We start from the raw sequence: 280,608 nt of genomic DNA, 5'->3' as shown, positions 1-280,608 counted from the left end.
GGCTCTCGATGCCCTAAATGGAGCACTTGTGAAATCATCCAAGAGCCAAGGGAATGCGTAGAGACAAATCATACTCTAAGCCATAAGGCAGAAATGTGTGAGGGAAGAGCTTTGGTGAATGTGGGCCAACACAATTGTATTTGTTTAGGATTTTATTTGTTTATCGGATTTTTGAATTAGTTTAATATTATTTCAAGGGGCGAAAGCAACTGCGTTTGTTTGTGCGTGAAGAGGAAGGAAAGTTTTCTTTCGTCTTGCTTTCTGAGGGATTTTGTATCCCTTTCCAGGAAGTTTTCTTTTCTATTCCTTTCCACTGGTCGCTTTTGGGAAGGGGCGTGAAAAAATATATTTAAGAATTTTTGGATAAAATTGTTTGATGAATAAACAACAATTAAACCGTGAATTCTCACGTTCAACATTATGAATAGGAGAGAAAGCCGAGAAAAGTCATTTCTCTGCTGCATGCATTTTGTCCATATCAACGATTAGATTTTTCTATGTAAACACAAGTCTAGTATTACTTCTGCTACAAAAAAATTCTGTTGAGTTTGTCTAGAACTGTGCAGAGGAAATATGTGCAATGCAAGAGGATTGAAAAAGTTCCCCGAGGGCTGGACGGAGTAAACGTATAGGAAAGCGACACAGACGAAAAATGTTACCTAATGAAACAGTGTCATTTTGGGGGCGGATATGCTTTGAGTGCTCAGGTCACGTGCTGGAATTCAAAAGTACTTTGCCGTACGTGAGTATATGAGGTGGTGGACTTTTTGTGTTATTTCGCAACTCTCAATTCTTCTCGTATTTTTTCTATACATTCTCCTTTATCTACGATCCGCAAGAGAATGATAAAATGCACCTGAATGGAACGACTTTGTAATTTATCTGGTGCATGTGAAGATTTAACATACAAACACACATACACACGCGAAACGAGGTAATAGTGTTGTTAGTCGGAATGTTTTATTCACATTTTTTGCAATTATTTTGACAGTGGATTTGCCATATCTGGATGGAGGAGAGAAAAGCACAAAAACTGTCTGTGGCTAATTAAAAAAGTGATTATTTATTTCTTCATTCCTGCAGGTGGGATTATTAGGAGTCATATGTAGATTCTGATTCTTGTTTTCTCATTTTCTGTTGCGTGCTGGTTATAATTTTTGACGAATGCACGATGAATGTGCACAGCAAAAAATGGTATAATTAGTGCAAGTTTGTGGAGAAGAGTGTAATTGCTTTGTGATGAGTTTTAATCTCATTTAAATTGCACAAATTATTTTTGTCGTTTTAGTTTCTCAAGTACTTTTTACCAGCATTTTGATGCGAGGGTTTCAAAAGCTCTCGCTGATTTTTACACTCTCTCATTTGCCATAGGATCGTAACTTGATCTTCAAGTGTTAAATTCACTAATAACCCATAAAGTGTCTCTATTTGCTGTCACTCCTCAAGCGAATGAGATTCACCATGGAAATTTCATTAGTGTGGCGAAAACTTATCAATTTTCCATCCACTCGCTTGAGTCGTAAGTGGATAAATTTTGAATATTCACCCTTTGGCTGTGCACCCTCATGAATGCTCTGACGGTGGCGGATTGTCGGAAAATTTGGGATGGCAGTGAAAAGTGCTTAAAGCTCATCTTATATACACATCTTTTTCAATACCATTAATTAAATTATCTACTTAGCGCTTGCATAAAGTCAACGATCTGGAGAATATATTTCAACTGTTTCACCATAAGTTTTTGCCATCTTGAGACATCGCCACTCGACGATGGCTTCTTTGGCAGAATATCAAGTGGATGAATGGGGACTTTCCACCCACCAATAATCTTCTGTATTGTGTGTGATGATATTTGATGGGATTAGCGGGAGAATAGATTTAAATTTACCTGGTGACGTAAATGCCTTCACTCGTTGCCGCCAAAAGTGTACACGTGAACATCAGGTGACACTGATATTTATCATCATAATTTAATTGACTTGATTTTAAATGTCTGTGATTTAGTTCTCACGCCTCGACTTGGGTTTAAACTTATTGCATTTAATGGTAGCTTGAAATGGTGTATTTTATGTGAAATCTGTTGAACACACTTGATATTTGAGCAAAAGTGGAGATTTTGTGGTCCGTTTTAAATCGCGTCAACCAACCGACTGACGATTGAAACCTCTCGTTGGCACCTTATTCGCTTTTCACCCCCAAAAACCGTTCAGGCCGCAGGGTGTACGTGGAAGAGTAGCAGCAGGAGCAGAAATGTCTCTATATCGGGGTTTGACTCCGAGGTGGGGAGCTGAGGACACTATTTTCACCCCTATTTGGGCGCACAGACACGAATGATGCCAGAGGGCATCTTGCCTCGGTCAGAACGGGATGGAGACATCGTCTAGTGTGTGCATCTCCCCAGGAGTTTGAATGTGTGCCGAAAGGAGGGATGATAATGATAATTCTGTGCGCATCATTGGTCCACGCGCGTGCGCTCTGGCTGGCAATCGCATATCATTTTGCACGAAATAAAAGGAGACATCAATTTCTATTCAATGGATATGGGATTGTGATGATTTTCCAGGAAAGAGGGGAAAGCGCCCACCGCGAGGGGTGAGCGTGTGTGCACACCCCATGAGCAACAGTCTCCATTGAGGCGCACCATGTGTTCGCGGGGAGCGTGTGTGTGGCTGGGGTGGAGGGTGGCAGAAGATTTGACGTGGTGCCTTCCACATTCATCGTTTACCTTTCAATCTCACATATCGCTGAGCGATATTGGAGCTGGTCTGGGGTCGGGGAGCCAAGGTGGACGATGGCTTTCGCATGTCACGGGCAGGCCGGGGGGCGGCGAGTGTGGAGGGATTGCGGAATCTCATAGAAATTCATATGTGACAAGTGTCCAGTGTTGGATTTCCTCAAATGCAAGAATGTATAAAATATGAGAGATTATCTCTGTACTAAACTATACAGCACACAATGCTGAATATATGTATTTAACATCCCGATTACAAAGATTGCCATTTAAGCTCAGCTTCAAATAGTACCAAAATTACTAAGTAATGCACATTGAAATTTTGAGATGATGAATTTGTTATAGAATGTATGAAAATTTCACCAGAAAGATAGCTTAAGTCTAGCTGAGAGAGCCGTTTAGATTTGAGTTTTGGAATTTGAAGTTTAATCCGCATTGCTAGACTGATATCAATTGATATCAATTTGACACCATAACAATAATGATCTTTGTCGTTTGTGCCTTTTCAATTTTCTTTTGCCGAAGTTCTTCTGAGAACCATTCACAAATAGGATAATCTCGCGGATCTGCGGGAATTCATGAATATATGTAATTCTCGATTGTTGTGTGCGAGGCTGAATGTGGAGCATGAGAAGTAGAAAAAGTTGGGGTATCGCGAGGAAAGTGTATTTAAATGCGGAGTCTCTCTTTTTTTTCTTCTATCTCTCAAACGATTTTACTCCACCATTGAAGAGAGAGAGAATAATGCATTGAGACATCGCGTGGATAAGGACGGATGAAGGGAAAGCGTTCGGAAAGGATGAAGTCATCAAACAAGTCAAGATACTTATTCCGCCAGCTTTGCATCGGCAATGCGGATGAATATATGCAGATGTTTGTGTGTGAGAGAATCTTATGTGAACCTTTTGCAAAACCACCCTCCAAATATTTCCCTTTTTGCATGGGAATATCACACCCTCGAGAGCATCTCGTCGATTCTTCCCGCACTTTAAACTGTCGCAGTCCTCAAGGGAGTCTCATTCAATTGTCTCATGTCTCGGCGGTTTATCAATTTGGCAGTGACACTCGCTTCGCCACATCTAATTCACACTTAATTCCATATCCTTGGCTGACGGCACATTGCCTGCGTTCTGCTGCAATATGGCGTGGAAATTCTCAAAAGTGCACCTAATCCTGTCACCAATTTTCCTCAACGTCATCATCTCTCGTGTGCCTCATTTCGAAAATGGTCTCCCTTCGCACTTCTTGGCCATTTTCTATAGGATGTTAAGAGACAATGGGTGTGTTTGTGTGTGAAAATGCGAATTGGTGAGCTTGTGATGAGCTTAGTCTAGTTGTATTGATTGAAATGCTTTTGCTAAAAACATACAAATAGATCTCAAACTGCAAAAATTAAGAAATTTCTAACAATTTTAGTGGTAAGACAGTGTAATGTAAAATCTTCTGCTCAGAAATAGTCAATTGTCTTTATGGAGAGAGAAGATGCAGTGCATCTTTAGGGATGTTTCCCACGTACGATGCTTTTTATCCAATGAAGTCGTTTCCATGAGCTTTGATTAGAATAATATTAAAGCGTTTTTCACTCTGTCTCTTCTCTCTCTGTGTCTCTAAATTCAAGTAGAACTAATGTGTCTGGTGGCAAATGATAAATTTCGATTATGTTTAACATTTGCATGGAAATGTTAATGTTTTTTTCTTCGCAGGCGAATGAAGAGTGTCTAAAGTTTGGTGAAAGTTTGTACTGATTCTCCAATTGAGCGAATGAGCATTGAGGAAGTGAATTGGACTCAATTAGAAGTTGGTTGGATTGTGGGCGTTGTTTGGCGATAGTGTTTGATATGTGGTGACACTTGAAGAAGCCATAGAATATCAATTTCACCTGAGAATATGAATGGTGCTGCCATGTCAATTTATTCAGTGCAGCATAATGTGTATCTGGCGGTGGAAAAGCGTCATGATTCACACTTTGAAAACACTTGGGCTCCATTGAGCCGCTGTGAGCAGGAAGACGTTCCTATGGCTCGGGGACAGGTCTGCTAGAATATTCCATTCTAATTAAATTCTCTAATCTGCGTATTGAGGTTTTGAAGAGGTGTTTGGGTGGCGCATGAAATTGAAATGTGTGTCATACTTAGGGCGTCGACCACCGTGAGAATACAAAATAGTCAAATCAACCGTCAAAATCCTCAAAAGGTGCGACATTCAATCCTCACAACTAACCGTCTCCACCTTTTACGGGTGTCTTCGTGTGTGAGATTTATACACAATTTTGAGGGAGGATTCTGGCAGAGCCATCGAAGCCACTTCACTCAGTGTGTGATTTTTCCCAAGTTGGGGGTGAATTTGTAGGTGACTCGGGGTTGTGCTGGATTGAGCAGTAAAAACGACAGCCCATCTCGGTAGATTTAATTTTATAGATGTCTCACGCATTCCCATTCAACCTGGAGCGTCACTCCCCACTTCAGTCGGGAAATCTCCGGTAAATCTCTTGGTCTTTCCTCAGGATCCCCACATATCGAGGCGGAATGCGTTGGACTGTGTCTGCTGCGAGGCGGAGAGTTGGGGCTTGTGTGTGTGTTGTAGAGATTTGAGATAATCATAGATTGCTCGTCTTGTAGATTCAGGTTGATTTTATTGTATTTCTAGAAGTGTAATTTTCAATGCTGAGCTTCTATGTTTTAACTTTGACTTTGAGCTTAATTTTCGGTTGTAATTGTCTGCATGCAAAAGACAGAAATTCAGCATACACTCTTTTCCGCAAAATGTTCTAAAAACAGGGGGTGTGTAGCTGACTCGGAATGATTGTACAATGAGTAGAAAATTGCACATATTGAAATACAACTACAGTAACGAAAATTAGTTTAGGACACCTAAAAAAATTATGCCAAAATGTGTACATTGACAGATATTAGAATTAAAAACGTTTTTTTTTTTCTTTTACTTCGTACTCATTATCAGTGAATTTTGCACATCGTTGCTAACCCCCGGCATGAGGGCTTTGATTTTGATCGCTGAGTCTCCGGCAAAGAAGCGACTGCCGAAAATGGTGTGTGCAAGTGAAAAGGTGGTCTGGGCAAGAGATGAATGATCCCAAATGAGGTGAGTGAGGAAAACTGTGACAATGCCGTGTTTGAATGGCGCGGGAGTGGGAATATTATGGCGACATAAACGTTTTCAAATCTCTTTTTCACTGTGTCGCCGAGGAAAATCCGCACATAGAGTGAGACATGAAGATTTTCTCTCTAATGAGTCACCTCCTGCTGGCTGAGATTTTCCCTTCTCCAAATGAGACACACACTCCGGGGTACGCGAAGGGGAGGGAGCAACAATGATTTCATCATCAGTCCAGGCTTGGGAGACATGAGAGAGCGAGAGAGAGATCGTCATGAGTGTGAGTTTTGCTTTGATAGTGACTTTTTGGATCGCACTCTCGGCTTTGGGAGCTCAAAATTGATCTGCGGCGCCTTGCCACTCGGCGATACAGTGTAGAATTTTCAGGCCGTGGCGCTGCTCACAAAAGGCCTCCCAGTTGAAAGATTTTTTACCCATCGCTTGTCTCATGTATGACTTCGGTGAATGGCCATGCGAGGGGGCGGGATTTTTTGCTGGGCGGCAGGAGTTTGAGGGCACACATTGTCAAATCACGGAAACCGGTGCCATTTCGATGGCTCTATTACGCCCGTAACAAGACGCGATTATGATCGATGGGGGAGATTATTCATTGAGAATTTCATGCGCCACTGTGCACAACGCGATGCCCAGGCGAGCATGCCGGGGAGGATTCCGGGTAGCTGGATAGATGATATTTATAGTACATAGGCGAGTGGTGAAAAGAGACACACTGTTGAATCTTTGCACACACACACACACACTCACCTCTTTTTTCACCTCCTCAGCCTCGCCCCCCGCCCATATCCATTTATACATGAGCAGGACGTGGATTATTCAGTGAGGATTTTTTCCACCCCTGGCATTATTATTCTTGGGTGCTTTTCTTCACATGCAATATAGGAGAATATAAATTGTCCTTACTTTATTCACTTTCACCCCCAACTCCGCCCGGCGGAATTCACATACTTTGGTGCACATTAGGGCGGCCGGGGTGGGGGGCAACTCAATCTGCATGGGAATTAAGAAAATGGACCCCAGGGGTTGGGGGTTAATGCCGAAAGGGTGGGTGGGAGAATTGATTGGTCCATTGCTCGTAGGATAAAATCAATAAATTTATAATTAAATTATATTTACACGAAAATACATAAGGAGAGACGGTGTGTGTGCGATTCATCTCATGGAGCGCAGGGGTAAGATTACCTGAGTGTTAGACAACCCTAAAATGCTGGGCGAGAGTCAATTTTGCACTCTCATCGCGTCATCATCTGTTACACTGCGAGGCTATCATCCTCGCCTATGTTGGACCAGCTCACATTAAACCACCCCCGGTCGACATGACATGAGTGCGCGTGAATGGGGTTTCCTCAGTGTTTAGACTGGGGAGATTCCTTGGGTGGTTTCGGGACACTTTGACGTGTGCCAACGATGAAGAATATTTGTTTTAGTGCTCGTACAGAGATTGATATTCCTTTCTGGCGCGAAAAGTCGCTTCTTCTCCGATGTTTTCTCCGTCTTGATGTGGAGAAGCCCGTGAAAATCATCATGGTAAAAGTTATGATGATGAAAATGAGGTGGAAAGGTTTCTTTTGTAAAGCTATTCCTTCCATTCAAGTTCTTATTTGAGTATATAGTTTTGCAAGTAAATATTTTTGTTGATTACTATAATTTATTCAGCGGTTCTTGGAAAAAATTTTAGAGAATGATTTAAACTAACAAAAAAGAAGAGTTCGAGAATTTGACTCTGTTTTTTTTTCTTGAAGAGGCGTTGCTTAAAAAGTAATTTATTGTCGTATATCTCTTCCAAAATGTGCTTTATGATTGCAGTGAGTGACGGGTTCAAGTGTTCCGTAATTGAATGATAAGCCCTTGATTTGGTAGATCAGCCTTATCTCTGAGCCCAAGATAAACAGCGTGAGTCGCTATCTCGGGTTAATACGTAACGCTTGAGATAATACTAATTGGTGTGTTCTTTTCTATGGCCCAAGCGTATGCAAACTGTGTCAAATATTGTCGGATGGCTGAACAGCAGAGAAGGATAGTTCACAGGTCAAACGCACTATCTTCTTACCTAATAAATCCCTCTTGCTATTGCCACACATATTCAATTTGGCGGGTTTCATCCGGAATCCTCCAACAATGGCTCTCTCATTCTCACTCCGCTGGAGGACAATGGCTATGGTGTTAATGTAATTGGATCCTTTAGAGACATCTGACTACTCAGCGACGGTGTGGAATCCACTCTCCACACACTTGCCCGTGGATTGAGTCTAATCTACTACGTGTCATATGTCCTGAATTGCTCAATGGAAGGATATTATTAATTGTTTCCATTCTATTATTTACGCTATGTATTGTCCATGTAGTTATAGCATTTTAAACACCACGATTACCATCATTACTGTGCTCTTCACGTGCTCCAACTACCGTGATAGTTATTCGATTGTCGCGTGGAAATGAATGCCAAAATGGGAATTTGAGGGTTTGTCTTTGGAGACTGGAAAATTGGTTCTTCAGAATCTGCCACGTCTGAAGTGGCTCTCATTGGGATATTTGTGCCATTTCGTGGGCAATGTGGCTTTGATAGCAATAGTCATAAAGGGGGATTTTTCCTCAATTGCAAGTATTTCACCCCCTCCACGAGCAATGCCGTCTCAATTGTGCGATTCTTCTTGTACATATGAAGACAGAAGGCATTTAACGTGTCTGCTAGACGAAAATGGCGTGAAATTTTTGCAGGTCGTCTGCAATCGATGGATTTAATTGAAAAATATTTTCTTTAATTTGATATAAATCAATTTTATACGCCGGAAAGTGTGAGGCTTCGCCTCTTCTGTCTTTGGACACCACCGGAGTAATTTTTCTCTCTTCACACTGTGTGCATTTGGTGTGGCCTTATTCCATCCCGAGCAATCACACCACCTTCGCCTTGCACGTGGTGCATTGAAGCACCATCCCCAGTAACTCCAGTCTCTATCGTTCAGCTCTCTTCTATACCTTTATTATATCCATGGATGATTTTCAGCGCTATAACGTGTAGCCAGCCAGCAAAGTGTCCTTATGGATTGCGGGTGGTGTGCTGGGTGGAAAATCGTGAAGAACACAATTTTTGTGCCAATATCCGATTTATGGATCGTAAGTTTTCTTCTCCTAACATAATGAAGAGTTAGGGAATCAAGAAGTGACATATAGAGACACAGTGCTCTGCTTTATACAATCTCAAAACCCCGTCTTGAACCACCCACTGTCATGCAGTTACTCGCAAGGATCATTGTGTCATTTGGGATACAGCCAGAGGGACGCTGAGGACGGAAAGGTGTGCGAGCGAGGGATAGACGGAAGAAGATTAAAAAGTGGTGCGCCTTTTAGGAAACCAATTGGGGGTAGGCCGTATGGGGAAAAGGACATTCTCTCCTGTTCCACAGTGTACACAACAATGAGGATGTGTGTACGTGAGAAAAGAAAGAAGGAGGAAACATGTTTTAACCTACAATAACCCCTTCATATTCGATTATTGTACACTTTTCTATGCCCTCTTTTCCCGCACAATCGCCTAACGAGGTCCAGAAACTGTCGAAATTGATAACCATTCACCCTTCATTGCACGCCATTGGCTTCTGTTGGCATTTAGGCTTTTAAAGATTTTTAAGAAATCTGCGTGAGTCACTAATAGAGGGTGGATGTCTTTAAGAAATCTGCCGCACTTAGAAAATGGTAAACACTTTTCACCTTTAATCTTGCGCAAAAAAAAATAAATCATGGGAAGGATGTTTAATAAGCAATGATTTATACGATAAAGCCTCAGCGCGCCCCTGTGATTCTCTGTTTGCCTGTCGGTTTTGGGGGCAGAAAAGCGTTTAAATAAATTAATTCCCAAAATTGAGATATTAATTTGCAATCAAATTTATATGCAAACAAATGGCCACAGGGTGGATTACTTCTTGTACATAGCGTGCTTGCGAGTGCGAAAAGTGTGTATGGACTGCTTAAATGGTCGAGGGAGAGACAGAGTGTATTTTATTCATGATGATGATTTTTCTATGTACATTTTGGGCAGGGTGTTATTATGAAAATACACGGGGAGAGTGGAGAAAGAATGCGCGCAAAGTGTGGGTGAAGGAGTGAAGGTGGTTGAAAAGGCGACGGGAAAATGGGGAGTCAAAAGTGCTTAGAGGTGTCCCTTGAGATTCACGTAGATTCTTTTTCTCTAATCTCAAACACTGAGTTTTCTCAATTATCTGACTAACTACAAGTGAGGGAGTGTGAATATTGCTGAGTGTGTAGATTTTTGCCTCGACTTCGTGCCTTCGTGGGTTTTCCAAGAGCAACAACCCCTGTATTTAAGACACCCTGCGTATCTCCCAAAGGCGACGTAGTGAAATTTTGCAATTTTTCAGGACACAAATTAAAGGGAAAGGTGTCTTTGCCGTGGCACCAATTTGAGTTACGACTTCTTCCTGCCTCATATATTTTGTGTATTTTTAAAGAGTTTCCTCGCTCTCGCTCTCATCCATATTTTCTCTCGAACGTTGTTTCCAATTTCCTCCAACAATGCTCCCAACTCCTTTATTTTGAGGCGCTCCGGGTTTTTTTTCTTGTTATCACTTTGTATGTAAGATAATTTTATTTTGTCACCTCACATTGAAATTGTTTGTGGATGGAGAGACGCTCCGCAGTGAAGTCAATAACTGGGCCTCCCCCATTTTCACTTAATATTTACGCAAACACTTTTCGTTCCTTTTTTATACGACATATACTAAAGCAAATATTCACGTATAGATGTTCTTTGCTCGCCTTCATTTTTCCCCAGAAGTGGTTTTAGGGTGAATTTTCTGGATTCAGAAAGATGAATTCTGTAGAGCTTTTTGTCCTCTATATAGTCTAAATGCGAACAAAGCCTCTCTAAAAGACATATTTCGAAATATTGCATGATTGAGGCAAAGAGGAAATCAATCCAACTATAGTGGTTTGGTTGGCAAACCGCAATTTTCCTGGGGATCGTGAAGAGGATGTGCATTTGAGTGCCTTGTTTCCATCGCGATGGGGTTAAAATTCACATGCGTTCCACCCGGCCGTGGAATTTCCGTCACAGGAGTGCAAATTAATTTGTGTGTCAGGCATTTTCGTATGGCAACATAGAAAATATGTGTTGCCACAAATGCAATTTCTTCCTCCAACCCATTCGCTCTCATTGTTATACACTGAGAACCACTCACTGGGCTCCTCCACTTGAGCTTCCTTCACTTGCGAGTTCCTCCCTCAAACTCCGAGTCCTGCGAGAGTTAAATTGTTGAGTGGTTGCAATATGATAGTGGATGGAAAAGCTTCGAGGTATATTGTGTTAATTTGCACTTGGGTTCGAGAGTGTGCTGGCGGAGGTAAAAGTTGTCTTGACAAGGCTTTCCCACACTCACACCCCGTCACTTCCTTCCCCTTGCCGATGTCTAAGTGATTGCAAAATTGCCCACAATACTGACGATGCGATGCACATCGAACCGGAGAATCCGCGGGGTGAGTATTCTGCTCAGGGATGTGGGTAAAAACTGCAACATCCTGTTTAGTGGCGATTTTTTCTTCATCAAATGCACCAAATGCAATGTCAGACAAGCATCCGGGAAAGTATAATCGGAAGTCGATAAGTTTTAATGGCTTGCCAATATGATTACCTTCAACGCTGCAGGTCTCCTATATCCTGCAACTCTTCCCCGGATGTGCACATCTATGGTGAGTTAATTACACACACATCACAAACAATTCTAATTAGACACACTAATTTAGTCACTTTGAATCAATTACAGCGCTGCAGCGCAAATACCTTATAATGTACTCGATCCACTTTATTATTGTTATTAAGGTGATATATGTACACGATGTACACTTTATGGACATTATTGAGAGCACCGTGTGCAATGTTCACCCTCGACATCTTCCCTTACTGATGGGGTTGTATTCTGCACGCCGCGATATGTGTTTCTCGTCTAATTTAAATTAGATACAAAAGGGTGGAATTAGCTGGGCGGCACGTTGCAGAAAGTCACTCTTCTCGCGTTGGTTCACTATATATCATCATTGTGTAAAGATCATAGGGCTCGTAATGAAATAAAAAACTCCATTGCACCTCCATACAGAATAGCCACTCGATAAAATTAGATTGTTTGCGACATCATATTTGAGAACTTTGCATTTGATTGACTTTGATCATGTCATAACATAATTATTTATTATTATATTACACGATTTATACAGAAATTAATTTCACTTGATTTATTGAAACGATTTACTCAGTTAAAAGGTTGAAATATTTAAAGATATGCGAAATAAATTAGCCAATTAAAAATTTCAGAAAAACAAAACACGAAATATGTATTTCTCAACTTTTAGTTTGTAGTTATATATTTTAACGATATTTAATTAAAAAAAAAACATTTTTTTAGTTTAATTGTGTTATTGAAAAAAAAAACAGCCCTGATCTAATTTTAATTGCACTGCCGATCTTGCAAGAGTTTAGTGATATTTCTTTAATGATGTGAAATGTACAATATTCTTGTGTAATTGCACTTTTCCATGCACTGGATGTTTGTCTTTTCATGTTTCCAAAATTATGTCCCACTTTTGTGTTAAATACACCAACTGTTGCTCTCAAATAGCATCATACTTGCGCGATTGTCCTCCGAATCAATACTGAAATCAGTTGAGGCCAGCATAAGATTGCGAAGCAACAAGCGGTACAGTCATTTGGTTAATATGTGATTTAACCACAAATGTAGCGATTTAAAATTCACGTCTGTAAGTGTATGTGCCGGATGGTAAATTGGTATTCCCCGAGTGACAATATTAGGCAATGAAATGAATCCCGGTGTGGGTGAGATGAGGGAATTTGCGCCGCAGCGGACGAGGGGCCGAGGGTGCCTATTTAAATGGGATTTGATTGTGTGATGGAAAGTAAATGAATTCAAAGGTAAATCAGCGAGTCATCAACTCTACACGGTTGGGTGGATGTTGGAAATTTTTGTATGTACAGGCGCGCGAGTCCGGGAGTGGGGCTGATGGTGGATGTCAGAGGAAGTAGAATTTAATTCCCTCACTCTGGGCTCCGCACTCACACCTTTCGATTGCCTCTCTGTCGCATGTCAATCTATTGTGGAGTGCACAGTCAATTGTTGGCAAAGTGCGTTGGAAATTAGATTAGGCAAGGAAGTTTACCAACAAACAACACTGAGTCAATCAAATAATAAGAGGAGGCTTTCTGAGTGGGAGTCCATGGCCTTTTCCAAGCGCGCTGAAGGGTGCATCTCTCCCCCAGCGGATGGGACGTATAAGAATGGTTTTACGGTGTTCTTTGAGGAATGCACTCCCGCTTCGCAATGCAATTATTCACTCCCTATACACTGCTCAGAATAGCAACAAGGCCAGAAGAGGCTGTTCTCTGTCATTCAACAAAGCTTCTTTTGCCTTCACAAAATTTACACGATAAAAGTAATACACCTAATTGAAGAGATCCGACCATCGCTCAACAATTGGGCTGTTTGCATATATTTCCAGTCCCCTGCTTGATCACTGCTTGGCCGGTGCGAAACCCCTCTAATCACAACAATCCAAATGGTGTGAGGCGTAAAGTATACCATTTGAGAGCATATCTTCAGATAATCACATCTCAATAGCACACTCGAGTCATCTCCATTTGATGTTTGATGATTTGCAAGGATCTCCGGTCTAATTTGGTGTATCCATCCATAAAGAGGCACTTTATAGTCTAATTTTAACCGCACATTTCTGTGTGTGCCCAATGAAATGGAATGTGCCTGTGTGATTTTATATTTGGGCTCTTTTATTGCCATTCAAGTGAACAAAGTAATGTTCCATTCATTTGATTTTGTGAATAATTGTGTGACATTCCAAAAGAGCCCAGCTATTTGTATTACATTATATTAGCAAAAATATCATCATGTATTCTCTCGGTTTTGTCAACTCTGGATGCCACAATAAAATCACAGGCGAGGCATCATCAAAGCGTGACACACAATGCTAAAAGGTAGACCTTTTTGAATGATTGAAGTCGAGCCCCGATAAACACGTAACAATATTATATGGGAGGTCTTTTTCCTGACACTGCGAAGCCATGAAGAAAAAAATAACAAGCCGGAAGTTCACTATTCTCTGCCAGAGTAGGAAGTTGTTTTAATACAATTAAAATCGCGTTATTTATGGAAAATATACTCTATCATCATTTTTGCCTTCATGATAGCGTTGTGTTGCGAATTTTAGACACTGGAAGGCTGAAAATGAATGGGTTTCAATTGCATTTTACTGTCTTATTGATTGATTTCTTCTATACTTTGAAAAAACCTTGTGGTAATTGCAAGAGGATATTTTTTTGCCTGGCCTCACGTGTTTATCCAAAATGTGCAATCTATAATAGATTTTGTAGGCTTGTCATTGTTTACTTTGAACATTATTTATGTATTTCTGAGTTGATGTGAAACACAAAGCCAACAACTCTTAAACATTACATATTTACCTCAGAAATCTGTATAAATACACAACCTTTTGAATTAAGATAACTCATTGGAGAAGCAGAAACAATGTGTCAGCAGATGCCGGAACTATATAGAGGTGAAAATGCCACAAATTCTACCTAGAAATGTCACACAAAACCTACATTTTCCCAGAAATGACAAGCTGGACAATACATATGTGTTTGGTACGTTGTCAACAATGCATCCTTTTCCATTCACATGCACTCGACGTTGACTTGGCCGCCCCTCTGCGCTGACAGTCACCTCATTATTGCCGAGAGTTACATTTATTTGGTGCAAATGTCTCTTGTCTCTTGTGTATGTACATTGGGAGGCCGTACTGATGAAAGTTGCCGAGTCGAGGCGTCGAAATGGGCAACAAACAAAATGTGGACCTCCGATCAGGTGAAAAACAGGACGCACACGAGATGAGAGACATCAATAAAGCGCGGTTGCACTCGTCACCACCCATTTCATGTTTTTAGGCGGTCAAATGCACAATAATGATTGCATTTTCGCTTAAAGAGTCATGCTTGAAACATTGCCCTGTACTTTTGTAAATATCCATGTTTGCCAACGTGGACGTGACATGTGAAAAGAGTGGCAATGCACATTCACACCGCCCATTTGACTGGCAAAAAAATATATAGAGATGCGCCAAGAGAATATCGCTGAAAAAAAGGTGGAAAAACAAACATCAAATTTACTACTTTGTTACTCAATCCGCACCAATCGAGTGGACAACGATTGTAGCGCGAGTAGCAGCTGAATTATTTTATGTGCGGGAGAAAGCCACTTAAAATCATCGAACTGCAAATCCAATTTCATTTTGAACAAAAACCGGGCGAAATATAGTGGAGCAATAGGAGCGCAATATGGAATTTATCATGCACCTCGCAGGCCATCCATTCACCACGTGGCAGAGGTGTTCTTAAATGGTTCGGGATGCGCGTTCATCAACATTGTTTGATTAATTAAAATTTCATTCTCTCTTTCATTTCCAAATCTGCACATATATATTTTCTCATTCAAATGCAATCGACAAACATGGAGACTTTTTTTTCCTCAATCATTTACACAATTGAACTCAATTTCCCCTTTAAATCAACACCCTTGGACATATTATTCAATATTTTAATAATATAATAGTGTGGAGATTGGTGAGTGAAACTCCCCATAGAAAGGCAATTTCAATAGGTCATCATTCCCACCACTGAACGTCCAGCTCGTTGGCAATCCTCGCATAAAAACACTCTCACATTGGACAACAATGGGGTATTTTAATTGAATTCGACAGATCAATTAAAAAAGTCGACTATCACATCTTCCAATAACTATTTTGCATTTATTCACATTTCTGTTAGTTAATTCTCTCTGACCAGCGAGGCCAAATGAATTCAATTTCATCAGAAAGCGCACTTTCTTTTGGTTCTGAATTTGCAAAATTCCGAAAATCCTAATAATTTTCTTCTTGGGCATGTCAAAAGATAAATTTGAAAAGGAAATTTAACACCCCATTTCCAAAGAACCACCCTCAGTTCAGACCCTCTTCCTTCCCCGTAAATGGCGGGAAAGCAATTTACAGAAATCATAAATTGATTTTCATATGAAATTTTCAGCTCTCATTGAATCACCCAAACCTTCCGATACACAATTTAATATCTTCCTACCTCTCAGTCACATTTGCATTCCCAGTGAAATGTGCGGATGATGCAGAAGTGAAGACTTGGAGCTTGAAACACTTGCCAAATGGAGCAATTTGGGCTCTTTTTTGACCCTCTCATCCCATCTGTTCCCCGCATAGCCTTCACAAGAGAGTCTACGCCGAGAATTTTGAGGGTTGGACACGGAACATAATGTGTGGCGAGAGAACTGAAGCAGGTGACGAGAGCTCTAGTGTGTCGCGACCGGAAGTAGGGCCATTTCGTGACAGATTATTTCCGTCAGTGCGCTTCGTTGATTCCGAATAGTCACTCACCAACGCACAGACACACTCTCGGTATTGTAAAATTGCTGAAAATTCTCTAAAATTATCCACATTCTCAACGGAAAGCTTGTGTAAATTCTTATGTGTGAAAATAAATGGTATAGAAAGAAAATTCTATCCACAAACTCAATTTGTCATACAATTAAGATAAAATGATTAAGCTCTTATTAGGTCGTGTGAACGTGGGATTTTCACAGAAAATTTGTTTCAGAGCACACAGTGTTTACTCAGTGATATCTAAAGCTGTTGATTGAAATGATACTTTTGACCTGCTCTTCAACAGCACTACATAAATTCTAATCTTTTCAATAAAACGCCTGAAATAGTCTTTCGAGGGTATTTATTGCAATGCTTTTCTATGCAAATGTTAGATGTGATAGAAGAATAATCTGTTTAATATAATATGCGTGGAAAATTTATGCTTGATGTTTAATATCAATGAAATCCTTCCTAGCGTGTGTGTCCATGGCGCGTCAGCCTTCTAGCTCGCACTGACGCACTTGCATACACTGTAATGACGAAAGGGTGCAACTCTCGAAATGGACAAATTTTCCCTCGTGTGGAAAATCGTTATTTCATCTCATCTATTCTGCCGTATCCATAATGATAATGGGTGTTGTTGCTTCTTTTTTGCACTGAGATGGTGTGAGGTTCGGAGAGCGTGTGCGAATTGTGTGTTCAATTTGGGAAGCTGAAGAGGCCACACGGTCCAGGACTTTTATTTAGGGATGAGTGACCTAATTGTGTGATTTGTGGGTAAATCAGGTATTTTGTGTGCGACGAAGTGGGGACCAATATGGTGTGGAGAGGAAATAAATCAATTAGTGGCCGCCTCCTGGCTCGTATGCGTGCCTCCAAATGTCCACGAGACATACAGATGCGTGGAAGCGATAGAACATAATCAGTGGCAATGACAAGTGGTTGAGGATGGACCACAGGGTATAGCCGTAGAATGTGTATCTGCAATTACGCAAGGATTTTTGCATGTATAGAGAATTTTTGGGAGAAAGGGCAGTAATAATGAGGTCACCTTTCATCACCGGTGTCGGCTGTCTTCACTGAGAATGTGTAGTAAATCCAGAGCGAGACATTCGCGATGGTCAGGAAGGTGATGAGTTCCCTGCCGGGCTTATTTTTCCGGTTGACGGCCGAATTGGAGCATCTCCTCATGCCGTCTATGATGAAGGGCGTCTGGATGAGGATTTGGATGAGCTGAGCGATAATGATGCAGATGTTCAGGACAGATCCGAAGTAAATAGCTGGAACCATGCTGAAGATGGTCTCGAGGAAGAAGGCAGGGATCGCGATGAAAAGCAGAACGTCGTCCAGTTTAGACATGGGATGAGTGTTGACGTCCAATTTGGCGGTTTGAAAGTATGCCATGAGGACGGTAATGATCAACAGAATTAGAACTGCTAGTTCAAAGCTAGAGTTCATGGTGATACCGAGTTCGAAGTAGTCGCTGGAAGAGAAGAAAGGTTAGACAGTCCTAAAAATTAAAACCTATTCTAATGAATTTACTCTTCATTAACAGCCACAAAGAACAGGATTATTATTACGATGGTCATTACGATCAGGATCATTCCTGCGAAGAGACCTCGACTGGCTGAATGACAGTCCGCATGGACAACAATGTGGCTTTTGAAATTGATGTCGTGATTCACGCAGTGATCGTACGTCGAGACTGAGTCATCAGCTGAAATTGGCGTCTTGGGAATGTCCATCGGGGAAATACCACCATTTCCCATGTGCTTCTGATCGTGATGGTCATGTGGATCATCGTGGTGACCAGCAGCAGAGTGCTTCTTGGGACACTGACTTATATTCGCCCAGATAATGTAATAGATTCCAGCTGTTGATGGAAAATATCCGATAAGATCAGGGAAGCGTTTTTGCCCTCTTATCGCAGTTAGAATATCTTACTCACCGATTAAGATGCAAAATTCAATGACGAAGGGGTAGAGATATGGTGAAAAATTGCGAAAAATATTATTGAGCTCTTCCGGTCCGGGACACTTGATGGCATCTTCAATGGAAATCCAGTCAGTGGCATTCGATGCTAAAGCTTGCTCACGTTCAGCCTCGAGGTACTTGATTCTGATGGCGTCCACAGTCTCCCGGACAATGGTGTACACCCAAAATGCCATTGAGGTGCCGATGGCGTGCATCAGGAAGAATCTCGCAAGTCCACGTGCGTGATTTATGATCACGTTGGCGTACTTGAAAATGAAGAAGAGCACGAAGAGGCTGTACAGCGGAAACATGATGTCCAGAGCCAATGTGAGAGAAGAGGCACACTTGTGAAAATCTGGGTCCGTGGACGTGAGAAAGATCACTTGGTAGCTCACGATGAGAGCCGAGTGAATCAGTAGGCCGAAGCAGAACCAGGCGGCACCTAGCTTGAGGTAGAACAGCTCACCGTGCCTTCCGGTTTGGAAGCAGTACTTGTGACTCACTGATTCCACAGGTTCAATGTCCCAGACAGGATTTGCGTTTGAGTTTGCTAATTCGAGAGGTCCAGTCTCGTTTTGCAGTTTGGACAGGTGCTCTTCAAACATCATTTGCCTCTTTTCGCGCTTCTTCATAGTCTCTTTCGCCTTCTTGATGTGCAGCCGAATGTCAATGTAGAGACTGATAAAGTAGATAAATCCCACACTGAGCATGTAGATACCGAAAGCCTGTGAATAAGTAGATAACAGCAATATTTTGCAGTTGTAGGATCGGAAAATCCAGCATTTTTACCTCTCCAATAGGATACTGTGTAACAACTGCGTCACCGATAAACACCACCATGCCAAAAATCACCAGGAATATGGCGTAACATAGTGCAAACACGGTGGCGAAGTATCGCCTGCAAAGAAGGAAAAGATCTGTCATCTCGATGAAAAATTAATTGACCAGTAATCCAGCTAATTCGTCAAACAATTGAAAGAAATTGAATTACGCCACTATAAAAATGTCGCCCTCTGAGTAATTAAGAAACGATCAATTTGATTTGATTGCCGCACGATTGGGTCTTTCAGATAATGTCTTAGTCCTATAGGTGCTTCTGGCAGGAAATCCCCGATGACTTTATTGCCCATTCATAATTTCAGCAACAATTTTCCGTCATATAGGCTGAGCGCGTAAGTCACTTTTGATATGTTGCGAAATAGTTGATTGGTTTTTCTCTAAACAATCATGCATCAAGTGCTTGTGCAAAGTGTGTTATTTTTTAAGAAACTTGTTGTGTTTTCTTAACTAATCTGTAAAAAATCAAATAATACCGGAAATGATAAAGCTGTAATCTGGCGTAATCTTGATTTTTGCACGCAAAAACACAAACAGGGAGTTTTTCAAGACGAATCAGAGAAATGTGTATTTTTGTCTCCCCAACTAATCTTAATGAAAAAAAATTGAAAATTATATTAATCAAAGTGTTTTGAAGATATACCCAGGGGGAGATAATATAGATAAAAGTGGTCTATAGCACAGCGGAAATCTTAGGAAGTGGAAGTGTTCGAAAACTTACAATATTCCTGTTCTGAGTGTTTCTTTTACTGACAAATTATACAGCTTCATTGAACATCTGACGATTTTTACGTAGAAACAATCGTAATAATCCTTCTCAGAAAGAATGTTCAGACTTAAGGCTTATTATCTTCCCTCTATAAGTGAATTTGATCTTTGAAATGTTACTAAGATTTTAAAAAACCTTGTAAATTGACTGCACTTCTTACCTGGTCATCTTGGACTTCTCCCTGTCGGTGGACGGAGGTGGGATAAGGTGATCCATGTCGGATTGAACGGAGTGTGTCTGACTGGGAGCCTGGTAGGAGATGGCGCGATTGTAGGACCAGATTCTCGGCCCGTAAGCACTCGGCGATTTGGTGCCATTCGAGTCGATATGATTGTTGAACGGTCGCGGATGTTTTCTGTAGTGAACGCCACCATTTCTATCTGGATCACCATAATCATCGTCCTGATTGTTCTGCATGGTGGGAATTGTCAAGCTGAGTCCTGTCTTGGACGCCTCCTGCTTTTTGGGGGGGATTATAAGACGTGACTGATTCTTTTGCATCTTAATCACACTTTAAACAGAAATAATACCAACGTCACTCAAGCGGGAGATAGAAGGGGGTGGATTAGCGGTAAAGACAATGATGAGTCTCTTTATCAGTGGTTCTCTGGGTTTTTAGCCATTATCAAAATCGCCCCTGGATCATGTGAGAAAGACGGAGGCAAAAGACAATGGATATCGTCTTAATACGCGATAAATTTAGATTATGGGAATTTTTTATCACATTTTCTTTTGGAATTTGACACTTCCTCCTTCTCGACTGGATGGCGAGGTGAAGACGATGTGTTGCAAAAAGAACAGCCATTGAATTGCACCATTGATTGAAGTCTCTGGTGAGTGAGGACATAATTGCTTCCAACTTAGTCACTGTCAATAAGTGTATGCTCAATTCTCAGCAATATGTTGTATTCATTGAAACGGAATGCCTTTGAATGCCGAGTGAAATTCTGTGGCGCGGATTGAGGTGTGGCGATGAGAAGAAGCGAAATTTTCTAAATGGTCTGTATCACAAACAATCTGTGTGATATTCACTGGGCTGGAACTAGTTTCCAGGCCACAGTTCAAGAGGGAAAATCGAGGATAATTTTATCTGCTCATTAAGTTCATCAAGTGGTTCGACGAAGGCTCATCGTGCGGAATTGTGGAGGAGACAAATAGAACTGAAAGAGTGGTTCATTTTGACGATGAATCGCTCCATGTCTCAATGCTGCCCCGCTTCCCTGTGGAGCTGTGAAATCTCGGCATGTGCCGCGGGGGCGGGGAGGCGAAGGGTTTGCCTCTCAGATGTTGGCCAACTGAATAAAATTGGGATGCACTCGAAATGCTCAATGGAGGGAACTAATTTGTGGGCCGATTGACGAACGCCACACATGAGCTCGAGAGGGGTGGCAGAATGCCATCGAAAAAGGGTTTCACATGTGATGGTTTTTTGCCCATCCGTCCATCCGCTCGGAGTTGATGCTGCTAATATGCCGACGAGGAGTATCTATTGGGTCGTTTTGCGCCTTCTTCAAGAGTTTAGTTACTTCGGGCGCTACAACAGCGCTCAATAGAGTGGCTCGATGTGTGGCGTTCGTTTGAAGGGAAAATTTGTTTGATTTTCCGCTTGTTTGACTCAAGTGAGTGTGTGGTGAGAGTGCCACGGTGACGGGCAGGATGAGCACAAGATGAGTATGTGCTTGGATTGATTTATTTGTGGGCCGTGTGAAGAGACGGTGAGAGCTTCCCGCTGGAATGGATGGAGAAGCCACAGTCGAAAGTAGTCTTTTTTGCCACAACCCGGCTATTTTTACATCTCACCCACACCAACAATGTGTACACAATTTCCACCTCAGAATTGAATTCTCAATCGTCGCACCATTTTTTGTCCCCCTGAACCATCTTTAGCGCTAAGCAAGGGTGGAACAGACTGAAGGGAGTGTTGAGAATGATGTACTTAAAACGTTCAGTTAAGTTTGATGGATTTGCTAGAAACACTTAAAGTGTACACTGTACGGAAGCTTTTGCTTTCCCTTGTGCACCTCTGCACTTGCTTTCTTCCCTGCAATCTTCGCTCAACCAAATATTGACTTTGAACCTCGCTGTGAACCTTAATTGGCATCAATCAGATAAAGTAAAGTCGAAGAAATCAATGAGGATGGCGTGTTGTAATTAAAAACTAATTTGCCAATTTGTACATTTTCGGTGTCAAGTGGCGTCCAATGGATCAGAGATCACGAGGAAAGGAAGGTGAGCGTCAGGAAATGATGTATTGCACATATGGCGTTATTTTGGCGAACACAATAGGAAAGGAATGAGGCGCTGAAAATAATCACAGATAAGGCGCGTAACGAATAGACGCGGGCGTTTGCCTTACGTTGTTGCTGTTCTCCGTCATTTCGATGGTCGTGTCCTGGGGCTGATCCAGAGAGGCAATGTCCGGATAAACAGCCGGACTGAAACTCCTGTCACTCTCATTCCTCTGCAAGTTTCCTGAATTTTCACCAACATCAGTCGTCATTGTTGTGATGGAAATTAGCCGTGTCGCCTCACAACTACACTTTCACCCGTAACTTGAGGCGCGTTTAGCGTGCAAATTGTATGGCAAGAAAAAAGTTCTCAGACACTGCAATCCGAATTGTGGCCAGAGAAAGAGACGCGTTTCTGTCTTCCTTCCTGGAGTTGTTTTTTCCCTCGTCGCTATCCGAAGACGGTTTAAAGTGGACTGAGTGAGACTTTTGCCAGCAAACTGAAAGGTACACATAGGCGAAAAAGTTTGATAATTGATTTTTAATTTCAAGATAATGGGCGAAATCAGTGAAACGTCAATTAATATGTCTTCTTGGGGAGACGACTACAAAAGCAGGAGGATTTTCTGATAAGGCATTCGCGCGGTTTTTGCGTATATGGCGATTTTTCCGTTTGTTGTGAGTGAATGTCTCGCCCTCAAGCCTTCGCAACTTAGTCATTGGCATGCGATTCCGGTGAAAGAAGTCCCAGCAATTAATGAGGAAAGCATTTTGATTGATAGTTGTTGCGCGACTTTTGATCGCAATTCCTCATGTAATGTTCAATTGTACGTCTTTTCTATTTCGAGCCTCTGCACCTCACAAATTCCTCATTAGCCATAAATTTATTATCGTGGGCATGATATCGATTCCCCGCATGCACGACCGATAATACTTTTAATTTGTCTTCAGAAGCCAGTCCCTGAGTGGAACGTGACTGAATTTCCTCTGCACTTGAGCTGCAGCAAAGGCACCGGTTTTGGTCAAGTATTCGGGCTTTGGGAGTTCTGGATGTCCTTTCAGATGGTTAATAAAGAGCTTTGTAGACCTGAAATACAAAAAAAAAATTGTCCACAACTAATTAATTAAATTCTCAGTGTGTTGAAAAAAAGAAGGAGGTTCAAGAACTCACTGCAAGTGCTCAATTCCTCGGAAAAGTGTCTCTTTGGTGCGAAGGTCTTCGGGGAAAACAGTCTTGGACGGCTCCACTTCCCTCACCAGTCGCTTTCGATGGCGCAACGGAACGGGAAGATTCTTCCCAAAGGCCACGTATCGTTCAGCTTTTCGATTCTGGATGGCATCCTGACGCCGGATCCTTTCCACATTGGCGGGAAGACTCCGCTGAAAGTGGTTAAGAACTCTGCTGATGACTGCCGCAGGCGCACTGAAGGATCTGCCTTACCTCTCTGCCCATGCAGTATTGCTCCAGAACTTCCTCAGGCAATATGTATAGGTCTTTGTACTCCACCTCGAGTCCTCGGAGGGAATCTCCGGTGGCGAGAACGGGAAAGAGCTGTTTTATCCTGTCCTTGGTTACTGTCTTCAAGGACTTGTCGCTGGCCAGGGAATTCAGCCAGTCACTGAAGTCCTGCGCTGCCAAATCCACGAGATCCTCCACTTTATCGTGAAGTGGCTGAAGATGCCATGAACTTTTATCTACGCGATGCAGCTTTGATTGCCACTTGACGCGCTCCTTTGGGGGGAAAGCGATAAGAAAGGTGGGCCAAAAGTCATCTGAGAGTGATTTCGCTTATCAATAGAGACACACACGGAAAAGAATAAACGTGCCGTTGGAAGGTCGAGTGACCAAATCGCGCTATCTTTTATCACACTTAGAGGAGGAGCCAACACAATCATATGACATACCTTCTTTGGTTTTCGCATGTACTCTGAAATCCAGTTGTTCTTCTCCACTCCAAGTCTCTTAGGCAAACCAACAGGCTCGATCTTGATGGCGAATATCTCATTCTTCGTTCCATCTCGCTTAGAGAGTTTCGTCTTCAAAACACCCTTAATTGTGGAGTCAGAATCATCAGATTTCTCAGAATTTGTCTCTACTGATGACGTGTCATCCTGAATTTGGAACTTATCTGTGAGGAAATCAATTGGGATTATTCTTCCAATTCGATTCCTCAAATTTTCCGGCAGTGGTCGATACAGCTCAGCAATTAGTCTTGGCTTGAACGTGTGCTGAAAATGTAGTTTTATCACTCAAGAGCAAAATGAATAGTTTGCGTGTTACCTTCTTGGAGGACTTTTCAATCTCTCTAATGAGTTCCTTCCAGTAATTCTTCTCCTCTGGATCATTCTTCTCGTACTTGGACGAACAAACCCTTCTCATTTTCACAAACTGTTTAATCGATATATGCTTCTCCGCATAATAACAACAACTTGTTGCATTCTCAGCATTTTTAGAACTCAGCCGAGATTCAGTGGAGTTCTAATTAGAACATTCAGTAAAGTGTTATTCACAATGATTAACTCTTTGAGGGATTCTCATGTGGCTCATTTTTTACCTTGCCGCAAATGCTCAATTGAGTGAAGAATTTCCCAATAGTTTCTTTCTCTCCTCTTTTCTTTATTTTTCACCCCCTGGAGATTTCTTTGAATTACTTCTCGTGCTATTAGAAGTTTTCCTGGCGAATCGCTTTAAGAAATGACTCAATTTGATGGTCCATTTGGGAGGAAATGTGCGAATTATCCCAGTAATTCCATAAGAGTGTGAAAATAGTTTTCCAACCAGGCAAAAATTCACTGTTCACACGAGACCATTGCAAAAAATCCTTAAAAGTTAAATTGAATTTTGAAGCATTTCAACTTTCTTGCAACTTTGATTGCTTCATGTATTGTTGCGGATATTTTGAGTCATATGAATGCAATGAACAGAAGTTTTCTCTCTCATCTCTTTTGAAGAGAATAGAAGGGAGAATTTGTCGTTGATGTCATGACCATTCGCTATTTCGGAGATGGGGAAAAAATGAATTCAATATTTTCTCCTGATCAGAGTTGTATTTTTACTTTTATATTGACAAAAGAGCGTGAGAATGCAGTGGATGTGATTTTGACGGCTTTCTAAACTGCTTTGAGAAATATTTTCAAATTTCAATATCTTCCCATTTATATACATTTTTTGGCACTTAAACTTTACGGTTTTAATAGCGTTCAACTCAGAATTTGTCTCTCTCCCATACTCTCCGGGTCTGGACATGGCTGGACAGAAAGTGAGCAGTCAGTTTGAGGGTGAAATCACGAGTAAAAATCTGCGGCTACAGATGAAACCACACTTGTACAAGAGTCACAGATTGCATGCTTGTGATCTCTCTTTTTTCCATCCTCTCTGTGTATCATATTGTTTTTCTAGAGACGCTCTGGATTTCTTCTTTTTCATCTGACCATGATATATAGCGAAGCACTCTATAAGTGGTTAGAGTCAATTTGATGTCTTATTTGTGCTTTTTCGCATGACATGTCACAACATGTGAGAAGAACATCAATAGACGAAATTTTGTGCATTTATGAGAGTGTTTTCTCTCCATGTCCAGTAAGTGCTTTATAATATCTTTCGCCATAGTTTCATCAACTGCCATAAACAATTTCTTGGGAGAAGTATAGTTTTCTCGAAATTCATCGTTCTCAATAGGAAGTGTGTGTGTGTGAGAGGAAAATTGTGAATCAAATTGGAATTGTCTCCAAAATGGGGAAAACCTAAAATGCGTTATGGAATTGTATGTAACATCTGTTCCTGATTCCTTGACTCACTCTCATGATGCTCGAGGATGTGGGGTAGTTTGAATGGGAAGCTCTTGGTGATTCCTCAAATTTTGCAGACTAGCAAAAGAGGGATTAAGCAGTACCAAAATTCACGCGAATCACATTTTGATTTAATATCCACTGATTGCCATTTGATGATTTTGCCATTAAAACACTGGCTGTCTGTGATGTCTGTTTTATTGCTCACTTTTGTCGTTGGAAAACTCCACATCTCAAGGTATGCAAAAGCTATCCCAGAAGATGTACAAATATTGCTGGCTGTCGCATGTCTGAGACGCTATAGACACGTACATCGCCTGGATGAACTCTTCACCTGGCGCCATTCACGTTCCGCTTCAATATTCCTCCTCTCCATAACCATTCACCTCAATGAAGAATTTAAAATTGATTAGTCTCAGTCATAACGACAAAGCCTTATTGATTCCAGCTCTTCTCTCATCAATTTTGTGGGAAGGGGAAAAGAAGTTTGTTTACAAATGATTCTGCAGATAGTGTAAAAGTTGCAGTGAGAGTTTTGAGACAAATGAGAAGGAAAGGAGATAATTTCCCAAACACAGATTTTATACTTTACAGCCAATACAGCTTTCTTGTCGACGTGAGGAAAATGAGCAATTTTCTCCTGGCGGCAAAGTTTTTCATTACACAGCTGGGCGGCGGGAACGGAGGGTGGCCTATTTTGTGAATGTTTTGTGTGCAATCCCGAGAGGAACTCAATTCAAGACATCATCCAACATTGATTACTGCTCAAGTGTATTGCCACAGAATGCTCAGCCGTGGGAAGAGAAAGTTGATGATGCAGAGGAAGTTTGCGTGGGGGTGATTTGGTGGATTGGAAGTTATGTCGTTTCCTGTGTTAACAGACAATTGATCAAATCAATCAATGCGCCAAAAGCCAGCCTGGGTGTGTACATTGGCGGCCCGAAATACAAATTGAATAATCTCGGAACACCATCTCTTGTGGTCAAATATTTGCACCCGATTTACTTGGCTCCCTTATTCCTCCACATGCACATCACCATCGATAACTCCAATATGTTCTCACTTGACTGACTGGACAGTCATTTGAGGGGAGGAAATCTCCGGCCAGAGTCAGAGATGGGCATTTGGGTTTTGGTTTATGCGAGGGGATTTATTCTTATCCACTCTTGGCCTTTCTCACTTGCTCTCTCCCCAAACAAAGCCAAATGAGAGACGCATGGGTGAGGTTAATGTGCCATTTGATTGACTATTTATTCAACCATAATCGATTCATAGCTTCTCGTCATTGCCTCAATATTTCTCCACTTCCGTACGAAATAAACACCATCAGTTTTCAACCAAAATTGTGTGAAAAGCATGCATTTTTCAGCAGTTACAGGTTAAATTTGAAGTTTCCAATTGATGATGAATAAGCAAAATCTCTTATGAATGAATCGCTTCGTCAAATTAATAATCCATATTTAAATTTCATTGCCCCTAATGACCTTACTTATATGTATATAAGTATATATGCATATGTATACACATATATAAGGTGACGCATTGTTGAAGTTGTGTGTTTTTTTGAATTCTCCCCCAAACAGACAATTCCTTCACCCCTTGTGATTTACATTCTAATTCTCCTCTGTCTGCAGTGTGCAAGAGAACATGCAAACGCTTTTTTGTAGTTTGTGGAACTGTTGAGGTAAAAAGAGCTTTTGATTTTTCATTGTCTCCTTCTCTTGTTTAAATTTCACATAATCACACGTGACGGTGGCAGGAAAGGGGAAGCATACATTCGTCTTTTTTCCTTCTTTGTCTGGCTGGACAAAAAGTTTGCCATTCAAAGAAAAATGTGTATGGCAAATAATGAGGAAAAAGAAGGGAAAAGCGCTCTCAGGAAAATGCTCTCTGGTCGGGGATTTGGGTGTCTCTAATTAAATTCTTCTCATTTGTTGCTGTGCCGGGATTTTTTTTCTCTAGTCTGTCAATCAAGCGAGAGGAGAAATTTAATTAGAGTCACAATTTAATTATGCATTTACTCACTTGGCAGTTGTTAGTGTATTAAAATGGCCGTTGAAAATGTCTCATCAAACAACAGTCAAAAGTGCAGTCCACGATATAGTGTGACATAAATCTCTATGGCTAATTGGTCTTCTCCACACGCGTGGTTGTCGGTTGAGTTGAATTAACACTCACCAAAATCTGATTATATCGCGTGGTGCATTGTATTTGGGGTAAAAACAATATCATATGCTGAGGCATCCCTGTGTCTCTGGGGTGGTCGCGGAAATTCATTTGGAACATGGATTTGAGTGAAGTCCACGGACGGACACCGGCGCTGCTCGGTCTAGTCAAAACGTGGTGGTTGTCGTTCATAATATCGTATTAAATGACGACCAGACCACAGAATGTGTTGCCCAGTTGTGCGGGAGCTTTTTGATCTCTTCTGTTGGGCTTTTCATGCACTCGACCTTTGCAGCTGCCCCAATTTGTCACATTTCTCGTGGGCTTGTTTTGACTATTTGTCCCCATCCAAAGTTCCCCCTCCAGCCAAATATGGTGGAAGCAAATTAGGTAACGAAAACATCCTAACACACACATTTCGTCATTATTCGGCGGTGCCAGTTTGGTAAGACCACAAGTTGATTATTTGAAACATCTATCTGCGCCTGGGGTGAAACAAAGCTTTCCCTTCAATCCATTTAACATACCAATATATCAACACAAATACTGCAATGCAAACTACACTGCAAGTAATGTTTCTTTCTACACTGCATAAGATAGTCGTTTGTTCAAAATGTACACCAACCAATCGTTAGTTCGTTTGTGAAGACTCAAAATTTCTCCATTGTTTCAACACTCTTCCTAATTGATGGTTCTTCCATGTTTGGATTTTACACAATGCATATGAGGACATAGTTGAAAAGAATTTTCAGAAAGAAGTGAGCCAAATATTTCCCCGGAACTCTTTAAACAAGTGTTTTGCTGCATTAGCACAAAAAGCTCTTATGCAGGTTGACGTGCGAGCAACTCTCGTAGTCTCGTATGTACGCGGCATTAGTGCACTCGGTGTATATTTAAAGGGCACACAGAGAATGAAGTATTAACACAGGAGTGTAACAATGAGAAATTACAGGTGTTAGCAGTGATTTCAAAGTTACAGACTTGTGATATGAATGGTAAATGATGATGAGGAGAGAATTGCACGCTGCGAGTGTGGGATTTGTTATGAATAAGCAGTGGAATGCATGGTGATGGTTCAAAGGCGGCGAATGAGCCCAGAATGATGAAAAAGGTGCTTCGTAATAAAAGTTGCCACAATTTGAGCGTAAAGAAAATTCCTCAACCAAATACTTGGCAAGTGTTGAGTTGGGAGAACAAAAGGGGAAGTGTAGAAAGGAAAATAGGCGCATTGTGAGATGATGAAAGTAAATAGTGGAAAAGGATGGAAGGGTCTTTCAACTGAAATGTTAATTTCAGTGTTTGCACTGCAAATATGAGGAAAAAAAAACTGTGCAAAGATTTTCCCCAAGGATTTTTCGTTAAAAATTGTGTGGACCAAAGAAAAATCCAATTTATTTGAGAGTATAATTATATTGTAGAAATTTCAATGTAAATTACGACTGCAAAGGAGGCAATAAAGTTTCTGACTGTCTGATTTCACGTTTGCGCGAGGATTAGTGTGTACCAAAGGACGAGGAACTTCACAGACGGCAAATCAATAAGAGGTATGTTTTGAGATTCACTTTGATCCGCAACTCTCGAGAGCAAAGATGTGTTTTGTAATTGAAAATGTTCATGCATTTTGGAGGCAGAGCATCAGCCAGAGTTTGAAATATATGAGTTTGTGGGAGAGTTGACTTCACCCAGCAGAATCTGTGTGACTTCGTTAAGTATTAAATGATAGTTAACCAAATCAGTGGATGATTCTTCTCTTCATTCCTCTCTGAAGCACACCACAGAAAGACCATTTTCCATATGTTTCCTTCGCAGTTCAGCCTGAATGGAATGTAAATTCAGAGGTGCATTTGGATCATTTGATGAGCACAGATTTTTGATAAAATATGAAATAAATAATCAGTTTCATTCAAAACATAGAATTATGCCAACGGACAAATTAACAAAACAATACCATAATTTAATATAGAAGTGAGTTTGAAATGGTAATTCACATTCTATACCCATATGTTTAGGCTATATAATTTGATGAAATAATTATTCAAGTTTTTATGCATGGATTTATCTCGTAAACAGGCAGAGGCGCAACATCTAGTACAAAATGTTAAGTCTTATCGCAACAGCAGCAGCCCAAAATATTCCATTGAGGATAATAGTGAATTTATAGGAGGATTATTGGTGTTTTGCCAAAGCTTATGGAATTGATTATTTGTACAATAAATAAAGAGCATTGAATGTATTTGAAATAAGCCATAATTGTGTCCTCGCGATACTGTGTATCGAATTGCGAAGAGCTTCATGCATAAGAATTGCAAGTGTTGAGGTTTAAAATATGCAAATTACAATTAATTTAATCAATTCTCCGCTAATTCGCAAATGTTTCCACTATCTAAATGTCATGTTAATCCAATTGCAATATTAAGACTTTGCAGTGGCTTTAAGAAAGTCGCATTTCCTTGCACTCTTGCTCCATCTCTTTATGTTCAAGGCACTCAGTGTAGTTATTTGGAATTTGAATTTATGTTTCAGCGCAATTTTCAATTTTGGGTGAAAGTTTAATTTTCTCTGCGGTGCCGCTCCATAAATATGTATATCCGTATGTCGTTGCTTCTCTTAAACATCCCAGGCAGAAAATGATAAATGCGAAACGGAAGTTGTGTTCTCTTCAATGGGTGCCCCTCAAACATTTACGCAAAGCACAACCAATCGACAGACATGTTAAATAGTGTGGCGAGTGTGTATTTTGGCGGTGGGGTTTTCGGGAGAGACGGAGGTGCAGGATTTGTTGAGTGATGCGAAGCAGTTTTGGGGGGCGGGCATGAATATTCAAATTTGACCGATTCAATATTTGGTGGTTGGCCATTAACATACACAATTCACACAACCATCGCACATTTGCTCATTTCATTGAGACTCCACGACAATTGCACTCTCGATAAGTGGAGGGAGAGAGCTGCGAATTTGTGGTGGGATTAAATCTAGTGACAAGCTCTTGGCATGAGGAAGGTAATTTCAGCGCCTTTGGGGTAAACCGAGGCACAATCAAAATTCGGTAATTTGATCAAAAGTGCGCCAAAAGCTCCGCCAAACAGGGGAGATTCACGTCACGGAAATGACGGCAATTATATCTCTCACCACCCACAGAGCCACACTGACGAGCATTTGTGTACTTTATGCGCGTGATTTTGTACATCTTAATGTGCTGAAGGAGGCTCAATTTTCACCGTGGCAATTTCCACCCAAAAATAGCCTGTCATCACTAATCAAAATTTGTGAATCTCCTCAAAATGTAATTACCTCACACAATGTAGGTGCTTCTGATACTCATCTCACTCTCCAGCACAATCTTTTCCAACTCATTAATGGTGTTGATTTCATCGGGGGTGAAAACTCCGTCTTCGAGCTGCTTCGCCGTGGCGCTGAGATCCTCTCATAATAAAATTCATTTTACACTTTTTTCTCCTTCTTTCGAGAAACTCTGTCATTAGGAGGAGAAAATTTTGTCTCTCGTGGCAAATTTGAGTGTTTTCTCCAACGTCATTCAGTTGATTGTCATCCAGACGGAGCGTGGTGAAAATTAATCAGAGGCGCGATCACTTTTCAGGGAAATGTACAGCACCGGTTGTGATTCAGAGCACGATCAGACACTTTCTAAAATCTTTTCGTCAAATATTTCTATCACAAACAGAAAATGTTGCTTAAGAAAACCTTGTTGATCGGCAAAGTAAGTTTTTAAGCTATTGTACACCACGTGAATTATGAGAAAAATATACTTCGCTTGAACCTTAAGGTTTTTGCGCTAAAAAATGAGCAAGTTGCTGATGGCGAATAGAAATTTATTCACTTGTTGTGAAAGTGGATTAATTACAGAAAAGAAAAGAAGTGTAGGGACAAGAATGCAAAATGAGCATCTGTCGCTGAGCTCTTCTAGAGGGCAAAGGGAGAGGAAATAACATTAAAATTTTTCCACTTGGATGTATGAAAGGGCAAGCAATTAAACTGCCATTAGACGTCACTCGAGGTGATGCTTAATTAAATAATACTTTGCAAAAGTGGAGGAGGACTCGGTGTTTATCGTCACCTCTGTAAATTTTCTCGATGGGGTTTCCCAGGGATTGAGAAAACGGATGATGGCGTGTTTTAATACCCTGCGCTTCACGCGTTGGAACACTTCACATTTTCCATGACTGTATGAAACTATTTCTCAATTGGATGCCACATCACTCCCCGGCACTTCGGCGAGGGTTGGCACCGAAGAGGGGCTGAGCAGGTGTTGGGGAGAGATGTAAAAGATAGGGTTCTAAATTCTTGATGAGTGTCTTGACGTGAAGCTGTTCAGCTGAATGACACACACAATGGGAAACATGATAAAATTTGAGGGTGGAAGCGAAGACATTGTGCAATTTTAATTGATTTCATATCATAAAGTTTCTCGTCCTATTCCGCTTCCCTTTCCCCTTCAGCATGATCCATCAGCGTTAAATATATAGAAGGACAGACAGTATTAAAAGTCAAGTGAAGGAGAGAGATTGTGTGATAGAGGGACAATCATCATAAAGAAAATTAATTTTCTCATATCATTTTATGTCCATTTAATATGAAATTATGTAATTATAGCATCAATTTCATCATTTTATGTGTTCGGACGATAGTCTATCTTCATTTTCCGCACGACTGTACATGTCCGTGCCTCTTTTCTTTCTTGAGTCGCACACCAGAGTCTTTAGCAAAGGGTGAAGAAATTGAAAAAAGGAAAGACTTTTCTTATGAAATTCTTTCCCCGGTGCGTGGAATGCCACGAAACAAGATAAGTTGTGCGACAGAAATGAGAAGACATCGTCTCGAGGGTAGAACATTTTTCCATGTAGGAGACTTAAATCTCCTTCACTTCATATTTCTTACTTAAATTCCAGCTTTGGTATCTTCCTGGTGTGTGCGAAAATGTGGTGAGAAAAATGAGTAAAACTTTTGGCTTTCATGCAACTCAATGTTTCTCGATGTTTTGCTTGATTTTTAATTTAATATGAAATGTTTTGGTGGAGAATTTGCTCTTTTATGTATTGATAGACATTGCCTGAAATTTCTTGATAAAATTCCCTAAAGAACATTCGACGTTTTTCAGACTCAGGCATGTGCAGCAATACTGATCGTAAGCTGTAATTTGAATAGTGTGGAATAGTGTAATGAAGTCCAGAGATTTTTGCATACGTTGTTTGTATATTGAAGCATCGGCTCGAAGAAAATTCCCTAAGCGGCTTTCCCAATGAGAAATTATTGCTGCAACCTCAAGGCAGAGGCAATGATTCTTTCTTAGGCCTACGGCAAACTTATTGGCCTCTTGTAGCTATCTTTCGCTCACAAGCATCGCACATTCATTCATTTAATATTTTCCACGTCGCCAAAGAGGACACATTGTCGATGAATTTTCCCAGTCTTGCTGGGAAAATGTTACATAGTGAAGAGAGCCTGGTGCGGCAGAAGACGGGCTTTCAAAGTTTGCGCATAGTTGAGGGCAGGAAAATGAAATTTTAAGAAGGGCAATAAAATTTAATAGTTGATTAAACTATATAGTGTCATAATTTTTCCCGTGAACAGCTCGGACGGCAAGGGATAGAGAATATCTGTGAGTAATGCGAGTAGTAAATTTTTTAGTGCACTTTTTCATCCTCTTTGCTAGCAATAAAATATGAATTTTCATTAATTGGAGCCACAGTGAGTGGTGTGCCCTTCTGCCCAAAAATTCATCGTATTTATGTATTTAGTGGTTCATGTGAAAATTACCGACGTAAATCATGACTCTTGCGCTTATTACGACGACGTTATGAAAAATACGTGGCTGTTTCAGGTTCGCAAGGCCGTCGCGTATTATTTAATAACCTCCATAGTAATTTTATCCCGCCAAAAAGGGCGGGAGCACCGAGACTGCGGGATCCGCACGACGAGAGTGAGGCATTTTTTCGGGCGTGATGGGCAGAGATACCACGAAAATGCTATATAGCAGTGTTATGCTTGCCCAAGACGAATGATATCATATTTCATGACGGATATTTCCTGGGTGTGTTGAAGGCTAACAACTCACTTTCATTCCCCAACATTTGAGGATGAGCGCAGAGAGACTGCGAGACAGGGATTGTGTTGTGTGTCGCCCCAGAGAAATGGCCAAGAAATCGTGCTGTGCGCCAGTGACAGGATCAAGATATTTTTCATTGCATCATGTTTCACAAACTACCCATCATTGCCACTAGTGGCCCCATTAAAACATTTATTTTTCACTCAAATAGCGCGACGGCGAAATGAAACGCTTTCCAATGGTTGCCATTTGTCATTTAACAGCGCGACTGAATTTGTCTGTGATCACTTAACACTTCAAAAAATATCTTTTGTATTCAAAATGTGTTAGGTTTAATTGTCAGGTGTGATGAGTGTTATAAGATTCTGTATTCGATGCATTTTTATCAGCACGAAGGTTTTACCGCACATCTTGTTCAAGTGGATGCTTTCTGGCGAAGGGAAGAGAGATGAGTAAACAGTGATTTTATGGGCAAAGATGTTGAGGAAGGAGAAAGATTTTTATTCTACCCTGAGACACGCTGCAAGACAAGGGGAGTCTTCAATGGGAAATCACATAAAATCCTTCCCATTCGCTCGCGTCATCGTTTTCCCACATCACCCATGATGGCTGAATTTTACTTGGTGAGACAGCCATTTGGAGTAATATTGAGACACCCACACTCTCAGGGTTATTTTGTAGCTAAACAGTTGCAGAGGAAACGCCCTGCAGCGAAGGAAATTGTTTGAGTGTTTTGTGGGAAATTTGTGACATGTTGCTCAGCATGACATTAATTTTGAGCACGTTTCACGATCCCTTGCATGGTAAGTAATAACCGTTGACGGATTTTCTGTTTTGAAAATTGTTATTGAAAAGCAAGCTCATCAATATCATTTACATTGAATGGGATAAATATTTGGCAAACTGCGCTACTTCATATTATATTTTATAAATCAATTTGCTGCTCCTTTATTGGCAATAATCCTCCCGTCAATCGATGGATTAACACTGGACGGTCGCATTTGAAATCGAATTAACCGAAAATATGGATAAAATGTGGCACGGATGGCTTTTCCCCCCTTTCCACACGTGTATGTGTGTGTTTGTTTGTATTTAAATGACTGCAAATTTAATGGGAAAAACTATTTGTGTGGAGTTTCGCGGTGGGATCGGGCGAATTTAAAATTAATTGCATTTGAAGGTATTAAAGTGGTAATACATTATTTAGGCGTAAAATCACCCCGTGAATAATATATACATATGTATGCCAAATGCAAACTGTTTGTGTGTGTTGAGCGGAAACCACATTATCACTGGGAGGAGGATGGAAAAAAACTGGCAGAATTCATATGCAAAATTAATAATTTCACACGGAAAAGCGCGCTTTTTTGCGTAATGCGTACATTCCATCGAGCATTTAATCTCACTTTCTCTCTGTGCCAATGAACATAACAATTACTGTAATTATTGTGCATCTGTATTTATTTTTCCGATGGAATGAGTGGCCATTCCAGAGGGGTTTTGCGGTGATTGCGTCCGCAGGAGCTTAGAGAGCGGGAAAATAAATCAATTTCAACTGCAATTATCTTATTATCACGGATTTGATCTATGTTCCAAAATGTTTTGTTCATGTGCAATATAATGCAACTTGTCGATAGTGTTAGAAATGATCTCGGGGAAGTGCAGTGAGAATTTTATAGATTGAGTCATAAAGCATGAAAAAAAAATTCTTTGATTCTTCATAAAATTATTGTTGCCCTATTTTGAGGTTTACCTGTAGTTTTTTGTCAACGTCAGTCGTCGAAATTGTATCAGATTCAATGAATGGGGCGAGTAGCACACGGTGGAGAGTCAAGAGTGGGGTGAGATGAGGGAAATCCTATCTGATTACATTTTCCAGCACACCAGTCAGCCGCTCCCCGACCACGAGGCGGATGCTTCTATTCAGGACGCCAATTTTTTCTCTCCTTTCCGTGCCCAGGCAAGATTGAGTGGGTGGCAAAGTGGGATGATTTTAGGGATGGAGGGACTCACTTTAGCACATTTAGAAAATCCGTACTTAACAAGTCCTGAAGTCTTGATCTTGCTAGATTACCTGGCTCTCTCGCAGGAACACACCACATCGACGGTGGGGGTGGGAAAAATTGTGTATGGGCATCGAATACAGTGTCAGAGTGTGAGCTTACGACGACGCATGGAGACTGCGATATATTTAAGTGTACAGCTACACCGAAGACAATTCCCTGCTCTGGGAAAGGAAGGGAAAATCCATTCAATGCAAGGATGGTTTAGTATCCAAATATGGTGAAAATATTTTTTCAAATTTGGCATTTTCATCGCTAAAATATTAACTTATATTGGCACATGAAAAGCTCACTAAATAATCTCGTTCATTTCATCATAACACACTTTTATAACTCTTTTATAGCTCTCCGTACGTCGCTTGTTGATGCATCCGCCCGAGCTGCTGAATGAAATCTAAAGTGGCGTGTTAAAATAGAAAAATATTGTATGATTACATGAATCAGTTTCCCTCGGCGAGAGAAAGCTGAGATTTCTCTATTCACTTTCACCCCAGACTTTCTCGCTGCAGCGTTGGCAAATTGTCTTAAGGAACACCGCCGACAGGATGGAGAAAATTGTGTGAAATTGTAGATGAAGTAATTGAGTTTGTAATTACAATGTTATTTATAGCGTTCCGTGGGATGGTTGCCACCTGAAAAAATTAATATCAAATTCTGCACGGAATCTGCAAATTTCCACTTATTTTTTAATGGGTGTCATAAAGTCGTCAGGAGTGGGAAATTTTTTGTACATGTGTTCATGTGAAAAATTCATAAATGCCGGCAATTTCCCACAATGATTGATGTCCTAATCGAGGTGAATAGGGACAGGTGGTCAATTTTTTTTAAGTTCACATTGTTCACTATTTCCATGCTCACTCATAGATGCTTAGTGAGAGATAATTGTGTGAAAAATGTCCTGTGCCTAGAGCGCTTGCTTTCGCCCTGCAAGCATTGCTTTTGTGAGGAGGAAAATTAACTGCTCGCCTCCTAGGCTGAATGTGAGGGGCGAAATTGTTTGGTGATGTTGCTCTGGCTTTAAATTTACTGTCAAAGTTTTAGTTTCCAATGAATCTCTGTCTTATTCATGCAAGACATTCTCATTTCAATAGAAGACTTTTCGAGCGTGGAGGCATTTGAATGGCTTGACAATTTGGAGGGTGGAAGGAAGTTGGTCAATTTGTTTGCTTGCATCAGACACAATAATAATAATAGTCGGTTTTTATTAAAGCCCCCTTCTGACTGTAGCAGAAAGCGATATGCGCTTCTTGAGTAGACAAACTTGCAGAAGATCAGAAGTTGTGGCAGGCATTTGAGCGTGACTTAATTTTAAGATTCTGCATATAGAAAGCTTCATAAATTTGTTAGCTGCTAATGCGTCCCCTCTCATTCTGCAATGTCTTATGAATAATGTCTCTGATGGGATAGTTTTTGATGGATGTGCTGTGCCGAGAGAGTTTGCAACCTCTCAGAAGCAGAAACAATCTCGTACTGAGCTTCAACAGTCACAACATTGGAAGCTTTTGCCTCTCTCGCTCTCGACTTCCGCCAGTTTTGGGGGGAAAAAGCGGGGAATTATTATGTATGTGTGGAACGTGAGTGGGAAAAGTGTGACAGAGAGTTTGTCTTCCGGGTTGAGGAACAGAAAAAAGGCGGAGGCGATGAGCCTCTGCCAAGAGGATTTCTTTCCAGGAGATCCACGCGAAGCCTACAACACGCATGAACGATATTTTTGTCATACAGGAAACATTTGGCCCTGAGAGAGGTGAGAGCATAATTTAGTGGGTGTTGTCTTGGCAGTGTCAATACTTTTGGGCCTTTTCCGCCTCCTCGCTCTGACACAAGCCAAACACCCACGTTTCCACCCCAATCCATCGCCTCCCAAAATCGTCCAATGGGGACTTGAGTGGCGCTCGGAGTGGCAGCAAAACTCTCTCATTAATCACAATTTTATCATTTTCAATTTCAACCTTGCGATGACTTTTCCTTGGCCGACGTAGAAAAAGCATCTCACGGAAACTTACCATGAACTCTCAATTCTTCCTCTCAACCCAGGCGGTGTTGAATTTATTCGGAGATTGAATCCAGGCGATAAAGTGGGTGTTTTATGCGTTTGGGAAATGAAATAAGGAAATGGAAGTAGTTACATTTTGAAGCTACTTGTATGCATAACGTTTACATTTCATTTCAAATATTACCAGGCATTATAGTTATATTCTCTCGTCGTTGGGCGAAATCACTTTAACTTGGCATTTAATAATATCTTAGCCACTCTGCACCAGTCCAGAGATTGGATCCATGGTCTGAGTGTGTGCTGAGCTCAAGATGATGTCGGATTAAAAATTGTACTCGCACGAGGATTGGATTCTCAAGATGTATGGCTGGGTTCAGTGAGAAATGAGAGTCAATTTGTGAATTTATTTCCAAAAGTGCTGTCGATACAAGTTTCTTGCCATGAAAAATCGATCGATTTGACGGAGGAATAATTCAACAACTGGACGAGCGATTGCCGAATTTTCTTTCTCTTTTATCACTTTATTCTGCCTTGTTGAATTAATAATTCCGCTTGACATTTGATCCCATGTGTAAAAGAAGATTTTGGGGGATTAATAGGCGCTTAAAAGGTATAACGTTTGAGCTTATTTCTTGACATCGTCTTCAAACTGCTGATCTCATGTCCTTTGCGATTTTCTCCTTCCTTTTTTTTTCTCTCGTCTTGTCCAACCGCCCTTTGACTTCTGCTGCTGAACTGTAATCCCTCGAAGTGAGTTTGCGGCGCGTCCATTATAAATTCATCAAATATTTATAGTCACATCGTATCCACCGTGGATTATTGAGTGCGACGCTTGGGCGTGTGGGAGTTGGTGTAAAAGAAAAGTTTGTCGACAGCATAGAGAAACAAAAAATGTAATAGTAGTAAAAAATGTATAAAGGAATTTTATCTATCAACATCACAAGAATGACTATGAAGAGTGGGCAGCGGTTTTTTTTCAGCTAAATACAAACAATTTCTCTATAGCTTTTGAGCCGCTAATTAGGGCCATTCATCATTCCGCATGTCTCCTGAGAAAGTTGCACGGCGTTCGTGGAATTGAGGAGAGTGAAAGATGAAAAGTGGATAAAATCCAGAGATATATAGTCCATACAAAAGGCCAGACAATTAACCAGGCGCCTCCACTATTAGGTAATTTATTATGAGTAATCGACGCTATGCACGCGACCCATTCGCAAAATTGTTATTCACTGATATAATTACTCTTTAGCGATGCATTCAGGCAATTGTACTCTGTCTTCGTGTTATCTGGCCACCTAGACATCCTTTCTTAACACAATGTGGATAAATTGGTTAAATTAGCGCCCATCTGCAATTAGATAATAGACTTCCAAAGGTGGTTGCTTCGAGGCAGTGAGGAAGTGGTCGACTTGTAGACTTTCAGAAGCTATAAAATGATTTCAGGGTGTTTCTTCTGTGTGTAGGAATGAATAATTTTCGAGAAACTTGCTAATGCTGAGGGGAAAAATTGCTCGACTCAGTGACTCACGTTTGACCCTCTTGCGGGCCCCTTTTGTCGCGCGAGCGTCAGAAAAGAGGGATTTTCCGTGATTTCAAATAACGAGCGAAGTCTCTAAAGCCATTTTCCACACGAGTATCATTCGAAGGACAAGAAATTCCCATGAAAATTTAATTCATGTTCCCCCCAGAAGATTATTTTTTAAGCGCGCCTTGGCCAGAAGAAGTTTGATGGATGAGGGAAAAATTCCTTCCATGCAAAAATCAATTTGCTGGAATCATAAATAATGGTGATGAATAGAAGAAGTGATCTATTTTTTGCATGATTTACGATCATATATTCATGATTGTTCTTCTGAAGTATCCTTCAAGTGTGTGACTAAAATCACTAAACATTTCAAGCGACATTAAATTCCTTGGGTGGAAAAGTTCTCTCTCTATATCTTCCCGGCAAGCGTTTGCAAGAAGAGAGAGAGAGAGAGCAAAGAAAAGACTGCGAGAAGCACAATCGTGTCATATTGTATGAAATTTTTCAGAAAAATTAGGTGTGTTCAAATGTTAAATAGCATCACGTACATACCCTATCATATTTCACTGCAGTCGCACACAATCCAAAAGGATTTCGGGCGGGTAGAGTTGAAAGGAGCGTAGATTGTGAGATAAAACTCATTCAATCATTGCAGGCGCATGATTGAATTTTTTCACAGCAGCTCTGAAAGCATTTTTCTGTGAGGTCTAGCTAATTTTGTCCACTATCTGTGCCTGGATCGTGCCCCTGTATACACATTGCATACGAGCGCTAGGCATGTGTGTACGGAGAAGAAAAGTCCAATGGGAAATTCATAGGGTAGCGACGGAAATTTCAGCCGGAGAGAGAGAGCATTTCGCAAAGGGATAAATCATGAGAATGTATGTTTCATGCAACGTGATGAAGGAATAAGTAAATGTTTGCTCAGTGACTCTATATAGCCACTGAACAAGTGGGTGATGGTTGAACTGTATAAATGGCAACCACTTCTCACAGCATCTCGACCCCCATTCTCACCTCTCACCGAAGCCCGCCGTCAGAATTGGCCACACAGCGAAGGATGGGAGATTCCTACAACATACTTTACCTTTTCATGAGGTACACAAAGTCAACTCGAAAGTGCGCTCCAGCGACGAATAAATGGATAGGTAGACTCACGTTGGATGGATATGGTGATTTTGGATACATGATAGGGTGTGAAATGAGGTTAGTTCTACGTGAGTGATATTTATCTCTTCTTGAGCTCAACTACCTCTTATACACACACACAGTCAGGACTTTTAGTACGTTTAATTTCATGTAAAACACTCATTATAGGATTTCTTCAGCACCAGAGTCAACATTGTGAGTGGCGGGAGAGACAAAAAGGGTTTAATTTCGGAAATTCCTCTCTAAATACAACTTCCAATTCACACTCCATAGTTTGGAAGGGTCTCAAAGTTGAGAGGATGTATTTAGAGACTGTATTTTGCTAGCAAGTATCTACTGAGTAGTCAAATATGCAATTTAAAGAATATTATGACATACGAAGGATTTTCCTGTTGAAACAGGAGGAAAAATGTGTATTCCGTCCAGTCTTCAAATGGACAATTTTCATCCAGTATTTAATTTTCATCTTTGACTCCAGACTGTGAGGATAGAACAATATTTTGCATCCATTTAGCTGTGTCGAATTGGAGGTAAAACGTGCAAGAACTGTTCGTATAACGTATCTTTCTGAGGTATCATTTGCTCTGGTGTCTGGAAGAGAGCGGCAGGATGGGGATAAAACATAAACTCGCCGAAGAATGACTCCGAGGGTTAGAAGTTGGGAAGGTGAAAGAATCCAACCCATGCCGGAGTTGGAAGTTCCAAACACAACGGAGTCACGTTCATCGACAACGACAACACCCAGAAGAGACACAAGATCTGAGCCCCCGCCCATCAGCTCGCACCTCTTGAGCAGCCACATTGTACATCTCAGAAGATATATCCTGGCAGATGTGGATGGAGGAAAGTTAATAATATACACTCGTCCATCAGATATATTTTATACAGCAACACATAGCCAAGGCTTCTTGCATTTGGTATATGTGAAGTGTTTGGAGGCAAACTTGCAGAACTCAATCAACGAATGTATTTCAAGGATGGGACACTTTATGCAACATTTTCCCAATACAGGTGATCTAAATGTGCGCCCAGAGTTTGAACAGTGCCACAAAGTGATTCCTTTCAAGACAAATAAAGTCAACAAAACAACATAAGATATCGGATGAATTGAAGAACTTAATAGGAAATCAATTTTCTATTTTTCAACGAATGATTTAAAGTGTCTTGAATATATGTGGATAGAATTGAATATGAAGCATCAAGTAGAAATTGAATTAAAATTTTAATTCTAAAGTATTTGAAGTATTTCGCAACGTTTAATATTTGATGAGAACAAGTAAAATCCTCGATGGATAAAGTGACTTCTTGTAGCTCATTGGAAATGACAGGGAGAATTTATCTGCCGTGGAGGATGAAAATATGCTCGTTTATTGTCAAATTTGGCAGAAGGACACGTAGTCGGGCTGCTGGATGGCCCCAACACGGGGGGCTGGTATCTGTCGATGGAGTGACACATTGGGATCCAGTTTGGACGTGTGAAAGAGATTGCGATGGTGCGTGGGAGTGAGATGACTGAGGGAAATTTGATGAGTGGAACAAGTTTCGAAGACAACTCCCACTTTTATTGTACGGCTCTCTCCCAAGACTTGCCACTCTGTCCAATTGGTATTCTTAGAAAAGCTCCGTCGCGTGCTCTTGCCACGTGATTTTCTTCTCACCCAATTTCCACGGCGTCTCTCTATTTATTGTACCACTTTTCCACATTGGAGGGAAAACGCATGGCAAGGAATAGCGCGCCAGCGTGAGAGAGTCCTGTGGAAAATCCCTCCCAATTCTGGCTGAGAGCGAGAGAGAGTGCCGCATGTACAAGAATGCAGTGCTGAATTTTCCGATGGAAAGTGCCTTCGAAGAGTCTGAGGATATTTCAGTGGCATGACGAGACGCCTCACGGACTGGATGTGTTTTCTGCCGCGCGCGAATTTCACCTCTTTCACCATCAAAGAGCACTTTTCTGATCGGCTAAATTAATTCCAATTGCTCGCAATTCAAGGCTCTGCGACAGCCAACATCTCACATTGCATTGCATCACTCTGTTGGTTCTCATTCCCTCAACTCTCCACGATTCTCCTGTGTTGCTCGGGCATGAGTGTACATTTGCTGTTGTGTGATGTGTGTCCTGTAGTTTTGATCAGCAGCACGGAAAAAAATTCGTGAAAAAGCGAGTGTCGTTCTGGGGGTTATTTTCAATGCAAACATTGCCACAATAGACCGCACAACACCCTTACAGATGGGCAACAAACCCACCCCTTTCCAGCCACTCTAGTGTATTTTTCGGGTGTAAAATTATGCAGCGAATTGCACAATATTTCACGAATACTCTTCCTCCTTATATTCATGCCTTCATTGTGATGTCGAGTGGCTCAAATGTTTGCCGCTCTCAATTGTAAAATGAAATACCGAGAGTTCTAGCATTTTATTATTTCACAATGAAATGAAAAGGGTGCAACTGCAATATCAGAAACTCTTATAGATATTTTCAAAAATACAATATATTTTTTCTCTTCACGTCTCGGGCTTAGGTGAAAAACAATTCTGTCACTTTTCTTGCATTGACATCTGGGCCAGAAAAATAAAGTCACGGTGAAGAATACTGCTTGAAGAGATAAGAAAAATAAAAGCAATTTACGTGAAAAGTATAGAAATAAAGGAAAATCGTGCTCAATAATAGCCGTTGAGTATTTTCACACTGTCGAAGAGAAATTCCAATGGTGAAGAGTGCGGAAATGCAATAAGCACTTTATAATAGTTTCACCCAAGGAGAGCGGAAGGGTGGAAAAGAAGCCAGAGGTGCCGGAAAAGTCGAGGGTGTGCTGGAAAAAATGCAGAAGAGTGAAATAACAAATCGACCGGGCGCCTCCACCGACACTATTGTTGCTGCCAAAGTGGCGCAGTGTCATTTTTCAAATATAAATCTTGCAGATTTCCTCACTGCGCCCAAACCTCTGCCTTTCTCATCCCTTCGCACGCTCTTGCTGCTTCCATGCCATAATTTTCTATACATGTTTCCCAATAGTATAGCGATAGGAGAGTGAGAGAGTGTTTTTCACTGCAAAAGAGATGCAAAATGCATTAAAACACCTGAAAATAACACATTGGCAAATATCGTCACACTCTGAAAACTAACTTGTCAAATGGTGCTTTTATTTTTAAGCAATTTCCCTCCAAATCGACATGATCAGATAATTATAGCTCCATTTACAGCTCTAATTGCAAGGAGTGATGTTTATTGTTGGCAACTGTCGTAATTTCTAAATCAATTCCTCACACTCCTCATGTCAGTTTGCATTTAAACATTTGCCAGCAACATGTTGGCGAAGATTGGCTGAATTTCAACGAGAACAACGACTATAAAGTGTTTATGTTAACTTTCATTTATTTACTCAGTGAAATGATGTATTAAAATGAAGAATGTTCACTGCATGGAGCGGATGATGTTGAGTGGGGAGCAATTAGCAATAATATCGTAATTTAGTGAGGAAGTCAATTTAGATGCTTCATACTCTATCAAGTACTTTATAATATGATCCAAAATTCCTGGCAGAATTAATTGAGTGTCAAGGTAGATAAATTTGACAGATATTTGTACCCTTCCTTTGGGGTTTTTTCCTCGTTAATATAATTTCTCCTGCTGAAATTTATAAGATTTATCTCAATAACACTTTCGAAAGTGAAATGTCTTCAAAGGAATTCAATCAGTACACCATTGTAGCCGAAAATGCCTCTTTCGCTGCGACTCAATTTCGAGTTTGTTCATGTTAGCGAGTCATTAATTAGTCTGTGTGGCTGGAAAGGGGCCATTTCTGGCTGCTTCTTCTCACTATCTCAATCCTCCGACTCAGGCATGTGCCGCTGGTTATGACTTATGAGATTGTCGGCGTGCAGAATAATGAGAGTAAAAGTGTTCGCAAAGTTGTTGTCCAGTGCAACGAGCAAGATTTCCTGGTGGTGCAGAAGCAGGAGCCAAATGTGAACCAGGTGCATCGCGTAAATTGGACCTTTCCTTCTGGCAATCACGCTTATCACCATTACCTACGGCATGATGGCGATTTTCCAGCGCTAGACTGCAATGAGGTATTTATGAGAATACATAATTCCTCTCCTCTGCGTGCATTTATGTTCCACATTCTCCAAACAAATACATTTTAGCAAATTAGTCGCTTGAAAATTCATGGAGCTCCGCCGGGAAAACACAACAACTCAGTCTCGCTTTCGGCGTTGATGCGAATTTGCCAAAATAATCGCAAAGAATATTCGCTGTGAGTTGAAATGCGTGACGATTATCGGGGATTTGTGCATATTTTTTAGGTGTACATCGATATTCACGATCTATTGCTCATTGACGGAAATGTCTCGGTCTCAAATAGGCTCATTAAAAAATCCTGATTCGTGTCACAGAAACTGGAGCAAAATTTCAAATGCAAATCAAAGAGTTTCGGATCGAGTTCGAACAAAACGCATTGGGAGATTTTCTTTCGGTTGTATTCACACAATTTTCAGCTTAAAAATGAGGTTTTCGAAGAAACGACATATAGATTTGTGATTATCTACATTAAACATCGCGGAGAGAGTGAATTTGGCAACTTACGTTGGCCAAAAGCACACTTTAGTTGGAAGTTCGTATTGTTTTTGACAAATGAGCACAATGCAGCTCTTCTTGTGCTCAAACACTGCCTTTTTGGGTTAATGCTGTGGCTTTCATCGGCCAATTGCCAGTTGTGTGCATCCGGAGAGGTGGGAAATTAGCAAAAATTTCTATAGACTACAAACGCCATCAGTGATTCCGACCGTTCTCAGTTTACCAGCACACGAAAGCCGCACCTTAAAGCATCCCAGCCACGACCCTTTGTCGGTGTTTAATGTACGGGACAAAAACTCTTCCCTTTCAGCTTCCTGCACGAGGTGGAACGAGTGGAAAATAAATGAACTGAAGCACTTCGATGAGATGGTGTACATTGGCAAAAGTAATTTGAAGACTGTGTGGATTGTGGAGAGTTGTTTGGAATTTTATTTCTCGCACTCACACTGTCCGAGCTTCATATTTGTCAATGGGGATTTTTCTCGATGGAAATGGCAGGGTTTTTTCATCACGCGGCGCTTCCGTCCTGTAGCAAAGCTTGTGTTATACGAGATTTTTGGTCAGAGACACACCCAACAATTAATTCAGACGATTTCCCAGCACACACTCGAGAATTCTGCAAAATTGAGATTTCTCCCTTAATCACTCTATCTCTGAAGCACGATTGTCTCCGACCAGAGGCGAATCTATAACAAATATACATTTTTCACAGAGTGCAAATATTGGATCAGACGTCACAATATCTCAGAAATCCATAATAAAAATGCACTCTAAAAAGTGAAATCGTTTCTCTCTGTCGCATGAAATGTGATTTATCATGCAAATTCTCACCCACTCGATTTTTTTTTCTCACAACACTATTTTCCTCTGGAGAGTGCCACATATAAATTTTCTTGCCATCTCCCACTCTACCGAACACCATCGAATAAATGTCATGTATTTGAGATCTTCAATATTTTCTACCACGCAGTAAATCCACGTCGGGTCGCAAATTCCCACTGTTATGACAATTTGACAAGAGTTCCGTATCAAAAAGTCACAGTTTAGGCGGAAGCGCAACAAAGTCACCCTCTGGAGAATCAAAAATTGTCTGATTTCGCTTCTTGTCTCGCGGAGAAGTGATTTTGATTTATGCTCAAATGTATGAAAATTTATAGGAATTGTTTTGCTTCTGGCGTGAATGAATGCGCAGAAAATGGGGAGAAAATACTGAAAATAGCGAGAGCGAGTCAATGCATAGGAATATAATGATGATATCCAAGGGCGCATTTTTCACCACCCACCAAAGTGCCACCCCTCCAGTCTGGAAGGCAGATGGGTTTGAGGGGACACGGAAAAAGACACGAGAGAGGAGTGTTGCAGTGAAATGTTTATTATAGATGCGCTTTGCTGTTTGATTTGTCGTTCAATTGGGACTAATTGAAAGGTCATGTTTATATGCAATGTGCCATCGGTTATTGCTGTTGGTCTCACTGGGGACCATTTTGAGTGGATGCAATCGACAATCTCAAAATAACACTCTGCCCGTGCTCACTTTCCTGCTCTCCAACCCCCAAAAATGCACAATCGGCCCACAGAATATGTGCACATGGAATCGACTGGGCAGCCACTGAATCGTAAAGTTTTTACTATAAATTGTATCCATTCAACAGAGATATAGAATCATTAATGGTTAATATGTATAACGAAATAATTAGCAATATTCCTCCTAATCGATCACAACTCAACCGCCCAATTTATTTATTATAGTGATTAAGGATGTTTTACAAGACACTGTCCGTAATTTCGTGAAATCTCAATCCAATTCAATTTAATGTTGATAGGACAATTTGACGATCCGAAAGCCAAGAGTTTCATACGGTAATCAAGCCGACCAGAAGATCTTCATTCATTACCTCGAAAGCAAAGTCGAAATTTTGCGGATCACCAGAGTAGTAAATCTGGAAGTGATCTGCAATTAAATGATAACTATACAGTTTCTAAGACACTGAGGCAGATCATTGATATACAGGGAGAATAAATTTCCTCATTACTTTCTCTTCAAGTTGACGATGCAGCAAAAGTCATACTGAAAAAATTGATCGAAAAACAGTGATTTTTCATTATACAGCTAACATCTCATTGAGGCAACAGATGGTTTCATTTAAAACTTTTTTCTTGTTACCGAAAATTTTCTATTTATCTCTCTGTGGACGTTAATATGTTGGTAAATATGGAGTTTGCTTTCCAGCCCTGGGGCACTTCGACATCTAACCAATTTTGCCTTTGTTGAGCATGTTGCAAATAATTTAGAGTTGGCAATAATATTTGCGGGATTGTGTTTTCTGCGGCAAGGGACATTAAAATATAAATTTAAATGGTTTAATAACCAAATCGCGTATAATTAATTGAGTTTGTCGCAATTACGGACGTATTGTTGTCAGCATTATGACTTTATAATGCCACTTGCGCTGTCAGTTGGGCCACACGAAAGGCAACTGCCATGTCTCACAGAGGGTGAGAAGTGGCACTAGAGTTTGTCATAGAGGAAATGCCTTCTCAAAACAGACGCGACTATGTACACCCTCTTTGCGCCCCAACCACTCTGAATAGTCGTCACAAATATGTGCATGAATGAGCTTCGCTCGGTTGGGAGTTTTGGGCTTTTTGAGTGGCACCAGAGTAATTTGTTGAGAAAATTCATTCCTCATCTGTCCAGAAGCTTCTGTTCTGTAGAGTGGCAATGGTGGTGAAAAACGCTCTCCAAATGAGCGTATAATGCCCACTGTATTTTCCCGATATGGCCAGACGAGTGATGGGAATTAAGAGATTTCCCTGCTAGCGGGGCGCAATGTCAACGGACTTCTGCGGGGGCTTTTGCCTCGCTATCAAAACATTGGCGGCCGTCACGTTGAAAACTATATTATGCCCAGTGTTTGTATGATGATTGTAGCAGAAATTCAAGGGAAATATTGCGAACCGCATTGTTGGCGTGTGTGTTGGCAATATTGGGAATGGAATTGAGTGAGGAATATAATTTCATCGTCTGATAGAAAAATCATTTTTCAACCCAACCAGTGAAATGCAGAAGCATAATTTTCAGCACAAATCTCATACAGGAAAACGTTTTCAATTTGTTGCAAAGTTGTTCGATGCAGACTCAATTTCACTCAGAGAAATTAATAAATGGTGAATGGTCTTTTTTTATCACAATTTCCGTTGTGTTTGTACAGATATCCATTGAGTAATAAGTTATATGAAATAAAATATTCGACTCTCTGAAAACTGCTTCAAACTAGACCAAATTATTTTGTGAGCTTCTGAGCCACTGAAATTTTAGACGAGATGGAGAGTGAGGAGATCACCTCGAGGGGTGGGATTCATGATTTCGGCGAGGGTGGTTGAGAGGGAAAGAGACACTCAACAATCGGAAATATAATGCGTGAAAAATTGGACGTGGTGTAATTAATTACATTTTGCTTAGAAAACGATAAATTTTGCAGGACGTTTTCGTTATAATAAATTAAAATACAACACGAGAGGATCAATTTTCTTCCCGGTCGGACTGCAAGGCATCCGTACAAGTGGGAATACACTGTGAGGGTTGGGGTCTGATCTACACATTTCATCCCCCCGTGTTGCCATGTTCATCATCCCCTCCGAGCTGCGGGCTCCGCCACAAGTCCCGTGGGATTGAGGCAGTGGATGTGGAGGGTTGGGTGTGTGTGTCTGCGAGGCCCACCCAATAAGACGATATGTGTTCATTTATATTAAATATGAATTCATTTGTATCCGGTGTTCGTGATTCGTGTATGAAATTCTCACCCGTAATGACCAGCCTCATGCACAACACCATGATTGTGGCGATTATGTTGCGGGTGCAGGGCGTCGAGGTGAAAGTTTCTTGGCCAAGTCAGACAAGTGCCGGTGAATAAATTAATGAATCACACAATACTTTACACACATTTTGCGTAATCAATGGAAAACATTATGAGGCCAGGCTAGAAGGCGGCCGAACGTGGGCAACCGTGAAAATGGGCAGGAAGAGAATTAAGCTGACTCTCTGAAAGATGTATAATTAAGATTTCGTTAATATTCTTTTGATTTACCTTTAATTCCTTTCCATTTTTCCTGTACAAAGCTCAAAGAAGGGAGCTTTCCACTTTGCCTGCACAGGTGAAACTTTAATACCTCACATACTATTAATAATGGAAAATTCAATTTCACCCAATTCATACACTCTCATGTGTGTTTGGCCTAAATACAGCGCAAAAGTTAAGAAAAGTTTGAGGTGATTCTAAATTTAATATATGTGCAAGAAACGTCATGAGAGCGGCGCAATATGAGACCTTTTAAACTTTCAATTGTACTCGCTGTTTGGCATGAAGTGGATGGTGAAAAATTTTCATGTGATCGCCTATTTCAGAACCTCTGAATAAACTGAAGCACTCACGATATATGTGTGCACACACATACAATCCCGCATCTCGCCATGCAGTGAAACCTAATGTGCGAATGGCGGAAATAAAGGAAGAAGAAAAGCTCGCAGCCGGATTCATCTCATACGTACTTCCTATTCCAATAGCAAACTTCATTGTATATTCCTTTCGTTAAATTTAGTGTGGTGCAAAAGTTTTTCGCTAAAGTGTGAGAGAGACACTGTGACATATACACCATGGGCAAGTTTTTCGCCCTGCGAGGGCTTTAATATTGCACAGACTATGGTGACAATGTGCATTTTTCAATACTTCCTGACACTCATAATTTTTGGAACATTTGTGTATGTATTTATTTTGCTTTTCATGACTCTTATATTTGACTGTATTGGAGTGAAAATAATTACAAAAGTCAAAAGTGGCAAAAGACTAAATTAAGCGAGAAGATCAACGATGAAAACGACTCCAAAAAGTGCAGCAGCAAAAACAAAATCTATTTAATTTTGCATAGAGAATTTCTCTTTCACTTTGACCAAGCGAGGGAGGGAAAAATTGTGTTTGGGAAGACGGAAAGTTAATGCTGTACACAAATTGGTATTCACACCACGATATCCAGAACTCGTGACCAAAATCTAATTCAACCCACCAATATGAACTCTTGACACCACTTAGACATCCCCACCAATCGCAATCTTGTAAAATCAGGGAAGAGTCGAGGAGCAATTTCAATCCATGAGATCAATTGTAATCATTTGTACCTCACTCACCCGTGCAAAATTCACTTTTCCGCCTCACTCTCGGCGCTACACACGAGGAAGCGAATGAATAAGTGAATCAGAGGGTTAGAGGTCACCCAGACGGGTGTTTTCTCTTCAGCATTCCACCCGCTCATGCCATTCATGCCCCAGAGTTGGGGAAAAAACATGTAGCTGATGTCATTTCCCGAATCCAAAGCAGGAATGCAAGAGAGGAAATCATTTGTTACACACACGAAAATCTCTGGAGTATAAAAGGAAATCAACAAGTAATCAGATTTTCTCAGAAGGAATCGCGCAGAATTATCGGAATGGAAGTGGAAGTCAGACCACAATATTTATGTTTTGTCGTGAATTAGTAAAAAGCCCTTTGCCAACCATCACAATTCTCCCCTTTTGTGGTTTCAATCATCGTATGGATTTCTCCCCATTGGAAGCCATCACGGCCGAGATGAGCGGATATGTGAAGAGGGAAAGATGTGAAAAATATAGGAAAAAACTCATAAAATATGAGAAATTATTGATGACATTAAAAGTATGACAGTTCATTTTAGTGCAGATCGATTTCTTCAGCTCGCTATCAATTTATACGAAAATGCCAAGGTGTTCAACTACTTAAGTGAATTGTTTGCCTTTAACTAATTTCATGTTTTCCGTTGAACAAACAAGCAAATAATAAGTATGATATTATCTCACTGCTCCTGTCCTCACACCAAGCGTTGTCTGCAAATTTTGGCGTTAGCATAATAAACTTCTTTGAGATATTTTCACCCTGGGTAAAATGTCTCTGCGTACGCTCGGGAGGTTGAGGACGGCGGCGGTGCATCTTTTTGATATATTAAGTCGAGAGTGTGTTTGTGCTTTCGGGAAGAGTTGCACAACAGTTTCACTCGCAATAAACTCATAGTTTGAATCTTCTCGACTCGGGGGAATATTCAAAATTGCAGCAAGGCCTCTGCAACTCCTTCCACACTTCCTCGGCATAGACGAAGTGGCGTGTCCGCATGAATGGTAAGGACGTGAATCTCCTCGGCGGAATTATTTACTGTGTACAGTGTGTGCACGTGAAACCTCTCCTCAAGGTGAGCCGCCCATGCAGGCTGAGGTTGAAAGTTTGGATGCAGCGCAAACTTTCCCTCACACGCTCTCACTATCGCATTGGGGCGGGCGCGAGGTGTTTTGTGTATGGTGTATTAAATATAATGTGTAGGCAAAGTTTTATTGCTGATGCCATAAGGAAGTGATAAGTTTCAGATTTTCACCGGCAAAATTCGCAACCCCACGAGTAACCCGCCTCGGAACATGATGCTTTCGCATCATTTTGCAATCTTGTACCAATTTCCCTGTGAAATTGTGATTTATGGATTGTATATTCTAGTACCACTGTATATATATATATGTGTGCATTCATTGCTGTTATTTCAAACACATCCAATTGACTTGTGCAATCAATCACACGATTATTCTCTGAAAATACAATATTATTTGTGAATCATAAATAGTTTTAGGGGTGAATTCAAATTGTGCACCATCAGAAAAATCAAGAACAAACATGAAACAGGAAAAAGACAAAATTTGAGCTTGAAAGTGGTAACAAAATTTTGCAACAGCCTCGTAAGTGTGATGCTGATCACGGATCAGAGGTGAAAATTATTAGGTAAATTCAGCATCGAAAATAGCACATCGTTTTTCACACTGTAGCTATACTTGGGATGACTTCAAAAAAGCCCAATATTATTGCATTATGCGGGAATGATTGCCAAACTCTATATTGTCATGTGTGAATATGTTGTCAATAAAAAGCTGACACACGAATTTTCACCCTCACCCCCAGAGATACACAAAATATTTGTACACACAAATAGTCACTTTGACTGGGGGAGAAATGGTAATGTATAGAATCACGTACCATCGTCATCCATCAAATTATGCCCAGTGCGTGGCTGGGCATTTTTGGGGGTGGGTGAGTTTGATTGTTGAGATTATAATTTGAAGGCAACTCTCATTCTCAACCCGACGTGTGCATTTAGCGAATGGTTGAAATAAATTCGGGGAGTTTTGAAACGCGACTCACGTCACAAACAAACCAATAAAATCTGCACAGCGAATAAGCGCTCATTGGAAAGTTTGTGCAATAAAATCGGGTGGTTCCGGCACATTCTCACACTGTCACCATTATGCATTGGGATAAATGATAAATGAATGGCCAAAGGGTGTTTTTCTGTAGTTGCAGAGGAGAAACTGGAAAAAGCACAAGATAAAGTTCAAATGCGTCATGTGGCTTTCAATATTTACCTTAACTTTTTCCGGATAGCTTTTTCCGTATAGCTTTTTCACAGTTTCCCTTCCAAACTGGAGTTATCTTCTAGTTAATTAATATAATGAGCTTAACTGGTATGATGATTTCGCCCATTTCTCTGTGCATTTTAAAGCATTCTTTCCTCAATCTGAAAAAAAGTGTGCCCTAAAGGTTCGTGAATTTGGACAGAAAACTATAAGTCTAATCTCTGCAGGGACAAAAATTGCTACAGGAGAAAATAATACAAAATGCAAAAGTGTGTCGGGTTAAAAGTATTTGGGAGGTGGAGAAGAGCATAAAAAAAAAGTCGCGGATGTTGAAATTTTGCCGCAAAAGCTCTCCATTTTGTGCTTTTCACACTTTCACAGTTTGCAGAATAAGCAAAGAAAGGTACAGTGTGTTTTCAGCCAGTCGAGAATGCAAAAAAGTCCCCCACAATTGTGTGTGTGTGAATGCACAAAGCGAGCTTAAGGTTTAGAGGTATGGAAAATTTACATTCATTTTGCCACCACACACTCTCGTATGTTTTATAATGTAATTCATGAAATCTGATTAAAAGTTGGCAAACAATTTCCGCGACACTACGAACCACTATTGCCGTTGCTCCATATGGTTGGGCTTTTAGGGTGGCGGGTCGCTCGATGGGGGCTCTTCATGGGGTGTACTTTCAGCAGAGTGCGAGCAACAAAAAGTATTGCGGGAATATCGTCAGGTGGGCGCGCGATGATGACTTAAACTCTCCCTCTTTCCGTGCTCACAAATCTTTTCCACGTGGCGCTGGGAAATTATCACTCAAAATATGCATCACGTCCTCATTCGCCTAAAAGTTCCGTCATTTACCATTTTTCCACGCCGAGCCAGCTCATGCCAACAAGTGCGAGTGTAGCGTCTTATATCACGAGATATTTTAGAGCTCTTGCGCCGAGATTCTCCGCGGCGGGACGGCGTGGGTGTTGCAGAGAATTGTGTTGAAGAAAACTAACAGGGAAAGTTACCCTCATTAAATGGATAATCCATCGTCTTCTGGCTGTTACTTGTAGCCTTAAAGTTGGCGGGGTGAAGTTATGTCTGTATGCTCTGTAGTTATTCAAAATCCTGTCTTAGCAACTGGCTGAGGGAAGATCAGATGAGATAAGCAGATTTACATTTTCCACTCTTAATTCACCTCACAGGGTACTTCACCAGACTAAAGGGGTGTTTTCTCAACAAATGAAAAATTTAATGAGAACTCTTGTTGCAACAACACAGATCTTTTCTTCTTAAAGATGCTCCGCAATGAAGATATCTTTAAAAGTGTGTGTGTGTGTGTGTGTGTGTGGGGGTGTGATTTTGAGTTCAGCCCTCTGATCGGGTGGTGAGGAAAATGTGTTGTTAGAAAAGTGCAGCAAATGTTGTGTATTTCATTGTCTCCCTGTGAGCGAGTGGGAAAATTAGTGCATTTTCACCCCGAAAACCGTATCGCTTTCCCGTTGTTATTTATGGGGTAAAATTAGCGCCTGGCAAGTTGAAGGGTGAGAGAGAGACTAACATGGTAAGGTTTCCTCAGCATCAGTGGTGGATTGTTTCCACCAAGAAGGGAAAATTATTTCAACCAGCAACACTACACTGTTTCACTTCCACTTTACTTGCATAATTAAGTAATTTCCCAACCATTAGTTTGTGCCTCCAGCCAATTTGCTCAACAGCGTCGCGAAAGGTGAACTTGAGTCGAAGTTCCATGGATGGTGTATAGAAACTTTTTCCAATAGATTGCACAAAATAGCTCAAGACAGTCTCAATTGCGGCGTATGCTCCTGCCCACACAGAGCCTTCGAGGGAAAAGGCAGCACATTTTCGGTGTGAATGCGGGAAAGTGTGATTGGGAATGGGAGAATTTGTGTGCATGAGCCTCAAATTAATTTCACCCAATTTGACTCTGGCTGCACTAAACAAAGTGGAAACTAACAGATCTTAGATATGTTTGAACAACCTTTAAATTAGTTCCACTCTGTTTTATAGCGTCATGTTCTCTCGCCCGGCATGAATGCCTCTTGTATCTTTGGTGTCTCAGCTGGTGTGTGTTGCCTCTTCACACTCTCGCCCTTCCTGGCGACGGCAGCGCCCTGTTTTTCCGGCATGGGGAGAGCTTTTCGGTGCCACAATAGACAACCATCCACCCAGTGCAGTGTGTGTAGAGTGCCTCCTGTTCGTGTTGTCTCCACAGAATATATTTCCCGAACGGACGGGGAAGGTTCTGCAAAGTTATTTGCACCCACAACTACTTGGCGCTCTTCTTCCACCTTCCGTGCAAGGGCGTGAAATTCCCCCAGAGTTGTGTACAAGAAAAGAGGAAAATCGCTTCAAAATTAGTGACAAAGGTTGATAAATTATCAAATCATTGAATTCACAAAATTTAGTGATCTAATTCATCGCGATCAATCGTCGAAGTTTCACTTGAAACATGAAGCCATGGAGCAATTTCCCAATGTAAAGTAAAACAAATAAGATTAAATGTAGATACCTTCAACCCTCAGGAAATGGTGTACTCTTCCCTGTGACTCTCTTGCTGGCGTCGAGAGTGTATCTGCCTAAAAACTAACACGTGGGAAATACACTGAAGAAAGAGTGTCTCACAATGTAAAAGGGACAAGAGTGGGTGGCGGAGATTGTGTATCTTACAAGGGGTGAAAATTGCGCTACACCTCCGCGTGGAGAGTCGTGAGGGGATTTGTGATTTCCACACAAATAATATGGTTATCTTGATTTTCCTCCGCCAGCATACAAATATTTATTTGGTGTCTGTATGTTTAAATAATGGCGGGGAAAATTGTTTATTGTGTGTTGAAATATGGTGAATTGCCAGTAATTATCATTCTATACAATTCACAGACTCATATTTCATCAAATACACATGTAAACTCTGTGTATAGTTGGTAGAAGTGTCCTATTAATGGATATAGAGTGGAAATTCTCATTCAATGACTTTGATATGGAATATTCAAAGTATTCAACTTTGTTCATTTCCACTCAATTGAGCATGCAGTCGTACTAGCAATTAGATTTCGTGTTCTTTTTTCCACCTCATTAACTATTCCATGTTTCCTCTGCAGTTTTTCCCTTTCATTTCCGCATACTAATTGAAATAATCTCAGTCGCTTCACTCCAATTTTTATCAATTGCAATAAGGCGTGTACGATGCAAAGTCAGCACTTTCATTAATTTAAATGCCCTCATATGGCGACACACAGGCCCGGGATCCGTCCCCAAAGGACACTGTGCCCCAGGACTTAGCGTCACTCATTGTAACCTCTCCATGGTTGTGTTTTTCGCGAAATAAGTGCCGCACCAAGTACATTTCTGAGCATATTCATTAAAATAAAACGAGGAAATAACATTAAAATGCAACGCTCAGTTGGTTTTATGACCCGAAAAAAGAGAAAGTTCAGGGTGGGAAAGTTTGCTCATGGCTGGCAACTCGGCAAAAGGTTACATTTGCACTAGTGCCAGAGTTCGTGGGTTTGAGTGAAATTGCGGTCAAACGGGTGGGAAATTTGTTTAAATGAAAAATCAATTTTCACCAATGTAGGGAATGTGTTTGTAGCGTATTTTTGTAATTATTTATACAGATTAATGCAGCTTTTTTATCACTCTGATAATACACTTATATACATTATATCCCAGTAAGCTCATCATATGATTTATTAAGTTGAATTTTTGGGAACAAAATTAGCACTCCTTCAATTTTCAATGGTTAACAGAATCAATTAAAAGATTATTGATTTTTTTTCTGTAATGTTGGCCTATAATAATTTGTACTCACATTGCAGAAAAGCTAAACGCCACATTTAACCAGAAATCACATTCAATGGTTACAATAGATGTTTAATTATTGCCAATATTTAATTTGGCGGTTGGATATGTTGTAAATACTTTATGAAGTGCACTGTTTCATCATTATGATCCCATTGCTATTACCAATGATAATGTCAAAATGCGGACTCAGAAGGACAAACAAGTATGGCTTGTTGAAGCTTGAATTAGAATTGTAAACGCCAAATTTGTTGCACTCCCCTAATAATTAATTAATTTTTCTCTCAGTCCAACGGAATGACAATTGCACGTGTGTTGCATTTGGTGAGTTAGCAAGGGATGTTCGTGTGGTGAGGGTGAATCTGTGGATTGGAGTGATACAACAAAGTTTACGGGAAAAATGCATGAATGGGTGCATTTTGGTGATCGCGGATTGGTTGAGTGAGAAAATCAATTTGTGAAATGCAAAACAAATAAATTTAGCATAAATTGAAATTCGTTTAAAGTGTTGTTATCCCAGCTTTTTGTCCATGGTCTCAAACACTTTTCCAGTGTGTGATAATACTGTGCTGTATAAAATTTCAATTGTAATCACCGAGAACACACTATACAGCATTTTAATTTATTCTTCCGCGCCAAACGTACAAACGTGGGTGTTTTTGGGTCACATGACTCGCTTTATTGGCTCTGCATCGTGTATATGGACTGATAAGTGTTTGGATTTGACAAAAAGGACGCTTCTGTGTCCAATAGAAATTTATTTTGAGAGCAAAGTGAAATGAATGTGGTTGAAAAATCAACATTTTCTCCTTAGCAATTTATTTTTAGATTCACTCTTTCGTTCTCTCTCTCACTCTTTCTTTCTCTCTTCCAAAAGCGCAACGATAGAAATTCAATTGAGACATAGTATTTGATTAAATTGATAGGAAAACCGAAACCTTTCTCCATTCCCGATATCCCGTCGACGTGATTAATGGGGGAAAAACTCCAGTGGAAAATTGCTGTGCATTGTGATGTATTTGATTTTGATGTTGCAGAATGCTTGGCAGTATAAGAAAAAAAATGAATGGGTTAAGTTAGAGAGTATAAAAAATTTAGAATTTGCTACTGTTCATGCATTTTGTCCTGACCAACAATGGAACAGCCCAAAATTCCACATGCAGTGCAAGCAAGCATACAATTGCTAATGTGAACGATTTAATTAAAAATTTCTCATTCGACAACAACTTCTGCCTGCAGCGCATTTAAAAATAATAATTTTTCATCCTTTATTTATTGTTTCATTCATGAGTACCAGCTTTTATGTTTAACATGCATACACATTTGCGTAATTCTCTTAAAGTGATGAATATTGTTTGTGAAAGTGGTTGACAAAAAAGTCATTGCATTATGTGTTCAAAGTTGAGTCGCATATGGAAAAACGGTCAGAAACCTCTCTATGCGATTTATGTTGCTGCCTGTAAATGGAAAAAGCTCAGTGCTGAAGAATGATTGTTAAAAATGTTGTCATACTGAACACTGGAATATTCATTTGGATATGAATTTTGCTGAATGTGTTCTGCCATGGTATTTATTTTGAGGGCATTTAAGAGTAACCAGGAAAACACATTTCAATCGACTGGGGAAATGTTTTAATACATAAAACATATACATTTCATTAAATTTGTTTGCCGTATTTAAAATTGCCACTTTTATAGGGTGAATGGGTGGAATGTATTTCCACCACACCATGTTCAAATGGTTATGCGACGCTCGTACGCGGGTTGAACTTGCAGTGAAGAGGGAGAAAGCGTGCTACTATCAGAACCAACTACGCATGGCGGGAAAGAATGGCAGAAGGCAGTGGGTGGTTATTAACGAAGTCCTGGGCCGCGGGAAAAAAAAAGTTGAGATTACAAAAATAAAATCGAACAATTCAATCCTTGAAGAGCCAAGCGAAATAGCCAACCATTTGAACAATCACTTCGTTAATATCAATGTGGCGGGTACCAGCTGTGGAGCTGACGAGCGCGGGCAGTCTCCTGGTCCGCGTAGAGAGCAAGTAAACAGTCTGTTTCTCACTCCGATTACTGGATTTGAGATATTGAAAACCATAAATGGATTAGATGCGAAAAAGTCAACTGGTTTTGACGGAATTACGGCAGCTTGCGTCAAGAGAATTGCTCTGTATATAGTGGACATCCTCAGGGTGATTTTCAACCGCTGTATGGAGGAAGGGTGCTACCCCAATGATCTTAAAACTGCAGTGGTGGTACCCATTTTCAAAAAAGGCGATGTCTTGGACGCCGGAAACTATCGCCCGATCTCCCTGCTCTCTGTTTTCTCGAAAATCTTTGAAAAACTTATAAAAACGCGCCTCAACGGATTCTTAAAATGCAATAACGCACTAAATGGATCCCAGTTCGGTTTCAGGGATGGCTTTAATACAGAAGACGCAATGCTCTATGTCTGTAACGAGATCTTCGAGACCATCAACGCTGGGAGCAAGTCTGCGGCAATTTTCTTAGACCTGACCAAGGCCTTTGATCTGGTCTGCCATGCCACACTACTGGGTGCACTCGAGCGACTGGGGGTGAGGGGAGTCGCTCTGGACTTCTTCACTTCGTACCTGTCTGGCAGAACTCAGATGGTTAGGGTGGGGGATGCACTCAGTGGCGCACGTGCCATGACGCGTGGGGTCCCTCAGGGCACAGTTCTTGGCCCCTTGCTATTTGTTATCTACATAAACGACTTGCTCTTGCTAGCTCTGAATAGTAAATTGATAGCCTACGCAGACGATTTGGTCTTGTTGTACAGAGGGGAATCGTGGGCGGGCATAGAGGACTATATGAGGGAGGACCTGGAGGCTGTGAGGGACTGGCTGACGGCGCACTCCATGATCTTGAGCAGCAAATCGCGGGCAATGCGCTTCCTACCGCCGCGTTCCGGAGAGCTATCAACGGAGATAACATCTCGCTGCCGGACTTGTCGTGGAGCGCCTTGTCCATCCAATCTGACTATCCCTTTTGTCACTGAATTCACGTATCTGGGGGTGGTCTTCGATAGTGGACTGACCTGGGGGCGCCATGCGGTCAAACTGAAAAATGGCCTACTCCCTGCGATCAGCGGCCTGTACCACATTCGCCGTCTGGTTCCGCCAAACATTGCGCGCACCTTCTACAATGCCTGCATTGACTCGCGCCTGCGCTATGGTTTATTGGTGTGGGGAGGGGGCCGCGCATCGAACATTGGACCGGCCAGAACAGCTCAGAGGAGCGCCTTGAGGGCGATGTTGCGCAAACCAAAGCGCGAATCGTTGTTTGCAGACTTTTTCAAGCTCAATATCCTCCCACTGTCTTATACTTTCAAGTACAGAACGCTACGGGTCTTTTTTGTAAGAGGGGGATATCTGAACTCCGCCAGAACAAGACCGTATAGGGATGGAATCCCTGCTCTTGTTCCCAGGCCCAGACTTGAGCTGCTAAAAAGGTCTTATCCCTACATCGCCCCAATGTTGTATAATGCCCTACCTATAGACTTGAGACGGCCTGATCTGAGTGAACACAGTTTCTCGCGAAAACTCGTGGACCATCTTTGGTCAGAGTATCTGTCTACGCGGATTGACCACGGACTGGTTCCGGAGGATCGCGGATCTCTGATTGGTTGATGAAGCCACCTGCATCCCCCCCTTTCATATTGGTGCTCTCTTATTCTTTGTTTTACGCGTTGCTCATAAATTTTTCACCTCGTACTCGCATCTCTCTTCCATTGCATTGCTGATATTCGTCCCTCTCCCTCCATGTATCCCGATCCCACTGAACCCGTGGGCAGCGCTTCAACTCTTAGAGTTTTGCTGTCCCACTACTCCTTCCTTTTTCTCTTAATTTGTGACACGCTGGCCTCAAAACAGAAATGTTAGTTATTAAATTATTAAATTGTAAGGCTGTGAACCTGTATATGTAACTAACACTTTTCCCCCAAGTGGCATACACGACCGAAGAGCCGAGCTTTCTGCCGTTTGCTCGGGGAGGTCGGCAATGAAGCCGGCGGCAGCCGCACACAAAAGAAAAAGAAGGAAGAATAAATTTATTATTATTATTATTATTATTATTTTGACGACGAAAAAGGTGGGAGAAATTCGATGGAAAAATTGGACGTGTGAGAGTTTTTTCCGGTTAATGATGAATTTTTTTTTTCTTCTCATACTCAATTGATTGGTAAAACTATACTAATTTATATGTATATAGCCGCTCCATGAATTCATTCTAATTTTTCCATTACGCTAATGCGAATATTTGGAGTGTTAGTTTGAAATTAGCCAGATAAAATATTTATAATAAATTAGTGCGCACATAAATTGCATTAGATCTAATGATGTCTAATATATTATTGGGCATGCGGATTTTGACGTGCGGATATGACCTAATGCATTAAAGTAAGATAATGGCTTTAATTAAGCTAAAATCGAATATAATCCAAAAGAGGATTTTCTGCTCTCATTTCCCCCCCTAGTATCAGTTTTATGGGCGATGGCTCTTTAGTTTGGTCATGAAAGTTAATCTTGGGGTAAATCTCTCTGTTTCTCTGTGTGTGTGTGTGGGGAGTGAAAGAAAAGATTTCCAACCACCCACCCTTTCTTCAGCTCACAAAAGACAAACTCTGAGTAGAAAATAAGATTCAGTCACATTGTCGTGCAGCTCAAATGTGTATCGCATTTTTATCGCACAGCTAATTTAGATATAATTTCATTAGGAAAATGGACCAACACCTCTTCTCCAGAGAGGAGGGAAAGAGTGGACATAGAAGAAAGCATGGCGAAGGTTGATAATCAACCCATAAAAGTGTGACCTCTTTTTCCTGTCACCCACAATCTCTTCTTTCCTTTTGGTCAATTTAGTAATTGATTTCTTCGTGTTACACTTTATATCTCCATTATCTTTTCTTTCACTTCCACTTTCTGTTCTCTCGGTTGATTTCCAGAGAATGAATGATTAGAAGCTGATTTGTATTGCTCGTGGATTTTCTCAAAATATTGTACATCAACAAATTAAAGTCAAAAATAAGTTAGATTTCGCGTATAAAGCATATAAATTGCGTGATTTTAAAAAGTGTCACACATAATGTTAATTGTGTGATTGTCATTCACAAATTGTGTCTCTAACAGACTGAAAGTTGGACTGAAATTAAATTTCCACTCGGAGTTTTGTGCTATTCTTTATCGCATTGTAACTCCAATTCTCTGTAAATTTTATATGGAGTGCGAAAAATCCTCGCCGCTGTACGTGGTGGGTGAGTAATGTGTCTGTTGGCACTCTGCAGCAGCCAGTGATGGAGAGTGGTGGGAAAACAGTGAGCAGAAACATAAATCGCAGCATTATTATCCATCAATCCGTCACTATTTGAACATGTGATGAGTTTATTATCACCGCAACGCGCACAGCACTTCAACCATTCTGCCGATGGGTTTGCAGTGCTTGATTGTTGCGGGAATGATAGGAAAAGGAGTTTATGTGCTGTGATATGCTGGTAATCACAGAGATCTCATCCAGAGATGGCTTTGGGGTGTTGCCTCTGACTCTAAACTCTCCGCCCGCCGTCCCAGGCCAGGACTTGAGGGGATGGGAGGGAGTGTGTGTGTATGGAATCAGTGAAACAGCAGCAAAGTGTTAATATCCGGCGGATGGCAATCAGAAATCGCTTAATATGATTTTGCTTTCACCCCCAAATTGACTATGATTGAGTGGAAATTCAGTGTAATACAGACACTCATATTTTCAATCCATTCACTTCGTCTTCCACACCGACAAGAGGGTGGAATTTTGTCGCAATTGATGAGTGGGTGGACTCCGGAGGAGACTCAGTGAAATTATTCCGGCCCAGGAGTGGGAATGGCGTGTCATGGAGCTGTTGTGAAAATCCCTTTATGTTTGTGAATCCAATAAACGTGACCACGAGAATGGGTAACGAATTACTCTTTCTAGCTGCACTTCTGGGTGAGGGAACCCTTACAATAAATAGCTCAGATGGTCTTCTGACGACAGGGCTGGGGAGCAGAGAGTGCTTGGGAAGAATTCCACTATAGATGACAATACAGTGATTTCTTTGGGAAATTATTTTTTCATAAGCAAGAGTCTCAGAAAATTGAGATTAAAGTTACAAAGTCGGAAAAAATGGATTCGGCAGAGCAGATCCTATAAATTCTTGCATCAGACATAAGCAGACATTCCTGCATGAACTTCCTTAAAGTGAGAGTAGAAAAGATGGTAAGAAAAATGGACCGTCGGTGCTTTGAAGTCAAAAGATTCGGTGGAGTGTGAGCCGTAGTGCAATTGATGATTGAACGTAATTTCCCTTTTAATTCAACTCAAAAGAGGCACTTTGTGGAGATTTATGGGCGAATTGTCTCGTAAAATTTCAATTATCTTCTCACCAGAAGCCTCTCGTGCCGTTACAATAAATAATTGTCTGTATATGTACAGCACATTTTCCAGGCGACGGCAGAATGCGAGGAGCACGCATCCGAGGGATTTTTCCTCTCTATATATACAGCAGAGAAAGCTCTGTGAGGGGTCGGATTGCGAATGAGGAGAAATTGTTTGTATGTCAGTGTGTTATGCGGTAACATTGTAAAGTAATATGCTATTCCTTCTTTTATTATGCGGTGGCCACTTTTGGGGGTGAAACTTTTGGCCGAAGAATATGAGGTCTTGTTTGCTGAGAGTGCGTAAAAGTGTGCGGACGGTAAAAGTGGGCAAAAAGGTCCCTCTTTTCTCGGACAATATTTCACGGGGCAAACAATGCTGGAGGACAGTGTGTTTTCTTGCAATAAAAACGACCCCCATCGTAAGTGGGATGTGTGTGTGTTCTCCTAAATACACAATCCCGCCATGCACAAGAATTCCACTTGAGCTTTTTATGCCTGCGACTCCTCGCGAAAGGGGTTTTGGAAGTGTGTAGGCCCAAGCCCGGGGAATAGGGTGCGACCACAGGTGTCGTCTTGAAAGTAGGTTACATCCAACAAGCACTCTTGTAGGCTCGAACAACATTGAAATATACCCTCGCCACACCCCGTGGGACGACACTGTCCCAGAGAGTCAGGGAGATGAAATTGGGGTGGTATGAAGTCTAAAATTCCCATTTGACAGCCCTAGTGGCGCACACACAGTGTGCAAGACACATTTTCTCTCTCTCTCCGCCCTGGAGGGTGAGAATAATTAAACAGTTAAAATTACAGCATAATTAATTACTGATTAATTTCTCAGATTCACTATCTCTCAATATGCCATGTCCCGCAGGAGCTCCAATGGGAATTATTGCCTTCATTGGCAACTTTGACAGCGAATTGACGTGGAATTTTCGAACATGGCGATGAATCTTCTTTCCAAAATTGCACTCGAAAGTTCTTTAGAGTATCTCAATTTAAAGCAAAGAGGTTTTTTTTTTAATCACAACAAAATTGAATTGTGCGCGCATGAAATGAATGAATCTCGTGACAAAACATCTTGGTCGATTTTCTGGGGAAAATGGTGTGATTTCGTAGATTTCTCATGAGTATGCGACAAACACGCACGTATCATGTTGAAATTTAATCCCTAATATGAAAACACGACAGAGGACACAGTCACATAATGTGTTGGCATGTGTTTTTCTTCATCTCGCCATGACACGGAGGCTTCCCAAGAGGGTGTGAGTGAAAATCTTTGTCGTCCTCCCGCGCCAAGCGCCGCAAATAAATGTGATTGGGGCTTTGGGGACCTTATGCATTTCCCCCAGAAGCCCATATTTTAATTGTGACGTCACTCACATCTCTACACTCTCACATTTCGCTTGTATTTCACTCACGTTCGTGCGGTGTTCCCGAAAAATCGGGAGGCTGGGACGGCCGGGGGTGGGCGTCAAAGAAAAGTTTGAGTGTAATTAAATATCTGTGGTTGAACTCACTGTGGCGTGTGTATTTAGGGTGTTGAGATGAGAAGCGCGACGACCAAAATCACTTTTATTCCTTTTAATGAATAATTTAGTGGGGAGCAGTGTTGAGCAGCAAAAATGCTTCACATGGGGCTCTTGGTGATGCGAGATGGAGCTACAACTGACTCACTTCCTCGCCTTCGCCATTAGCGTGGCGTCTCTTGAAGCTTCTCACGTACAAAATACACATAATTTCATTTAACGACTCTCCCCCGGAATCATAAAAGGGAAGTTTAAAATCATTGAAAAGTTTTCCTGTTGCCGGCAACAATAATTAAAATCATATTCTTATGCTCTTTCATGTTTATTCGCTAAGGGTATGATGTCATTTTCTCCCATTGAGCCACACTTCTTCGTCTCAATCTTTCCACCACTGATCCATTTACCGCAAACTCACGCGCAAACCACATTCGGCCACTTGCGAGATCCGCACTCTGTCTGTTGGTGGTCCATTAAGGAAGGGGTTCAGAGAGAAGCACCAAAAATTTTATAATCCAACTAGAAAATGAGTAAAACTACTCATTTTAAAATGTCCCTCTCATGTTTTCCCTCCATGTTCTTGCACGCCTTGAGTCCGCATAAACCCAAATAAGCGTGGGTAGTGAAGAAGTGGTGAGAGTTCACTCTGCACCGCCTTTTCACTACCCTGTCGCTTTGGAAAAGTAGAAAAATGGTTTGAGGCTTATTCTAACAACGTCATTATTTTGGTTCTGTTTGCTCTATTTTGTGTTTATTAAAAGAGCCACCACAACAAAAGATTTTTTCCCTAGTCTCTCGTGGGTGTGTGGCGTTGGCAAGTGCATAAAATAGACCATCAACGTCATGACCGCTCTGCGGGGTGGGTTTGGGAAAAACGCTCCGGAAGTTCACTAAACTGCCTCTGCACTCCACCTCGCTATCACTGTCCACTTTTCCCTGCTCCGTAGCTCGTCTAATGTACTGTATGAATATTTTTATTCTTACCGCGACTCTTTGGTGGGCAAACAGGGCAGATTTTTATTTTAGAGCTCTGATGAGTTCTCAGGAGCATCGAGAGGATGTCAATCAACAGTATTTGTAGGCGACATAAATTACAAAAGAGACTTTTAGATTTGCTTTTAGAGGTAAATAGCACCAAAAACGGGATAAAGAAATATACAATTACGTCGTAATTTGACTTCCAGGGAAAAACGATGTGAAATATTAATCACTATACACGTCAGGTTCTTATCAATGATGCTATTTTTCTTCTGTATGCTTGATTCTGGTCTTCTTTGACCGTTTCCACGAAAAAAATCGCTAGCCAACCACCGATTTGAATGGCATTATTACTGGAATGCATGCTTCATAATTTCAACAATTGGAACGCCAGTACGAAGAGTGACTTCTTGAATTGAAATATTAACGTAGCTCTCAATCTGGCATTCCAGTGCACTCCGATGCCGCTGAATTAATCATATGTTTGGTGTGGTGTTTCGGGGATTGGTGCCTCGCAGCCGATGAAAGGAATGAAAGGGCGCCCTGTTCGGCGTGGGTGGCTGTTATGCTGTGTGGTGCGATTTTATGAAAATCAACTAGGAGAGCAGCAAAGGTGCGGCGTCGGGGGGAGTTGAAATGTGAATTTAAAACAAAACTACTGGCTTCCATATATTGCAGATGGCAGATGTTGCGGTTGGGAATTTGTCCTCGCCCGCGCGCTCGCCATATAGCAATTTCATGTGACTTTCAACTTCATATTGTTTTGCTGTATATTCTATTTCTATTGTTCCCTTCTCTTTTCCCACCCATGATTTCTTTTTTTTTTTTAAAGCTCATCTAACTCCTGCGGAAAAAGTGGACGCTTTAGGAGTGTATAGAGAGAGAGTGAATGTCGCACGGTGCGACTGCGTCTGGCTTTAGATATCTCATTTTATCCGTATACTAAATGCAGAGAGACAAGTTTTCTATATATTTCACCATTTCATATTATTTCGCCATACATGCATTCAGTCTCTCATGGCTTGGCGTACACAAATTTCACACTGGGAGGGTGGCGAGGGATTTGTCATCATAAAAGTGAAGTGTATTCCTACTGAGAGTAATATGTTGAATCGTAAATTTGCACTTGAGTTGATTTGAAAACCATATCATTTAAAGTATTCATGTGTCCTCAGAGATTTATCCACAAATGCGACTACTATTCTCACAACGGAGAGACAGCATTAATGACAAATCTGCTTTCGGTATTGCTAACGATATCACCATAATTCAATTCACTGATTATTTCGAATGCATGAAGCGAGAATTTCTGCTGCAAGAAAGTCCATCGAAATATAATTCTGATCGGAGAACGTCAAAGATCTTTATCATCATCATTATAGCGACAGCTTAGGAATCTCTGTCACAAGTATTGCCAGCAGTATTATTGCAACACGCTGTGTTGGGAAATATTTATAAATATCTCCTTCGGAGCGTGCAATTTTGACTCTCCACTAAGACGTCAGACTGCACTCATGGCGAAGAACATGTGGCCTAGGAAAAAATAACACTCAAGACACTATCACGTCCTGCCACGAGAGCATCATCGTCCAAAAGTCTCTTATGGTGTTGGGCTTTTGCTCCCAGAGTCAGTTGAATTTCCCTCAAACTGTGCATGGGAAAGCAGTGAAAGAGACATGCATAGTGAGGCTTTGAAGCATTCATGGCAAGAGACTGGCATTTAGCCAAACGACTCCCAATCATTTGGAGTGTGAGTCTGTGGGAATTCAAGTGAGACGAAGAATGCCTTATCATGCAAAATAGGCGATGCACACAACACACTTAACTCATGGTAGCATACAAAGAGCGTTTTGGGCTGAGAAGCGAGGGAGAAAAAACGAAAGCCACCACCAATTTCTTCCCGGATGCAAGAAAGATCTTTTCAATTTCACCTTCCCGCCTCATATCAGTGGGTGTATATCTTTTATTCTAGCCAACACACACGATTCCGCTTAAATTTAATCACTTTACACAAGACTTTACATTTAATCTGATGGAAAAGAGCGTGAAAGGCACCATTGAATTAGCATGAAATTTATTGTTGCAAAGCCAGCGCTGAGGATGAGATGTCTGGGATGTGGAAGACAGAGAATTGCCTACACTGTTTGGCTTATCACAAGAACAAAGAAGATGTGGCAAATGTGATCTATTGCCTGTATTGCTTCTGTGGTCCATTAAAATCCACACGCTTTCGCATGATGCAGCATGGAATGAGTGACAATTGAGTATTGATGGATGAATGACGGCAGCAAGTGAAACATAATCAGCAGGAGTTCCAATAATTAATGCAGGGCGAATTGTGCCGGATGATAAGAGTGTCTGGCAATTTAGCATCGGAATGACGGGATGTTGATGACATGGGTAGAGGCCAGCAACACTTCTTCATCCATGGATGAAAATTCTGTATGCATAAGCTTTTAATTCATCAAGTGCAAACAATTATCGTAGGCGATACAGCCCAGGCCGGCCGCCCTTCGCCGCACACGGCGTCCCCAATGGCGATAGGGGTATATTTGAGAGGCACACACACACTCTGTGATGATTTGGGAATCGTGACGGGGAATATATTTTGGCGATTATCGGGTCTCTAATCGAGGCTGATGTGCCAGAGGTGAGAGAGAACAAGACACATCCTCTCGGCATGTTTGTCAAGTTTGAGAGACGCTCGGGTGTGGAATTGATGACGATCACACTACAAACTTTTATTAGAATTATGGATTCGACACAAATCACACTCCTTCCACGCATCCTTTCAGCTCTGCACATCAATATTTTAGGTTAATTTTAATTACGGTGCTTTTGAAGTATAATTAGTCGATGATTTCCTAAAGAAACATTATATGGATTTAATTTATAAATAAATGTGACTCGAATTCGAGCGCATCAATTAAATAATTATGTGTCGGATAGAATGAAAAACATTATTTCCTGTAATTAGTTTACATTTGCAATTTATTGACGATATCCCATTTCAAATGCATGAAGCATTGCCCAAAATATTATCAAATTTCGTGTAAAGTCAATTTGCATACAATTTTTCATAAACTCGATGAGCCCGAAAAGTCGATAAGCAAAATAGAGAATGTTTCTTAGACTGTCACGAGTTTCTGGAGTTTCTGAAGCTTCTCCAAGAACCACCTCATAGTCATTGGGATTGAATTGTTCACCAATCTTTGCACTTGTAGCCCACATTGTAAACACATTCTTCACTAAACCCCAAATCTCTGTGGCCAAAAGATGGTCTCACATCAGTGGTTTTTGTATATTTACTCAATGGCTTCTCAATTGATTTCCACTAGTTGTGAAAAAATCATTAAACTTCCACCTCGCGAGGCAATATTCTCAGTTCTTTATCGCGAGCTTCCTTTGAAGCCAGACTTTTTATTGCATGTGATATCGCGCTTCGCTATGATGATTTGGGTACTTTATCTCCGGATGCTTATTTGTAATAAATCTCCCTCCAGATGAAATAACTGTGCGCCAAGTGGGAACGATGCGTGAAAGGTACCAAACTGTGATTTTGGCATTTTCTTAATTTAAATGGAAAACTCCACCACCCACAGTTCTATAAATAAAATGAAACAGAAATTGAGTTGAAGAGCACACACATGATGTGTGTATCTTCTCAGATGTTGTACGTGAAGTGTTTTAAATGTGTGAATAAGTACATGAGACTCTGTCTTGTCTCTCCTGTTGGGATCAATCTCACACCGATTGATCCCAACTTTTCAGCGACTCTTCGTCACGGCATCATTTATTCAGTGTTATTTTGCTAATTCATTTAATTCCGGATTTATAGCAGAAGGATTTTACCGTGTTTCATGATGTTTGTCTTTGGAGTGAGACACGGTTTTTGGGAAAGTTCACAGCTAATTTTGAAACTGCGATGAAATTCGGGAAAAGCCTCGTCAGAAGTGAACAGAGTTTGTATACAGTCTGGTTTCAATCGGAGACAAGATGTGGAAAAAATAATCCGTGAGCGTTTCTGTGCTTGAAATTGGTTATTTACACCACCAGATTTATTTATATTGACGGAGTAGCTTACGCGTAATTTACTCTCATTCGGCGCTTCACCTGCGTATTGGAAGTGGGAGAGGTTTTACAAGAACACTCATCGGTTGAGAAATCATTTCACATTCACAATTCTCACTGTGATAGTCTCAGTGGATTTTTTCCTGTATTTTCCGTGTTCTCCAACACACTTGTCAGTGTCTTTTCCACACCTTAAGTACTTGTAAAGAAAAAGACATGTTTTTCTTAGTTATTGAAAAAAAAAGTGTCTAATTTGTAGTGATTAATGCTGATAGACATTGTCCTCTCTTCTTTCAGACGAATATCGGGGAAAATGCACTCTTGTCTCACAACTCCCGGAGCTTGACTATTGCCAGGTGAGTTTTATCAAAGGTTAAATCAGAAATTAATAGCTGATTTCCATTTAGGGGAATCAATTATGGCAGAAGGAGGCCCTGTGGCAAGTGAAGTGAATTGGAAGATCTTTTGAATTGTGAAATCCCCTATTCAAACAAATCAATGGTTCATTCTCCATTCAAGCCTATTGAATTTTCCACAGGGAAATGTGCAAAATTCCTATGAATGTGTCTCCGAAAATGAGACATACTTGGCTCAAATTTGACGATGTTCACCTAAAATTAGAAATAAGAGTGAAAATTTCAGAACAGACGACGTGTTTATGAAGAGTGTGTGGTTTTTGGTATATTTTTCTTTTTAACTCCCCGTTTAATTGCAAACCAACCGCATTTTTATAACACTGTGACGCTTATTTTACACATAGCTTTTTTGTCACTAATGTGTTGGCTGTTTTGGCGGAAAAATTGAATGGCATGTGTGGAAAAATGTGTGACATTTTTGACTGGGGGGAAATTCGACGCCAGCAGCGGTGTTTCAGTTGTTGGATGTTTTTCCCAGTAACGAGATATTCATGTTGGAGTTGGGAAAGGGTTCAAATTAAAATGGACTCAGTGAGTTGTTACGTGGCGCAACACCCTAATTTGAGAGTGCGGAGGTCTTTTTCTGGCAAACACGAGTCTTGTTTTCGCTATTTTTTGATGCACAAAAGTTTCAGCTATAAAATCTTCGGAGATTCCTCAGTGTGAGTCGTTAAATTTTGGGGGCGGCGACAGAGGCTAAGCGTGAGTGTGGGAAAAATCAAATCTTGAGCAACACTTAGAGAGAAAATCCATCATTAAACAGTGCCAGCGCTGCTCATCCGATGAGATTTCCTGCTCACATAGAAAGAGAGTCTCATGACACTCATCAACATTCATCAATATTATAATATGGAAATATCTCAACACTTTTCCCAGTCACGTTCGTCCCATTATCCATAAATCTCTGGTAATTATTTCTAATTACACACCATCCCGGCTAATCAAACAGCAGAAAGCATCCAGTGGAGTTTCCGTCAGATGAAAATCTGTGTGGGGTTCGCCGCATGTCGTCTTTCCCATCAAGTCTGACACATTCAATGAAAAAGCAGTCACCACCCATCACTGCCGCTCTCACGCCCACACTCCAAAACACCCCCTGGAAAATTGAGGATGGAAAATTTATCTTGCCCCAAGGTGTTTACATAATTTTGCGGCTGCTTTCAGTCACTTTATAGACATTATTATGAACCTCACCTCACCGTCTCGCAAACAGCATGAGTTTTGAGTGACACCGCAACTTTTTCACTAAATACTCTCACCCTCTTGTTTAGGGTTTCGCCAGAGGAGCACCCCAACAACTGGGTTCCCCACAATCTCCGCCACTCATTTCACCTGTTGTTCCTCAAATGCCACCACAATCAAACTCCAGACCGAAGCAAAGTTGGGGCTTTGCGTGCTGTTCCACTCTGCTAATCACAATTCACCACATTGCGACAAGTTCCTCATCAAGAGTGTCTCCATTTTTTTCTGATTCTGCTTGATTAAACATTATATAATTGTGAATTCATTACTTAGAGAAATCAAGAAGAAAGTCATTTTCCTTTTTATCAATAACCGCGATTTTTCCGAATGTGGTTCTGTGGTTATGGAATGGTGTGCAAATAGATTATTATTACGTGACAATTGCGCAATTGTAGATCTAAGAAAACATGAGTTATGCATAACGACATTGACGCTCTTTAAAGTCTTTAAGCGCGCACTCTCCTGAAGTGTCAGTCTGGGAATGCAGGAAACGCAATAAACTGCTTAAATCAGTTCCACGCGAGTTCCAGCCGGAGCATGTAAACCTCTTCATTATGGCTGGAGGATTGTGGAAAAATTCTCTGAAGTGCAGTAATGCTGTGTTGAAATATCAAAAGTTACGATTCACTCGGGATATCGTAGATTTCGATCAACATTTTTATTACTTAGACAACGAGTGACTTGTTGAGGGCTGGAATGTCGAGCGGAAAAATCCGAATGGGGGATGATTCTCTGCATATGCACGTGGGGCGCATGAATTGAAATGAATGAAAGTTTGCCCAAGGAAAAGTTATGTGAAAACACACACATTTCTTGGACGTGAGGCGAGGGTGCGATTCTGAGGGGCGCGTAATATGAATAAATGCATTCAAAGGTAAAATATATTTGACTTTGAGCTTGTTTAAGGTGGCAGAACCTGGCGTGTGCAATGAAATAAAACAGGTGTTGCACCCAGAAGGTTGTATCTTTGCTCTCTCAGTCGCGCTCGCGCGAAGCGACTGGCAAAATTTATGGAATTCAGTCAAAATTGCAAGAGACAGAGTTTGAGTAAGTTTTCAATTGCAATATTTCACCCCCAAGTCCTCTCAAAATGGAGCACTTTTGAGTGTGGAGATGAGTATGAAATTTATTCAATAAACCACAATTTATCATTTTGTGTGGGTGGAATTGTTTATTCACATCTCACACAGTTTTTTTTCACCTCACTTTTGAGTGCTTGTCATGGCATTTGCACACCTTCCTCCACGTGAGTCCATAAATAAATTTGACAAATAAAACCGGAGGGAAAATTCTCACCTTTTTATCTATTTATGCAGTTTTTTGCTGTGGCGTTGCGTCTGCGGGAAATTGCGTTGTGTATCATTCACGGTTTTTTGTGCTCTCCCTTCCTCTCTCTCTCTCTCTCTCGTGTGATAACAACCCACCATAATCACTCGGGGGAGTTATAAATATTGCAACAACTATTTTCAACAACTCCAAATAAATAAAGGTGAATAACATCATCCGCAGGGGATATTCTGGCTTGAAGTTGAGACCAGTACACATCAGAGAAACATAAAACCATTTCATTCAACAACCTAACTTTGAGTGAAGTGCGCAAGAAGCGGTTTCTGAAACTCTCTATAAATCATGGAGTATTTTAGATTTTTAGGCAAGTTGTGAGTGAATCTGAGAAGTTAGATGAGTGTGTATTTTCCGTAAAATTAAAGACAGCCAGAATTCTGTTCACACAGTGTGCAAATCTGGGGCTTACGTATCATCGAATCAGAGGTCAAATTCACAACAAATTATTTTGCGTTTCATATTTGCAATGCCCTCTAGCTCTTTTCCACATTTGGTGGCGATGGAGAAGCACTTGTGCTTTTTGCTGTTTGTTACAGGAAGTGTGTAAAATGGAATATGAAAATGTAATTTCATCATCTCTCACTTGTTCACAAGCTCCACTTTTTCCCATTCATGCGGAGTATTTTTCTGAAACCCAATAAAATGCCCCGAAAGGATGTGAATGAATTGGAAATACTAGAATTTCTACTCTGGTTTTCACGTGTGAATCATGTCAAAAGTCAGCTTGGGGGTGCGAGTTTGGAAAGGCGAGAGAACAGCAAATTGACATTAAAATTGAGTTGCTCTCTTAACTTGCTTTTGGAGCGTGTGAATGATTTTATTTTGGGCTGTTTGCCACGTGATTGCTGATTGATTGCCCAGTCGCTGAGTTGTCTTTTCTTGCGTTGCAGGGACCAGCATCGAGCGCGACCAGGGGCACTAAGAGGACTGGCGTGTGCAGAGACAAACCACCAATCAAGCCAGATGCAGCATCGAACGGGGGGCAGTTCATCATCGGGCTTCCACATGAGCCTCTATGGATGGCGAAAAAAATGCCTTTACACGCTAATACTAGGATTAATGCTACTCATTGTCGTCAATTTAGCACTCACTCTGTGGATCCTCAAAGTCATGGAATTTTCTTCGGTGAGTTCATGAAATTATGTATTAATAAATATAAAATTTCTTGCGCTCGTGAAATACAAGACAATCTCGGATTAATGACTGTGTTGACTGAAACGCAATATTGTGCAATTGTTCTGATACAAAACTGAAATTCTTATATGATTTTCACTGGGATCATTTTGCAAATCGGAAATCCGCGCTCAGTGAGAGAGACTTTCTCATGTCCCATTAAAATAATTGCACCTTGCAATTCTATGCTAAAGGTGGAGAGAAGGGAGCAAGATTCCTTCCGTCGCGTTAATTAGACCTCGAGGGTGATTTTCTGAGACTAACGCACAAAGATTCTCATGCTCTTCTTGTCGCCACCGCTCTATTTCACACGGAAGCGCCATTCAGGGAATGCACACCAGCGAGGAACATCCTGCTGCTCCCCTTTGTACCAATATTTTCCGCCAAAATCCCTGAATGCATACACACAGCCTCTGTGTGGCGGCAGAAACGCAAGGATTTTGCACAGCATCGAGGATCGCGTGAAGCAATTTAACTGCAAATTAGAATTTAAATTGGACACACATTTCAGTTGGGATTTACCCGAACCTGGTCACTCTGTATGGCTCACATTTTTACAGTATGTGATTAAAAGCATCACAGGCAATGTAGGAAAATTCCACACCAATATTGAATTCACACACAGGATAGCTTTGAATTAGAGAGGATTTCACTCAGTTTTTACGCTACCTTCTCTTTGGTCTCAATTCTACGCTCCTGGCCAAATTTTCTCATTTCCTCCCATCCATTTTTTGGCATCCACTGAAAATTCTTCTCGTGAGAAAATCACAGTGAATATTATTGGGGGGAAAATTGGAATTAAATGGACGAAATTATTCGATTAGGTGCTGTTGAAATTGCCACGACAGGTGAAAAGGAAAAAAAGAGTGCTGTCGACGGTATTGTACACTTTTTCCATACCCGGAAGGGGACTAAAATCATGCCAAAAATCCCATCATCCCCGCACGAGATAGTGGTGCATTCCAATTAAACCTAAAATGACAGTTGCCCGGAGATATCGCCGTGGAAAATCTCTGCTGATGAAAAAAGCGAGTCTCACGATGGAAATAAGCTCAGTTGAGGTGGAGTGCAAAATTATTCTAATTTTTCTCTCTCAGCAGCATCCAAAAACTGTGCTCTTTATCTTTGTTTTGGCATCTCATGTGCAGAACACAAACAATGCGGATTGCGCCTCTCGTGCACATCGTCATTTTCACTCACAACACTCGCAAAGGATATTGCAGAGTGCTTACTTCTAGGGACAATTTTAAAACTGGGAAAACCTCGAGCGCATCGCTTTCAATGCCAACAAAATCTTCTGTTGTCTAAGTGGAAAGAGTCTCTTTTCAATTAAGTTGTAATGATTTTTGGGTAGTTTGAGGAAAATCAACGAAACGTCTGCTAAGAGAAATAAAGTCTGTTATTGATGCATGTTGAAAGAATTGTACTACTCAAAGGGAAGATAATATGCCTCAAATCAGTTTGTGTAAAAGTAGAGAAACTGTCTGATTGATAAAAATAGTAGCGAGTTGTTCTCATCATACATAAAAGTCAAGTAATATTTCTTAATTGCTAATACTTTAAGTGTGAATAGATGGATTTTACTATGGTTTATTTAATTTCTTCTTGTCAGGAGGGAATGGGTCAATTGAAGGTGGTCGCTGGCGGTCTTCAACTCTCCGGTCAAGCGCTGGTTTTAGATATTTTGCGTGCTTCCACGATTCGTTCGCGTCACGCTCAATCAATCTCCATTGAATCATCGAGGAACTTCTCAGTGAACACCCGAGACTCCGAGGGCTTCATCGAGAATCAACTCTTCCTGGGCCACGATCGTGTGGAGTGTCTAGCTAGTGGATTCCGCGTCACGGACACTCATGGCGGTAATCTGTTCGCTGTGGACAGGGACGAAGTGGCTATCGGAGCAAATGCTCTGAGGATCGACGGAGAAGGCGGCGCCATATTCCGTGAATCAATTCAGACGCCTCTCGTAAGAGCAGATGCAGGCCGCGAGCTGAGGTGAGAGTTTGATTGGTGGGAAGTCGAGTGCAATCCATTAATTTGAATTCTGGTTTTCAGGCTCGAATCTCCCACCAGATCTCTGGAGATGAGAGCATCGCAGGAGATATTCATTCAGTCGCGCGCTGGAAGTTTGGATGCAACGTGTCTCAACGATTTGAAATTACACTCTATAGCTGGAAGTGTGAGTTTTTTTTCACGTTTCCCATTCAATTTTTCCCAATTACTCTCCGTCTGACTAATTAACGAATGGGATTGGAAGTTTTAAAAGCATTCTCTCCGCAGATCCGTCTCGATTCGGCTAATATCTTGATGCCCAATCTCAAAACTGCCCAACCACCCACCAACCAGGCCGGCCTCTCGTCCACTCTCCTCGGCGGACGACCAGAGCATCAGGTGCACAACAAGGTGTATCAATTGTGTGCCTGCGCCAGTGGCAAGCTCTTCCTGGCCGCGCCTCACAGTGTCTGTGCCGGCGACGATTCCACCGTCTGTAGATGATTCTGCTTTCCACCGTGTGTTTTGCGTATCACTGTCTACTTTTCCCGAGTAGATTTGATGACATAAACCTACAATGAGATGACATTTCACCTTTTTCTTTGCTGCCTCATCCAAATTAATTTCAAATGCTGTTCACTGAATAGAAATATAAAAAAAAATCTAGGAAAGACAATGAGACAAGTAACATAATAAATTCTTAAAAATATTTTATACTAACTGAAAGGAAATTAGTTTTCTGTTCTTTAGAATCTCAACAACCACGCGAAGAAAGGATAATTATGAAAATGGCCTACAAGACATTTTTTCGAGAAAAGAAGTCGTTGTGTGTGAAAAAAGTTGGTGTTTTAATGAAAAAAGTTTAGAGAACTTAGCAAATAATGCAAAATATACCAGAACAAAAATGTGAAAACCGCGAATATCATAATAAAGGTGAGGAAGTTCACGTAGATTTTGAGGTGTCTAATTAGTAAGAAGAACAATGTAAAAAATAATTATTATAATTTCTCTACAAAGAGAGACAGGACATAAAATATTAGTGTATAGATTGAAGGAAGGCGAGATGAAGAAAAACACATTAACATATCCACAAGAAATGAGAGTAAAACTTTGTCGCTTCAAGAGAAAAAAACATTTGTAGAAGTATGTAGAAATTTTTTATATAATTCTCAGTTGTTTCCTTATTTTGTAATTTTATTGACGAGTCTCGACGAGATGATGGAAAAAATATATGAAACTGTAAAATATGTATAAAGTGCTGAAGTACACTAATTCTTCTAACTACTAAAACACTGTTCCGAGTATCTCACGTTTGAGGTGGAAAAGACTGGTGGAAGAGACTCAAGTGCTTGAGCGGAAACTTCATGGAATTATGCTGGGAAATCTTATTACATTTTCCACTCGACAGCTGGAAAATTGAAAATATGGTGACCGAAAATGGTATTTTGACGAAATAATTCATCACAGAGGAAAGCTATGTGGATGGGCAGGTAAACAAGAGTCAGAAGAGTCTTTTGTGCGCCATCAACAAGAGTCTGTGCATTTCACCCGGCAGCGCACCGAGATAAGAAGATTAGCAATGATGAGAAAATTACGCCTGACCGATGTCTCACTTATTTGTCATATTTTCCCTTGACTTTCTTCCTTCCGCTTGACAATGTTAGGAAGGGACAAATTGGCGGAAAGGACTGCTAAAGAAGCTTTTAAAAATGCAATTTTTCTCCTAAGCACACCTCTCAAACGTAGAGTTGGCGAGAATTTTCATCCCCTTTTCTAGTCATTGTCGTTTTCGATGGACGTCACGGAAAAAGAATGGGAAAATCGTTGTAGTTCTTTAGCGTGGAAAATTATTATGTTGACTTGCGCCTGAGAGGATTTACACTCCCGGAAATTGTGCATTTTATGTAGGAGACAGTCAAGAAAGGAATCGTCAACGGTGAGTAGAGTTGCACCGAATATAGATTGGATTTACAATATTCCGAGTAATTTTGACGTTTTATTTGAGTTCAGACAGAAACTTGGATAGACACAAGAATTTTAAGTACTTTAACATACTTTTTAACTCATACAATCTTACATTACACAAGTCACGTTAACAGAATTAAACACTAAAATTAATGTATTAATTACATCTAATTTTCAAATATATTCTACATTTTATCCAAAGATAATAACAGAATTCCCCGAGTTTCAACTCTGATCATTCTGTATGAAAATGTGGTTTTCCCTTTCAACACCGCGCAGACTGAGGGAAAAAATGATGGGAAAAGCTCTTCAGCATTAAGTAAATCCGACAGATTTAATCACCACGTAAATCATCGGCATGTTATCCGTGTACCCACGAGAGAATGTTTTATTATTTAATAATCCTGAGCTTTTGGCGGCCAAAGAGAAATATGTGTGAGCTTTTCTTTCATCGCGCCATGAGGAATTTCCTCCAAACGCGCGTTGAAATTGCACTAATTTAATACGGAAAATGAGGTCGTATAGGCTAATATTTTTTATCTCTCTCTCGCTCCCTTTCCATTCACATCCCTAGGTTTTTTCCTAGACGGGAATTTCATTGGTTTCCTCCGCTGTTCCTTGGCAAATTGTTCTGTGGGTGGCAGAGAAATTTGCTTTTCTCATTGAGTTTGAAGGGAGGCAGCAAAGGAAGGCCAAAGGAACGAATTGTTTGCCACGATAGTGAGTCTCAAAGTCAATGTGTTTTTCCTCATTCTTTTCTTCTTTCTGCCAGAGTGGGTGGGGTTGACTTGAGGGAGTATCTTTTCGTGAATTACCAGAGGAAATGTCGAGGGTGCGCGTTTTTTATTATTGCGCGAAGAGCAGGGAATTATTTCATTGATGAAATGTGTGAGTGTTTGCTGCGAAAGCCTCCAATTTACCATTTCTCCGCGAAAGATGTGCGTATATCGCAATGCCTGTGGGGTGTGAGTTGAATTGAGGGGTCGGAAAATGGCAGAGGAAAAGTAGCAAAATGCTTCAGCAAATTATCTATTTGAGGGATGAATTAATCAAATTGAAATGGGCGCGATGCTCATTTGAATGGTGAAATTTAATTATTCATGGCAGGAAGAAGCACAAGTTTACATTTTCCATACAAACGCACTGTCCACTATTTGGGAAAGTCGAAGGACACAGAGGTTTCATAGAAGTGGATAAGAGGCCCTAATCCTTTCTGCATAAATTGTACATATTTCTCAATACTGCCCCGTCTTATCTCAGAGTTTCCAGCGTATAAATAATTAAATGGACACAATTTCCAGTATCGCCCCGAAGCAACACACAAGAGAGCTTCTTAAGGTTTTGTGTCCGTTCCACCCATAAGATTTCCCTTATGTTTGGGATTATTTATTGCACAGACGAGGGCAGATATTTCTACTCTACTCTGAATAGTCTCCCATTTCTTATGGCACACTCCAGGTCGATTCACGTGTCTGAATGAGAGACTAGAAAATATTGTAATTAAAAATCATGCAGTTGTAATTTATGTTAGAATGAAGCATGAATTTCTGCAAGAAAAGACTATAAAAACAAGAAGCAGAAAAGGTACTTCAACAAATCACTGAAAGACATGCGAGTGGCATTTTGAGATCATGAAAAAGATTCCCCTATAAATCACACTGAGATAATTCAATTAAACTCTCATGGAATTTAGCATAAGAGCAACTCTCGTAAATTATTGCACATACTCTCTCATGGAGGAGAATAATTTTTTGGGTAGCATGACTCAGTTTGTGAGTGGAAAAGTGAGAATTAATTTGTCGACTTTTTCTTCATCTTCGAGATCCCGTGCGTTGCATTAAAAAGTGTTTAGGGATAATTTAGAAGAGTGTGACCTAAAGCAAGTCTCTTATTCGCCAGGTGTTTTCCTGGCTCCACAAACACTAGGGTAATTTGAAACTCTATATAGTCCATAAAGAGAAAAATAACCTCTGTGGGCCAATTAAGGGAAAAAATGATGTAGATTCACCCTTGATCTCGTCAGTGATTTTTTTTTATGCGACTCCACCTAATAATCTTGTGTTCTTCCACGGCATTATGTTAATGATAATTTATACGAAGGAGTAAACTTTTCACATTTTGTGGTGAAAATCAAAATTGATTGCAATTGTTGTTACTCTTGTGAGTTTTAGTTTTCCGACAATCTGAGTCGTTTGGGCGATGCAGACCAACTGAAGCATCGAAGAAACTAACACCTCTTGCATAATGAAAATTTTTTCTTCCATAGGAAAGAAATCACGTTGAGACTTTATAGTAATATGAAAAGTTTAAATTATTAAGTTTGATTTTTTGCAGAACATTTGGGAACCGGCGAAGCTCAAGAGTCTCTCTCGGACTGAAATAAAAATGTTGACACGGGGAATCTTAATGTTTCGGTCAGTGTTGTGAGAAGTCAGAGTGAATAAATTCTTTCGCTCACCCAAAGAATATGTTAAGAAGTTATGCAAAGCGACGTAAGGGGGAAAAGTAGCATTTTCTTGCTATTCATCGCCGGTGGGTTCATTCAGCCCCTCCTCGGCGGCTATTGCGCCTGGGCTGGAGGGATGGTTTGTTTGGCATTTCCAGCCGTGCGACAGGGTGGTTGCTAGTGTTGCACGTAATCACCGACAAATTTACTGCATTCTTGCTATGCAAATTACACACAGAGAGACAATTAACAACCCTTGAAATGCGCTTTCTCACTCACCCTAAAAATGACTGTGCCAAACGACAACGATTTTATACTTGACCAAGGCGATAGTGTTACAAGAAATGGTGTACAAGCTCCGAGATAATTTGCGAAGAAACTTAATTAGAGATGACTCGTAAATCGTACACCACTTGTCGCAAGAGCACACTCCTTGCCCTCCTTCGAGTGTTCCTCTTGAAAAATAATGTGTCGCAAAACGCTATCTGTGTGCTATGTATGTACATATGCAAGAACACTCGGTGGCGAAAGACAATGGTGTGAGAGGAGTTCAGGCTGAAATAAACTTGCCTCATTTATTTTCTAGAGAAATGGCTAAATAACTGGAATATTTGATACTCTTCCATCTCTTCGCGCTGTAATTCGAGAAAATTTAATATAGACAAATACTGTGAGGGGTGCTATTTTTGCATACACGCAGGGAGACGCCTGAAATTGTGTCACATGTGAAGAGGCAAAATTAATTTTGCCCTCCAACTTGTGCTCTTCAACTCAAGTGATTTCTAAGATGAAAAATCATTTCGCAGACACGCGAGCGAGACTCCATATAAACATTTAAGGGATGCTCTTCCCAGCTCGCAGATTGCGAGGGTGGAATGCATTGGGGGCGGATGGAGAGAAGGTTTGTTTAACTAAAAGCATAAAACACCTGTCACCCTCTTAAAAAACACTTTTGCCTATTTCCTCTTCCTGCTCTTGCAATCTGCGGTGGTGGCAAAAAACTGCGAAAGGGAAGCGCTGAAATGCTTTAATAAAAAGAATGTAATCTTCATTTCGCTACAACACATTCATTTCTCTTATGATATTCCTACAAATTGTAGTGTTTTATAGGAGTTTCCTACAAAATTATAGAGCTGTTGTCAGCCTCCACTCTATGTGTCATCCAAATTAAACAGTTTAATTATGATATTGGGAGTACTATACCGAATGGTAAATGTAAATATTTAAGTACATAACAATATTATTTGCTTACGAGCTGTGAAATCCTCAATGAAATGTGAATGTGCACATATTATGTTGTGGCAGTAGTTTTTATTCGGAATTGAAAACATGCATGCGTAAATTAAGTCCCTTTTATCTCATTTACGGGTTGAATGTGTTCTCTGGGTCAATTTGGGAAATGATGTGATAAGCTAAAAGTGTAGTATTTTCAATAACAATTTTTTTGGAAATAGAGTGGGCAAATTTTCATCACAAATTTGAAGTATTTACGATATTCAACAAATAAAACAATTAAAACACGAATTGAAAAAGTTAGGGTGATTTCTGAGGTTTGCTTGTGTATTTTTCTCTTGAGTTATTATTGGAAAGGAGAGAAAAGTTAATGAGAGGGATTTTAGTTCCAACTCAGTAACTAAAATAAAATTTCAACTTCCCGCTGTTGAGAATTGCTTAATCTAATTTTCTTAAAGTGGCTATTTTGGGGCGGGTTTTTGGTAAGGAAAGCGACACACATTGGCGATAAGTGTAATATTGGTCTTTTGGGGTCAAGAGTTGCAAATTTTGCCATTTGTTTGCCGACCAAATCAAGGGTGAGATGCGGCAAGGGGGTGAGATCTGTGTTCCTCCCATCCCACATTGTGGTGTTGAGGAGTTTAGATAGCAAAGTTTGCATTGAATTACTGGCCAAGAGAATTATGAGAGCGAGGCGAACACCGCACAAACCCACTCTGGAGAACTAAACTAGAGCCTGGGAGCTTTTTGGACCATCAGTAAGTCATCATTGAGTTTGGCAAACGAAATAAATTCGATTAAAGAGATTTTCCAAATTAAATTCTATCATCACTGCAATTCCAAATTGAGAGTGAGAGAAGTTTTTGAGTGAATTCGAACTTAAAAGCTAGCTGGAGAGGGGCTGAATGTGAAACTGCTGGGATTATGTTAAGGAACTCTTTTTGAGAGGGAATGTCTTACTATCTTCACCCACCATATGATTCTTCCCCGAGGGGCGCATGAAAGGAGGGCTGATTGCATTGGAAATTAGCATGATTCACGAGTGTGCATTAATTAAATGGAAAAGAGCAAGAGACTGAGAATCACGATAAGACTATGGCGGATAGGAATAGAGATTCTCCACACCTGGAGGGAAGCGATTAATGACTCCAGAGCACGCATCCCACCGACGAAAGCTCCATCAAATGGTGCTTTTCAATTTCCTTATTTCATTTCCTCACCACAATCACCCATCCGGATGTGCCTTCTCTTCGTAAATCACTCCCCAAACCCTCAGTTGTGTGTCTAAACTCGTCTATCAATGGCATATTTTCTGCATTCTGCACAAAAACCACCGTCTCAAGAGCCACGAGGTTTGAGGAGATCGATGTTGCGTCTGTGAGCCTTGTTGTCTGATGATTTTTTATTGCTGGTTTGCTGGAGAGAAATCTTTCTTGTCTTGAAATACAAAATACCGATGAGTCAGACGAACGTCTCCCAAGGAGTTTCTGCCTCCTTCGCAGTAATTTGTATCCTTTATCAAAGTTTTATTGCTATGCCATCATAAGGAAATTTGCCAGGAATGTTTCAAGAAACTTTTGCTTACCATCGTGATTTCTTGAGGGATGCTTTTACATTGGCATTTTTCAGTGGTCATTTCAAGATTGCAGGAAATTTATGTATCCCCACAATTTTCTGCTGCACCTCAGTTTTCATCCCAAGAGTGAGTTATGGACAATATTGTGCTGATTTCGATGGTTCGAACCGAAATTCTTACAGTATCATTTAATATCTCTCTCAATTGTGGTCACGTCTGAATAATGTATTTCGTCCGCATAGCAAAAGAAAGCGAAAGACGAACTGTGAAATTTCTCCTCCTCTTATTAACATTGCCACATGAGATATGAGAATAAATGGGAAATTACAAATGAGAAGGAAATGAAGAAACATCCTCACTTCTTATTTGAATAAGAGGTCGCGAATTGTTATAAATTCATACGTTTTTCTGCGTCTTTTAACACCATAATTCCATGGAGGCGCGACTTTGGGTTGAGTTTGTGGGTGGTGATAAAATGGATCAGGCAGAATTTCCCTAAATCTCGCTAATCCCACCCAGAAATTCACTCTCTGAATTAATTCACTCGATTAAAGTATTGTTTGCATTCGCCCTCATTTTCATAGATTGTGAGAAGGAGAAAATTTAAAATAATCGATTTCTCAAAATGTGTGTGCAAAAAAAACATTCTCAATGCAATAATCAATTCAAAGATTGCTTCTTATTCCGCTTTTCGCCTAGAAAAAAATACTCCTTCAACCATTTTGGGCATTTAACTCAATCCAGAAAAAGATGGAATTTCAATTTATAGGAAAATCCACCAGAGAACGTTTGATCGTATCGAGTGGGATGGAAATTAAATTTCAGCCATTGGGAAAGCCTCGTCAATTTAGTTTGTCTTTAGGGTTGATCTTGCGGGGTGTTAGATTTGGTTCTTGTGTGCCGAGGAAACACAATCATCAGACCTCATTTAAATGTATTAAGTTGTATTCCCTTCAATAGCGACAATAAACATTTAAACAGAAAACAGGAGGCGCGTCATTTTGCCCTCGATGTGGGATAAATTTCATCTCCTCATGAGGTTCGAGTGAGCCAAGCGGTAGAGACTCATTCGAGGGGTGATTCAATGCGAATTTAAAAGGGTATGTAGTGAACGAGAAAAAAAAACTTGAATGAGCAGAAATAGTAAGTTAAACTGGGCGAGGGAGAAATCTGTAGAATTCACTGAAATGCGCTGAAGATGTGCTCGAAATGCAATTGATGCACCCCTTGAGAAGCATTCCCATGCTTGAATATTCAACTCCGCTTCCCGGCAAACTCCAACGACGCTGGCGTGAGTTAAATCGCATGGAAAAGACGGTTTGGGCGACAGGGAGCGCACATTGGGTGTGTGGCATGAGAGAGAACAATCAATGGGGAAGTGTAAGCAATACTCCAGTATCCGAAGACAGAGAGGCACAACTTTTCCCGGCCTCAAATAGGAATTGGTGAGAGTGCGGGTGGCGAAATGGTACTACTCTACATACAATTTGAGGCAAGAAGTCCCACTTTGATCCCCAGATGAGACGTGTAATTGAAAATCTTAAAATGTCAAAGCCAAATTACCGTAGGTCGGAAATGAGTCACAGAGTTGGATTCTGCAATGATTATCCTCACGGTCTTCCTCACTCCATTCTTCCCTTTTCAGCGAGCGGGGATCTAAAAAATCACTCCTGCGGGAACGATAGTCGTTTAGTGTAAAAATTGAAAAGCCTGGTGAGCGTGCATGAAATTTAGAATCTCTGGCGAGAATCACTTTCAACTCTGGGACTGACTTAATCCAGTATTCCTCGTCTAGCAATCGCACCTGCAAGTGGGGTGGAGACTTTCGTGGTGAAATTACTTGCAATCTGTATGCAAAAGGCGTCCTCTTGGGTGTCAGAGAGTGTGCCTGGCGATACCCTGCAGTGGTGTGAGGTGGCCAGACTTAAAGTCACTCACACCGAAGGGAGATTTTCCGGTCACGATGTCAATAGCCAGACGCTTCAATTGTTCACCACCCTCTCTTCATCGATGAAATTACCGTCATTGGCCCGCAAGACCGCATTATCTCGCTGTCAAACTGTTTAATCAATCATTCAATTTCTGGGTGGATACTATCTTGTGTGTATTCATTTACAAAAAGTGTCGTGCCACACACAATTGCTGACAGAACTTTTCGCTGCACACATTAAGAAATTTGCAGGATATAACCCTAATTCAAGCACCCAAAAGATTTGATTCCAAAATCACCCCAGCAGCAGAATTCAGGCCAATACGCTTCCCAAATTTATTTCATATTGCTGCAACATTTTCATCTCATCGCCGTCAGCTATTTATGAGAGTTCCACGCACACATCAACTCACGTGACTGTCATATAAATCATAATCGAGGAATTGCACTTCTGGGATGTCGCCGTCTTCCGCTTCGCTGCGATGCATTAATCCAGATCCTGTTCGCAAAGACTGGGTCCAGGTTGGCGTGCCAAAGGGCTGACTACTTCAATCCCACGTGCAGCAGAGCGAAGAAACTCGTTGCAAAGGAGAGTTCAGGGTGGGCAGTGATCAGCCCGACGATGTGACTCCACATGGTACATCTTGACACTCATACACAAACAGAATTTCCAGGAAGACACACTGGGCTTCTGCAAGAAGTGAGTGCAACTCTTGAAAAGTACATAAATCAAGAAAAGTGCGAGGAGAGAAAATTCACGACACACAGTCGATTATACATTATTGAACACAAGTTGGGAGCGACACAACACTCTGCAGACACCCTCGAGATGCCGCACACTTTCCTTCTCACATGTATGGAAGATCCTTTGTCATGGATTTCCCTCAGCCAGTCGCAAAGTCAAATTTTTAACGGAGAAATCCAGAGAAATCTCTCCAAAATCTGCATTCTGTTTTGCGAGAAATGGAAGGTCAAGGAGAGTCAATTGGAATTGCATACATGAGAAATCTCCTAAATCAATCACACTTCCACCTTCTGTGTCCCATAAATATTTCTCCTTTTCATCCATTTTTCCCCAGTAGCTTTTGTGGGATTGATGAAGACTGGAGAAATGGCGCGGAAGTGAATGAAGAGGGAAAGATAGAGCTTGTTATATTGCATTTTGATGCACATTTTATTGCACACCATCATTTTTCCATACCCAAAAAGGCATTGGGAATGCACAGAGGAGAGAATCGCGTGAAATCCATAAATATATTTATGGGCTTTTTGTCTGGGTGTGACACTGCATCAAGGGGAGAAGTGAGGGTACTTTGGAGTGAAAGAGAATCAGACCTTTACTGGGCGAGAGGATTGCACAAAATTCTGGTATTGTTTCGTTACGCTCACCAGACACTCAGAGAAATCCATTCAATTAGCCTATCGCTTATTAACACGGAGAATTTGACATTTTCTCGCGGTGTTGAATACTTTTGAGTAAATTCTCTTGCAGAATGTTATGTGCAAGCCATCAAACACCGCCAGATATATTCAATGAAAAGACACTCGAGGAGGAAATAGTCCGGTGAATATAAAAGTAACAATAAAATTTTTCATAAATGCACCACTCTCTCATGGAAATGTGTTACCCACACCCTCTTTATGACAAATATTGCAGAGAGAAACTAATAAATTTCCTCACTATAAAATCACACACGCGATAAAAATCTCACACCCTCGGACCTCCGGCGAGACTAACAGTGCCATTTTTGGCGCTTTGTCACCCAATCTCCTCACTTTGCCACCCAACAGAAGCACCCTTTATGTTCCTATATTCAATAGTAATGCCATTGTGCACATAAAAGTATTACAAACTGGTCTCGTTTTCACTCTAAGCAGATTATATCGTGTAATCCCTTCATCTTGCACAAACGTCTTTTGGTCGGGCGGAATTCCGCCACCCACCAACTTCCTCCGCACACCAGAGAAAGTCAGCCCATGCCAAAATGCACTCTCCGATCCCATGCACAATACAAATATTTTCTCCCACCGCCCAAACCGTATGAGATTACAGCCAAGCTGAAGAAAATCATATCAACTTTACCGAAAACTTCCTATTTCATCTCCGATTCCGAACCCTTTTGCCGACAAAATGCACTGGCATTAAGTAATATTTCGCCAAATGTTGAGACTTTTGTCTCTCTTGCGGTTATGAATATCAAGAGGGAGGGTGGGGCGGGGAATGCTCAGAACCAACCAAAGCATTTCAAGCTGGAAAAAGTCATTTTAGCATAACAAAACTAATTTTTTCGCTGTACCTCGAAAACATTTCACACAATTTATTCAACTATAATGAAGAGTTGTATGCCTTTTTCTGTGTAGTTTTGTGTACGTCTCAGTGTGGTCAGAAATATGCTATGAATTATTTAAAATTATATGAAGAATGAACCGAGGAAAAGTTTTAAGTATCACGCAGTCTTTTTCATGCTGTGGTGACATTTAATAAGGTTGTATGACTTTTCGCTATTTGATTCTGTGATTTTAAGTATTTCTGCATGAACTGGAGCCTGAAATTCTGCAGGAAAATGAGAAAATTCCAAAGGATATCTTATTATTTACACCGAATTCATTCTAAAAATGTTCTTCTAATCAATCTAGACAACTTTCAAAACTGAAATATGACTGTTTTTTAAGAAATGCAAAGCGAAATTTAGTCTCGATTGTGTGCAAACTCTTGCTCATCACGATCCAGAGAAATATTTATGGGAGCTGCCGCTGAACAGGTGTCTTATTAAGCAATTTACCCATTTACCATACGAGAAAGAGGGCCTGAGAAACAATAATCGAAAGTGATGGGGGGACAAGTGATTTGTTTAGGAGAATAATAGGCGAAATCACGAGAGTCTCATCTGGTCAGTCAGTGTGATTTCCTTCGAAATTGATCGTAATGGTGATTCCCTGACTGAATGCCTATCCGTTTATTTCTGTTCCTCTTCAGAGGCATCATCAATAGTAAATGAGGTGGAACATTTCCATCGACATGGCCCAAAAAGCAACACACACACGGCATATTAAATTGTCGCACAAGTGTGCTCTCTTCGCATGGAAATAATTTTTGGAGAATCTGCTAAATGACAAAGTTTAGCGAGGAGGGAAAATATTAAATATTTAGCGAGAAGTGGGTTCGAGGCAGCAGCAAAATGATGGATGCGACGCGGAGACTTTCGCAGGAGATTTTCCGCACCGTTGAGCAGAGAGAAAACTTTCCCATGCTAAAGGAATTTCCATCAAAGCCTCGAAATTAATGAGGGAAGATTTTAAAATAGCACACACTTGTTGGTGGGTGATTTTGGAGACTTAAATATTGACGAGTTGTGAGAGAAAAATCTGGCAAAATCCATGACAAATTGCTATCATTTGACCGCTCGAGTGCAATTTTTCAGAGGGAAAGGGAATTCTGACTCCTCGGCAAGTTATTATGGGAGAAGTTTTGCAATATTGCAACTTCCAGTTAATGATATATGGAGACGAACTCTGAGGGAATCCACATATTTGTTGTTAGACTTTAAGACTCTCTCGGCAATATGTCATGAATCCTAAAGTATTATATAGAATCTTTATATAGCATCCAAAGGTTGATTGATGAATTCCATCCAACACCACCGAAACTCACTCATACAGTTCTATTTAGTTGTTTTAAAGTTTATTGAGTCTCTCATCCAATTAAGGTGGAGTTTGTTGATTAAATCCCGATCTCTTCCAATTAATTCTTGTGGAATTTACTGATGCTCTTTTCCCATATAATGATGTAAAGAAAATCCAATAGTTTCAGCTTGTTATTACCTTGAAGATGGGTGTGGGCGCAATTCAATCCCTTTGAGCAGCGAATGTGTGAATATTTAATTTACGAAATAAATTACATTAAAGAGGAGTATAGAAGGTGTGAGACACTTATGGCATCACTTTATGTAGTGTGTCACACTAAGAATTCATTTGACTTCAGGAATGCTGCCTCATAAATGTTCAAGAATGAGCTGAGAGGTGGTTTTGAAACAACATCCCTCAGGGTTGATGGATACACTTCATTTGCCATCTGAATATTAGATTAAAGATTTAGATGACATTGAAGTGGGATAGTTTGCTACAAGAATGTAATTAAAATGAAGAAAGTGGGATGATTTCGTGAAATTGTTGGGAAAAATTTCTCTATTAAATTTTAAATTGTCTGGGAATTACTCAATACCTCAACTTGTCGACCATTTCAGCATTTTACACTAAATAAGTCAAGTCAACTGAAGCCTCCCACCTTGACATGATATTGTCATGGAACAGTGCTTTTTATGACGCCTCGAACTACCTACATTGGGTCGGCGAGGGGGTGGAAAAGGGTAGCTTAGGCAGAATAATAAATCAGGTGAATCGTTTGCCAAATTGTCTCACATAAAGTCACATCGTGTGAGGAGATCCTTATTAGCAATATCATAAATTTCCCAGCAAAATCCCATTCTCATCCCGTGGAAAATATATGGCAGTGTTCATCAAGCGAACTGATGGAGGCAAAAAGCTGCCGAACAGAGAAGACAATTAAGCAATTTTCCGAAATTTCAGTTTCAATTATGCCTCACAGATTTTTCCCCCTCGTGTGCATCACACTCAATAAATCAACCATAAAAAAATCAACAGGTGAATATTGAAATCACTTTTGCTCCTCTTTCCTCGTGCTTTTTCTGGCTGCCAATACACTCTACACCTCACACCACGCGATGAATCCTCGGGGTTTATAAATTGAAGAGGATTATCACGTTGGCAAATGTGTGCAGACGTGGAAAAAACTCGAAATGAAAGCACGACGGAATTTTTGGTCAATTTGGTGAAATGTGGGAAAAGAGGACGTTTTAGCTAATATAACATTCCCATGGTTAATTAAAGAGTATCATCAATGGATCCAAATATAATTCAATACTGTTCCAAATATAATCAAAACAACTGTATTTATACACGAAATGTAAATTTCTTCACGAAAAGTTACTTAATATATTTGAGGTAATATGAAAGAAAAGTCTTGTCTTTTTCGATTAGACGACACTTGACTTCTCAAATCCACTTTCGGTGCAGAGTTTCAAAAGGGGCCAAGATATCGAATTTGTATCTGTGGATGGAGAAAGTTTTGCATACTGGAGTCCGTCCAATCGTATAACTTTTATGTCCTCAGCATATCGCCAAAGGAAGACTACCTCAATGTGGAAGCAAAAGTGCCGCTTGAGTTTGCAGAAAGTCCTCCCCTTTTATCAATTCAATCCACCCTTGAAGTCCTGTCCCAATTTTCCCTCCTTCCCACCTACTGTCTTATTTATTCTTTTTCTTGGAAAGTCTTTTTCTGGTAAGAGCAATAGTACAGTATGTTTTCGGCATGATGAATATGAATGATTTTGTGTAATATTTGGCACAGAATTTCTGTTTCTTTATCCCAATTGTACATATCAGAGAATAAGGATTTGCATTAGTCAGTGAAAAATTAGAATGAGACAAACTATGAAACAAATTAAGATTATAAAACACTTTTGTCCGGTCTGTGAAAATGTTTGCTCAGTTATAATTCAGTTTTCCGAAATTATGGAAGGAAAGTAAAGGATTCGGAGAAATTTACCCTCGTGTAGTCCAAACAGTCCCTGAATCTTTTCCGCTGAGAAATGTTGGTTGTAAAAATTGATAGACCTTCGAGATAGACACCAAGAGGAGTGGGTGGGAGTTTCTGTGCCCTTCTGAATGCTCCTCCAGTGAGGGATGGGGAGAAATTTGACTCGGGTCGGGAAAGTCGTTGACTGCAGCAGTTGACGTATGTTCACAAATGTGGAAAAGTGCTTTCCCGACAGTTTCTTCTCCCTTCGATGGAATTGATACGCTCGAGGGGTCGTTCAGTCTGGCTCTTGTGCAGAATCATCTCCAGTTGCCGCACTCCAGGAAAGATGCTCTCCTCTGTCGAAACTTTGAGGTGTTCAGGCAGACAACAGGTGGATGGATGAGTGCCAAGAGCCACCAACACTTGAGATACGGGGAATCTCTCTGTAAAATTATTAACTTGAAGAGATTTATTTTCCATCTCATTCACCTCAAGTGACTTCATCACCTGGCCAAGAGCTCAAGATGTACTTCATGCGATGATTTCCGGATGGAGAGAATTTTTGCTCTAGATGCATGACATTTTTCCCACTCCCGCACTCTGCTTTCCTTGAAAATAAGAAGAGAAAACGCTGAAAACAAGTCAATCTCACCTGGGAATTGAAGCTTAAATTCAGCACCGTTTGCTTGTTTCTCCATACCCTGGAAGTTCTCTGAAAATCTCCTCTTGTTCCTCCCTAATTACACCAAAAGTGTCTCTCAAATATTTCCACATGTGTTTTCACATGTGACAAATGAGAAAACAACTTTTGTGCATTTGCCTGAAGAGTCTCCAAAGAGATCCGGCTTGAAGTAACAGCTTTAATGGCCATCGCGTGTGGCAGGAGAAAAGGGAAAGCTTGCCCAACTGAAAATCCGTCAGGATATCTGCAATAGGTGACTGAGAAGGTGTTTGTTGAGCAGACATGACGAGAAGAACTACAAAACTGAGGATATTTTCTCATATATGAAGAGGGAATTCCACCCCCATCTGTCCTCCAACCATAGGAACTGCAGGGGAGTTTTATGATGTAACATTTTTAAGGATTTTCGCTGGTGTTATCAAAGCGCTGCAGGCTCTCGTGAGATGGGCGGAAAAAAGAGTCACATGGACGAGAGGAGATACAATGGCCCCCAACTTTTCCTCCCTGCACTTCTGCTGGTGGATCCTTTTTTATCCCTCGCTCCCCAATAGTGTTTTGTACCTTCTAATACTTTTTGCCTTGCGAGAAACTTTCTCAGATGCCACAGGATCGACTCGATTACGAGGATGGGAAGGGCAAAAATGTGAAGAGGAAAAGATAAGGAAGAATTTAATCTCTCAAGCTTTTTTCGTCCTGCACTTTCGCCCATCCTTATTCGCCCTTCCGGTTATATACCGTTTGACAGGAGGCAATGTTTGGCTGACGAAAAGTGGGGAAATTCCTCCCAAAATGATACCTTTGAGTTTGTTGTGAAATTTTAATAAAATATCTCGATTCACAGTCTCCAAAACATACTTTGTATTGGAAATTGGATCACAAGCAAAATGCAATATTAGCTTCACACAAGGCTTCACATAATAAAGTATAGCTCAGAGATTTTCTGCAAAATGTGTAAATCCATCTGTTTTGCTTATGGAAACTGTCTGTAACTTGTAGTTTTTGCAATGAATCGACAGATTTCCGTGCCAAACGAAAAGGATAAAGAGTCTGGCGGAAATGTTTTGGCCAAAATTGAGCTAAATCCACCACTAAAAATTCCATCATCCACCCTCAATGTTTGGGGAAGCGGAGAAAAGAGAATTGCAAATCAAACAGTTTATTCAATTACATCGGATGGTGGTTTGTTGCAATGCAGCATCCTTTAAAATGTATTGGGCAACCTTAAAAAGCCAACACACTCCGTGGACTCTCCGTGTTTTCGTCCAGGGATGGAGCGGAGGTGGCAACAAATGGATTCTCCTGCCTTGGCGAGAATGTAATCCCGTCGTGCAACCAAAGTAGAAGCGTTTATTTGTGGCTGACTCATGTTGGCTTGACTCTCAAACCATCGCTTAGGAGCCAACTGCCAGACGCCCAGAGTCAGGTGGAGATTGGAGCCATTTGATTTCGACACATTCGGGATTGTCTAGATTTTTCCCCATGAATTTCTTGCCAAACTCCGCTTGGACACAGCGAAGAGTGAAAAAGCAATGAATTCAAATTAATTAAAAATGCAATCGCTACAAATCCTACCGAATCCTCTCGGGATTGAAAAAGCGGAAAAATGCAAAGAGGACATGGAGTTAAAGTTTCACTTAAAGTTTAATTTTTCCGACACTTGACAACCGTTGATTTTCGACACAAACATTCACCACACATGCATTGTCCATTTAATGTCAAACGACTTATCAAGAATGACAGTTAAAATTCAATTTATTCTCTCAACTCTGATTCTATACCCGATATTTTGCAGTTTGAGAATTTTTCGAATTTTCCAATTAAATAAATTAATTAAATGGCATCTCAATTGCAATTTGTGTCAATCGAAAGTCAATCGAAATTCAACGATATTCATGAGCAGAGCGTACAAAATGCTCCCAGAAAAACTATAGACAAATACTTTATACACCTAATATATATATTCCGTATACGGGAAATTCGGTGGGGATTTTCTCTCTCGATAGTGATGTGAATGGTGATGGAAAACAACAACTACGCTGCGAAAGGGAAGAGAGGGAAATTCATCTGACGGCCCAGTGGATGGCTTTGGCTGAATAAATTATTGATTTGCCGGATTTGATTACGAATAGATAGCAAGCGGCACACAAACTTTCCACTTCTCCATTTTTCTGCACACGGACGCTTTCCCCGGCATTTCACGACGTAGCGGTATTTTTGTTGGCCATCACGTGTGATAATGAATAAATAGGGGACTTTTCTCGTTGACGCACGGCTTCGATATGACAACAAACTCACAAAGGAAATCGAATTGCGAGAAAATCACAACAGTGAAAATACAACAGCCATAAAAATATTTTTTTTCTCTCTTGTGATGCATAAATTTAGAATTTCCATTGACAAATCACGGCTCATGTGGTGAGGATTTGAACAAGGGATGAAGTTTTTTTTCGGAGGGTTTGAGAGAAGAATCGTGTGTAATTTGGGACTTGTCACGAAAATCCTTGATTCCATCTCATTTCTCTTTCACCTTTTCCCCTGTCGGATGACAATCATGCAGCCAGAGTTTAGAACCCGGAGACTCATTTGGAATATATGAAGAAAGATGAGCTTTTCACACCGACTGAGAAACCACGAGTCTCTGCAAAAATACCTTTAGGATTCCCGTCACGTGAAAATCACATTTGGAGTGGAGTTGCACTGTCTCTCGAGGGTGAATGTTACTCTGGGCGAAATTCTGTGCATGGCCTTTGGAAATCTCCACTGCAAATAACCGAAATTGTTTTGGAACAAGTGTGGACAACAAACTCTGACCACAAGTGTCAACTTGCATTTTCTCCATCCAATACACTTGATCTTCTTGACCTACATTCACTGAAGGATCTGAAGTTGGGAAAGAATTCAATTTTATTGAGAGAACATAAAGATTTTGATCCATCGGAACATTTTCAATATCAAATTGTCCAAATAGAAGCGCGTTTCGACGAAGTGAGTGAATAAATATATTTTAGGGAGATTCACTTAAAACTCAAACAATGCTCACATCACATTTTGTCACGTTTCGCAAGTTTGGTAATCCGCGGGAAAATGCTCTCATTCAGACTTGTCCGGTAACTTTTCACGTATTTTCTGTGCTCATCTGTCAGTTCATTCAATTGCATTTGAGCTTCACTTCGCAAATTGCTCTATTTTCCCTGCCAAATTACACACCAAAACAATTTATTAACTTTTGAAATACTAGAATACTCACATAAATTCTATAAAGAATTCTCTCACTTTATTGGACAAAGAATGGGCGTCGTTGGAGTTTTGTGAAATGTGTCAAAAATGTCTGGTGAACATTGACGTGCCGTGGTATTTATTTATGGAATATAAAGACAGCGCTGAACACGTGAAATAAGCGACACTGGAAGATCAATAACAGGGACCCAGAAGAGATATCAAAATGCATTATTAATATGTTATCACTAATCTGCTTCGGAGAAAAAACAAAGGTATTTGAACAACCGAAGTGTTGAGTTTTTTTTGTCATTGTGTCACTATTTGAACGAGGCTATAAAAGAGCGCATAAATAGAAAATTCGCTCTGGCATTATTTTAATAATATTAACTGAACAATGTCGCAAAATCAATTTACGCGGTAATTAAAAAACACGAAAATCTGCAAAAAGCCCATTATTTATTTTTTTCAATTTACACAATTGCTTCATGTCAGTTAATAAAGAGTTTAATTAGCATATTTGTTATAACGATTCATTATACAATGTTCACATTATTTGTAGTTCAGAACATTTAACTGGTCTGCTCTTTGGTATTCTTTTTTTCTGGTAGTCGAAAGCTTTGCCGAAAGCTTTCAATGAGAAAATCTGTGCGGTGTAAAATCTGTATGGTGCTTTTACAGTGAAATTTTAATGAAACCATCTTTGCCACAAGTTAACGAGACTTTGTCATCCTCATCATCATCATCATGGGTGAGAATTTCTGTGGGACGCTCGATGTGGTGTGAGAGGAGAGTTTAGGACTCGCTGTATTAAAAATTCAAATCAAATTAAATTGGCGCCCATTTTCACTGAATATTTTAACGGACGGAAATGTAATCGGAGGGATTTTGTACTCTCGGCCTCTTGCACTGATGATATGAGTGGCTTCTATAGAAGCTCACAGCAACTTTCACGTCCAAAAACATTGGACATTCTGCAGGGTAGCCGTCATGTCAGCCAATAATCAATGGAATAATCATATATATTTTGACTATACAAAATGTTTATCTATAGATAAATTTTAATTGCCAATAATTTCGGACTGATATTTTATCTAGGAATGTGAAATCTATCAAAGAATCCAACTATTGCTGCTTGAAGCGACGAAATCACAGCCGTATTGAGCTTATTTTTGAGGTCTTCCTCAAGGGTTGACCGAAAGAAAAGCGACCCTTTTAACCTCACACCCAAGAGCATCTCTCCAAGTGACACTCTCTATGTATAGAAAACATCTGCTGAAAGTACTGAAAAGGAGGACAGAGTTTCAATTCGCTGTACATAGTGCGAAAAGCTTCTTATTTGTACACATTATGCACAACTTCGTCATTAATTTTATCTTATTATTCCATATCATGGATAAACTGTCTGGGATTTATAAGTTGCGGCGGTTGGAAATGCATCGTGTGTTGAAGTGATGGTTTTGAGTTTTTGAATTGAGTGCCTCTGACGCATGGAAATTTCATCGTCTTCACACGAGGCGCCAATGAGTGCGATATATGTATAGAGAATCTGTGATGTTTTCGTTCCCATGTACAACATGTACAATATCTCCCCTCCTCGTCCTCCCTGAGCTGGCAATTTGCAAGGCAGACGCGCGGAAGATGACGTGCGGGTTTCAGAGTGAAACCTGGCCGACTGCAAGGGATTATCATAATTTGCGAATGTACACCACCAATTTCCCACCCGGCATTTTATGTATTATTAAGTATGTATGTACACAATGAGGTGGGATATGTCTTCCGTAGAAGCATCAAACCAGGCATTTGCTTTCGCCTCTGCAAAGTGATGCCATAATGAAAATAATGCGCCTCCGGCTTGCTTTCGCCCATCGCCGGGAATGGCATACAAATCACACTGCAGATACGCAAAAGATGTGAACGACGGAAAATGTGGCGAGAAGTGATTGGACATTAATTGACAAACAAGAACGGTTTTTCATACAAAATTCACCACGCTGAAGTGTAACTTCACTTAAATGATATATAAGGGATAATTTGTGCATAATGTTTTTAAACAGATTCTCTTGTAGTTTAAGTAAAGCTGTTCTTAATTCCACTAATTACTGATTGAATGACATAAACCTAATTATTCTTCTCCGTGATTGAACGAAGATGTGGGAAATGAAAGTAAAATCTCGAGCAGAACATAATAAAAGGCGCCAATGGAGTGGATTCATTAGTAACGTCTTCTTCTGTCTAAACTTCTGAAAATCTTTTCACTATATAAGTTGTGCCTTTTCGACGATTCACTATTCATTTTATATTATTGTTTATCCAATGCAGTTGTTAGAACAGATACAAAAGTGGAAATATTTTTCTCCTCTTTGGTACTGCTCCAGGACGCTTTCTTTTCAAATGCTCAAGCCATTTTCAGCAGCGTAAGAGAGACATTACTTATAAGTACACTCAGCGTGAAGCGAAGAGGGAAAACTTGTGGAAGACCACCGCCTTTTTTCGTGGAGGAAATTAACTTAATTATTCAATATTCGGAGTGGCTCAAGTAGTCTTGCTTGTTGTGATACTTCTTAAGAACTCTCGGGTGCAAGGAAAAAAAGACTCTCTGTGTGCTTTATTGCATTTTATCCTCAGCGTAAAAGGATCCACCTTGAGGGTGGAGAGAAAAATCTGGCGAAACTTTGTTATTCCACTAATAGGAAGATTAATTGATTTCAACTTTTTAAATCTTCCCACTCCTTTGCTAGTGAATCGGTCGGTGAGAATAATTGTTTCGAAAATGAAACCCCAAATGGGTGGTGATGGAGGAAAAAACATGGGTGGATGAAAAGAAAGTTATGGCTTGAAGATCTTCACGATGTTGGTGTAAAGACCAACTTTAATTACTTATTGTCACGACATTCAGCAATAAATTTCTCTGCTTGTTCTTTTCAAGTTCACTGAATAGTTAGACAATAAATATTACCCCAAGAAATTCTCACTCAATTAATGAGACACACGGTGAATTAGAAAATTAATATGATTTTTTTTTAAATACACTTGAATGCATGAAAAGAATTTAGTGCTGCCATGATACAACGCTTTCCCATTCCATTTTCTTATCAGCGCAAAAAAATCTCAACAAAACCGCTCCACCCTCTTTTACGACTATTTCTGTCTGAGTTTTCCACCCCTTTTCAAGTTTATTACACTCTCTCATACATAATTATTAATTGTTACAACCCTCAAACAAGCTATAAGTGTTTTTAATGACCATTTTATCTTGTGGATTTTTTGCTCAGCAAGAAAATATAATTCAATTACTCTTTTACAGCTATGCTTAAATCACTTCCTTAGGAAATCTCGCAAGAAGGGATGAAAAGACAGATGAAAGTGCAATGATAAGTGGAAAATAGAGATGTATAGCATCTTTCCTCGCTGATAAATGGGTCTCGTATTGTATGAAAGTGGCTCTTAAACGGACGAAAAGTGAAAGTGAAGAGTTGATTTTGCCAGTGTTTTTAAGACAGTTATTCTCAAATTCTCAAATATGAACAGACTTGTTTGATTTTTGAAAGTTTTTTTTTTATTAATTCGAAATGAAAAACATTTTCTCACCACTTTCACACAATAGTCACGAAAGCCATTAAGGTCGTGGAATTTAATTTTGCACTTCATAAATTATTTCACTTATCCTTTCTCACGTGCACTTCCAACTCCCCATTTTCATCTCCACACAGTCTTCACGACGCATAAAGTAGTGAATTATAATCCCTTTATTATTAACGTGTCGAAAAGTTTTACTTTCCACTCGGCGAGACTCATGGAGATTCATTGAAAAAATATTGGTGTGATGCTTTCCTTCACGAATTCACGAAAAACCCTTCCATCGTCGCGCGAATCATTGAATAGACATCGATTTCTGAGCAAGTTTTATGCGAAAGAGCGAGAATAAGTTCTGAACAACAGAGCCAAAAGACAGAGGAAAGACTGACTTTATGAAATTTATCTCTCACGATATTCCACCCTTCACATGGGAGGAATTCTTGAGGTGGTCCTGGTGTCTCGTAAGGTGGATTTTCACACTTTTTCCGCACACCCACAGCAAATTCTCCGCCACGCCATCGTGTGAGATTCGCGCGCTGATCCTCCACAATGAGAGTGAATTTCATCGACAAAGGAGGCATTATGGGAAACACATCGAGTATATTTCACAACTTTCCAATGAGCTGAGCATACATAGCAAACTTTCCCGGCAGTAGGAAAATTCTCCACCCGCGCCGCGAAAGGAAAGAATAGAGGCCTGATTTATTTGGGACTTTATTGAGTTTTTGCCCTTTTGTCTCCCACATAACATTTATTAATATAATATCTTTTCAAGAAGAGCTCTCCTGTGCTGGCACAATGAATTTTCAAGCATTAAACAATCATGTGCTAGACACACACTTCCGCTTCTATTATTATTTATTGTGAGAAGGACTCTGGCAGGAAGATTTACAGCTTCACGATCAATTTTCTTCGTTTCACCATTTGCGTTCACATTGAATTCGACCGCTCTTCTCCCTTTTGCTGCTATATTTTTCCATTGGGATTGTGTGTGATTTAATTGAAAATTTCATAATTTATTAAAAGCATTTTCCATTCATTTTCCCTTGATATTTACTTCATTGCCGAACAATGTGGGTAACTTTTGTGCATGGGAATGCTTTTTGAATTTTCCCACGACCATACGTAAAAAGCAATTATACAATATGTATACAGACTTATTGATTAATCACTAATTTGTGTGTATAAAAGACTGACGTTTGCACTCAATTGTGTAGCAGATATAGAAATAAAATATTAATTTTTTTTTAGAAAATGAGAGCCACTGAATTCAATTTTTTGAGAATCATCTCTCATCTTAATAGGCAAAACCGTTGAAACATTTATATTGGAGTATCACTTAAATACCAAAAGGCACTCCTTTTCACATCCAATTTCCCACGAAATATCTCGCGTGTGAAATTTTATTGAGGAAACTGCAGAGAATGTGGGAAAGTTAAGAAAATCCCCAAGAGGCGAAAGAAGCCACACATAGAGCGGCAAAAAAGTGAATGTGTGTGCGGTCGATGGAGTGAAAAGAGGGATAAATTGAGTATCGAAAGCACCCCTAGAGTGAGACATTAAAATTTCCTATCTCACATGAGAATTGCGGAGAGGCAAGTTTCACGCTTCACAGAGTGGAGATTTTCCCTCATCAAACTAATTATGGAAACTGAGAAAAGGATCTTTCCACGGGGAGTGGAGCGCAATTAATCGAATGAGTGACCCAATGTCATCAAAACAACATGTTACTTAATCGAATCGGATTACTTTTATTTGCGATTTAGATCAAAACCGAGGACTTTTCCCATGTGCACGAATTAAAGTGTAATGAGATGTCATTTATTGCGATTAAGGAAGCGAAAGCGGGATGAAAGGAGGAGGAAAGCTCGGTTGGAGAGTTATTATATCATAAATTTTAATTACTATTCACTCACACTCTCTCTCTCTCTCGCTCTCAACTCTGGGAATTATTATGCGTGTATTTCAAATATTTGTTAAATTGCTTGGCAAATGGCAAAATGTGTGTAATTCATGGGATGAAATTTGAATTATCAGAAAAACGTTATCTTTGTCATGTTAAATGCATGCCAAAATGCCAAATAGCTAATTTACGGGGAATCAAACATTTTCCAGCCCGGAAGTGCATTGAAAGCCTAATTAACGCTCTTGTAGCTTTTCGTGGAACAACCATGACAATGGTGAGGTGTGAGTAATTTTTGGCGGCTGTGCTGCAGAGATTCGGATGTTGATTGTGGTGTATCAAAACAATAGTGGTGAGATTTGCTCAATATCGTGTTCCTGTGACGCTTTCCCGCAGGATTAGCCGCAAACATGATTGTCTAGTCACTTCCCAACATTAATTTTGTAATCAAATCGATCAAACACCTTCGACACGTGAACATCAGCTTTCAATTAGCCACCTCAAATTGATCCCTTCCGCTTCAGAGTCCCTAATTTGTACAGCATGACAACACATCTCTGCAAAGTTGGTGGCAAAAAGCCTCTCGCCACTCTCTTTCGCGTCTCCCCAGATTGACGAATAATGAAAAATTTGCATTGCGATAACCCAATGCAATTAGTCTCTCCGTTCACTGGAAAATGTACATATCAATTCAACACCAATTCTGAAAGTGACAATCAACAGTGATAAAACATTAATTGAACAAACACGGGTCATTATTTGTCCTCTTGTCACACAAGAACTCTATTTTCTCCTGGCATCATCCCGAAAAAAATGCCATTTCCATTCAAATTTTATTGGCAGCATTCCATTTCCGAGCCCCCGAAACAGTGGCTGAAAAAGTAACCCACATTCCCACCCCTTATCACTCAGACAGAAAAATCATCGCCACGCCAGACAATGACAATGATAGCAGTTTAGATAAAAATTTAATATCATTTGTTCACCTCCAGTCTCTGCATTTTCGGCATCCCCACCTGAGAGGCCAAGGGAAAGGCCCTCGTGTAATTGAACAATTTGGGGGTGCATTTTGGTTGGAGAGTTGAATGGAAGGACGACAAACACATCCAGCCGCTCAAGCAGTTGATGGCGCACTGAAAAATGAGCAGAGCTGAACCAAGAGCGAGAGCACAAGTTCCACACTTTTCACCCCCTTTGACGATTTTCCCGGTGATGATGAATCCACCCATTTTCCTGCTCAAAGTGGGGGTAAATCTCCCCTCGCGAGACGGAGAGAGACTGTGGAAACTGAGAGAGAAAAAGCACGTGCTTCCACTTCCCCGTCATTGGAAAATGCGCGGGAAATTCCTTATACACTCAAAAATGTTTCGCAATTTGAAATCATGATTAAAAATTATTCTTACAAGTATTAAAGGCAATTTTTCTTCAATTTGTTAGAAGCAGTTTTTCAATAAAGAAATTGTCGAAATAAGAAAAGTAAGATTTCAGTTAAGTTTCTGACTTTCTAAAGTATTTTTCTTCATAATTACTCAGAATTTATCAATTTATACCATAATTTCATTTTCAATTTACACTATGCGCATAAAATAGGGAATGAGACAAACCTTCAAGAAAAGTTTTAACCATGAGTGTTTTAATATTTCATTCCCTACCCAATTATGGTAATTCAATAATTCAAATTATATTGAAATTTTTTGCAATCATTCCGATCTTTATTTTTTTTTTTAACTAGTCATCAAGCATGTAAAATCCTTGAGCTAATCACAATTTTTCCTAGCACATCAAGAATTTCACCCGTTGCTGAAAATGTTTTTAAAACCCCTGCAAGAATGTGACTGCTAGAAAATTCTCCATCACTTTCCGCGAGATGTCGCCGGTGGTCGCTGTCAGTATGGTGGGAGGCTGTCAATCGAGTTGGAATCTCCGCGAGCGGAGAAGAATTATTTTGTGTCTCGCCGTGAATTGTGGCGCTTAGTTGGTGTTTTTCTCGTTGAAAGAGGTCCAATCTGCGTGGTGTGTGATTGTGGTCAGGTAGTTTGTACTTGATTTTTAGTGGAGAAGTGGTAAAATCGTGTGAAATGTAGTAAAATTTTCCAAGCAAAAGTCGGACTGTTGCTTTTTTGTCGCCTCCCATGGTTGTTTTTGTTGTGCTTTTCCTCTAGAAAAGTCACGCAGAAATCGCATATTTTTCTAGAGAAAGTATCTCCGGACGGATGAAATTTGGTCAGGGGAGTTGTTAAGTGGCTACCGGTGCGGCTTCCAGAGTGATTTTCCATCATATCTGAGTCAGGCGACGAAGACTTCTTCCCTTTCCGGTCAGCATTTCCATCGATATTCTCGAGCCAATCAAGGAACATCGTTGAGAAAATCAGGTAAATACGGTTTTTATCAGTGCTCTGATAAGGCATAAATTGGGCAGAAATAGAAGAAAGATTGCTTAAGCTTTGGCACAAGTAATGATTTGGGGAATCTTGTGACACGTCAACGATGGCATGGCGAAAAGCCTCTCCATCTCTGTTCACGCACACATGAAAGATCATTGGGACGGCAAAGTGGGAGGCGAGGAGAGGTCAAGAAACAGGTTCCGGTCCACCTTCGAGATTGGAAACCCCCCTCGCGCCAGAGCAACTCGCGAAACCTCCGCAAAGTCTCTTGAGCATTGCCTGCAGTGAATCACATGTTCATTTCACACAAGTTTTGGCACGTTTTTAGGGAAATTTTCCAGAAAGCCCACCACGAGTAAGTCGACTGCTTAAAGTGCGTGAGTTCATGAAACTTATAGTACCTGTCGCCAAACAAAATAGCGCCTCTCAGAGATCTGAGACACATCGATGTGCCCAATTTTAAGCACAAATGGGAAGCAATTCCATCCCCAGAATGTCTCTTCTGTTCACAAACTGGAAAGCATTGAGAAGAAACACGTAATGTCTTTAAATTCTCTCATCCAGAACTTTATTGACTTGAAAAGTTTTAAAGCAGTTAAGGAGTAAAATCAAGTTCTTTCAGGTCAAAGCTTATTCTTGGTTTAATTATTATATAGACAAATTCCACTATTAACAATTCAATGAGTCAATTTATTTTGTCAATAAAATCACGCTTTTATTATCATCCCCTTTAATTTACGCTCTATTCAATGTAAAGCTATTGCATTGCGCTCTTTGAACTCGAGATTTGCAATTTGGATATTTCATGGAATTCAACAGCATTTCTCTTCACTCCCACGAAAGAGTCTTTGTGGAATTAGCAGAGTGTAATTCAATAAGTGAGAAAATCACGATCTTGATCCATCTTTTCACTCTGTCTCTCTGTGGAACTATGAAGGTATCCAAGTGATAATTTGTGGGAGATTTATGAGTGTGTCTATATAGAGTGGTGCTCTTTCGCTGCCACATGAAGATATCTCGAGTGGAGTCCCGAGACGGTAAATAATTCATCTGTGACGGGGAATGGGTTAAATTTTCGTGTGTCTCTCTCTAGTGAATAGGGGAGGTTGAGGGTTTTCTGAAGGTTCTGCTAACATATTAATTAAATATGTCACCATCGTATGCGAGAAATTGAACATTTTCATTATTGATTAATCAAATAACTGTAGCACTTTAGTTTCCCCTTCCGCCCATCCAGAAATTTCCCTCCCTGACTTCTCAATTTACTGTCTCTCTCTCTCTTTCTTTCTCTCTCCCTCTCTCTGTCTCTGCCCATCAAAGTCTTGAGGATGGGAAACGGACCAAGTGGAAACCAATAACTCTTCTCGTTTTCCTCTCGGTTTATTCATGGAAATATTTCATGGTCTGCCAATTTGTGTATCTTCAACCTCTGACGAGCTCTTCTCTCTCTCTCTCTCTCTTCTTTCGCCCTATCGCGGAACAATTGTACGCGCGGCACAGGGAAAAATGTAATTCCTGCTTTTCCTCAGCCTGACCAAGAGTTGAAGTGTGTTTTGTCTTATGCCATGTGCACAACAACGTGAACAGACGCAGTCATTAATTGCAAACCCATTCGAGATATTGAGAGGTTCAATATGTGAGAAGAGTGTATTATTTTGTTTTTCCTTCTCTTCCCTCGTCTTTTGTGTATTTTTCTTCAATTGGAACTTTATGGATTTTTAGAGTCACCACAAGTTTAGTTCTCTGACTCTATTCACGTTTGCAGGTCGTTTAGCTTGGTTGAGAATTTAGGGCTTTGAGAAGCCTTCAATTAGAACTCTAATGAGCCTGCAATAAGTGAATAGATGCACTCTTTAGATGGCAATTTCTCTCATTTCTCTGGGCAAAGAGGGGCGCAACTGAAGCAGAGATTGCCAACAACCGGTTAAGTGTCTCAATTGTATTTCAATGGGTTGAAAAATTCCCAATAATTTGAATGAAGCACACAAATTATGCACACTTGGCTGAAGGAGTCCCAAAGTGTGTTCGGCTCTTGAACGTGTGCTTTCTGAGCTCTCGTGCACTGTGGCATGAATTTGATCTCTAACCTTTAACCGTGTTCCTTGCCTTTCATTCGCCAAAAAACCGTCATTGTCGCGCATTTGTATCTCCAAATTCCAGCGAGCAATTTCCTGTGGTGTCTCAAATGTGAATCAGAGATTAGAAAGTGAGCTTGAGAGAGATTATTGAGGCTGGATTTTTATTAATATTTGTCAATTGGAAGAGTTGTATTTCGTGATGATTTTGTTGTCTGTTTGGAAAGACAACGAGTAATGGAAGAAATTGAGTATTTTAGTCTTTCAAAGCATATGAAATATTTAACAAACATGTCGTATAATGTTTCTCTGGATTTTTCCCCTAAAGGTATTATATCATTTATTAATAATTCCCGAGGGAGTTTTTTCTCTCTCTCTCGATATGGTGTTTTCGAATAGATGATTTTCCACGGAAATGTCCAGGGGGAAAAATATCGTGTTTCAAAATCAAGGAAAAGTCTTTCAATGTTATGTAAACTATATATTATGTTGTATACTTTATATAAAAATGTTTTTATTTTTATTTGAAGTGAATTCTAAGAAAAATCCCAGTTTTTGTCTCTAGTTGACGAAAGAAAGTCACTCGAGGCCTCAACTCACCTCAAAACACTGTGAATACTTTCCCGTGAAGAGTTTTATAGTCGCGAAACATATTTAAAATGCACAATTAGTCGCTGGTTGTTCTTTCTCACTTGTGTAGTTGAGGAAAACGGAAGAATCGGTCAGTGCTTGGCATGCAATAGAATTATGCACTCGATTCATTCGATTGAATAACGTTGGGAATTTAGTTCAATTTCGAGGTGAATTTTTCGTGGTGTCGAAGAGAAAGTGTGTGTGTGTGTTTGTGTAGGATTTGGGAAGAACAAGAGCATTCGCGGTTCAATTGAAGAGAAGTAAACAGACGGGCAATGGATGAACGCTATGCTCTGCAATATTTTCTGTGGCACATTGTATTTGGCCTGATGAATTGCGTCACGCCAAAGTGTTGCATTTTTGTGAACTCTTCCGTGCCAGCGAATTTCTATTAAGTCACTCTCAATCATTTGGACGCGTTGGTAGACGGAAAAAAACACGTGGTTGTTGAGATATTGAAAAGAAATGGAAATTGAACACTTCACATTGGAGAGAAGTTAGGAGCGAGGGAATTTATAGCAATTAAAGTCAAGTTTGTCATATTGTGAATTAGAGCGGGTCCTTCTATCATCACTTTGCAATTATAATACACACAAAGTTTAGGCAAAATTATGGTGTTTATGAACAGAGAAAGACCTCAAATGTAGTTATTTCCTCTGATAAGCGACTCTATTCAGGGAACACAGTGCGAATTTAGTCGTGAAAATACAAAAGTATAATTGAGCCATAAATTCAACTAGCATGTTTTTGTGCACGGCTCTGAGAACGTCTTATCAGTTGAATATTTTTACACGTGTGTTCCAGAGCTTTGCTATAAGTTGAAATGTGTCCATCGTTCATGTTGAGTCTTCTGAAATTTGTTCACCTCTTTTTCACACTCTTTTCATTTCACTGAGCATATTGGCGTGCTGATTTTAAAACAATCAACCGGCTTTTGTGCAATGTCTGCATGAACGTGAGCAATTAAAATGCGAAAAAGGACAAAATGTATAGCAAATTTCATATTAATTTGAGAGGCACACATTGTGCCATATGCAGACTTGCAAATTTTTCCTCTTGCAAAAGCTCTCCTGTGTGCGCTGGAGCATTGAGGTGAAAAAAAGAGAGTGTTGCAAACGGTTTGGGTGTTGAAAAAAAGAGAGTCTAATGAATTTCCGTGTGATATTTTACAGAATTCCTGGATGGAGGTGTGCCGAAGAGATGCTGCTGCTGTGCACGTGCGGCGAAAGTGACAAATTCATCAATATCATTCCAATTGGTCACAAGTTGGTGGGGCAGCAGCCTTTGCAAGTGTGAAGAAATATCCATACGAAATGCCTGATGTCAGTCGGATGGATTATTATTGTGTGAAACTTTCTCTGTAATCTAAATCGTTTCTGTCGCCGCTGCGCTGCCGCATTGACTGTGTTTCTGTGCTGTTGTCTAGGGTGGAAAATGTGCAAAAAGTGATTATTTTGACTGGAATGCGTGAAAAGTGCGAGAAAATTTGGACGGGAAACAATACAAAAGGTGCGATATGATAACAATAGGAGCAACAGACGACATTTATTCACTGATTTCGAGCAATTGACACACACACCTGTATTTTTGAAAACTAAAAGAGTGAACGTGAGACGCGAAAGAGCATGAATTTATATGGCGACAGTGAATAGATCTAATTGTTAATTGAAACAATTACTCACCTCTTGTCGCCAAGTTTATCAAACACGCGTCAACATCGTATAATAATTTCTGCCCATTTATGCCTCAATGTGGCACGGGGCACCCGAAAGCCGCAAACTGTGCTGTTTAATGTGGATGTCACCCCGCAAGTGAGGACGCAGGTGACGAAATAAGCGTGATTGCACGCAAAGTGGGTGGAAAATACACATATTTTTTTCTGTTATGAGACACACAAGTGGAAATTTTTCGAGAATGTTTCGTGGCAAGTTGCGTATGAACACTTGTCGGATCATCCTGCTCACGTCTCTCGTGTGGCTACTGATTGATGTGGCGCTCATCATGCACTACATGGATTTGGGCGGCGGATGGAACACTTCAGGTGGACGGAGATCCGATCATGGTGATTTGGAGGTATGCTAAATTCATTCTTCATTCGCTTTGTCTGGCGCAAAGATGATTTACTAACCCATGTAAGATAAACTATAGTCAACCGGGGGCATTTCGAAAAAAAATCAAGTCAACCAACTGCAAGGGGAAAAGGGAACAACTTTCAGTCAGCAAGTATATATCCTTGACGAGAGCTTCTGTGTGTTGTTCAGTTAAAAATCGCAAGAAATGTTAAGTGACGTGGGAAGTTGGTAAAGACGAAATTGAATCAGTGTTAGTTACACGGATCTGGAAGATAGTGAATTTCAATAGACTAGTTTTCACAGTGAATCTTCAGTGTGACATTTTCCCTCTCGCGCATTCCAAAAGCGTATTACATAAACACACAAAAGTCATGGTCAAAGAATCTGTGTTACCGAATGAAATGAGCTGCGATTATCGCAACATATCGGATGGTCTAACGTGGTTGAAGATTGATTGGTTGTTTCATCATGAATCTCTCCACACACAAATTGTACAGGTCTCTCACAGTCAGTGTGACTGCTACAGGTTCTCAATCGCGGATCCGCTATGAAATTGTGTGCTGGGAATTTTATTGTGAGTCTGCCTTAGCGGGACTTTTACACCTTCCCATTCATTCTCTTAAGTAAGATCCACCTTCAGATGATGATCACAGCAAAAAGTAATGTTAATCGCGCACAGATTGATGATATCAAGGGCGCAGATGAGCTCCAAAATTGTAAATAATTGAGCAACTTTGGCCAGCGCACACTCTCTCGATTGATGGTCGGTCTTCTCTTTGGTCATAACCGAGAGTGAGATGATCATGTGAAGAGACACGGAACCGGCTTTCTTTATCACGCTGCATGGCTATATATGTTTCAGTTGAGTTGAAGAGGGAAAATTTCACGTGTGTGATTGCGAGAAGGAGAGAAAATAAGATCTATAATTAAACTTTCACTCTTCAATAGCCGCGTCTCTTCGCGCATATGGCAATAAAAAAGGAGAACATGAACATCATATCGAGACACGTACACAGCCTTCACCTCGTCGATATTGACTTTTGGCGTGCCGAGTGCGAAATTTTTTATAAATTGCGAATGGGAAGTGAACAATTAGTCAAAGTGGAAAATTGGATTGTTAAGACATTAATTGCATTTGCATTCGCTCATATGCAAAAGAGACCTTGCCTTTCGAGCAAACTCATCCTGATATCTCACTTTTCCACAGCGAATTGGCAATTGGAAGGTGTGTGTGTGTGTGAAATCCGTCAAGTTCAGTGAATTTGAATGGCAATGGTGTGTGCAAAAGAAGAAGTAATGTTCGGTTTGGACAGTAAAAGAAACCTTCCCCTAATTATCTCCTCCCACTCAATTAATTAAACAATAAAACACACAAATAATACAATTTTTTCTTTCTCATAAAACATGTGGAAAACACCTTGTTAAAACGGAGTGTTATTTGTTCTTTGAGTACTTGTAGAATGGAAAGAGAGGAAGTGTGGTTATGAGTTAACTGAAAATTGTGATTTTAAGGTGGGATTTATAGGCAAAAATATAGGCAAGTGTGATTGAATTGAGGAAAACCGTAAAGAAGCAATTTATATTATGCGAAAAATTCAATATACTCACACATACACGCGAGAGATCAATCAATTCACACCCCAATCGTCAGTGTAAAAAGCTTGAAATTTCCATTAACCCATCGCAGCCACGCGCAGATTGGTGTTCATTTTGCGGTTTACCAGTAGTTTTCATGAAGAAACTATTAGATAACAAGAAGCACGCGAAAGAAGAAGAGGAAATGAGTGATATTCTCAACTCTAAATCTAATTAGGCTACTAGGAACGACTTTAAAATATAAAATAGAATTCAACATTGTCAACTTGTACGAGGCTTTAAATTAGAAGTTACAAGGTGCGCTTAGCGAAGTTTTTGAGCTCCTAAGTATTTACACTCCGCTTGATTTATTTCCTTATATAAAATCCTCGTAATTTGTCTCTTCGCCGCTCTTAATAGGTTAATTGCCTTCCAGCGCGGCTTCATGATGTGATTGTGTGCGCGACTATGTGCCGATTTAATTGATGATGCTTCTTTGTTGAACTCTCAGTGCAACAATTACATTTAAATCACCCTCTTTCTCCCATCCTCTCGGTATTGTTCAGCATTCTTTCATGAATGGCTGGAAAGGTCGAAGGTTACCTGTTGCACTCGAGGCACAGTTAATTTAAATATGTCAGTTGGCGAGCGGAGAGATATTGGCAAAATAGATATATAAACAGAGAATGTATGTGTAATGCGGATTGTGGAGGATGGAAGAAGAGGTGAAATGGGTCGTGCTACTCGCTATTCAATTTAAATGAACTCTAAATGCGGTTTATGTAGGAGCAATGGACGAGGCAAAACAATGAATTATATATTTTATAATTTGCTGTATGAGTTTTTATGAAATGTATGTCTGAAATGCAGGCAGCTCCACATAATCCATAATTATCCAAAGCATGCCTTTGAGGGAGTGTGTGAAGATGAGAGAGAAAGAGAGAGATAAAAAGTGCAATTAATTCCATAAAATCGCTATATTAGTCAGTGTTTAAATTGAATAATGCAAGAGAGAATATAAGAGAGGAGAACAGTTGCATTTGCGTGTTGGTTTGGCTACTTATTGGGGGTTTTCGATTGTAAAGTGCGCGCTCTTGAGTGGAATTGTGAGATGGGAAGCAGGAATTGCCGAATGAAGATCATGTGGAAGAGACAAGTGTGAAGAAATGTCGGGAAAACAGAAGGTTTTTGTGGGTTAAAGTGAGACGCCAGTCTCGCGAGACATTCAATCTAATTATCCAATTGGATATGGGAGAAATTCCATGAACTTGAGAAACTTTTAGCGCAGCGCAACACACTGTGAAAAGATGGCTTATTTATTTATCAATATTGTAGCATATAACGGAATATTGTGCATCATTGCCATGGGAGAGCAGAACGATGGGAACTTTGTGTGTTGTGTTGAAAGAAGGGCAATTCGGAAGGGTTCTAGTCGCATTATTCAGTCTCTAAAAAGCCTTTTGCAGGAAGTTTGTATGGAAAAGTTTGCCATAATGGAGTAGAGGAAGAGCCCTTGACGCTGGAATGTTATCAAAAGACACAATTTTGATCAATTGCCCATTGCGTGGAGGCGTGAAGATTGATTGGGTGTGAATTTCGAGACACTTGTGAAGAGGTCCGTGATTTTATGTGCAATTTTACCCTCCAGTTCGCCGTGGACTTTCGTGTGGAAGACCTAAAGATAGAGAAAAAAGTGTGTGGCATCTGAGAAGTGGATTATGAGACTCTCGCGACATCCCGTGCCGCACGCAACGCGGCGTGAAAGAAAAGCATTGAGTGAATCGATGTTTGAGGAGGAAGATTCTTGTCGCATTCCATCGAAATACCTCAATCTGCTCATAATACTTGCCTTTATCTTTGTACGACATGACGAAGAGTTGCGCGATGCAAAAGACAAAAATTATCTCCATTCATATCACGAATGTGATTTTCTCACCAATTTTCCTGTAATTCTCTTTCTTTGGCAGATGACAAGATTGGCGGAGAAGCGAATTGATGAGGATCCAATTGTTGATGAGGAGGAGATTGACACGAACAATAACATGGACGTGGGATTTGGAAACATGGTGCCGAGAACATATCGACCGGAGGATTTGAAGAAGTGGCGACCGGCGCCAACTGTGATGGAAAAGTACGGCTTGCCGGGAGAAATGGGGAAGCCAGTGAAGATTCCTGATGATCAGCAGGCGCTGATGAAGGAGAAATTCAAGGAGAATCAATTCAATCTGATGGCCAGCGACATGATATCCCTCAATAGATCCCTCACGGATGTGCGACATGAGAAGTGAGCAATTTCTTTATGTTTTTTAGATTGTATTTTACCTCACTTTTTCCATCAATCGCTCTAGACAATTGAATGACTCAATCCTCCGTAAAAACTTAAGCGCGAATCGTGCAAAATACTTCCTCGTGATTGTGAATTATTAGCAAGAAAAAGAGTCTTACCATGAAAAACTTGTTTACCGCATATTTAAGATTAATTCAATGAGTCTGTCTGTATATTGAATTGTGAGCTGACAATATGTTGGGATAGAATAGATCATCATGGCATCAGTTTTGTGTGGAGTTAAGTGGAAATATCATTTGCAGATGTCGGTCGAAGCACTATCCAGCCAAATTGCCCACCACTTCCATCGTGATTGTCTTTCACAATGAAGCCTGGACGACGCTGTTGCGCACGGTGTGGAGTGTGATCAACAGATCTCCGCGGCCGCTCCTCAAGGAGATCATCCTGGTGGACGACGCCAGTGAGAAGGAGCACTTGGGCAGGAAGCTGGAAGAGTACGTGGCGACTCTGCCAGTGCCGACATTCGTCTTGAGGACAGTGCAGCGCTCGGGATTGATCAGGGCACGTCTGCTGGGCGCCAAGCACGTCAAGGGGCAGATCATCACCTTCTTGGACGCTCACTGCGAGTGCACGGAAGGGTGGCTGGAGCCGCTGCTGGCGCGCATAGTGGTGAACAGAAAGACGGTGGTTTGTCCAATAATTGATGTGATCAGTGATGATACGTTTGAGTATGTCACGGCGTCGGATCAAACGTGGGGTGGCTTCAACTGGAAGCTCAACTTCCGGTGGTATCGAGTGCCAAATAGAGAGATGGAGCGTCGAAATCACGATAGAACAGCGCCGCTGCGGACACCCACAATGGCCGGAGGGTTGTTTGCCATTGACAGAGACTACTTCTATGAGATTGGCAGTTACGATGAGGGAATGGACATTTGGGGCGGTGAAAATCTCGAGATGTCCTTCCGGGTGAGTGAATTTGTTGCGATGCTCAATTTCCCATGCATTTGCCGTTGGATGGTTGAGAAGAGAGGCGCATTGAAATGCTTAATGCCAAAGAATAAAACAATAAAGTACTTACGGAGTGAATAATTCAAATAATCGTGATTGCATTTTATTCACAATAAAACTAGAGAAAGAGAGACTTTGAAGTTTAAAAACAAAGTTTGTGTGAAAAAAAGTGTCTGCTTTCGAGCATCCAACGGCAAGTGAAAAATGTCCAATAACAATATTGATTTTTTTCTCCCTTCGCAGCTGTTTCCATTGATATTCTCACTCTTTTCTCCCCATTTTTAGAGGGGGTGTTAAATGAAATTTTGCTTTTCTCCTCCCATCGAGAAAGGCACATGATTTATGATTTTTCTTCAGGCCTGCATCGAAGTATATTAATAATTGTAATTTTTTCTTCTTTCTTTTATCTTTTACTGTCTACGAACGGGAACCACACACACACACCATCAAATACTTTCTCCGCGTGTGAAAAAAATATTGCACAAAAATCTCCCTGTCGCAAAAATGCCCGCACCCATAAAACAAACTTGTATATCTCGGGGCGCGCGCGCGACGTGTTAACGAAACAAAAAATACACCAGATCTGGCAATGTGGTGGAACACTGGAAATAATTCCGTGCTCGCATGTTGGCCACGTTTTCAGGGATAAGTCCCCGTACACTTTCCCCGGCGGTGTCGCCAAAATAGTCCTCCACAATGCAGCCAGAGTCGCCGAGGTGTGGCTGGATGAGTGGAGAGAGTTTTATTATGCAATGAGTCCAGGTTTGAGTTCTCTTTTTTTTATCTCTTATCTACTCCTTTATCGCTCCTTTTACTCTCACGCTGTGCATTTAATGAGCATCTCTCGCAGAAAATGAGATGACGAGAACCAAGAGTCATTTGCAGTTGTTGCATTTTTTATCAGGGTCCGTTCTTTTCTTCTCTCCTCCCAATTATACAACGTCGACATTGGTATTTACAATCCGTAGAAATTTCTGGGAAAAAGACATCTTTGTAACATCACTTGACGAAAGTGATTATAAGAGCTCACATTTTCCTCTTGATTCAAGAGCAATTTGTGTTACTTGATGTTACTTTTAAATTACATTAATATCTCTGAGTTAATTTTCACAATACAAATTGAGAGTTGAAATTGAATTTGTGCAGAAATTGCCATGATAAAATAGAAAGGAAGTACAATGTGAATTGGTCTAAGAGTCTCGATCTGTGAAATGACTGCAAATCAGTCATGCTATCACTTATTTAATCTTGACTAAATAACAGTCTTGCGGAAAATGTAGCTTTAACAGCGCTATATCTTAATACTTTCGATGCATAAGCTTCGCTGCAAGTTCAGCCTAGTTGCACAAATTGTAAGTGCTTTGAAATGAAACAGCGCTTCGGCGGGACACTCTGTCTGGCTCATGCTGTATAAATCGCACTTAGAGTGTTTTAATTTCAAATTCTCCAGCAGAACAGGTGCAAAAAAAGAGCATATTTTCCTAGCTTATAACTTTACCTCAAGATAAATTAATTTGTGCCTGATGAAATCATGGCTTCATGTGGATGTTTTTATCCGCAGCGTGGAGAAGTTTAATTGAATTGCAGACGCGCGAGGAAAAGTTGTGTGGATTGTAAAAATCACCGTCATATTAACTTCTCTCCCTTCATCATCCCTTTTCTCACTCTCTTCTTCTAATCCTGGATATCAGGAGAAAAGGGTGAAATTTGAAAGACTTTTTTAATGATTGCATTTAATCCCTTCTTCTCTCGGGAAAACTCATCCAGTCATTAATTTTTCCCCATTGCTAATATACAGTCTCTCTTTTGCCAATGTTTTTACGCGCCCAGCGGCTGCCATTGAAAGAATCTAACATTTAACACCAGAGTGGTTCAATTTGTTTTACTTTTTAACCCCAAATTAAATAACAACTAATATTTTAATTAATAAAATTTGGGATATACAACATCATTTCCATAGGCGAGAGGAGGAAATTGATTTCCAGTGAAAACTGTGACGTGTTTTGATTGATGTGATATTTTTTTCGATATGAAATTCACATGAGAGGGAGAGAAAAAAAGGTGTCAACACAGTTTTAATTGGAAATTGATTAGATATCATATGGAAACAGGAGCCGCCAGTTAATACTTCATTCTCACTAACACCTCTTGTTTCTCTCGCTGTCTCTATTTGCCACGAAGTCAATGATCGATTTGAGGCGCTGAGAATGATAGACAAGAGGTGAATTATGAGAAAGTAGTATAGAATAATGTCTCTAACATAATTCATAATTTCCTTATATTTATGATGCCTCTAATATCATTTGACAAAGTGTTACTAAAGGAATCAATTATGAAATTATTATTGCATAAAAGGTGTGGATGTGCGGTGGAATATTAGAAATAGCTCCATGCTCTCGAGTGGGCCACGTCTTCCGGAAATCAACGCCATACTCATTTCCGGGTGGCACAACGCAAATTGTTAACCACAATAATGCCCGTTTAGTGGAAGTGTGGCTCGACGAATGGAGTGACTTCTATTACAGCTATAACCCAGGTTTCTCTTTTTTGACAAACAAATCTTTTGTAGGGAAAGAAAGAAGCTTCTTCTATCACTAGTTTAGTGTCTTGTTTGCCATTCTATTTGCTGCATGTTTCAAGGATCTTTTCTTGTGAGAGAATTTGTGGTGTTTTTGCTTGAATTTCCAATGCAAAAATAAAAAGATAAAGTGCAAAAAAAGACCACAACTTCTCTCAGTGTAAAGATGGACTCTAGTAAGACGTCTTTGCTTCATTGCTTTGTCCTTTTGCATGCAGAGCATGATTGAATAGTAGAGAATTGTACATATATTGCATGTTTTGTCAACAACACTAATTCTACTCACAAACCTCATTTGTCTTCTTGCAACACATTCTTCACCTCAAATCAATCCATCATCATCTTCCCAGATCCTCAAGTTATTTGTCCTTCACGTTAATTTATTTGATTATATGTAACGTGTCTCTCTGCAAAAGACTCCTGCTTACACACACACACTTCCCATGATTTTGTGGGGAAGGAATGAGTCTCTTGTTGATTATATTTTATTATTATAACGTAATCATCTGTGATGAAAGATATTCTGTGTAGATTTTATAATCGATGTTTGTTGTGTCTCTTGCTGTTGCAAAAGGCGGAGAACAGCGGATAAATGCACATTTCACACGACACATAGTCATATTTTTCTAAATTTGTGTACCTTCTCTTTTTATTTCTCGTCTCTGTTGTACAGATTGCCAAAAAAAACAGAAGTGAATGAAATTACACATTGCACCATGATTTTGTTGCCGCCACAATGGGCAAGAATTTATTTATGAACACCACAAAGAGCACAGAAAATTGATGCGCTTCTTCGCCTTCTTTTTTTTTACCTCTTCTATGTCTTTAAGTGCATTGTATGTATGAAATTTGTACAGCAAAATCTGGGTGCTATGTGCAATTCTCTGTAGTTTTCCGTGAGAATTGGGAGACCATGAACTAATATGGTGATCTTTTTCGGCTGGAAATGATTGCAGGAGCGAGAAAGGCATCGGCTGGTGATGTGAGTGCAAGAAGAGCGCTCAGGGAGAAACTTCATTGCAAATCTTTCCGATGGTATCTCGAGAACATCTATCCGGAGAGTCAAATGCCACTGGATTACTACTATCTGGGTGATGTAAGTAATCAAGCTTCTGATATAATTAGAGTTATTATCAAGGGCAAGTTCTAACAAACAGCGAAAGCACAGGAATTAATATCTGTTTATCGACTTCCATACTAGAGACAATAATGAATATACTCGACAATTTGTAATTTGAAGGGAAGAGCGAATGTAGAATTTGATGTTGATATATGTAATATTGATTGTCATTGCAGATTCGCAACGTGGAGACGGATAATTGTCTGGACACGATGGGCAGGAAATCTGGCGAGAAGATTGGCTCCAGCTATTGTCACGGTCTTGGCGGCAATCAAGTGTTTGCCTACACGAAGCGCCATCAAATCATGTCTGATGACAACTGCTTGGACGCCGCTCACGCCATGGGCCCCGTGAATCTCGTCCGCTGCCACGGGATGCAGGGCAACCAGGAGTGGGTCTACGATGACGAGGTAACGACGGGATTGAGGCTGAGTGCTGTCGTGAATTGGCTAATAAAGTGTGTGTTTTCTCGTCTCTTTTGTGCAGGACTTGACGATAAAGCACGTGAACTCGGGCAACTGCCTCACGAGACCCACGCGAGAGGATCCTTCGACGCCACTCTTGCGTCCCTGCAACTTCTCGCGCGGCCAGCAGTGGAAGATGACATCGCAGTTCAAGTGGCAGGCGAATGGCCATGAGCACGATCAGGAGAATGACATTGAGAGAACATAAGACTCTGCACAATGGAAGGAAACTTTCTCTAGTCTCTTTTGGACAACGGCCGGCCGGCGGCGTATTCCGAAGGAGGGAAACAAAATGATAGGCGGAGAAAATCACCCAAAAGTGATTGTGTGATTATGTGACTGTATAGTTATTTTTTAAAACAATATTTTCGGCTTGAACAATTTGCGCGCGCGCGGAAAAGGTGTGAGAAAAAAAGGGCACAAAAGGTGTTGAGAGAGAGAAAAAAAGAAAGAGAATCAATGCGCTGAAGGCACACACAAAGTGATGTTTTGCAATGGTCATTTGCACAAATGGCAATGAGTGGAAGCGACAGAGTGTGTAAATTTATGAAAGCATGCATATTTTCCATTTTATAGACAAGCTTCACAATCGATGAATTACAACAGGAGAGGAAAAAAAATGTGGGCACAAAATGCTAATGTTGTAAAAATTATAATTTTAACATCTCATTCTTTGTATTCTGGTTTCTGAGAAATGGAAGAAGAAAACATCATTTTACAATGTAGAAAATGTATGAATGAATTGGAGGTTAATAGTGTTTTTAAAATTTATTTAGTGACAATGTTTTGCACGATAAAAACCATTCTGTTGAAATGAGATTCTCTGTGTAATCACTAGAATAATTTCCCAAGTATAGAGAATAACGCTAAAATGTAAATAAATTCCTCTTGTAGGGTTAAGAAAAGACAAGAACATCATTTACGAAAGCGATGAGAAAATGCCAGAATTACGTGTCTAAACTTATAAGTAAGAAAAAATCTTATCATTAGAGGCGATAAGTGAATTTTTCCACATGAATTCTCAAATCCTTCACTTTGAGGGGTGTTTTTTTTTCTTAATTTGGATTTTTTTTTAAGAAGAGAAACAAAGCATATCGATTTTATAAATGAACGCGCGAAAAAAGAAAACATGGTGCAATATTTCGTGTGTGAAAATAAACAAAAAGTGAAGAAAAGCACTGAAAACACGAAAGAAAATATCATTTGAATGTGAAAAAAATGGGAGGGACAGAAAAGATTTATTTGTTTAACGTTGCATGCGTTTTATTTAATCTCTGTGAACTTTGTCATGCAATTCTTTTAACTTGAGTAACTGTGAAATCCATAAATAATTGAAGGTTGGAAAGAAAAAAAATTGAAAAGCAACTTTGATTATAAATTACTGAGGAATTGAGAAAATTAATGAATTTCACATCTTATTTTAAAAGGACATCTCTTAACACAAACTAATCCTTGTGTTTTATGGACTCAACAGTTATTCATCATAGAGGATTATTTGAAAATGGATGTCATGTGAATTGTATTAAGGAAAAAAAACCCTCACAAAACTAGAGAATACATAAAATAGCGCCAAGGAAGAAATCTCTCGTCTTCCTCTCGAGTATTTCCCTTTTCTACTTGAATGAAGTCACAAAGAATAGAACTAAAGAATATTGTCGAGCAGTATTTGTCCGAGATTTTCTACTATAATGGAAAAGCACTAATGTAACGAGTACTCTCCATTCCAATGCATTTACAAGAGGAAAAACACACGCCAAGATGGGATCAATTCCCGGTCGGCACACAAAAATTTGTATAAAGGACATCAAAGAGAAACGCTATTATTTTGTCTTTAACCCCCGGAAGCTAGAGATAAATAAAAAATATTGTTATTTTAGCTCTGGGTGCATTTATTTCAAGTTCTCCGGACTCCGATGAGCGGGCGCTTACGCTTCCTTGGTCTCCCTGAGTCGTCGGATGGCCGATCTGACGGACGCGGCGGCAGTTGTGGAATAAACCCAGGCTCCTCCGGCCACTCGGCGCTTGCACCTCTTGCACGACCAGATGCCCACCACCGTGCGCTTCATGGCGTCCTGCAAACACAACCGCGGCAATTAGCGTCTGCCCAGCAAACCCACCCGGAGGAGTCACTCACCTTTCCGCAGAATGTGCAGGTGTATTTTGAGTGCTGAGTGATTTCAATCTTCTTCACCATCTTCCTCAGCGAGGCACCATAGCGCGTGCCATACTTTCCGACAATTCCGACCTTCTTGGTGCGCTTGGCCTGGAAAATGCAGGGAAAATCGTGAGAAATTGCCCCCGTGAAATGAGGTTATGTTTACACTCCCAATTTGTATTGCCATTTTAACCCATTTCTATGGAAATTCTCTATGCAATTTCTACATCAAAGTGAACAATAGCAATTGATTTTGCGAATATGATACAAAATTCACAGAGAAACGGGATAAAATTGAGTGTTTTTGATAAAAATCCACGCAGCTCACCATTTTCACTCCACGTTCTTTCAACACAACGAGAAAAAGAGAGAGAGAATAAGTGCTAGAAAAATGGCCTCTCCGGATGAATCACTTTTATTCCGCAAGGTGGCGCCAATGATGGAAAGTTCAAAAATAACGCTTCTGCGAGTCTTCTGTTTCAAAATCTATTCTCAGAAATTTCAGGAAATTTGTCATAAAAAGCAACTAGAACGTGGAGAAAAGCAGTTTTTATTGTTAAAAAAGAACCCTGCGCATGACTATGATGGGAATTGCACCTACAATTTGAAGGAAAATTACAGTCCAATCTAGTTAAAAAATAAAAACCACCGGAAGGGCCATCAGATATGCCTAAACTTGCAAAACAGAGGCAATTTATATTGCAAACACAGGTTTCTCTTTCCTCACTTTGTTTTTTTTCATCTTGTTTTTGTCAAACCGCCCCCACGCGGAGGAAACGCGGGGGAGTGGAATGAACGCGCGCCTTCCCACCCCGTCACAGCATCGCAGTCTCTGTCTATCACAGCGCCTAGGCGAACCCGAATCCCTCGCTGCACTCGTGGATAGCCTTCTGCAGGCACTCCCGCAGCTTGTCGTACGTCTTGTACACGGGCAGGTCGAGTTGATTGAAGCTGCGAGGGAAAGAGGAGATAGATTGAAGGTCATATTCGCATGTTTCTGGCCAATGATGACTCTTACCATGTGTGAGCCGAGGGGAGACGGTCAGTCGATCGGTCGTCACGGTGAATCTGGAACTTCTGGATGCCATTCATGCCCTCAAGCGCCGCAAAGCCCTGCAGCGGCACCTTTGACGTTCCCGTGACGAATTGCAAGAACTTTGCCCGATCTGCCTGATCGAAGCTTCGCAGAGCGCGCCAAAACCACTGAATCTGAACCACAGAAAAGGAGGATTAGTTATACAATTAATTGATAATTTGCAAAGCTGCTCACTTGTATGGACGATGGACTGTATTTATGGTACTCTGTGTTGGCCCGCAAATCCTCAATGTCGACATTCGGCAGACCAGAAATAAGCAATTCAAGTTCTTGCTCATTGAAGATAGCAATCAGTCGCTTTGGGATGATATCATAGAAGCCATCGAGGAAAGCATTGAGCCTGAAATACAGACAATTTTCATTAAATACAGCCAAAGAATGATTTCCATTGCGAATCACTCACTGTTGCTTTATCGATCCACTCATCTTCAGCTGACACACCAGTCTAATGTACTCGAGCTTATTCTCCTCCGTCACGGCAATGTTTCGACCATTCGGTATGAGATCTCTCACTTCCGTCACGCCAAACTCCTGCACTTCCAGCGAGAAAGTCAATTCACACCCAAGCGCCGTGATATTGTTCTCCTTCAGGAACACGAGACCCTTGTAGAAGTCATAGTCCTCACTCTCCATGTCCGTGTACTTCACGCGAATGCCCAAGATGTGCTTGTACAGCGAACGCGTGAAGTAACACTCCAGCAATTTGTTGTCGTAAATGGCTTTGGCTAGAAGGGAAATAAACAGATAGATTGAAGTCTTTTCTCATTGTGCAACAGCATTGATAGAAAGAAAACTCACCAATAACTCGTCCAACGAATTTATAGTAGCACAGATGATTTGAGTTTGCATGCGAAGATGGATTGATCATGTACGTTACCCGATCTCCGGGTGACACAGTGAAGAGAGCATAGTTTGGATTGAAGATCTCACGTGATATAATCACGTACCACTCACGCAGGAGACCACCGGCATCCTGGCCCTCCTCATCTAATGAAACACAGAGAAGAAAAACATGTTGCAATTCACAAATCATATTGAATATAATAAAAAATTAATTTGCATACCTTCAAATGCAATGTAGAAACGGTTTTTCCACTCTTCCGGATTTCTTCTGTACAACTCACGGAAGGAGTCCTCAAACACATTCATGCGATTCACGTGAATAGCCAACTCCTCACGTCTTATCCCTTCGTCGCATCTCTCCAGTTCTGTACGGAAGTATCGTCGTTTCACATCAAAGTCCAAAATTCGCGTGTGATCCACAAGCACAGCGAATGGACCGTCAGCCAAGTGTGTCGTGTACTGTCGCAGGATTTGATTCAGCACAGTTCTGTGCTTCTCAGCAAACTTCAGGAACTTCCCGTGATGCCCACCCGGCGATGCTGCCGGTGATGCCTCACCGCGCACTCGTGGCAGTTCCAGATCGTGCGCGATGGGCGACATGGGCGATACAACGTCAAGCGGAGCATCAGCTCCACCCTCACTCCGCTTCGATGGTGCATGCGTGAGAAAGAAGGCCTCCACGGCGGCCTGGAACACTAGCACAGCGTGTTGATCGTGTGACTGCTTCAACAACTCCAGACAATCACTCAGAGCCTGCCACAGAGTGTCCAGTGTCAGGGCATCACCCAGAGGTGTTCCGCCCTCACTTTCCACTTTACGCACTTGGAAGATGATCTTGAGCGTGCGCAAGAAGAATGTCTGATTGCTCGCCTTCACCACCAGCGGTGCCATGCTTGGCAGTTGCAGATCACCGGCCGGCCTGGGTCTTCCCTCTGACGACACAACCACCATTTCACGCGTGAAACGATCCTGCAGCGTGCCACGACGTGACGGCTCATCAGGAGACGGATCGCCAGATGTTGGATACAAGTCAGTCTGTCGAAAGAAGACAAATATATAGAGAGGATTTTAAGATATTTTAATGAAAACTCACCTCCAGCAATTCCTCAATCAATCTCCTAATTTGCTCCTCCAGTCGCTGCGCCAATTCACCCACCGCCTCCACCAGTAGCTGTACAATGCTCTCTCTCATGGCGCCACTGCATTGGCTGAGATTGCTCAGAAGCGTGGCCACATCATCTAAACCCTCCTCGGAGCATGACTTGTGCGACAGCACATCCACTATCGTTGACAGCAGTCGTTCGCTGTACGTGGCAACGAAAGGCGGCGGAGGAGTGTCTTTTACCTCCTTCGGCAGCGCTATGCTCACGTACGCCAGCAGTCGCAGTAGTTTGTCCGTCAGTGGACGACTTTTGCGTATATTTCCCGCCTCCAGCATGGCCACCAGTCGTCCGAACGGCGCCTCTTCCAGCGTGTAAGCATCCATCTCGGCAAACACAATAGGAGTCGGCTTCGGACGTGCACCGCGACGTTGTGGCTCCGGCGGTGCCACGCGACCACCTGGCGCATCCAGCTTGGCCACAATATCCCAGAAATCATCCTGTGGTTGCGCACGACTGGGACCCGCCTCGTCAGGACGTTCGGAGCGCGGCATGAAGTTCACAGCAAATGTCTTTGCCAGCAGTGTGAGCAAATCCAGAGCATGACGACAAGCATACGTGGCCGCTTGAGGATGGAGCAACAGCCGACGCTGACGAGTTGTTGCTTCGCTGTAGATAAAGACATTGGCGCGACTTCCAAGTGCCGGATCCAAACGAATGTTGAGCCACGTTGGACGCTCCTGCTTTGTGGCACACTTCGGACCACGTTTTCGTGTCTCAGGACGTCTCAGTGCCAAAGCAACTCGTTCGCCTAAAAACGATTACATTAAGATTGAATTGAGAGAATATGAGAAAATATCACACTTCACCCTCTTCTTTACCTGTTCTCTCCATAATGGCAAGCAGAGCGCGAATTATCCAAAGCCTAGTTGGCGAATGGAAGCACAAATTCCTCACCACCCGATGGAAGCGCATAACATTGAACTTTGGTGCATCAATGAATAGCTGCACGAGGAGAGATGTCAGGGCTTCTTGGTCCAGAAATGCATTCCCTGGACGATCCATTGTGTTGCTGTGTTGGCCCAAAATCGTTACAACACCTTCACCCGACGCTTGCTCACCCAGACTCTGCAGATGACCACCCCAACCGCCGCGTAGACGTGATCGTGGCGCTGCATCTCGCCCACGATATCTCAAAACTGTTGATGATGAACTACTGGACGCGCCGCCCAGCAAATTCATCACGTGTTCCTGCATCAATTGCCAATCACGACGCAAATTTTGCGCCTCAGCAGCCAATTCCGGTGGCAACACTGAAATCTGCATGGAAGAAAACCAAACATTGCAGAGATTATCATGCAAATGCGATTATCATTGCACAAAAAACACCCTACCTGACTGTCTTCCATGTCACTCAGGATGCTCTGTCGCAGGGCCGGTGAGAGGTTTTGGAAGAACGCCGCCGCATCCACGGGATCATTTGGATTTGCTGTAGCGGCGGCTTGCTGACGCAAGTCAATCCGCTGCTGCGCCAACACTTCCTCCTGAATGTTGGGCGGCAGCGCCGCCAGAAACTCCGAATTGATCTCCGCTATTGCGTGGTTCTGCTGTGCTGCATTTCGTTGCGCCTCCTCGCGATTCCTCTCCACTCTCAAGTGCTCCTCAATCACTTCATGTCGCATCTCCGCCGGCAATGCGGCTAGGAAACTGGGATCAATGCCCGCCGGCACATTGCTCAAATCATCCTGTGGTGCATCTTCCATTGGTGGCGGTGTGGATTCTGTCGCACTGGCGGCATTTTGACCAGCCTGTCCCTCTTCTTCCGCCTCAGATTCAGCTTCCTCCTCGGCCTCCTCCTCCTCCGCCTCGTCCTCCTCATCCTCATCATCCTGCGCTGGAGACATGAGTTGTAAACTATTATTAAGCAGTGCATCATCACTGGCCTCCTCATCACTGGATGGCGATGCCGGGCGTGGTTCCTCCGCTGAGAAACGCCTCTCGGCCTCATTATCATCCGTGGTGCGTGTCATGAGGATCACTTGAATGCCATCTTGTTGCTCTTCAACCGCCTCCTCCTCGGCAACGTGCGGCAGCGAGGCTGTCGTGGTGCGCAAGATCACCTCTGGTTGTTCTGTCGTCACACGAATCTCCGGCACAGTGGCAACCTCAGTTCCACCCTCGCTCACACCATTTGCTGCTGGGGGTGCCTTTGGCTGCGCCTTCTTGCGCTTCGCCGCTACCTTATCCGCCTCAGCAGCACGCAAGACTTCCAGTTCACGCAAAATGTCCTCGCACGCTTGCATACAGACATACGACTGTGTCTCTAGGCCCAGAAGCTTACTCTCATCTCCCCAGGCTGTGAGAACTGGTGGTGTGTTGCTGAGAGATGCCGATAAGGAGCGTCCAAACATATAATCCGCCCGGTCAATCACATCAATGGCACCCTCCTCGCCATTTGTCTGCAAAACATACAATATGTATTAAACAATATGATCAATTAGCGAGTCACACAATTCACTTACATCTCTTGGTGAGAAGATCCCGAAGCCATTGTCCATCAACACCACTCGCGTGGCGTCCCGGAATGGTGTTGCGGTGGTGCTAGTGTGCTGACTCGGTCCCAAGAGTCTCTGCAGTATAACGGGTTGTGTGGTATTACGCGCCGCAATACTCCGCAGATACTGATAGCGCCGCATACGATTTGTCCTCTGCACCGAATTCCCTTCGGGCGGAGTACTTTGTGAGCTCCCCATCAGCATCTGCAGATTGCCCGCCGCTGTTGTTGGCGCTTCACGGGGCGCCGTTGTTCTCGTCTCATTGCCATCCTCGTACATAGTGTGGAAATAAACACGTGGACTGTCGCGTTGTGTTTCCGCAGCACCACTTTCAGGAGCTTCAGCATCGACACTGTCACCGCCACCTCCGCGTGGGTATTGAATCATGATCACATCATCCTGCTCACGTTCCGCCTCGCCAAACGGCGATCTTCGACCGTACACGTGCTGATCATACATCTCAATGAACTGACGCGTCTCTTCATCCACATCAATATCACTTGGCTCCTCTGGCTCCGCTTCCTCAGGCTCTGGCTCCTCCTCTTCCTCATTCTCCATATCCGCCGGTTCGGCATTCTCCTCACCACCGCCAGACTCTGACTCCTCCGAATCACTGCTAGACTCTAATTGGTAGAGATCTGGCCACGTGGACGCCTCACCCTCTTCCCACGTGTTGGCCGGCGGTGCTTCAGCGGGCGCAGGACGCTCTCCATTCTCCGGAGACATCATCACTGTCTCCACAATGAGATCCACATTGCGCTGCTGTGATTCCTCAGGTGGAGCAGCACGTGTTGCTGTACGCCGACGTGTGGCGCCTCTTCTGCGAGTCACAACCGACAATGTTGGCTGATTCGTCAATCTCAGCAGAGTCTCCAGTGGCTTCAGGGCGGCATTTAATGTAGCGATAGCATGAGGATTGGCAAAGTCAACCTGCAGAAGAGAGATTCAATTAGTCACAAATTTATCAGAAAAATTAGTTGATGATAACTCACTTGCTGTGTGACTCTGGCCAGATCCTCAATCAAATTCAGTCTCACCATCCCGTAAAACATGTTGTTACGCCTTGGCATCATCAATTGCTGCCTCAGTCCACTCGTGGTCATCACCACGGGTGGTTCCGGTGGGCTGCCCTCAATAAGTATTGGAATGAGTTGCGCCAGCAGCTGAATGTGCACACACTTCTTCGCCATGTCAGTCATCTGCCATGTGCGCACCAAAGCCGCCTTCACCTCGTGAATAAGAATGCTCTGAATACGTCCCACACTTGACATTGCTGCCAGTGAAGAAATCAGCATCCTAGCACTCGCATTACACTCACGATCGCGCCTTGATTCTGTCCCCGGAATGAAAGTGTCAATAAGATAGGCGATGAGTGGCGTCTCTTCAACACTGTATTCCGCCACAATGAGTGCCACCGTTTGATACGAGCGCACGAGATCGTTGAGAAAGCGTAGCAATACGTTCTTGGACAGCAACGGCCGATCACCATCTGCTGTCTCTGACGGTGCAGCCACTTGACTCAACCATCCCGGCGATCGAGCACGCGGCATCCGCTCGTCAGCTGTTGATGAATCGCCATCTTCCTCATCCGCCAGTGGAGCCACTCGGTCTTCATCCACAGAACCACGACGAGACGTGGCGTCAGGATCAGGTGTTACCAATGCACTTAGAATGGCATTGATGACCTGCAACAATCAATTTCAATTCGATTTCCACCCCCAAAAACTAATCATCATCATTCAATATACTCACATCGTGTGTCACTTTATCCTCCACAGCATAGTTCTTCGATGCATTCTGCTGAGGTGTTGTGGCCAACTTCACCAGCAATCTCGGCTCACTATCGTCTTGCTGTGCACGTCTAACACCCGCAGGATCCAGTCTTAGTACACGCTTTGCCACCTTCACGTACGTCTCTGGACATCGTGCCACAGCAGCACTGATCTGTCGTGTTAGGTAGATGAGATCACGATAGCCAGCCGGCACATTTGCCACTACACGACTCCCAATCACCGCCTCCATGGCCAATTCGAGTGTGCGCGGCTCCTCGATGGCGTGCCGGATGAGTAAAAGAGCCATTTGCAGGAAGGACGGCTGTCCGGGCACGTGACGCATTCGCAACAGTGCCTCAACACCACCGTGTTGCGCAAAGTACTTCGCATGAGCGTGCGTGCGCGTCACTCGCAGGGCTACACGCATCAGAGCCAGCTTCACGGCCACATCCACCGATAGTGGAAGCAGATCAATGAGTATCTCCAGCACCATCGTCACATCCAATTGATCGAGACCCCGTGGCACAGCCAGAGGCGTTGCGGTGGAAGTCACTGGACTCACAATGACAGTCTGATAGGCGCCTGTCTCCTCATTCAACTGGAAATATCACACAAACAAGTCATTACTGCAATGTTTCAGGGAGAGTAAAAGGAGCTTTTTCTCACCTGCGACATGCATCCAAAGTTGATGGTGAGTCTTGATCGTCCACTCCGGATGCGCACACTCGCCTCACCAGCCGCAAAAGCGTCTGCAATGGTCCGTGTATTGGCCGGCGAGAAATTGTTCCACTGCGCCGTGGCCACGTCGTACCATCGCCATGTGTGCGGAGCTGTGCTCAGCATCGCTTCGCGTCGCTCCAGCCACACAGTCACCTGCTCCATCTGATTGAACAACACCGCCAAGTGAGGGAACCACTTGGGACCACTCACTTCCGTGTTGAAGTGCGTGAGTCTGTGATCCAGACGCTCCATCACCGCATAAATGCGCGTCAACATGTTGGCACGCAGAATGGCATTCGCCGTTGGCAAACGCGTTTCGTGACTCTGCTGACCATCCAGCATCAGTCGCAACAAGTGGAGACGATTGTTCGTCCTCTCCGACAATGCAGTGTCACTCATGAGATTCACAAAGGCCAAACGCGGTGTTGTACGATTGAGATGCTTCTCATAGTAAGCCAGACAACTCATCACATCATCCAAAATCACACTCAGCATCTCATCACGCCACCTGAAAAGCGAGAAATATGATTAATTTTCATTGTTAAAATCTCCCATAATCAGCCACAACTCACTTATCTCCATTGCGCTTCGCTATTGTGGTGAGTAATTCGAGTGCTCTGGTCACCAGTGATGGCATTGTGTCTATAATGTGAAGGCAAACATACACCGCACTGTCTGTGAATCGATCCAACTCCTCAGTGGCCAATGGCTCCACTTTAGCCACTTCTGGCGCCTCAGCAATTGCACTTCCCTCCACAAGATTGTCCGGCATGTCGCGCAAGCTCATGAGAATGGCATGAATGTACTGCTCCTCCTCGCCAATGTCCACATCCATTGTACGCGCCTCCGTCGGTCTGTCCGGCATGCTCAGCAGCAAATCCGTGGCCTGCTCCACAGATGTGGCTTGTCTCAGTGCCGCCGTGCAGTGATCATGACTGAAGCCCATGTCCATGAGTTGACGGAGATGCTGAGGATTCACCGGCGCCTCAGTTCTCTGATCATTTCGACGTGTTATAGAAATGCCACGACCGCGTGACACAACAACACGTGATGCGACATCAGATTCTTCAGTCTCTTCCTCAGCAGCACGATTCTCAGTCTGGCGCTCCTTAATGATCGCCTCCGCCTTGAAGATGTGCTTCAGAATCACCAGCATATACTCGTGCATACGATCGCTGTAGTGCCTATTCGCCACAACGCTACGCAACTGTTGGATGGCGTGAAAGGCACTTCGCTGCACCTCCATCATGTACTGCAACATATCAAAGTCTGACGGATCACGTGTGGATGAGTGAGGTCTGGTGGGAAGTCCGTGTGGACTGTGAAGGATGGCCTTTGGATTGATGAGTCGCTCCAGCAGGGTCAGCCACTCATTCATGAACTCCACCGTGCTGTCAGGCAATTCTGGTGTGGCACTGGTGAGAGCCCAAGTGAACACATCGAAGAAAGCCTTCAGTCCACCTTCCTGCACGAACTTCTGCAGCATGAGATGGAAGGCATAGCGACGCTCATCGAATAACATTGGCATGGTGAAGCCAATACTGCAGATCAAATATGTGAATTTCATCTTTGGAAAGGGTGACGGTGGCAATTTCTCCACACTCAATCCATCCACCAGTGTGAAGCTCAGCACACGAGCTATTTCCCTTGATGTCTCCACGAAGCATGGCGGAACTGTGGGCATACTGTGACCACGGCGTTGTCGTATTGACGAACCCATGCACACCTTCACCAGCAGCCCAAACAACTCCGCCAATGCACGGCCGAGACGCGATGAGACACTCAGCAAGACATTGATGTATCGCAATTGCGTCGGATTAGCGCCACTGCGTCGTCTCACCTCACTCTGTTCACTCTCCGTACTCGATTGCGTCAGGTCGATCTCCATCACAGTCTCCGTTCGTGTCGTGAGGTTTTCCATGGCATTTGTCACGCCACTGCTCACACCCACATCAGTGGCGGGCGGTGTGTCACGCACAAGACGATCGAGATCCTCCTTGCCAAAGTCACAGTCCGCCGGGATGATGTCATCCGTGCACAGGGCCAACAGCAGTGTACTCTCCCACACCAGCGCCGTGTATAGCTGCACAAGACGACGCAGCAAGCCCAGGCCCTGTTCAGAGTCCTGACCCCACTTCTGCAGCGACACCGTGCGCACATTGTTCTGCCCCGTCCGACACACGTGCACCAGCATCACAATATACCCGTGAGCCGCACTGATGGCATGAAGAAGCGGCGTGAAGGCGGGCGTAGCGAACGCAAGCTCAGGATCCGGACAGTGAGCCAATTCACTCAGCAACACACTGCCACCGGGGCACTCAAGGCGACGCTGCAGCGGCTCCAAGCGTGTCACAATCTCACTCAGATGCTCCAGCGCAATGCCCAACACCATGGGCTCAAAGGCCAAACTCATGATCGACTTGCAAACGGCGGCCACGCTCTGCGCGGATGCCGTCACTGGACAGTCCACGGGTAAGTTGGGCAGCGCCAGCACTTGCAGCAGTGGTCTGAGACCGCCCTGATTCACAAACTCACGACAATGATCATCTGAATTGCTCTTGCTGAGAATAGCATCAATGAACTTCATCGTGTTGTGAATGTAGTCCGTGAGCGGCACTTGTTGTCGACTGGCCGATGGTGTGGTTGTGTCATACCTGCAAGTGCCAAAATGTTGTAGGACAGAGAACATGAAAATTGGGAAGGTTTCTCACCTTTGAGACGCCGTGCTGGCCTCCTCTTCGTCCTCCTCCTCGTCATCACTGCTGCCAGCATCTGCAGGCGTTGTCTTCTTTGCAGGAACATCACGTGGCGTCACTGTGGCCGGTGGACGCCAGCAGACGAAACGCGCACTCGAACCCAACTCCACTAAATCTCGTAGCAACTTCACAATGGCTGCAGTGGCAGCCTGACGAAGACGTGGCTGATGTCGCATCAACTCATCCACAGCATTTCCGAGATTTGTGGCCGTGTCACCAATACTGCTGCGACGTCTCCGCATTGCCGGCAAGTAAGTGGGCGACAGCAGCACGCGGAAGAGTCTGTCAAAGGGACCGTAGGCAAGAAAGGCCTCAAGACCACGACCATTGAGACACAGTGCACTAAACACATTGGGCAGTGAGCCGAGAACTTCTCGCGTTGCCGGTACGTCTTTGTGCAGCAACGCCTGCAACACCACATCTGTCAGTCCATTGTCCTGCAGTGCCGACAGGAGACTGGGTTCCTGCAAAGTGTATCAAAACACTTTATTAATCTCACAATCTTGACAAACCAGTGCCACTATGAAGACCTTACCTGAAAGACGTACACTGTGACAACGTCCGTGGCGAGGAGAAAGAGCGACGGTCCGTAGTACTCCGCATTGCTAATGATGTGTCTCAGGCTGGCGGGCAGTGTGCCCTCCATCACATGTGGAATACTCTCGGCAAACGCCCTGTCTTGGATGGCCTTCTTCAGGAAGTTGAGCATTGACTTGAGCAGAGCCGCACGCTGTGGCAGACAGACACCGCCACGATGCCGTGGCATCTCTGCCGCCTCCTGCATGCTGGTCGCCTCCTCGCCAGCTATCTCATCTGGCTGATCTGTCCTACACGTGGCCACTTCAATCTCCAGGCGCGCTATGAAGCTCGCCAGGCCGGCGTGCAGCTGAAATCCCGCCATGTCGATGTTTGTGATTAGGTCAATCACGCGCACAGCACGCGTGACAAAGGTAATGTGCTCCAATTCAGTGCCCTGCCAGTTGATCACGCGCAGGAGGCTCTCCATCATGCCACACGCCACCAGACTCTCGCCGCCCACCTCGTACGTGGCGAGGTGATACAGGAAGCTGAACAGAGCCGTGGCCAGTGGCAGAGGAAATGTCTCCGTGGGCGCCGTGAGACTCCCAATGCAGCCGCGCACGAGTGTGGGCAGGAAACCGTGATATGAATTGGCACCGGTGACATCAATGATCATGCCGAGGCGTGAACTTGGCTTCTTCGGCAGTGTCGGATTGCGATCCAGGTGAATGATGGACGTCATGGTGCGCAACGCGGCAGCGTGAATCTCCACCAAGTCACCGCCCGCCAATTCCAGCAACTCTACCAATTCCTCGAGGAAGCCCGGATAGATCAGTGAGTGGGTCTTCTCGTGAATGGCATCGGAGTACACGAGCACCGACAGCGCCTGCAAGCGCGCCTGGACAAATTGCAGTCGTGCACGGTGCTCATGGAAGCGCATTGAGCTACGGAGTCGCATAAATAGGTGGATTCGCTGTTCATCCGTGAGTCTAAAAGGGAGAAAAGGTTGTAGGTTGCGTGCACTTTCCTTCTGCGCAGCGCCACTCACCTGTCTGTGCTTCTCTGCAGCAGATGGACGGTGAGATCACGTGGATCACTGAACTTTCCACGCACGTCTTCCATGTTGATGGTCTCGAGATCGCCTCGCTTGTTATAGTACTCATAGTAGAAGATGGTGGCGCTGGGCGGCAGTTGGGCGTCCGGACGACAGCACTCGGCCAAGCCCAGGCCGTACTCGCGTCCGCCCCAACTCTCGGCGATGAAGTTGAGGCGTCCGAGCAGGGCAGCACGCGTGTCACCTGTGAGACGCGACAGGTAGTTGCTGCGCTTCGAGAACATGTAGAGCAAGTTCAGGACGCCCAGCACGATGTCCATGTCGACGGAGAGCAGCAGAGCGCTCAGGTGCTCAATCGAGCTGTACAGGTGACGCGAGAAGCTGTGCTCGATCAGGAGGGTGGTGAAGTTGAGGACAAGTAGCACCAGTTTCACCTGCAAGAAGAGCAGCACAAGTTTTGGGAATCCATGACAGTTCCGGGTGGAAATTTCCACTGTCCGTACCTCATCACTGCTGAAGTTGACATCAATCTCGATGTGCCACTCGCTGCGCTGGATGTCCGTGGCCTCCTCCAGGATGCTATCGAAGATGTCCAGAACCTCAATCCAGTGGTAGAGTTCGCACTTCCCGAACGTCCACGACTCAATCTTGGCCAGCTCCGCGGCCAATTCTGTCCGGGAGCAACATCGCAGGCGCTCGATCAGCGCCTGGCACTCGGGGGACACGTCCGAGTTGCCCCGCTTCAGGCGCGACGTGTCGATTTTCATGGCTGCAAAAGGGGGCGAACAAAGGAGAGTGAGTATGGCATTTTGTTTGCTGACAGCCCCACACACTCTCAACTCACTCGGCTTTGTGACGCTCCCGGCGGCTACTGGGGTGCGCCCATGGGGCGCTCAGGCACAGATGGGTGGGAACGCGCGGCTGATTCACCGTGAAAATGCACTGCAACAGATTAAAATGCAGACCACAGCAAATGTGCACACAATCACTCAAAACTCTGCCTACAAAATGGCCACTACCCGGTGGACTCGGTCCCTCATTTCAACGCGCTTTCCGTTACCCCACGTCTTCATGGTACAATCGGCCAAATTGTTGCCGCAAGACTTAACCCCTTCTCATTGCAATTTCTCGTTAAAATAGTTCCTCCCGTTCCTCCAAAGTGCTCGTCATGCCCATTCTTTATGGGAATCGATGAAACCCTAGCGGATATGCTTGCAACGGTTATTCATGCCAAATTGGACTCGACAATGGAAAAATTTCTCATATTATTTTAATTTATTTTATTTTCCGCCCAAAATGGGCCCTAAGGTGACTGTGAGCCAATTTGCAGGATTCCTCCCGCTGTGTATGATCATAACATGTTTCGCCTATGAATATAGGAAACTAGCAAGATCTCAATTGGACTTGTTCCGCCGGGAACTCGCCGTCTGCAATTTTGACAAGTATCGCCGCCGTGCGGAAAGTATTTGAATTTCTCCTGCACTTTTGAAATGAAAATTCATGACCGCGATTAATGATGAATAACATGACTATGAAAAATCTTTTACAACGCAAAAAGGTTGAAAATATCAATATTTGACACCAATTAATACATCGCTCGATCCATGAAGATTTTCTTGAGGAACGGCAGTGAATGCGTCACTTGCAATCCTATGCTTCTCATGAGGACGATTGGAGCCAAATCTGTGCAGTAGAGTCTCTGTATTCCATGCGTGCCCAGCATAATGGGCACATTCCGTGAGAGTCTCTCTCGCTCGTACTTTAGCAAGTGGCTCAAATCGCCCAACTTTGCTCCACTGCAAACGGTGTCCTCCAGAATAGTTGTCAGTGCTTTCACGTCTCCGAAGCCCAGGTTCACTCCCTGACCAGCCAACGGGTGAATCCGATGAGCGGCGTCGCCAATCAAGACTGCGCCGTTCTTAACGTAGGATGATGCATGAGAGAATCCGAGCGGAAAGGCTGCTCTCGAGTTGTCCAGTACTTTTGCCACTCTCGGCGGCGGATGTTTTTTATCAGCTGGAACTAGGCACTTCCTGAGGACGTCTAAAACTGATGCCACACCGCTCTCATTGTAGCTCCTGGTGAATGCTCGATTGAGTTCCGCCACAAACTCTTCCGGTTGCATCTTCACAAGCCTCTTCGCCTCCTCTGATGTTGTCGACCACACCAGAGAACTCAGGGAATCGCTGAGAGGCAGCAGAGCGACCGGACCCGTTGGGAGGAATCTCTGCCAGGCTGTTGAATTTTCGCCACTGTCCTCCACTTCCAGCGTGGCCACAATTCCAGATTGATTGTATGGGAACTCGAAGGTGTTCACATTCATCCTCCTTCTCACCAGAGATTTAGCCCCATCGGCGCCTATCAGCAGATTGCAGGTGAAGACTTCACCGTCATTCAGCGTCACAGAGGCTCGCTCCTCAGCGCTCGTGGGGATTGAGCACTCCTTTATGCCCGAGCTGTACTTGACAGTGATGTTTGGGCCACTATTCATGGTCTTCAGCGCAGCATCGACAATCAGGTCGTTCTCCACAATGTACGCTAAATCCTCCCCAGGATCCTGATTGAACGTTATGAAGGCGTCCGAAAGGGCATCCCACACTTGCATCCTCCTGATACCACGGAATCTGGCGGATTGGATGTGTTGCCACGCCCCGATGGAGTTCAGCAGGTCAATGGTGTTGCGATTGAGAGCGGAGACTCTGTTAGAGTAGCTGCCACCGGCAAAGCCCTTAAATTTGGCCGAGGCTTCGAGGAGGAGTACTGAGAGTTCCGACAGACTGGCATTGTTGCTTATAGCATTTGCCAGGGTGGTTCCGACCATTCCTCCACCCACAATCACCACATCGTAGTGTTTCTCCTGGGAATCACTGGACGAGAAAGCGCATCTCCCTCCCAAAACTGCGTTTTTCACAGCATTTTTACTGCAAATCCTCACTGTTTGTCTCAACATGACGAAATCATATGGGAAAACTCCGGAAAGTCCCTTACATAATGACGCGTATAAAAGACTTTGCTACGGCGTAGTAAAAAGCCGGCGAGAGAAACGTCACTCGAGTTTGTTTTGCTTTTGGGTGGAGGAGATTTTCGTGCTGTGCTTTTCTGTTCATTTTCCAGCGATTTCTACGAACAAGAGATTAAAAATGAGTGCAGTGGATGGACAATTGTCCGTTTCGACGCTGCGGCAAATGCTGGTGTCCCTGGTGAATTTCACAGGGACACACAAAGAACAGGCAGACAAGTAAGGACGCCCTAACCTCAAATCTGTGGGAAAATTTTCTTCTTTATCCCCTTTTTCCCCAAACTTTTTTGCCCAAATTGCCTCTCGTTTTAATTATCATTCGTCTGTTCTAGATATCGATCTATTTTGGAAGTGATTCTGGCAAAGAGCGGCCCGGACGTTGCTGACACGCTGAAGCTGTTTATAGAATCCAGTAAGTTCCCCCATTTTCCCCTGAAGTTTAATGATTTAATTCAAGTTTGTGTGCCTTTCCAGTCGTCAATGAACACGTGAGTCTCGTGATCTCACGACAGATCCTCACAGATGTTGCGGTTCATCTCACCAAGCTTCCGGACGACACTTCCAAAGTCATCTCGCACTTCACGCTCGACAAAGTGCAGCCGCGTGTGATCTCATTTGAGGAGCAAGTGGCTAGTATTCGTCAGCACTTGGCCAAGATATATGAGCATCAGCAGAATTGGCGTGAGTCCGCCAATGTGCTCGTGGGAATCCCACTGGAGACTGGCCAGAAGCAGTACTCGGTGGATTACAAGCTGGAGACTTACTTGAAGATAGCCAGACTCTACCTGGAGGACGACGATCCTGTCCAGGCGGAGGCGTACATCAATCGGGCCTCTCTGTTGCAGGCGGAGACCAAGAGTGAGAAACTGCAGGTGCTCTACAAAGTCTGCTATGCTCGTGTGCTGGATTACAGGAGGAAGTTCATTGAGGCGGCCCAAAGATATAATGAGCTGTCGTACAGAACCATTGTGGATGAGGAGGAGCGCATGACTGCCCTGAAGAAGGCGCTGATTTGCACAATTCTCGCCTCTGCTGGCCAGCAGAGATCTCGCATGCTGGCCACACTGTTCAAGGATGAGCGCTGCCAACATCTGCCGGCGTACTCGATTCTGGAGAAGATGTACCTCGACAGGATCATCAGGCGATCCGAACTGGAGGAATTCGAGGCTCTGCTGCAGTTGCACCAGAAGGCCAGCACTCTGGATGGATCATCGATTCTCGATCGTGCCGTGTTTGAGCACAATCTCCTCTCCGCGAGCAAGCTCTACAATAATATAACATTCGTGGAGCTTGGCGCTCTGCTGGAGATTTCGCCCAACAAGGCAGAGAGAATCGCCAGCCAGATGATCACGGAGGGGCGCATGAATGGGTACATCGATCAGATTGACGGCATTGTGCACTTCGAGACCAGGGAAATCCTGCCGCAGTGGGACAAGCAGATCCAGTCGCTCTGCTATCAAGTGAATGGAATCATCGAAAAGATTGGCATCGCGGAGCCGGAGTGGATGACGCGAACGCTGGATGAGCAGATGCAAAACTGAGAATTAAATGATCTTATTGAAATTCAGGGACGTTTTACAGCGGCGAAGAGACTGAAGAGCGTGTGAAGGGCGTAGATGTAGTCCGCCTGGGTCTTCCCCTTGAGGGGAATGTCCAGCAGGCTGGCCACGATGTTGATGTACTCCAGCAGGGAGCAATCGAGATCGACAGAGGGAAATCCCAGCTCGTTGAACGTCTTCTCCAGAACCTGCGGCCACTCGGCCATCAGCGTGTCGATGTTGATGGGATGCTTCTCATAGTAGAGGAGCGTCTGCTGAGGCTGATTGCTGTGCAGTGACTGGATTTCTGTGATCCAGCGACTGATGTCTTTGGGTGACTTGAGAATTGCCGGCGGGTGATCCTGGACGTGCGGCACAGTGGACACTGAGCGCAACTTCATGTGCAGCAACGCCGGTTCGCTCTGCTGTCCACAAGGCTCGTCGAGGATCGTGAGTCCTAGGGTGTCTATAAAGGGCGTCACATCGTCGCGTCCACTGAGACTCTTTGGTGGGATCACCTTGAGGAAGGCGTCGATGTCTCCCACCGCGGGAATGTAGTCGGGAATGAAGGGCTGCAGACGATACTCAATGTCGATCTTCTGCGGAGTGTATCGAAGGATGTACTGAAACATCTCCTTTATGTCCGATGGCGCTTCCAAGTGTTCATAGTCCTTGGGATTGAAGTCTCCCTCCGCAAAGCGCTTGTTCAGATCATCAGACACCGAATCACTGCCACCGGATGACGCACTACCAGGGCTGTCGAACTTCCGCGCTTGCTTCTTCTCGTCCATCTTCGACAGGGGAAACTCCAGGGACTGGAATTCAAGTCTATCTTAGAGGATTTAAGACTAAACTGTGCTTGCCTCACCTCCTCTCCATCCGAGAGCTTCTGCAGATCACTTTGGATGAAGTGGATGGCATTGCTGACGTCCAAATTGGGAGGAGTTTCTATCTCTCTACCGTTCTTCACTTCAATCTCTTCGTCGTACATTTCCATGGGGAGTTTTAGACTCGATTATTGATCCTCAAAACACTTTTACAATCTTTTTTATTTGGAAAATTTTGTCCTGAGTAATAGTCGTTACCAGGAAACGGAACATGCGCAGTTACAGGCTTACAAGTCATCCATGAGAATGTCGTCCAACTGTTGCTTGTAAATTGCCATGAATCGCGCCACGAAGGCCTCAAGATGAAAGATGTGCTTGCTGCCAATCTGCATCCGGTGTTCAAATGTCGCTGCCCATTTTATCGTCTCCGCCTTAAGATTCATGTCACACTTCACCACGAGGCTCTCCACGAGACCGCGGAAGATCATGTTCGGTGGAATTCCCTGGGCTAGCAACTCGTACAGGCGTTCGCGGACGGAGTGCAGACGAGCGGGCGTTTGCTCCAGAATGATCTCATTGGCTGTGTCCCTGAGATACACTTGCCAATCGAGTTCTGTGATCTTTTGACTGCCCGTGAAGGGGTACTGCTGCGTTTTGCAAGCCTCCAGCATGAGAACAGCCCTCCGTAAGTTCCTATTGGACTGCTCAGCAATGCGCTGACAAAGTTCACGTGATGGCTGGAGGTTCTCCTTCTTGCACGTGGCCATGAGCACACTGACGATTTCCTCATAAGTAGGAGCAGCCACTCTGATGCCCAGACACCGACTCCTGATGGCCGGAATCACTCTGGACGTGGAGTTGACACTCAAGATAATGCGACAGGTGTTCATGTACTTCTCCATTGTCCTCCTCAGAGCGTGCTGGGCGTCCTTCGTGATGTGATCGACTTCCGAGAGAACAATCACCTTGAATTCTCGTTGCCCTGTGGGATCAATTTGGTGTGTTTGTGCCACTTGCTTGATGAGATCCACAATCACTACTCTGTCGTAGATTCCGGCATCTGAGGGATTCACTTCCAGATGATAATTGCTGCCCACAGTCATTATCTCCACTTTCCTGTTGGAAGGCGTCGTGAAGACCATCGTTTCGTGTCGCAGACGCTCAACGCCAGATCCGTAGAGTTCCCGGAGGAGGCACATGATGCGAGTCTTCTTCCCAGCGCCGGATGGACCGTAGAACATCAAGTGAGGGAAATCTCCCTGCTTCAGCAGATTCCTCAGTTGTTCCGCCTGTGGCTTGTGATAATCCAACTTGCTGAAGTCCCGCGGACGATGCTTATCCACCCAGAGAGCCATCTCAGAAAATGCACCAAAATTTCACCAGCCGCGGTAACACTAAAGTGAGGTTGCGTTTGTGACAGCCCGCGCTTTTCCGGTTTTGGGATTTGAATTTTGGAAAATTTCCCTGCGTTTGCAGCCAACTTCATATCAAACATGACAGATCATCTGTGAAGAAGCGAGTAGCTCTTTCAGTCTTCAAATAAAAGTGAAATTTGCGCTTAGAAACTATCGAAAGTGACTAGAAAATAGTAGTAATTTGTTGTGAAATTAGTGTGTTGTGTCTTTGATTGTTAGAACACATGCTAGAACAATTTTCGGGTGAGTTTCTGCGGTATTTCCCCGTGAAGGGCGCTTCCACTGACCGCTACTTTCTTTTGTTTATTTCTGCAGTTATTTCAGTACATATCGTATCTTGTTGATTTGTTTCTGGCCAAATAGTATTTGGATAAGTTGAGGAGATGAACAATAATAACAACCAAAATGTCTATGACTTGGTGGAGCAACTATGCACGGAACTCGGCGGCAGGAATCACAGTAAGCCAGTTTCGGTTTAGTCATGACACAGAATATTCTGTATATATTTTTAACGTAATTTTGGTGCACGAGATAAATTGAATTATACTGTGTAAATTGAGAGAGTGAGTAGGAGGAAATAGTGCGTGCGGATTCGCTGAAATTCCACGCGATGCGCTCTAGATGTATTCAAATGTATGTAATGTTTTCTAGGAGGGGCCGCGAGGAGTGTCACAGCTTACCTGGCGAACACGCAGAACGCTGCTCGGGCGACGGGCGCAGAGGATGAGCAGACAATAGTGGCCAAAATCAGATCGATTCTCTCACAGAAGTCCAGTCGTGATTTGGAGTCCTTCGCGCGGCTGCACAATCACTTATCGTCAAGCGTGAGTGTGTTTTATTTTAGTAGCTGAACTGGTGTGAACGTGATAAGAAGCTATAGATTTTGATTTAACCAGTTGGTGAGCTTCTGGAATAGCCATTTTTCTCATTATTATACTCAATTTTGTCTCTATTTACTACTATTTACAGATGGAATTGGTTCCTCGCACGCAAATACTCTCATTTCTTCTGTGCATGGCAAATTCCGGAAGGGAAAATAGAGGCCAATCGGCTGGCAGAAATAATTCTGTTCAACGTGCGATTCCCGAGTCTGCTTTGCCGCGGCCAACAATGCTGCGAAGCCAGAGCGCTTCGAAGGCTTTCTCCAGTCGCTCCTCATCTGCACTTCAGGCGACAACATCCGTGCCGCGCTCTGGCAGTCAATCGTCATTCGACGTTGTTGATCTGCAGGATGAACTCGTGCAGGATGTGCTGTATGCCATGATTGGGAAGCAGTGCAAGTACCTGCGGAAGGATGTCGTGAACGGAGGTTTTAAGCTGGAGCCGGCCAAGCGGCGTTCCTTGAGTGCCCAGCACGCCGAAATGCTGCTTCGGCTGGCAGAGGTGGGCTTTCTGCACGATCAAGTGGAGAACTTTGTGGACAAGCGGAGCGAGAAGCATCCACTGGGACTGATTGGACAGGGCCTAGTGACGGCAATTCGGAGGGAATTGACTGAGCATTATGGCACAGTGGCCAGTATGCAGGAACACGTGAATGCCACGCGACGCGAGTCGAATGGTCATCAGAGGGAGCGCGTGACGCTGATGAAGCTGATGATGTGGGTGATGACGCCACAACATCGTCTCAGCTGTCTTATGAAGATGCTGGAGAAGTGCGTTGATCGCAAGGGTGGAACGCTCATTAGTGCCATTCACAGCTTCCTGAGTCACGGCGATCGGCAGATGAAGAGCTTCGCGGATGTGCTGCTGCAGGCAATGTGTCTGCCGCTGCGCCACATGCTTTTGCAATGGCTGCTGAATGGCGAGGTGGAGGATCCCTATGGGGAGTTCTTCATTGAGACGCTGCACGATGTGTCGAACGATCGACTGTGGCATGAGAAGTATCGTGTGCGTGAGAGTCAACTGCCGACATTTATCAGCACGAATCTTGCCAATAAGATCCTAGTCATTGGGAAGGGAATCAACTTTCTGCGCCAAGTGTGTCATGATGAGGGTGCCATTGGTGGTCGGGAGGACTTGAAGTTGTGCTTCGAGGAGAGCATCGAGAGTCTGTTTTCTGCCTCTGGCGACACGAGACTCCATCAGCAGATTGATAACTTCTACCTGAGCACGAGCAAGAAGGTCTTGCAGGTCATTACGGGGCCACACAAGTTACTAGATCATCTGAAGGCGATGAGAGACTATCTGCTGATGGGTCAGGGAGATTTCATTGGTCTCCTCATGGAGTCACTCAAGTGCCAACTGGACAGCCCGGCCAAGGAGGTGCATTGCTATAATCTGTCAGCCATCATGGATGCCACAATTCGCATGACAAATGCCCAGTTCGATGATCCGGACATTCTCAATCACCTGGAGGTGCAAATACTGGAGCCATTCGACGGCGACACGGGCTGGGATATTTTCTATCTCAAGTACACCGTTCAGGGTCCAGTGGCGACAATGCTGGAGCCGTGTATGGCCAAGTACAAGATGATCTTCAAGCCGCTGTGGCGCACAAAGCGCATCGAGTTCGTGGTGATGTATAAGGTGTGGAAGGAGCAGATGTGCAATGCCAAGCAATTCCGCAGCATGAGGACAGAGATGAATAGCATTACGTACAAATTGCACTTGTGCACGCTGGAGATGATGCACTTTATCAGTGAGATTCAGTACTACATCCTGTTTGAGGTGATTGAGTGCTCGTGGGCGGCGCTTAGCAAGAGAATCGGCACGGCCACGGACATTGATGACATCCTGGAGGCGCACAGTGACTTCCTGGAGACTATTCGCTATGGTATCTTCCTGGATGCCAAGAGTGAGAATTTGCTTGCCAAGCTGGACACGATCTTCCACGAGATGATGAATCTGGAAGCGTGGCAGGACAAGTTCTACGAGGTGTGCTTCCGTGAGCTGAACGCGCGCACGGCTTTCGACAAGCACGTGATGGTGAGTGAGAAGAAGGGACAGTACGGTGTGACGACGGAGAAGCGACTGGAGCGCGATCAGGAGAAGAAATTCTTCCAGATTGACTTGGCCAAGTTCCACAAGAGTCTCGATCACATTCGCCAGAACTATGAGACGTCGGTGAAGCAATTCCTCTACGAGCTGGCCTCGTCCAATGACTACAATCTGCAGCTGTTCGGCATCAGGCTGGACTTCAATGAGTACTACAAGCGACGTGATGAGCGCCTCAATGTGCCACTCACGTACGAATTCATGCGCCTCAGCAATATGTTCAGCAGCAGCCGAATGAACGCCAGCTCCAGTAGTCGCATGAGCACCAGCCATCACAACTGACCAACTTCCGAAATTCCGCCCCAATCACATCGGCACCTCATCAGCGGTTCCTGCTGCTGCTGCTCCTGAATCTTCCTCATCATCTTCCTCATTACATGCCAAGATTTTGTTCACAATGGAAATAAAGAAAGGAGATTGGTTGAATTAATACGTGAATGCTTTCTTTTTTATTTAATCCAATATTTTTCTTCTTAGTTAATAGACGCGTATCTCTTTGATTTATATCAATTGGGGAGGAAGGAGGGTTGGAAAAGAGGGAACAGAGATTAAGAAAAATTCTTATGCAAATTCCTTGCTAGGCGTGGAAATTCCGGCCGCTTCTTCATAGCCCAACTTCAGGTCGAGCTTCTTCTTTGAGTTTTCAGTACTTTTCTCCTTATCACCCTTCTTCTTCTTGCGCTTTGTCTTCTCCTCAATCAACGAAGACTCCTTGGTGAAGCCCAACAGATCATGACTCTCGTCATTTCTGTGGCTCTTCGGCTCCTTCTTTCGGCTCTTTTCACTCTTCTTCTCCTTCTTCACCTTCTTCACGACGGCCGCCGATGGAATTTCCTCGTGCGACACGACCAAACTCGTGGTCTTCTTCTTCGCGTCTCGCTTCTTGTGAGTTTCCTCCTCCTCCTTGGCACTGGGCACATCGAGATCAATGTCCAGGGCGCGATGTGGATCATTTGGATCCATGCTCTTATCGTTCTCCTCAGCCTCAGACAGCGAAGCACCTTCTGGCATCTCAATCAGCGTGTTTACCACGTGAACTTGTTGCGGTTCTGCCAAATAAACAAACAATTAACACGATAAACTTCCCATTGATAAGAGATCCTCATTACCATCGCTCTCAGATCCCGATGATGAGTAGTTGATCTTATGCTTGGATTTGTGACTCTTCTTGTCGCCCTTCTTCGTCTTTTTCTTCTTCTTCTGCTTATCCGTCTTCTGATCATCCACCAAGTACTTATCCGATCTCTTTGTGGCTGCAAAGTTAAAAAGATAACGACAGTTTTTATCAATCTGACACACTATAGAAATGAGGGAGCCAAACTTACAATGAACCGTAAGTGGTACATCGAGAGCAATCTCAGCAATTGGGATATCATCACAGCCATCATTGCGCAATTTCATGGGCAGGGAATCCCTGGCGGAGCCCTTGAGATAGTGTGGATTATTGTTTTGCTCCATCTTCCGAGCCTCGCGCATCTTCTCCAACTCCTCTCCCGTCGGCTCCACGTACTTCTTGCGCTCGGCACGAGACTGGAGATCCGCACTGGACACAAACAAATCTCCCATGTCGTCCTCACCCTCAGACGACGGACTGCTCAGCTCTGGCGGCGAATTGATCCACTTGTGCAGGTCCAAACCCTCCGGCAGAGGCACTTTCTTCTGTGCCTTCGGCGCCACCGGATTCAGATCCCCCGTGAAGAGATTGGCAAAGTCTCGAATGAGTTGCGCAGCCGCTGGTGGAATACCCGTGGACACATTACCATTCTCCGGTCCAGGCAAATCGTCTAGCAGATCTCTTTCACTCTCCGTGCCATTCACGGACTTCAACTCATCGCGCAGCATCTGAATCATAATGAGTGCCGAGCTGGAGCGTTCCTGCACTTCAATATGTCCTGAACTGACAAAGTGTGTCACTTTCTCCTCAAACAGATTGCACAAACACACAATCTCACGAACATTCTCCTCATCCAGACTGCGTACCAGCATTCTAGTGAGGAGTTTCAGGGCATTGTGAATGTACACGGCTTGAATGTGGTCCGGCAATTGGCGTGGCTTGAGCAGAGATTTGAGTGTGTCCTCCGGATCAACGAGGAAACCACTGAACTCGCCCACAATCCACCCGGCGGCGTACAGCACCTCATTCATCGTGCCACTCGAGGCATCCCAGTGGGCGGCATTGGCAGGGAAGGTGTTCAGTAGGCTGGCCATCTCCGTCACGGCAAACTCTCGCACGGCCTGCACGCGAATCGCCACGTCCAGCAACTGCGTGGCAATCACAGTGCCGTGCTTCGAATTGGCCTCCAATTGAATCAACTCCACCAACACAGTGAGATACCACTCGAAGTTCGTCACATACTGATAGCTGCCCTGTGAGCAGATCTCAATCACCTTGTACAGCAACTCGTCCCGGTATGTGGAGCCCTCGGCGCGCTCCATGTGACCCAGGAGGCGCTTCACGATCTCCATGAGATTCTTCTTCGACACCATGCCGTACAGCAGATCCAGAGCGCGCAGTCGAATTGACTCATCCTTGTCATCGAGACAGGCCAAAATCAGATCCTTGTGCGCCTGCACACTCTTCGGATGAGTCTTGAGAATCTTGGACATGGCCAGAAGGCCTAAGTATTTCACTGCAAGCAAAGGAGAAAGTCATTTCCAACGCCACTTCTCGGTCGCATAATTTTACTTACAATTCTGATCGGAATCTTCAATGAGAATCCTCAATTTCTGGACGCACAGCTGAATGGAAGCACTGTGATTTGGCATTCCACTGCTTATGCTAATCAGCACGGCTATCACCGTGTTTATGCATTCATATAGAAGACTCATTGCCGATGTGCTGTCGAGATAAGAACATCCAAATTAGTTGGAGTAGAAAGATATTTGACTGCATTCAAACAAAAAGCAAAGAAAGGTAACAAGCGAACATTAAACATGAATTGATGCTTGCCTATGAATTAAATTCGTTAGAGGCTCTATCAACTTTTTACCAAGTCTCGGTTCTAAGGGTGTCAGAGCGCCAAACTGTAAATGCAATGGAGAAGAGAGTATGATAAAATAGCCATTCTCTGCAATGATTCAACTACAGAATAGGCTAAAGAATGTAGATAAGCGTCAGCTCGCTTGTTGAGCTGGGATTTCTTCAATCAATCATTGTGATCGAGAAATCTCAGCTCTTTAAACAGCACTGCAAATATGCTAAGAAACACCACCTCGATATGAGATCAATGAGTGGTCTTGTCAATCTTTTACCGATTGCCGGCTCAATCGTCGTGAAGCTGGAAAACTATGAGTCACATTTCTTCAATTAAAATTGCCCCGACGAGGCGTCGTCACACAGAGAATATGGCAGAAAATACTCACTAATTTAATAATCTTAATCAGCATCCAATTGTTCGTGGACGTGGTCATAAGTTTGAAGAAGATGGGCGCCAGTGAGAGATAATTCTTGGGATTCTTGCGCGCCAGCTCGCAAATGACATTCACGGCGGCCGACTGGACGCCCGGATCGGGATCCTCCAGCTTCTCCTTCAGCTTGGGAAAGGCGGGCTTCAGCGCCTCCGGGTATCGCAGGAACACTTTGTACATCATGAGGACGGCCTTCATGCGCAGGTAGGGCTTCGTGGAGCTCATCAGTGTCATGATATCATTGGCCAGATCGCGCGACAAGTCCGCCGAGATGAAGCAACTAAGGCCACTGAGCGCCACGCCGGCGTCATATTGACTCTGCGAGTTGAGATCCTTGCGCACCATGTTTGTGGTGAGCATCAGGAGTTCGCTGTCTGGATGGAAACACTGACTGGCCGCCAGATAACCGACTCTCTTGCAAGTAAACTTGGACGAGCTCATCACTTCGATGATGTTGAAGCCCGCCCAGGAAATGTCATAGCCCAGCATCTGGATCTGCGGAGTGGAATATTCTCTATCAGGCATCTTATGTTACATTTCACAGTTGAATTGCGATTGATAACATTTCGGGTTCAGAGTTGTATTTGAACATTAGTTAAGCTCTTTTGTCACTGTTGCGACTCTGTTTGCTGAAGTCTTACAAGGGAAGATCAATTAAAATGTAAATCAGAAGCTCGAGTCATTTTAATTGAAAAAGGCGTTTTAGGCCATTCGTCACTACGATCGTCGCCAAGATATTTTCCCGCAAAAATTCCCACCACGAGTCATTGACCTCTAAATAGCATTTCGCGACTTGGTCTTTATAACCCCTGTTTACCTTTCCACGCCATTCTAATCTCTAGAAAGGCCTCAATTAATATTAAGCTGTCTTTTCTTCTTGAGTCAACACGAGAAGAAAGAACGAAAGACAGAAATCCTTCTTATCCTCTTCCTCCGAATCTAGGACATTCGCAACTCTGCATTGAACACAACACTCACATATGTTAATTTGGAGACTGCATTGCATTTCACATTGATGTTGTCCTGCCTCAGTTCCAGCTTGATCTCCTCGATGCACTGCGCGATGTATTTGGCCTGGAAGAGACACGAGAAGTGCCGTAAATCCGTTCCAGCTGAGCGAATCCCACTGACAGATTGTGAGCCACAATCAATATTTCCCCGAGCCGCCCGCAATTGGCTATCTATTGACGATATGTAATAGGGGAATTGACGACAATATCTACCTCATTATCTTTGTTGTTCCGAATCCCACGGACCAAGTCGGTCAGATTTTTATCAAACATTCGCTCAAAGTTTCCCTTCACCTTCTTCAGTGCCATTTTCACGCAGTCTTTTTCACACTTTCCCCGCACAATACAACTTCATCCACAGTTTGGGCGTCTGCATGGGGTGATGCCGAAGGCTTTCGCGCTGAATTTGGCGTGCAATTTTCACGGAAAATGGGTGGAATTTGATGAAAATGAGAGGGATCCGCACTGGGACAGCGAGATCGCCAAGATGAACTGTCAAGCGCCACGTCAATTTTAGGGTTGCCACCTCGGAGGAATTCCGCGCATCTCGCAGGCTCCGAAAGTCGGCGGACAGTCAGAGGACAGAGAGAGGGAGTTTTGTTTTTGAATATTCTAATCGCGCACAACAATACAGTGTTTTTCTTTATCATTTTTCCAGAACATTTACCCTTGTTTATAAATAGAAAACAGGTGCAAAGTATAAAAAATGAGGACGATTGACGATATGCGATGGAGAACTAGTCTTCGAATGTTATTCTGCCGGGCCCATGAGACTTCATGTATCGCCGGATTGATCTGTACGATGCCTTCTGGGCCAGTTCCTTCTTCATCGCCTCTTCTTGTTCGAATTTCCACTGGTTGAAGTTCTCCTTCTTCCACAGTTCCAGCTCTAAGTACTCCCTCTTCGTGCTCTCTTCAATGGCATTGAACTTATGCTGGCCCATCTTCATGTACTTCCGGATGATGAAGTACTTCTCTTCCTCGCCGTACGGCTGCCGCAAGAGGATGAACTTCCAGAACCAGCGTACGTTCCAGGCCACCCACTTGGTGATTGTGTACGGAGAGATGATAAGTTGCACCCAGAGAACATCCCAAATGCTGGGCTTAGCGTAGGCCCCTTGGATGTCCATGTTCTCCTCGATGATTTTCCTCACCAGCTTATCCGTCTCCTCTTTCTGCTCCGTCTTCGACAAGCGCTGCTTTCCCGTTTTCTTGCTCATCCGCGCCGTCTCCTGCTGCTGTGCAATCTCCAGCGCCTTGTGCCGGTACTTTGGCACAGTCATGAAGTACTTTATGGCGGATTCGTAGCGCTGCCACCAGCTAAAGTACTGAATCAGAGAGATCACAGAGATTGTCACGAACAGAACCAGTCGCACGTCCACTTTGGGCGCCACCCGGCGACGATAGTATCTATAGTAGTGGGCATAGTACTCCTGTGGATTGTCCAGCATGTAGTCGTAGTCTCCGCGAGAACCGTCATCCCGCAGAATCTCATAAGCCGTGGCGATTGCTTTGAATTGCTCCTCGGCCTCCTTCTTAGCCGCCTCCCCGCGATGCAGATCCGGATGGTACTTCTTCGCCAGCTGTCTGTAGGACTTGGATATCTCCTGCTTCGTCGCCTCCCTCGTGATATTGAGCACATCATAGCAATTCTCTCTGCCGCAGTACAATCCCTCCAGCAGACGAGCCTCCGCTGCCACGAGGACACAGCAGAAGGGGAAAATCCAGCGCCACAGCAACATTCTGTGTCTCTTCCTGTGCCACCCGCTAATCTGCCACGTTCCACGCGCACTTTGCGACTCTTTTCACTGGATTTGGCTGCGGATTTGCCACTTTTTGTGTTTCATTCCGGTCGCCGTAAAAAACTATCCTCGTCAGCTGTTTTGTTGACAGGCGGTGAGTATCGGTGGCGATGGTGAATATGTGGTGAATACCGAGGGTGGAGTGATGCTGGGTGGAAAATTGGCTGAAAACCCTAGAAGAGTGCATAGAAATTGGGTGAAAAATGGCACAAACCATAGATAAGCGTGTTCAGATTCTTGTGATACTCTCTCACACCTTCATCGGTAAGGATTTGCGTGTGAAAAACAGTGAAGAGAGCAGGATAACCTCAAAAGCCGCTTTTGCTTCTCTATTTACTCAAACTTTTCCCATTTTCCAGGCATGGGATTGTTCTTCCTGCAAATCTACCATGTCCGGACGGTGTTTGAGGTGAAGACCAACTTTAGTCATCTGTCGAAACTCGAGCGAGAGGCTCTTTTCACATCTGAACATGGGCTGTATTATTCCTTCTACAAGAGACTCGCGGAGGCGAAATCCTTCGCCGGAGGCCTTGAGAAGCTTATCCACGACAACCTGACGGAGTATCCCAGCACTATAAACTCCATCCACAAGTTCCATATATATCCGGAGATCCTGGCAGCGTAAGAATGTGGCTGAAGTATATTTTGCGCAAGACTGAATGATTGTCGCTTCCAGATTTCTTTACAAGCAGTACCTCAATATCACAGCTTATATGGGTGGCGCGGGCTCTTCTAAGACGTGCTGGACATCGCTGAGGAGTCACGAGATGACACCGCATATGAATTGCGAAGGCCTGGAAGAGCCTGTCCACTTCTATTTGGAGTTCATCTGGTGGACGGCGGGACTCACGGTCTTCTTTCTGTACCTCTTCGGGACGTACATGAGCAATCACGTGTTTAGCGGCATCGCCACAGTGATCTACTATTTTGTCCTCCACGAGAATGCCAGCAGAGTGGCGGAATTCCCGCTGGCCAGGGAGAATTTTGCCATTCTGTTTATCGTGTGGCAAATGTTCTACCTCACAATGTGCATCGCGAGGCTCAGCATAAAGACCTTCAAGTGGAATGCCACGAAGATTCTCACGCAGAATTACATAATGGTTGGGCAATTGTGTTCTTAGTTTAGGCGTGGGATGTATTTATATCTTGATGTTCTTGCAGATCATTAAGTTGGCGCTCCTTACGGCGGCTGCTCACATGTGCTGGCAATTTTCGGCCGCAATCTTCGCCACGCAGACTATCGTGATCTTCGTGATGGTGGAACTCGAGTGGTTGCCGCAGGAGTTTGTCCTGAACTATGCACTGGCACATGTTCTGGCCAACATTTCCTGCTACTACGCCATGTTTGGCAATCGCTACTTCTTCCTCTCCATCAATCATTCCCTCATTGTGGCGCTGATCTTCTTCCTACTATTCCGCAACATGGAACGCGGTGAGGTGCAAATGAGTCGACCGAAGAGATTTCTGCACGATCTGTGCTTCTTCATCAGCATCACGTATTTTGTGTCCGACATCACGGATCGGATGAGTGTATCGTCGCGCAAGGATGCGAGTGAGGACATTAATGGACACTTTATCAATCTCTTCCTCACCAAGTTCGGCCTGAAGTTGCCGAATCTGGTGGAGTTGCTGTATCTCTGCAACTCCTCATATGCTTTCCTGGACACAGACACAATTGTACAGTATATTACTGTATTTGCGCCCAAGATTGTCCCCGTGCTGCTCATGCTGTGCGCCGTGAAGCTGTGTCTGGGCAGGAGGCGGAATCGACGTCTGGAAGCGGAGGCAATTGAACGGGCGAAGAACTATGTCACGGAGGACTTCATGGAGGAGAATCTCGTGACGCTGCAGAATTTGTCAAATCCCAAAACCACGGCGGAATTGAAGAGTTGTCTGGATTTGCTGGAGAAGTGTGACTATGATTATGAGAGGTACAAGATTGAGAAGGCGAAAATTAAGCCAAAGAGTGAGGAGAGGAACAAGTTCCTCTGGGATGTGGAGAAATTGAAGAGCGAAGGGAAGAAGGCTTCCGGTGAAGCGAAGAAGTCGTCGGGAGCGAAGCGCAAGACGCCGGAGGAGAAGACAGATCCAGTTCAGCCACCGAAGCCTTCCACCACACAGTTGGAGACATTCTGCCTGTACAACTTGCTGCAGGCGCTCTTCTTCCTCTACTTCGCTCTGGCTGTGGCCAAACTGAAGTTCATCCTCACGCCCTTCATCTGCCTCAACGCTGCCACATTGCCACCTCGTCGGTGGTTCTTCGACGGCACAATACGCATCTACTGGGCGCTCACGCTCATCCCGTTGCTCAGCAGCATCGTGTATCCGGGCTTGAGGAACATGCAGGGGCAGTACAGTCCGGCGAATCCGGACAACTACGAGCTGGAGGAGCTGCTGGAGTGGATTAATCACAATACGGAGACAAATGCGGTGTTCGCCGGGCCGATGGACATCACACCAATGGTTCTGGTGGCCACGAAACGTCCCATTGTCAATCATCCGCACACGGAGTTTCAGGACATGAAGGAGCGCACGAGGATCGTGTATGGGATTTATGGGAAGCAGCAATCCGTGGAGATCTACAATGAATTGGCCAAGCTGAAGGTGCAGTATGTGATCCTGGCGCGGAAGGATTGCTTCCTGTACACGAGCAATGGGTGCAAAATGTCAGAGATTTGGGATTATCTCATACCAGAGGCGAAGAACAATCCACGCTTCTGTGCTGACCTATTCCAGGCGTCTGTGCCCAATTTTCTCAAGGCCTTCATCAATAAGAAATTCCTCATTTTGCAAATCTTCTCAACCGTTCAACTTGAACTCAATCGCAAGAAGATTATCATTTAAGTGACTCTCTTGCTGTGGCCATTCGGATTTTCTGACTGCCTCTCATCTTGCAAATGACGAGCTGATAAGGCAAAGAGAGAGAGAAAGAGGGAATTTTGTGTGGATTTGATAAAATGAGAGGCGCGCGCGATAAGTTCTTCAATAAACACTGTACAACAATGTGCACTAATGTGAAGACTGAGCATAATTTCGGAAAAAGGCGATTTTCCTACCCACATGAAGATGAGTTTTGATGAAATTTCAATAATCACAATTAATTGTTCTTCACTCTTTTTCAACTTATCTATCTCAGTGTTAATAAAACATTTGTTGTACAGTGAATTAATGCACAAATCGTCGAGGAACTTCAAGAATACTAAGATGTTTCTGAGTGTTTATTGCATTTTACTTGTGAAAGAGTATTTTGTGGACCTTTTTTCAGCGCGGAAATCAGAAAGGTCATTTTTCCTTGTATGTGATGATGAAATTATGAGTAAAATAAAAAGAAAATAAAATGTTAGACAGCCGTAAAAGTAAAAGAAAAAAATTGTTCCTTTATAATTTTAATAAAAACAATAAAATTGCAATCTCTACAACAAAAAAAATCTTTACAAATAAAGATCAAATTAGGCATGATTTTATTTACAAATTAGGAGGAAAATATGACAGCAATTGAGGAAGAAGGGACTGTAAATTCGGGGTTTTACTTGTTCTATTCGGTTTCGCCCTATTTCTACTGAACGTTCTCTCGTGAGACAGGGTTGTATTTAGCATAAAACATTACATCTAAAAATGTATCCCAAAGTTGATTGGCGAGCGCCAAGTCAACAGCACGAACTCTTGGCCGGTTCGCCCATGACGAGATTGAAGTCGAGGCTGTTGGTCTTGGCGAAGCCCGTCTTAATGCCGTCCCAGCCGTCCTCCACCGTGTACTCGCCGCTCTGGATGCGATTGTACACCTCCTGAGTCACCATGCTGAACGCCTCCAGCACATTGACGCCCGTGCGCGCGCTGGTCTCCACGAAGCCGCCCAGGCCGTGCTGCTTGGCAAAGGACTTCGCCTCCTGGACGCTCACCTCGCGCCGCCCACCGCTATTGACTAGATCCAGCTTGCAGCCCACCAGCGCGAACACCGGCCGATGGGGCTCTATGTGGCGCTTCGCCTCCATCATCCACAGCGGCAGGTGCTCGAAACTCTCGTGGTTCGTGATGTCGTACACGAGCAGCACGCCCACGGAGTTCCTGTAGTACGACTTTGTGATTGAGCGGAATCTCTCCTGGCCCGCTGCGTGGGGAGGGAATTTGCATTAGTCACTGACTTGCGCTCTATCGAAGGTTGAGAAGCCTCTTACCCGTGTCCCACAGCTGAAGCTTGATCTTCGTGCCATCCTGCACTTCGATGAGTCGGGCAAAGAAGTCCACACCCACTGTGGGATCCGAGAGCTGCGAGAAGAGCCAAGAAAACAATAAGGAAGCTTAAACTACGCACTTTGCGTGACTCTGTGGTTTTCGCCTTGACAGTGAGAATGTGCATTGAATGCCACTCTAGGAGAAAGCACACTCATCGAGTATGCACTTCCCTCGGGTCGAGTGAGAGTGCCAAAGAATATAAGCAGGAATTGTGTGCAAAATATTCCCACGGAGTGCAAAAGAAAACAATGAAAAGATGGGGCGATCAAACCTCAGCAAATCGTCCGTCTGTGAAGAATTTCAGCAGTGATGACTTTCCCACGGTGCTGTCGCCAATCAAAATAAACCTAAACTGATATTGGAATATTGGTTCAACCATATTCACAGTCAACACGAACTTTCTCACACGATCAGCACGATATTTCAGTAGCAAAATTCACATTTCACTCACGCAAAACTTCTCTATTGTCTTGCAAAATTGACATCTGATTTTATTCACCACTCGCGCACAGCGCCTCTGGCGGAAACTTGTGGTAGTGACGGTGGGTGTTGAATTTGATGTTTTGACTTTTTCACTGATAAGGGAATTGCGGTTTTAGGGCGGAAAATCGCTCGTGTCTGCTTGGAAAAGTACATTAGACTGTAAGTGAGAGTGTGTATTTTGGTATTTCAATTAAATTTCCGAACAATATTACACTTCTGTAGGGATAACTGAATATTCCATACAATAACCTCAATCAGAGGACGTCTCTTGGCAAAGCTTACTGAAAAATTGATTTATCAGCAGATTTCCCCAATGTCATCCCTCAAATTTGGCACTCTTGTGCTCAGGACGGTGCTGAGTAATCGACTGTATGGGCAGCCGGCGAAAGTTCTCAGTCAACAATGTGCTTTTCGCATGTCCAAGAATTCCGCAGTCAGCTTCCAGCAAAGCAGGGAGTACAAGGACTTTGGCCACAAGCCAGAAGTCGTGCCCACATTCACAAAGTTCTTCTACTTGATGGTCGGACTGGGAACACTTTTATCGATGCTCAACTACAAAGGGTATATTTGAGTAGTGTTTTGGGGGCGGAAGAAGAAGTAAGTGAAAATAATTTTCTCCTTCATTTCAGGATTAAGAAGATGATTTTCCCGAAAGTCGATGCTGACACTGGCGTTGAAAAGGATTCATCTTCGGCTGAGAGTGAGAAGAGTGACTCGGAGGTGTCTGAGAGTGAGGATGACGAGAAGAGTCCGGAGAAGAAGAAGAAGGAGAAAATAGGGTTTCGCGATAGAAAGGTGATTTAGAGATTATGGTTGGGCAGACAAGGGTAGATTGAAATAATGTTTAGTTGACAGATTATAGAGTATGAAAATCGAATCAGAACTTATTCGACGCCAGATAAGATATTTCGCTACTTTGCCACCATTCGAATTGTTTCCGGCGAAACGACGGAGGTCTTTATGACGCCTTATGATTTTCTGCGATCGCTCACGCCAGGAATGAAGCAGCCTGACGGTAAAGAGGTTTTCTTATTGGCCAAGTAGACAGCGACACTAATCCCGCGGTGAAGGCGTAGATTTAGGAAGTAGATGAGATTAATCCATGCTAGGCGCTGCTATAATCACTAATTTCATGCTGTGTTGTCTTTCAAAATGTGTGTAAAATGTTGTCTCTAATCACTTTACTAACCCAGATCATCGAGTATGAGAACAGAATCAGGCAATTCTCCACTCCGGACAAGGTGTTCCGCTACTTTGCCACAGTCCAGGTGCCCCTGGGCGGACATGGAGAGTACGAGGTGTTTATGACCCCGATAGATTTCTTGACTAGCATGACACCGGGAGTGAAGCAGCCTGAGGGTACCTAAATCCAATATCTAATCATCTTTTGTGTTCAGCAATTTTGGCCTTTTTTGCTTTCGTCCTGAATTTACTTAACGATGAAAAAAAAGAGATTCCTTTTAGCGACACAGATTTCAATTGAAATGTACTTTTAGGTCTGGGTCTTGATCAGTATCGTCGATATGATCCAAAGGTAAGAAAGCTTTAATTGAAATCCTATCTTTCCTACGCTTGGAATAATCGTCCAACGTTTAATTATTCCTTAGTTCTTATATTCGATATTTATTAATTCCTTATTTCACGAAAAAAAGATGTTTTGTGTATGTTTTTGTTGAAAATCAACTCTAAAATGTTGCTTTAAAATCATTGTGGTTTAGGAATCAATTGCTAAACCCTCTGATGATATGTTTAACGTGAAACTTTTGCTTATTTAACCTGTGTGTATATATTTTTTTTAAATCAGTTTAATTAATGAAATTTATTCCTGTCTATATGAAATGTGAAACTAAATGCAAGTATTTTAACACATAAAAATCACTTCTTCACTTTCAGACCTTTGAAGAGGTATCTTGTTGAGGCCTTTTTCCTTAACTAGCCGATGAGAAACTAATTTTTTAAGTCTTTTTCTCTCTTTCCCAAATATTCTTTCATTTTTTGTCTACAAAAATTGACATTGCAATTTGGACACTCATTTTTTCTCAAAAGTTCTTTTATCACATTTTGTACAAAAAATACCTCATTTTTCTGTATTTCTGTGAAGCAATGGATTGTTTTGTGAATAAAATAATTATGTGGCATGATTTTCAATGTCTTAAACCTTAGAGAAGTGATGCACAGTGTGTGTAAATTGGCTTCTTGTAAGGAAATGATCACAATTGCATGTAGAATTTCACCTTTCAAAATTATACCATTACAAAATACGGCATGCAACCAAACTTCCTCTTTTCTCTCTTCCAAATTTTCTTAAGTGGCTTTAGGACACTCAGCTTTCTGTCTTGAGTTTCCTCACTGTCACTTGTCCGTTTTGTGCCTTTTTCAGTCTGTCACGGAACGCCTGGATTTATCTCTCGAGCAGACGTCGATCTTCTACAAGCTCGGCTCTTACGGATTGATCTCCTTCTCGGACTACATCTTCCTCTTGACGGTGCTCTCAAGTGAGTAGGACACTTTATTCCTCGTTAAACGAATTTTTATTCAGTCTGACAATAGTTTAAAATATATAATATATAGAATAATACAATTTATATAAGAGTTAAGGTACATCTTGACAACACCACAGTTAATATAATATATATTTTTTGTTTCGATAAAACAGTTAAATACATCGAATAATTTTCTTTTATCATATTTTTGTTCCTTTTTGGGTTTTTGGCAAAATTTCATCCATTCCAAATTCTCATGTTTCCATATTCTTAGATTTTTTTTTCTTTGTAAAAATACACTTTTTAAATTTTTCTTTAGACAATGCACGAAGTTTCCAAATTTCACATACAATATACACAAATTTTCCGTCAAATTTTTTTTTTCATTAAATTTAGGCTGGAGAAAAAATGTTAAAATATATCGATTCAATAATTTACTTTATCCATTTACGTAAAGATTGTCCTTCCGAAGTTAAATCGTTTTTTTTTGGTATCATGCACGAGAGATTACATCAAAAACGTAAATGTTAGATTCATGCATTATTGGGAAATTATTTTAGAAAATAAATTGCAGTTATATATATTTCTTCTTCTCTATTGAAATTGTGTGCAAAACTAGAAGTGGAATTCTGGGACGTGGTTTTACTAATATTTATTAAAATATTGTTTCTTTACTATTTGTTTGAGGGTTTTTTCTTTTATCTTGGTGGATTTCGGTGGGCCTGAATATACCGCTGAAATATATTTTCCCAGAATTCCACAGAAAATTTCATATATATTCCTAAACTACAATCACTTTACGTATTAATGTGCACTTCTTTTTTACTACTCCACCACACCATTTATCTTGTCTGTTGTGTTAGTTTGTTAGTGCCAGTGTAGATTACTATATTGCCTACATATTTATGCCTATTGATAGTTTCCATGAGGATAAAATGGGTGGGGAGAGAGAAAGAGAGAGAGAGAGTGGAAAAATATGTGAATCTCTCAAACTTGCTCAATGAGTTCATAGTACTTTGTGAAATTGTATCCAAAGAGTTCAAAGTCTGGTTCGTAGATTTCAAGTATTTGGTCCAGGGTTTGGGCGTCAATTTGGCCAAAGTATTTGGGGATGAGGCGGCGTGTGTCGCTGGTTGAGCGATTGGATATGGCGCGTACCTTCTTATTGGGTAATTTGTTGAGCAGCAGCGACTCCAGTCCTGCTTGTCTAATGATATACTCGGTGTCACGCTGAAAGGTCTCCACTTTGGCGATGAGGGTGTAATTGATGCTGCACGGGGTGCAAAAGCTGTAAATGGGACTCCAGTGCTCGTCGAAGCGTCCGCCGGATTTGCTGTGATGGATGAGATAGGTGAGAAACTCCTTGAATGTTGGTCCTGATGTGTCCTTCGTCTTGGGTGTCTTCCGGTATTTGCGCACGATTTGCTCAGCCAAGAACTTGTAGTACTTGTTGCGAAAGCCCTCGATTTTGTTCCTGTAAGCCGACAAGAGGCGCTCAAAGGGCTCACGCACGATGAGGAAGGATATCGAATTGGCGAGAGCGTCAGCAAGTTCGGGCAATGTTGGTCGTGGAAAGCGCTGGCGAGCCAACTCGAGGGGGGATGTTTTTGTCCTCTGCAGATATGCCAGATTGTAGCCACCTGTTAAATGATTTCAATCACCCTGTCAGCAGGTCTGTTTCACGTGTGACTCCTGGACAAGTGCCAAAATTGTGTTTTCACTCCAGAATGGAGTTGGGATGTCGTATAAAACATGGTGTCTGAGCATAATTGCTCCTGCCATAATCTCAGTAATTACCGTGTAAGTTATGGGGTGAAACGAGGAAAAGAGAAACATTAGCTCTATCTGTGATCCTACAAAAAATTGAATCTCGCAAAATCGACTAAAATAACATCAGGGAGGATAAATATGAGGAAATCTTATGAAAAGAAGAGGGCATTCAGATCCTAGATTTTAAGGTCCATTACGTCTTTGAATTCTTACCGAGAATGTTGAAGTAGTACATCCATGAGCTGCTGGCTGCCTTGAAGACATTGCACCACGCCAATCCGTGTCCAGAGGAGATGAAGAACTCCCAGGCATTCGGTGGATAAACGCCCACCATTCCTCTCCTGATGCACGTGTCCCAGAGGAGATTCTTCCTGTCTGTGAAATCCTTCTCGGCCGCTGCGTTGACCTCTTCGGAATATTCGTAGATGGGATTGAGTGTGGTGGGCTTTGTTGGCTGGGCTGGTTTCGTGTGATTCGTGGAATTTCTCCAGACATGACGAATGAGAATCTTTCCATTGCTTCGATGGGAAGTCTTAGTGATCCATGAGGTCGTCTTGGCCTTGCTGTCCTCCATGGCTTGGAGGGATTCGCGCAGCAGCACGGCCACGTAGAGGCTGAACACGGTGATGGCCAAGAGGACTTTGAGACATAGGACAAAACGTCTCTTGAGCATCGATCGCTTCGTGCGATTCTTCACATTCACTGTCTGAATAGGCCTCATCTCGGTGCTCTTCATTCATCATTTCTTCGTGACTACTCTTGGATTGTTCAAATCTTTTATCTCACAATTCGACAGAATTCATTGGCTTTCCGCATCTCATTGCTGACAGTGGAGCTTCGTTTCTTTTTGGCACAATGAATCTCGCAACGATTACTTGGCGAAAGAAATGGAGGATTGAGTAAATTCTGGTTAAATTCGCTTAAAATATGAAGCACCTCGGTTAAAGCGTCAAGAAGTAGTATTGCATGGAAATAATTAGTTATTGGCACAAATTGCACTGGAAACACTGAGAAAGTAGGGAAGGGAAGTGTGAGATTGAAGAGGCGCCGAAGGAGAGAAAGAAGACTTTTGAAAAATGCAATAAAATTGCACACGTGAATTTGATTTTTCACCCTAAACTTTCGCTACGTTCTGTCGCGCGATGGCTTTTCGGGGAGGTTGTGGAAATGCGTGGAATTTTGGCTGTTTGTAAAGAGATAACGAAAAAAATGAAGAAGATAAAACGGAAGTTGTTGTCACTCCCAAAAACACTGGTATCTGAATGGGAGAGGAAAAAATGTACGGTCCTTATCGATTTGTCCTGCGCACAGGGACGTCCAACAGGAGGGTGGTTGGAGATTCACGCTGCTCCTTCGGCCCCCACCCAAGGATTGCTGGCGTGCATGCGGTTACGCGAGAGCCTCCCGGCCGCGTCCAATTACATATTTATTCAATTGTGCGGTGCACCTCTACCATCGTCCCGGGGCGCAAAATGATTCAGCGTGCCGCTATAAATTTGTAATTTTTCAATTACCCGTCTCGTGACTTGGGGAATTGTGGTGAATTTCCATTGCTCATCATTCCTTATCGCATTGAATTACCTGCGGATGCGAGCGCGAGGGTGCGAAGCGATGCTTCCCGAGGAAGCAACAGTTCGTCAGTTCCATAAACAAAGATTGTTTCACATGATTTAGGCGAAAATCTGTGAAATTTATTTGAACCCAATTCAATTTTCAATTTGTATCGTCAGCGCGTTATTAGGTATAAGATGTCTCCAGATTTTTTGGAGACACATTTTTAAAATAGTTTTAATTCCCTAAGATTAATTTTTCTAAGGTCCTTGAGAAATTTGAAAATGTCTTACAGTGGAATTTTTCCCTATTTCTCATCACATTTATTGGAATTTAGAAATTTGTATATAAAGTAAACGACTTTTGCTTATGAAACCACCGATTTATCTCTTGGTATTATCATTTCAGCTTCTCGGAGACACTTTGAGATTGCCTTCCAGATGTTTGACCTCAATGGCGATGGTGATGTTGATTGTGAGGAGTTCGAGAAGGTCGCCACGCTGATCAGGCAACAGACAAGCATTGGCAATCGCCACAGGGATCACGCCAATACTGGAAATACCTTCAAGGGCGTAAATTCTGCTCTCACGACGTATTTCTTCGGCCCGAAGATGGACCAGAAGCTGACAATTGAGAAATTTCTGGACTTCCAGAAGCAGCTTCAGCGGGAAATTCTCACACTTGAGTTCACACGGAAGAATCCAGATGAGAATGGCAGAATTTCTGAGGTGGAATTTGCCGAACTGATGCTGGCTTATGCGGGCTACACGCAGAAGAAGAAGGCCAAGAAGATGAAGTTGGTGAAGAAGCGCTACAAAGACGAGAGTCAGGGAATCTCGAAGGACGATTATCTCGATTTCTTCCACTTTCTCAATAACATCAACGATGTGGACACGGCGCTGACTTTCTACCACATCGCAGGAGCGGCCATCGACCATAGCACGCTGAAGCATGTGGCCAGGACTGTGGCGCACGTGGAGTTGTCTGATCATGTGATAGAGGTGGTCTTTACGATTTTCGATGAGAACCGTGAGTATATTTTCCAGGGAAGTTGAGACTTTCTTGCCTGACTTTTTCCTCGTCTTGCAGTCGATGGACAACTGAGCAATCGAGAATTCATTGGTGTGATGAAAAATCGGCTTCAACGGGGATTAGAGAAGCCCAAAGACACTGGTTTTGTTAAGTTTATGTACTCCATTCTGAAGTGTGCCAAAGACACAAAACCATCGTTTTTGGAGGCTTGAGCACATTTTATCTCGATCCTGACACTATAATGCGCTCCCTTTCTAGTCCTCACATCTAATGCATCTAATATTTGAAAAATTGGAATGTTCCACCATATGAATTAATTTATATCTTCGCATTTAGAATCACAAGTCTTCTGAATCTCTTGTATTCTCGTTGAATTTTCAAATAAATCCGAATGAAGTTAGCAAAGCATCGATTTCCCCTCTCGCGATTGTCATAGGTGCGCGTTTGTCCGGGAAGGTCCGGGAGTCATGAGAGAAAAATAGATTTTCCTCAATTCACACAAGAAAAAATACTCATTTTATCCTCAACGCAAGCTCAGAAGGATGATACCAGAAACTCTGTTGTTTGCTTTTGCTCTCTTCGACACGGGATTCGTGCTGTTTGTCCTCGTTTACTATGTAAGTTGAAAAATATTCTAAAGTAGGATATTGTTGGGGCGTTTTCTTCTAATTTGCCGCATCCATTGGTATCTTTTCAGGTGATAATCCTCTCGGATCTCGAGTGTGACTACCTTAATGCTCAACAGTGCTGCTCAAAGTTAAATTTCTGGGTTCTTCCTCGTGCTGGAGCGCACGTCTTCCTCGTCATCTTTCTGATTATTAATGGGCACTGGTGGCTGGTTTTCTTCAATTTCCCGCTTGTTACGTGGATCATCTACGAGATTGCAAGGATACCCAGCGGAAATATGGGTATCTATGATCCAACGGAGATTCACAACAGAGGAATGGTGCAGAAACACTTGAGAGATTGTATGATCAATCTCGTCTTCTATCTCATGGCTTTCTTCATCTATCTCTACTGGTAGGAGCTGAGAGAGTGGCTTCAGGGCTACATTCTGCTTTTAAATCTTGTTTTAAATGCCACAATCTTCATTTTGCAGCATGATTATGGCGATGCTGAAGGGAGATCCCATCCGGAGGCACGAAGATGGTGACATAGTCACAGAATTCTGATCTCACTGCCCATCTAAGTCACTAGAGTTGCTCAAGACTGCTGCAGGAATTAAATTATTGCCCTATTTAATCTTCCAAAAGAGGCTTTTATTGTGTGACTTCGCGTGTGGGTTGGATGGCTCTCCCGCCACCACAGGTGGCGCCCCGGGAGCACACGTTGAGGTTATGTGGGGTGGTGAGTCCACGAAGATGGAGCGAAAGTGGTGAAATTCTGTGTCGGGCGTGGGAAAGTGCGCTTCGTGGCGATTTCGTATGTGGCTTTGGCTCCAAAGTCACGATGATTTTGTCAGTTTGCGTAGCGGGGAGCACTCGGGGCAGCACTGGTTGGATTGCCGCACCAGTTTTCAGTGCAATTTCACAGTGAGCAGAAGTCAAAGTGGCTGGGTGAGTCCGGAGGACGTGTGCAGGAGAGAGAGAGAGAGGGAAAGAGAGAGAGAGATAGATGGAGGAGGGAAATAGTGCGGTGATAAGATTTGAGGACTCCCCGGTGGGGGTCAGTTTTTTTCGCTGTCCAGATCCGGGAGTGTCTCGCCCCTGAGAGTCTCGTCTTGTGTGTGTGGCTGCGACGCCGCCCTCGCAGAGCGAGAGAGCGCACGAGAGAGTGACACCCAGAATCCCCAACTTGAGATAATCGCGCCGATCGATAGACAGTGATTAGCTGGGAAGAGAGGAGGATGCGGGTCTTCCCGGAATGACGAGGATGGGGCTGGTCAGCAACACCTCTCATCTCTGGCCACACTCTCTCTCCATCGGCGATTTGTCAATGATGCCCAGAGCCTCGAGAGTGCGAGTGTGTGTTGGCGCGGCTCCTCATCGCAGCCTCTCTCGAGTCTCGCGAGCCTCTCCATTTATTTACATAGCAAAAGTGAGTGAGACACACAAAGTGTGTTAAGCATTTTAATTTGCCTTTAAATGAATTTACAAGACGCGCCACAATTTTGTCACGTTGAGGCCAAAAGGCACGCGAGGAGTGCAGGAGTTGTATTTTTAGATGGGCCAGTTGGGGATTCCTGGGCAATTGGCGGGATTCCGGCCACACATCATGAGGCGCTCTCGCCGCAGCGCGAGTCATTTTTTCTTCAACATTTTCAATAACACTCTCATGAGTGATTCCAATAGACGTGTGATAACTTGAAGGCCAGTCAATCTGTGCCATATTTAGCATAATGGAGAAAAACATTAAAATGAAATAAATGCTATATATTTTATTTCTCCGCAACTATTCAACTGCTCGCCGGAGAATTTTTCTCGCCACGGCAAATCAGACAATTTACCTTCCAATTCGGACCTTCTGGACTGAAAATCAGAAGGTCTCAGAATGCACGAAAATTTCTCGGAGACTCGATGGAACACGCCCCAAAAATTGCCACAAAATCGCGATCATATCAGTTTTGCTGTTCGCACTTGAATTTGCAATTTCCACTCTTGTCATTGGGCATGAAAAGACTGAGAAGCAATTCCTTTAATGTCCAGAATACGCTGGATGAATGAGAATACAGTGAGTTGAAAGTAAATAGCACCAGCAAATCGAAACCAATAAAACAAAAATAGATCTATTTGAAAAATTCACTCTTCTCTGACATTTTTTTTAAATCAGAGAGATTTCCACTGAAACTGAAGAATGTTAAAGATTCAAACACGTAAAAGTTTAATCTATGAATGAATAAGCAAAAACAGTCCTTGCTATTTTCGCTAAAACAGCGTTAGAGAGTTTTAATCGATTCCACATTAAATAATAGAGAAGAAAAAGATGAAATTGGCCAAAATTATTTAAATCCAAGTAGGAATCCATGATAAAAAGACTTAATTGCAAATATTTTTCATGTTCATGCTTGAAAAATTTAAACAACCCCTGAAGGTCGTTTTAAAATTACACATTCAGACGGTACAAATTGGTTTAACACGTGTGAGCCAGAATAGCAAATATCACAAGGGGTGAAATTTTAAGCACATGTGAATTTTTTAAGACGCACAGAATAGGAAAGACTGTTTTAAACAAATATAACACATTTTTAACATACATTGTTTGAGTGGGAATCGCTTCATTTAATGCCAAATCCGGCAATATGCAATGAAATTCGTGATTTTTTGCTATCTATTTTTATTTTTAGTCTTTCATAGAAAAATCGGTGTTTTCGATGGAATCTTGAATGTTTAAGCAGGTTTTTCCAGAATAAACCCACTCTCCTGCATTGTGATCAATGGCTAACACGCGTTATCAATATGTTTTCCTTTAAGTGAGCACAATTAATTTTTTCTCCTCTGTCGCATTGCAATGTTCTCATCAGTACATATTTCTTTCTTCTGAGCTGATTGGAATACAAAAGTGCGAAGTCGGGATGAGTTTTGTCTAAAAATAGTCTTTTCTTCTCTCACTGAATACACATGTATACGAAATAAATAATTTGACGGTATAAATTCCTCCTTATTTGTCCACGAAATTTGCATGCTGAAAAGATTGCACAGAGAGGATTTGTAAAAAGTTAAGTCGTACCTTTAAAAGGCAAATTTACTTGAGATGCCAGTGAATTTTGATGAATTGGAAGATGCGCGGCTCTATGACTTTCATGTTTGGCGACAGAATGGCGATGCGACTTAATGAAATGCATGCATTTTAATCCATACAACTTATTTGCCATATTCTGATTTTTTTCCACTGTGAAATACACACAACAATTCATTAATGCTAATGCAATTGTCACCACTCGTGATATGAGAGTATCTCAAATGAGCCACTTAATGCTGAAGTCAGTGAATGAAATGAACAAAGTGGCTATCGTGGCTGAGAGAGTGAAGCACATAAATCACTTGCGTGTCTTGTTAAAAATCCTTCCATTGAACTGCCTTTTTATTTTCATGCCAAGAAGATTGAAGAACACTTTCTTTTGAGAATTTTTCCCTTCAACATTAATTCGCTTTTGATTCATCGACCCTTAATTTTCCCCCTGCTTGTGGGTGAAAAAAAAGCATAATAAGGGTGCAAAAGGGGGAGCAAAAGAGGAGGATGAAATGGATGGGTGGACGGGATTAGAATATACTGGGAAATTAATGAGATTCCTTGTAAACATAAACTTGTTTTACGATTATTTGTTTCAACCATTATGGGTGGATATATCCTTAATAAGAGGAGCCCAGATATTTTCCACGCAAAGGCCAAGATGATGGCGAAAAGGTCACACGGGCGATATTTCTTTAATCCATGCCTCCGGTATTGGATGCTTTGAATGGCTGAATCCTGCCCAAATTAGCACGATGGGCCGCCCTCTGTCCAGAATGCTAATCGTGGTGGAAGGACGAGAGAGCGGCGGTCGCTCACTGGCTATGCGTGTATAATTGCTAATTAAAATTTCATAGCTTTCTGGCCAGGATTCACAGGGGTTTTGATGAAGGATTGGAAATGGGAAAATCTTCAAGGAGTTCTGATTCATATTTCGGAGATTCTCAGCACATTTATCATAGTTGCTACACTTTAGGTTTGCAAAACCAGACCAACCCCTATAAATTTGCCAATTTAACAGCATCCAACTTGTCGATTGACGCAACATAAGACATTCCGAATATCATGGTCACAAGTTCAAAATAGGATTTCTATAAATTATAGTTATTTTGCTCCATAACTTAGCGAACAGAAAATGCTACGATCGCAAAATTGAGATAAAAAAGTCGATTTCTTAAGCGTTTTTTTCCCTAAGATCTGAGCCATTTAGTGTGGGCACAAGCAATTGCAGTGGCAATGAGATAAAAATTTTAGCTAAAATACCTGCTTTTTAGCTTTTGTGGTTCACTGGAAATTTATGTTGTTCGTAAAATAACATAAAACCAAGGTTTTATCTGAATTTGACTTAAGATATTTCTCGTATTCGAATGTGAGGTAGAAACTCTTTTATCGTTCTTATTATTATGAACGGAAAGTTTAGTAATCGAAAAAAGTTTTGAGAAATCTGAATCGATTCTGAATCTTCTTTTTTCCTTCGCAAATGAGACTGAATTTTTCTGTGAGTTTCACTTTTGTGCTCATAATATTTGATGCATACTTTTGCTGTTCTGCCAGGGAAAAGTGGAGCACAAAAGATATTGTAAAGAAGGTAAAAGTGAAGAAGGGCGGGTGTGATTTATGAATGGAGGATCTCGTTGACAATACAACTAATATTTCATGGGTGTGTGACACAATTTCAAATGGAAGAAAACACCTGCATGTGTTATCACTAATTTCCCGCTCTTAATCGCGGGTGGAAATGCGTAGTACTTGAAGAGTATATTTTAATGCCGATTAGGTCAAAGAGATACACAAGATTGCGTGTAGTTAAATGATCGTAATTATCAGTGCTAAATTTCCTATTCATGAGATGTTTAACGAAGGAATTTACTGGATGGAATGTGATGATATTTAGTAAGGAATAGCATTCATTTTTTTCTGTGTGCCTGTTTTTAATGCTTCCTCTGCCTCCTCCAAATATGTTGCCAAAGTGAAATTTGAATAAATTTGCATTTTATGCTGACGGGGAAGCTGATGTAGTCAATTTCTGGGCGCGTGAGATCTTTTTTTCGCATAGGCTCGGCGAGAGGGAAGTATAAAAAAGAGTAACCATAAAAATCGCGAGCAATTATTACTCTGTTGGCGTGATATTTTAGGCATGAGGAAACAACACTTTATGTTTCTAGTCGTATAACAAATAATTTTTCCTTTCATATTTCATTGCAATTTGCTTGACATTGCAAAATTCTCCAACAGTTTGCGGCTGGAGTTTTTATTGCGGGCTTTGATGTGTCTCTGGAGGAATTCAAAATTTATTACCGTGTCATTTGGGATAGCAAATCTTCTGATGTGTAGAATGATAGTGAAGCTACACAAATGCCGAAGAGTCAGAATTATATGGGGATAAAGTTTCTGGCTGAAGGAGTAATTGAAGGAAATGTAGCCGAATCACAACCTAAAAGTTTTCTCATCGAGGGGAAAAGGCTCGTCAATTTATTAAGTGTTTAGCTACACTCTCCGTGCTGCAAATTTAATTACTGTGTCAATCGAAGAAAGTTCTTGATCCATTCCATCAGCACAATATCGCACACATCTTCTCTGTTCCACTCTCAAAATAACCTCAGTCGGATTGGATGACTTTAAATGTAGATTTATTGTGTGTTTTTGCTCACAAAATCACCAATTAATGTTCTGTGGAATGTCGGCCTTTTTATTCTCTTCTCCATTCGATACCAATGAGTTTGATACCAGAACTTTTTTTTCTTACATTTCTTAACCAGAGCCTAGCAATTTCACATAAACACACTGCCATGGCAATATTGCAAATGGGAAGCAATTCATTGTCTCTTATCTTATCGATAGAGTTCCCCAAAGAGGATGGTAATTGTAAATAATTGTGGCTCTCATTCTGGAGTAAATCACTCGTCTGGTTTGCACGATTTTTTTTCGCACTGGCGGTTATCGCGAGACAGCCGAAAAACAGTGACAACTCAAAAGGTGATTCCTAATCTACTGGAGTGAGATAAAGCCGCCACATTGAGTTCATATTCAATATATTAAAGGCCTAGAGGTGTTAAAAAAAAATGCCAAAGACTAAGCTTTTGTCCTCTCTTGCACACTTTTTGTCCGCAAAATTACATTCTGTATTGTCTTATTTTTATCACTGTCAGTCTGTCGTTCTGGGAATTATTCCTAGCCATGTAAAAGTGTGTTTTTTGTGTCAGTGGCGAAATCACGGCAAAATGAGATTCTCATGTTAATCATAATTTAATTTCCGTGGAATTACTTTACATCTCTGGTGAACAAGGATTTCTTCTGAAAAATTGATTTGACAGTGGAAACGATGTTTTCCGCTTTACATGATTTGTAACTCAATCTCCGACAAATTCGATGAAATCTTGGCGATTTTTCATGACATTTTTTTTATTTTGCGCTCAGATGACAAACATTTGTTCTGTGTGTGCATAAAAGTCTGTTTTCTATGTAAAAGAAACGAGAAAAAAACTTTGTGAAATTGCAAAACAGATTAATTGAATTTTCACTGTGAGAGTTTTCAATTTATAATTCATTTTCTCTCTCTCTCTCTCTCTTTGTGCTCCCCATGAAATTCAATTATGTTCATGGTGTTTGTTGAAGAATATCACTTTCTGCGCGGAAGTGTTTCTGCTTAAAAATCCATTTTAATAAGTAATTGCATTAAAGGACATTTCGCAGTTCTGACAAAGGACAGATGAAACGTGTGTAGAAGTGAAAAGATAGAACTGCTCGATGTATGCAAACATGGATTGCAAAGTAGCAAAGTGGCACAAATAGTGACATTAATCAACAATATCTGGACACAAGTCATACGATAGAGTACTGAGTGAAGAGGAGGAAGTGCGCGGCGTTCTCTCCTGTCTCACTGACCCACACCACGAGGACACGGAATGGCATCGTCGGCTCTGTCAACAGTCGCGGGTCCAGCGGCCGCCGCTGTGGCCGTCGCGGTGCCGCCAGACAGCCAGAAGCAACAGCAGAAGGATCAAAGTCCCAGGAACACGGCTTCCCTGTCGGCGTCGCCGACTGTGAGCGGCAATGCTACAACGTACGTTCAATTGGGCTCCATTGAAGTGTCCAAAGCACTGCAGGAAGGCGAAAAGTTCATCAAGTGGGATGAGGTGAGTAGAAATCCTATCATTATAGTTTCTCGTTGAGAGCAGAATTGCTGGATAGATAGATGAAAGACCAATTTAAATGTATTCTGAGCTTTGATCCTTTACTTAATCGACCTTAGTTATATACTATTAGGGATTGTGGATAAAGGACTAGAACGAATGGCTTTAAATTTGGCATGATAATTAGTCATTAATCAGGGACAATTGATGGAAAAATGCAGACCCCTATCTTCACGTGATAATTCGCGACACATCGCTTTGTCTCAGAGCCTCAGAGGGCTCTATTTGATTCGGAGTGATTATTACTTACTTAGCTGTATTAGTTCTGCGTTATTTATAGAATTTTATCCAGTATTCTCATACTCGGTTCTTTGATTTTCCCGTTACAAGTGTGTACATGACGGAAAGGTCATCATAATTTCCCATTGATAAGAATTTTCACCGCAGAAACCGCACAGCATTGTTATTGTGATATGAATGAGTTGAAAATGATACGGAACATGTTGTATACTTGAGGTGGAGACGAGAGTCAGGCAACTCTAGAGACTCATTTATGATTATTTCTGGCTTTTTGGGCTGCGAATGAGGCGGAGAGGGTGTGCAGTGAGCATAGAATGCGAGTACATGCGCGTATAAAGGTGAGGCGCAGACTTTTCTGTGATTGTGCTGTTGCGGGGCATTTTGAATATATATGTATATATATGAAAGTGTGAATGGAGTAATTTGGAAAATGTGAGGAGCTTTGAGACGGAAGTGTGGGCGTTTTTTCTCTACGTGTGTGATTAGACGAGCAATCCGGCTTCTGGTACAGAGAGAAAGAGTGTGATGTTTGAGCGCTTTTGGGGATTCGCGGATGGGTGGGAAGGTGGCGGTGGGAAACGTATGAACAGCAGAAAGAATACAATAAAAGAAGTGTTGCGATGAAGAAAAGTGTATTTCATGAATGTTGTAATATAGAACGTGGAACCGCGAATGATTCTATTTCGGGTACAATTAATTTCTAGTATAGTTTGTTTCTCAGAAAATTCACGAAGCGTCGCCCAGGAACTTGTACAACACGTCAAGGATTTTACTTACCTCATTTTCTTTTCTCTGTCCTTGTTCCTTAAGCGTAATTAGCAATGTGAATTAGATATTTGGAATTATAGTATGTTGTGTGTGTGTGTGTCTAAAAATAAGTTTATATGTTTATTTTGTGTTTATATGCCTTGGTAATTTAACTTATTATGGAGAATCACATTTCTACCATCTATGCTTTTAATTAAATAGGCTTGTTTTTCTCGTTGCTTGGATGTGCTTGGGGAGAAAAGGGGCGTCATGTTTGTGCTCGAATATTTTTTTTCCATTTTGAATTGATGAGAAATGTGGTGAGAAGAAAAGAAAAGTAGAAAATATTTCCCGTGGAAATGTTTATTTTTATGTACAAATGCGAAAAGATGTGAGATATGATAGTGCTGAGAGATGACTTTTAGTGAAAATTATACATTTATCTCATGAATGATATTGTGAGGAATTTGCCATAATAATTCATCTTTTTGTGTGTATGATGAAATGTTGAATATTTGATGTTTATACGAAATTGCCAATGTGATTCTGTTTTTGCATTTCACGCGTATAAATAAAGTCTGAAAGTGCAGTTTTGAAATTATACATTTTATTAAATATAGCAAATGACTTCATGACATTAACCTTTTGGCTATTTTCTCAGTTGAGTGGCCCAGAGTGAGTTTGAGCACAGAGTGAAGCGTGCACAATTAAAAAGCAACAAATTGGCTTCAAGTCAAAATTATACACATTTCATCCCTCATTATTCAATTATGCATGGTTAAATCATGTTTAACTAAACAGGGGTAGAATGGGAGCGATTTTAAGTATTTCACGCAGAATTTTACAAGCATTCTAAATGTGGTACATTGTAAAATGGGATGCGGACAGAGGTTTGTGGTCATTTCCAACTTAATTACAAGTTTAGGGACTGCATGCTTGATGAATGTAACGAATGTAACAGTGTGACTAGGCACTGATGTTATTCGCGTTTATTTTTAACTTATGCTCGGTACTAAAGTAATTAGCTTCTGGCGTATTTGTGCACGTACAGCACACATGGGGAGAAAACAAGGGGGAGATAATATGGTCAGAAGTGGTGTTCAGATCAGTAGAAGTTTTATTTTAGGATGTGGAAGTGCTTCAATTTTTCCAATACTTGATTCATAGCTTTGATTTTCTGTTGATTGTTTTACTCGCAGAAATTAATTTTTATCCAAGTCCTAATTTTGACATATTTTTCTGGGTTATGTGATTTATTAGGGACAAAAGGAGAGTTCTAAATAGAAATACATAATCATACAAAATGTGAAAGTTTTAGAAAGAGGTGTACAGATTTTAACCATGATTATCTTTCCCTTGGGAAAAAATTAGGCATCACTCAGCATTTCCTAGGAACTTTCCCGCTTATGCTAAACCTTTCTCTCTAGATTGTGGACTCTCAGCCCTCGTCCCACCCAATTAGTGATATGAGAAAATGAAATTTCGCTCATTCAAATTCCCGAGCAAAGTTAGTTTTTGCGGTGGAAATTCTCTGGAAAATATGGTGGAGTGGAATTCCATCAGCAGTGATTTAGTTTTTGTACTATGGGAGAAATTTATTCATTTTATGGGTGGACTGTGTCAACAGTGTGGTTTTTTGTATTTCCCACAAGAATCTCCCAGTGGTGAAAGATTGACCCTGCTGTGCGGCAAGTGAGGGATGATATTTTAGTGACAACCTTGAACTGACCTACAATTTTATCACACACTTATTCTCCGCAAATTGTGGGCTGTGGGTGGAAGAGATGGCGGTTTGAGTGAGCATGAATTGATGCTAAGATACTTTGTCAAAAAAAAAGTTTGCTCTCCTATAGAAATGCCAGAGTTAATATTGGGCAAAAACACTCTTTTGAGACACCTACTCATTTGCTGGAGCACAAGATGAAAATTAATCATGAAAGTTTTCTCACAAAAATATCTCTAATTGAGTCAATTAGATAACTAATGTGACAAATATCAAGAATGCCTTTTTGTCCATCATATCACGAGACGTGGGCGGCCGCCTACGATGTGGATTAAAAGTTGTTATAATGTACTACTATATTTCAATAAACGGAATCCTCGCACAATGTTGCTGTATAAAGGGAATTAAATTGCAATTAAAATTGCAATTTATTTTCTATGTAGGTATTGACACTCGAAAAATGGAAATTCATTTTGCCTCGTCAAATGCCAAGTGGAGCAGGATAAAAAGCCGATTAACTTATGGAAGTGGTTATTGTTTTTCTCTCTCCACTTTCCCCGCACTTCCGTTGACAATGAAACAGTAACAATTCACATGATTGACCATCCGAGAAATTTGTGATAGTCCTTTTGTGCTCAATCTTCTCCTTCCCTCTGGCATTATGCATGTCCATTTCCAATTGCCCCTCAGCCTTGTTCTAAAGATACAACACCATACGTTCTCTGCTTCTCATTGATTTTGGCCATGTTGGCACTGGGAATTTTCCTCTCATCCATAATCCTACGCAGAAATTCATGAATCGGAAGAGATGTATTAAAGTCCTCGTGCGTTCCTCAGCAAAAGCGACAGACGCACAATGAAATCGAAGGCAATTTCTTCAGAATAGGTTCCCTATTTTGACTGAGTAACTATGCACGGGGCAAAAATGCGTCATATTTTAGTAAAATATTTTGCGCAATGTGAATTTTAATTAACCAAAGTTCAATATAAATTCTATGTAAATACCTTCTGTATTGGAATTTCATTGTGCATAAGCGCATTTCGAATTCCAATAAAATTTTAATAGAATAATAATTTTAGTTATTTGATTGTAATAACATTATGTGTCATATTTTGTGTCGCATGATGAGAACAAAAAATATATAAATTCCACTTAGTATTTTATTGTTTCAGCTCTTTTAATCACATTATCAGTTTACAAATGTGTGATATTCAATATAGAGCATTTCGATTGATGAAGTGGAGCATTTTGTTTTGGGTAAATATCGTAAAACATGAAAATATACATTTGAATTTCCACTTGATGCTATTTGCTGTTTGCGAGGATATGAAGATTATAATTCGATGCGGGCGCTCTTGTAGCTCTCAAATTATGGTGTTCTGCACACATTTCTATCTATGTACATATACTGAGCATTATATTGGAAATTGGAGTGGATGGTGCAATTTCTGTGTGAATTGGTGGGAATATATGCAGTGCGCATAGCGATGGATCCTTATATGGGTTTCGAAGTGAAGAGAAGAAAAAGTGCAATTTGTGAAAATAACTCTGGGGTTTTCCTGAAATATTTTTCATTTTGGCGAATTTCTGAGCATAAATGTCATTAGCACAGCAAGAGATAATAGAAGGTATGATGTATTAATGAACAAACGCTTGATGAAACCTTTGCACGGGTTTGAGAATCCTTACAAAACAAAGTTTTAAATGATCTATTGCTACTTACAAAGTAAATATGTATTTTAACATATAACTTTGTTGAATTGAATTCAATTTTCTTTTTTCTTGATTATTTTTTTCCTTCTGTATACATTACAGATACATATATTTATATGTAATTGAAAGTTTAAAAGCTTTTCAACTTAATATTGTGTTACTGCAATTGAGGGTTTTCAGCTCAAACGGAACTATATTTTTCTCACGTCTTGGACTGATTCAGAAATTGCATTCCTCTCGTTATATCTGGTGGAATGTTTGTGCAGGAAATTATTTTTCAAAGTATGTTTCATCTGAAGATTGTGGTTTTCAGAGAGGTTTTCTTTGTGGTGTGGAATAAAATCAATAAAGTCGAATGGAATTACACGAGAAATTTTCCATAAATTTCCTGGTGATAAATCTAAAACTTCCGGAGCCATATTGACATTGATGGTGAGATACTGAGGTTGGTTAATAAGGCATAAATTGAGCTTTTCATAAAATTTTCATGTCAAATTAATAAAATTTTCATAGGGCCAACTGTCGGGGTGAATGCGAGGGGCTTTATTGGAAAGTGTGCAAAGCACAGGGATGGCGATTGTGGTTAAAAAGTTATGATGGACTCTCTGGATGGATGACTTTTTCGCCTTGTTGGCCAGCGAGTGCGTGGGGAATCATCATAACAAATTCTCTATACTTGCGGGCTGGCATGGAATAATTTTTGTGAAAAAATATGGGGAAAAAAGCCCAGCGCGCCTTCTTATGACCACTCTTTTTCTTCCTTGTCGCTCTCATATTTATATTTATGAATGCTTAAACTTGTTCAATCCCAATTTCATGAGTTTCTGTGTGGACGATGTACATTTATATGTATTATTTCCTCTGTTGCCGAGGGATTGCTGTGAGCTTTCCGGCGTTTTTTTTTCCCGCGGGAAGGGGAAAGGGAGGAAGTGCGAGGGCGGCCTTTTTTCTGCTCACATCAGCGAAATGAAAGTGGCGGACAAATCGGCGGCAGAATTGAATGCTTTTGCATGTTCCTTGGCGTATTGAAATTTCGTGTGGTGAGCGACACAGTGGGGCAGAAATATCACTAATATATGATCGATACAATTTAGAGATGGGAGAAATGTTTCTCTCACTTAACTTCCCTTGTTGACCTTTTCATGTTTATTTATACTCTTTACTTACAATATACAATATTCAATATTAACATTTCGGTTGGGAGTCTCATGCAATGCAATGTACACACGAAAGGAAAGGATTTCTCCCTACATGTTGTGCTGTCGGAGGAATTGATTTTTAATGTCTCCACATTACTCAGGATATTGTACCTCCTTGGGCATTCATGATGAGTTGTGGCAATAATTCTTCACATTTTTGCTGAATGCCGTGTGTGAAAAATGAGTCGAGCGGAGAAAGTGTGGGCGGCGGTGGGACACTTTCCACCCATTCCGGCCACACTTTTTGGCACCTTTTGTCTCGCGGGGAAAATCGCGTCGATGATTGCGGAGTGTGGGCGGATGCAGAGAGAGAGAGTGACTGAATCCCGACTCCAGCGTGGAGGCCAATTATCACTCATCAAAAGAGCGCCTCTGTGTCTCGAAGCCTGTCGCCTCGGGCTGTCGGCGTGATGGAGATAGTATTGGGGCGCGTGGGCGCGGCGTGTGGGGTTGGCAAGAAGCACGGAAAAAGCGACACATGAGACATGAGAAGAGCTCCAGTGATAAACAAACGGGTATAAAGAGCTTTCGCGAGCAATTTTGCGAGGATGTTCTTGCGTGTGACAGTGATGCTGTGAGGAAAAGTTAGTTCATTATACATAAATTGTACATTAATTGACAATTATTTTTAATTGAATGTGTAAGTCCTCCATTGGCGCATTGGCTTCAATGTATTTTTGAAACATGTAATAAAATGGAATATGTCTTTTCGTGCCTAATGGATGGTAATCACGCGAAATAATGACAAATGATACGCATTCATTAATAATAAAATAAGACATTGACTGTGTTTTGTGTGTGATAAATGCGTGAGTGAATATTCTTAAATGCATTATATCTTTATCTTCACTTGTGCCATTCAGTATTAAGGTGTGATTTCACTTTTATTCTAGGGAAAATGACATTTTCCCGTACAAAATGCTCATTTGATAAATTCCACATCAGAGAAATTCTCGGAAATTATTTAAAAATAACATTTAAAATGTAATTAAATTTAATGTTTCTGTCTGTAGTTGTGGCGTTGGTTGTAAAAAGTCGGCATTGTGACTTTGTATTCTCAATGGCGATGAGATGTTGGGTTATTTGTGAAAAATTGAAAGGTCTGTATCATAAAGAGTGAATATAATGACGAATTTCCGCTGTATAATCCGTGAGATGGAAATTCTTCTTGCATTTTCACAAACAGATTTTATTTTTACTTTACTAAATATAATTCCATTTCGTAATTCACTGGAAATTGAACTACTTTGAAGCTCAAAAATTGAATTATGTACATGGCTTACAGGTGATAAGCAATGCGTTTGTGTATAACTCTTGGCACAAAGCCAAGAGGAGCTTTTGTATACCGAAATACAATTCAATATTCAGTTTTATTTCTTTAAAATGCTCTTTGAGATCTTGCAAAGTTTTATTCATCTTTGTACAGAGGGAATAAGGGTGTCTTTGTCCTTCTTCTTATCGCGTAAGTCCATAAAATGTCTCTTTTGAAGCCTTTGACTCTAAACTTGGCCATTAATTGATAAGAGGAGGAACAAAAGGAATTCATTATGGAGTATTCTTCTTTGTCAGCGATTTCGTCACTCGGTATGAGTTTGACTGACGCAATTAATCTGCTATATCTGAGCTGATTTTGTGGAGAACAAGGGTCATAGTGAGATGATGATCGCTCTCTAATTGAATGTTAATTGCAAATGACAGTGGTGTTGGTAATGTCTCAATAATCTCGGTTGTGTTTGGAACACCGCCCGAAACATTGTCCTCTGGTGTTCGGCATTGATTGAATTTCAGTCTCATGCAGCATAAACTTGTTGAACAATGTATATAGAGTGTGAGGTCAACTGGACAGAGAAGGCGGAAAGAAGAAATAGTGTGTCCTGAGAGTAATTTTCTACTCACCAGTTGGTGGGTAAAGTTATCTATGTGTTGTAAATGCAACTGGGATTAATTGGAATTTCCTTAATTCACATCCATGGCGTTACATTTAGCCACCCAGTGAATATAAGTGTAATTCAATTTCAACTTATTGCAAGAATGGCAATGTTTTTCACAAGTTACTTCCTCATATACATAATTGAATGGCGCTGTAACTCTTCACAATTAAGCTTTCGAGTGGATTTAATTTCACGAAGCACGCGACATAATTTATCGTTCAATGGCGCACTTGTACTCGCTTTCCCTCGTCTATTTGTATGTCTATTCGCCGTTCCTGGGCCTTTTCTCTCACACTAAAAAAGGCGCAAGGAGAAGGAGAAATCCGTGTGGGTGGTGAGAAGCGTAAGAAGCGCAGAGATAAAAATATACAAGAACAGTTTTTGTGTGATACCTTTTCTAAGGGATGGGCAAGGAAGATGTGTCCGTGAAAGTAATGCGACGAGAGACGAAAAAAACAAGGATATGGACATCGATAGTGATCTCAGGGCGAGAGACTCCATTTAAGGAGACGAAATGATGGTCAGCGATAAGGGGTCTTTTACATAATTTTCCAATTTTCTTCCTTCCCTCCTTTAGGATCGTTAGTTGATGCTATCAGCAGGGGGGAAATTTACTTCCACTGCGATTGAGAGTTAGATTGCACTGATTGGTAGACTCTCGTGTCATTCACCGACAATTGACATAAATGTAAGGAGATAAATTAAGTGCTATTTGTTAACTTGAGCTCCTGTGACGGCTGAAAAGAGCTCGCATAGATGAGATTTCATTCAACTCTTATCTTATTTACGCTCTTTATGGTGTAATTTTTCAAATTCAACAAACTCACGATACAATATAGCCAGAAATATTTAAAGAGTTTTTTCAGGATTTTGAGCGTCGCAAATTCTGCTATAATTCAACTCTGTGCATGATATAAAGCTCTAAAATTAGTCAAGGAGAACACCTGCTCGCAATGAAATCTTTTTGAGAGATTGGAGCTGTATTAAAAAGTGTCCTGACACTTAAATATTCCACGGCAAATGCGAGGGGCGAAAGTTGTGTACATGGAGAAATTTGAATGAAGATATTCATTCCTTCATATGTATGTATGAGATGAGCGAAAGAGAGAAATTGGTAAATTATGCAATGTTAGGAAAGTTTTCGCAGTGTAAATATTTCTGAAGACAACAATTCTCTTGAGGAAATTTTCACATTTAAAGCATGGAGTGCCTGAAGGAGACGCTGCGATGTTTTAAAAGGGAATTCATAATGATATCGTTGAATTTTATCTTGGAGTTGATTCATTCAAGGGATCCAAGTGTGGGCGCGACACACAGACGAGAACAGGTGATGCGGCTATGTTTTCCTGTGGAGCTTTTGAAAGTTTCTCGCAAGTATTTTGTAAATTTTATGAAATTGCAAGAGCTTTTGTAAAATTTTATTATTATAAAGTCCTCTCAAATTACTTTGAGTGATGCTCACTCATGTAAGATAATACGAAGGAAGTGGGTTTTTCCTCGTGGAGCTACTTTCAATTCCTTCAAGATTGAGTGCAAAGTTTTAAGTAAATCCAAATTGACGCCAAGTACATACAATGTATACACATGATTATAACGTACGGTGATTCTCACCTAGCAATTTTCCATGACCCTGTTGGGTGCGAGAAAGTTCATGCTTCTTTGCAGAATGGGACGTGAGAGTGTGAGGAGCGGTTTGTGTAAAACTGCCCTGTTCTCTTCTCCTACACTGAAAAAAATTGTCTCACAATGAGCACAATATTATGGGTAAATATGGAAACAAAATCTAAAATTCTGGTAATGATAATGAGTATCATCCGAGCTTTTACACAATTTTTCAAAACCCCAAATGCTTTCCTACCATTTTTATGGTAATTATTACTTGGATTTTTGCATTTCTTCTCTAACCCATAGACAAGATATTTTTGCAAAAATAATTACAAAATAAAATCACAAAATTAACTATTCAAGTTGGAAACCATTACCAACGATGAAAGCATTTTTTACAATTTACCATAAAAATAGTAAAGCAATTTCTGTGCAATTTACCGGTCTTAGACCACTGGGACAGCGACTGCAGCGTCACTTGTCATCTTGTGACCTCGCGCAAAAGCTCATATGGGAAAAATTATCATGTATTATTCTCAGTGTGCATGCTGAAATCCATGACTATGACGCGAGGGGAGGAATAAGAATAAAACTGAAAGCTAATTCGTGTAGCGCGCCGATGTGTTCTCATTAGAAGCACCTAGCCAACACCTGTCCACTTTAATTAAGCTGTAAAAGTTTTATTATCTTCACGGATGAATTAATTTTGTTGGTGAACAAAGAGTTATGAATGTTCAATCTAGTCAAAAGACGTGATAACATTCAATGGCATGAGATTGTGTTCCATATTCAAACTCTCCTTTTTTTATGGGAAATGACTAGATGGTTAGATATTATTAGCTGAATGCGTCTATGAGTAGAAATTTGTTCTTTTTTCCAACTTGTATTCGGTTTCCTTGGCCTGTGTTGTACATATTGTTAAACAAATAACATTCTGAATGGGAAATTTTGCCGATAGAATCTCTCACAAATTCAAATTAATGACACAATAGCATGGAAATTCTAGGGGAAATACAAAAATGTATCGCGTTGCCATCTTTGACACAGTGTGAATGTGAAATTTTCTGATTTGGTTATTTGATAATTTTATGTTCAAAGTACACACATGGTTTAGTTTGCGAGCAGGATGAATGAGAAGCAATTTTTTCTCTGTATCAATTTCCTCCCCACGATGTGTGTAAAATCTGGATTTCTCCCCTGTGTGTGTGTGTGAGTGTAAAATGGAAAAATCGATCAAGTGTAAAACTCTTGAAATACAGGAAATTTGTCAATAGGAATCACCAAAAGGCGATTCAATTTTATGGGTTTCTTTTTAGGGGATTTTCTCTTCCGAATGGTGCGATATTTGCTCATTGAGGTAAAATTTATCAATGATATGGAATAAAATATGAATTGAGTGAGACTGAAATATGATTGTGATAAAGTATGAAAAATGTAGGTTAAAGCGGAAGCTCGCCGCGGTGTTTATGGAAGAATGTGTGGTGGGAAATCAAATGAATCCATTCGACTGATGACTCAGCGTTGCTGGAATAGTAAATAATTGTATATTGTTTCACTTATTCATTGGATTCATTTCATTTTGCCGCCCCTTTGACATATTTCTCCTTTTCTCAAATAAATAAATTAATACAGTGAGCATTAGCACGCCATAAAGTGGGCATGAAGACTTCCTTCTTCATCCGCTGGTCTTTTTTCTTCGTTCCTTCCCTTGTATTGCAAGCTCACAATGTGCATAATTTATCACAATATAAATATTCAAGAAACGTCTTTCAATATATGTACATTTTGTGGCTCTCACGCATTTATTTACTCACACTTTGCCTCTTTTTGTCTGTGTTTGCAGGATTCCGGGTCTGGCACTCCGGTCACATTGCGGGTGGATGCAAAAGGATTTTATTTGTATTGGGTGGATCAGAACAATGAAATGGATCTCCTCGATATCGCGACTATAAGAGATGTGAGGACAGCACAATATGCCAAAAAACCGAGGGTAAGTTATGTTTATTCTGTATTGATTGCCCCTCAAATGATATTGTGAATATTTTGAGACGATGGATATAAAGAGAGGAGCAGAAAGCCATGAAATTTAAAGGCGTAGAATGGATAAAAAACACACATGAAGCGAAAACGCAAGGATATAATGTGCGGGGTTAAAGGGGGAAAGGGGGGGCAAAAGAGACGAGAGAGATTATGTGAAGGGTGACAGTAGGAAGAAGTTAATAACACCCAATTTTATTGACACTGTCTCTCGCATCTATAACAAGTTTAGTCCTAAATATATCTTCGCATGAAGCGAAAAGACACAAAAGTCAAATGGAATCGTGTTGGGCAGGGCAATGCGAGGAGAAAAAGGGTTGATAACAGGAGAATTTACTTTGATTTTACGTATTTCACCACCCACAATCGCAACTTGTTCGTCACTTTCGTCTCTCTGACTGCGCCATGGCGATATAGTGAATGCGGGTGCTTAGAGACTATAACAAAAGCTCCTTAACCACCCAGACCAGAACCCTACATTTGACGTGGAATTGATTCATTGTGTAGCAAAATGTTATAATGCGATATTGATGACAATGAGCGTAAGGTGTTTAGTGTGTTACATCTTCACTCACTGAAATGCCACACAAGCCAAAAATTAATTTGATTATTTTCACGTATTATATTTCCACTTGCAAATGGTGAGCAGAGCGAGAGTCAATGTTGTGTTCATGAGAGAGGCGAAAAGGAAATTTGAGGAATATTTATCACCTAAGATGGGGAGGAAATTGAATTTCACCACGATACAAGATTGAAAGTTAATGAAATTTTATTGTTTCATCGCATCTTGATTGACGCAAACAGAGTGAAAGAGGAAGAGGACTAAATATCACACATGACTGTACTTTATAGCATTTTTTGCAATCTTTATATCTTGTTCCTGAAATTTTGATCTTGATCTCGAATATTCTGCATGAAGAGGAAACGAGTCTCGAAAAGTGTTGGAAATTTATGGACTGATGTGAATTGAAGTGAAAACTCTCATTATACCCAGTTTATGAGTTGGTGTGATGATGAACGCGGCGTGCTGAGAAAAGAGAGTCCATTGAGGAAAATGGCAATCAAATGTGGGAAAATGATTCGCTGTTTTCGCGTTCGCGTCGTGTCGAAGCGAGGGAAGTGAAAATTGTTTCAAAAATGTGTGTTAAACTCTCTTTTTTTTGGAAGACTCCCATCAAGCGTGGAGATTTCAATCTACAGGCGCGCGGCGGTGTGTTAAAATGAAAAGTGGGAGCTTTTGGCAAAAGTTCATTAAGTATTGAGGAAGTTTGCTTGCGCGAGGGCTTTTATATTGATGGGAAGGTCGCATGGTGTGATAATGCAGCTAAAATGGCAAATATTTATATACACTTTCCAATAAATTTTCCGATACTTAATGCTTTCAATCTCACGTCACGACGTGTTTGTCTTGATAATTTCACACCCAGCCAATGTCGTGCTGCACGGTCCTTTCGCTGGGATGTATTTGGTGTAGAGAATTTGAGGCATGGCGCGGTATATTTGTACACAATTCGTTAGTCAGAATGCCCAAATTTAGGATGGGAGGCAAATGGTTGATGATGCGCGAAATCATGTCTAAAATTTCTACAGATTGGGTGAATTTCTGTCATGGTGTCGTTGGGGGTGGCGTGTCTGCCTTTTTGCGAGATTCTGCCAACTTTGGGGCGAACGCATGGTTGGGGGAGCGAACAATTGGGTGTGGTGCTCACATGTTAAGTTGATGTGACGTCAGAGGAGTGAAATATACATGAATGCTGGGGTGTAGAATGGTAAATGGCGACAAGGGTGGAAGATTGTTGCTAAAATTCTTGTTGCTGCTCAATTTCGAGGCGAGAATGTATTTCAGGGGTGCAAATGACAAAGTCAAGACATACTCTTGGCATTGTCTTTAAAGAATTCTCTACTCTTGGTGAGATTGTGGAGTTTTCATATAGGAGAGCGTGGGGTCTTTATGACTAGAAAGGAGATTTTCATAAAGAGATTTCTTCCAACTCTGCCCCAAGACGTTTAAGGGATTCCCGTATAATCAAGCCTGATATCTGTGAAGGGTAGAAAACAAGGCAGAGATTATGCCACAAAATCTTCTGACATGAGTTTTACCCCGAATTTCTCTCTCTCTCTTCGTGGAATAAAAATACCCCTCTAAAATAAATTTCATTCTATGTTTAGCAATTTGGGAACACAATTCTCGTATACGAACGCAAAAGCACAGAATATCTTCCAAATGTACTGACTTTCAATTGTCTTTCTTTCCTCATGAGATGGCGAGTGTTAGTGTACGAGTCCTTTGTTCCCACTCGCAATGAGCTTTATTAATATCCTTTAATTCTGTTCTGTACTGGATTGCAAGTCACAGACAAATGTGCAGATAGTTTAATCGAGGAGAAAATTCACGAGATACTTTTCAGGGGGAATTGAGAATGTTTAATGCACTGACATTAATTACACAAGTTCACACGTCAGATGCGAGAGCTCATGGATTAGTTGTTGAAATTGAGTAGAGAGTGAATATAATTTTTTCAGAATGAAGCGCGTGGTTCGGGATCAAACGCAAGAGAGGAAATGAATGTCGGCTGAGAAGATACAGATTAGGAAGTTTTATGTAAGGAAAAGTTTTTTTTCCTTGTGAGAAATGTTTTCACATTTACATTTTTTTCCTTGTCGTCCTGCGTGGTGGAAAATTGAGAAAATATTTCCAGAGATTGCAAAGTTAGAATGTAATTTAGGTTTTATATTACTTCCTTCTGTGAGATAGTCTCTGGAACGTTACATGCATTAAACTTTTCATACGGACACAGTACAAAGTCGAGCCACATTTGCTGTATTCTTCCCGACAAAATGCTGACAGAGTGAAATTATTTTGCAATCTGAACAGTTTGACTAGCTCGAACTGCGTAAGAAGTTCCTAGTAATTGTATCGCACGTACCATAGTCACTGTTCGTTTAGAGAATACTCAGAGGTCGAGGGAAAGTTTGCTGAAGGAAGTTATGTGTAAATATCATGTCAGTGCAAGTTCATAAGTCAATAAAACAAAACTTTTCACGCTCTGTATAGAGTTAATATTAATATTTAAAATAAATAACATTTATTATACAAGACTTAATAGGCAAGACTTTCACATATATTCCCTTATTTACACATTTGTTTATTTTGTCATTCAAAAGAAAACCAAATGAGGATTCATGAAATATGTGGTTCCAAAAATTGCGTATATTGAATCCTAATGAAGGAAATTGAACCGAAAATGTTATTTTTGATTACAATTTTATGGAAATAAATTTGAGGTTCTTCCAATTTCATAGTGATGAAATATCATACTTTCATATCAGGCGAGGTAAAGTGAAAAGGACTTTGATGTTTTAGGCAAAACAGAGAGGGAAAGGTACGTTCTAACCGAATAGGGTATTTTAGTGTATATTTAAAGGCGGTTTTGCTTTGTTTTACCATCAATATTGTCTTTTCATTGAACTCCAATTAGTATTTTGCATGAAATAATGTGTAGTTCTGTCTCATGTTCTTTACGATTAATTAATATCAGACATTTATACCGTGTAAAAATGTAAATTTAATGTCAGTAATAAAAAAAGACAGCTTAACGATTGCATAGTTGAATAATTTTACACGGCATTTGTATTGCTTTATTGCAAGTGTGTACATTTCACCCTCGTTTAGCGTTTTTTTTTTGTCACATCTGAATATTTATGTGAAGCGTGTAACATGTTATGAGATGCATTTCGATGGGACATGCATAATTTGAATGTGTTAAATCTGGGAATAAATCGTGATATAGAATTGCATGCAAAAGAGGAAGAAAGTGTGTTTTTCAGTCAATTGAAAGGAGTGAAATGAAAAGCTAGGGGAAGTATTATTGTGGAGTTCTGGGATACATTGGACGGAATCAAAGACTGTGTCTAACAATGACGTCAATGTTACCCCAACTCTGTTCGTTTCCTCTTCCTGCTGCCACTCTTCTATATAGATACTCAGTATAACATGTATAATTTCTATCCCTATACTCACTACTTGTAGAATCCATTTCAATGCACACATTATAACACGATTCCATCCCTTTTCACACTCTCTTTCTCTCTCTCTCTCGCTCTCTCTCCTCTTCTCTGCGGGGACGCGCATACTGGTAAATAAGTGTGGGGCTGAACGAGAGATTAGGCTCTCACCTCAAAGCTATCTATATTAACAAGGATTTCAAGTATAAAGTGAATTGCAATATGACCTTAAAATGTTCTAACTTGAGCTCTTGGAAGTGTCCTAAAGAGGACGAAAAGCCATTGAATAGTGAAACTACTGCTCGTTGGTGAACACAAATTACACTCCAACGTATTTCATTACAGAGGCACAATATTGTGTGCTGTCTAATCTAAATGCCAGAAGGAAAGACAGCGTCCTTGCGCAGGGAAGTCACGTCTGAGATGTCTAAACAATAATTTCAGCTCTTGTCTGGAGGTATTTAGATGAAATTAGCGACTCACTACAGTTTACCAACATATATTACAAGCTATCTATGGCTCTATGCTTGAAATCTGATTGGATATTGTTTCAATTAGAATCTCTAATCCGTCCATTATTTGACTGCAATAATACAAACAAAACGGCCAGGCATTGTTGGGTTTGCTCCGTTGAGATAATGGCTCTCTTTTGGGACTAATGAATAATGTGGGAATAAATGAATTATGGCGCCGAGATTGTAAGTCTCAAAATCAGAAGGTACGACAACTTTGCTGATGAAGCACTAACAATAGGGCAAGAGGGGGTGGAATAATTTGAATTTTCACACAAGTTCCATCGCGCACTGTACATATTTTGCTTGTGATTATTATCATTGGCATCATAGAGATGTGTATTTATGCGGGGTAGAATATTTACTTACATTGTGTCATTTAATAAATTGATGTTGGAGCCGGTGCGGTGTGTGATAGTGACGATGAAGGGGCAGAAGCATATTCACATGGAGTCCTTTTCAGAATGTAAACATTTCATAGCAAAATTTCCCACCTGTCTCGTGTGTTACAGGGTACATATTTTATGTATTTCTCACTTGTTCTGTGTTTGACTTAGTATGGTTTTGAATATGCCGAGGAGGAATAGAACGGAAATTATCGCTTTTGTACTGTCGTGTTTGTACAATTACGCGTTTGAGGAGTGTGGATTTGAAAAGTGTGGGTTGGCAACGTATAAAAGGAGGCTTGTCGACCATGACAGGAGAGGAGAGAAAAAGCTTTGAAAGCTTTTCATACCCAAAACATGTAAATGGATCTATACGAAATGTAAATGTGAGAAAGTCAACCTAAGGAAATCATACATGAGGAGAAGAAAAAATGATTTTGATGTGGAGGCAAACAAGCTCTTGCCCCAAGCAATTCTTTGCTTGTCATTTTACATGGTTCAACATAGAATTTTACTTAGTATAAGAATGCCATAGTCATTCTAAGGAATATTTTTAAGATATCTCGTCGAACTCGTGCCAATTGGTTGTGTTGCAAGAAATGTAATTTAAACATTGTTTTCTGGACAGCATGAGTGAATATGTGCTGCAAATTAGTATTTGATGAAAATCTGTCAAGCGCTAGAGGACAATTTATTATTTATTATATTATTGTGGACGCTTGAAATTGATAAACATTTTGTAATCCTTTCGTAAGCCCTTTTTGGAAACTGTGTGTACTGTTGCAGTGCGGATTCGTGGTATTTGGCTGGAATTGATATTTTTCAGTGGCTCGGACGTGAAAGAACTGCGATGGCATTTTCAATTTGTCATACTTTTTCGCTTTGACAGCGTCAGAATGGGATGGTAAATGGCTGGAGCTTTTGCTGAACAAATGACTGGGTAAAGTTTGAACTTTCCATGCGGGCACTTCGCACTCATAGTTTGCTCAAGAGATGAATATGCAAGAGCATACGTATGAATTTTGTCGGAAAATGGCAATAAATCATATAAAAATTATAACATTCACTTGAATATGACACTCGTGCTGTGTACGCTCTCACTACGTGCGGGAACTGCAGATGAAATAATTATAGAATCACGCAGAAATTGCTTGGTTATATTCGGTTGAAGTGCAGCGATGATATGAATTTGCTAAAAACATGGTGTGCCAAAGTTATCCCGAAGGATTTTCTTGTTATTCTTGAGAACTAAAATTGGATTTTCTCTTTCTATTATCTCTTACAGGACACGAAGTTGCGCCAAATCGTCACGATGGGGTCGCAGGACACGCTGGAGGAGAAGACGGTGTCTGTTTGCTATGGCGTGGATTTTGTGAACGTGACATTTATCAACTTCTGTTGCACACGAAAAGACATTGCACAGGTGAGTATCAAACTATTCTCATTGGGATGTGAAGTGAGGGGATTCTTTAAATTTGACAAATGGCTTTTTGCCACTGGTTAACATATAAATTTCAACGGATGATTGAGCATCGTTGACCAAACGATGAGAGTCATATCAAAGTTGTCACATAACATAAAGTTAAATCGTGTGTTTTTTGGCAAACATTTGCGCCCCGGGGCATGATTTGTTTGAAAAATGACTGTGTGGGTTTCGGTATTGTAGGATTGGGCCGAAGAAGGAGACGTGCTGGGGAGAAAAAAATTACAAGGGACATTAAATATCCTCGAAAAAAGTTCAAAGGATAAATTTGTGCTCGTTTTAGCACGCTATAAATATTCATCTCTTATGGCCCCTTTTTTATATCCTGACTTTTTATATTCTTCTGACCCCATTTGCGAAATCGATTATTATTTGTGAAGTGTAAGCTCGTGAGGTATGGGCAGGACGTGTTTGGTTTATGAGTAGGACGAGAAAGGGTGAGAAAAATGAGATTTTTCCTTTGACTACATGAATGAGTTCAAAGTTAAAAACAAGAAAACTTGGAGTGTCCTATTTTCTCTTCAATGCTCCAAGTCAAGTGACTAAAAATAGCCTGATGTTTTAGATTTAAAGGAGATGAGCAACAAGGAGCTGCCATCAAAGTGGGGTTGGAAGAATGTGTAGCGTCAGGATCTGAAGTACATACACATAAGATTCGATGGCTATCTTATATCGTGCGGCGAAGGGAGAGAGAAAGAGAAAAAGGGACGATCTGGGATTGCGGAACAATGAGATATTCTTGTAAATTGCGATATTGATGGTCGAAAAGGAGTTGTGATGGTGTCTTATTGTGGGGCGGGAATGGACAAAAATTGATCACTTTTTCTTCCTTGTCCAACTAAATATGGGCGGGGCTCAATCTGATCCTTCGCCCCACGGACTTTGTGTTTTATGGCTCATGGGAATGTAATGAGGAGAAATCGTGTTATGTATAGGAATGCAGGACATGATTTTTATGTTTCCAATGTTTATTGGCGATGGTGAATCTACTTTGCACTCTATTATTTGCATTCCATCGTCTTGCTTTCCGCTTGGAAAACACAGGTTTTTTCCTCGTTTTCCTCTGGCGTAAGCACTCTGGGTCTTGAGGCATGAACTGCGGGTGGAAAAAGGCACTATATGGACTTTTGAAAGGAAAAGCTTTAGTCATAACCATTTTATTCTCTTTCACACTATTATCGCCACAATTTCATTTTGTGGAAAATCTTTATGGGGCTCTAACCGGTGGGTATAAACTTTTCATGGCAATTATTGAAGTTCCTCTTCTTCTGTTCCCCTTTTTTTCCCACCTCCTTTTCTCCTTATGTCGTGCCGCGTGGATTCTCTCCGCCGCGCGAGTGTCAGTGGAAAATTTCATTTAGAAGTCCTTTTTCACACACTCAAAATGTGATTTTTTGGGGCCAAAATTAGCCACAGGGCATGAGTGGTGAGCCATATGAGAAATGATTTTTTAATTGGCAAAATGTTCAATCCGGAAAATGTTGGGTTGTGAAAAGCGACGGCTGAAATGCAGAATTTGTGTACTTGGGAAGTACTTTCGTCAGATCCAATGACAATATAGGTCGACTTCGAATACCAAAAATACACATTCCACATATTTGCCATCGCCTGGAGTAATTTACTCAAGCACGGTTATCACAGAGAGAGATCTTCAATCATAGCCGTGCATGAATTTTCGCGAGAGATAGAGACTTTTTGTTCTGTAATCAAAAAAATTCTACGCCTGCAAAAGTGTCATTTCATCACGCTTAATGATAAATCAATTGGGGAGCGAAAGAATCATCAGGAGGTCGTTAAAAAAAATTTGATCTCACCACCCGATGGTAGGTAAATAATAAATATTTGATGTTTATGAAATAAAAGAGATACGAGTGAGAAAAAATTTACATTATGCCACAGTCTTTGCTGGCTGTGAGTGTTGGAGGGGAAAACAGCCACAGTTTTGAGAAAGCACACTGTGTAAATAACGTGAAAGAAGCAATTTAACGTGTTGAATGGCGTTTTGGATGTACGCAAATGCTGGGGTGTGTAGAACAAAGAGAGTCTTCATCAATCGATATTTGATTAATTTCACTGAAAGGGATTCACTATCGAAAAAGGGGTGAAACTTTCACGGGGCGTTTTTATGTTTTTGTGTCTTCATGGACTTGAAGCTTTAGGCATTCGACTTGCCACAAGTGGAGTTATTTATTGAGGGCTTTCATTTAATTAATTAAATTGTTCAATACTGGAGTGGAATTTGTATAGACAAAGGAGAAGCTAACATCGTTTTGTCCCTTCTTCCCTTGTTTTCTGCTCAATAAACTCTATAAGTTGTACTCTGGCCTCAGTGAATGACAATATCCAGGATTTCTTTTTCATCTCTGTGTGTTCAATTTTGAAAATATGAAGGAGAAAAGAAGGCAATGCTGAGTGATACAGCACAAAGCGCTTAGTCGTTGTGAGGGATTCATCGGCAATTGGAGCATCGAGAAGTCAACATAATCCAATTTGTATATTAAAGTTTTCTCTGTTCAACTTTATCTTCCAATATGAAATTGTGCTGATGAGAGAGAAGCGAGCAAAGAGCTTTTGTCGCTGCTTCCCTGGCGGAGGGACATGAGAAAGAGTGAGGAGTGGAATTCAATTAGCCAAAGTAACCACGTTAGAACTCATGCTTAGTTAAATAAATCGATCCTTCTGCAAAATGTGAGGGAAACAGTGTGAATTTCCATGGTAAAATCTCTCTGCAATTTGATTTGTTGAACTTGAGTGTGAAGTGAATTATGTGTAACTATTATAATTTTTATGCTTATACGGCTCATACGTTAGAAATTGCATGTCTTCAAGTGTGGTACTTCTCGAGACGGATCTCGAAAGTCACCCCTTGAATGGGTAATTCGTGTTATCGTAAACTTTCCGCTCCGCCAGCCTTTGTGTGATTTTAATTAAAGATAATATTGATTAGATTTACACAGGAGTGAAATTGATGTTGAAACAAATCACATCCCCTCGTGGTTTTGGGCGAAGCAGCATTAATGACAAATTCAACAATGACCCCAATGATTGATTGTCCCAATTACGAGCCCTCGAGGATATTTCCGTGAATTCCCGAAGTGGAATTATGCTTGTGACAAAGGATACTAAACATATTGAGTGCTTGAATACAACTTTCCTTTTCCACGGACCCAAAAGTCCTCGTGTGAAAGCAAGTCTTGCTGCACTCTGCAAAGCTCCATTTGCTCTCTTCTCTGCCTCTATACATGGGATCTGATGAAGTGAGAAGAGGAAGAGTGTTAGGATTTCAATTTGTACCTTTTTTCTCTTCTCTCGTGCGAGAAGCTTTATCAATTTTCTTCGCTGTTCTCAATGTTCGCCCGATAATTTGATTTATTATGGGAGTATCTCTCCCTCCGCGTCTATAACTACGTACGCAACACACATAGCGAGTATGCGTATTATTTTTATCACAATATTGAATGGGAATTTCAGCGTCTTACGCATTTTTTTTGCCTTCAATGCAGAAATCTGTGTAGAATTTTAAACAATTTTGTGATGTGTAAACAAACGTACGGTATAAACTTTAAAGATTGTAGTTTGAGGGTGTTTATAATAATCATATTATTAGCGATGATGAGACATAAATGCTCCCATAGAATTTCTATATTGCAATTTTTATCATCGTGTTACAATATGCGTGGAAAAGAGAAATTCCTTCTCCTCAATAAACAGATAAATGTTCAATTTCATACGAGATGACTTACTAATATCAATATTATTGTACAGAAGTGTCAAGATTTCAACTTGAGATCTCCTTTGCCGTCTTTCTATTGTGAGTGGGATGGTATTGTTGCTTCTGCAAGTGCCATATCGTCTTATTAAATGTTAACAATGGTTGGGAAATGCAATTTCGCAGGTTTTATTAAATTTATTCTCAATCTATTTTTAGAGTACATTTCCAATTCAATAAATAGAATATCAATATGACGCAGCCTTGCCAGAGATGAATTGAAGATGGTGGCTTTTGAATTCCACAGCAAATAAGTTTAGAGTGGCATAAAGAGTAAGCATCCAATACAATCATGTGCATTTCATAAGAAAATCATGAGGTTTTCTACCTCACATTTATTACAACTTTTCATATCTCTTTGCCAAGCAGACATTTTCGCAATGAAATATATATAACTTTTGACCTCAAATCGAGTCAAAGTTTAATAATAACAAAGTGCGTGGATCTATTTTCGCTTGTCAATTTTCGCAAAAAGTGCTTTCGAGAATACTTTTTCACCCTCTCGGAAATATGATGTTTTTGTTCCTTTGAATTTTCAATATCACATCTTATTTGAGAGCTTTCAAGAGTAGAACTGAAGGAGGATGAAAAAAAACTGGAAATCACATTGTTCTTTCCACGGTTCGTGTTGAATATACGAAAAGGTATTATATGAATTATTATTATTCATAGTAATTATGCGGAAAACCGCTCAAGAGTGAAAAATCCAAAGTTTGGGAAGAGTATAGAAACTGAGTTTTCATTCACCGACAAACCCTTCCATTAGACACTGAATCTCTTTTCATATCCATTACACCTTCTTACGTGCATCTGTTGTGAAAATATTGTATCAAAAGATATCTTTTGTGTGCATTTTGAGGTATAATCAAAAAGCTGCTGAATTCCGTGACTTCATGGTAAATATTTCTAAAGAGTTCTTTTGCTCATAGGGTGGAAAATAAATAACCTTTCCAGGTGAATCCTCAGAACAAAAGAGAGTGCATTAGACAGCACTGGTCTGGTTCAACAAGGAGTTGAAAACTCGCCAAAAACCGCACAATGAGCACCACACACACATTTGCCATTCAGTTGAAAGTGGTGAAAAATGAGCAAGAAAAAAAGAGAAATGTCGCTCATTCTTCAGTCAACCTCATGAATTTCGTATAAACAATTGGAATTCACAATTTCATCAGCGTCCCAGGGCAAGAGAGCTGATCAAAATGTAGCTTCCAGGGGTGGTGGACAATAGAATATGGATGAGGAGGAGAGTTTTTGTGTGTTTTTGGGTGCTCCCTCAACGTCAATATGAAAAGCTGAGCAAAGGATTCATTCCTTTTCCTCTCGTTTGGGTCTATTTTTAGGCACTACATTGCTGTATCTCAGTGTATTATGGTGGGGTGTATTTGTATAGTAAGTACGTGAGCGTGGTAAAAAGTACTTGTGGCAATTACCCTTATCTGCATGGGGTTGAATGTGCGGTGCTGGGCATTCTTGCTTCAATCAACTAACCGCAAACTTTAGAGACGTTAAAATCCATAGTCTTTTCTACTATTTTATCACATTATTCTTTACTTTATCCTTGGCTATACACAGTATTGCGATGGTGCAGTAATAACAACAATAACAATATTTCTTCCTCTGATTGATACTTATGTGCTGCTCGTGTGGAATACTGAATACTGATCATGACGATGGGTTTCACACAAGTCTTTTTCGCCAAGCGTATAGAGCAAAAAAAATGTTCCTGCAGGGCAATTAGATTGATACGCTGTGGTGATTTTTAATTTGATTTTAATTCCCTCCTTTTGCCCTTTCGCTCTTCCTGTCATTTAATGTGAAATCTCGTGCACAAGTCAGTAATTTTCACCATTCATGTCTATTAAGCTGGATCCTTCATCCCCTTCAATCCGCCATTGGTGGGCGGAATTGCGGGGGATGAAAGTCGTTCTCATGGTTGAAACTATCACACCCCGTGGGGGCATTTCTCCGCACAAAACATTTATTGCGACGGAGTTTGAGGCGTTGTAGGGGGTGGGGGTGGAAAAGGGTACCTTGATTGGGGAGACTTGTGAGTTGTGATTTTCACCATCACACTGTGATATTATTATGAAAGAGGCAATAAAATTGGTTTTTATGTGTGACGGGGGAGACGAAAAAAAGAAAGGAAAATTGCCGCCATACACAATTGACTTGATGATGATGATGAAACCACCTACCACAGACATGGCCATATATATTTCCCACCACTCCAGAACCTTGGTGAGACTTGAGATGTTGGGTGGCACAGCGAGAGTAAATTGAATTTGACTGTTTGGTGTTACGTGAATAACCATAAAATGTGCGGGACGATTCCACTCTTCAGCATCCTGCAACTTTGAATTGTACATTCGATGCAATTTACAGTGGTGGCTTGAAATGTTGCATGATATAAGATGAAAATGCTCGACTTTCGATAATTTGCAAGTTGAGGGGAATCGCAGATGAAATGGGAAGAAAACTGAAATGTCTTTTCCTTGTTATCTTTTTTCTTGCTGTCCTCCTCTTAGCATATTATTCAATGTTGGTTGTCGCAGAGGGTTTTTCCTCCTATGTCAGCGTCAGAATTCATTTTCTCCATCCATTTATGCGACGACACACTGAGTCACATTATATGTGTGGGGATGTGCTGGAAAATATGGTGGCATAAACAGAGTGAGAGAGAAAATTACCAACCATTTTTCATCATTCTCTACTTTACACTATCAAAAAAATTGCCATATATTCGTTTTGGCAAGAATTTACATATTTACGCAATAATCTACATGAAATTTGCGGTGATTGACCCAATTTTTGGGCCACTAAACCCAACCCACTTTACCCTTATTTCTGAAAGGGTGAATCGGATATTATAATTACAAGGATGGAAATGGTCTTTTATTTTTCATTCCACACTTCTCACCACGCCTACATTTCACTGACAGTGGCTTTGATATAAAATGTCATTTGTGGCATGTGAAACAATATGTGTATTCTTTGTTCTATAACTTTATTCTCTCACCATTTACTCTGTGTGTACATATTATGTACATTGAAACGGAAAACTTTCTATCATCCTTTTTGTCACGCTATAATGCTGATGAAGTTTTCAATGCAGGGAGTGAGTTTTTGTTTGCAACAACTGAAATGAATAGCACTTGACTCGTATATAGAGATGATGCATCAATATCTCGAGTGAAAGAGATCAAAAGTGAGAGAATTCAGTGTAAGTTAAAAAAAAATTGGCGCTCTTGCCGCTACAATCCAGGATTCGGGGAGTGTGTGCAGATGAAAAGGACGCGTGTGTGCAGAAGAAGGCGAGATATTAAGAATAATAGCTGGCGGGAGGAAAACATTTCTAATTGTGGGTGTGGTAAAATATGTGTGTCGAAGTTGTTTGTTATGCTTTCAAAGAGGAAAAGTGGAAAATATCACATGCAGAAGAGAGAACGCAAACATCTAAATAATAAAATTGCTGAGTGGAACTTATTAAGTATGGACTTTAAGAGACGGTAATTATTTGCTCTTGTGTCACTCTGTGATCACAGCATATAATATGTTATTTATTGGCAATTGAGTGGACTTTGTGTATATGTATGTGGGAAATTGATTGGGGATTTTCCTCTTCTTGAAATGCTATGTTACACCATAAAGTCTCTCCGAAGCCCCTGACTTGGTCTTTGCTCAACTACAATTTCCCACAACAATTAACTGAGTGGGTTTTGGGTCACTGCAAATGGGGTCAGAAGGCATCACTACACATAAGGTGATTTCCGAGAAAATTGATTGAGAGGATATTAATATCATTGGACTGGAATATCTCTTGTGATTATTTTGAGTATTGCTTGAGTGTTCTCAATGATAGATCGCCAAGCGGACATTCATGCCCAACCTTAAGCTCCATTCTCTCCCTACTAATGCATGAGCAGCACAATCCACACCATTTTCTTCCTTGTCACACAAACACACACACTCACACACATAGAGCTTTCCCCATTTTCTCACCCTCGCTTCACATCCTATAATTATCCAGCAGAAATGGAGGAAGAGCCATAAAGCAGGAAGGAGGATTTAGTCAGGAGGATTTCTCTTAGAACATCTCTCAACAAGTTCCACCTTTCTGCTGTATTTATTCACGATGAGTTATGAGAGATAAAATTATCAATGTGCGATTGATTTTTCGCACAATATCTCCTCAGATGGATATTTATAGAATGCGAGGAGAGTGTGGAAAGGATTAGCGTGTAATTTTCTATATTGGATAGGGCTGAAAATAAGTGATATATGTGAAGGAGTGTTGCTGATGGAAATGTGATGAAAGGGCGCGAACTGATGCGGTGGCATCGCAGTCGCTATATATTGGAATGGATTGACAAAAGTGGGTTAATTATTAAACTTAATTATACATCAAAGTGGACACACTAATATGTGCTGAATTAGTGACAATTTGTGGGTAAAACAATCTATGTAGATTCAATATTGTTGTTGAGTTACGCGCGTGAAAATCGGGTCTTTTGTACATTAATGCACTCTCAATCAATTACTATGTTTTGTGTGAATAAACTGCACACATTGAGCAATTTGAATTAGTGGAAATTTTTTAAAATAACGGTTTCAGAATATTGTGCCTAAAAATAAAATTTTCACTTATACAATAGATATTTCATGATATATTTAAATATGGTTTGTTATTGAATTGTATTCCAAAAATAACACATTGCAAAGATTCTTTTACGTGCCGAGAAGGCGGATGAATTGGATTTTGAGTGGTTATCAATTGAATCTTATTTTAGGCTATTTAAATCTTCATATTTGCACAGTCAGGTGAGCGTTTATTGTCCCGTTCTATAATTAAATTCCTATTCATAAATACATGATTAATGAATACGCATATATACGCACTTGGCCAAACAAAAGGCGGGAGAAGTGTGCTTGGAGAAGGAAGTGAGAATGGGGAGCTTTTAGGGGGAAATTGCTTACATAAGGAGGCAATTGTACAAGTTTTACGTGAGAATATTGCACACGTATCGCTGAATATAATACAAATAAATACCGAAATACAACATAAAGTGAGGGATTAAGACATGGTGGATTATGAATTAGATGTTTTGATGTTAGGTGGGAAATAATATACAATATATTATTACTTTATGTATGTGTTTTGGGGGAGGAAACAGAGAAGAGAAATGTACATATCTGGGTATTGTTGGACGAATGTGGGGAAAATATGAGATTTTTCTTCAACGGGAATAATACGTGGTTTTCATGTCTGTTTTCTACGAAGGACGATTGTGTTATTTTTCTTATTTCCATGAGATCTTAAATGGTGTATAACATTTGGAATAGAGTAAACGTATCCTCTTACCGTCTTTCTCTCTTCCTCAGCATATTTTGCCATTACGCAATGTCAAAAGACACCAATTTCATTTATTGGTCGATATATGCAACAGCACAAATATTTTTGCTTGGAATATTGACAGGAATCTTTAAAGGAAGTTGCTGTGATATCTTCCTTTTATGGCATATTGATTTAAGGAGCAGAAGAAGCACTATCATAAATGTGAAGGTGCTTCTGTTTCTTTAAATTTATGTCCTTTTGCCAATCACTTTTTAACGGCCTATAAACTTCCGCCCAACATGAATCAAACTCATTTCCTCCAAAAAGTACAGTCAATTGGGAAAATATCAGAGACACCAAAAGCAATAAAATATTTATTTCAGACATTCTTAAATCGGTGGAAATATCGTTATTTTTACAATGAAACTTCTTTTTCATCTGTTTTATCAGTTTGCTGTTTTTCTCCATTGATGAGAAATGCCGTAAAAAAATGTTGTGAAAAAATTGAATTATACGTGAAATTTACCATGTTGTTGTTTCTCCTTTTACGTTATTGCTCAATTTGAGAGGTTATTTTGTTTTTTTTCTCGTGTGTACTAAAAATGCTGACGTCAACTTTTTCGCACTCCCCGAAAACGCCCGAGAAGTGACAAACTCGCAAGCGTTTGCTGGGTGAGAAAGTCACTTTTGTTGGTGGACAATGTCGCGTAAACTCAAGAAGAGAGCAAGCGCCGCTCAAAAGAACGAGTTTATAAACTATTTGGAGAAAAATATGGATATAATTAACAAGTGGTGAGTACCTAGATAAAGTTATTGCATGAAACAGTGTTGAAAAGCAATTGTGCTGTCAGTGATTTTGTATACTTTGGGCGATATTCTCTTCGCTTGTATTCCCGTTTCACTCTGAGTTGTATTCATGCTCAGTGAGAGACAAAACTCGAGAGAGATAAAGTGGATGAAATGCTTGAACGTAGGGAGAAACTCTGGAGAGTTAGTCGCCAGATGTGCAAAATAGAGAGGAATCGAGAGAGGAACCGGTCAAAGACTATTCTTTCACTGTAGCGGAAATTTTTCTGCAGAAGCTGAGAATGATATTTGAATTAGGATTATTGAAAAGTGTAAAAATTGTTGGTATTTTCTAACTATAAATAAAATAATGTAAATGCATTTATTTTCACTCTATCACACATCAAGTCCGACCGAAAACGATCAAAAGAAGAAGAAATGGAAGGCTATGACGAATATAGTGAACGCTGTCGGCGGATCTCAGAAGGAGTGGACGGAGTGGCGGAGGTACTTTTTAGACTGGCGGAAGAGAGTGCAACTAAAGTACACGACTTTGACGAGCAACATGCTGAAATCAAAGAAATTGGACAAGGTCGATCCCGCGCTCATACTTCAGCAATTTGACGAAGTTGATCAGCGATTTCTGAAATTATGCTGCATCGATGAAGGAGACCAAGTGATGGTATGTTCTCCGCTGCACATTGCCGACTCTGGATCGGATACCTCAATGGCAGAAAGTTCTCTTCACTCACAACCTGTGTCTGAAGTGTGGCTGCCCGATGATAATGACTTACTGGACGATATAGAGGACAATTTGTCGGTGTCTTCAACTATGATGACTCTCCCGAGTCCCCCAAAAATTATCCCAAAAAACAAGAAGCGCAAGAGAGATGATATCGTGGAAGAACATGACTTGCAGATGGATAAATTGGTTTCATTGAAGGATAAACAGTTGGAACTGCAGAAAGAGTTGCTGGGCGTGAAGAAGAAGAGTCTGGAGTTGAGGATTCAGCGGGACAAACGCGAGAGCCAACTGCTGGCGATGCAGCTGAAGAAGGAGAAAAGAGAGGAGGAAGAGCACCACATCAAGATTCAGACGATGAAGGCAAAATTACTTCTGTTGAAGAGAGAATTGAAAAAATAAATGTATTCTTTTGGGGATTATATTGAAAATGTTTTTCGTGATTTGCTAATGGCGTGATTCCTTTTATTAAATGTGGACGGTTAAGTCATAAATTGATTTCTTCTCTCACCTTTTACGCCTCACTAGTCTTGTTGACGGTGGGCGTTTTGGGGGGTGAGCTTCGGGGCGGAAAGCCTCGAGTGTGGGAGGGTGTTGTAGGTCAATTGTATGACAGCTGTGTGGGAGCTCTGGAATTACTTTATTAAGAAGCGAATTTCTCCACGAGGGTGTGGGCTGGCAACATTTCGAAAAGATAAGCACAAAAGGGGGTGGATATTGCGTTATGTGTGATATGATACACGGAAGTCTATAAAGTCAACGGAGAATTGAGCGTAAGATACTTTTGAACAGTGTTTTCCATCAAGTTGTAATTGGTTTGTGCAATTTTACCCAAAGGGTGAAATGTGATGTACGTGCGGATTTGTTTACTCTCTCTCTCTCTCTCTCTCTGGTCGATTCAATCTAAAAGTGATATTTACTGAAGGCGTTCGAATGTCGGATTACAAGATTACACAGGAATTACTTCCGAAAGTAAATAGAATTTAATGGGATTTTTTGTGTGTGTGTGATTAATCTCTCCACTACTTCTGTAAACTGCAATTTATGGTCTGTCTTAAAGCTGTAACATGTGTTTGTATTGCATTAGAGAGTCTCAAATCTAGCTATAGAAGAGAGAATTAAAATTTTAGAGACTTTCCTGAGAGTGTTCCGAAGAGGTGGCCATAAAAGGCGGAGAGAAGTAACAATGGACTGTTTACTATTCATTGCCAATTCGTCTCGTCAGTCAGCAAAGGAGTCGTTTTGCAGCCATAAATGGCACACATTAAGTAAGATGATCTGGGATGTGGAATGCACAAGGGAGAGTCACACATTACGTCATGTACGATGGCCTTTCCCGCGTGCATACTTGAAAGTTTTCGTGTTTGTCGATGGGGAGGAATTTTTATGAAAATTAAAACCATTTGCCGTTTTTACTGTCAGCAATCTCAGCTCCAATGCGATTGTTCAACTTGTTGATTTTCCCGAGGAAAATTTCACGAGACATATTGTCTCCGAGTATTTTAGTCAATAAAAGTGCTGGAAAACAGTCTGGCTTTTGGGGTTTGAGGGGTGGAAAAACAATCTCTTGGGAGAGTATTTTCATGATGACATGGAGCTTTTTGCGTGTCTCGATATTACACAGAGTGGATATAATTCTGCGTATAAGAAATTTACATCGATAGAGATGAATGAGCTTCAATTCTGATGGGTGTGTAATTCACTGGGGGTGGCGGACCAACTCTCCAAAGTGGCTACAAACGTTCTGGGGGAGAAGTCAAATATTTGAGAGAATTTTGTGTGAAACAACAAATCCGGATAGATTGAGGAGGTGGGATATCACTTTAATGGTGCCACGCAGAGAGTCTCCCAGTAAATCGGCCAATAGTCTGGCAGATTGAAGCTTTTAACTTTGCCTTTCACACTGAAAAGCACACACACACACACACAGGGAAAAGTTGAAAATGCCCCAAAGAGCTTTTAGAATGACAGGGCGGCGGGTGGAGGCGGTGGTGGAAAGCCAAAATGACGCTGGGGTGAAGTGAAAAAAAAAAGTTTCTCGTTGAACCTACATCATTTTGGAAATGTATGAAAATTGTTTGTCATCGTAAAATGGGTTATTTACAATTTGCTCAATAGATAGAGTAAAGCTGTGATATATTGTGAGAGTGGTGAAAAAAAACGATGATAAATTTTCCATTTTCAGCACTGGTCAGAGGAATTGGTGCGATTGTCCTTCAATATGACTCAACTGAATGGATCGGCTGTCATGTACTTGCAGAAAGCTCACACCAAACTCTGTCTCCTCGTGGACAAAACTGGCAAGATTCCTGTGAAAAAGTGAGTAGAGCAGAAAAATTCTTGCGAATGTTGTGTAGCTCTTGTGTGGAAATGAATGGAAAACTATCACTTCCGACCGCAAATTCCGTAATATTCTCCTCAGTCCATTGTTTGGTCGAAGGATGAATAATTCATCGAAACCACTTTCCACTGGGCGGTTAATCTTCCGACAGCATCCACTTCAATTTATCCCCGCAGACACTGTTGCTCCTCATCATTTCTTTTCCTCTAATTTCCCCCTTTTCCAATTTGTTGGATATGAGAGAATATAAATCAATATTTTCTGCAGAATATTGACGGGGAGGAGCTTTTCTCCAACAGATGCATCATTGTAATGGAGAGAATGCTTGAGAGCTTTCGGTGAATGTCCATAGAAAAGTTCTTGATATGGATATCCTGAAAGGTATTGTGCTGAACGAGAAGTTGTAACATTCTCAATTATAAGGATTGATCAATTGATGGTATTTTTCCTCTCAGCTCGGTAATAATCCCCATAAATCACACTATTGTGCATCATTCTCTGTCTCCTGTCCGTGTTTTCCGATATCGCTACCGTTATGTACCTTGAGCGATATCCCTGTCAGTGCTCTGAATAGATAAAAGTGGATCACAATGTGTTGTGGAGAATTTTTCATTATGAAAGGCACGCGGTGTTACACTAAAGCTGGGTTGCACATTCAACAGGGCGATTTCCATCAACTATGCAGATGCAACTGTTGATTTTCCCATTTCTTTAGTCTTTGAAACGACAGTTATCCGCATAAAATGCTTCTTTTGTAAACATTTGAAATGTAGATTTTCTTATTATGCTCATAAATTTTTAATTGAGAATATTTGGCATATTCTTTCATTCTTCAAAATGAGAACTGAGTAATATTTTCAGTTTATTTATTAACTTTGACATATTTCAGTCAAAAATTCCAGTAAGGAAACCGTATGAGATAAATTTCGCAAATTTCCCAGCGATATTAACGTTTTCGATTCACCCGACGAAATGGCGTTGTTGTTAATTTGAAATTTCTACAAGGGAAGGTTTCAAATGACACACGTGAAGATTTCAAGCTGCGCGTGTATGGATAAGGAATGTAATTGCCTTGCTCCTTCCCAACTCCATCATTGAACGGTGTGGCAGAATGCTGCAGCAACAGTTTGATGGATGGAGCTGGAAACCCAATACATCATCCATAAGTGCCATCTTTGGGCTGCGCCACGAGCACTCCAGGGGAACAGTGTTCATTGCACATGCGGAGGTGACAGGAATATTTATTCATGATGAGGACTTCCTGACAATTTGTCTGGCACAAGTCGCGTGTTTTGTTTATTCAACAGTCCTGGGAGAAATTCTCGAGTGTGTGGCAATTCTTGTGATATTTCAGCATATTGCCTTCAACATATATTGACATTTTACTTGACACGCCTAATGCTGTGTTATATGCTTGTCCATGTTCACCTTCTCAAAATGCCATACATGTAGTTTTCCCACTCATTTTCACTGAAAATATTGGAAGAAATGTTGGAAAGTTTGTCAACTGGGGAATCACTCAATTTTGTGTTTTGTGAATTCCCACAATCCCTAGAGAGCACAGCGTATACCACCTGAGGATGCTGAAAAGTCCTGAAATTGACCCCATTTTAGACACATCACTTCGCCATACTTGTGAGTTCTCAGCTTCATCTGGAAAATGCTTTCTTTATCACAATAAAAGTCCCACAGATGGGATTTTCGAGGCAACATTGCCCAGCTTATATGGTTGTTCAGGCATACCAAATGTCCATCATGTGGGAAAACTATCCTGTGTATTGTAATAGCCGAGCAAGAAGAATAAGATGTGATATCGCTACTTGTAGTGAGAGTTTCAGGAAAGTTTAATAGTTCTGAAAAAGCAATTAAATGTTTGAACATAAATCCTCGATGTAAGTTTATGTGAGTTTGTGCAATCGTAAAAATTGCACCACACTTTAATTCCACCGTATGGATGAGGAGTTATTACCAACTATTCCTCGCAATTGAATTTGATGTTCATCGTGGGTGTTTTATGATGTCTCATTAGGATAAGATCCTGGAAGAGTTGGAAAGTGCTTTTTTTCCTTCTTTATTCGCTCATGCAAATGCTGCTTGTTGCGCAATGTTTTCACGCAAATGTCTTCCTTGAAATTCCTCTTTATTTGGCGAGTTTGAATTATCACTGGGAGAAGCGGGTGATTTTTTATGCGTGATCCGCGAGAAAGGGTGAGATAACGACTGGGGATGCTTCCGTTATCAGTGGAAATAGGAAGTGAGTGGGCGGGAGGATTCAATGGAAGGAAAATAAATAGCGGCAAAGAGGGCGAAACGGGAGATTGTTGAGTAATCGCTGAGCGGATCAAATATATAGTCGTGAGAGAATCGCAATTTTTGAATGTCATCACTTTTGTGTCACGCCAATGAACGTGATCTGCGTGAATATGAATGAAAAGAGGAGGGGTGGTTTTTGAAATTTTGCTGCTACACCAACAAGAAGTGGCAGAATCGATGAAGATATGACTTTGTGTGGGTGTGGAAAAGAAGGGAAAATTGACTTGGGGAGTGTTTGAAAATTCAACTGTCACCACCCACTGTGATCCACCTGGCGTGAAGCATTTTAATCAACACCACTCGAGACAGCATCATTTTTTATCTGCAAAAAAACTTGTAGGCTGAACTGCTTATCTTTAGAGTTGATCCCATTTGTTCCAATTACACTCGAAGAGAGAGAGAATACAAGCGGTGGGAAAACATCAAGTCTTGGTCTTTCATCAATAATTTCAGTCTTCAATGAATTTTTGATTGAGTAAACTCTCTCAGGATGTTCCCCAGGACTCGTGCAGTGTATTTGAAGAAGCAATGAATTGCTTCATTTGCCCCTGTCTAACATGATTTTACCATGTCAAGCTTGGAAAATTGACATTACTCAAGGATGGGTTTGTGCTCTCAAAATGAATTTCACGAGAATTTGACCAGAAGCTGCTCATTTGTTATTCATCCAGGGTAAAAAGTGAGCCCGTGACTTGAGATTTTCACACAAGAAGAGTTGAGCTCTTCGGTCAAAGAAGCACTTTGCTCAGACAGCGATCCATGGTGGGAAATTGGGGAGGCAATCAAGAAAAAGAGAAACATAGTATTACAGAAAACATAATCTTTCTGCGCCCCTTTTCGCATGCGGGAATTGATTGGGGAAAAGGATACGCGCACCCTATTTATTAATTCAGAATATTGAACATGAAACTGAAATGCTCGTCTTTTTAAATATTGCAGCATCGTGAAGATGTTCGCTGTGAATAAAGATGACAGGCGGCGTGTGGAGAAAGCCATGGATATATCTGGATTCCCTTCTGGCAAGGGTGAATCTCTTCTGCCCAATAAATTTCAATTTGAAGACTTTTTCAATCTCTACAAAAATCTGACGCAGCGCTCAGAATTGGAGAAGATTTTCGAAGAGCTGTAAGTTGAAAACAATGTTATTTACTCTAACTTTCACTGCATAAGAGATTTTTGCATTTGCATGTCTTTATCCTCAAATAAATTGCATTTCTTACACACACCATGTTTTGCATTCTGATTTATAAATGAAAATAGCTTGTGACGAGTAGGAATGTTGATGCACAGGACGAATGCAGAGGGTTGTTTTTGTGTACAATTTATTCAGTATAAAGCATCCCATCAAGTATATTACCTCCTTATCATTAATTCTCCACAAATTCGAAGCTTCTGCGAATAATGATATGCAAATCTCCTAGAGCAGAAGGCGTTTCGATGCGGGGAAGGCATCAAAATGCAAAATTCTCCCTTAAAATGATCCTAATGCGAAACCGTCATTATTTCATTTCTCCTTTCACACCAAGCAGCAGTTCTGGCACGACGAAGAGGCGACTGATGTCCACTACACAGTTGGTTGACTTTCTCAATAAAACTCAGCGTGATCCACGCCTCAATGAGATTCTCCATCCGTATGCAAATCCCGCGAGAGCTAAAGACTTAATAGCCGAATATGAGCCAAATAAATTCAACGCCCAGAAGGGCCTTCTGAGTTTCGATGGATTCCTGAGGTGAGAAGCTTTAAAATGTGATTCATGCTAATCGGATTTTACTCTAATGCTTGAATTCTACAGGTATTTAATGTCTGAGGATAATCCAATAATGGCACCCACTAAATTGGACATTTGCGATGATATGGATCAACCAATGTCGCATTATTTTATCAATTCCTCCCACAACACCTATCTCACCGGTCATCAGTTGACTGGGAAGAGTTCCGTTGAGATTTATCGACAGTGCTTGCTGGCTGGCTGCAGGTGAGGAAAAGCTTGAAGTAATGAGTGCATATAATCCACTGAAATGGGCAGTGAAATGCCTCTTGGCAACCACCATTTCTTTGTGTTTTCATTTTCAAATCTCCCTTGCGCAGTTTTACTGCTTTTTCATCTCGCGAAGAGCGGGTGTGGCGAGACTATAAAGTAATCCTCTGGAGTGTGTTTGGTTAATTTCGCTATAGAGAAAATTAATATGGAGTGTAGAGACAATTTCAATGTAATATCTAATTAAGGTTTAATGGCAAAACGTGGCCGCCGGGGTGTTTATCTTTGTCGTTGAAGGTGTGTGGAGTTGGACTTCTGGAATGGCAAACTCGAGGAGCCTGTTATTGTTCATGGGTATACGTTTGTTCCTGAAATAACGGCGAAGGATGTGCTGGAAGCAATAGCTGAGAGTGCATTTAAAACTTCAGACTATCCTGTGATATTAAGTTTCGAAAATCATTGCAATACTAAGCAACAAGTGAGTAACTCCTCTCTTACTCTGCTTGACTGAAAGACAATATGAACATTGTGTGGTTTTCCAGGCCAAAATAGCGAATTACTGTCGGGACATCTTTGGTGATATGTTGCTGGACAAGTGTCTGGATTCTCATCCGCTGGAGCCAAATGTAGAACTCCCGCCGCCGGCCATGCTGCGGCGTAAGATAATCATAAAGAACAAGAAGAAGCACCACCACCATCACCATCACTACAAGAAGACGGCGGCGGCTGTGGCGGCTGCTGCGGCGGGAGCTGCAGCGAATTCCGGTGCCACGAACCAGAACAGCGGCCCACAGAGCGGTGCAACAGGTGAGAAGAGCAAATATTCCCATTGGGATGGAGGTGAACTAGTATTCTACCACATAAATTCATAATTTATATCACTTGGCGCTGAGTTTGGTGCGAGTGGCCAAAAGAGAGACCTGGGCCAGGACGACGGGAAAGGGAGGAGGACTAATGGAGACCGCTCAGTGCATGATTTAATTTTGTTTATTCGCTCATGAGATGCCCATGTTTGGAGGCTGCCAGCGGCAGAGAGAGCTTCACAATGGCTTTTTAATGAATGGCTCTGAAATTAGCCATAACTTGGCGGGCAAATGCCGCAAGAGGATTAAAATTGTCCACTCGGGAAACATGTCGTTAAGTATAATAATCAAATGTGTCGTAAAAGGACTCGTGAGGGATTTTCATATTACAATTTTGACATTTTGAATAGGCAAATAGCAAGTCAATTTGTGATAAAACTAAACCAAAATGGTCAACTAATGTTGGAAGTTTCAAATTAATACTGAGCTCAGAGGGCTTAAAATGAGCCAACATACAATTCCACTTCAGTTTGTCTGGTCCACTAGGTGCGGTCGGATGAACTTTGGACATGTTCAGAACAGAAATAGCGAAAGTTGAACAAAAAATCAAATGAAATTCAAGCTCTCGTCATATTTTTGACGATAAAATACATCTTTTCCGAGAATTTTTCATATCCCCCGCTGAAAATATAGCGAAATTTGCGCTACAGCCACGATCCTTGGGCGTGTACAGCAAGCTCTCCAAGGGTTGTCTTTAGCGGAAAATGTGATTCATGAATTATTATTTCAGGGATGAAATGGAAAGCGTGATAAAAGGCATATAAATTAGTAATACAAACATACATATGTGATATGGTGAAATATTAAATCGAATGCAGAGTATTTTCCTGATGAAATTTTAATTGTATTTTCTTCGCTCACTCGCTCCACTTTCAGGCGGCATCGGGAGTGATGAGATGCTTCAGGCGGTGCCGACAACTTCAACTGTACCCACCGGAAATGGAGATTTACCCCATCATGCACCCCCTCTTCAGGTGAGTTGCTGTCATATCTCAGAATCTCACTCTGCACGTCGGATCTCTCACATGCAAATAGATAATAAGTTAACTGGCATTACATGACACTCACTATGGTTGGGAATTTATGATTAGCTGAGTGTGGCTGAGCAGCTCTTTCGCGACGGCACGATTGAGAGTTGGCAGGCGTTTGTGGGGCAAGTTTTGCGTACTGGGTGGGATTTTGGAGGATTTACAGATGGTGTATGCGCTTTAGACACATTGTAACTACACTGCAATTTTATGGTTCAGTTGCTTTTTGGCCACTGGACAGTGTGCATGTTGTATTTGGCTGTGGCAGCGTGGAAACTTCCTCTTGACCTTTCTTGCGGAGAGCATTCAACAATTCGCCTCCAAAACACCATCGCGTATTGATTGCACTTCGAGGAATTTGATGGCAAATCAATCTTCAATGATTATTCGGCTTTCACGGCGAGGGCCAGTGTTTACTTACCAACGCCACACACCATCTTGAGAATCTGCCGCCCAAATTTTAACTCTGTGGCGAGGATTTTTCACATGGTTATATCCTCAGTGTGTGTATTGTTGTGAAAATTTCACTTAGCAACGAAAATGGCGAGAGCGCACTATCGATTAAACTGAAGTGGAAAGAGAGAGAGAGAGGGAGAGAGGATTTTGTGGAAAATTTAATATATTGAGGGTTGTGTGGTGCTTTTTTGTGGTAGGCGAGGAGAAAAAAAAGAGGAGAGACGTGAAAAATGTCTCATGTGGAAGCAATAACCAAGGAGGAGATTCTTCAGGTGTACGAGATGTGTCTGAGCAATATAAATTTGGGCAAAATGCGGGATTTGAGGAATGATGCCAAACTCCGTGCTGTGAATACGGCAGCGACTTATGAGGAATTTGAGGACATTGTCAACTCTGCACACTTGAAGCCATTCCGGAAGGGTGAGAAGGAGCGCATCGAGCAGATGAAAAATCCACGTTGGAATACATCCATTTAGATATGCTGAGATTACGTCTTGTTTCACTGCTTGTGCCAGCGTTTTTCCTGCCTTTTTGCGTGAGTGTTGTGTCATTGTGTAGGGTGGAAAATTAATTTTTCTCCCCATATTTCAATATGGTTTGAGGACTTGTGTCTGTGTGGAGAATTTGCACTGAGAGGTTGGCTGTAAAAGAGGGAGAGAGAGAGAGAGAAAGACGTTGCAATAAAGAGAAAATGTAGGAAAATGCAGATTCATATGCCAATTATTCACTTTCTTTGTCTCTTATTTAAATGGTTCGTGCTATTAGCAAATACGCCAGAGCTCGAAGGAGAGCACAGGATCGTCGGACACGGACAGCTCCAGTGATGACGAATCCATGCCAGGATCAACGGCGAATGCCGCCGGCGGTGCAGAGCAGAGAGACAAAGTACAACAAGCTAAAGAGACTGAAGCTGGCGCTGAGATATCGGCGCTCGTTAATTATGTTCAACCGGTGCACTTCAGCAGTTTCGAGAATTCAGAAAGTAATTATACGCTTCTTTTCTTATGCGCCTTGTGCATTTCTTAGGCTATATCAACTGTTGTAGAAAATGAATTGAATTTTTATCCCTAAGTAAGGAAGAAGAAAAAAAATATTACGACTGTTTTTATCTCAATTGGCAAGCTTCCTTAAGTTCTCTCACTGAGTTTTCGTCAACTTTAAGCAGTAGTAAAGTTTCCCAAGTACTAAAACAATATATAAAGTGAGTAGATGTAATTAATTTTCCTCCTTCTTCCCTTCTCTTCCTTTGCCAAATGCCTCGCGGGATTGAAACGACCACAGAGAAGAATCGCTACTATGAGATGTCGTCGTTCGATGAGAAGCAGGCGACGACTTTGCTGAAGGAGCGCCCGATAGAGTTTGTCAACTACAACAAGCACCAATTGTCCAGGGTTTATCCGGCGGGGACGCGCTTCGACAGCTCCAACTTCATGCCACAACTGTTCTGGAACGCCGGCTGCCAGCTGGTGGCGCTCAACTACCAGACCCTCGATCTCGCAATGCAGCTCAATCTGGGCATCTTTGAGTACAACCACCGCTGCGGATACCTGTTGAAGCCTGAGTTTATGCGCAGAACAGACAGGCGTCTCGATCCCTTCGCCGAGAGTACAGTAAGTCAAGCAGGAAAATGTTTGATTGACATTGTGGCGATTCACGGTATAAAGTTGTACATGAAATGTGGTTGAGGGAAAAATGCGTGAGTTAAATGGGGATTTTCAGCATGTACGCTTCCATGCTCACGAGTTTTAGTGCCAACCGATGGAAAGCTCTCTCTCTCTTGAAAATGTGAATGCAGCGACTTGGAAAATATTTCCACTTGAGTTTCTTTTTTTTTTGGGCCTCTGACACAAATTCTTTCGCTCTCTTCTCTTGTTCAATGTCAGATGCTCGATGCTTCCAATCAACAGTTGTTCATTCTATAATCCCACTGGGCGAACGGAGAGGGAATCCCACTGGGTGTCCTGAATTCCACCGAAGAATTTTTCTATTTTCTTGTCATACCGAAATTGATTTGGATTTTTTCTCTGGCATTTCGTAGGTGGATGGTATCATTGCTGGCACGGTATCGATAACGGTGCTGTCTGGTCAGTTCCTCAGCGACAAGAAGGTGGGAACGTACGTCGAGGTGGATATGTATGGCCTGCCGGCGGACACCGTGAGGAAAAAGTTTCGCACAAAAATAGTCCGAGACAATGGAATTAATCCTGTCTACGATGAGGAGCCATTTGTCTTCAAAAAGGTCTTGTATCAATTTTTTCTCTCCCCCTCTCTGCCTGCCTTGATTTTGACTTGAGTGATAAAATCTCTCGCCTTTTTGCCTATCTATTTTTGGACACTCTTTAGGTCGTTCTTCCTGAATTGGCGTGCGTTCGCATCACGGCGTACGAAGAGGGCGGCAAGTTTATTGGTCATCGTGTTCTTCCTGTCATTGGACTCTGTCCAGGATATCGACATCTCTCTCTTCGGACGGAATTGGGTCAACCACTCACCCTGGCCTCGCTTTTCCTCTGCATTGTTGTGAAGGTACGTTATTTGCTCAGCCACCGTGTGAGATCAACAAAAGGCCACAAATAATGGACCCACGAGTGGGTTTTCCCCACAGTTAACCACTCGCGCACTACAAAACTAATTATCCGAAAAAATGGCTTTAGTCAAATACTGGCCAAATTGAGTAGAAACTAATCGAATTTCACAACACAGTCCAAAACATATTTATTTTGACTAGAAATTCGGTATTTTTCTTGTCTAAATAGCTTCAACAAATAGATTACACCAGAATAACTGGATAGTAGCGAAATATTTGAAATCCTGAAGAAAAGACACTAAAAAAAAAACATTGAAAAGTATGGAGAATTGACGATAGCGAAGAAGTTATTAAGACCTGGGATTTTTTCGGAAAAAAATCCGTTTTTTTATCTTTTTTTTATTTTTCACAATACTGTATCATTTTGAGTTATAACTTAAGGGTAAAATATTGTACAATTTGGCTCTGATTATGCTTCTAGAGTCGAATAAATTTGTTGTTGATATAAATTTGTTGATTCAGCCGAATATTGCCCATACTGATAATCCTCAATGCCATCCCTATTTATTCCTCTATTCTTTGCCCTCCGCAGGATTATGTACCAGATGGATTATCGGACTTTGCTGAGGCTCTCGCTAATCCAATTAAGTATCAGAGTGAATTGGAGAAACGCGCTGAACAGTTGGCAGTTCTGACGGAAGATATGGAGCCCACAGCTGAAGATGATGTTCCAAATAGCTGTAAGATTGTCCCTCCTTTGAATGTTCCGTGCACAATGACGATGTATTTGGTGGCTTTACAGGTCCAAAGAAGGAGCTGAAGGTGCTCGAAGGAGTGTCTGGTAGTCCCAAGCATCGCATCAGTATCGCTCCGTCGGCGTCGCTGAGTGTGGAAATCCTGGCTGATGGGGATTCTGATGTGTCCTTCAATGCCTCCGTGGCGAGCGGGAGTGTGCAGATGACGAGTGGAACGGCAGCGTCAAGCACGACGGTGTCCTCGACTGTTGTTCAGCAGGCGTCAGTGGATCAGTCGGTGTCGAGCTCCAGCAAGTCCGCTGAGGCGACTGAAGCGGATGCCATTGTGGCTGAGCCACTGGTGAAGATCCTGGAGCACAAGTTGATACGCGAGAAGAGATGTGAGATGGAGAAGAAGCTGGAGAGTTTGCGGAAGAAGCACGACAAGGAGAAAGTGCGAGTGTCGGCGCAGAAGAACAGCGAACAGAGTGACAAAAAGTCCAAGTTCTACATGAGCAATAAACTTGTGAAGCGTCTGAGCAGCAAAAATATGTGAGTTTCCATGCCAATTTTTGGGCTAAGAAGACTTGTTGATTACATTTTGTGCACTGTCTTTCCAGAAGTGATACGAATCTGCAAGTTCCTCCGTGTCCCAGTGATATTGTGGACTCGCCGGATGGGGAGAGTGAGGAGCGGGCGGGCATCACAAGGAGCCACTCTGAGAGATTGCTGGCCGTCTGCCGAGAATATGCCACTGCCTACAGGGAGATTCAGGAGAAGTACCATGAGATAATCTACAACACGGCAGAGAAAGTTCTGAGGAATTCGCAAGCGAATCAAATGAAACGTCTGAGAGTAAGTGGAATTATCTCACCAATTTATGGTATGCCCCAAATGTTTTATTCATTTATCAATTTATCATTTTGGCGTGTATATTTGGAACGTATAAGAATTATTGCTTTGAAGTTTTCTCGAGAACTCCTACACAAGTTTCTCATTCAATTGCAAAATCTATATGTACATGTGAGTCTACTTTTTGCAATCATCTTGCAATGTTGTGCGAGTTTGCTGGCACAGAAGGACGAGAATATATGAACAATATACCTTTGATGGGAGTGGGAAATTCACTTGCCACATATATGAAATTAATAAAGAGCCTGTGTGAAGTCTAAGAAGTTGAAATAATTTCAACTATCAGAATTACAAGTGTGGTTTATTTGCCTGAGACATTCAAGTTAAATACAATGTACAAAAGTTTGCTGTACTGGAATCTTATAAACTTTCATGTTGTATGCTAATCTTCTATTACACATTCACAATTTGTCTTGTTTATCTGGTGATATTTGCTATATTATAATGATGGTAACTTTCGGAAGAGCGCCTGAGTAAATGTTGAGACATAAATGTTGTAACTTGACAAATATGATGCATTGATGTGGAAATGGGTAAAGTAAAGGTAAATGCTTAAATATGTGAGTAATTATTGGAAAAATCGAATGAACGTTGTAGACAATGCTGAGTTGGAAACTGAAAATAATCACGATATTTTAATAATATCTGTGCTAATGTAGTGATGATTGCGCGGTGGTTTCATTCCTCGGCCTTTCATTGCCTATAATTAAAATCATCACATTACGGAACGTTTTCTTCAGCCTGACTATCGTCAGAATCTTGATCTAATTGGCGCTTTTTGCCGTCGCTTACAGACGCTGCTGGAGAAGGAGACGAGCGAAGTGATGCGGAAGCTGCAGATGGACAGGCGGAATGAGGTGAAAGCCCTGGCGTTGGTGCATCGTGACCGCGATGAGTTGGTGCGGATGAAGCGCGAGGTGGCGTCGTCGCTGGTGGGCCGTGGCGTCACGGAGAGGGTGCGCCTGACCCAGGCCTTTGAGAAGCGTCGCGATGAGCTTCAGCGTCAGCACGATGCCGTGAGGAGTGCTCTGGCTGAGCACAGAGCGAAGGTAATGAGGCGAAAGCGCGATGGGAGGGCAAATGTCAATTCTAACTCTCCTGAATCGAAACATTTCAGGGGCGCGCTTTGCTGGAGAAGGAGTCAGAATCTCGTTCTTGCATCTCATCGGATGGATTTTTGGTGTTGTTCAATGCTTCCGGTGCGGAGAACAGTCAGACATCTTCCAGTGTTAATAACAGTGCAGGAATGCACATTGAATCTCTCTAAGGAAGGAATCTTCAGAGCATCCAAGCGCGAATTTGTGAAGGAGAGAAAAAAAAACATGAAAAACAGTATTTAATGGCCTAACACACAACTCTTAGATGAAATTTAGTGGCGAAACTGAAAGATGAAACTTGAGAATTAATTAAAGAATATATAACTTAATAATATCTGTGGTTAGACACTTTTCCCATTTTGTAGATAATAACCAGAGTATATAAACTGATAATATATTTCTAAAGATAAGAATAGTGAAGAAGAGCAACTAAATAGTCATAAAATTAGTGGCTTCAATGGAGAATACTTTAGTCGTATGGATTTTTGTGAGGGAGGAATTTAGCAGATTGTAATCTGTTTTATTTTTTTTGATTTTTTTTTCTATGAAAAGACGCGGTGTTTTACGACCCATCCCGCTTATGAATCCCGAAAGAAAGTGAAATGTCCTATACTCACTTTAAGAACGAAATTGATATTAATGTTAATAATGAGATATATAATCTATTTTTTATTGATCTCACGAATTTTTACTTTATTTATCGTCCATTTTAGAGAGAATTTTTGTAACTCTGTTGAAAGCTACACCTTTTCTGAATCATTCTTTGTGCCAATAAACCAATTTGGGAAGGAATAAGAAACTCCACCTCTGCAACAATTTAGAGACCTACTTTATAGCGCTACAAGCGAGAGAGAGAGAGAGAGAGAGAGAGAGAGAGAGAGAAAGAGAGAAGCATGTTTAGGACAGGCAAAATACCATTACTTAGAAAATAGTTAAGTAAGTAATTGATAATGGAAATTGAAAATGATGAAAAAGCAAAGCACTTTTTGAATTGAATGTAAAAAGAACCTCTTTAGAAATAGTGTGATGATATATTGTAGTGGAACTATGCATATATATTTCAATATGACTTCTACGAAAGGAATTGCTGTAAAGACGCGTTTTCAGAGAAACATTTTTCAACAGTTAAACTGATTGTGTGGTACAAAAGAAAACACAGTAAATGTGCCATAACAAACTTCCTCTGTCTTCTCCAAAGCCAAAAGATAAAATCAATCGTACACAAATATATATAAGGACTTGTTTTTCATCGACAAAACCCAGATTTTACCGTTTCCTCGTTGCAATATTTCATGTAATCTTCAGGAATCAGAAAATAATCAGTCACACAAACAATGGTAGAAAATATGATATAAAGGAAAAGTAGATGAACTTAATTAAATTCTATCGACAATCAGTAACTATACTAAATAGACGAGAGAAAGAGAGGGAGAGAGAGAGAGGGAAAGGGAAAAAAGGAGGAATTACCATAAAAACGGTGTCTAAAATATACTTAGAGGACAAAGATATTATAATTGTGGTAATTTCCACTGAAGAGTGGGAAGTCTTAGCAATTTGTAAATATATGAAAATCTTGAGAAAAGACCCACGGTCGATAAATTAACAAGAGAAAAAGTCCAGTCGCTGAGGTGTGAAAATCTCCAGCCTCAAGGAAGTACATTTTGATGCAAAATTTAGCGCATGAAGCAAAACAAGAGAGAATCATTTCATCAAGTTTTGGACGGAAAACCACCTTAGATGTTTTACAATATAATTAATGGAAGGAATATAGTGAAAAAACACACACACACACACACACACATTTAGGTAAAAGAAAATAATCCGTATTGTATTGCAATCCTTTTTCGAATTGATCGCCAGACAAGCAAATTGTGAGGATATAATGTAATTTAGAGTTACAATGATTGGAAAGATTATGTGAAAAAAGATTCCATAATGTGTAAATAATAAGTTTTAGACTTTAGTGTTCATAATAGCGATTTCTGCGATATTTAGAGAAATGAAGGATATAATTTGTTGCACTGATTTGTTTTTTTCTTTATTGCAACATAAACATTGGAACCGTTTTACTTTGGCGGGACATTTTGTGAGCAAACGACTGGGCGGAGCATAGAAGTGGGCGTGTCTCAATGCTGAAGCCCGCTAAAGTAATACAGTGTCTATTTTACTATACTGAAGTGAGCTCTAAGCACAAATTTCATTATACATTTCGACAATATTTACATGAGCCCCTTTATTTTCACCATCAGTATTACATGTTGCTTCCATACAATTTGATTTTAATTACTCGCAAACTCGAAGACAGCTTTTCCTTTGAAATTCAATTCCCTCTGAGCCAATAAATTGTTAATTGAATAATAAATTGGAAGGAGTGTGGAGAAATTACAGGGTTCGCACTCGCTTTCCTGAGAGTAGAGGTAAAAAAAAAGCGTAGTTGAGAGGAAGGAGCATTGAAACTATAGCGGTAGATGGCAAAGAGTTTCATCAACTGTCGGCCTATGGATTCTTGTGTTTGTTACAATTATAAATTTATCCTACGGAGGATGTTGGGGATTTTTCGAGAGAAGGACTAGTATTTGCATTGAAGTAGGAATTCTTGTTGACTAAATGTGCCTTGAACACACTATTTAGAAATTTTGTGGATGTTTTGTGCAGCGCCAAAAGCTTGGCAAACGGAATTTTGCGATGGTCTAAGAGAGTTCCTTTCTTTTTCCACCCCCTCCAAAATTGCTGTTTCTCTTCCTATACGCATTAAGTTCTTTCCTCTTCTAAGTTTCTCTCCCTTGAATATGGATGTCAATGATGAAATCATATAGAGAAAAAATGTACTTCTGACAAAATGAAAAAAAAATATAACTGCAAGATCGATAAATAAACATAAAATCCAAACTGTTACATGAGTGTTAACTAGGAAATAGCTACATATTTCACACATTCCAGTATATATTTTAGAAAAGGTGAAGTAGAGAGTACTGATAAAATGTTTTTCGCGATTATTTGTGAAAAATGGGTAAATTTGGGCAAGAAATGATGTACATATTGCCATTTTTGATGATGAAAAGTGGACAAGTGACAAGTCATTGAAATATTCTCTAGAAAAGTAATTATGTGTTATACTATGTCATTGTTGTGATGAATATTATACAATATTGAAAGAAATGAGAAAAATACATAAATAGTAGGAAATTAAACGTGTTTTCTTTCCCAACGAGCACAATATGCTGAGTCTCAAAAGTTGAGACTCAGCATATTGATATAGTTGATTTTTGTGCTATAGTCCGCAAAAGTTTTAGCTTTTTGGTTGATTCACTAGCAAACTTAGATGTAGATCAGTTAAAGTATTGTTGTGCACTTAAATGCATAGATTTCGCATTATATAAAAAACCATTCCATTTCAATAATATACTTCATGAGTACAACACTCAAGTGTATTGTATAAATGGCGCCGTGCAAATCCACTCAAGAGTTAGTGATTTGAACCGGATTTAGTGAAGTGCATAGAAGTTAGACATTCAAGTTTTCTTACTGAGTTTTTGTCAGAAGAAGTACAATATTTAGCGGAAAAGAGCAGGAAAAGTGATGAAAAATTAGTCTTCGGCTCGTTGGGTTAAGTTTGGCAATTTGAATTCAAATTTTCCCTCTCTTGCACGGAGAAGTGCGCCAGTACTGCTGCGACGGACGATTCGCGAACTGCATCAGCTGACGTTTGTTTTCGCACAAAGAAATCAGTGAAGAAACGCGTGAAAAAGGAATTATCCTCCAAAAATCATGGGCAGAATCTTTCTAGACCATATTGGCGGCACGAAGCTGTACTCGTGCGCGTCCTGCGACACAAATCTGACCAACAAGAGCGAGCTGATCAGCACGAGATTCACTGGAGCGACGGGTAAGTGTGTCCGGGTAGAAGAAAGACTCATCAATCTAATTTTCTGTGCTTTCTCTTCTTTCAAGGTCGCGCCTATTTGTTCAAGAAAGTCGTGAATCTCACATTCAGCAATGTCCAGGAGCGTGTGATGCTCACAGGTCGACACATGGTGAGGGACGTGCTGTGCAAGAACTGCAAGGCGAAGCTGGGATGGATGTACGAGTTTGCCACAGAAGACTCCCAGAAGTACAAGGAGGGGAGAGTGATTCTCGAGCATGCACTCATCTCTGAGTCTGAGGGCTTCCTGGATCCCTTCGGAGCGAACACAGCGCCGAGCAGCTATCGCGACAGGGAACACTAAGAGCCGACGAACTGTCCTTAATCCTTAACTATTTTATTTCCATTAACGCTCTCCCGGAGAACTACTAGCCTGGTAACTGCCCGCTTTTCTGCACCATCGCGAGGGCATTCTCATTGGCGATCATCTGGTACTCCTGGAAGCGCTGTGAGACCCTCTGATTCATCTTCAGGTACTTCTCCATGCAGTTTAGGGCACATCGCTCCTACAAATGTGATTGATCATTCGGGAGGACAGACTTTTTAATAAATCTCTAAGTGTACGCACCTCTTCATTTCTCACTGTTCTGTCCGTGAAGTTCGAGACGCAGTCTATGAAGCACATCTCTGAGAGTTTGTTGTACGACATGAGGAAGTCTGAAAACTACAACAACACGCGTTATGAGTGATTTCCACTGGTGATTGCTACCCTACCGTCTTCAGTTGGTCCTTGTCAAGGGAATCTAGCGGCACCTGAGCAGCCATGGTCGGACGATTGCTGAGAAATTTGTTGTTTTCTTGAGAAAATCTTCCCAGGAGGATTCTTGCAGAGAGTGAGGTTAGGAGAGTCCAACACCACGATTTCACCACAGCGGTGAATATCTGTATGGTTGTCTCGCTCGCACTGATGGAGACGCGCTCGCAGTTTGACAGCGGACGGCGATCGTGCGCGTAAAAAGTTGTCTCTAAACAAAATTTTCCGTGTGTTTTTCACGCCTTTTCGCCGCGGAAAATCCCCAAGGGTGAACCCTCAATCACTGGTGTAGTGTCAGATGATCTCTTGAGCGCTACGCCCAGGGTAAAGTGCGCATTTATGGATTCGAGTGCAATGGAGCACGACAAAACAGCCACCGCTGAGGAGCCGCCGGAAGTGCGGACACTGGAGCCTCCGCCCCAAGTCAGGGCACCATCGCGACGCCGCCGCTCCTCTCCGTCCGCCGCCGGTGTGAAACTGAGGCGCACCAGTGGCCCGGCGAGAACAACTGCGCGCGGTTCTGGAGCGCCTGAAGAGATCCTTCCGGACGCAACGTTCGAGTTGGACGTGGACATGATGGTGCACGATTTTGATGATGAGCGCACCCTCGAAGAGGAGGAGGAGCTGGCCAAGGCGGAGTCTGAGGATCCGAACGCCGAGCTGTCCACGCTGCAGATGGAGTCCGAGATGCCTCTGGATGAGGTGCTGAAGATGTACAATTGCCAGTACTCACGGTCTGGCTCGGAAGCGGAGAGTGACGTGGCGTCGATTTCTAGCGAGGAGGAGGAGGAGGAAGCACAGTCTGCGCTCAGGAAGCTCTATCCTGAGATGCCGGATTCAAGTGGCGCCACGAGAAAAGACTGTGATGACGACGAGGAGTCTCTGGGGGATGATGACTCGGCGCAGAAGGATTTCCTGCTGGGCCACTGTCAGATTGTCATGGTTGGAGCGAAGTGGCAGGCCACAATTCCCGAGGGGCTCACGCCGTATGACGCAGATAACCTTCCTGATGAGGACAAGTTGTTGTGGGATCCCACACCGGTGTCGCCGGAGGCGGTGGAGGGCTTCCTGAAGCGGGCCGCGGACACCGAAGCGGGCCAGAGGCAGAGCCATGCCGAGGGTGATGAGAATGGCATGGATTTGGCCGCTCTGCCGCGTGGGATTCACTTGCGTGACAGCGAAGCAGCGCTCTATTCACTCCTGCACGCCAAATACGATCCCGAGAATGCTCTCAGCAACCTCCAGACGAGTGTGTCACCCACGGCGAGCCGCCCGTGGTCGGAGGAGGAGTGCCGGCTGTTCGAGGAAGGCATCCGCGCGCACGGAAAGGTGTTTCGCAGCATTCACGAGGATTTCCTGCCGCATCGGCAAGTGCCAGAGTTGATTGAGTTCTACTATTTGTGGAAGAAGACAGAGCGGCACGATGTGTTTGCCAATGCGGATCGGCTGCAGAAGAAGAAGTACAAGTTGAATCCGGGAGTGCCGGACTTCAGGGAGGAGTCGCCGGGAGCCACTTCGCTCATTCAGTTCGACTCGAAGCGACTCCAGCCGAGGCGACAGGCCACACTGGGCGCCAGGGAGGATGTGGAGTCCGCCGAGGTGAAGCGGGAGGAGGTGGAAATGGAGCACAACTGAGAGTGTTTCCATCCAGCGACAGATTGTTGCTGAGCCAAAGTGCCTGAAGCCTATGCGAGAGTATTACAGCGACTTCCGCCTCAAATCGAATCCTCTCCATCAGGAGCCAGTGATGTCGCGTCCCGAGATTCATCCACATCCTGGGAAAGCCTGGCAAGCGCATCCTCACACATTCATTTTCGTATGTCTTTTACGGAGCATAAGTTTATTTTAATTCTTAAAATCCTTTAAAGCACTAAAAAATGTAGCATTCTTTCGTTTTGTCAATGTAAAACCATTTTTAGTGTAAATAATTGGTGAGAAAATGCTGGAAAAGTACACACTTTTTTCGTTGCCATTCAAAAGATACCCAAATGCGTGGTGCCATCTCGAAGTGTGGCCAGGAAACGCTAATCTGCGATTCACGCGGAGGCAGTAAACAATGTGTTCAAAGGTCAAGCATTTTTCCCACAGATAAATGAATTGTATTTGCACCTCAACCGGGGATTAACAGGCTCTTAGAGCTCTGCTCACAGCTTCGCAGTCTTCTCGGAGATTCTCTTGAGAATCTGATGGGCCTCATCGTAGTGCGGATTGGTGGCGGCGCGCACCTTGTCCATCCAGGCCGAGAGCCTGGGACGTCCTTTGCGGAAGTCATAGGGCGTGAGGATGAGTTGCTCGATCTCACATGCAGCCCAGATGTCCGCCACCGTGACTTCATTGCCGGCCAGGAAGGGTGTTTTCGCCAGCCAAACATTCTCGATGACATTGAGAGTGTCCTCAACTCGCTTCTGATGCTCAGCAACAGCTTCCGGCGTGGGCTTCTTGCCGGTCATCAGGGGCTTCAGCCAGAGGAGTTGGAAGTACAGAGCGCAACTGATCCGAGTGTTGTTGTGCTGCCACTCGAGATACTCATCAACCTGCGCCTGTTTCTTCGCATCTGTCGGGTACCAATTGTCCGGGATGTTGTGCTTGCTCGCGAGATATCTACAAGAGTTCCATGAGTTATTCCTGTCTGTGACCCCAGGTCAACTGATGTACCTCACAATTGCCACACTTTCTGATAACTTGAAGCCGTTATCATTGATGCAGGGCACTTTCTGGAAGCGATTGACTTCTGTTTTGAACTCTTCGGTGAGGTGTTCGGCCTTCCGCAGGGCTACTGGGGCGCTCTCAAAGGGAATTTTGGCCACCTTGAGAAATATCAGCATCGCCCGCGATGGCTGAGATAGCAAGTCGTAGTAATATTTCACCGGCTTAGACATTTTACACCCACAAATTGACTCTCTGAAATCTTCTTCAGAACTGCGATGAAACCACTGAAAGTTTTTTGAGGTTATGCAACTCACCTTAAATTTTCACCACACTTTCTCCCCACCGCGAAGGCGCCCTTTGAAATCCACTCGGCGCTCACCTCTAGTCCGGAGAGTTTTTTGTTTGGCCGTGGAGAGTAAAGAAGATAATATTGTGGCTCCGCCGAGAGTGCAGAATTTCCAGTCAAATGTGCAATAGAAAGTGAAAGAAGAGCGCAATCAGAAGACCAGTGAGAGGCAGCAGAAGCGATCTTGTGGAGTTTGTGCGCGCGTGAGGAAGTTGCGAAGCAAAAAGCAAGATGGCAATGTCAAAGGGTTTCCGTGTGCTGGAGAAAAAACAACCCCCGAGTCCGCACAGTGTCATCCTTGAGCATCGCAACAAATCCGAGACTCTCCTGTTTGAGTCCCAGGCCGTGGCTGTTCTCTGTGAGTATTGCGCGTCTTCCCGGGCTGTGTTTTGATAGAGAATTTGGGGGCGTTGAAGCGCCCCCACCCTCGCCTTACATAACAGCGATGCACACGAGAATTTATGCTTGAGCGGCGGACTTTGTGGGCAGTTTAGCGTGAAAGACGCCCATTCACTTTCGCTCGAGGTCTCGACTTTCCCGGAATCATTAAGTCTCTTTCCCATGGTTTTGTTTGATGTGAAATCCCGCTACTCAGCTCTTTGCTCTGTCTGCATTATTCATATTGCATTTACTCAGCAGAATTTGCTGAAGCTTAAATATCCATTATATTGTAAAACCTTATCTCAAACCGCCTGATAATTGTGTTGATATCAAACCATTCTCTATATTAGAGCCCATTAGAGTTGTAAAGGACTGTAAAAGGTGATTAACTGATGTGCTGTGTACTTTTTTCTCTTTCCAGCCGCCCAGGAGACAGACGCAATAAGGCGGCAATATGTGAAGATTGCGGACGCCTACGGATGCCTAGGCGTTCTGCAGCTCAATGCCGGCGAGACTTCGGTGCTGTTCCTCGTTCTGGTGACGGGATGCATAAGTGTGGGCAAGATTGCGGACGCTGAGGTGTTTCGCATCACTCAGACGCAATTTGTCTCGCTGCAGCATCAAGTGCTGAGTGAGGAGAAGATCTCTGAGGTGCGGAAGCTCCTCAATTCGGGCACTTTCTACTTTGCATGGAGCACATCGCCGGTGAAGCAGCAGATCTTCGACATAACCATCTGCGCCCAGCGAAAGCGCCGCACAACGGAGACCGACAATCGATTTTTCTGGAATCGAATGCTGCACATTCACTTGATGCGGTACAGCGTGGACTGCGACTTCTGGCTGCTGAGGGCTGTCTGTGGCTCCGTGGAGATCAGGACGGTGTACGCGGGAAGTCGCCAGGCGCGAGCTGCCATCATCTCGCGACTGAGCTGCGAGCGAGCGGGCACGAGATTCAACGTGAGGGGCACGAATGACGAGGGACACGTGGCGAATTTTGTGGAGACAGAGCAAGTGATCTATCTGGACAACGACGTGACATCCTACGTGCAGACGCGAGGTTCTGTGCCGCTGTTCTGGGAGCAGCCGGGCGTCCAAGTGGGCTCACACAAGGTGAAACTCTCTCGCGGCTTTGAGGCCTCAAGAGTCGCCTTTGATCGGCACATGAGCATGATGAGGAATCTCTACAACGCTTACGCAATCGTGAATCTCCTGGGCACGAGTCTGATTGGGAGCAAAGAGGGTGAGGCAATGCTGAGCAATGAATTTCAACGTCATCATAAGGAGTCAGACAACATGGATGTTCCTCACATTGTCTACGATTACCATCAGGAGTGCCGTGGTGGGAATATGTCAGCCCTCGCGAAGTTAAAGAGTCGCCTGGAGAGTCTTTGTGCCCCATTCGGGCTGTTCTTCATTGCGGATGATCAGGTGATGCGAGAGCAACGCGGCGTGATCAGGACGAATTGCTTGGATTGTCTGGATCGCACAAACTGTGTGCAGACATACTTTGGCCTGGATGTGCTGAGTGAGCAGATTGCCCTTTTGGGATTGGCGGACAAGAAGCAGATGATGGGACGATTTGAGGAGGTGTTTAAGCAAATGTGGATCAACAATGGCAACGAAGTGAGCAAGATTTATGCCGGAACGGGAGCAATTCAGGGTGGATCGAAGCTCATGGATGGCGCTCGAAGTGCGGCCAGAACCATTCAAAACAATCTCCTGGACAATTCCAAGCAGGAGGCCATCGATATTCTCATTGTGGGCTCGACGCTGTCGTCTGAATTGGCGGATAGGGCGCGAATTCTGCTGCCCTCGAATATGCTGCACGCTCCGACGCCTGTCCTGCGGGAGATGTGCAAGCGATACTCGGAGTACGTCCGACCGAGACCTCTGCGAATCGCCGTGGGAACGTACAATGTAAATGGCGGCAAGCACTTCCGCTCGGTGGTGTACAAGGATGTCTCGTTGGCTGATTGGCTGCTCGATTCGCACATTTTGGCGCGCACAAAATCGCTGGTGGATGTGAGTCAGGATATTTCGCCGGATGAGGAGGCGATGCCCATAGATGTGTTTGCGGTGGGCTTCCAGGAGATTGTGGATCTCAATGCCAGCAATATTGTGGCCGCCAGTTCGGACAATGCCAAGGCATGGGCTGAGGAATTGCAGCGTGTGATGAGTCGCGAGAATCCTTATGTTCTCCTCACGAGTCAACAGCTGGTTGGCGTGTGTCTGTTTGTGTTTGTGCGCCCGGAGCAGGCACAGTACATCAGAGATGTGGCGGTGGATTCGGTGAAGACTGGACTGGGTGGTGCGACGGGCAATAAGGGTGCTGCAGCCATAAGATTCGTAATTCACGGCACTTCCATTTGCTTCGTGTGTGCTCACTTTGCAGCTGGCCAAAGTCAAGTGACTGAGAGGAATGCCGACTATGCAGAAATTACCAGGAAGATTGCTTTCCCAATGGGCAGATCTCTCAAATCTCACGATTACGTCTTCTGGTGCGGCGACTTCAATTACCGAATAGATATGGATAAGGAGGAGATCAAGGAGTACGTGCAGCAGGGACAACTGGAGCCTGTGCTGGAGAATGATCAACTGCGAAAGCAACAAGAGGCGGGAAATGTGTTTGGGGAGTTTCTCGAAGGGGAAATTACATTCCCACCCACGTATAAGTATGATCTGTTTAGCGATGATTATGACACTAGTGAGAAGTGTCGCGCTCCGGCGTGGACAGATCGTGTTCTGTGGAAGCGTCGCAAGCCACATCCGGACGCTGATAAGTCGCCAAACTGGACAAATGGCCAACTGATCCACTATGGTCGATCGGAGTTAAAGCAGAGTGATCATCGGCCCGTGATTGCTATCATTGACATCGAAGTGTCGGAGATTGATGTGAATTGCCGTCAGCAGGTGTTCCAGGAGGTGATGTCCGATTTGGGACCACCGGATGCCACCATTGTGGTGCAGACAGAAGACGCGGGCGATGATGAGAAGGGCGAGGGGAGTATTTATGATGAGAACATTATGACGGCGCTGATTCAGGAGCTGGCGGAAATCGGTGAAGTGACTCTCGTGCGATATGTCAGGGAGACAATGTGGGTGACTTTCCGGGACGGTCAGTCTGCCCTCACGGCGGCTAGTAAAGAGCGATTGCAGATCTGTGGCGTGGAGCTGCTGCTGAAACTCAAGACGGACAATTGGCTATCTCTGGTGGAGCGAGAGATTGCCATCTGCTCACCAAACACCGTGCCATTCTGTGACAGCAGTCTGACCAACTCTGTCACGCCTGACTACAATTGCTTGGGCATTCCTGAAGTACCAATGCGTCCACCTTCTGCTCCGGGAGTGCCTGCTAAGCCACCGCCGCCATCGCGACCTCCTCTGCCGAAGTCTCCGCAGGCTTCGCCCAAGCATCTGCCCTCGAGAGCCGGCGTGATTAGTGTTACGGCTGATATTCTGGGCAAGGCGAAGCCTGTCGTTCCACCGCCACCGGCTGGAATGCACCCAACTCGACCGCCACCGCCTCCGGTAGTGCCGAGTGAGTCACCAGTGCCGCAATCATCGCCGCCGGCGGACACAGGGGCTATTTATGAGGAGATCAACGATGATATTGTAAGTATTTAGTGCGTAATCTGCATTAAGGCGACTTCTTATTCACTTTCTGTACCCTTTTCAGGACATCCCGAAGCCTCGGGAACCAGCACCAGTATTGCCGCCACAGGCTAACGATGTCTACGATCTCGATTCGACGCCCACTCACAGTCCAGTGAAGAGTGTGCCGCCAGCTGGAGCTCCGCCACCCTTGCCAATGCGTCGCAATGCACCGCCCCCGATCCCAGGTAGGTCAGGCATCCCACCACCCCTTCCGGCACGACCCAGCAACCAAAACCCGTAGATTGTGGAGAGACGACGCGCCCAGAAAGTTACTCACTAGCGAATAATTATTGAAAAAAAAAAAGATTTATCAGAGATAATATTATGATATATTAGTGCAAAGCCAGGTGGAAGTTATCAGGAGAATGCATTCCAAGATATATTTACCTTGTTATTTATTGTGTGAAATCTATATGGAAGTTAGATGAAATGACAAAAGAAATCAAATCAGTTAAACTTATGCTTTATTGATGAATACGACAGATGGACAACAGGCAACAATATGTGCAGAAAACACTAAATGGAAACTATAGTGCAATAAATAAATTATAATGTGTAGACATAATGCGTGTGGAAAATTGGTTAATCCTCCGTTTGTGTGAAGAGGGCGATGACTCTGGCTGAATCGGCGGCGATCGCCAGCAAGTATCCCTCGTTGGCCAAGCTGAAGGGTGTCACTGATTCAATATTTGGATATTGATTGACACAGATAAGGACCCAGCCCTGGAATTGCCAATTACCACCAATTAGCCTCGATTTTTGCCATGTTTTGTGTGTGAAATGCCATGGAATTGCGGGAAGAGGAAGCTTAGATTCTCTGATTTATTCACTCATCACTCTCGCATATCTTGCAATCATTTCATTAGCCATAATAATCAGTCTATTCATTAAACTCTAAAATTACCTCTACAATTACATTTGTTTTAACGCTCTCTAAATTCCGATTCACATTCCAAATAGAATGTATTTCCATATGACTGAGTAGGACAAATAGTTTTTCACTTAATTACCTACTCACAAATAAATGTGAGAATATAATGGAAATGTTCTGTGTTTCAAAGAAAAATAGCACAAATTTCTCACAACATCAAAACTGCATAAATTTGTATGATGAAGAAGGAATTTTGGACAGTCAAACAATACAATTTCAGCAATTTCTTATTGAAACGAAAGAGTACAGAATTATTAAATTGATATAATAATGAGCTGCAGACGAGTGAGTATAGGACTTAGTTAAGGATGAAGTTGAAAATCTCGTCTAGGATTTAAATTCCAATTGATGAAAGCATTGTTTTTGTTTTTCACGGTTTTCAAATTATTTCTCAATTAATCTCTATGTTGACGGTGAAATTTTTCAAGCATAAAATTCACCCTCAAGCAGATGCTTTTCAAAATGTTCCAAAGATTCGTCCATCTAAGGATATTATTAGCAGAAATTTCGCATTGAAAATTAACATGATGGGATTGAATACTAATTATTGGCCAGAGTTCATCGAATTTCCGCGATTCTATTTGTTTTCCCTTAAATTTGCCAGCAAGAAAAATTGGAAAGTTTGTGTACTTACTTCAATGTAGTTGTACTTGTAGATGAGAAAATTATCATTTTCCAGTGTGATAACGAAAAATTGATTTTCCGCCACGGCGAATGTGTTGAGCAGACGAGGAGTTGATTGCAATTTGATGCTCTGGAAAAGTTTAAACTCGCCACTTTCGTCATCCAATTTGTAGATATTCACAAAATGGCTTCCTCTGTTGCCCAGGATAATCATGCCAAGAGCATCATTGCACCTGATCATGCCGTAATTCCCGCCAATGCTGTGGCTGTGTGAAAATTCTGTGGCATTCTTCGTCAGTTTGTACACCAAAATTGAATTATCGAGGGTGTTCTTGGGCACGCCCACGATTAGATGCACGTGCTCCTTGGCTTTCATCACGTGAATTGAGGTGTTTTCAGCAGAAAGTGATATTGTGTGGAGCGTGGAGACAGCTGGGGTGTCTCTATTCACTCTCTCGAGCTGGATTCGTGTCACATTCCCGCGGATTGTGGCGACAATGGCCAGCACTCCGTTGCTGGTCGTCTTGATCTTGAGAAAGGCCATGTAAGAGAGTCCGCCTTGGTATATTTTCTCAATTTTCGCCACCCTTCCAGCGTGTCTCACGGTGAATGTGATTGTGGTGTTCTCGCCTGTCTCAAGCCGTGAAATGCAATTTTGTACGTGATTCCCAGCTGCCATTTCCACGCCACTCCATGCCCTTTGGCTGCCTTTTGACACACTTTCCACACGGCGAATCACCATGTTACTATCCTCGAGCATTTTCACACTGTACCGTCGCGAGCAGAGCCACTCAGTCAGGTTCACCCCGCCGAAATCCACATCAATATTCACAGAACGAACCACTCTGGGGCTCAATCCCGCCATCGAGGCCGTGGAGTTCACGTAGTCAAAGTAGACGAAGCGTTTCTTCTTTGCCACCACAAATGTCGATCCATCGGGAATATTTTGAATTATTCTCTGAATCTCCTCCTCAATGTCTTTCATTTTATGACTCGAGTTTCCCATGTAATTGATTGTGTCCAGGTGAATTCCATTGAGGGATTCCTTCACCTTCAGGGCATTCTTCAGGTGAACTCTCTCGAATCCGTAATCATCTACACTGTGATCCTTATTCAAAAACAGAGAATTGTGATGCATCTCCACGATGTCTCGACTATTTAGATATGAGACACTTGAGGGCCCAAGAAGTCGTAAATTTCCCAGGCACACCTTCTCTCCGGTGACATCTTGCACGTGAGAGGCTCTCTTGAGGAAGAGAGAATTGATTTGTATGCCATTGATGGAGTAAACGTCGGCATAGTCAGCTAAAATCACATCCTTAAATGTAATTAAGCCCTTCAAATCTTGATTCTTCTCTGCCCTCTTCTTCACTCGTTCGTTAATGAGATGATCCAGTGGCATTCTGTCCACAAAGGTCACAGTTAAATTTCCCACAATGGTAAGATTGTTGAAAAATGTGGCTGGAAGATATTTATCGTGGCGTTCAAGGGCTGTGGCGAGATCTTCAGGCAAGACATTATTGATTCTCTTGTGCACCATCAAATCATTCACCTTCAATATATTCCTGGGAATAAACAAGGGATAATTTAGTAATACAATTTATTTGATGTTTGTTTTATATTGAATTCTCACCTGAATGTCCAGGAATCTTCAATGCAAATGCTCTTCTCGCTGCGTCTCAGCATTGTGGCATTGAGCTTAAGTATGTCTATATTGTTTATAATTGGCACATTAAGGTAGTCCTTCGCAATGAGATTTCGCACCCCAATCGGTTGAAGGAAGTGTTTGTGGCCGGTAATCTTTTGGCTGCTCGACGTCCGTCGCACTGAGTCTCGAGACAGGGTCTCCACGGACACATCGTTGAGTCTCATACGGGCTGTGAGATTGTCCACTGAAGCACTCGTGAAGTGCACTTCTCCGCCAATTTCCTGCTCTTCATGAGCATGCAGGGCGTTTGTGAGGATTTCAGTGAGGGGCGAGAGACTGCCGATGAGAGGCCAGTGAGCATCCCTCTCGACACGAAGCTCACTCCACGCTCTGATGTTGGGCATCTTGAGCAATTCGACAATTTGGTCGAAGTCAATGTCAATTCTGCCGAACACGTCGCCACCATTCACCGTCATTTCCTCCACATGCAGGTCCTCGTCGAAGTGCACACTTCCCTCGGAGTCCATCAGGTGTTTCACTCTGACCCCATTTATGGTATCCACATTGATTTTGGGAGCTTTCAGGTGTCCCACCGTCCATTTCTCCTTCACAGTCTGATTCGTGCCATTGACCAGGGCATTTCTCAGCCAATTCTCCACACTGTGACCATTTATTGCACCCGCTGTGAACTCCTTGAGTATCTTGACGTCGCCTGTGAAGTTCTTCGTCCCTCCAACTTGCAGAGCTTTCGACTTGTGAGCCACCAGAGGCAGAAATGCTTCCAGATTGACCCCATTCACGTAGCTGAGCCGTGCATTCCTGCGGAATGTGACATTCCCCTGAATTTCCACGTGGATTTTCATCTTCTCAATATCGCTTATTGATTTGCTGAATGGCACAGTATTCAGCTTTTCCACTTCAATGTCTCGTGATTGGATTTCATTTGCCTGCACGAAGGTGATATTTTGAGCCTCATCGATCATCACACACGATTCAATCAATTCACGAAGGTCACTCGCCAGAACACTATTGATATTCACATTTTTTGCCCCCACAATGAGATTTTCTGCCAAATGCAGGTGGGAAAAGTGTTTCGGACTGGGAAATTCCATCCGAGAGAAATTTCTCAACACCACTTTTGCAATGAGGTCATCATTAAGGTGAGTCGTGATGAGATTCCCCACGTGAATGCGACCCGTGAAGTTCTTCACGCCTTTCACAACTGTTCTCTCATTGACACGCACGACGGACTCACTGACTATGTTGGCCAATGTCTGGCCACTTTCGTCCATCTCAACACTTCCCGCCACATGAGCTGAAGTGAGAAAGAGCGTGATGTTGCCCACTCTTTCTTGGCGTGTCGTGAGAAAATCTCTGGCTGCGTGTTGATTCACAAAGTCAACTTGAAGTTGGGGTGTTGTGATGTTGCCGGAGAAAATCACATTGCCGCTAAAATCCTGATTCGTTCTTACATCCCAAAAGTCCCCGAGGCTGGACAAGTTGAAGGGTTGGTCGACGAAGAAGTTATTTTTGCTGGCAACTCTGAGTGTGCCAACGTGAAGATTTCCCTTTAGCGTCACTTGACCCATATACACTTGAGATAAGTCATCAATATGTGTCCCAATAATTCGATCTGGGCTCTCCTCATCGCCCTCCGAAAGCACCAAATCCCTCGCATACAAGTCGTACAGCTGAATTGGACCTGAAACGCGGGCGGGGAATGCGTGAGTGGGTTGTTGATAAACATGTTCAATATTCAGATTATATGAAAAGTCTCCCTTTCAATGTAATGAAAACGCCAGAAGGGGAGATTCGATGAAAAATCAGAGAGTATATGTTCAATATTTTCAACTACCTGAACACATTTGGCAGAATTTGTCGATATATTCTCGTCAATAATAAATATGTGAACAAGTGGACCTTGTTCAGTCGAGAAATCATCAGAGTCTATCTTTGGAAGTTCACAGAACTCGACCAAGCATTTTCAATTGATATTCAAATCCATTTGAGTAATCAGTAGATAATTAGCATTACGGAGAATAGTTTTAGCAGTAGATATAACATTTTGCCTTCATTTTTCAATGAAAAATCAAAGACCTTCTACCAAATAAGTCACATGCATATTTTATGATATTTACAAAATCTCTCTTGAATCATTTCTTCGAAAGAGGCTTTCCTGATTTTTTATTTGAAAGCAAATCACTGCTTGCGATATTGCTTCTCAATCTATGAAAGTTGAATGTACAGTAGCGGTTATTAATTTTGGACATCTAATTTTAGGACTATTTTCATTGATCAATGAATTTTAATTTCTCAATAAGAATTATCTACATATAATTCGATAAGAAATATCGAACTTTTAGCACTGAAAGGAAAATTGGCCTAAATTTCTGGGGTGTCCTAAACAAATTTTCACTTCTGTATGTGATGTCTTGAGTAGCCTTTTCTTCCCCTGTATAAATTGATTTGTGACATTTAATTTGCATTGTGGAATTTGCAATTCAATTTTGCGAAAGCTCCTTAGGGAAATCCACCACTAATACGCCTGTTCGGGCTCAAATACACCCACATTAGAGTCTCCTACCTTCGAGATGATTATCCTTTCCGATGAGTGCCAAATTCTTCTCACTGAATTCAATGCCGTTCACTGTGTCAACCTCAAAGTGCTCCACCCGGAATTGATTGATGCGAATGGTGGAATTGATGATTTGATTTGTGTGCAGCGACACAAGGTTGTCTGTGGCTTTACTGTTGATGGTTTCCGCCTTCGCGTCTTTCACTGTGGTCACATTGTGGAAAGTTAAATTTCCATCAATCTCACGAGAGGAATTACGCAAAAAGAGGGAGTGATAGAATGAATCGAAGTCCATCCCCTGAATTTTCTCCACAATCACTTGATCAACATGTAAACCGGATGAATGAAGACTGCGTCCCTTGGCGAACTGGCCTAAGAAGTCGTCAATGTGAATGGAATTGATGGAATTCTTCACGATTAAGTTCTTGTAGCTAGCATTGTGGATGGTCTTGTTCTGCAGGAGTGAATGAGAACTGTTGTGGAGAACTTGCTCCATGTGAATTCCATTGACGGTGCCAGATACATATGCATTTGCCACGCGGAGGCTCTTCAGTGCAGTTATGGTGACATTTTGGGCACTGGACGATCTTTTCAAAAGAACTTTTGTCCATTTATCACTGTTTGTTCGCAAATTTCTTACGCGAATTCTTTCGGCATTGATTGAAGTCAATTTTTCACCATTCGTCCTAGTTTGGTTGCCATCATCTCTGCGTAGTCGATTCGAATTTTCCAGGGAACTCCCACTATTTGTCTCCAGTTTCAATTTGTGTGCATTGAGATGAGCCACATTTTTCAGTAGTTCCGTGGGTGTTTGTGAAATATTCATTGGTACTTTTGCCAGTTCAATAGTAACATTCTCTCTCACTCTAGTAACATTACTCACAGTCAACTTCCCGGAGAGCTCGACTGGTCTGTCTTGGCGCAAAATTAGCTGATTGAGTGCTGACATTTTCGTGATGCTCCCATAAATTGCGCCAAATTGTCTCTTCAGTTGATTAGCACAACCGAGGAATCTCGTGAATGATTGAATCTCATCCAGGTGTCGCCCGGATGGCTGCTCGCTGTCCTCATTGCCACCCACTTGGGTGATTTTAATGAAATTGAGTCTCGTGTGTGGCGGCTCCAGGAAGACCGACACAGCCCAAATTGTAGCGCTGTCGTGCACTTTGTGCAAATAAATTCGTGCTGTGGTACAATTAATTGATCGAATTGGCATTAAATCCACGCGATTGCTCACAAATAGTGTGTGATTAAATCGATAAATTATCACATTGTGCCCAGTGTGAAAATCATGGAAATCACCGGACAAATTAACACGCCGCCAGTGATTGAAGCGTCTCTCCATCCACTGATAAATGTCACAGTGGTGAGATAATGAGCAGATGAGTAGAGAGCTGTTGTCTGACGTCTTGACGAACCGCACGAATTGCCCGTGAGCGTGGAGGGTCTGGAATTGGCTGAGATTGTATCCGTCCAGCAGGTGAATCTCCACCTTTTCCCGCCCACGATGGACCGTCGCAATGGCAGCACGCTCATTATCATGCCAATTAGTGTGCAACACATTAGTCATCCCGGAAACATATTGATGAACTACTTCCTTGAAGTGCATTAGGTGCCAAGTGAACAATCTGAGGGGTTGAGTGGGTGGCAACATATAAATATTAATGAGAAATTCGTCACACTACTCTGGCGTCTCACCTCAAAATTCCCCGATATTCGCTTATTTTGGTCACGAGCAGACAGAAGAGCTCCTCACGCCGGTGATACAGGGCAATTTTCACGGGAATCTCCTCAATTATGCTAATTTTCTGAATGGGTGGCAAGAAGTTTGCGCCAGATCTGTCCAAGGCCACTTTGTAGACATTGTAGTGGGTGGGGAACGCCAGTACGATGATTATTTTGTCATCAGTCCAGAAGGAAGCCTGAAGAGCGAATTATTAAAGTAGCAATTATTTGTATCACAGGGTGTGGCAAAATTCACCTTTGCATCCAGCGGCGGAGCAGCGAAATCTCCAAGAGTGGCCAGTTTGGCCAGAGAACTTTCACTATCATTTGTGTTTATAACATAAAGATGATTCTCTTGCAGCATCAAGAGATTAAACTCCGTCTCGATGATGATGTTCTTGCAGTTGAAATTCACATTGAGAAACGAAACGGAAAACTGCTTTTCATCCTCACTATCAATATCAATCTCATTCTGAGAATCCTCGACAGAGAAGTCTCCCAATTCACGCGCTGCATTGTCATGCACGGAAAATGCCCGTGATGCTGCAAAAAAGTGCAAGAGAATCAACACTAGTCGCACATTCATCCTTCACCACTCACGAAATGCCACTGAAATTGGATGGTTTGGGGAGGAGATGCAGTGAAATTGGCCAGCAAATCTCGTCATAATTATCTAAACAGGCCCAAACAGTTATTCTTCACTCCACCAATCGATAGGTTAAATATTGCCCCAGACTGCAATCCATATAAAGTGCTTCCCATCTGCATTGCTAAACGATTTAGCACATGAAATTTCACACTGACACAATTGTAAAATATTTGGTGTAAAAGCAATCAAAACTCGCCCAGGAAATTCTTGGAGGCTTGTCAAGATCTCTCTCTCTGTTTCTCTCGCATGGATTAACCTACTGAATAAATTATTTCAGCAAGAACTTGATTTGCAACGGTCAAACTCACCCAACGACTCTTTTGTCTCCAACAAATTTATTGGACTTGCAGGAAGTGGAGCAACTTCTGGTCGCCAAAGAACACAAAAAATGGTTCAATGGCAAAAATCACGTAATACATATTTAATCGTTGTTCGAATAATACATTCTTGGCGCAATGAAAGTATGAGAAAAAAACAAGAAATTTCGGGAATTTCTTGTTTATCGCTATCGATTTAATCACATTTGAGTTCACTTTCTAAGTTATAAATCAACATTCGCCGGCGATTTGCGGTCATGAGTTGTTTTCTGGAATCTTAACAGCACAATTTTCAGCAGCTTAATGAATATTATCTTCAATTATACACTGGAATTGCCATCATTGAGTGATCGATCAATTAATCTGATGATAATTACCTTTAATAAGGTAATTGATAGATGTGCAAATGATATGTCTTTGTGAATTGTAGTGAGTGTGAAGTTTGTGCATAAATTTGCATTCTAAATGCATCACCAGAAGGTGTGCTTGCAAATCTCATGCGTGAATAGCAGAGAAATTGCTAATTAATTATTACAATTCCTTCTGGTTTTATAGGAAGAGAAAGATAAATTTACAAACACTCCATATGTCGCAGTGTTCAGGCTCAATTACTTTCTATTTATAGGACTATTCTTCAGATTTTCTAGGACGAATATTTTTAGAATTGTATATATTTCCTTTTCACAGGATATACGCATTTCTTTTACTTTTATTTTCGCATCTCTTTTAAGTGGGTCATATACATTTTACATATTGAAAAAAATTTTTGTTGTTCATTTTGGTTTTGTCCAGAATTCACACTAGAAAATTGTTACGGTGAGAATATCTGTCGCATCTCACTTAAGCGGTTGAGCAATTGCCGCATTTATAGCTTCAGCGAGTCCATCATACCTTTCATACAGTTTATATCAATTCTATGGAGTTGTCCTAATCAATATTGACATCGCCAAATGTTTCAACCCTCATTGACTACAGCGACTGTTATTATAGATATTAAAATAAAACTAGGTTGAAATGCAACAGTTTCGTCATAATCGCATCCACCTTGACTTTATCATTCCTTGTGAAAATGTCACGCATCATCCTTTCACTCTCAGGACTTGTCTTCCGTATTGCAGATTTTTTTCAGAAGGACAACATCCTCCGTTTTTGAGTTCTTCAACCGTTTTATAGGTTTTATACAAGTGGAAGTCGCTTGTTGTAGGCATTAGAACCACGTTGTGGTTCTCGTAGTTAATGACCACAATGGCTCTGCAGAGAGATTCTGATGAATGTGATACTCAGTCGTGTCGTTTTTAAACACCACACCGCGATTCATTGACAGAACCACTTCCTGAATTATGGAAAAGTCACAAATTTACTTTGAAATGTCTTTTAATTCCACACAAAACATTTTCTCTACCAATTTCTCTGTTGAGTTCACAAATAAATTATCTGACTGTTTACGGTGGCGATGGAACATCCTCGTGGAGTGGCGGGTTGCATTTACAAGGTTCCTGGGGCAGGGGCCAGGTTGATGGACGAGGCGGAGTGCAGATGACCGGGCAGAGGAGCCACATGGACGGATCCGCGGTTAGCGGCGACGTAGCTGCCTTCGTGAGCCAGGATGGGAGCCGGAGCGGCGTAGGCGAGAGGAGCAGAGTAGGCCAGGTGAGCACCGGCCCAGTAGGGGGAGGCAGCGGGCCACACTCCGTGGGAGTAGGCGTAGGGATGAGCCAGAAGAGAGGCCTGGGAAGCAGCAACGGCGAAGAGCACGAGAGCGCACACGATGAACTGCAAAAGAGTGGACACTTTAGCACACGGCGCGATGCACTCACGAGGAATGCAAGCATACCTTCATGGTGATTGGATTTGAAGTGGACTTCTTGGAGTTCTTGAAGACTGAACGTAAGACAATAGACTGATGCCTGACACTGAGACAGGCGGCATATTTATAGGTCGATCGGCGGAGCGAGAATTTTCCTACCACACTTTTGACTCCCTGTATGAATTTCTTCATTCAGCACATTCCAAATAACACCTGTGATAAATTATCGTCCAAACAGGGCGATTCACACTGATTTTTCTTGCCACAACAGTCGCGACAACAATCACCAGCGTTCGCGTCGAGCTGCGGCACATAGAACGAGATGATAATGAATCGAGAAGTGAAGGTTTGCTCAATGAATGACATAAAATTTTACAACTCTGATGCGATCCGCCTTCTCAATCAGACCGGCACAAAAAGACCGCGGAAGCAGCTTTTCAGAGCTGTTTACATTGCGCATTGCTCGTCGCCAAATAGCCAATTGGACCATCGAAGGAGTTGTGTTTTTTTTCTTCAAATTCTCCGTCACCCTGTCAATTAATTATATACTTGCTGTCCGCACACCATGTGCGGCTGGTTCAAGTGACTTCTTGTACGATAGACACGGATACACCTAATGTCATTTGCATGGCTTAATTGTGCTCACTTGCAGCTGAGTGTTGAGGTGAGTGACGAAAAATGGAGTTGAGTCACAAACACCAAGAGTTCTTTCAGTGGCTCAACGCCTCGGCTGTAATGCGGATGTATTAATAATTGATAAATTATTTTTGCCTGTCCACGACCACACCAATGGTGAATTGTCTCTTAGCCGTGCGCGCCCAGTAATTATATTGCAAACACCATAAATAAATTCTTGCTATATCGAGTCTCGGATCTCTTATAGCTGCTGGTGAGATGTGACATTGATCTTGTGGGTTTTCTGTATCTCACAACTGGAGTAACTTGCATTCACTATGTTTACCATATGCACACCATGTCTATAATTGGCGAGAAGCATGATAAATTCCGCATGAAATGCATAAATCAGTGTGATTTCGTCCCTCATTGATTTCATGAGGGCAATTCACAGTATTTACATAATGTATGCGCCAAAAATAAATCAAATGTGTGTTGATAGATAATTAGGGATGATTTGAAGTAAATATTTGGCCTTCTAAAAAGGGAGGAAAATGTTTACTCAACAGAATTCTAATGAAAGAAATACGCTGAAAAGTGGGTGTCTGACAGAGAAGTCAATTCCTTCTAATTGTACAACGAATGGTGAGTTGAATGAATGACAAAAAACTTGTATCTGGAAACTACCAGTCTTTGTCCGAGATTGTCTCTCAACTATTTTCCTCCCGCAGTCAATTTGAGATTGCCTTACGAAATTCCCCAAGAGAATTGCATAATGTGGGAGATTTGTTGATGCTTGATAGAGCTAATGGAAGTCCGTGTTCACAGAGAGTGCATATTTCAATGGAAATTCCTTAGTATTTCCTTCCAGGCATTGCAAAATTTGACCAATATGTGTTAGATGAATTTTTAATCCGACAACTTATTGCAAAAATCTAATTTATTTATTTTCTTCTGCGTCATCTCAGTTGTCAAATTGAGATTAAATTACAGAGAAAAACGCCTTGAGTCATTATTGTTTGACTTTGCAACAGTTCAACTGTATTGCTGAAGATGATGGAATAGGAGAAAAGCGATATGTACTCAATTTAGCAACTATACACAGTTCTTCTCTATTGAGATTCTCAGTGAAACTCAATATTCTTTTGTCCTCCTCGAGCATTTCACGGGAAATGTAGCGATGAAAATCACCGACTTTAGAGACACAAATCTCTTTTGTCTCCGCCGTGCTGCATTTAATGGAACTTATCGTTTCAGGCGATAAATCACATTATGCAGGTACACAAAGTTCCGCTCATTCAGATAAAAGTCAAACACTTAGCGTGCAGAGATGATGAAGCTCATGAATATTGCGCGCTTCGTAGTGAAATCAATGGCAGATTTTGAGGGCAGAACTCAATAAGACGTACGTGATGAATGTACGAATATGACTTTGATGTAAATCGGCATGTCAGGGGATGTAATGGAGTGTATGGGAATCCATAAATGTGCATGAAACACACACAAGGTGGCGAATATAGCGTGTAATAAACAACAATCAACACCAAATATATTGATAACATCATCACTAGGGAAACTTTTTATATAAATTCCCAGTACGAATCGACGGTGGGAAGGAAATTATTTCACCATCGCACTCTCATTTTAAAGGTGGAAACCTCGGCAAATCCACTTCGCCTCCAGAGTTTTCTCTCTTCTGCCCACCAATCAACGTGATTATAATTGGAGAACAGTCAAAATGGGTGATAGTGGATTTTGGTTGAATCTCGATTTGTTCATTGATCGTCAGAATGAGGCTTTGGATAATTGGCTGGGCGGGAAGGCGATTTCCCTCAACTCTCCACAAGAGCCGGAAGAGCCGAAGAAACGGGATAGCAAGCCTGTGCTGGAAGTTCAAGAGTCATCGGATTTAGGTGAAAATCCAACAATACATTCAATGAAAGTCCTCACGTCGGCCATTCTGGCCACACGGAAGAAGAAACCACGGAAAATCCACGTTAAATCCAACGGCTCGACGCCAGAAAGCAGGGCCAGTGGACGGGGCAAACGGACAGCCAAGAGATACTACAAATTGCGAAAGCTGCGAAAAAAGAAGAAACCATCGCAAGAGGATGAGGGCCTCGTTGTTGGACCAATTGTGGACTGCAGGTGAGCGATGATGTTCCCTTTTTATCGCCCTAAACACTCGCAGAGCTGAGAAATGGCAATATAAATCTATAGGTGAATTTATAGTCGCCGCACACGGAGTCTTTTATGGTTTTTCACCTATAGGAAATTGACCCAAATCATCAAAAGCTTATCAGCTTTCATGAAATGCACAAATTCCAATTGGTGCATTTCTCAGAATTCGAAACAATTTCGCAAGAATCCCACAGAAAATTCAGCGCATTTTGCGGTGTGTTTTATTCGACAAGTGCACATTTTCTTTAGGCATTCCTAGCATTTATAGTGTCTCTTGAGTGAGAGAATGTCAAAAGGCATTTCCCCAGGGAACGCATTTTCCCCACATGAGTAAAAATACTGGAAAAAACCTCCCCTGCCGAGGGCACACACACGTTTCTTTGCAATTTTAAGTGAAATTGGAGCTAACGGGTTGGAACCACGCAACTAAATAATAAACTCAATAGATAACCATATACAATCCCACAAGGAGCATGTATACATAAAATACATGAAATGATCCTCATATAACTGATTTATAAAGCATGTTTCGCTTTATGCTATATTTTCATTCATTGTGTATTTATTGGACATTTTGGAAATTATGAGAAGTCCCTTTTCCCATTCGCTCAGGGAGTTCCCAATTTTGTGACACGTACACGAGATATGAAGAACTGAGGGAGCAAAAGGGAGTGAAGAAGGGTCTTTTGCTGAACTTTTGGCACTGCAGTTCATTTTAAAAAATGACCCACACACACTACATTGGCAAGAAGAAACATCAAGATTAACGTGCACATGAGACTCTCGAGGTTTAACACCCACAGAGTCTCAAACAGTGACTCCAAAGCGTGAAAGTATGAAAGTTAGTGCTCTTTCGGGCACAATAAATTGATAATTTGATATATTTACAAGTTCTCGTGTGCTGAAATAACCCACCCTCCTACCAATGAAGGTTACAGAGTCACATTGGGGTGATGAAACGAATACATTTTCCACACATTTATTATATTTTATACATATGTATGTGAAAAAAGTGCCTGAAGCTAATTTTGTATTAATCTGCTGGCGGAGAAGCATGAAAAATCTAACTTTCACTTCACACGCAAGATTCCTTCTCTCTCTCTGTTCAATGAAACATCGCGATACCATCAGACACAAACGACACAAACAATACTCAAGACAGTATAACGGCCGAAATGACATTATTTTATGAAGACAATGAATTTAGAAATAGAAGCTCTTCTTTTCGCTTCGACAACACTTTGCACATGGCAAAAAGGAGGGAAGGAACCATTGACCTTCATAGATATTTGCATAAATGAGTATTTAATGTCTTCCAAATGAGTTCTGTGGAGCCTTCCGCGTATTTGCATAAAGCTTTCCTTTTCTGTGAATGGAATAGCTTATAGGCCGGAATCGAGAAGAAGCAATATGAATTCTTCATTGATTTTTCATTAGAAACTTTTGAGGCTAATTATGGGATAAATTCTTTTTTTTCACCATCTGTTGCATTGAAAGGCGGTTTAAAAGAATAGAACAGGGTGACTTGAAAGTAGTTCCAAACATGCACAGAAACGGTGTCAGTGCAAATGATTTTTCTGACACCATTTAAAATAAAGGAATGTTTATTTCCCACAATTTAGCACTGCCAAAGCAATTTCGCCAATTATTCCATTCCGCACGTGTTGGAAAATGAGAAAAAATTCACCACATAGTCTGAATATCACCGTATCACGTGGCTAAATCAACAAAATTATACATATGTACAATGTTTGGGGTGTTGCGAGCAAAGGTGTATAGTGAGACTTGAAGCTTTCCTTAAGTACGTGACTCAGTTCTCGTGTAGAATTGTGCTTGTGAGCACACAAAAATAAATTTCTCCTATCATATTCGTCTCTCAGTGGAAAGCATTTGACATCCGCCCCAATAAAGGCCGAAGTGATAATGTGAGATATTTTATAGGATGAGTTAAATGTTAAATGCTCTCTCTTTACACCCTTGTTGAGTTCGAGATGATCAGAGGAAAAGTTCCGTGAAGTATTTCTCATTCACTGTGTTGTGCTGAAAAGTTGGGGAGTTCATAAAGAAATTTACACTTTGTGTGACATTTGAGATGGAGGGCTGAAATTAAAGTTATCTTCCACAGCTTCAATTTGCCACGAGTGAGTAGTCAATTGGAAAGACTCATGGGCACGAACGTCGTTCGACTCACGGATCGCAAATATATGCAAGAACTTCGGAAGAGGATCAAGGAGGACTACAATGTTGTGCTTCACAAGCGTATCGCTCAGAGGGAGGTAAGCGAGGATGTGCACGAAAGATTTCAAGGGTTAAATTAGCTTACATTTGAAGAACAGTATATTATTAGGAGCGATCAAAGCAGTATTTTTCTTTCAAAAAATTTACCAATCCTCTGAGAAAACAGCACATTAAATAGCATGTATTCGAAATGTACAAACAAATTTATGTATATCAAGCAATAAGAATATTTATACCCTGTGATTTATATTCCATGCCATATGAAGAGCATATCTGGGCGTATTGATTATGTAAATTTGTGGCCCCAACCAAATCTTTCAGCTATATTTTTATTTATTAGATTCCACTTCGATTTTTGCACACCCCCTCAGACGGAACGGAAAATATACCTGAAGGGGTTAGATGAATATCTCAATTTTCATGGTTTCATGGTGTTGTATTAAAGGTTTGCCTTAATGGAATCTCATTCTTTTTCTCTCTTCTTTCCTTTCAATCAATGATTGAGTCATTAGATACGGAATGGGAAAAAGCCACTTGTTGATTCCACATTTGCATATGACAATCAACTATCATGGCGCGAAATATAATTATGCCCTCTGTTTTTATCAGGCTAAGGAAGTTGAACGAACACGAAATCTCCTAATCGAGGGCTACGCTGGAAATAACTCCAATTCCACAGAAAGTCCACCCTTGGTTCTGATTAGTAAGCAAACCCACAGCGATATGGCTCGAAGGCGTGCAAAAGTGAGGGAGTTATTACTAAGTAATCCCCCACAAATATTTGTCCTTTTTGTAAATATATTGCTTCTAAATTTAAAGTTGAAGACTGTCCGCGAGAGAAATGCTGAGAGGCTCGTTCGGCAGGGCATCAAGTGGGAGAAGGAGCGACTGGCCAACTTGGAACTTGAGCGACAGCGACAAATTGAGGCGCAAAAGAAGCGCGAAGAGGAGTTAATGATTGGACATGAGGAGAGATTTGCTAAAATCGGTCAAAGCACCAGAATTCAGATACAAACTGATAAGGTGAGAGTCAAACTGTGGGCGTTCTTAAGTCCATGAATATTGATAGAGATGCAAATTTGGAGACTTTAGACACAATCTTGAGTTGTGATAAAGGAGATTCAGCCAAACGAGCTGAGATTGAAAGAGCAAACAGCTGGAAATTTCTTGCAAACTGGATATCAAACATTTACTTTCCAACCTCACTTTCAGTGGGGACGAAGAGATGATGATGATGAATTCTCAGAAACCGACAGATATGACCACGGTGATCTATCGAGTGGTGTCAACAGTGACACAGACGACATGGGTTCCCGGGAATTTGATGTGGATGAGACAAATGTACCTGAAATCAATGGAACATCGCACGAAAGGGAAGCCATTACGAAGGATGAGGCACTGGAGCATCTACAGTATGAGGATCCAGCTATAACGCTACTAAAAGCAACTGATGTGAGTGCCACTCAAATTAATCCCACATCACTGATTTCTATAACAATATATATTGTTTACTCTTTCACCTTTTATTCCGCTGCTGCAGAATGTGGATGACCTTTACGCTCTCGCAGATGAAATAATAAGTGGAAGTTATGGGAAGAATAATAGCCACAGAAATGGAGATCACAATTAGCATTGGTGGTAAATGGAACATTATTGGTGAAAACTCTTAGGAGAAAGAATTGATATTAAGTGGAAATTGTCTGTTGTAATGGATTTTTAGACAGATTTTGTTGTATCTCTGTTGAACATATCAAAATATTAGGACACAATAAAGACATAAGGCTCTCTATGATTGAACTTAACTTGCTTCTCTCACTCACTATGCAATTTCCTCAACTCTATTATCAATTTCCGGAGGCACGCGCGTCTCTTATAATGTGATTATCGTATGCACACTCTGATGCAGCCACTTACCTTAACACATTAAATGCGTTGTGTGAGAACTTTGTCACAACAATTTCTCGTACTAATAACATTGGCAAATTAATTTATACGCTTTTTGCAATATCATCTCGTACCTGGAATTACAGCTCAACATTGGCTATAGTGAGTGTTGTAATTCACGTCGAGATAGTGCCCTGAAATTGCGGAATTGGTACTACAATTGCGGATGCATTATCTTCAGCATAGAGCAAATATTTTATCATTAAATACCTATTGCGAGTACAAAATAATTCCCAACAATTGCACTACTAAACAGTTTACACAATGCAGTATTCTGGGAAAATGTGGCGATAGAATCACAAGAGTGGGTGTCACATGAGACCAAATCCCCAGGTAAGGAATCACAATCCCGTTCTGGGAAATTTTACAGAGCGAAAAGAGATAGTCGCTTCCTTGTGCACAAAATATTATCACGTCGTTTCCCTCAAATGTTGCACCCTCTTACACGCATAAGGCCACAAGTTTCCTCCCCAAGTCACACATTTGCTCCACGTTTTCCCCATTGTCGTTTCCGCCCCGGGGAAAACATAAATTTATGATCTCTTCCGATAACAAAGAAGCATAAATTGTTGTTTGCCACTTAAAGAGTGATATTTTGCTTTGCATATGAATATTCAATGATATTTTGCCACATGTTCGTGTAATTTTGAAATTGAAATCATGTGCATGAAAATACAGGTAATCTCAATTATACCGGATAATCCTCTTGTGCAATATTCAGGCAATTAAATGGGATTAAAAATGTTGGTTGATGAGTAATGAGAAAGCGTAAAAACGTGGGATTTTCCAATCATATTTGATTCACTGCCAATGGTTTTTTTTCTATTTTGGGAAATATGCATGAGAGAATTTAAATTTTTGATGAGGTTATACAAATTGCACAATTTAAGTGATTAACTGTTCAGTATATAACTCGATATAATAAAGTGAAATAATGTTGAACACTGGTCTTTATTTGATGTATATAATGAGAAACGTTTTCACCAAAATAATACACTTATTATGTTACAGAGTGTGAAAAGTGAAACCGAATCTGTCAAAGGGATAAAGATAGACTTTTGACCTTTAGCACACCTTAGGTTGAATTGCCAGAAAGCAAGGATTACGAATCACAATGACACTGATGAATTTCTGTACACCAAAAGGAACACATTAGCAATATAATTTTGTACAGTGATTGTATTTCAATGAAACAGAATAGGTACATATTTCGGATTCTTCTGCATGCCGCAAAAGCAAGACAGAAAAAAAACTTCAGCGTCATCACTCAAGGTGTTTAAATTGCATTATAACGCTGGGTGATGGCAAATTAAATTGGCTACAAAATGTCATCTATTCCACAAGGTATAAACACATTGCAATAAATACTCATTTCCCGCTTTATTTATTGGGTTTCTACTTAATTTCTAAATATAGCTGCAAACGCCATCCGTTTCACAGCAATAAAGACGCTGACAGGAATTTATCTCACTCTTGAGGATTACCGATAAACATCCACGTCCCGAAAATCATACAAGTCACACCCATGTGTTGACCACCATCGCATTTGCGGATATTTCTCCATTTCTGATTGAATTTATGACGTCATAAACACAAGTGATGTCACTGTAATTATGACTCCAGAGAGTGTCGAACTTATGTGGGAAAGAATCTCTCAATTCGTCCTCCCGCGTGTGTTATCACTTGACGGGAAGATGGCTGAGCGGCGAGGGAAGCGCGTGTGATACCAAGAGTGATAACGACAAATTGGCTTCCCCTTTGTACCTCATTAGATCATGCGCTCGACAATCATGGTGGGGAATGCGTTCACCCTATATAAAGGATACAGTGACTGAGTCCTTCCTTAAAACATTTCAACAAGTGTCTGTGGATTGACCAGTTGCTTCACGCACTCCGTGGGATCACCAGAGAAGCTCCTGGCAGGCGTTGAGCCAGAATCCTGACACTGTAGTCAGAGCCACTAGTTGCCAACGGAAAGTGGAAAGTGCTTCGCGGAGTATCAAATGATTTTTCATCAATTTCACGAGTGGAATGTGAATTCTATAAATAATCACGGTAATTGAGAGTTATCAGGCGGAAATTTTGTCACCTGAACAATCGAGAAGGCAATCAAATATTTAAATTGACTTTTCAAGTGCAGTGTTTCATATGTTATTCACTCTCTCTACTTTTTCCTCACTGTGACGGTGGATTAATTTATTTTGGCATTATTAAAATATTGCAGGAAAGAATTAAGAGAGCGAGAGCGAGAGGGTCAATCGACAAATTGCAGTTGAAGATTGCCAATTGAATAATGATTAATTCGAGCATAATAGTGGGGTTTGTGATTCTGTGTTTGGCATATTGTGATGCAATTGCCTTGCCAAATCACTACAACATGATACAGACCTATAAATCAGACCCAGCACCGAGTTCTAATGGAAAACCACCACTGATCAACGTCCAGAATCCAGGTAAATGTGCACTGCATTAGATTTCCTTCACTATTGCTTGCATTCACTACTAAATTATGTGCGACTTTGAGCATCCAGAGAGGAATAAGTGAATGGTTTCTCTGTGTGTTGTGAGAAAAGCTGGGGTGGCTATAAAAAGCAAGAAAGAATCGTAATGAATGTGGGTTGAAAACGTGGGAAATAAAAAGGCGACTAGCAATATTCTATCCATCAGCAGCTCTGACAAAGAGGGATGTTTGACTAGCTTAATGCAATTTCTCCTTATAATACCCAGAATACTTTCGCGCCTGACGAGATAAAATTGAGAGAAATTGCTTCGTGTTAGAAGTCTCATTGTCCAAATTGAGCGACAGCTATTCGGATGATGAGTCTCATTTACCACAATGCCATTGCGTCTCTATGCAAATTTATTGAATTTGTCGCTGTATTTAGAGACAGAGCAGTAGTAAAAAAAACAGCAGTTAAAGTGAATGTCGTGTTGAAACATGAGGCTAATTAAGAGAAACTGCCAGCTTATGGACTCAATAAAGTGTTCATTATGGCGCTGTAATTGAGCTTTGTAAATTTTTTTCAGCAGGTCGAGAAGACATCTCTCACAGAGGTGATTTTGATGATTCGGCGGAGGCGAGAAACATCGACTTGAGACAGGAGGAGGAAATAGCCCTAAAATATGCATATCTCATACAACTACTGCAGGTATGTTTGGCTGCACTGTATTTGCACTATGAGTCATTATGTCAATGAGTCATTTGGTGTCTTAAGGAGCCAACACGAGACCCGTTGCCAGTGATTTATGTGGAAAGCGAACAAGTGGCTGACGACGATTACCACGATGATGTCATGGAGAAGAGATCGGGCAGATACTACCGGCGCTACCCGTGGAAGCGACAGAACAACCGTTACCGAACGTGAGTATCTTATCAGACAATAATCTCCAATATTGACGCGCTATAAGACCCCATTAAGCCTAATTATCAATTCAGGTGGGTGAATGCGGAACAGCGGAAATGAAAAAGCACTGTCCGCACTCTTTTGTATCTCCCAATGAGAATGATATCTTTTATGCTTGCCTATCGGTGAATGGAAAAAACAGAAAAGGGCCGATAGGCATTCAATATGAGACTGTGAATAATTGATAAGTTGAACAAATTTTCATAAATCAATCCTGCGATAAGCGAAGAACGGAGATTTTTCATTACACTTTGTCCCCCAGCTCTATTCAAACATTTCAGCTTGACTTGATTAAATATTGCGTAAATTTTCACATGAGAATTTTCATATAAATTTGAATATGATTTGTCGCATCTGTTTGTGAAAGTGTTGCCGACCGAGATAAACCACTGGCATTGGAGTTTCTTCTCCCCCACGCATGATTTAGCATTCAGTGGTTTAATCTGAATGTGATAAGTGGTTTCATTGCAACATACGGAGACATTTGAAGTCCCATTGAGAACTATCTCTCTCACTTTCTCTCTCTCTCTCTCTAGTTTATATCTAATCTGTGCACAAAACGATTTGTGCATTAAATGGAAAAATTACGATAATTGCGAAGAGTATTTTTGCGTTGAACAATCAGACATATAAACTCACTGGAAATCATGTCTCATCCTTGCCCCAGAAATTTCACCAGATAAATCGACAGCGATATAGCGAAATGAGCTAGAGAAATATCACAATAGATAACAAACAACTTTCACTCTTCGAAAAGTTCAAGGGGAAATCGACAGTTTATCTAGAAGAAATTCTGTGGGCTTCAGCCAAAAGTCAAAGAAAAGACTGCTCAGACACTTATAATCTACAGTGAAGAGTGATCCAATTACATTTCACTCTCCTTATACAATTGATATGGTGTCCAAAATGTTGGGATAACATTTCAGAGGATGAGTGATTCAATTGGAAAGAGGGCGAAAAATAAATCTTCTCGACTTTTTGTGCTCATTTCTGCGGGCTGTGCTCTTGGATCAATCTTTTAATCTCTCTTGAGGGACTCGTGCTCTGCTCTTCCTTCGCAGTTACGATGCCGACTCCAAGTACATGTGTGTGCCGAGTCGCGAGGACGTCTTCCGACTACTTCTGGGACTCCATGCCGTCTCTGTGTCCGGTGATGAGCAGAAAACTGTGACTTTTTGCAGTCGCAAGCGCCCAGCAAAGGCTGTCTTCACAAACATCCGCTTTCTGGGCTGAATCTCTGGGCTGACATCATAGGAATTTCCAATTTGTATGCAAAGAGATGACATTATTTACCGAAGAAAATATAGGTTGAGCGGGAGAATGTGAAATTTCATGTAAAGTAACATAACATATCTTGAAGACAAAAATATTGGGGACTCTCCTCTTCCTCTGATAGTGGAAATCATATAGCGGGAAAATATTTCTCGAGAAAACGTAATCTGTGTCATAATATAAATACAAATAATGAACATTGTGAACTTAACCATTATGCATATGAATAATCATCTTATTTTGTCTATTCGTACACCCTGATGAGAGATTGAGACAGAAATGCAGAACATTTACATGTGCAAATTATTTTACTACATATACTATCCGTATAACTTACTTACATACATATAATTCTAGATACCCGTAATTCACAAGTATTATAGCGAATGAGCCAAATCAGTGTTATTCAACTATATGGGATATACAATAAAAGAAAGACAGAATTTTTTCTTTAATCTTTTTACTCTTTATGTACAAAAGCGCTGTGCAAATATTTGTGTCTACAGGTGTATATGCGAAATGCCTGTGCTGCATCTGCAAGAGAGAGCGGAAGTTGCTTCGAGGCGCAGTGAGCGACAGCATTTCTCGCACAAGACTGTAAAATCTAATTAACCATATTTCTTCCTCAGACTCTACACTGAGGCCTCGTGATCCAGAGCGGATTAACAGTGAGCTGAAACCACTGAAGCCACCCAAAATAGCATCGGTTGGCGGTGTTGGGAAAGAAGAACTTCATGGAGGGCTCGTAATCCTCACTTTCAGGCCTGCCTTCATCCGCTCGACTCGGGAAACTTTCATTTGAGTTTGTGGCATTGTCAGCGGGTCTAAAGTCGAGTTTCTCCCTTGGCGCGGTGTCATTTGCTCCCGAAACACTGCCGAGATATCTGTAGGGACACTCCTCCTGAATGACCTCCATGATAAATCCCTGGACAATGGAGGTGGGCACGGGCGCTTGGAAGTTCCTGAGGCGGATGAACTTCCTGTTCTCGAAGCCCCACTGACTGAGGTAAACCACTCCAGAGCGACATCCGCAGAATCTTCTGCCGTCCATCTCCACGAAGGAGTTCACGCAGAAGTTCTGGTCCACATCCGGCAGCAGGAAGTATCTGAAGATGACTCTCAGGCGGCACGATGTTACGAGGCGCTCAATAACGTAGACGCAATCGAAGTTGTTGACGTTCCTGTGCGGAAAGTTGGGCGACGAGATGAGAAATCGGGGTCGATTGAGGGGGCTGAAGCGACAGCAGCTGGGCGGAAATTGGACAGGAGGTGGGAAGGGCTGTGGAAACTGCTGAGGAGGCGGAAATGGTTGAGGGAATTGCTGTGGCAAGTGAGATGACGCCTCATCCTGGCGATGGGCAGGTTCGCTGCCATTTCCCACCAATTCGGCGCCCCCAATTGACAAGGGAGCAACTGAGGTGTACCAATTCTTCCACCCTTGAGCAGCACTGCATTTTGACGGTGGTGCAGGATTGATGTCCTGATTTTCCTGATTCCAATCCGTATTGACAAAAAGCTTGAAGGCAGGAAAATTCCTCCCACTGTTCTGGTATTGAATTGTGATTGCTCTCTCGCCATCACTCTCTCGGTGGTTTCTCAAGTCACTCCAGCCGGTGTTGGGACCCGTCACTGTGGCGAAGTTGTTTGTGCCATTGACACTCCCACTGTGGCAGGAGTCCCGTGTGATTAAGAGCCGAAAACCCATGTACTCTATGGCATTGTCGGTGATAAAATTCAATTTAATCACACCTTCCTGAGATCGGTAGGACGTAACGCCGGCGACACGGCCGCAGAGATGAACATCCTCACCATCTCGTGATACCCTCAATTGGTCCTTGTGGCACAGGTGGGACGCCTCCAGGTCAAATTCGTGAAATTGTACGTGGAAATTGGTCGGGCACGGCGACCACAGGATGTATTCACAGTGAATATTGGGCAGATATTGTTTGGGAAAGCCCGGGGATTCAATTACAACTTTGTCCGTCACATAAATCTCTCCACATTCACCCACATACATGGGTGAAAAATCGACACGGCTGAGCTGCACCTTGTCCCAGCACTCACACAGGCCCAACATGAGGATCAGAACGACAGTGGATTTATTCCACATCTTTCACGCCACCCCCAAACAGTTCAAGAGACGCACTTTGCTTATCTGAAGAAATCAATCCACCTGCACTCGACTTTTTATACGGACCACCGCGTCAGGAAACACTTTATCTTCTGTTTGCACAACACTTTACACTTTCGCGGCAAATTTCCCACGGAGAGTCGCCTAATTGATGGATTTATCGTCGCACTGGAAATCCAACAGTTTTGCTGTGTATTGAGATGATGAGACCTGGGACAAAGCCATAGTTTAACGAGAGTCAAAACATGTTTTCTAAGCAATATAATTTATTGAGTATACTTTGCAAATAATTGCACAATCTTCCGATATTATTAGAAAATGGCATACACATCAGTACTCTTTCAGAATCAATGTCTATTTGTTTGCGATAACACAACTCTCGTATATTCAGCACGAGTGTCTCAAAAATGACACCATTTCCCCCTGATTCGGAAATCCTCTTGGCTGTTTATTTGCATTTTGCACAATCACCGGGCTCTTTGCAATCTCACTATCTCACTTATGTGTATTTAATCTTAACATTTATGGAGGTGTTTTAAAAAACTTATGTGGTAGCAAATAAAGGGAAAGTTTTAATCTACAGTTTGCTCATAATATCACGCCTATCCAACTGTGCGTAGATGATTCCAGACGGTTTATCGACAGGGAGAAAGACTTCTTCATTCTCGCCCTGGACGACTTTGGGGAATTTGCTTAGATCCACTGTGAAGTAGTGTTTATTTGGCATCTCCATGTCAATGGTTGAAATCTGCATATGTAACAATAAATATATGTATTATTCACTTGAAGTGACTCAGCGAAGGAAAATAATGATAAGACAGCGACTTTGTGTGAAATTGAATGAAGTGATGTGTTAGACAACAAAATATTTAAATACGACAACAGATTAGTGAAATTTGGTCCGAAAGTGATGCAAAAAGGTAAAAGGAAAAGAGGGAGAGAGAGAGAGAGAAAATCAGAGAAGACTGGAATAAAGGAAAATCTTCGCGTATCTCAATTTTACAGTTTTCCGGTTAATGATGCTGTAAAATTGTATATAAATTTAGCATATTTCCTCAGGGTGATTCCCAGGAATAAGATAAGACACTCCGGGATTCTCCTCTGAATTTTTTATAACGCCTGTGGGAGGGATTGTCGTAAAATTTTCCAACAAAATATCAAATATACTAAATTTGCGCACAATGAGTGGGTTAAGGAGCTAATAAAATAATTCACTTGAGAGAGAATTCCAACATTACCTCAGGTATCACATCGAGCACTTCCTTTTCCGCCACATACAAAGTATTCTGCACACTTGGCGACATTATTCCTTTGTCAGCATCGCCAGCGAAGTTCTTCAGAATTATCTCCATCACGCGGTTGTGGATTTTGTCAAAATCCAGATTCTTCCATGACGAATACTGCCACGATGATCGCACAATTGTACTGAAGATCCGGTCTTTCATGTCCGGCAGAGATCTGTACTCATCATCGATGAAATTGACGAAAGATGATTGCGTCGTCTTCAGCACACGGAGATCCTTAATGCCACTTATTACTGTTGGCACGGGATCTGGGGATGAAAAAGTAATTGAAATTTGTTAGCAAGTGCTGAAAAGGGATTGTCTTGAGTTGGATTTATACCTGTTCTGGCGTGAGTCACCGTACAGTATCGCGTTGATGTTGGCGAGAACATGAAAGCGTGATTGTGGAGCTTCTTGAATGGACCGTCGCCACTTCCAATTCGTTTCCATGGATATTCCACCACTTGGATGGACACTTCCTTCACATGACTGTACTTGCTGAGAAAGTGGGCACAGAGAAGGAGAGCGTAATCCTCGGGAGACTTCACTCCGTACTTTTTCGCCAACAGATAAATTGTATTCTTCTGGGAATCTGTCGCCACAATATCTGAATTATCCCCTGAAAATAAATGGTCGCAAGTTGATTGAAAGTTCGCATACTCCAGAGAGACGTTTGATTGATCTTTGACATGCTACTTGACTCTGCAGATAGAGGCTTTTACTTTGTACGCTGAGATATTTGCATATTTTTCATCTTTCCAAATTAACCGTCTCGGGGGAAAGTTTAAAGGGCTGTATTCCAGAGTGTTTGTCCCTCCTATTTACTCACGAACAACACGGAGAAAGTATGTGAGACTCACCGTATAAATAGTCCTTTTTATCGTACAACTTCAGATGAGAGCACACTTCGAGTTCTTTTATGGAGTGTACAGGACCATTTCGCACCACGTGCAACCTTAAATAACAATTTTACTTTAATAAAGGACCCTCTACGGGATAACAGGCATATATGATGAAATTGTATATCAAGAAATATTTACAGTTTCACATTATCCTTCCCGTAGCCATAATCACTGATTATGTATTCACCCACTTCACTACTGGTGCTCAAGTTGGCATCATTACGGAGCTTCTTTGACATCATTTTGGCAAATTAATGAAATACTTTGTCAACTAAAACTTCACGACTTTCACTCTCTGGCTGCTCTATAAGATCTGACGGAGTGATGCTGGGAAGATCACCACTTATAATGCAACTCTACTGCTCTTGTGATAAGAAATTTGTTGTCTTAGGAGATCATTCTCATTTTTTCCATCTTCCCTCTCGCACAGAAACGAATTCTTATCAACTTGTCATGCCGAACATGAGTATCTTCACAGAGCAAAAACAAGTAAACCTAGAAACAGACCAGATCAGTCAAAATTATGACGCACAATTACAAATTATAATCCCTTATCGCGTCTCAATTTTCACACGTCAAACTAATGCACATTTCACAGGAACTCAATTAACACACAAAACAGATGTAAATTCACCGGAGAAATATTTTGTAGTAAGTGATGTTGATGAAGACAGTAAGAATTACGATATGCACGAGACAAATTTACACCCATTATTTGCCAAATGTATCATCAGATTTCAGTGTAAATTTAGGAGGTGCTCTAATCTTCCATGACACGGGAGTAATTTATAGTATATATGTGACAAAAAGCACGGCTAAGATGACTGAAATGTGTTTATACACAAACTGGACTGTGAATTTTTCCACATTTTTTTACCACATGCACATTTGTATATTGCTGCTTGTATTCTGTTATCAGTAAAACATTCCATGAAGGTCAATGCTTAAAAACGAGTTATTTTAGTTACAAAAAGACAGTCTTTCTTCTCCATCTCACAACACTTTGCCCCTGTATGTTATGGAGCAAGTTGTAATTACACCAGCAGAAAGTTTGGATTGGATGTAAGAATGCATAAATTACCCGAGGAAGATTTAATTAAGGACATGGTGAGAAAAATTACCTTGTACTGGATGAGGGTTAAAGAACCTTCGGTGTACATTTTTTCATTATAATTACGACTGAAATGTTGTGAAACCCTTTTATCGACGGGTTTCATCAAGTGAGAGTTAAAAGATAATGAGTTAATTTGACGAAATAGGTCAATCATGCATCGCCCACCATGATTGAATATTGGTACTGGAAAAAAGCTCTGCTTTCTTTGGCACAATGTTGAGCTCCTTGTTTTTGTACACGACAATCTCATTTTCTTGAGCACTCTCCTGAATCATTGAGGATGAATGAATGATTTCTTTTTGTCGATTGTTCATTAAAAAGTGAGTAGGTGAAATGAGATTTTCTTGCTTTGTCAATTTTATACAAGCTCACAGAGCTGCAAAAAATTGCATAACACCATTTCTCCGTTACATATTTTTTCCATTACGACGATATGGGTTGATAAGGCAATTTATAGCTGGGCTAAAACATAACTCTCGCTTCTGTGGTCGCACAAGAAGATCAGAGTCGGGAAATTGAAAAAAATAGGGAAGCTCGAATCTCGAATAGGATTTCACAGAATTGGGTTACGCTCTTCTTTGCTTAATTTTTAGGGAGAACAATACAGAATGAAAAAGAAATTAAATGCTTATTAAAATACTCATTAAAATTCATTTTACATGTCGTCGTCATGCACACAGAACACAGCATATAATTGCAAAAAGAATTCTTTTTTCAAACTTCACAATTTGTTTCAGTTGCAATTTTCACTATATAATGATGACTTAATCTATTTGTAGATAGAAGTACATGTAGAATTCGCAGAAATACCACCAATTTAGCTTTTGTTTAGCTTATGCTGGAAGATAATTTAATCTCTCAATTTGGTTCACGTTATGTTATGTTCAGGTTAGACTATTGAGTTATTAAGAAAGAATCTGAACTGAATTGGGCACAGAAATTTCATCTCCCAAAGCCAAGCCAAGCTTGTGCTTATCGTGCATTTTTTAATAGCGCCTCAGTCAGCAGATTTATTTTGAGACGACACAGAAAATTGCTCCGAATGGTACGGCTTATTGAGCATTTCTCAAAACACGGTCAATGGCAGTACTTTTGGAGGTTAAAAAGAGAATTTTCGTGATAAGACTGGAAGTGTGCAAAAAAACAAAAGGGAGAAGAGATATTGATTATTTGAATATAACGAGCGACGCTGCTGAGCTTCGCTGTTCTATTCAAGCACGGAAGCTTTTGCGTTCGTGTGCTAAACTCCATATTTCCCAACCAACCACTTGCCCACGTGGAGCTTTCGCAGCCCTCGTATATAGTGGAGCTTTTCCATTGAATATTTCATGAATTTGTGGGTGTGTGCGTGCAGAAGGGAATCGCGCGCACTCGCAAAATTTTCCTGGTCCATCAGTTGTGAGACTGTAGCTCAATAAGTGATTCGGATACCTGGAGGAAAGTCCGAGTGTCTCGTTCAGGAGTATTTTTTAACTCACCATAGAGCAAGAAAAAGGAGATAAAATGACTTATCTCTGAATTTTATTTGCACTATAAGACGAAAAAGTGGACTAATTGTGAAAATTCCTTTCGATTGATATGTGTTGAAGAGAAGTTTTTGCCTTTTTCCGCCATAAATTCTCTCGAGAGTTCTCCTTTTCTCCCCTTTTTGCCATTTTTGCAAGGAAAAAAAATTCAATACTTGTGCTACTGTCGTTCATTTTTATTTCATCTGGTGTGCCACGTCTTAAATACTCATTACTCGGAAAGTGTATCGTTTTCTAAATGGTGCTGCCCATGGCATTAGAATCACTCAAGTTGTGCGTGTGTGTTTAAAAAAAGAAGGAGAGAAAAGTTTTTAGGTGGAGACGCGATAGGAAATTTTCTGGTGAAGTTGGCAAAGGAACACAGAAAGGAAAGGACAATGAAATTGGACCTATTCAAAATTGTCTCCTAACTCAGTGCCGTTATACCCAGAAATGTTCACTGTTCAGCAATTTTCTGCAAATCACGTAGAAGTTGATAAGAATTTTCCACCCTTAAACAATCATGGACGATTCAATAATTCATCATATAACCATACTCTTATTAAAGCCTCCACCGTGCTAAAAAACTGTTTCACAGCTTGCAAAACGTAACACAGTTCATATTTGCTTTAACATTAAAAAAAAATCTCTCATTGTATACTTGAATTTCTCTAAAAAGAAGCACAATAATAAATCCAGAGTTATCACACTTAATTTCACACTAAATGCAAAAATGATTGATAAATGGTTAAAATGATTCGTTAAACATCTTCATGTGAAATCACAGCATCAAAACTAAAAAGCAAAAGAGCAAAAGTAAAACTAAAAAATATTGATGAGAAGAGAATAAATGAGAAAAATAAAGTAAATGTTAAGTACTAAATTAGTAGAAAAAATGCGAAATGTTATGCATAAACTGTCTAAAACAAATTATAAATTTGGTGTCAATAAAAGGAAGAAATGAAGAAACAACACTAAGACAGCAGTAAATATAAAAAAGAAGAAAAACCATCAAAACCAAAAGGACGGAAAAAGATGAAAGGGATTGTTTCTCTAGTTTGGTTCTTTCACATGAATGGAAAGCTTTCTCTCAACCAAATGGTACAATATTGCAGATAAACTTACTATCTAAACTTAAATATAACATTACATAAGCATATATTTGCAATAAACAGTAAATGCTTTAGAGCGAAAAAAATGCAATAAACGATGAATACGAACATTGTAGAAATGCGTACACACAGGCATTGGCAAAAATCATCCATTTTGGAGACGCCACTTGAAAATTTTTCACATCTTTTCACTCCCTTTTTCCCGACAATCTCCACCATTTCCCTTCGTAAGTCCTTCGCTCCCTCGAAAATTTTCCTCGTCAGCAATTTGCACTCTTTCTCCACCTCTCTTCTTTCTATCTATTGCTATATTACATCCCTTGTCTTTTTAATTAAGGAATATGTTTCAATCTATTTTATAGATACATTTATTACGTCTCCCCACAACATCTGCGTGTATCACATTATGTTCTTCAATTCACATTAATTTCTCACCATTTTCACACCAATCCTCCCTCTCTTCGTGTCCCGCTCCATCTCCTCGTCGCACTGATAGATCATGAAAGCACCCACTGATGTGATTCACGTCCCATTAATGGTTTGTCGGGAAAAACGACCATGAGAATTTCACGAAAAAATACATGTATTTCAATTGAAATTTTGGCCCTCGCAACATTTTACCTTGAGACACTTTGAGGAAAATGTACTCGATAGTCGCATTAAAAATGCTTGCAAAGTAGCAAAATTACACGTGAATGATGGATGATGCATATGCTGTGAACATCACATAAAAGTGTATCCAGAGATATTGTGCAAGGTTGAATATGTTGTGCTCAAGCGACTGGCTGTGTTTGTATGTACATAAAACAGTGACCTAATTTTCGTAAAACACAGAACCCAAAAGATACACTCTCCTCCTATCTGCCAGCCTCCATCGTGATAAAGCTTTCCCGATGCTAATTTGATGAGCTTTCGCGGTGGAAAAAGCCACGTGAAAATCTCAACGAAAAAGCGAAGGTGCGATGATGGATCTTTCGCCTTCATGTCATTCGCCAATCCCAAAGCGTCTTTACAGTGTTCGTGTTCAATTAATTTTACAAAAAAAATCACATTTTTCTTTTCATCTTGTCATCACAAGTTAAAATCATATAAGATAAAATTCAGTCTCTCTCCCTCTCTGGAGAATAATTTGATGAATATTAATATGAAAATATCGCTTTCGAATTCACTTTCTATACTCTTTCACCCTCTCGCACTTCTGTATAAACTTCAATCCATTTACATTTTGCAAATTAGGTAAGGCATATTAATTGTGCACCTTTAAAAAGTTTCAGCATGACTTATCAAATTTTCTAATCGACTTTTCATCCCGCTTCACGCTGGGCTTGCAACAGTGCTGGCAAAAACTATATTTCTCAAATTGATACATTACATAGATGCTGTGTAGACACTCTATTACCCGCCATTTTGATTTACTACAGCAGAAATTGTAGTCCCTACCAACAAGTGTATAAGAACTATGTGTATGTAGCTCGAGTCGAGGAGTGTGAATTAAATTTTCCGAAGGGTCAATTTCTCGAGGCGAGCTTCATGTGCTTGCTGAGGGTGAGAGAGAGAGCGAGAGGGGAGTAGTGAGGGACAAAGAAAAACCCATAGCATCACATAATTATGCTCCATATCTCATTAATGGTCTATATCCGCATATAAATTATACACTTCAGTGAATTTAATTATCCTAATTCACACATTTACCATTTTAGTTTGTAAACAATCCTTTTCATCTCATTGCTGTGCATAACGAGATAAAAATAAAAATCACATCTCTTCTATCCTTCTTTCCATCTCATCCCGACCGTTGGTGATAATGCTCGTGCGACGATGTGGCCGGAAAAGAATCGACTAATAAACTGCAAAAATCCATAGTAGATATGAAAACAAGACTGTGATCGAAAATACTTGATAGGAGACAGAGGTTGTGAGTGGATTGATTAAAGAGAAGGAAAGAGAGCTGCCAGGATCGAGGAAATTTTATGTTCGGATAGTAAAAAGGCAATATTTCATCACTTGAGCAACGCTATACTTCCCAAGACAAAAATCGCACTAATTGGATTATATATTGTAATCAATTCGGAAAAATATTGGGGATCACATCAAAATATTCCCCGATAAAAATCATTTCTTTTTGGAGATGGATACACTTCTGCTCACACTACTGGTCTTCCTTATGATTATTACAGGTGAGTAGCAAACAAGTTTCTCTGCACTACAACACTTCATTACATTTTACGAGAGAGTGATTTTAAATAAATAACTTATGTGGAAATAAATCTAAATAGTGGATGAGAATAAAAAGGGTGAAAAGTATTATTTTACGGAGTCGAATGTAGGTCAAATGCGCTATTATAATATTCAGCAACCAGGCGTCTCCATCGGGAGCTTTCGCGTTACAAGTTTAACATCAATATTACACAGCATTACAGCAGATTAGGATGAATATTTTCGAAAGTTTCTTTCTCCATCTCACCCAAAACACATAAAATCTATTACGAATTACCTCGTTGACTCGTCTGCCAAAGTAGTGGGATAAAGAATTTTTATGGCATTAGCGACCCCGTAGAGCTTCAACCTCCAATGTCTTCATAAAGTTTTAAGAGAGGATCTCTCAGAACAAGTGTACCTAATTTCTGCGAAACAAGACTAGCATAGCAAAGGGGTAGAAACTTCACGTCGCTAGATGCAACACGTACAGGGGAATAAATTGTGTATTTATGCAAAAACACCATGAGTTATATCATTGATTGTCTGTCGAAACTGCCACAATGTCTGCATAAAATTTTACAACAATATTATTACAGTCATTACAATATATTTCATATCCCCCCTTTGAATTGTAGTTTGTTTAACAGGATTAGTGTTCTGAATCAATATCAAAATATTACTCGTTGTACATCTGTGCTGAAAGTTACATTTCAGCCCTTTTCTGCATTGTTTATTCCAAATACAACACGGAGATTTCCATAAATCACGTAGTATCACGATAGATTTTTGAATATCTCAACAAGTTGAAAGTGCATGCACTCCACCACTGCCTCTGCATATCAGCAATGTAATAAGACTTGCGATATTGTGCCTCTGTCACGCGCAATATAATATGCAATTTATCCTTTCGAAATTGCATTTTGCATCTGGTTAAACGCGAGAATGAGTGTTTGTCCACTGAGACCTGCAATTGCTTTTAATGGAACATTTGGCAAGTGCACCGGAAAGCTCTGCAATATTTCATGCAAACACACACACACATGTATTTGAGTGAAAAATGATTTGAAATTGACAGAATTGGTGGTAACATGGAAAACCCCACCCAGCTGTGGTGGCATAAAAGAGCACTCTCGTAAAAATCGTTCTGGCAAGAGCAACAACAAAAATCACACATTTTCAATTCTAAAGGGATCCTCCCTTGAGAATAACACCATTCGTGTATTAATATTTCAATTTGGGTGTGCGTTTTTTGCTCCTTGACACACCAATAAAAACAGATACAATCGCCATGCCGATTACACAGGCATCGGTTAAACCTGAAATTTGATCTATTTAATATCCAAATTGGGCAAATCAATTTTCATAATTATCAAAAGCCAATAAAGAACTTGGGTGTAGCAAGAATACATAATTAATTCTGCAAAAGCGCGTTTTCACACTTTTATTTGTGAGCGTGTGAGTGACATTTTTGGCGCTCAAAAGCAGAACCATTCATGAGAGTGGCGTTATGGAAAAAAAAACTGCAAATTGTTCAACCAAGTCTGAATTGTGTGTCAGCTTCGGAGGTGTGAGATTATTGAATGAGATGTTAATTAATAAGAGGACAAATAAGAGGGTGGAAAAATATGTGACAAATTTTAGAGTGTGGAAAATAGGAGAGCTTTCATTTAAAGCTTCATGTCTTCATTCCTATACATATGTTCACACATACACAACATTTATGTATGAATATCGCTCCTTAACTCACTTTCTCCCTTGTACACTCTTCGTCTATCTTATGTCTATACGGCATGCGCATTTTATCGTCACACAATTTTCACACTAACACCACTCATAGATGGTCTTGTTTGTATTAAATCTATTGATTTTTGTACAATATAGCCACACTATATGGGGAATTTTCCTGCGCGACTCCTCGCTTGCGCACATTCACCAAAGCGGAGGAAAAAAAATACTCAACCAGCTGTGAGAATGGTACATATTGAGGTTTATGTACTCAATACATATGCTCATTACATATGTGTGACTTGTCACAAGTAAAATGTAGGCATGACTTTTTTATACAGCCGAATTTTCTCTCTCTTGCAATATTTCCATTGCGGAAATTAGCATAAATACTTTGACACTTTTATATGATGATTGCTCTGGGTAAATTGCTCTCTTCTACCCATGCAATTCATGACCATGAAAATTTATTCCCTCAACCCGCCGCAGTGCTCCAAAGCCCAGAATGTGTAATCACAATCACACAGAATGGAATCAACTTAGAGCATCCACTATCTATTGCATGGTGTTTTCCTATCAAATTGAAAGGTTGAAAGGAAGTGGACAACAGAGGTAAATTCTGTGATGTTGAAACAGTTCAGCAAATCCGCATCCCAATCCAATATGTCACAAGCAGTGGATGCAATTTCACCATTGAGTGGTGAAATAACAATTTGTATCCTTTCTAGAATAAATTCAACCGCATTCAATTGCAAAAGACATCATGCTTATAATATGCATACCAAACTGCTCAAGGCATTCCCGAGTAAGCAATGCCAATTGTTGCAACAACACTGACCGATCAAATCGTCTTTCACAGAGAGAAGAATGCTGTGCCATTTTTTAGAGATTTATCTCTTGAAAACAACTCACATAAATCATTTCCACGAAAGTATTTTCTTTAACTTTCGAGACAGAGACCAAGGTTGAGACCTGTTACATAAGACATGGGGATAAAAGTATTGCAAGCACGTGAATTTGCTTAAAATATCAAACTTTGTCTGTGTAAATAACATTGCGAAAATGAGGAAAATATCCAGTTACGTCATACAATAATATGCGATTACTATGCCCTCAGGAGAGACAAGCGTGTACATAATTCATGTTTTCGCGTGGACTGAAAATTCAATTCAAGCCTAAATCATACATTTGTTATGATGTAACATAGAATAAATCACAGAGGAAATCTACAGAGACGAAATACAACATTAACTATATGGCATACTTGTGTGATACTGCAAAAAAGACAATAAGACCATTGAACAATGTAGAATAGGTACGTACATATAGCGCTCGGATCATCACAATCTGACGATATAGATGCTCTGATTGAATACGCGCATTGTTGGGAAATCTACATTACCGTATTGGAAGAGATTGTTCGATATGTTCACAGTGAAAATCCTCAGAAACATACTTCCTTTCACCATTTTGCGAGTTAATGTACACCACATTCGACTGTGCAAGGGCCTGTGTGTGCAGCGGTATAAACGGAAAAACCCTTCCAATCCGACAAAACACATATTTCCACTACTTGAGTGGCTTATTTCTCATCCACTTCAAAAGCCTGACATGGATTTATAACCATGTGTTTCTTTTCCAACCGACTTTTTAGCAGAAAAAGCAGACGATTTACTGGAAAAGTCATTTTTCCAGCTAAAGCACTTTAATTATTTAGCAACCACTAGCCGAAAAAATATATGCTGAATACATACCGCAGTGGAAAGATCTATTTGAGGGTCAAGTGAGAACATCCACTGCATATATTTTAGCAGCTATTATGCTCTAGTTAGAGAATTATTTCAGAAAATATATGGCAAAATCTCTTTCTTTGCAGTGGTTGAACTCCAAAGATAAGCAAATGTTGCACAAGAACTTCCCTATATAGTGTCACTATTGTATTAAAGCTTTTGTGGGTTTCATCCAGAAGAAACAATGGAACTTTTTAAAAACAAACTTACTGTTGCTCGGCAAACTTAAAAACCACAGAAAGTGGGTTAAAAACTCAAACAGAACAGCACAAATTTACGGATAATCAAACAAATTCGAGTGAACTGTAGTAGTGAAACTTCCAAAATTCAATCGCTCACACCCTTTTGCCTCTCACAAAGCCACATCAACTTACTGGAAACTTAAGCATACATATGTACTAATCCCTAGTCTATTGATAATGATTGAATTCTGCAGAAGAGTTTTGTTCATAACATGTTTTGGGAAATAGATGAGAGATTTCATGGAAAAATTCACCTCATATTCCCGTTTACATAGTATGAATCGTATGAATGTGAGAAAGCGTGGAGGTGGAGCAACAAGACGATATTCTGGTTAATAATGATATAGAGAGAAAGAATACGGAGACATTGGAGAAAAAGCCAAGTACAGAGGGTAAAACAAAATCATGCCTAGAAAGCATTTCGTACACTCGAGCACATACAGTGTATACATGGTATATAGACAGGCACAAATATCGGGAAAGGCAAACATTGGGAGGTATGTGCGCTGCAACAGGCGGCAATTGTCTTGTCCAAAGTGGATACACTATATTGAAATCTTTACGATTTTCCAAGGGAGCCGAGAGGATTTTTCCACATACTTTCTCCGCAGCACGAGGATCATATTTTAATAACTTTGGCTTTGCCTTTTACGACTAGAAAGCTCTGCAGTGGATACAATAACACTTTCGGGGAAATCCACAAAGTGACATCAATAGTGCTGGCCAAAGTCTTGGGTTATTCCAAGAGACTTTTGTCAAATATTCTATGACAATGGACTAAATGGGGGAAAAACTATTTCTCATGGAATGCGAAGGTGGCTCTCGAGGGGATGATTGAGGCAGATAAGCCAAAATTGGTCGAAAGTTTTGATTATGTGGGACACTCTCAGAGGCATCAATGTTAATAACACTGAACTGGCAATTTTCTCACACAAGCTCCTCATCTTCTTCTTGCTTTGCAGAAAGTTTACAGGGCCCACATGAAAAACGACTGTTAAATAATCTCTTAGCATCGTACAATACACTCGAACGACCAGTTGCTAATGAATCAGAAGCATTGGAGGTAAAATTCGGTCTAACTCTACAACAAATAATTGATGTGGTAAGTTTATACATCTCACAAACTCACTCTCCCATCCTATATTCAATTGCACAGAATCATTAAAATGTATTTCTCATATTACTCCATCCTTAAATCGAATCATCAAATAATTTCATAATAATTTCATATATAATTTGTTATTCATATATTTGAAGATGATGCATAATAAAATGAAAAAGAAATCATACAATTCTCCTAAATAGCTAAACCATAAATAAAATATCGCTCTAAATCAATAAAAATTATACCGTTTCTCTTTCAAAGTCTGGATAACACGTGAATATGTAAATAAACCAAATACGATAAACTAAAAATCAGCATAATTAAATAAACAAAGTTTAAAATACTACACATTTTTAAGCTCTTTTTGTACTTTCATATATCTTTACATATCAAATTAGTTGAACTTTTTATATTATAAAAATTCGAATGTGTATTTTTTAGGATGAAAAGAATCAGATTCTAACTACAAATGCGTGGTTAAATTTGGTAAGTGACATGTACCCGAAAGGTGTGCGACAAAACAAAAATATAACAGACACGATGAACTTTATGATTATTCGCATGAGATGGGTTGTTTTACATACATATATATTACTGTATAATAAACCATGTTAAGTGTAAATTGCATTATAGTTGACGTCTTGGTGACTGTTTATTATAATATATACAAGAAATACATATTTTATTCCGATACACGGTGTCTGGCTAGGCATTTTCTTTTACGTTACTCTACAAATTCTCTTGATTTTCTCTTGTACCTTTTTTTAAGTCCATCAGTTTCTTTGGAAATTGCAAAATCAGAATATTGTGAAGAACAATGCATATCATTTTGGTTGAACACTGACGAATTCTCTCATTTGCAGAGGCAAATTAACCAAAAAGGATTAACCAAATGAGAAGACATACATACAATGATAATGAAGTATATGATTTTAAAATAAATGTCGCTTAGTTATGGGTACATGTCATAAAATGAGAGTGCATGCGTGTCATACCAAATAAATATGACTGGGACAATAAAGTGAAATTCATCAGGGTCGTGAAGAGCATTTTGCAATATGCAAAATTCCACATGAGAAATCTCATGATTGCGGCATATTCATTTCAAAAATCTCATTAAACATTTTGAATTATGTTTTTTTTAATATCACAAATATCATTTTGGTCTACCTCAGAAATATATCCATATATTTCTTCAATTAATTACCAGAAAAAAACATATTCTTTTATTTTCGTCATATTATATTAATTATTGTAGGACGAGAAGAATCAACTCCTAATAACAAATATATGGCTTTCTTTGGTAAGTGGACAAATAAAGAAAAAATGAAACAAATAAATTATAATTAATTACACACACGGCAGCGCTACTTTCTCTTGTACTATTATGTAATGTAAATTGAGTATTGTTCTTTTGGAAATTTCATCAATTTTCAAATTACTTCCTCTTTTTTGTTTCAACCGTCAAATTCTAAAACATCTATCCTCTCTTTCTATGGTGATAAACTCACAACAAGAATTCTCTTTCTACCTTCTCTGTCTCTATTCCTCTTATATTTTAGAATAAATTATCTTAACTCATACTTTTCTCTCTCAATCAACACAATAAATACCATGTGTTGATAGTAAAATTAAATTATGACAGACATTTTCAATTTTCCGACTATAAAATGTAATGATGCGATTTTTCGAATAAGAAAAAAAAAACAGTGATTCTCTCTTGAGACAGTGAATTTTTGCGAGATATCTCAGTATATATTTCGTTTGTACGCATTTCTTTTCCTTCCCCACTGAAGTAGTTTATCAATTTTATCATTAAAAGAGACACTTCAGTAGACAAGATACAATTTCAGATTCCTAATTATGTGCTTCAATTGAATTTGTCCATGATTGAGAATAAATATTTTGGAATGAACATCTTCATTGAGAAGTAGTGATAAATTTGAACTTACGCATTAGTTTTTCTTAACATTCACTACTGACAGTTTTCTTGTAGTTGAACCGTTGAAACCCTATACATATTGATTTTTTTCTCTGTAGCAAAGAATAATGAACATAAGACAGAAGCTTGAATTTCCCCATTCTTCCAATAGTTAAAAAGCATAGTCAAAAGATAAAAAAACGAACATCACATACAGTTTTCCCCCATTATGTCTCTTTTATTCAAATACGTAGAGCATAATGCCTTTTTATCCACCCCATCTTATACAAATTCAATGGAATAGAAACGAAAACTTGCGAAATTTCAACCACTATAGCATCGATCCGTTTTGTCTAACAACAGGTCAACCGTATCAAATGAACTTTGTTCTTCACTTGTTGAATTTTTGGTGCTGAAACATTGTATTTCATGTTATAGAAGATTTTGCCAAAATCACTCATCCAAATACGAAACAAAACTATCAATTTTCATGAGATTGTACAGATAATTGATTTCAAAATTTCTGACTTGAATCGTTCATTGGAAGAGAAAAGAGATAGCCGTAGTTGAAAGAATATTTCGCCGTGTGTGTTAGTAAAACACGAATATTAATTAAAAATTAATTAAAATTTTTATTTCGTGGCTTCTTTGCTTCATTTAGGATATTAAAAAAAAACTTCTTACTTCCTCCCCACTTCCTAACCATTACCATTCTTTTCATTAAAAACAATAATTCAGAATATTTCCAGCGTGATTAAAAATGTAAATTCACTTTTGCTTAATGCATATATGGAAATTTTCAAAAAGAACAGATATAATGAAGTTTCTGCATTAAAAGTGTGAACAAAAGAACCAATAAAAAAACGATATCGGCGACACAGTGGTGATTTTAACGTCCGCGATGCATTTACAATTTCCATCGGAAAAGTTTAAAACTTTTCTGAATTCAATTTTCCCAAATTGAATTCACCAGTAGCAATATCGTAAAATTCCCATTAACACTCATAACACCATCTGATGCAAACCGCTTTTCCAGTCATTTTTCCAAAACGATTCTTACTAAACAATGAATGTTTTGACTTTGAAAATTCCGCCTTAAAAAATACATCACTGAAGTGAACTTACATTCCTCTAGTCCCCGCCTGCAATGGCTTATTATTTCCCACTCAATTCTATTGAAGCCACACTCTGTCAATTAAATAAAATAAAGGGATAATTTAATGAAACCGATTTTTAATGACCTGCCTAAAACATAGTTTAATTCACAAGCGAAAATGACAAAAAGAATAGCCAAGTTTATTACGAATCAAATTTAGGTTTCCTTTGTATCTACCTCGGAGTATTTTCCGATGACGCGCGATAATGTGTTTTTCTTTATTTTGTTTACAATTAAGAAACCAAAAATGTCTTCTCTTAATCCCATTACATGTATAAAAACTCTTTAGTATGAAATCGTGCTCCCGTTGAAGTTTGTTTGACGCTTTGTGTGACGAGAGTCGTTTCGTTTGTGGCTTAGAAACTTACGTGTGTGCTATGTGTAATTTTTTTTCTTATTTTTTAGAATGTCATTCAGGGAAGATTTGTACTTTTATTTGACATTTCAGTATTATAGAATCAGTTATTCTACACAAAATAGCTGACTGAATGAACGTGAAATATTACGATAGAAATACAATTTGTGTGATATGTTGTACATTAACCTCATAGCGCCAGAAAAGCTTTGTCTGTGTCTCATCGTTATGCAATTGAAACTGTGTTTTACACCCTTATTTTTCTTCACATCTTCCATTTACACTGTAAGGTGAATACTTTTACAAATTAACAATGAATTTATTTTTGTTAATTCAATATATCAATACAGTTTTCACACAAAAGAGGAAAAAAAAACAAGATGAAGTAGAGAGCTTTCGAGTAGCTCTCGGAAATGGTAAAAGTTAGTTCCCTTCGAGAAGTATTTCAGTGCGATTTAACAGAGAGTGAATGAGACATTAAGAAAAGTGATGAACATTGCATTAATTTGCTCCAAGTGGCAAAATGTTACTCGTGTCAGCGCTAACTTCCATTACAGAAGGGATGTGTCAACAATGCAATTACTTACACGTCGACTATAGCAAATTTCAAAATTTCTTCCTCACAGATTGCTCTTTTACACGTTCTTTTACATTTCTCATTTTTAACACAATTTTAGAAGATTGGATTTCATCAATGCGAATTGTCATTATATTCCACGAAACTGAAACTACAATCTAAAATTGAGTGTTTTAATTAAATCTTTATGCAAATCAGATTTGGCGTGAATAACATTATAAATTTATGAAATCGTATTAACCAATTGGCTCATGTTCATCAGGTCAAGGTTTTAAATGGCAGAATACCAAATTGATGCTCGTGTATTGGCTAATTATACTATGTTTCGTGCAGTATAATGCGCTTATATATAGATTTTTTAAATGTGCACAAGTCATTCATCAAAGTACTTGTAAATGTAATGCCATAAACCACAGAAATATCTGTCATTCACACTGAAAATGAACACTTAAAAAGATACACACACTATCAGTGCATTATTTTGGCAAATGATTTTTTCCCAGTGCAGCTAATTTACAGTAGCAAAAATGCAAAAAGCAAAAATTACATGCATGATTGTCGAAGAGACTTTTCGTATGCAAATTTTGGTGTATAGTGTGGTTTTTATCTCATTAATTCAGACTATAAACACTGTATATAAAATGGATGTTGTCTCTGTTTTTGTCACCCCTGGAAACTGCATGATAATTTATTTCTCGCATTTTTTTCCATTCTCTATGTCTCTCTTCCTATTCTATGCCATTTTTATTTACTCTCTATTCCACTTTCACAATTTGTCACTATTTAATTTACCGTGAGGTCGTTTTTCCGTTCACTGTACAAAACTATACTCAATATAACAAGTTCCATTTATACATATATGTTCAAGTACTACTTTGCATATACAATTTAAAACATGAATACATAGAACATAGTTTTATTCGGTGTACGATAAATTGGCAATTTATTTATCTAATTAAACTTGATGACAAAAATCTAGGAATGGAATGACTACAATCTTCGATGGAATGACAGTGAATATGGCGGTGTGAAAGATTTACGAATAACACCAAATAAATTATGGAAGCCAGATGTCCTCATGTATAACAGGTTAGTTGTGGAATTTCCATACCGACAATTCACTTTGTATTAATTTAATTAAAATTTGATGAAAATCATCCACATATGAAGCCTAATATTGCAACTGTAATCATACCAAAATAACACCAAATTAAAAAAAACGATGGTTTGTTTTTCATTCTTTTTCACGTCCGAGTTCGATTTTATGCGTAACTCAGTATTGTTTACTCAATTGATTTTTTTTATATCATTTTGATCAATTAATTATGTTTGCCGAAAATCACATTTGATCACATTATTGTCGAAAATAAATACATTAATCATACAAACTCATTTTCATTGCAAAATTACTGTTAAGACCAATGGTAAAAGTCATGTTATTCGAAAATAATGCTTTTTACCTTTCATGAGAAGGAAATGCTCGATATGTTTTAAGTGAATACCAAATTGAATTATACACAATATATCCAATTTTCTCTTTAATATAATGTTAAATGAGTATTTGAGGTAAGAAAGTTCGTTTTACCTGCATCTATTCACGAGTTGCTCCTTTAATAAAAATATTGTATAACCATTCTTTATCACATTTCAAACATTTTCCGCTTCTTTAGACCATCAGAGCATTATGACTTTATATAACATTATAACCGCTGTGTACTATCATTTGCAATTTGTTCTCAAAGTAATCTTTCACTATAGATTTCTCACATTTTTTAATCATATCTTATCTACTATTATCTAGTTACTTTTTGACATATTCCTCTGTTACTCTTCTTCACTGTGAGATTCAAGAGTAGTTCACGTGCAGTGGTCTAGTGGGAAGGTACAATTCAGCTTGCCGTTATTGTGGGCCTCAAGCTGTTAAAGCTGCTAATAATATTTGCCATCATTTACGGAATATTTTCACCACAATATATACGATGAGCCATTAATGTATTCGTATGAGCAAAAAAGTGCAAAAATACCCCATAATTCATGTACATTTTCCAAATATCATCGCGAACATCACAATAAACAGTTCCCACTTGGGGAAAGGTGAGCACCCGATAATGTGGGAGGGTTTGGGGATGTGGCCTATTGAGATTGTGTCATTATTCGCACCTCCTGTATTGATATTGCAATACAGAATGAGGAAGCATGCCTTGACAATAAATATCTTGCGGTGTTAAATGAGAAAATTGCTGGTAATTTGAAACATTTTATGGGGTATTTTCGCAACATGTTCGCCACAATGAGGTGAACAAAGCTACAGCAAAATTGTACAATCATTCAGTGCAGTGAATGTAAGTTTTGCTTGAAAATATTTCGTATCAATGGTGGGTTGAACGTTAAATCAAATCCCTCTAAAACGCAACACTGAAAATGTTTAAATATAATAACACAACGACGAAAAACTACCATCAAAGTTATTAACATGAATTATTAATTGACCTATTAACATCCGATATCCAATCAGGTGTATGTACAAAAAAAAAAGTTATTTTTTTTAACTTTGAAGGATTAAATCAATAAAATGATGAAAGTAAATAATAAAGAATACATGTCATAATTTAAACTGTGTATAAAACTGAAATGTTGCACAAAAAACACTCTCTACACTTTTTTCAATATATGCAATGTATAGAATGTAATGTATATAAAACAATGGCGCAGCACAATCCCAATATTTTTCTTCTCTGAACTTAATTTACTTTCAAGCAAAATTTAAATTATATGGTTTGACAGAAGAGAAACGCTGTTTGCACTCAAACTTTCTTTCAATATAACCATCACTTCTTTCTGCCAAACTCACATTACATATAAATTCCAAAAAGAAGAGACTTTCCACAGTTTTCCAAGTTATGGCGAAGAATGTCCCAATTTCCATTCTTTCTTCTTTCACCAGAATTCTCCATGCATTTTATATGCCTTCTTTGCAGGGCAATATTTCGTCAAGTTTTTCCAGTTTTTCTCTACATTCACTTACATCCTACCTATTAATCTTGTCATGACTTTTCCCAATAAAAATCTCTGTGCCAGAGACTGAAAGCCAAACATAGGAAAGTTTCTCTATGTTTTCAAAAATTCTCCTCTTTTACGAACGACCGTGTTCTTGAGAATCAAATTTCCCCATAAAATAATAAAAATCGAGCACGGAAGCTACAGAAAATTGCACTTTGGTTTATGATATCAAATATAGGACATACAGGTCGTGACTAAATTTCAGGAACAACCCAATTATTCTGCCATATTTGCTAGATTTTCAAATATGTGCATTCAAAATGGAAGCAAATCACTTGATGGCAATCAAATATTTCCAACAATGAGAATTGTTGAAACTTTTAATAAGTTTTCTCATATCAAAGACCATTGAAATGCTTCACATTTGCTCATGAGTATGAAACTCGTGAAAACTTTTTACACAATTCTATCAGCAGATACACAAAGAAAAAAAATACAACGTCGATAGTTCAAAACTACAGGCAAGACACAAATCACAAACAGTTAAAGTTTAGCGGAGCAATTTAAATTCTTTGCCAGAGCATTTAAGGTACGAATAAATGCTCCGCATATTTCTAACATTCAAGTCTCTTTGTAGCCGGAGATTATAAGGACATTTCAAGAATTTTCCAAAACGAATGCTTTCCTTCATTGCAACGAGTAATTAAAATCAATTTAGATTCTGTGATCAGACACTGAACTTAACAAAGATTTCTGATAATCAAGTTGAATTTTAAGATTTTACTTTTTTAAACGAGTTTTGAGTTCTCTTTCCTTTGTTTGAGATTTTTAAATAAAAAAAGTAATGTCGTCCTAAATAACTAACACAACACATAAACTCTTAACTTTGTCGCAAAAAAAACATATACATAAGATATATGTACTTTGTGCTTCACGCGTGAAACAAGACATTGTCAAAATTTTCTTGTAAATACATGCAATATGATGTTTGTAAATTGGAAAACGATACATCGCAGAAGCAAAAAAATCTTTTATGTGGCGTAGTTTTGAAGAATAGATGATATTCATGCAATTATTTATGTAGTGCGGATGAGGGATTCGATGGCACGTACCACACAAATATTGTGGTCAAACATAACGGCAGTTGTCTGTACGTGCCCCCTGGCATCTTCAAGAGCACATGCAAGATAGACATCACGTGGTTCCCATTTGATGATCAACATTGTGATATGAAATTCGGTAGTTGGACATATGACGGAAATCAGGTATAGTGGCTCTTGTACAATGTGACAGCAATCCTTTGCCAATTTTCAATACATTTTGTGAACATCAACTAGGCTTCATAGCTTCTTAGTTGAATTTAATACCTTAGAGGATTATTATACCTATTGCTGTAACTTTCCTTCCGAAATAATGCGCAATACTGTTGAGAGACAAAAAAGAAATTGAGTATGAAATACCAATTCAGACAAATGAGGTGATATTTTTTCACATCTTCGCTGACTAAAGCATTTCTTATACATATTAGACTGCTTCAAATGTAGATATGCATATACCATATCCCTTCATAGTGAGCTAATCATCATTTAGACTTAGAATATCATAACATTCATTGCGAGGGCATTCTGTCTATATTGAGTTATTTGTGTTGGGAGTCCCAGAAAGCACCCCATCATCGACATCCTCAGAGTAATATTATCATCCAAAATGACTAAATATAGTGATGTTGTTTTAGTACAATGTGCCTCCTTAAAATACGTCAACCACACATCCCACTTGGTCAGTGTTTCAGCCATACAACATCCCGCTATCCTTGTGCTAACTAAGCGTAATAGATGTTCATTTCTTCTTTGTTTAGTTATACAGCTACATTTATGTAGACAGTAAAGTTGCTCCTGGCTTAAATGTCAATATAATTTCTTCCTCTTTTTTACCTTGTTTTTGAGTGCAAAGACCAAACCACTAAGTATATGCATCCTTAAATCACTGGTAAGACAAGGCCAAAAATGGTACAACATGTGAAAAATGGCAAAACGCATATAAATCACCAACAATTGTACTACTTCCCATCAAGATTGGAGCAATTCCAATTCAATCCAATCAATCGATAACAATTTACACAATTGACTCTGGGTTTTGTGTTCACTGCCTGGACACACACACATTACAGCACATCGTGATTTATATCAGTGCAAGAATTAAAGAAAAAAGATATTAACATCCCAATTTGGAGAATTAGTGGTGAAGAGCATCTAGGAACCATGTGAGAGCAGCACTTGGGCGCGCATTGGACCTATTTTGCATGAAGCGCATTCAACCACATGGTGCTCGATGAAGACTCTTATCTCGAAAAGCATATTTCAAAATTATATATAGTACATTATATATTGGCATTCGGATGGACTTAACATGATATATAAGTCGGAATTACTTTCGTTGTTGATTGAAATGTTATATTGTTTAAGTTCTTTAACTCTCTCTGCAAATCTCCTAAAATCGAGATAATTATTGTTATCATTTGTTCTTTAGACTATATTCCTATATTCAAATCATTATGTGTGTGTTTTGTTTTGTAAATTGCATCCGTATTTGAGGTGATTTGTTTTAGATATACTGAAGGGGTTGCTCATTGCTCATGCTCACGATATGTAGACACAATTATCCTGAGTACAATGTTCGTTATTGAAATGTGCAGCCCCTATTGTTGACAGCATACAAGACAATATATTACCAGCCAGAAGGTTCTCACATAGGTAATGAAACACTCAATATTACGTATCACTCATTCTCTCTAAAAGAACCACATAATTCAGTTTTAGCAATGAAACTAACGAGAAGCACCACATAACTTCCAATGTACGCTTCGCAAAAATCGAGTTATAGTGGTCTTTTAAAGAATAAATGGTACATTTTGCCTACATTACATATGTATCTACATCGTGTGTGTGTGTACATGTATGTATATACTATATTAGGACTATGATTCATTGACCACATTCAGAGTGGCGGCTTTTTCTCATTAAATTAGTATATAGTTGCTAAAGTTACATTACATTCTGTATTTTACGAAATCTCTGGTGTTACTTCACAAAACGTGACTGAGTTGAGAAGATGCTTCATACTTTTTATCTCTCAACGATACACAAAAGGAAAGGAAAGTGCATTGATTTTGAGATGAAATCACCCCTTTTTCTGGTGAATGCTGTGTTAATCTCTAAGTGTGGTGTTCTTATCATGATGGCTTCTCTTTAATACTGTCTCCTAAATAAATCATTCACAGTTGGATTTGGTGCTTAATTCAGAGGATGGTGGTGATCTATCAGATTTTATCACAAACGGGGAGTGGTACCTCCTCGGTAAGTCGCTGATACAATATCAATACCAATCGATGTCTTAACATTTGAAGATGGCGCTCAAAATATCTGTGTAGAAAAACTTCATGCAAACGAGAAATTTCTCACACAACTCTTTTTGTCTCTCTCTCGACAGGAATGCCCGGGAAGAAGAATACCATAAATTATGCGTGTTGTCCGGAGCCTTACGTCGACATTACATTTACAATACAAATTCGTCGAAGGACATTATATTACTTTTTTAATTTAATTGTTCCGTGTGTTTTGATTTCATCAATGGCTCTATTAGGATTTACATTACCGCCGGATTCAGGAGAAAAATTGACACTAGGTAATTTCTTAGCATACTTTCTTACTATGTGGAGTGTATGTTGACATTGTTACTCTCTTTTCCATATTACAATCCATGTTACATAATTACTTGCAGGACATTATTATAGCTAAAAAAAAAGATCAAAATGAAGTACTCATAAACCATTTATATACTCCTTATGACATGATTTATGTATTGATAATAGCAAAACAAGTGGGAAATTTTCACAAAAAGCTAATCCCCAGAGAACTGAACAAAAAGACCTTCTTAGAACCAAATGTACAAATAGGTTGGCATATCGATTTTAAAACAATTTGCAATTTTCAGGGGTAACAATTCTTCTATCTTTAACCGTATTTTTGAATCTTGTTGCCGAATCAATGCCAACAACATCAGACGCTGTTCCACTGATAGGTACATAAAAAGTTGTGTAACAAAAAAGTGTGTGATGACGAGGGATTTTCCAAATAGTTCTTAGATGCTGTTGTATACGCAAAGTCTGTGTATAAATATTTTTTAACCATATTCGTTAGGTGCATTACTTCGATTTTTTGTGTTCTTCTTAGTTCTCTTATTATTATGTTATGGAAAAAAAGAATATTGACCAAAAAGAGTGAAGGCCACGAGTGCTTAAGTTATACTCGTCATTTGGTTTTTTTTCTGTCATGTCTCTATTTCTGTGTATAGAACTTTTTTCATGCTGAAACATAAGTTTATAAACTATAATGAGAAAAGTTTTCTACAAATTATACAAAATGTGTTTTCTTTGGATACAATATTTTCTTTTCACTTTTCTTTGGTCAACAATGTGTCGAGACAATGGAAATCTGTTGAATATGCAAATCAAAGTCATGACCAAACTGTGAAGAGTGACGCCACTTGTCTGTGATATTACAGTTTAATTTTACGGATCGACGAATTCACTTTAGTACTCAAATTTGATTTAAAGAATACGCATTGCATTTATGTTTATAAATGTTAGATGCAATAAGTAAGATTTCACGATGCAGTGAAGCTTATTTATTGAAGTTTTTCCTAAATTATTTCTACCCATTGTCTTGTCATTAATTAGGATATTTTTTTTACAATGTGTCTTTTACGTTCAAACAAAGTATTTTCACTTGTTCTGAAGTGTTTGTCATGTTGAAATATACACAAACCAACGAGTGAAAATGCGGTGTATCTAAATTTTGTAAATATGGCATGAATTCTAGCAAATAGATTTTTTTTTCTAAGACAAAACCACGTACAAATGAGGCGATTGGTAGGTAGGGAGAAAACTATACTTTTTCGCGATATAAGAGAGTAAAAAAAGAAAAACAACGAAAAGTAATTAGAATAAGTTAGAGTCAAAAGGGTATGATTAGGATGCAAAGTGTTCACTACACAACCAACATAGAAAGAAACTCTCTTAATAACTACCAACTTTTTATGCACAACTTGGTGTTAACTGAATAGGCAGTTGTACCTTGAAAAAATAAGAATAGAGAGAACACTATAAAAGGCAGTCAAGTTAATGAAAGTGTGAATGTCAGTCTATATTGAAAGATTTTTTAGAAGAAAATACAACTGATACTTGGTGGGTAAGTGAGGAAAATATCATGGAAAATTCTCCACATATGGCACCATTTCTCTTACAGCTGAAACGTGTTGCTGCGAAGAGTTCACCGCAATGCAAAAAATTAAATTTTTCAGGTGTTTGGAGCTCATAATCACATTATACTAATTCAAATATTGAGAATATTTAAAAATATAGCCATGAAAATTATGCTTTTTGTCTGTAACGAAAATTTTTTAAGAAAGATTTGCAATTTTACAGGAGTGACAATTCTTCTTTCCCTCACGGTTTTTCTCAACCTAGTGGCAGAGACTTTGCCTCAAGTATCTGATGCCATTCCTTTGTTAGGTAGTTCGCACATAATAACTATGTGAATCATATATATTTTTTGGTTTGACATTACGATAAAAAAGCAATGAATTTATACTTTAAACAATTACGTCCGTATACATGTATATAAATATACTTTTTATTTTATTAAAAATTTGCGATATAAAATCATGTTATCTGCTATTCATGTGATATCTTTTTATATATTAACCAGACAATTGAACGATTTTTCTGATCATTTATGTTTTCATTGTTACTGAGAAGAATTTTTAACAAATAATAACTTTGTCGAGTTTAATTGTTTTCAATCTCTAAATTCACATACTCACGCCAATTCTTGTGTATTATGTTGAGTCTTTTGTAAAGTATTTTATAACTCAGTTCATTCTATAAAGGTTCTCTTGAGAATTTCACAATTTTTCCTTTTCATTTCTCTCTTTTACTGACTGGTGCAACACTGTATTTAGCAAATTTAATATCATCTTGCAAATTTTGTACAATAACCTGCAAGCATGGTTTAAGTAAATCAAAAATCACTTTGCTCATTTTAAGTGTACATTTTTTTTATACCACAACGCCGATGTGTTTTCACTCTATCTCTCTCTATCTGTCTACACATTTCCAATCTTTTTCCAGTAGAATCACCGAAAAATTGCATAAAATTCATTTCATGTCTGCAACAGTCAATTATTTTGCCAAATGAATGTTGTTTTTTCTCTCATGTGCATAACATTCTTTTTTCTCTTCTGCCACCTCACTGAATATTGTATGTGAAATTTGAATTGGTTCATGACATCTCGCGTGCAATAACAGAATAATGTTTCTTCTATTACAACATGATTTTAAAAAATCCCAAGACAAACGAAGAGCTAGAAATATTGCTCGCGAGATGTTTGATTTAACCTTAAATGAAAAACAGATCCTTTCGCTTTGGTACACACAATTTCAAAACATTTTTTACGGTAGTCAAATTATATATTAGAGTTCCAATGCAAAAATTATGGTGTTTCAAATGGGCAAAGATAGAATTGACTATTTTCATTTCTTGATATTCATTTCATTTTTGGGGAAAACGTAGAACATGTTTATTAAAAAGTCCAACAAATAAAACGGCAAATAAAATAATACCTGAATATTTTTACTAAAAATAAAATGTTTATACCAATATTTTTACTATAACATTTACCTCCATCATACAAATTACTGTAACTTAAATTCTTCCATTAGATTTGCATTGTAGCTCTATTTAGTAGGGTGTAAAATATTTTTCATTTGTTCTTGTCAACAACTTCTGTTCGTTATTATTTACTAAGAAAAAAAATATTAAGACATTATAATACTCGCAAGATTTTTCATGAAAAACAAATTTAAAAGATAAACGACGTATGTAAATAAAAGATTTTTTAAAAATAAAATACCCAATAATAAATGAAAATGTTTAATTAAAACAAATACAAATAGCCAAAAAATCATTTTCCCATCAATATTATCTTATTTCTTTCATAAATGTCAGAGACACACATAGAAAAGAACAAAAATTCAGTTGTAAGACAGTTCTAAGAGTGTTGAAGGCAAATTTTGATACTTGGCACAAAAATTATTATTATATGTATTAAAGGAAATATTGCAAAAAAATTGTATTTTGCTATATCGATTGAATGTTGAAAGAAAATACACGTTAGAAGGAAAATGTGTTTTAGTGGAAAATCATGATTTTTGTTGCAAATTTTTAAGAAATATCCACTAGGAAATGGTAACAGTTATCAATGTTACAAAATCTCACCATAGCCGCTTAAAGACCAAAAATATAATTTTAACTTACATTGAGGAACATCTGGACGGCTGTAGTCATAAGTCTATAACTCTTTCTCTGTCTCTCACTTTGACATCATCCAGAAAAAAAGGTAGAACATTAAAACCTCCAAGGTTTTCTTGTTCCAGGTGTAACGATTCTGCTGTCTCAAGTTGTTTTCTCGCTCTTGGTGGCCCACATTATTACAAAGACAAGTGAAGCCGTTCCACTTCTAGGTAGACCAAATTTGCACACCTACAAATATAAAAACTGAATAATATTTTATTTCTTTTTATCATTAAATTATTATTGCAAAAAAATCTCCCTGGAATATTCGTACAAAAATCTTAACTCTCTTCACTTAATCATTTTTTTGTCACTATTTTGTAGAAGATCAAATTATAAACCCGTGAAAAAGAGAATGTTTTATACCTTAAATAAATATGAACAAATAAAATTTATTCACTAAGGTAAAAGCTAATTTCACTATCAAAAAAAAATATCCCCGTATTTCTTCATATCTCATATTAAATAATAATAAATCAATGTTAACACGTCAATTCTTTCATTTACATATGTGAAACAATCACAATAAACACCAATTAAATGAAGTGCTGTCAAAAAGAGAAAACAAGCATTTTAATGGAAAAAGTATTATATTGTTTTAATTCCGTTGTATGAATCTGCGCTTTTTATGCTTTCTCACTTTAGTGTTAGAACAAGCGTTTTGGATAAGTAATTATTTCTTCAACAACATTCAACTATGAGTCCACACACATGTTTCCCCTTTGGGAAAATGCAATCAAAATTGTAGCATGATTTCTTTTACAGTGTCAAAGTATACTTTACAGAGGATATAGCTTTCCTTATATAGGCATTTTTATTGGTCACTCGAAGCATGAGTAGGTACTATTCTCCCTGTATTTTCATAGCAAACAGAAACTTTAATAGATTCTCATATGGTAGTGGAAATCCATTGGCTAAATAGACACTCTTCCCCCTTTTTCTCAATAAATCGAATATGTGTGCAGAAGTGGCAAAAAACGCTCAAAGTGCAATATTCATTTATTTTTCTATGGAAAAAATCCAATTTAAACTCATCCGCGGCTGTTTTCGCAGCCTCTCCTCGTTTTAATACCCCTGAAATATATCTATTCACTGCATAGTCTAGAAAGTCTGAATACAATTCATTAAACTGCAAGTGAGCACGGATTTTTTCAGGGATTTTTTTGCAACTTAAGTGCACATACTCAATTGATTCCTGTAATTTGATAGAATTATTGATTTTTCGAGATAATAGAAGGAGAAAAAATCACTAAAGACACCCTAAATTTTATTTTGATCCCTCATTCCTCAATTATATTTCGGTTTCATTGACAAAATGCACTGTTTGATGAGCAAAGCTGCATTTTACTCATAAAGTGCATTTTGCTGATAATTTATTTTGCCCCAAAAATGTTGGTTTCTCACTATTTCGCTTTTCATTTGAAATCTTTTGAGTTATTAGCCTAACATTTCATATTGCACTATGTGCTTAAATCGTAAAATAAATAATATTTCGTCTAGATGCGATGTGGCATTTCAGTATGAAATTTTACGATTGAAGCATTTTATATTGTGCATTAAAGATTTAATTCCACCTTCCTCTGATTAATGATTGTAATAAAAATATAAATCCTTTTTCAGAGCACTAATTCATGAAGATTTTGGATAAAATAGAACTCTCTCGAGTATTTTATTCTTCTTTTCTACATTCAACTATCCTTTATGTTCAACCACTAAAGTAAGATGTAATTAAACAAACATTATCTAAAAATAAGATCATTCATTGACTAAGTCATTTACTTTACTCTCCTCAAACTCTCCAAGTATCAAAGGATGCCAAATCAAAAATAGTTAATTAAATAAAGTTACTACATTAGACATGTTATGCAATAAAACACATTTTGAAAGATGGCGATAAATTTAAACTGTAGCTAGTTAATATACATATATTTCCATTAATATACAAACTTAAAGTATGATCTAATTTCAACAAAAAAAATAGACAAGCTAAAGAAAAAAGAATATGATACACCTGAATTTCGCTCTATATTTTCTTCACTTTCACTCTGTGATCTATTATTTTTCCAATCTCTGATTTAATTGAGAAATGTAAATCCAAAGAAAGAGAATAAATTAAAAAGGGTAATAGTTAAGATAAAATGGAATTATAAAAGTTACTAAAGTAATTTATTTCACTCTTTGCCTCTCTAGCTGTATGTTTGCCTTCTATCTCTTCATATCATTAGGACTTTAGATAAATTGAATCTAAATTCAAACCTTTCTAACTCTTACCAAGTTCGAACTAAATTCAGATTAAAGACGAAGAATTATTGGTGATAAATGGTATATTATTAATATTATTGAAAGTGCATGTTAAATGCTTTGTGTTAAAGAAAGATACAAATATTACTCGGTACGATCAATAAATGGTACGAAAGCATATTTATTTTTAGTAAAGTTATAATTTAGTCCAATTTAAATGGATAAAGAACACTGGATTTATGTAAAGAATGATGGCCTTTTTCACACACTTGGTACAATTTATTTGAAAAAATATATATAACCAAAAATTATAAAAGAAATGTACGTGAGTATATAAGAGCATGATTGTAATTAAAAGAATGCCAAAAACCTGTGTGTGCGTGTGTGTATTAGAATTCTTGGTCTTTTCATTTATTATTAAAGATTTGTTTTCAACAATTATTTCCATAGACTTTTACCATCCTTGTTTTACCTGATAATTAGCAAAAAGAATTCTTAACAACATTTCTGTGCGACCATCGTGTGATACTTCATAAGTTCCTTCATTCTTATAGGCACATATTTCAATTGCATCATGTTCATGGTAGCATCTTCCGTTGTATTAACTGTGGTAGTCCTCAATTATCATCATAGAACAGCGGATATTCACGAAATGCCACCATGGGTAATTGAAATCCCTCACTATCGCGCAGCTATGGCTATCGGAATTAAATATCACACTGCTTTCAGATCAAATCCGTCTTCCTGCAGTGGCTTCCGTGGATCCTGCGCATGGGAAGGCCTGGTAAAAAGATTACCAGAAAGACAATTCTTCTGAGCAATCGCATGAAGGAATTGGAACTCAAAGAGCGCTCTTCAAAATCACTATTAGCTAATGTACTAGATATTGATGATGATTTTCGACATGTAGGAATATCTGGCTCACAAACCGCAATCGGCCAATCAGCGTACGAGTATTTTAATTAAATATCTAATCTGTGACTTATGCATGATTATATGTTATGTCATACGAGAGCTCTCACGTGAAATTGGCACACACTCCGCCATGTGCAGTGTCAGAGAGGTAAAAGGAAATGACTAAATAACGTGAAAATGGGGGCTGGGAATTTTCTAGCAGATGCCAAAGTTGATAGATCACAGTGAAATGTGTTCGCATTTCAATACTTGATGAGCACTACAAGATTTTATCGCAAAATCCCACACACACATAGCGCAAATGCTTATCTTCAATTAAGTCATACTCCCTTTGGTAGTTTTGACTTTAATAGCTCTACCATCACCAATTCTGTACACACACAACCTAATTTCTTTTCTCTTGACCTCTAGCGTCATAGCTTTCCAGGAAAGTTTCCTATCTAAAATTAAGGAGTCACTGATGCATCAAACCTTAAGCAGACAACTCAACTTCCTGATTAATTTCCACAAACTTCATATCACAATGCAGCAACTACAATTTATAATAAGTAAAACTTGTGTGTTGTGTGTTCCTGAAAAGAGAGCTCTCGTTGAATTTCTCTTGACATTTTGACACAGAAAAAATCCTCTGCATCAATTTCGTACGAGATAAATGACTAAACACTATAAAACTTCAACTTATATTTATCTAGGAGTGAGCCAAGCAATATATTGTTATGAATTTTAATGTTATTCTAGCCACAGACGTGGCAAAACTCAATTCTTTTCAAGTATCTCGCGTAACTAGCACAGACAAGATTTCCATAATTAATGTATAAACTCTAAGCTAACTTTGCGCAAACTTATCGAAAATTAATATATATTGTAATCGTGTAGAGAAATTGTCTTACTGATGAACGAAGACACTGCTCTTAAGGTATAATATAATTCGGATGCTTGTCACAAAGACAATTATGCTCTGAAATACAGCAACTATCTCAGGTAGTTTCAACCAAAATGTGAGCAAGAATGCAAGTATATTGATGCAGTGGATTACCTCTTACTATAATTCTATTAATTTATGCTGTTTGTGTCTCAATTTTCAACCCATATTGCAAATTTTATGTGACCTTTTAGTTTCAGTAGACCAAATACTGTGGAGGAGCATCACTCGATGGGTGGATGCACACATAAAGACTTGCACTTAATACTAAAGGAATTGCAATTTATTACGGCAAGAATGAAAAAGGCAGACGAGGAGGCTGAACTCATTAGTGATTGGAAATTCGCCGCCATGGTTGTCGATAGGTATTAAAATATCTATAGCGTCAATTAATGCACAATGCTCTACAAAGCTCTCATTACAAAATATATTTTCTGTTTGCAGGTTTTGCCTCATTGTTTTCACACTATTCACTATAGTTGCGACAGTTACTGTTTTACTTTCTGCTCCGCATATTATCGTGCAGTAGAATCACCCAGTATTCGTGAAGGAAAACCAATTGTAGGCGGAGGAATTATTTAAGAACTATTTTCCGAAACGAAACTGCCGTAATGTAGAAAAAATATGGAATTATAGAGAGATGTGATGAGTTGCATGTTGAAATGGTACAAAAAAAAATATTGGTTCATTTGCACATTGACGAATAAAATGATCTTATTTTCTTTAAACAAAAAATGCGTGAACGAAAATACCAAAATGCCGAGATAAGTTATAGCTTTCCTTTCACAATACTGTGACTGTTCCTACCATTGCCAACTGTACTTAATAATCTCGCGAAAAACGCTGTCGTTCAGGTTCGGGCGTGAAAGAGTTAAATTCATTTGTATGTTTGCTAAAAAAAAACACAAGAATTTCGAAAATGCAAATCACGTATAATACCTACTGTAAAACACGGACGGGTTCTTGCTGAAAACAACTACATCAATCACTATGTTATTGAAGAGAAGAGAAAAGAGGAAAATGAGAAAATAAGTAATTTATCATTGGATATAATAGATAATAATAAGTATCAGCATAAAGAGACAAAGGATTAGAGCATAATGGTTATAGGGATTTTATACATACATAATTTCTTCAAATTTCAATTGATCTTACATCTGGAAATCATCTATATGTAGATGGGAAGTTGAAAAAATGCATATTTCTATACAAATAAGTAAAATGTGGCGTATATGTTTAAAATATACGTAAAATTTTTTATATGGAACGCACACTACATAAAATAATGAGAACCGATATGATTCCGATTTGATTGACTTTACTTTCAAAGTTACGATGGCAATATAATATGCGTATATTTTTGTCTATTAAATTGAGAATATGACAAGATTGACCAATTTTGGTTTCTTATTTTATTACCAAATACAAATTTTTTTTAACTAATGATACAAGTTGTGAACCCAAAAGAATTCAAATAATACTATAATTGTTATGGCATTATCATAAAATAGACATAAAATGCAGACATTCGTTGAAAAAAACACGCAAAAACACATAATATATGTAAGTGACTTAGCGTAAAAGTTATAAAGTCAAATATTCTAAAAAAAAAATTTGATTCCTACAGTATCACTCAACACCTTGCTTAACACATTCTACTTTCAAATATCCCATCTAATTTTATTACCTTTGGTTTTCACTTATGTGGAAGTGACAATGCAACCGTAGCGGATAATGCAAAAATCAAAAAATAAGCCGTAGAATACTACTTTTGAATATTTCTTTGTGTTAGCGAGAACTAAAAAAGGGACTTTATTTCTTCTTGTCACGACTAGAGATTTTAACGTTAAAATATCACCCGCAACGGGGTATCGACTACTAAAAAATCGAAAGTGTGTAATGTGAGTTCAATCGTGAGTTTTCTTTGCAGCTTCACTTATTTGTCTTTTCATATACAATTAAATACTCAATCCACATTCTTCCAGTAACGTTGGGGAAATAAAAATTAGGTGGTAAAATTGCAATTTTATCATTTGTTCACAAACATTTTTCTTCTATCATTAAGTCAATTTATTTTAATCACATTTCACTCTAAGTCATAGGAATAAGCTATATAATAATGAGATATGTTTAGAAAGGGTAATCAAATTTTAAAAGATGAGAATTATTAAGACCTATATTTAAAAAAAATGAAATGGAGTATATATAAATAGTTAAAAGAAATGTATAAAAGATATGTATTTATAAAAGATCATAAAAAAATAATTCATATTTCAATAAAAAAAAACACATATTAAATTGAGAGTGTGAGAAAGAAATCTTAAATGGAAATGGTTTTAATAACGTCTGTGGTCGAATTACGCGATATAAACAGACAATGTTTCGTCACATTGACGATTAATTAAAGATGAAATAAAAAAGATGATAAAATATTATTGGGTATACATAATTACGCATATTTCATGGGAGAAGAAGGAGAAAAAATGAATTGATTATTGACGAAAATGCTATAAGATTTATTGAATAATTACACAAAATAGGTGAGAAAGATGAAAAATTAATTATATATTGAATGTTTTATCAATAAGTAAGAATTAAATTTAATAAGAAGGGAGAGTTATTAATTAAATACATCTTGCCTGATGTATTTATTAAACAATTATACAGTTAAATGAAGATGAAAAACCCAAAAAAGAATGTATCGTTCAAATCTGTGTAAAGTCAAAAGGAAGAAAAATTGAAATGCAATTTTCACGATTGTATCAAACAGAAAAAGACGCAAAGAAATTTTTCTGTTATAATTTTATATGTTGCAAATGAGAAAAAGTATCCGACGAGACACTTAAACTACAAGAAAATATCAGATAAAAGAATATTGTTCATGAGAGCAAATTTTGTTAATCTGCTACGAAACATTACTCAACTAAAAAACAGTTTTGAATCTTATGATTTTCTTATTTCACCGCTCTCCGACTACCTTTCATTTGCAATTAAGTGACTTAGTAAAGTAAAAAGTCCATTTTAGTTTCCACTTAATGCTCTCATGGTCAACTTTCAATATATCTGTGGAGGAAAGCAAAAGAAATGATTATCTCCATCGAATAGACAACTTATCTCGTATTTCATTCAAATAATGTATTGAAATTTTTTATAAAAAGGAGAATGATAAATGAAAAATATATACTTTACAACTTTATGTCATGTTGACATGCTATATTTAAATTTTTACACATAATTTATGGACACATTTTTCAGATGAATGAGAAATTCCTTTTTCCAGACAAAAAGGAATCAGTGAGGGAATCTCTTTGCACTCTCTATTTTTTAAACTTGGAGAAGAAAAGGTAGTAGAAAATACATAATATACATACAAATATTTATCTATTCCACGCGAGAAAATATGAAATACTTCTTCACACACTCTTCACTATCCAAAATTTGCGCCAAAGAAATGTAGCTTTGAATAAGGATTTGATATAAAATGTAATCGAACTTAAAGGGTATTTTTAAAAGGACGGACAAGGTTGCAGAGTGCGAGCATTTTTGATGAGGCCATGATAAATAGAATACGTACATTGTATATTTTTAATTTTCTAATTTCACAACTTCAAAATATTTGAGGTGGAGTGGATCTTTTCCAATGGAAAGTGTAACTTTAAATGAATGAGATTATTTTAAAAATAAATATAATGAGAATTTTTCTCATCTACCATCGGTACAATGTGCTGAGATGACTTTTTGACGAGATTTAATGAATAAGAAATGCAAAAGGGATAGATAATGATAATATTTTTCATAAATACTCACTCACACACACAAGAGCAAAGCATGTAATTATTCCCAGAGTCAATATGCACGGGACCAGATCAAAATTGAAGCTACAAATTCAGAGAAAACATTGCCACTATCGATTATGTTGGAGGAATGTTAAGAAAGAAATACTCTTTATATTTTGTAAAAAAAAAAAGAAAGAAGCGAACCTTTTCAGTTCACATGTCCAGTCACAATAATAAACGTTACAGGAAAAACCACGAGGAAGATAAATGTATTAAGTAAAATAAAGAAGAGCGTCTCAAAAATGTGTCCATATTATTGTAAGTAGATAAAAATTGTGAAAAGAGAAATAGTGAAATATTCAAATATAAAAAATTTGCCACCGAAATATTGTCGTTATGATACAAATAGAGTGAAATTATTTTAAAAAAATGTGAAAAATGGGATAAATAAAATTTATTAGGTGATGTCTTTGAGACTATTCCCTCTTTATTTATTTGTTTCATATTGAAAACTGTTGTATTTAAAAGAAAATATTATTCTTAAAACTAATTAAACTTTAAAATAAAGAAAAAGAATAAAAAAAGAAATGTAAATTTACAATGAGACAGAAGAAAAATCGTAGACTAAAAAGAATTAAGCGAATGATGCGAATTAAAATCTCGATGAAATGCTCTATTTAATGAATAATAGCAACTGTAAAGTGACAAATCATTAAAAAAAAGATGAGAAAACTGAATATTTATAAAATGAAACTGTATACACCATTAGAAGAAAAGAATGAATTAAATGGTAATACACATAAAGTAAAGACTTTAAATGCGAAATTTTTATATTTTATTTATAATGAATTTAAAAAAAAAGAGATTGAAGAAGTATAAAAGATATGAAAATAATTTAGTGAAAACGTAAATTGAGAGCAAGTAAATGATGAATACTAAAAATGAAGTTATTAAAAAA

General features: G+C 40.7%; 32 protein-coding genes across 45 annotated transcripts; 15 read left to right on the top strand and 17 right to left on the bottom strand.

Moving 5' to 3' along the window:
* Positions 1–17,160: 17,160 nt before the first annotated feature.
* On the bottom strand, positions 17,161–22,398 carry LOC132261633 (proton channel OtopLc-like). The gene is made up of 8 exons (XM_059760527.1): positions 22,255–22,398; positions 20,059–20,354; positions 19,082–19,190; positions 18,267–19,017; positions 18,075–18,191; positions 17,861–18,035; positions 17,370–17,801; positions 17,161–17,299 (listed from the first exon to the last, which is right to left on the bottom strand). Exons 1-8 carry the CDS (start codon positions 22,396–22,398, stop codon positions 17,161–17,163), a joined length of 2,163 nt encoding a protein of 720 aa, XP_059616510.1.
* Positions 22,399–23,062: 664 nt separating this feature from the next.
* LOC132261631 (uncharacterized) lies at positions 23,063–24,506 on the bottom strand. Its single transcript, XM_059760526.1, has 5 exons — positions 24,408–24,506; positions 24,032–24,355; positions 23,551–23,858; positions 23,298–23,480; positions 23,063–23,213 (listed from the first exon to the last, which is right to left on the bottom strand). The coding sequence occupies exons 1-5, from the start codon at positions 24,504–24,506 to the stop codon at positions 23,063–23,065; spliced, it is 1,065 nt and encodes a 354-aa protein (XP_059616509.1).
* An 18,892-nt stretch (positions 24,507–43,398) lies between these two features.
* On the top strand, positions 43,399–77,106 carry LOC132261825 (delta-sarcoglycan). Of its 3 annotated transcripts, none has more exons than XM_059760822.1 (7): positions 43,399–43,590; positions 44,715–44,946; positions 69,982–70,040; positions 73,577–73,811; positions 75,472–75,854; positions 75,915–76,038; positions 76,140–77,106. In XM_059760822.1, exons 2-7 carry the CDS (start codon positions 44,731–44,733, stop codon positions 76,353–76,355), a joined length of 1,233 nt encoding a protein of 410 aa, XP_059616805.1. In that variant the 5' UTR covers positions 43,399–43,590; positions 44,715–44,730; the 3' UTR covers positions 76,356–77,106. The 3 variants fall into 3 exon arrangements, with proteins under 3 accessions (XP_059616805.1, XP_059616806.1, XP_059616807.1); XM_059760823.1 differs by lacking the exon at positions 43,399–43,590 and adding an exon at positions 44,379–44,434; XM_059760824.1 differs by lacking the exons at positions 43,399–43,590; positions 44,715–44,946 and adding an exon at positions 69,853–69,912.
* Positions 77,107–101,874: 24,768 nt separating this feature from the next.
* LOC132262913 (polypeptide N-acetylgalactosaminyltransferase 5) lies at positions 101,875–117,757 on the top strand. 2 transcript variants are annotated; one of them, XM_059762402.1, is made up of 9 exons: positions 101,875–102,011; positions 102,175–102,352; positions 106,245–107,145; positions 110,687–111,003; positions 111,309–111,972; positions 114,370–114,550; positions 115,549–115,688; positions 115,889–116,122; positions 116,199–117,757. In XM_059762402.1, the coding sequence occupies exons 3-9, from the start codon at positions 106,957–106,959 to the stop codon at positions 116,382–116,384; spliced, it is 1,911 nt and encodes a 636-aa protein (XP_059618385.1). In that variant the 5' UTR covers positions 101,875–102,011; positions 102,175–102,352; positions 106,245–106,956; the 3' UTR covers positions 116,385–117,757. The 2 variants fall into 2 exon arrangements, with proteins under 2 accessions (XP_059618385.1, XP_059618384.1); XM_059762401.1 differs by lacking the exon at positions 114,370–114,550 and adding an exon at positions 112,596–112,776.
* Positions 117,758–118,041: 284 nt separating this feature from the next.
* LOC132262914 (large ribosomal subunit protein eL43) lies at positions 118,042–118,751 on the bottom strand. Its single transcript, XM_059762403.1, has 3 exons — positions 118,660–118,751; positions 118,311–118,439; positions 118,042–118,248 (listed from the first exon to the last, which is right to left on the bottom strand). Exons 1-3 carry the CDS (start codon positions 118,660–118,662, stop codon positions 118,102–118,104), a joined length of 279 nt encoding a protein of 92 aa, XP_059618386.1. The 5' UTR covers positions 118,663–118,751; the 3' UTR covers positions 118,042–118,101.
* A 110-nt stretch (positions 118,752–118,861) lies between these two features.
* Positions 118,862–131,754, bottom strand: LOC132262912 (E3 ubiquitin-protein ligase HUWE1). Its single transcript, XM_059762399.1, has 19 exons — positions 131,591–131,754; positions 131,250–131,515; positions 130,741–131,180; positions 129,709–130,681; positions 129,129–129,637; positions 126,990–129,071; positions 126,364–126,925; positions 125,678–126,295; positions 124,918–125,610; positions 123,893–124,855; positions 122,765–123,829; positions 122,252–122,690; positions 121,364–122,181; positions 120,492–121,305; positions 120,226–120,414; positions 119,831–120,152; positions 119,602–119,767; positions 119,350–119,540; positions 118,862–119,282 (listed from the first exon to the last, which is right to left on the bottom strand). The coding sequence occupies exons 2-19, from the start codon at positions 131,511–131,513 to the stop codon at positions 119,180–119,182; spliced, it is 11,211 nt and encodes a 3,736-aa protein (XP_059618382.1). The 5' UTR covers positions 131,514–131,515; positions 131,591–131,754; the 3' UTR covers positions 118,862–119,179.
* A 285-nt stretch (positions 131,755–132,039) lies between these two features.
* Positions 132,040–133,724, bottom strand: LOC132261566 (ubiquinone biosynthesis monooxygenase COQ6, mitochondrial). The gene has a single exon (XM_059760441.1). The coding sequence runs from the start codon at positions 133,694–133,696 to the stop codon at positions 132,332–132,334; it is 1,365 nt and encodes a 454-aa protein (XP_059616424.1). The 5' UTR covers positions 133,697–133,724; the 3' UTR covers positions 132,040–132,331.
* A 49-nt stretch (positions 133,725–133,773) lies between these two features.
* LOC132261572 (COP9 signalosome complex subunit 4) lies at positions 133,774–135,328 on the top strand. Its single transcript, XM_059760447.1, has 3 exons — positions 133,774–133,984; positions 134,098–134,177; positions 134,240–135,328. The coding sequence occupies exons 1-3, from the start codon at positions 133,887–133,889 to the stop codon at positions 135,304–135,306; spliced, it is 1,245 nt and encodes a 414-aa protein (XP_059616430.1). The 5' UTR covers positions 133,774–133,886; the 3' UTR covers positions 135,307–135,328.
* LOC132261571 (intraflagellar transport protein 46 homolog) lies at positions 135,236–136,355 on the bottom strand. The gene is made up of 2 exons (XM_059760445.1): positions 136,172–136,355; positions 135,236–136,118 (listed from the first exon to the last, which is right to left on the bottom strand). The coding sequence occupies exons 1-2, from the start codon at positions 136,298–136,300 to the stop codon at positions 135,330–135,332; spliced, it is 918 nt and encodes a 305-aa protein (XP_059616428.1). The 5' UTR covers positions 136,301–136,355; the 3' UTR covers positions 135,236–135,329.
* LOC132261569 (replication factor C subunit 3) lies at positions 136,335–137,589 on the bottom strand. Its single transcript, XM_059760443.1, has one exon. It carries the CDS (start codon positions 137,483–137,485, stop codon positions 136,418–136,420), a length of 1,068 nt encoding a protein of 355 aa, XP_059616426.1. The 5' UTR covers positions 137,486–137,589; the 3' UTR covers positions 136,335–136,417.
* A 19-nt stretch (positions 137,590–137,608) lies between these two features.
* On the top strand, positions 137,609–140,839 carry LOC132261564 (gamma-tubulin complex component 3). Its single transcript, XM_059760435.1, has 4 exons — positions 137,609–137,788; positions 137,861–138,004; positions 138,197–138,369; positions 138,515–140,839. The coding sequence occupies exons 2-4, from the start codon at positions 137,929–137,931 to the stop codon at positions 140,819–140,821; spliced, it is 2,556 nt and encodes an 851-aa protein (XP_059616418.1). The 5' UTR covers positions 137,609–137,788; positions 137,861–137,928; the 3' UTR covers positions 140,822–140,839.
* A 121-nt stretch (positions 140,840–140,960) lies between these two features.
* LOC132261563 (AP-3 complex subunit delta) lies at positions 140,961–145,460 on the bottom strand. Its single transcript, XM_059760433.1, has 8 exons — positions 145,171–145,460; positions 144,926–145,021; positions 143,903–144,442; positions 143,490–143,563; positions 143,230–143,378; positions 141,865–143,169; positions 141,649–141,792; positions 140,961–141,588 (listed from the first exon to the last, which is right to left on the bottom strand). The coding sequence occupies exons 1-8, from the start codon at positions 145,264–145,266 to the stop codon at positions 141,101–141,103; spliced, it is 2,892 nt and encodes a 963-aa protein (XP_059616416.1). The 5' UTR covers positions 145,267–145,460; the 3' UTR covers positions 140,961–141,100.
* A 92-nt stretch (positions 145,461–145,552) lies between these two features.
* Positions 145,553–146,853, bottom strand: LOC132261570 (dnaJ homolog subfamily C member 25 homolog). Its single transcript, XM_059760444.1, has one exon. It carries the CDS (start codon positions 146,697–146,699, stop codon positions 145,695–145,697), a length of 1,005 nt encoding a protein of 334 aa, XP_059616427.1. The 5' UTR covers positions 146,700–146,853; the 3' UTR covers positions 145,553–145,694.
* On the top strand, positions 146,854–149,766 carry LOC132261576 (C-mannosyltransferase dpy-19 homolog). The gene is made up of 4 exons (XM_059760451.1): positions 146,854–147,023; positions 147,119–147,380; positions 147,436–147,803; positions 147,886–149,766. Exons 1-4 carry the CDS (start codon positions 146,963–146,965, stop codon positions 149,601–149,603), a joined length of 2,409 nt encoding a protein of 802 aa, XP_059616434.1. The 5' UTR covers positions 146,854–146,962; the 3' UTR covers positions 149,604–149,766.
* A 559-nt stretch (positions 149,767–150,325) lies between these two features.
* LOC132261573 (ras-related protein Rab-39B) lies at positions 150,326–151,489 on the bottom strand. Its single transcript, XM_059760448.1, has 3 exons — positions 151,264–151,489; positions 150,935–151,025; positions 150,326–150,867 (listed from the first exon to the last, which is right to left on the bottom strand). Exons 1-3 carry the CDS (start codon positions 151,369–151,371, stop codon positions 150,407–150,409), a joined length of 660 nt encoding a protein of 219 aa, XP_059616431.1. The 5' UTR covers positions 151,372–151,489; the 3' UTR covers positions 150,326–150,406.
* Positions 151,490–151,520: 31 nt separating this feature from the next.
* Positions 151,521–158,724, top strand: LOC132261565 (calcium uptake protein 1 homolog, mitochondrial). Of its 5 annotated transcripts, none has more exons than XM_059760436.1 (9): positions 151,521–151,634; positions 151,780–152,036; positions 152,105–152,270; positions 152,669–152,834; positions 152,972–153,009; positions 153,369–153,380; positions 153,856–153,970; positions 157,688–158,308; positions 158,369–158,724. In XM_059760436.1, exons 2-9 carry the CDS (start codon positions 151,789–151,791, stop codon positions 158,521–158,523), a joined length of 1,521 nt encoding a protein of 506 aa, XP_059616419.1. In that variant the 5' UTR covers positions 151,521–151,634; positions 151,780–151,788; the 3' UTR covers positions 158,524–158,724. The 5 variants fall into 5 exon arrangements, with proteins under 5 accessions (XP_059616419.1, XP_059616422.1, XP_059616421.1 ...); XM_059760438.1 differs by lacking the exon at positions 152,669–152,834 and adding an exon at positions 152,331–152,490 and having other exon boundaries at positions 151,522–151,634; XM_059760437.1 differs by having other exon boundaries at positions 151,526–151,634; positions 151,777–152,036.
* Positions 153,994–156,989, bottom strand: LOC132261567 (carbohydrate sulfotransferase 11). The gene is made up of 2 exons (XM_059760442.1): positions 155,942–156,989; positions 153,994–155,598 (listed from the first exon to the last, which is right to left on the bottom strand). Exons 1-2 carry the CDS (start codon positions 156,462–156,464, stop codon positions 154,946–154,948), a joined length of 1,176 nt encoding a protein of 391 aa, XP_059616425.1. The 5' UTR covers positions 156,465–156,989; the 3' UTR covers positions 153,994–154,945.
* A 22-nt stretch (positions 158,725–158,746) lies between the features above and the next one.
* LOC132261574 (protein cornichon homolog 4) lies at positions 158,747–159,526 on the top strand. Its single transcript, XM_059760449.1, has 3 exons — positions 158,747–158,928; positions 159,009–159,331; positions 159,411–159,526. Exons 1-3 carry the CDS (start codon positions 158,854–158,856, stop codon positions 159,481–159,483), a joined length of 471 nt encoding a protein of 156 aa, XP_059616432.1. The 5' UTR covers positions 158,747–158,853; the 3' UTR covers positions 159,484–159,526.
* Positions 159,527–159,757: 231 nt separating this feature from the next.
* On the top strand, positions 159,758–211,045 carry LOC132261562 (1-phosphatidylinositol 4,5-bisphosphate phosphodiesterase classes I and II). Of its 2 annotated transcripts, none has more exons than XM_059760432.1 (20): positions 159,758–159,867; positions 165,662–166,116; positions 177,176–177,322; positions 183,558–183,695; positions 196,570–196,703; positions 199,978–200,163; positions 200,568–200,768; positions 200,832–201,014; positions 201,315–201,495; positions 201,560–201,824; positions 202,757–202,854; positions 204,130–204,346; positions 204,646–204,974; positions 205,403–205,603; positions 205,708–205,887; positions 206,481–206,628; positions 206,691–207,174; positions 207,243–207,477; positions 208,329–208,583; positions 208,652–211,045. In XM_059760432.1, exons 2-20 carry the CDS (start codon positions 165,886–165,888, stop codon positions 208,799–208,801), a joined length of 3,963 nt encoding a protein of 1,320 aa, XP_059616415.1. In that variant the 5' UTR covers positions 159,758–159,867; positions 165,662–165,885; the 3' UTR covers positions 208,802–211,045. The 2 variants fall into 2 exon arrangements, with proteins under 2 accessions (XP_059616415.1, XP_059616414.1); XM_059760431.1 differs by having other exon boundaries at positions 200,565–200,768.
* On the top strand, positions 203,111–204,063 carry LOC132261575 (uncharacterized). The gene has a single exon (XM_059760450.1). It carries the CDS (start codon positions 203,595–203,597, stop codon positions 203,838–203,840), a length of 246 nt encoding a protein of 81 aa, XP_059616433.1. The 5' UTR covers positions 203,111–203,594; the 3' UTR covers positions 203,841–204,063.
* Positions 211,046–212,107: 1,062 nt separating the features above from the next.
* On the top strand, positions 212,108–213,120 carry LOC132262856 (protein yippee). The gene is made up of 2 exons (XM_059762300.1): positions 212,108–212,517; positions 212,583–213,120. Exons 1-2 carry the CDS (start codon positions 212,400–212,402, stop codon positions 212,855–212,857), a joined length of 393 nt encoding a protein of 130 aa, XP_059618283.1. The 5' UTR covers positions 212,108–212,399; the 3' UTR covers positions 212,858–213,120.
* LOC132262857 (mitochondrial import inner membrane translocase subunit Tim9) lies at positions 212,870–213,422 on the bottom strand. Its single transcript, XM_059762302.1, has 3 exons — positions 213,268–213,422; positions 213,122–213,217; positions 212,870–213,059 (listed from the first exon to the last, which is right to left on the bottom strand). Exons 1-3 carry the CDS (start codon positions 213,316–213,318, stop codon positions 212,922–212,924), a joined length of 285 nt encoding a protein of 94 aa, XP_059618285.1. The 5' UTR covers positions 213,319–213,422; the 3' UTR covers positions 212,870–212,921.
* A 64-nt stretch (positions 213,423–213,486) lies between these two features.
* LOC132262854 (mesoderm induction early response protein 1) lies at positions 213,487–214,942 on the top strand. Its single transcript, XM_059762298.1, has one exon. It carries the CDS (start codon positions 213,647–213,649, stop codon positions 214,940–214,942), a length of 1,296 nt encoding a protein of 431 aa, XP_059618281.1. The 5' UTR covers positions 213,487–213,646.
* Positions 214,943–214,995: 53 nt separating this feature from the next.
* Positions 214,996–216,290, bottom strand: LOC132262855 (glutathione S-transferase theta-1). The gene is made up of 2 exons (XM_059762299.1): positions 215,963–216,290; positions 214,996–215,908 (listed from the first exon to the last, which is right to left on the bottom strand). The coding sequence occupies exons 1-2, from the start codon at positions 216,184–216,186 to the stop codon at positions 215,452–215,454; spliced, it is 681 nt and encodes a 226-aa protein (XP_059618282.1). The 5' UTR covers positions 216,187–216,290; the 3' UTR covers positions 214,996–215,451.
* Positions 216,291–216,345: 55 nt separating this feature from the next.
* LOC132262853 (synaptojanin-1) lies at positions 216,346–220,679 on the top strand. Its single transcript, XM_059762297.1, has 3 exons — positions 216,346–216,660; positions 217,105–220,295; positions 220,360–220,679. The coding sequence occupies exons 1-3, from the start codon at positions 216,534–216,536 to the stop codon at positions 220,576–220,578; spliced, it is 3,537 nt and encodes a 1,178-aa protein (XP_059618280.1). The 5' UTR covers positions 216,346–216,533; the 3' UTR covers positions 220,579–220,679.
* A 105-nt stretch (positions 220,680–220,784) lies between these two features.
* LOC132262852 (uncharacterized) lies at positions 220,785–228,848 on the bottom strand. Its single transcript, XM_059762296.1, has 6 exons — positions 228,097–228,848; positions 227,814–228,037; positions 226,125–227,743; positions 223,526–225,242; positions 221,903–223,457; positions 220,785–221,060 (listed from the first exon to the last, which is right to left on the bottom strand). Exons 1-6 carry the CDS (start codon positions 228,424–228,426, stop codon positions 220,920–220,922), a joined length of 5,586 nt encoding a protein of 1,861 aa, XP_059618279.1. The 5' UTR covers positions 228,427–228,848; the 3' UTR covers positions 220,785–220,919.
* Positions 228,849–230,162: 1,314 nt separating this feature from the next.
* Positions 230,163–230,921, bottom strand: LOC132262277 (adult cuticle protein 1-like). The gene is made up of 2 exons (XM_059761494.1): positions 230,641–230,921; positions 230,163–230,579 (listed from the first exon to the last, which is right to left on the bottom strand). Exons 1-2 carry the CDS (start codon positions 230,803–230,805, stop codon positions 230,292–230,294), a joined length of 453 nt encoding a protein of 150 aa, XP_059617477.1. The 5' UTR covers positions 230,806–230,921; the 3' UTR covers positions 230,163–230,291.
* A 115-nt stretch (positions 230,922–231,036) lies between these two features.
* Positions 231,037–237,444, top strand: LOC132262275 (uncharacterized). 2 transcript variants are annotated; one of them, XM_059761493.1, is made up of 6 exons: positions 231,037–233,376; positions 235,535–235,685; positions 236,257–236,391; positions 236,467–236,670; positions 236,860–237,099; positions 237,188–237,444. In XM_059761493.1, the coding sequence occupies exons 1-6, from the start codon at positions 232,967–232,969 to the stop codon at positions 237,275–237,277; spliced, it is 1,230 nt and encodes a 409-aa protein (XP_059617476.1). In that variant the 5' UTR covers positions 231,037–232,966; the 3' UTR covers positions 237,278–237,444. The 2 variants fall into 2 exon arrangements, with proteins under 2 accessions (XP_059617476.1, XP_059617475.1); XM_059761492.1 differs by having other exon boundaries at positions 236,257–236,670.
* A 381-nt stretch (positions 237,445–237,825) lies between these two features.
* LOC132261768 (uncharacterized) lies at positions 237,826–242,228 on the top strand. 3 transcript variants are annotated; one of them, XM_059760734.1, is made up of 7 exons: positions 237,826–237,924; positions 238,603–238,935; positions 239,008–239,646; positions 239,816–240,044; positions 240,622–240,740; positions 240,807–240,952; positions 242,057–242,228. In XM_059760734.1, exons 4-7 carry the CDS (start codon positions 239,885–239,887, stop codon positions 242,226–242,228), a joined length of 597 nt encoding a protein of 198 aa, XP_059616717.1. In that variant the 5' UTR covers positions 237,826–237,924; positions 238,603–238,935; positions 239,008–239,646; positions 239,816–239,884. The 3 variants fall into 3 exon arrangements, with proteins under 3 accessions (XP_059616717.1, XP_059616714.1, XP_059616716.1); XM_059760731.1 differs by having other exon boundaries at positions 237,829–237,924; positions 240,619–240,740; XM_059760733.1 differs by lacking the exons at positions 237,826–237,924; positions 238,603–238,935; positions 239,008–239,646 and having other exon boundaries at positions 239,687–240,044; positions 240,619–240,740.
* Positions 242,229–242,874: 646 nt separating this feature from the next.
* On the bottom strand, positions 242,875–244,377 carry LOC132261622 (cubilin). The gene has a single exon (XM_059760512.1). The coding sequence runs from the start codon at positions 244,375–244,377 to the stop codon at positions 242,893–242,895; it is 1,485 nt and encodes a 494-aa protein (XP_059616495.1). The 3' UTR covers positions 242,875–242,892.
* A 269-nt stretch (positions 244,378–244,646) lies between these two features.
* Positions 244,647–247,420, bottom strand: LOC132262757 (uricase). The gene is made up of 6 exons (XM_059762162.1): positions 247,218–247,420; positions 246,722–247,078; positions 246,542–246,636; positions 246,022–246,300; positions 245,637–245,950; positions 244,647–245,146 (listed from the first exon to the last, which is right to left on the bottom strand). Exons 2-6 carry the CDS (start codon positions 246,823–246,825, stop codon positions 244,976–244,978), a joined length of 963 nt encoding a protein of 320 aa, XP_059618145.1. The 5' UTR covers positions 246,826–247,078; positions 247,218–247,420; the 3' UTR covers positions 244,647–244,975.
* A 1,797-nt stretch (positions 247,421–249,217) lies between these two features.
* LOC132262627 (neuronal acetylcholine receptor subunit alpha-7) lies at positions 249,218–276,810 on the top strand. Of its 3 annotated transcripts, XM_059761953.1 has the most exons (14): positions 249,218–250,303; positions 252,148–252,491; positions 257,233–257,372; positions 257,817–257,861; positions 258,634–258,678; positions 262,364–262,473; positions 265,469–265,649; positions 267,665–267,740; positions 267,874–268,068; positions 269,870–269,956; positions 274,592–274,701; positions 274,767–274,984; positions 276,069–276,239; positions 276,319–276,810. In XM_059761953.1, the coding sequence occupies exons 2-14, from the start codon at positions 252,443–252,445 to the stop codon at positions 276,401–276,403; spliced, it is 1,512 nt and encodes a 503-aa protein (XP_059617936.1). In that variant the 5' UTR covers positions 249,218–250,303; positions 252,148–252,442; the 3' UTR covers positions 276,404–276,810. The 3 variants fall into 3 exon arrangements, with proteins under 3 accessions (XP_059617936.1, XP_059617934.1, XP_059617935.1); XM_059761951.1 differs by lacking the exons at positions 257,817–257,861; positions 269,870–269,956 and adding an exon at positions 268,378–268,464 and having other exon boundaries at positions 249,219–250,303; XM_059761952.1 differs by lacking the exons at positions 258,634–258,678; positions 269,870–269,956 and adding an exon at positions 268,378–268,464 and having other exon boundaries at positions 249,219–250,303.
* Positions 276,811–280,608: the final 3,798 nt, after the last annotated feature.

This window comes from Phlebotomus argentipes, unplaced genomic scaffold, assembly GCF_947086385.1.
Source record: "Phlebotomus argentipes unplaced genomic scaffold, Phlebotomus argentipes genome assembly contig_15, whole genome shotgun sequence".
In the NCBI taxonomy this organism is placed as follows: Eukaryota; Metazoa; Arthropoda; class Insecta; order Diptera; family Psychodidae; genus Phlebotomus; species Phlebotomus argentipes.
This window is presented reverse-complemented; position numbering and strand designations above follow the sequence as displayed.

Excerpts from the sequence above, each read along its gene's own strand:
- LOC132261633 (XM_059760527.1), bottom strand. The coding sequence starts at position 22,398 with ATGACGACTGATGTTGGTGAAAATTCAGGAAACTTGCAGAGGAATGAG. Across the intron at positions 20,355-22,254 it reads TGACGGAGAACAGCAACAAC|GAGGCGTCCAAGACAGGACT; the intron begins GTAAGGCAAACG and ends CCCAAAAAGCAG. Across the intron at positions 18,036-18,074 it reads GAAGCACATGGGAAATGGTG|CTGATGACTCAGTCTCGACG; the intron begins GTATTTCCCCGA and ends CGCCAATTTCAG.
- LOC132261631 (XM_059760526.1), bottom strand. The coding sequence starts at position 24,506 with ATGAGAAGGGTTTGTTCGTCCAAGTACGAGAAGAATGATCCAGAGGAG. Across the intron at positions 23,859-24,031 it reads ACATGCGAAAACCAAAGAAG|GAGCGCGTCAAGTGGCAATC; the intron begins GTATGTCATATG and ends TTCCCCCCAAAG. Across the intron at positions 23,214-23,297 it reads CGAGGAATTGAGCACTTGCA|GTCTACAAAGCTCTTTATTA; the intron begins GTGAGTTCTTGA and ends TTTGTATTTCAG.
- LOC132261825 (XM_059760822.1), top strand. The coding sequence starts at position 44,731 with ATGACTTATGAGATTGTCGGCGTGCAGAATAATGAGAGTAAAAGTGTT. Across the intron at positions 44,947-69,981 it reads CAGCGCTAGACTGCAATGAG|ACGAATATCGGGGAAAATGC; the intron begins GTATTTATGAGA and ends CTCTTCTTTCAG. Across the intron at positions 76,039-76,139 it reads TACACTCTATAGCTGGAAGT|ATCCGTCTCGATTCGGCTAA; the intron begins GTGAGTTTTTTT and ends TTCTCTCCGCAG.
- LOC132262913 (XM_059762402.1), top strand. The coding sequence starts at position 106,957 with ATGAGACACACAAGTGGAAATTTTTCGAGAATGTTTCGTGGCAAGTTG. Across the intron at positions 107,146-110,686 it reads CCGATCATGGTGATTTGGAG|ATGACAAGATTGGCGGAGAA; the intron begins GTATGCTAAATT and ends TTTCTTTGGCAG. Across the intron at positions 115,689-115,888 it reads ATTACTACTATCTGGGTGAT|ATTCGCAACGTGGAGACGGA; the intron begins GTAAGTAATCAA and ends TTGTCATTGCAG.
- LOC132262914 (XM_059762403.1), bottom strand. Across the intron at positions 118,249-118,310 it reads CCTGCACATTCTGCGGAAAG|GACGCCATGAAGCGCACGGT; the intron begins GTGAGTGACTCC and ends TTGTGTTTGCAG.
- LOC132262912 (XM_059762399.1), bottom strand. The coding sequence starts at position 131,513 with ATGAAAATCGACACGTCGCGCCTGAAGCGGGGCAACTCGGACGTGTCC. Across the intron at positions 124,856-124,917 it reads TGGCCAGAGTCACACAGCAA|GTTGACTTTGCCAATCCTCA; the intron begins GTGAGTTATCAT and ends TCTCTTCTGCAG. Across the intron at positions 120,153-120,225 it reads ATTCGTTGGACGAGTTATTG|CCAAAGCCATTTACGACAAC; the intron begins GTGAGTTTTCTT and ends TTTCCCTTCTAG.
- LOC132261566 (XM_059760441.1), bottom strand. The coding sequence starts at position 133,696 with ATGTTGAGACAAACAGTGAGGATTTGCAGTAAAAATGCTGTGAAAAAC.
- LOC132261572 (XM_059760447.1), top strand. The coding sequence starts at position 133,887 with ATGAGTGCAGTGGATGGACAATTGTCCGTTTCGACGCTGCGGCAAATG. Across the intron at positions 133,985-134,097 it reads CACAAAGAACAGGCAGACAA|ATATCGATCTATTTTGGAAG; the intron begins GTAAGGACGCCC and ends CGTCTGTTCTAG. Across the intron at positions 134,178-134,239 it reads GAAGCTGTTTATAGAATCCA|TCGTCAATGAACACGTGAGT; the intron begins GTAAGTTCCCCC and ends GTGCCTTTCCAG.
- LOC132261571 (XM_059760445.1), bottom strand. The coding sequence starts at position 136,300 with ATGGAAATGTACGACGAAGAGATTGAAGTGAAGAACGGTAGAGAGATA. Across the intron at positions 136,119-136,171 it reads AGCTCTCGGATGGAGAGGAG|TCCCTGGAGTTTCCCCTGTC; the intron begins GTGAGGCAAGCA and ends CTTGAATTCCAG.
- LOC132261569 (XM_059760443.1), bottom strand. The coding sequence starts at position 137,485 with ATGGCTCTCTGGGTGGATAAGCATCGTCCGCGGGACTTCAGCAAGTTG.
- LOC132261564 (XM_059760435.1), top strand. The coding sequence starts at position 137,929 with ATGAACAATAATAACAACCAAAATGTCTATGACTTGGTGGAGCAACTA. Across the intron at positions 138,005-138,196 it reads ACTCGGCGGCAGGAATCACA|GAGGGGCCGCGAGGAGTGTC; the intron begins GTAAGCCAGTTT and ends AATGTTTTCTAG. Across the intron at positions 138,370-138,514 it reads ACAATCACTTATCGTCAAGC|ATGGAATTGGTTCCTCGCAC; the intron begins GTGAGTGTGTTT and ends TACTATTTACAG.
- LOC132261563 (XM_059760433.1), bottom strand. The coding sequence starts at position 145,266 with ATGGCACTGAAGAAGGTGAAGGGAAACTTTGAGCGAATGTTTGATAAA. Across the intron at positions 145,022-145,170 it reads GGAACAACAAAGATAATGAG|GCCAAATACATCGCGCAGTG; the intron begins GTAGATATTGTC and ends TGTCTCTTCCAG. Across the intron at positions 144,443-144,925 it reads CAGTCTCCAAATTAACATAT|ATCCAGATGCTGGGCTATGA; the intron begins GTGAGTGTTGTG and ends TCCACTCCGCAG.
- LOC132261570 (XM_059760444.1), bottom strand. The coding sequence starts at position 146,699 with ATGTTGCTGTGGCGCTGGATTTTCCCCTTCTGCTGTGTCCTCGTGGCA.
- LOC132261576 (XM_059760451.1), top strand. The coding sequence starts at position 146,963 with ATGGCACAAACCATAGATAAGCGTGTTCAGATTCTTGTGATACTCTCT. Across the intron at positions 147,024-147,118 it reads ACTCTCTCACACCTTCATCG|GCATGGGATTGTTCTTCCTG; the intron begins GTAAGGATTTGC and ends CCCATTTTCCAG. Across the intron at positions 147,804-147,885 it reads AATGTGCATCGCGAGGCTCA|GCGTGGGATGTATTTATATC; the intron begins GCATAAAGACCT and ends TTCTTAGTTTAG.
- LOC132261573 (XM_059760448.1), bottom strand. The coding sequence starts at position 151,371 with ATGGTTGAACCAATATTCCAATATCAGTTTAGGTTTATTTTGATTGGC. Across the intron at positions 151,026-151,263 it reads CAGACGGACGATTTGCTGAG|CTCTCGGATCCCACAGTGGG; the intron begins GTTTGATCGCCC and ends CTCTTCTCGCAG. Across the intron at positions 150,868-150,934 it reads GCTTCAGCTGTGGGACACGG|CGGGCCAGGAGAGATTCCGC; the intron begins GTAAGAGGCTTC and ends CTCCCCACGCAG.
- LOC132261565 (XM_059760436.1), top strand. The coding sequence starts at position 151,789 with ATGTCATCCCTCAAATTTGGCACTCTTGTGCTCAGGACGGTGCTGAGT. Across the intron at positions 152,271-152,668 it reads TAGGGTTTCGCGATAGAAAG|ATCATCGAGTATGAGAACAG; the intron begins GTGATTTAGAGA and ends TTACTAACCCAG. Across the intron at positions 158,309-158,368 it reads TACGATTTTCGATGAGAACC|TCGATGGACAACTGAGCAAT; the intron begins GTGAGTATATTT and ends CTCGTCTTGCAG.
- LOC132261567 (XM_059760442.1), bottom strand. The coding sequence starts at position 156,464 with ATGAAGAGCACCGAGATGAGGCCTATTCAGACAGTGAATGTGAAGAAT. Across the intron at positions 155,599-155,941 it reads GTACTACTTCAACATTCTCG|GTGGCTACAATCTGGCATAT; the intron begins GTAAGAATTCAA and ends ATCATTTAACAG.
- LOC132261574 (XM_059760449.1), top strand. The coding sequence starts at position 158,854 with ATGATACCAGAAACTCTGTTGTTTGCTTTTGCTCTCTTCGACACGGGA. Across the intron at positions 158,929-159,008 it reads TGTTTGTCCTCGTTTACTAT|GTGATAATCCTCTCGGATCT; the intron begins GTAAGTTGAAAA and ends GTATCTTTTCAG. Across the intron at positions 159,332-159,410 it reads TTCTTCATCTATCTCTACTG|CATGATTATGGCGATGCTGA; the intron begins GTAGGAGCTGAG and ends TTCATTTTGCAG.
- LOC132261562 (XM_059760431.1), top strand. The coding sequence starts at position 165,886 with ATGGCATCGTCGGCTCTGTCAACAGTCGCGGGTCCAGCGGCCGCCGCT. Across the intron at positions 183,696-196,569 it reads CACGAAAAGACATTGCACAG|CACTGGTCAGAGGAATTGGT; the intron begins GTGAGTATCAAA and ends TTCCATTTTCAG. Across the intron at positions 207,175-207,242 it reads CGTCTGAGCAGCAAAAATAT|AAGTGATACGAATCTGCAAG; the intron begins GTGAGTTTCCAT and ends CTGTCTTTCCAG.
- LOC132261575 (XM_059760450.1), top strand. The coding sequence starts at position 203,595 with ATGTCTCATGTGGAAGCAATAACCAAGGAGGAGATTCTTCAGGTGTAC.
- LOC132262856 (XM_059762300.1), top strand. The coding sequence starts at position 212,400 with ATGGGCAGAATCTTTCTAGACCATATTGGCGGCACGAAGCTGTACTCG. Across the intron at positions 212,518-212,582 it reads GAGATTCACTGGAGCGACGG|GTCGCGCCTATTTGTTCAAG; the intron begins GTAAGTGTGTCC and ends TCTTCTTTCAAG.
- LOC132262857 (XM_059762302.1), bottom strand. The coding sequence starts at position 213,318 with ATGGCTGCTCAGGTGCCGCTAGATTCCCTTGACAAGGACCAACTGAAG. Across the intron at positions 213,218-213,267 it reads ACAAGGACCAACTGAAGACG|TTTTCAGACTTCCTCATGTC; the intron begins GTAGGGTAGCAA and ends GTGTTGTTGTAG. Across the intron at positions 213,060-213,121 it reads GAACAGTGAGAAATGAAGAG|GAGCGATGTGCCCTAAACTG; the intron begins GTGCGTACACTT and ends TCACATTTGTAG.
- LOC132262854 (XM_059762298.1), top strand. The coding sequence starts at position 213,647 with ATGGATTCGAGTGCAATGGAGCACGACAAAACAGCCACCGCTGAGGAG.
- LOC132262855 (XM_059762299.1), bottom strand. The coding sequence starts at position 216,186 with ATGTCTAAGCCGGTGAAATATTACTACGACTTGCTATCTCAGCCATCG. Across the intron at positions 215,909-215,962 it reads GAAAGTGTGGCAATTGTGAG|ATATCTCGCGAGCAAGCACA; the intron begins GTACATCAGTTG and ends GAACTCTTGTAG.
- LOC132262853 (XM_059762297.1), top strand. The coding sequence starts at position 216,534 with ATGGCAATGTCAAAGGGTTTCCGTGTGCTGGAGAAAAAACAACCCCCG. Across the intron at positions 216,661-217,104 it reads CCAGGCCGTGGCTGTTCTCT|CCGCCCAGGAGACAGACGCA; the intron begins GTGAGTATTGCG and ends TTCTCTTTCCAG. Across the intron at positions 220,296-220,359 it reads AGGAGATCAACGATGATATT|GACATCCCGAAGCCTCGGGA; the intron begins GTAAGTATTTAG and ends TACCCTTTTCAG.
- LOC132262852 (XM_059762296.1), bottom strand. The coding sequence starts at position 228,426 with ATGAATGTGCGACTAGTGTTGATTCTCTTGCACTTTTTTGCAGCATCA. Across the intron at positions 223,458-223,525 it reads GAAGATTCCTGGACATTCAG|GAATATATTGAAGGTGAATG; the intron begins GTGAGAATTCAA and ends GTTTATTCCCAG. Across the intron at positions 221,061-221,902 it reads ACAAGTACAACTACATTGAA|GGCTGGGTCCTTATCTGTGT; the intron begins GTAAGTACACAA and ends TGGCAATTCCAG.
- LOC132262277 (XM_059761494.1), bottom strand. The coding sequence starts at position 230,805 with ATGAAGAAATTCATACAGGGAGTCAAAAGTGTGGTAGGAAAATTCTCG. Across the intron at positions 230,580-230,640 it reads CAAATCCAATCACCATGAAG|TTCATCGTGTGCGCTCTCGT; the intron begins GTATGCTTGCAT and ends ACTCTTTTGCAG.
- LOC132262275 (XM_059761492.1), top strand. The coding sequence starts at position 232,967 with ATGGGTGATAGTGGATTTTGGTTGAATCTCGATTTGTTCATTGATCGT. Across the intron at positions 233,377-235,534 it reads GGACCAATTGTGGACTGCAG|CTTCAATTTGCCACGAGTGA; the intron begins GTGAGCGATGAT and ends TATCTTCCACAG. Across the intron at positions 236,671-236,859 it reads TTCAGATACAAACTGATAAG|TGGGGACGAAGAGATGATGA; the intron begins GTGAGAGTCAAA and ends CCTCACTTTCAG.
- LOC132261768 (XM_059760731.1), top strand. The coding sequence starts at position 239,885 with ATGATTAATTCGAGCATAATAGTGGGGTTTGTGATTCTGTGTTTGGCA. Across the intron at positions 240,045-240,618 it reads GATCAACGTCCAGAATCCAG|CAGGTCGAGAAGACATCTCT; the intron begins GTAAATGTGCAC and ends AATTTTTTTCAG. Across the intron at positions 240,953-242,056 it reads CAGAACAACCGTTACCGAAC|TTACGATGCCGACTCCAAGT; the intron begins GTGAGTATCTTA and ends CTTCCTTCGCAG.
- LOC132261622 (XM_059760512.1), bottom strand. The coding sequence starts at position 244,377 with ATGTGGAATAAATCCACTGTCGTTCTGATCCTCATGTTGGGCCTGTGT.
- LOC132262757 (XM_059762162.1), bottom strand. The coding sequence starts at position 246,825 with ATGATGTCAAAGAAGCTCCGTAATGATGCCAACTTGAGCACCAGTAGT. Across the intron at positions 246,637-246,721 it reads GGGAAGGATAATGTGAAACT|GTTGCACGTGGTGCGAAATG; the intron begins GTAAATATTTCT and ends TTGTTATTTAAG. Across the intron at positions 245,147-245,636 it reads TGCTCGATGTGATACCTGAG|ATTTCAACCATTGACATGGA; the intron begins GTAATGTTGGAA and ends TTACATATGCAG.
- LOC132262627 (XM_059761953.1), top strand. The coding sequence starts at position 252,443 with ATGGATACACTTCTGCTCACACTACTGGTCTTCCTTATGATTATTACA. Across the intron at positions 258,679-262,363 it reads CAAATATATGGCTTTCTTTG|GAATGGAATGACTACAATCT; the intron begins GTAAGTGGACAA and ends ACAAAAATCTAG. Across the intron at positions 268,069-269,869 it reads AGGAGAAAAATTGACACTAG|GAGTGACAATTCTTCTTTCC; the intron begins GTAATTTCTTAG and ends GCAATTTTACAG.